This window comes from Misgurnus anguillicaudatus, chromosome 9 (genome assembly GCF_027580225.2).
Source record: "Misgurnus anguillicaudatus chromosome 9, ASM2758022v2, whole genome shotgun sequence".
Classification (NCBI taxonomy): domain Eukaryota; kingdom Metazoa; phylum Chordata; class Actinopteri; order Cypriniformes; family Cobitidae; genus Misgurnus; species Misgurnus anguillicaudatus.
This window is the reverse complement of record NC_073345.2, coordinates 24,960,720-25,220,232: the sequence shown is the minus strand read 5'-3', so window position 1 is coordinate 25,220,232 and position 259,513 is coordinate 24,960,720. Positions and strand designations below refer to the sequence as shown.

Below are 259,513 nucleotides of genomic sequence, written 5' to 3'. Positions count from 1 at the left end.
TATGTCGGCCCACCGGGAAATTGCCCGGGCTACCAGATGGCCAATGTGCAAAACAAACTATAATGCAGGGTTAAATTAAACATAAATGAAACATATAACTTTTAGATATTACACATGGCTGAGCAATCTGTTCCTTTGGTCTTTTTCTCTCACTGTGAAAAGACGATATCCTGCAAATTTCTAAAAAAAAATTATTTGTTTTTGTTACTGGACAAACAGTGTTTTGGATGCATAAAGTACTTATTTCTTAATCATATGTTTCCTTTGATTTCTGAGTTGGGTGTAAAAAAGTCACCAAATTAAATTTTAATCATGACTTGTTCCCTAAAACATGGCAGCATTTTCAAACATGTCTACAACAACTAGCAAATGCTAACAACTTAAAAACATATTCTATACAGTAGGTTAGCTTAACACAGGGTCTCACCAGTTGGCCGGTGAAATGTCACCGGCCAAATTGATAAAAATGTCACCGGCCAATAAAAATTTCTGAGCACAGTTGTTGACTTCATGCAGCACTGCAGTGCTCGGACATCGACTACATACAGCGCTGCACAAGACATCCCCCTAGGTTTGTTTCATGCAGATATAGTCTACAGGTAGGTGACATCTGGGGACAAATTTATCCTTATTGTACAGCTACAGTTGTGTTCAAAATTATTCAACCCCAACTGAAATTGATTGTTTTGGCCGGTTTGACATTGATTTTGATCATTCAGTCATCCTGCTTACAATTACATCAAAGAGGCATGTGTAGGTCAGACAAATATAACATAACATTTATAATGAAATAACCACAAATGTCTTTTCTGTGCTCACATCATTATCAGTTTTATTCAACCCCCAAGTGACATTCAATCTTAGTACTTAGTACAACATCCTTTTACAGTTAAAACAGCTTTTAAACGTGAAGCATAGCTTGACACAAGTGTCTTGCAGCGATCTACGGGTATCTTCGCCCATTCATCATGGGCAAAAGCCTCCAGTTCAGTCACATTCTTAGGCTTGCGCACTGCAACTGCTTTCTTTAAGTCCCACCAGAGGTTCTCAATCGGATTTAAGTCTGGTGACTGCAATGGCCACTTCAAAATGTTCCAGCCTTTTTTCTGCAACCATGCTCTAGTGGATTTGGAGGTATGCTTGGGATCATTGTCCTGTTGAAAGGTCCAACGTCTCCCAAGCCTCAGGTTTGTGACGGACTGCAACACATTGTCATCCAATATCTTCTGGTACTGAAGAGAATTCATGGTACCTTGCACACGCTGAAGTTTCCCTGTACCTGCAGACAGGGCCGGAGTGGTACAACTTTTCAGCCCGGGAGTTTCAGGCCCAAGATCGGCCCACTTTTTCCATAGTGTTATTCCAAATTAGCACTTTTTTCAAATTGGATAAATAAAGCAACAGTCCAGCTCTTACTATAGTTTCTATTAATATCATGGTTAAACAAATAAGGTAAAAGTTAAATAATATTTCACTTAAGATGAGAAGTTAACAAAAATATTCCTCTATATACACTCTAAAAAAGGCTGTGTTATTTTTTACCCATAATGGGTAAATATTGGACAGAACACATGCTGGGTTAAAAATAACCCAATGTTGGATTGTTGTTATGCAACCATGGATTATAATAACCCAACAGTTGGGTTAAAACAACCCAGCATTGGGTCAATTTTAACCCAGCAGCGTGTTCTGTCCAATATTTACCCATTATGGGTCAAAAATAATCCAGCCCTTTTTGGAGTCTATTCCACAAGGAAAGGTTGATAAATTATTAGCATTGCTAATGCTATGAGGGCTATGATTAATCAGATGCAAAAAGAAATATAAAACCCAGTCCTAATTAAAAAAGAAAACAATTTGACAAAAATATTGAATCCAATATTGGGTAAATATATAGCATAACAAGTGATTTATAAGTTTTTTTTTCGTCTGGTCATTTTTGACTGGGAACACAAAAGGTGTTATATGGTTCTGAACACAACCTGAGGGTTAAATAACTTTAATTCATATTGTTTACTCATTGCCTCCTCGTTTTCAGCGGGGAACTGGCTTATCTACTGCTCAGAAGCTGCTTGCATAATATTTGCAAAGTCTATGAATCGTCATGTATACACAAAAGGCTAATATTTTAACAAAAAAATGTGGCTTTTAAATAGTTTGACAACGGTATTAGCCAAATAATTACGTTGCTAATGCTAATCATTACTAGGCTTATTTCTCTTTAAGTTACCTGTTGTTGTCCTCTTGAAAATAAATCTGTAAGTTTGGCACATTTGGCAGCATCATCCTCCAATGGATTTTTTCTTCAACCTGTTTTTTACGCCCTCCTCCTCTCAGACGCGTATTGTTAGGGTAGGGCCGGCCCAGCCTACTATACCGAAGAAAAGTTTCCTTGGACGTGCTATGGACCGAACCAACTCTATGGGAGGGGAGGGGGAAACTCCCTCACATGGTACAACCTATGCAGAGGCTGCGCGCTGCTGTGTCAATGCGAAACGTGTGAAGTGTCATTTAAGAGAAGATAGACTCATTAACGTGACAAATGTAAAAAAAAAAAAAACCTCGACCGGCCCAAAAGTGAAGCGGCCCACCGGGAATTCTCCCGGTTCTCCCGATTACCCACCCCGGGCCTGCCTGCAGAAGCAAAACAGCCCCAAAGCATGATTGACCCCCCACCATGCTTCACAGTAGGCAAGGTGTTCTTTTCTTCATAGGCCTTGTTCTTCCTCCTCCAAACATAGCGTTGATCCATGGGCCCAAACAGTTCTAATTTTGTTTCATCAGTCTACAGAACACACTCCCAAAACTTCTGTGGTTTGTCCACATGACTTTTAGCATACTGCAGTCGACTCTTCTTATTCTTTGGAGACAGCAAGGGGGTGCGCCTGGGAGTTCTGGCATGGAGGCCTTCAGTACGCAGGGTGCACCGTATTGTCTGAGCAGAAACTTCAGTACCCACATCTGACAAATCTTTTCTCAGTTCCTCAGCAGTCACACGGGGACTTTTTTCCACTCTACGCTTCAGATAGCGCACAGCAGTCGCAGTTAGCATCTTTTTTCTGCCACGACCAGGAAGCGTTTCAACAGTGCCCTTTGCCTTGAATTTGCAAATTATGCTTCCTATGGTGTCTCTTGGTATGTTTAACATCTTTGCAATCTTCTTATAGCCATTGCCCTTCCTGTGAAGATTAATCACCTCTTCTCTTGTCTTCCTGGACCATTCTTTTGACTTCACCATGTTTGTAACCACACCAGTAAATGTTTAGAAGGAGTTGAGTATCACAGTCATTTTAAAGCTGCCTAATTGGTGCTTATTAGGCTTTATTGCTGTTCCCTGACATCCACAGGTGTTTTCAATACCTGATTGAAAACACTTCAATGAACCTCTGTTCTTCAGAGTGGTAGTTCTTTAAGGGGTTGAATAATTGTGTCAATGAAGAATTCACAAAAGAAACATTTACTACAATATTACAAAACCAATTGATGTCATTTTAGTTGCATATGGTTCTTTAAGAAGTCGTTGTAGGATTTCATTCTGAATACAATAACAAATGTACACTAAATTCCCTAAAACCCTTAACAGCATTGGGGGGTTGAATCATTTTGAACACAACTGTAAATAGCAACCCAACCACCAGCATACACACACAAGGAAGTGCATTACGATATACAAAAAGACATTCATTGACTAACAAGATGAAACATTGTGTTGTTTCTGATTCAGAGAACAGCAATCAAAAGACTTAAACAAAACCTATATGTTAGTTTAGGGTTAGTCTTGGATCAAATAAAAACACTGAAAGAGGGGTAGAAATTGTATTCAGTAGTGATTAAAAGTGATGTCCACCCTTTAGGACAAGTGACGTCTTTGCTTTTTATTCAAACATGCTATTAAAGATGTATTAGACTTCACTGTAAAAAAATTCCGTAGAAATTACAGTGTTATTGCAGCTGGGTTGCCGGTAACTTACTGTAGATTTAAATTTATGTTATTTACTGGCAACATTTTGTTCAAAGTTAAATGAACATTAAACATTTACTAGTAAAACTAAAAAAACACTATCAAGCAAAACATTCTGTGAAACAAAAACAGAAAACAGAAAAAAGTTGATGATGATTTCTGGTTCCCAGAATGCTTTGCATAAGGCTGTTATTGTATAGTTTTATTCTGTAAAGATAAAGACTTGTTTATATTTAAAATTTATTTAGCTTTAAACAAACTCTTGCCAGTAAATAACATAAATTTAATCTACGGTAAGTTACCGGTAAGTTTTTGTAAAAAAAAAGCTTAGCATTTTTTTCATATTAGAATAAAACATATTTCATTTCTATAGTTTGATCTTTTGCTGAATATATTTGTTTACAAAAAAACTCAATGTATGCATTTATTCAAACCTGTAGGGTCATTGTTCCTTCTGGATATCACTTTTGGCCAGTCCTATACATGTTTGTCCAAGATATTTAAGTTTAGCCAGTTCACCAATTAATGAGCTCTAGGAACCCAACAGGTACACTGCAAAACAAATTCTATAGAAATTACAATGTTACTGGCAGCTGGTTGCCAGTGACTTACTGTAGATGTACATTTATGTTATTTAATGCCAACAGTTTATTCAAAGTTAAATAAGTTTAAGTTCAACTTCCTTTATTTTATACCCTTAGGTATATTAGGTTTCAGTGACAAGTCCACAGTTCCTCACACATATACGTAACAGACAAATAAAAAACAACACTTAAGCAACAGTAAAAGGACATCATAAAAACATAAAATAACAGAATAAAATATATAAATAAATAATAACTAAAAAATAAATAGAAACCCCTTATTACGCCTTAAAATTATTCATGTGATTAATCATAGCTGGGACAAAGCTGTTCTTAAATCGTTTTGTTGTGCAATGTGGTACTCTAAACCCTCGATTTGATAGGAAAAATTGAAACTCATTATAGAGGGGGTGATGCCTGCTCCTGAAATTGAAACACCCATTTGGGGCCTGGTATACAGTAAAGCAGGGGTAAGTAAAGGCTCACCAATCAACTTACTAGCCCATTTCACAATTTGGTTCATCGATTTGTGATTTTTCATTGATAGATTTCCATACCACGACACCAAAGTAAATGACAGTTGATGAAATATAATTTGAAGTTATTGTTTTTGTTTTATTCATTATGATCATATGTATCTGTTCACCTAAATATGAAAGAAACAGCAATTGGAAGCTATTAGCTGGAATGCATGCCTTTGTTTTCATAGGGCATATTGACCATTTGTCAAAGGAGGATGATCTGGGATGCGTTTACACAGACCCATCCCTGCTGTAATGGTTATCTGATCAAAGAGGGATGATTAGGAATGCGTTTACAGCTGTCCTTTCTTGCCTGACTGTAACCTTTCTTATACTGTAATCTAAAGGCATTGTTTCCATCTGAAGGAACTGTCCCCTTCAAATAGCTTTAAATGCAATGCATGTATACCCAAAGTCAGACTTGGTTACTGCAGCTCCCCGAGCTCTATGCTCTGATTTGAAGAACGCTCTCTGCAATAAAGACTACTGCTCGAGGAAATCCAAGTCTCCTGGTCTTCACTAAAAAAGTTTCCAACACAGTACTGATTCAATGTAGGCACGATAAAAAAAAGCCTTATAAATGAGAAATTGACACAATTTCCTCAAAAAGAACATTCGTTGATGCCATTTTTTACACACAGCTTCACAGTTTCCTACTTTGAATCAATGATTGTCCCCAGGTATTTATAATTTAAATAAACATTAAACATAAACAAGTCTTTGTCTTACAAAATAAAACCATAAAATAACAGCCTCATCCAATGCATTGCGGAAACCAGAAATCCTCATCAACCTTTTTCTGTTTTTTTCCCCTTCAGATTATGTTTCTCAGAATGCTTTGCTTGAGGCTGTTATTTTAGTTTCATTCTGTAAAGATAAAGACTTGCCAATGATTAATGTTTATTTAACTTTGAACAAACAGGTAAATAACCTAACTTTAAATCCACAGTGTTACTGGCAACCATCTGCCAGTACCACTGTAATTTTTTTACAGTGTACCCATTACATGGAAACAGTAAGATATTACAACATTCAAGAGACCACAAAAAATTGGTTTATAGCCATAATAAACGCATAAGTGCATATTGAGCGGATCTATTTGTTTAGATAAAATACCTATGCATACTATGTGCCAGCAACATATTTGACCATGACTCAGTTAATACACTCACCCAATTGAGATTGTGTTAAAAAAAAGGATTTACTGACAAAACACATTTTGATATTTAAAATGTTAAAGGAATATTCCATTTTCTTAAAAGAAAAATCCAGATATGTCACCACCACCAGACGAAAAGTTGTGGTTTAAAAGTGGACATTTCTTATCCTTCTTGTCAAAAATGACAATCGTTTCGCCAGATAAGACCCTAATGCCTCTTTGGGATCGTTTATAGACCTTTTAAACTCCGTTGAAAAAAACTGTTAAGTGTTAAGTATTAAATGTTGGGGTCTATTAAAGTCCATTAAAATGAGAAAAATCCTGCAATGTTTTCCTCAAAAAACATTATTTCTTCTCGACCGAACAAAGAAAGACATCAACATTTTGGATGGTGGTGAGTAAATTATCTTGATTTTTCTTTTAAGAAAATGGAATATTCCTTTAACATATCACTTCTGGGTTATAATTAGATTTATTGATAAAAAGTTTGGAGTTACTTATAATGATCCAGAATGGCATGGATTCATGTTAAAAGGGCCATTTAATCTCCTAGGAGGGAGCAGATCAGTTTGGTCACATGACAGGATATCCATGACCCAGCCACTGGGTTGAGTTGTGTGCTTTTGAGTTGAAAAACAAAAATCTGATGACACAAGTGAAACCTTGTGCTTCCTAAAATTAGATCATCCAGTTTGTCAGAGAGTGAAACTTAATGATACGCAGAGACATTAATTTTGCTTGCTAAGTAACAAGAACTCACTTTTTCCCATACAGAATGAGAAGACAGTGGCGTCAGCGCTTCAAAACGGTCATACCTTTATTCATGACATTAATACTCCTTATATGTGCTTTTACAATTGAAGAGTTTCGTTGCAAAACGAGATAAATCGTTTTTTTTTTCAGAAATCTCGTTTTTTGGTTGTGCATTCCAATTAATATCAATTCAACTGCAGTTGATTTGTTTTGATTTAAACCTTCATAACTTAAAAAATACAGCTAAGTAGCACCATAAAACAAAATAATAACATGATAACATCATAATAAACATGTTTTGACAAAAATGTTAAAAAATGGATTTATCTCGTTTTGCAACGAAACTCTTCAATTGTGTTTTCAAGAGTGAATGAAGATGACTGTTGCATTAATACCTTTGGGGCAACAGGAGTATTTGACAGACCACATAGGTTAATAGCTATAATAAACGCATAAGTGCATATTGAGCGGATCTATTTGTTTAGTTAAAATATATGTGCCAGCAACATATTTGACCTTGACTTAGTTATGGGCGTGAATACAAATTACAACTCTGTAAAAAGGTCTTAGTTGTGCATTATCTCTATTAAACCATATCTATTGACTAGTTTTGTATAAAGTCCATGTCAGTTTGAATGTATACTGCCATTAGGGTTAAAGGGTACCAAATATCAGGAAACTCTGAAATTAATGTTAACTATTAAGTAGTCTCAGGCTTTTGGACCGGACTTTCTTTTGTGTCCGACCATGTATGCTATAATCATCTAACACCTGAATTGCAGTTATGCATGTGATACATTAACAATAATACCAGGTCTTTTTATTACATCAACAAAGCTGAAACAAACATGATAAGTAGCCTACCACCCAGGATAGTATGCAAAAAGTATGAAAATGCCTACCAGACCTGCATGACATCACCATGTGGAACTGTTTTAAAAAAAAATGCAAATGTATTCAAATTGCTTCGTACAAAGTACAATGGTACCTATTGTAAACACAAAAACATACACTTAGCGTGGCTAGTATTTTAGGACATTTAAGTAGTTTTTACAAACAAACCTATAAACTGGTGTACATCTTGAGACAAAACAATGGTGTTTTGAAATTAAAGCAGCTCAAACATGTATTTTAATCTGAGACTATAAGCCCTGCCTGAGAAAAAAATTCATTAAGCACTGACAGAATAACTTTATTATTATGAGAACAGAATTGGAGTGAAAGACTGGATTAATGGCTGTAGAGATTTTTTATACAGGTCTTTGATATCATATATCAGTGTTTAAGCAACTAAAAATGAAGATATTTCTTTATTTAGTTATTTTATAGTGAAGACATGTTGGTCCAAAGCTCTTTTTATTTCACTGGGCAGAAATTGTAAGTGGGAGGGCCTTCATAATGTTGTGGACAGTGGGGGGAACTAGAGTTTACTCGACCTACCTCACCCATTTTGCCTCACCCATCTTCTGAATAAACTCTATTCACATGTTCTCCCAAAGGTCTTTGAGGGAAACCTTTTATCACTGTTACATTACAATATCCATAGCTCCATACACAGTAAAAGAGTTTTTTTCGACCCCTGTGTATGTCATGGATGAGGAATTTGTTACTCCATTTAGCGGTGTTTTGTAAATAGATCCGTGAGGAGACGCGTGCCGTGAGCTCGCGCTCGCGGCGTGTGATGTCAAGAGCGGGTGGATTTCTAATAGTTTTTTCAAACATTCGTCAAGTCAAGTCACTGACTCATTCTTGGATTTCTGTCATATGTGGACATGAACATTTTAGACACTCACAGACTTTCAACTTCTCTTTAAGACGACAGCGATGTAAAGAAGCATTTAGGTAAGTGAAGCTTTTTTAGTAAATGTTGGCTACCCTTACCAAAATTAACCAATGTTTTATTACAGTTAAAATAAAAACATGGTTAGCTATAGTTAAGTTACACAAAATAAGCATGGTTTTGCTACCAACCATGTTACTTGTAGTGAAACCATGGTTACTACAAAAAACAGTTAGTTTTCGTAAGGGTTGAACACTGTACTTTTAATTATTTACTATAGTAAATAGTAGTAAATTGTTGTATATTATAGTGATTACTGGATTATATGGATTGACCAACTGTACTAAATACTGTAGTATTCTTTAACATAGTAAATAGTAAATTGTAGTGCAATAAATACTAAATTATAGTTTAATGTTTACAATTATAATGTTTAGAAACACTATGGGGTGGTTTCAAGATGAGACAGCTACATTGTTAAATTGTTTTTATAGAAATTACAATAGTACTAATATTAATATTGCCAGTAACTTACTGTATATTTAAATGTATGTTATTTACTGCCAACAACTTGTTCAAAGTAAAATGAACATTAAACATTAACAAGTATTCGTCTTTACAAAATAAAACTATAAAATAACAGCCTCATGCAAGCATTCTTGGAACGTAACAATATAATTTAGCTAATAAGTAACTATAAAATTACAAAAAAACTAAAACACACAACCAATTGAGATTGTGTTAAAAAGGATTTACTGACAGAACACATTTTGATATTTAAAAAGTTAACATATCACTTCTGGGTTATAATTAGATTTGTTGATAAAAAGTTTGGAGTTAATGATCCAGAATGTCTGGATTCATGTTAAAGGGCCATTAAATCTCCTAGGAGGGAGCAGATCAGTGTGGTCACATGACAGGATATCCATAACCCAGCCACTGGGTTGAGTTGTGTGTGCTTTTGAGTTGAAAAACAAAAATCTGACGACACAACCTTGTGCTTCCTAAAATTAGATCATCCAGTTTGTCAGATAGTGAAATTTATTGATACACCGAGACATTAATTTTGCTTGCTAAGTAACAAAGACTCACTTTTTCCCATACAGAATGAGAAGACAGTGGCGTCAGCGCTTCAAAAAGGTCATACCTATATTTATGACATTAATACTCCTTATATGTGCTTTTACAATTGTGTTTTCAAGAGTGAATGAAGACGACTGTTGCATTGATACCTTTGGGGCAACAGGAGTGTTAGACAGACAGCGACTGACAGTAAAATATGGCATTAATTGTTCTGCAATATATGACATGGAACCAGCAGAAGTGGGAAAATCTTTGACCGTCCGTAAAAACAAAAACTATGTGGGTCCAGCTGATATTAATATTGTGAATGCCACCTCTGACTGTGATCGGTTTATAGCATCAAAGGGTTACGATGCGATACAAGGCTCTGAGTCTGAGCGTGAATTTCCCATTGCTTACTCTTTAGTCGTTCATAAGGATGCTGGTTTTGTGAAGAGGTTGTTAAGAGCCATTTATATGCCACATAATGTTTATTGCATACATTATGACCTGAAGTCTTCAGATGATTTTATTTCAGCGATGCAAGGTCTGGCCCGCTGCATCCCTAACGTCTTCATTGCCTCAAAACTGGAGAGGGTGCAGTATGCAGGCATCTCACGCCTCAAAGCAGATCTTAATTGTCTGTCTGATCTCCTGGAGTCTGAGGTGAAGTGGAAGTATGTCATCAATCTGTGTGGTCAGGACTTTCCACTGCGGACGAACGCTGAACTGGTGTCAGATCTAAAGATGCTTAAAGGCATGAACATGGTGGAGAGCAAGCGACCAGGAGGAAAAGAATGGCGCTGGACCTTTCACCACGACCTGAAAAATAAGACTGAATACTATGAGTTTCCTATCAAAACATCTGAGGTGAAACCTCCACCACCTCATAACATCGAAATGTTTGTGGGCAGTGCATACTTTACACTCTCACGGGAATTTGTACTTTTTGTTCAGTGGAGTTCTCTAGTCAGAGATTTCTTGGTTTGGTCTGAGGACACATACTCACCTGATGAACATTTTTGGGCAACTTTGGTTCGTGTGCCTGGAGTACCAGGAGAGGTGCCAAGATCTGACCCTGATATTTCAGAACTGATAAGTAAAACCCGTCTGGTGAAGTGGGAATATTTAGAAGGGAGTCTTTACCCACCATGCACTGGGGAGCACATGCGGTCTGTGTGTATTTTTGGTGCTGCTGAGCTCAGATGGCTTCTTAACTATGGTCACTGGTTTGCTAATAAAGTGGACCCAAAAGTGGATCCTATTCTTATTGAATGTATAGAAGAGAAACTTTTAGAAAAATCGATGTCAACGCAAGGTTAAAATTTTTCTTTTTTTTTTACTGGGGGTGGCTGTTATCTTTTATGTTCTAGGTTAAAAGTACAATGCTTTTAAGAGGAAACCAAAGTAAGCTTATCATTTTATTGCAGTTTGTAGTTAAAAGATTTTTTAAAGGCACTTTTTATTTACACAAACAGACCATGGCATTCTGTTCATTAAAAAGGCCTAATTTTCTTCTGGTTACATGCAAAAAGTTAAAAACTGTCCAACACATTTTAGTGCTGGCGTTCATCAGGAAAGTAACAGCACAAGTTTACCACAAGTGAGAAAAAACATATCACATGGTTAGCTCCCTTTCGAAACCAACATGATCTCATGGGAAGTCGTGCTATAGTCACAAGATTTTTTATTAATTTATTCATTTCCATGGCACGAAATTCAGCTTTTTATCTGTGCCTTAAGCACGAATGTCTACAAATTTCTACAAATAGTTTTTCGTGTCCGTGGCACGACTTTCTTTTTGTGTCATTTTATGTATTGTTTTCTCTTTTTTACCCCCTATTTTTAAATCATTGTCGCTTGGGGATAGATTTGGGGTTTGGGTTAGGATGTACTTTTATGTATTTTTTTCTACATGTTTTTCTTTTGCTTTTAAAACTATTCTCGAGTTGGGGTTAGAGTTGAGGTTTGGGTTAGGATGTCTAAAAATGAAACAGAAAGTGATTCTAACCACAACCCCAAGTGACAATGGTAAGAAAATAGAAACAAACAGTGGGAGAACAATACATAAAATGACACTAGGAGGAAATTCGTGCCACAGACACAAAAAAGGCATTCCTGCTCAAAGCACGAAAATGAGCTACATTTCGTGCCTTCGACGACACAAATAAATTAATCTAAAGTTTTCGTGACTATAACACGACTTTCAGTGAAATCAGTCTGTTCGAAACGTATAGTGAAGTGACGGTAACCCCCACAGGACAAACATGTCATCATCTGAGACAATATAGTGTCAAAAAGTGCTCTATGCAGTTTGTCCATTAGGGCTACAGTAGAATCATAAAAGCGTGAAATAGCAACTTTCATGTAAGGGGGTGTGAACTTTCTCATTGCACAGGACTGTGTGTGAAACTTCCTTTTGCTGTTTTAAGCAAAATGGAAAATGCTGAACTTCTTTCTGTATTTTATTTGAATATTGTTCATGCATTTTAAAATTATATATGATGTACATATTGCACTTTAAATTAAAAAGTTTAAAGCACAAAACATATTTGCTGTAATAAGGAATTTGTCATTATTTACATATCTTATGTTTTTTTAAGTGGCTGCATTTCACACATTTTCACACAACAGTTTAGTATCTGTAAAATTGATGGTGTTATAGTTGTTCTTCATTTAAGTTTCATCTGTGAAACACTGGCCATAAGCACTGAGACTTTACGAGGTGCACTTTGGTTACAAGTTGTAGGGCGTTGTGAATTTACCAATTTAAATAAAAAACCTCAAATGCAGCTCATTTCTTTCCACACAGCTCTCCGACAAGTATATTCAAAGTAGGTTTATGGAATTGCAACTAAACTCTCATATGATTTGCAAGTGACTTTTCTGGCCAGCTCCCTGCGCTTCACTACCCTCTGTGATATCTAATATAGTAGAAAATTATCCATGGTAGGTTTTGATAGGTTGACAGGTCCCCTTACAAGCGTATTCTTAGAATACCTCCCTTTGTTTTCCAAAAAACCGAGTCACTATCCAAATCCATCCAAGCAGCTTTGCTGGTAACTTGATATGTGACTCCTCTAATTTCTGTGAAGGTTTTATTAAAAGTCAAACTTAATGAATAGCTAAGAAAAGAGTAGACATGTGTTCAACAAGTGAAGAATATTGTGACAAGGAGAGTTTTTTTTAATGATTTGTATAGCTTGTTTAAAAACCGCAAGGCCGGCTAAAGTGCTGGACAGACTGTAATATTAAAAAAAGTAAAATCACCAAAGGACAGTACAACACAAAACAAGATTACCAAATATAATGCAATGTTACACGATAAATTATACTAACCATCACTAGTATGATCTGAACCTGTGCCAGACCAATACTGTAATCAATAAGTCACAAGAAGAACTGAATGGAGGAGGAAGCTCTGAAATATGCAGCAAAATATTGCAAAAACGAAGACCACCGTGCATTTTAAATATGTCTTAGGTAGACCACACCAGAGTATTAGTTGACTTGCATAATATGATCAAAACTGTGATCAGATAAATATTGTGGTGCCAATCAACTTAAGAACTTAAATACAAACAACAAATTGATAACAACATACATGGATATTAAAATTATCAAGGTAAATTGTAAAAACACTAATGATCAGGTGCCAGGTGCAAACAAGACGGTCGAGCGCAGCAGATGGGGAATCCTCAGCTCTTTATTTATGGAGCAACATGGTGTCCCATGGGAGTTGGTACCCTACGCATACTGCGTATTGGGAGCGCGGTAGACTGGTCTAAGACCACACATAAATTAGGCTAAATCAACCTTACACAGCAAAACTTCAAAATCTTTAAAACTCCACACAGATAAACGACCAAATGCCTAAATATTGAACCTTTTCAATAAGGGGGTCCAATTGACCGGTCTGTTGGTCATAAAAATTAAATCTAATGATGAGATGTATGAAGTCATGAATTATGAACGTTTGTTAGAAAGAGATCGTGTTGATAGGGCCATCTTGACTGGGCTAAATCGTTTAATTATTAAAACTCTAAAGTGATCAACAACTCGGGTTACACGCGTTCACTTGTCTCCCTGAGAAACGGTTTTCTCGAACTCCCGCTTCCACGAACTCTGGCTGGGGAACAGATGCGGCGAATTCGGAAAACAGGAACAACAAAACAAGATCAAGGGTAGGATATACCGATGAAAGGTATGCGAGCAATTCTTTCTAAAAATGCCTCAAGCGGACTGCTATGGAGAGCGCAACAAGCCCAGGCGGCATTTAAAATGTTCCACAATTTTTAACGTAAACGCGCACTCCGCACTTTACAACGGCTCTGTGGGATTCAAGAAGTGTGCACATTTTAAGAAGCCTCTATCTTGTGTTTGCTCCATTTCTTATTCAAAACCAGGCCAGGTTGTCGTTTAATGTCTGTTACGTCACATTGGAAGTAAGAGGGCGCCCTTGAGCTGTAAGTCCACAAGTGATGCTCATAGGCATAAATCCATCCAGATCTTGCTGCAGCTAAATGATGTGCAGTGAGACATTCTGTGACTTAAGAAACGTAAAGACGTTGCGACGGTACATTTATGTAGGCTATGTATCCCGGTTCATAACAATAAAATACATGATGTAACTATACAATAATGCTAAACGACAAGTCTTTCTTTATTACACTAAACTATATACAGGATATTTTAATTACATAATGCCGTAGGCTTCTGTGTTGAAAAAATATTTGTATAAAATCCATAATGCTTACTATTCGCACTATAAACCAATCATAAAAACATAAGGAGTAAATATTACAGAATGCAAATCATTGGTTATAGTTCAGCATCACTATTCTTCTTTCATTTTTAAAACAATTCTTTACACACAATATACTAAATCAGAATTGTGAATGGTAGAAACTTTAATAATTTGGACAAAGATCAGAAAAATTGGGTTAATATTTTTGTCCCGTCCCTCTCACTTCTGAAATGATGGATGGCTACGCCCCCGTTTACTATCAGACTTCCAATTTCTCAGTGAGACAACTGCGATGTAACAGCAGATTTAGGTAAGTTACTTTAACTAGTCTTATTTAGTTAAATTAATATTTTACCACATGAAAAAAATACTTAAGTAATATACTTTACTATTTAGTAAATTGTAGTATATTATAGATATACTAATACTGTAAATGGTAGTACTCATTAATATTTACTATAACTGTAGGAAACTGTAGAGTTAATATATACAACTATGGTAGGCTATAGTAATTACAAAAAATTTCATGTATACAATAGTATTCTGTGGTATTAACTATAGTAAATTGATAAACTGTCATAAACAGTGTACTATAGGCTACTTAAATGTTTACTATAGTAATCTGTAGTTGCATATAATATAATAATTTTTGCACTTTATTAATGTATACTACAGATTTCTGTATTGTGAATTGATAAACTGCACTAACTAGATTCAAGAGTTTGTCACACTGTAAAATATTCACAGCATTTTTGTCAAATCAACACACATTTTTATGTTACTTTAACTTAAAAAATTAAGTAAAACAATTCAACTTGAAGCCGAAACTTAAAATAGTAGGTTGAATAGACTTGCAAAACCAAGTGGTTTTAACTTTGTGCTGCTTGTTTTTTTTACAGTGCATATGTGTGTATGTAAATGGTTATGTTGTTAAATTAAACAATGTTACATCATATTTTTTAAGGAAAGAAGAAAATGCACAATAGAAACATAAATAAACAAAAATGTATATAAGAGTGTGAAGGATAAGATGGGGTATTCCCAAAACCAGGAGCAAACGTTGTCTGTAGAGAGGGGGGAAGAGGCAGTGGGTATGTGACATTCACAAGCCTAATGGCCTGTGGCTAAAATCTGTTATACACCACTATAGTAGGCTTTACTTGAATATTTACTATATACTGAAGTATACGGTAATGTAATATAGTGCTTATAACATTTTATTAATTTATACTCCGCTTCGCGCCGCATTTTGGGTGTGCATTAGTTTTAAATAATTCAACAGCCCGTCTACAAATATATTTCTTATGTATATACTACAGTATTCTGTAATATTAACTATAGTGAATTGATAAACTGTAGTAAATACTGTAGGGTCACCAACCCTGTTTCTGAAGGGGCAACTGTCCTGCAGATTTCAGCTCCAACCCCAATCAAAAACATCTGAACCTGCTAATCAAGTTGTTTAGGGCTACCTAAAAATTTGAGAAATGTGCTCTCCAGGAACAGGGTTGGAGACCCATGATCTAGGAATTTTACTATAGTAAATACTAACTAGTATATGAGTATTTTATCATGTGGGTTGGTTCTTAGTGACCTGTTTAATTTAAAGAAATATCTGTTTAATAAATATTGCTTTATTAAATGTTGAGGAAGTATTTGGTTACATCTTAAAATTGACTTGTGTTAAAAAATTAAGGATTTACTGGAAAAATGCATTTTCACATTTCACTTCTGAATAACAATATGTTGTGTTAATAAAAAGTGTGCAGTTACTTTAAATAATGTATATCTATATGTCTCAAAAAAATATACCTTTCACCACGACCTGAAAAATAACAAATCTGAATACTATGCAGTTCCTAAAAAAACTTCTGAGGAGAAACCTCCACCACCTCATAACATCGAAATGTTTGTTGGCAGTGCATACTTTACACTCTCACGGGAATTTGCACTTTTTGTTCTGTGGAGTTCTCTGAGATTTCTTGGTTTGGTCGGAAGACACATTCTCACCTGATGAACATTTTGGGCAACTCTGGTTCGTGTGCCTGGAGTACCAGGAGAGGTGCCAAGATCTGACCCTGATATCGCCAAACTGACAATTAAAACCCACCTGGTGAAGTGGCGGTATTACGAAGGGAAACTTTACCCACAATGCACTGGGAAGCATGTACGGTCTGTGTGTGTTTATGGTGCTGCTGAGCTCAGATGGCTTCTTGACTATGGTCACTGGTTTGCTAATATAGTGGACCCAAAGGTGGATCCTATTCTTATTGAATGTATAGAAGAGATACTTTTTTAAAAAATCATTGTTTTTGGCATTGTAGTTAAAACATACTATCCAACCTTTAGGAGGAAACAAAATTGAGCTTGTTATTTTATTGCAGTTTCTGGTACAAGACTGTGTGCTTTCTTGATTTAATCAAAATGGAAAATGCTAAACTTTCTTCTACACGTCTAACATGAATGTGAAAATGCTGTTCTGTTTTAAATTAATATTGTTTACACACAATTATATAAATTATCTATTGTGCTTTAAAAAAGGTTAATGGGGACCTATTATGCAAAATTTACTTTTATAAGGTGTGTTTGTCTTTTTATCATGTAAAGGTGTCCAGTAGGGGTCACTCTTGTATAATGAATGAATATAGATAGGAACCTTCCATCAGGTGACAGTTTTTGACCGTAGCACGAGGCTATGCTGTTACAAACAATGCAAATCAACATGGGCCCTGTCCCAAATGGTACACTCCGGACTTGTGGTCCTCCTCAGAGTCCACACTTTAATGACATCATGTAGTGCAGACTTTAGGGACCCTTGATGCAAGTCCACCTGGGTGCACCGGAGTCGTGTTTTGGGATAGACTCGAGCGTCACACCGGAAATAGGTAGAGAAGTTGCCCGTCTGAACTCCTCCCTTCCATCATCTGATTGGTCTGATTGCTCTTTCGCAAGGACTCCTGGGTTGGTAAAGTGCACGAAACCTGCTGCAGTGCAGATTTCGCTGAAGACCACATCAATGGGGCAAAGGAGGCGCTGATGACCACAATTCAAAGCATAAAAATAACAGATGAGACACCCTACGGACTCATAGACTAAGCACGCGCAATTTAAGGCCACGAAACCGAAAGTCCACATGGGCGAGATTTAGTTTTGTTCCTGAAATCCCAATCTGGAAAGGGGGCCAGAGGTATCAGCTCATTTGCATTTTTTGTTTACACCCAATAAGTGCCAATTTTAACATGCTATAATAAATGATCTGTGGGGTATTTTGAGCAAAAACACACACACACACACACACACACACACACACACACACACACACACACACACACACACACACACACACACACACACACACACACACACACACACACACACACACACACTTTTGGGAAACCAGAGACTTATTTTATATCTAGTAAAAGTGTAGCAAATAGGTCGCCTTTAACCCTCTGGGGTCTAAGGGGTTTTTAGGGCCCTGAAGAAGTTTTGACATGCACTGACATTTGTGCTTTTTCAGTTGCTTAAAAACATAATAATGGCATGAAAAATAGTAACAGTACTAATAATGAAAAATCTGTCATTTTATTACTTCCGCATGTTGTTTGAAAAAAAAGCACAGCTGCTGCAGAATTGACACAGTTTCGCACATTGACTTTAGCAGGTGCACTTAACAGCGTGTAAGGCATTGTCAAATACAAGTTTTTTAATATACAAAAATAGGAAGTGGTTTACAGTAGGCATTTGCCTATAAATGGCTCTTTTCTCTTGGTCAGAACGGCACATCTCTCTGCACACAGCTCTCAGATAAGCACATTCAAAGCAGCTTTTACGGGACTGCAGCCAAACTACTCTCATGTATGATTTGGAAATGACTTTTCCGGCCTGCTTCCTGTGCTTCACTACCCACTGTGATATCTAATATAGTAGGAAATTGGTGGGTTGTGATAGGCCCCCTTACTATCTTCAGAATACCTCCTTTTGTTTTCCACTAAAAGCCAGAGTCATTATCCAAATCCTTCAAGGCAGCTTTGGTGGTAACCTGATAGGTATCATGATTAGACATCATTTAGTTTCAGTCTGCACAAAACCTTCATAGAAAGCATACGGTCAGAAAACAGTAGACGCATGTTCGTCAATGGGGCATTATGAATATTGATCTCTTGCCATACTTCCATTACATTTTGGCAGTGAGGTACAAGAGACTGTGCCATATGTAAACAAACTTACAGCTGAGGGTGTTGTCAGGCATGACATGATTCACAAAGCATTACAAAATGGCACGAGTCTCGAGGGTCCTACTTCACATAATATAAACACTGAATCACCAAAATATGTTGATTAGGGTTTTCCTGTTGACATCTTACCATAGTTTTGAATTATTCAAACTAAACCACTGCATTAGAATTCGCATTTGGCTCATTTGCTCATAAATTTATTTAAATGTGCATTGTGTAACTTTTAGAAGGATCTCTTGATGGAAATGCAATATAATATACATAACTATATTATCAGTGGTGATAATTGCATAATGAACTGTATTGCTTTTATTACCTTAGAAAAAGCCGTTTTTATCTAAAGGTCCCCTTACAAAGAAGTTGCCATTGCACCGCCATGTTTCTACAGTAGCCCTTAACGGACAAACCGTCCTTATGTTTTCTCAGAAGATGACGTGTTTGTCCTGTGGCGGCTACCGTATGCATTTTGAAATTGAGGGTTGTTGCAAATTTTCTATTGGCAGCAGGGACAGCTGTGTTTTGCAAATGCAGCCGGAAAATACAATGGGCAAGCAATGCAAACATATAAAATGGTCATGTTTTTATGTCAATCATCTATTCTAGCAGCTAAAATCTATTTAGCAGTCTGGTTTTATAGCTTAATTTAAAGTATATATGAAAGTGAGGTGTAATATTATATGTTAATATTATATTCATATGTTTATGTGTTAAATTATAATTCTGGTATTTAACACTTTGAGTCTGATTTCTGGTTTGTTTTGGATGAACTACAGTGATGGACACTGAAATTTTGACAATGGGTCGTGTCTTGACTTTTTGACTCGTTTGGAGGCGTCTCTTGACTGCTTCAGAATGGAAGTCAATGGCCATGCACAAACATGTCATTAAAACAACACTTAACGTTCATTTTCAAAACTGTGCTACTCACCGAGTGGTTCGTGGTGTTTGTTGATGATTAAAAACAGTAGTGTAGCAAAATACAGTTTCTGTCGTGTTTTATTTGACATTTTGTAAAATTCCATTGACTTCTCTTGGAAGACTCATTGCTCGCTGATATATCACTCTGCCACTGGAAACGGAAAAGGGGTCTGTTTACATGTGGTTGTAGTTTATTCGCTCAGTTTCTCTAAGAATAAATTTTTCCCATATTTGATGGCTCAGTGACCAGCAGGGCCGGCGCCACGAGGGGGCGTGAGGGGGCGTCGCCCCCTCACCGGCACTATCTCGCCCCCTCAGACCACCATTAATGTTGAATGGGATTTTATTTTAATGATAATATTTTATTTAAAAATCACATTTGCCTTGTGTATTGTCTTCCTAAAGTGAATTTTAGAGTCTAATTATTTAACAAAACCAAAAAATCAAGTGTGCATGTATTCTACGGTGACATTAATAAACACACGCCCACTTCATGGCTTGTTACACTTCAAGCGGCGCCACTAGAACTGTGAGGCGATGACGTCAAAGCGCCGCGAGAGCGAGACGAAATTACACTTTGCATGATTTCTCGAATCGTTCTCGCGGTACTTTGACGTCATCCGGCTGTCGTTTCTTGCAGCGCCGCATGGAGTTGAACAAGCCTTTTGTGTTGACAGCTTGACAGCTTGACGCACGTCGACGTCGTCAGTCTCAGCGGGAAATCAAGATGTCGAAGTGCGAGAGTATATCAAAGTTACAGAAAGGAGTGGGAGAGTGACCCGGGCCTGCCCTGTAGCAATGGATATATGTAAAATAGGACTGCAAATTCTGCAAACCGGACTCCGGATTATCACACGTCAATTAATGCCGTGGCATGGATTATTATCGGAGCATTTCAGGTGCACAGAACCAAATGTTCGGCTGTCATGTCAATTCTGGCACCATGAACAGCCAGACTGTTTTGAAAAGTTCAGATGTTTATGTTCTTCAGCATCCTTGCAAGTTAAAGTACAACCAACCTATTATTGTTCTGCATTTAACGTTAAAGGTAAGCATACTATCTCTCTCTCACACACACCTGTTTATCAGAAGTAAAATACGTGTATTATTATTAATATTAATAGATAAAAACAGACATTGAATTTATAGTTAACGAATAGGTATTTGAATTAGCCTATCCTAAAGCATAGCTAAATGTGTAAACGAGTTATTGTCATTTTGCTATTGTGGTTCTCTATCTGCTGGTGTTTAATCGCTAGCTTATGGTGCATTACTTGTGGCAGTTAAAATAACTACGTTAAATGATCAAATTGAACCAAAATTTTGATAAAATGTTGCGTTTGAACCGTCTTTGCGCTAGAAACCGTTTGCAAACACTGTCCCCCACCATTACGTAAAAATTATTTGCACTACGGAAAGCAAACACGAAGTACGAACATTTCATAATTTCAGGGTATTATATTGCATTAACTAATTTCACAATGGACAGTCGAAATGGATTAAAAAGAAACTACCTCTGGGTCTGAACTTCAAATAAGCAGTGTTGTGCTGTTAAGTAACGTTAGTTGCTTTTTTGTTGTTGTATATAGTAAAAGTGTTCAGATCATGTACGTTGCTCACTAGCTGTAGTTTTTGTGGTTGTATTACAGAGATGTTTGTTTATAACACGTTAAAGCTTAAGGGACGTACCAAAGCTATATGTATTTTCTAGCTTGGGGAATTAAATGCATTTTGTGTGATCGCCCCCTCTGGTATTTAAGACGCCCCCTCATCAGCGCTCGGCTGGCGCCGGCACTGGTGACCAGCCTTAGGTTTGAAGTTGAGCTTGTGACTGTCGCCCTTTTACGGCAAAGTGGTTGTCGCCATCAAGTGGTCGTGAGTGTGCTAACGCTTCAGATTCAAATATAGAGCGGAAGTATTTATGTGGTTGTGAGGTATCTGAAAAAATAGATCCACTATAGCAAATAAAACGGATTGAAATCATACATTGTGCATATATTTGTTTTTAATCATCAACGAACACCACGAACCACTCGGTGAGTAGTACAGTTTTGAAAATGAACGTTAAGTATGTTTTAATGACATGTTTGTGCATGGCCCTTGACTTCCATTCTGAAGCAGTCAAGAGATGCTTCTAAACGAGTCAAAGGCTGTTTACACTTGGCATTAAGAGGCGGTTTACACTTGGCATTAACATGTGTTTTCGTCGATCGGATCACAAGTGGACGACGTTAATGCCAGGTGTAAACGGTGTTCAAAACGTTTTGAGCTCCTCCACTTTCGACCACTTTCAACCACATTCAGAGGTGGTCGAAACCACTTTCGATCGGATCGCTTTGGAGTTGCGGAACGCACATGTGGTTGAATGCGTTCGAACAGCCACACGCGACCGCCTTCTCTCCGCCCATTTATCTAATCTGAGGTATTAAACACAAGTTTTACGTCTTTTTTGACTTCTGGCGTGAACATTCGGTAAACAGCGCTATTTTTAGCCTTTCATTGATAAAACTAAGCGGCTGATCTCCGTAGTTTCGTTTTGAAAGCGTGTGAAAGTTGCGCGATCCTATTTCATCAATTGCGCTGAAAATTCAGAGAAAGCTCTTACATACTCATGTACAAAACACTGTGCAGCACGTTTACCTGCTAAACAAGCAGTGCACTCCGTCATAATATTAGTTTGCGTCCATATAAACTCATAATTACTCCCGCTTGGGTTTGAATGACAGCATAGAGACTCGCCCACAGTCTCACAGACCACCCCCTCATAGTATTCAGCACAGAAGCGGTCGAAAGTGGACAAAAGAGACGGATTTAAATACCACACACTAAAAACTCCTGGGTCAAAAACAACCCATTATGGGTTATTTTTGACCCAACTCCTGGGTTAAAAAGGGACCAACTAATTTCTGGGTTATTTCAACCCAGAAAAATGGGTTATTCTTTTTGACCCAACTTCTGGGTTAAATACCTGACCCAACTTCTGGGTTAAAATAACCCAACATTGTAGTTAATATAACCCAACTTCTGGGTCAAAAGAAAGACCCCAATATCTGGGTTGAAATAACCCAGAAATTAGTAGATCCTTTTAACCAAAGGTCATAGATAACCTAAATTGTGTAACTATGCCACTATGCCTTATTTATTTCAGAAAAGAAAAATCCAGGCACTTAAACATTTCAATCAGTTTTACATTTTTATTGCATTCAATTAAATTCTATATAAAAAACACACACTTTGACCTATTTATTTAAGGTCACACTGTAATAACATTAGAAAGGAAAAATAGAAAAATAAACAACTCTCAAACATTCTCTCTCAAACATTTGACAACATTCAATAACTAAATTGAACTTGAGGCTTTAAGTCTTCAAACATTGGTTGTGTCTTTTACTGCAGCTTAAGATCTCCCAGAGGGGAATGGCATCGATTGCTGAAGGTATTCCACCAGTGGGGGCCGGTGACTTATTTTTTGAGGGCGCTCGATGCGAAGTTCGTCACAACATGTATGTAGCCCGTCATGTGTGTGGTTCCTTTTTTGTGTTCTGCGCTTTGAGAGATCCTGTGTGCATCACGCGCTTCGCCAAAATAAGTGCCCGCTGCACACGCGTCTAAAGGGTTTATGATAAAAGAGATGATTGCGTTTGCCAGATACTGGCATAATCTCATGTGTAATCAGAGTTTACTGTTAAGAAAGTGTCTAGTGTGTATTTTGTGAACATGAGTGTCTCTTTTATCATAAACAGTTTTGATCTCTCGACACGCAGGACACATATTTTGGAAAAGGAAACCACACACGTGACAATCTGAACACTCATTTTGAATTAGCCCATCCTCGTATGAGCAGTCACGAGCCGCCACTGTATTCCACCATATTTGTTCCAACCTAAAACAGACAGAGACAGAGAGATAGAAAGTGAATATTGTGTAGAAAGTGAATTGTAAGCAAGATAATAGACTACCAGTTTGTGTTATAATGCTGATACTAACTGTACAAGGAAGCCAAATGTTGTGTTTATTTTGAGTGGGTAATGAATGTGACCAAGAAAATGAGTAATAAAACTTAACATCTTTAACTTCACTTTCTAGTCAGATTGCTACCTTAGATGGCATCGCCCAAAACTGAAATACAACTGCAAGGAGCATGAAGGTTTTTTTTAAACCAGGATTCACCCTTTTGCTTTCACATGAAACATGTCCCATGGATTGCCTTCTTTCAGTACATGTATACATGTAGGCTACAGTATAGTTATAGAATTAAGAATATTCTCTCTCAGAGTGGTGCTGAGAAACTGGTCCATTGTACTTACAGACATTTAGTGTATGAACGCTGTCCAGGACTCTTCAGTGGAGTGCCGGATTGTCTTCTTCCCAACACTGTAGACGGCCTGTAAATGATGACAGAATTTTCATTTTTGGGTGAACTATCCCTTTAAGCCCTATTAAAGAAAAAGGTTTTCAATATTTAACTATGTTCTTACCTAAACTTAGACGAAATAATACATCACTGTCTTTTACATCCTCATCACACTGATTTTGAAAGAGATGGGGGAGTTCACAGGAGTGATGTTACTGCACCAGAGGTCAAAGTTCTGCAAACTAAGTGCTTTTCCACCATACAATATAGTTCTCATTTTTTAATCCGCTTAAAATATTGTCACGTTTTATTTTGTGCCACCATACTTACTGGTGTAACTACTCATTTAACAGTCTTTAAATATGGAAAACATGGAAGTGTTTGGTGGCTTCTAAATTCATCCCTGTTTGGATCCTAAGGAATTAATAGGGCTAGACTAAATGCTAACACATTCACGACACGCTGTACACGATGTACTGCACACATTGAAAAAAGACAGGGGTGTATTATTTCGTCTAAGTTGAGGTAAGAACATAGTGAAATATTGAAAAACAATGTAGTTTTCCTTTAAAGAAAAATGTTTAGGTATAGAGAGATATGAGGGCAATAAGAGTAAAAAGCTTACCTCAAAAATGTCTCTGTCAGCTTAAACAGCCACCACTCAGTTAGCTTATCAGCAACAAAGCTGTCCATTTAAAAAGACCTGGAGAAAACATAGCAATATAGAGGTTAGTAACAATTTGAAGACTTGACCAGCTTGTTTAAATCTCACTACTTCAGCCAGTAGAACAATGTATAATATAAGCATGGCGCAGCTGGTAAACATAACTTAACTCAATGCAACGCAAAACCCAGTTTGTTCCCTTACCACAAATCACGTGACCTTTTTAAATATCTCCAACCGAAAATCGCATGATATAAATAATAATATTTATTTAAAATTGTTAAATATATATATATTTAAAATGTAATTATATTCCTCGAATTTTATGCACGGATATATAAGAGGATAATGACAGCGTTTTTCACAATGTATTGTTTAAAAATTTAGTCAGAGAGCTGTTGGTTTAACAGGTGCTGTGTCGAACTCAGCTCCCCCTATGTTTCCCTTCAGTGTAGTGCCTTTATAGCGCCTTCATCACGTTACATTTAGAAAGATTAAAGATTTGAATTGGTTATACTAAAAAGGCATAATATCATGTATTTTATAATACAATTTATTAAATATTTCATACATTTGACAGTTTTCTATTAGGGTATTTCTTTTAAAATATAGCCTGTCTTTTTCTCTTTTTTTCCTTTACTGGTTGTTTTAAAAATGTAATGTTTGCATACATAATTAAATAAATATATATACATATAATATGATTCATACTGTAAAAATAATTGACTTACCATTAAGAACAATACAGATACATTACAGAAATGCACACATATACATCTCAGTAGCCATTAAAACTTTAAATATATAAATAATAAAACCTATAACGTGATAAAAACGCCATAAAAACACTACACTGAAAGGAAAAATAGGGGGAACATAGGGGGAACAGACTTCGACACAACACCGGCGGTGCCATTTCGCGTCTGTCTGCAGCGTATAGCGCCATATACATAGTTTTAAATTTACACTTATTTGTCTCAAATCGTCGTTAATGTATATACGGACTTCACCATGTGCTGAAATGTGCATTCATTTACAGAAATCAGCTACTTAAATTGAAATTTGCTGATGTTATTGGATTTTCAGGTGATATTCAAATTCATTCAGTTTACGGACGCTCTGAGGTAAAGTGTTCAGACTGGCGAGACGCTTCTCGTCGGGTGTTCGACCCCCTTAACGCGGTACGAAGTCATCACTAGCTGCACTGTACTTGTCGTATTTTTACCGGTATTATAACAATTAGATAAGCAACGGGGACATGGACACAGAAAGTTTACATTACATTGACACTTAAAATAATTGCTTACCTTGAATACACAGCGAAGTTGCACCGAAGAAGCCCAGGCCAACACGGATCGAGCGCGAACTCCGTGAAGTGACAGTTATTTCAAACGACTGTTGTGAGAAAATTCCAGAACAACAGCGAGGTGCGGGGCATTAACCCAGAACATGGGTTAATTTTTGAAAAATAACCCAGAAACCCAAACAACCCAGGAATTGGGTCAAAATATTAGCCCTATAACCCAGAAAATGATTACTCTCTGAAAAAATAACCCATAATTTTAACCCAACACAAATAACCCAGAATATGGGTTGAAGAAATAACCCAGGAGTTTTTAGAGTGCAGGTGTAAACGTAGGCTAATGTGTCTCTCTCGTCCACTTGTGATCCGATCGATGAAAACACATCTTAATACCAAGTGTAAACAGCCCCAAAAAGTCAAGACACGACCCATTGTCAAAATTTCAGTGTCCATCACTGTAGTGACTTTTGAACCTCTCAATATATACTTTGTGAAAATAAAAAATGAATAATAGTGAAAATAAATCTGTCTTGGGTATTTGGTGAGTTGTGGTGTTGTGAGTGGCTCATCCTTGGGTTCTGTGACTTTGGTAATGTGACATTAAGGGTACATTTTTTTCAGCATTTTATTGTTACCATAGTTACAACCATAGACTTCATATACCCACCACCTCAGTTTTAAACTAATGGCTCTTTGGAATGACATTAGGTGGGACCTAGGCTGTTATACAATGTTTAATTGTGGGGGTTTTTTTCATATGTGCAGTTTGTTGTTCATATTAAGCTTATAACTCATTTCACATTCAAATGAAATAAAATTAATATAATAATTTCTGAACATAGCATTGCATTTGTTTTTAAAAAAATTGTTTTTTACTTGAAACAGTTGCATATTAAACTTAAATTTAGCTTATCCTTCCTATTTTGTCGTTTTTTTGGGGGGCGTGTTAGAGTGGGATTCTGTTAGGTGGTCCTCAGAAAAAAACTGGAAGATAAAGTGGTCCTTGGGCTGAAAACGTTTGAGAAACACTGTTTTACAGTATGTGTTTTGCACATGTGGACTCTGTTTCTTTCTGTTTAATTATAAATAAAATCATCTTTGTTTTCCATCTGTCTGCGCTTGGGTTCATTCTCACTCTAATCATGGCATGGACTAGGTGTGGTGTAGTTCACACCTTGATTTCGACACATATAAAACAAATGCTTCAAACGTTTTTACAAACCACAAAAATATTTTTTCTTCACTGATGGGTAAACAACCTTCCAAATGTATTTCTCACTCAGATTTTTCTTAAGTTTTTCTCTTAGGTTTTTAGAAATGCAACTGCGCAATTTGGCTACAAGAGGGCTACATTGTCCACTTTTGTCCGACTGGGTCTTTTTGACCCTCTCAATATACACATTCACTTTTGTGAAACTAATAATAGTGAAAATAAAGCTGTCGTGGGTGTTTGGTGAGGTGGGGTGTTGTAAGGGGTCCATCCCTTGGTTTTGTGACTGGTGTCCAATATTTGTTAATTTGCAACAATAAACACCTATGCACTTCCACTCACGTACATATATTGCCCCTGGACTAGGTGTGGTGTATAGTTCACACCCTTTCAACACATCCTTATACCGTAAAACATATGCTACAAACGTTTTTACAAACCACATAAATATTTAATTGTTTCTTCACCGAAAGGTATATAGTTCGCATTCAGTTTTTTCTTACTTTTTTTTCTCTTGCAACTGCGTAATTTGACCACAAGATGGCTTCATGACTTTAAAACAAATATATCAAAAGAAAAAAATGGACAATTATGATTTTTGTCTAATTGTGCAGTGCTTTTAAAAAATCTTTCCATATGTATCAATCCTTAATAAAAGAATGGTTAGATAAGGAATGGGTCTATGGATATATATCTGTTATAGACAAATGTACAAACAAAAATTTTCACCTCTAGTATATAGACAGAATTGCACTGAATTATTTGTGTCCAAAAATAAGTTTCTAACCAGTGTTACAACATACAATTATCCCCATACATGGGGTAACTCGTAACATATGCACTTCTGTCACGTTTGGCAATTTTTATATAACAAGACACTGTGTCATTGTCCTCTTGTAATGGATTGTAGTTGTACTGTGTCAGATGAGAACTCGCCCTTCCTGCTAAGGCTGGTTTTCTCACATGTTTTTTTTTTTATAAGTTTTGACTTCATACCCCTTGACCAAGTTTGTCGCCATGTTGGCTGGCATGCTTTTGTTTTTCTTTGCTTTTCTGTGTTTTCTTTGTTTCTATGCAATGTAAAGCTGCTTTAGAACAATCATAAAAATGCTATATCAATACATTTGAATTGAATTAAATTGAACTTTTTGATAAATTATATCTTAGAAATACTAGCACTATTGCTTTTCACCCACATAAGCTGTACAAGTACAAACGGGTTTGTTGTGTTAATACAACCTTATCCTATTTTATTTTAAAGATGGCTCCGACAACATTACTCATTTGCAATCATGCTTGCTGATCACAATAACAACTCAACTTACAGACACAGAACATAAGTGGTATAAATACCTATCAGTTTATTGCCACCTGCCAGTCATGCACCTGGAAACATTAAGGCACAATTCAGAACAGTTTTGTGTGTGTCAAAACTGCTTTATTTAAAAATATCTTCCTTTGTGTTCAGCAGAACAACACTTATAAGTTTGGAAAGTCTGATCTTACGAGAATTTGTACGTATTTTAAGAGTTGACTAAAATAAATCGAACATTCATTAAAACAATAACAAAACCCCAACCCTAACCCCAACGTCACAGGAACCAAAGCAAATCATGCAAAAATGCATGAATGTGGTCGTATGAATTATTAGTCACCAAAATGCATTGCCCTATGATAGCATTTGCAGCAAACTTTCCGGTTAAACCCCGCCCACTGCCGGTTTTATCCTAATTGAGATACAATGACTCGGCTCTTTCTCAAGCAAACTGTATGTTGTTACGACGTATTAATCATATTTTTCATTTCTGCTAACTGGTTTTGTATCTTTCTCAGTTGACTCACCTGGCTGAGAGACAAAGAGGCAGCAAAGTCATTCATTTAAATAAAAAAACTTTAATATTACTCCAATGAAATGTTAGGTTTATTGTTATAATGTTTTGGAGTAAAAGTAAACAAAACAAAAACACAGCCTCATCCGGTTATAGTGATAAAACTGAGAAATTGTGAATAAAGTCCTCCTTTATGTTTTGTTTTGAGGTCTAATGTTTACATCTTATTTCACTTTATCTTCACTGAAAAAAATGATTCATTGAATTTAATAATTTTTTTAGGTAAGTGGTTGCAATCAATTTATTTAAGCTACATTTAAACAAAAGTTTTATATTTTACTTTGTTACTGATCTTTTTTGTTTAAATCTAGCTTAAATAAATTAATTGCAACCACTTACCTTAAAAAAATTATTAAATTCAATGAATCATTTTTTTCAGTGTTGCTGTAACAATTCATCTACTAGACTTTTATTTAAACTTACAATTTAAATGCTTTGCTTTAGGGACATTTAACAATCAAGCTGTGTTTTTTAAATGATAAGAATGACAGCAATGTTGCACTGCACAACAATCCAGGCAACAATGAAATAGGTATGAAGTCTTTATACATTACCCAACTTCTTAATGAAATCTTTTCATGTAGTCTTTGGGGAAACTTTTTTTTATCACGGTTGCATTATCATAACTCCTTCAGGTAAAGCGGTTCCAATGACTCCTGTGTACAGTAGGTCATTGTTGGGAATTTGTTACTCCAGACTCCAGAGTCTTTCCGCAATTGGGGTGGCAAATGAGAGGCAGAATTTTGTAAAAATGTTTGTAAAATTTGTTTAGGAAAAACATTTTAATTTTTTTGTATATTGTCTGTGGAATTACTATGGAGTCTGTGTACTGTAGAAAATTGTGTTAACATACATTTTTATGTTACTTTAACTTAAATTAAGGTAAACCATTTCTTCTTGTTTTTATAAGTTATATCAACTAATTACAAATAGTAGGTTGAATTGACTTGCAAAACAAAGTTCTTTTAACTTCATGCTGCATTTTTTTAAGGGTTGTGTTACCAGGAAAACATTAAGGCAAATTAGCCAAAATCAAGACATTTCTAAAATGGAGGCTACCATCATGATGATTTTAAGATCAGGGGACATTTTGGATAATTAAGATTAATATATAATTAATCAAAATTATTTGTTTATTTAAAATAGGTCAGATCTGCAAGTTATCAACATAACACCACAGACACTAATAAAGTGTGACACATGAAATGGTCAGAAATGTAGCTAAATTTAAGATAATTAATATAAGAAAGCATGTAGATTCAACATGCACCCCTCAGACTAACCAGCACCTGCATGACCTCTATGGGTATTTGTACCTTTTATTTACAAAAAAACTTGCGAACCAGTTACACAAGGTAGTTCAAAGAACACCAAAGCACTTGTTTTTGATGCTGTAGCATCTCCTTATCATGCAGCAAATATGAGATGTCAGCAGTATGTAGATTTCTAAATAAAATTCCCCATCCTCCTTTTTTATGACATGATGACTCCACCTCTGCTTACTGCAGACGTTCAGCTTCTCTAGATGCATAGGTGCACAGCAGATTTAGGTAAGTTAAGGCTTCTTAGTGTAAATCTTGTCCAGTTACGTTTATACTGTTCCATGTTAAAATACTTTGTACTTTGTATTAATTATACACTCTAAAAAAATGCTGGGTTATTTTTTCTTTAATCCATTGTTGGATCAAAGATAAACAATTCCTGGGCTAATTTAACCCAATAGCTGGGCTCGTCCCTTTTGACCCAATGCTGAGGTGAAAATAACCCAGCATTTTTTAGAGTGCAGTAAATTGAAAAGCTGCTGTTAATACTGTAGTATACTTAGTATTTACTATAGTATAGCAAATTGTAGCATACTGTAGTATACTATAATAATCACTACACTTTGTTAAAGTGCCCATATTATGAAAAACTCACTTTTTCTGGGTTTTGGGGTGTTATTTTGTGTCTCTGATGCTCCCACACGCATACAAATTTGGAAAAAAAATCCATCCATGCTGTTTTGAGTGAGATACAGGTTTCTGGATGTCCTCTGCCTTGAGTCTCAGACTGCGCGAGTTCAAACTCAGCTCCGTTGTTACGTAACTAACCGTTTCGTCACCTCCAGTTTGAATTTTCCCGCCCACCAACCCACTCGCAGGTCTCCACCCACCAGGTAACTAGAGAGCACAGAGCAGTCCGTCACTTCGCTGATACCCTGCTGTTATCATGTCTCACTGAAATAACAGCGCTATTTGGATATGGATTATACTCCCACCTACTTTTAAAAACAAAGTTTTAACGCGTGGTTATTGGAACCCGAAGTAATCTTATATACAGTGTGTTACGACACAAATAGTCATCATATTGTAGGCGATAAGACCTTCATGCGAAATCTGATGTAAACAACAGACTATGTATCTATATTTCACGGATTATACGCATTTGTGGACAAAAATGGTCATTGGATGTATTTTATTGGACTTTCATGGATCATTCACACATCTAAAACAGACTGGATTTGATTCGCGATCGTTGTATCAACACAAAAGGTAAGAAGTCACCTCATACTGTACATTGATGCTAATCCCGTAAATTATACCTTTTAAATGTATAGTGATGTTAAAATTGGTTGTAAACAGTAGGCTATATAGATAGTTTTGCAGGCTAGATAGTTTACAGCGTGGTTTCGAAAGTTAAAAAAATATTTAACGGCTTTATTTTACAATTCTACAAGAACTAAGTAATAGTGCTTTGCCAAACTAAAAGTTTTTTGCCAAACTAACCGAGACCGAGCCTTACCGCCCCGGCTTTTCTGACGAGGCTAACCCCCGAGCCTCTTATAACTTTACGGTCCGGACCTCCCGCTAGCTTCTAGCAATTAGTACGCGGTCCACAAGCAGTATACATCCCCCGCTGGGTCTTAATTTCTGTAATTTGCGAAAATAATGCGTTTGAAAATGTTTTATAACGGGAATATGTTAACATTGTCCAGGGAAAACGAGTTTATTGTTGAGACTGCTACTTCACAATTGACTCTGGAATCATTGTGTGTCATGAGTTTCTTCTCCTGGAGTGTACTTATTAGTGATACTTTTCTGCATGATTTATCTGTTGACAACATAAACCGTTAATAATAATAATATATAAAATAATAACACAGTATGGTCTGTACTGCTCATGATATCACTATGCACGCGCACATGACTTAGTAGTGGGGCGTGATCAAAGGAGCAGCAGCTCATAAATATGTAATGACTAGCTCAAAACGGCACAATCTGAACTGCCCTGAAACAGAGGCTCCTAGAGATGGGTAACAATCTTTTCCTACAAGCTATTTCGAGCAAACAACTTTTGAAACATGCTTTATGGAACTCATACACCTATTTAACTTGTGGAAAAGCAGTCATAAAATGGGCACTTTAATGTACACTACAATATTCTGTGTTTGCTTTATTGAACTAATAAAGTGTAGTAAATACCATAGCATTCTTGAATATTTAATATGATAAATAAAACACTATAGTATCTCAGAATTTGACTATAGTTTACTACAGCAGGCCTTAATACCAGAAATGGCCAGTATTTTGAATTAATTAAATATGTATTTAATTACTTCTGCATATTTTGTAAAAATGTGAGAAAATTTTCAGATGTAATTTCTACTTCAACCAGTGTCTACCAGTGTCTTGTGATCTGTCAGCAATAACCTGTTCACGCTGAATGATGTGCCTTATTTGATTACTGTCAGTTTAGGAACTGGTCATCCCATGTTGCCAGATATTAGTACAAAAACAAACAAAAATAAAATAAGTTCAAATTGTCTTTCTAGAGATATCCCTAAACCTACTCATCACTTTAAAATTGTCACATTAAATGCTAAGATACTAAACACTACGTCTAAAGAGGATTTTAATAAAGGGATCTGGCAACACTGCAATGCTGCTCCTGCTGTGCCATTGCAGCGGCTTGAGTCAATCTCCCTTATTGTACAATAAACAAGGGCATTTGACCTAACCCAGTGGTTCTCAAACTGGGGGCCGCGAGATGGTGCCAGGGGGACCCCAGTTTTATGACATTTTATAAAATAAATTAATTTATCATGAATTCTGTGGAATTAAACCTAAAAAAATAAGGCAACTAACCAACGGCACTACTTCGTACCATTCATGTTTTGTTTAATTAAAAGACAGTTTTTTGTCATACATTTTCTTTGGGGGGCCACGAAGGAATGCGCCGTACACAAGAGGGGTAAAACCAGGTGCAAGACATGAATTTTGCTTGCTAAGTACAAATCCTCTATTTTTTTCCATACAGAATGAGAAGACTGTGCTGTCAGCACATCAGAGGGTTCATACTTGTTTATATGATATTAATACTCCTAATGTGTGCTTTAACAGTCATATTTTTAAGAGTGAATGAAGACGACTGCTGCCTTAATACCTCTGGGACAACAGGAGTGTTTGACAGACAACGGTTGACAGTAAAATATGGCATTAATTGTTCTGCAATATATGACATGAAACCAGTGGAAGTGGAAAAATCTGTATTTGTCCGTAAAAACAAAAGCTATGTGGGTCCAACTGACATGAATGTTGTGAATGCCACCTCTGATTGTGATCGGTTTATTACATCAAAGGGTTATGGTGCGGTACAAGGCTCTGAGTCTGAGCGTGTATTTCCTCTTGCTTACTCTCTGGTCGTTCACAAGAATGCAGATCTTGTGGAAAGGTTGCTAAGGGCCATTTATATGCCACATAATGTTTATTGCATACATTATGACCTGAAGTCTTCAGATGATTTTATTTCAGCGATACAAGGTCTGGCCCGCTGCATCCCTAACGTCTTCATTGCCTCAAAACTGGAGAGGGTGCAGTATGCAGGCATCTCACGCCTCAAAGCAGATCTTAATTGTCTGTCTGATCTCCTGGAGTCGGAGGTGAAATGGAAGTATGTCATCAATCTGTGTGGTCAGGACTTTCCACTGCGAACCAATGCTGAACTGGTGTCAGATCTAAAGATGCTTAATGGCAAGAACATGGTGGAGAGCAAGCGACCTGGAAATAAAAAGGTGCGCTGGAGTTTCCACTATGCCCTGAAAAATAACAAATCTGAATACTATTCATTTCCTATCAGAACATCTGAGGCGAAGCCTCCACCACCTCATAAAATCGAAATGTTTGTGGGCAGTGCATACTTTACACTCTCATGGGAATTTGTACTTTTTGTTCAGTGGAGTTCTCTAGTCAGAGATTTTTTCGTTTGGTCTGAGGACACATACTCACCTGATGAACATTTTTGGGGAACTCTTGTTCGGGTGCCTGGAGTACCAGGAGAGGTGCCAAGATCTTACCCTGATATTTCACTACTGAAAAGTAAAACCCGTCTGGTGAAGTGGAAATTTTTAGAAGGGAAACTTTACCCACTATGCACTGGGAAACATGTACGGACTGTGTGTATTTTTGGTGCTGCTGAGCTCAGATGGCTTCTTGACTATGGTCACTGGTTTGTTAATAAAGTGGACCCAAAGGTGGATCCTATTCTTATTGAATGTTTAGAAGAGAAGCTTTTAAAAAAACAGCTGATGTCTGTATGATGATGGTTGTATTTTTCTGCAGTTAAAAGTACTGTTACTGTTAAAAGTTAAGCTTTTAGCAGTTTTTAGTAAATAACATAATGCATGAAAACTTGAAATCTTTGGGCATAGAAGTTTGTTGAGTGGGCTTTTTTATATTTTTGTGAATTTAATTTTACCTTACTACACTGTTTTTAATATGCTTTAAAACAAATCGTGCAATTTCATCAGTCAACACCATTGGTTAGTGCTTTTCAGCAGTTTTCAATACATTAACATTTAGTATTTTAGCAGACGCTTTTGTCCAAAGCAACTTACAATGGTAACAATAGAAGCAATTAGAGCATAACAAGAACAGCAATACATACAGTAAGTGCATTCAACTAGTCTAAACAAGTCTAGCACACTATACATAGCCAAAGGGTTAGTTTTTTTAATGACAGAAGATAAAAATAAAAACGACAAGTGAGGTGTTGGATGTTTTTAGCAGATTCTCAAAGACAGCTGCAGAGTCAGCAGATCTTGTCGCAACCGGCATTGAAAATTGTCATAAAAAAATAAGAGTTTTCTAGTAGGCCTCAGATTAGGTGTATAAATGCACATAATATAAAAATATACTAACCTTCAATGCAACAATATTCATTGTAAAAAGCCACATTATCTTTTTTTGCTTTGGAAAACATTTGTAGAGTAAACTGTCATAATGAAAAGATGACAAAGCCATTTGACTATCTTGTTCATAAACAATGTTATCAGGACTTTTCATCTTGATGACACTGACACTTTCTTTGACATGAATACTTGCTTTTGAGGAATTAACTATCCATTTTGAGCAAGTGACATGCTTTTCTCCATTTAGGACCCCTTGTGGACATCAGATACAACTTCAGATATTTATTTTGGTCTTCAATGCTTATTTATAATAATTTATGATAATGATGATGATTATTATTATTATACAAAATGAGAGGAAAAATTCAAAAAGTTCCACTATAGGTTGGTCTATTTTCATTTTTAATCATGAACTTACAAGACAAGCATACAAGTTACAGTTTTACTAAGTCGCTTTGGTGCATTTCTTACATCACATTACGTTTGCACAACAGTTAGTTCAACCTCCACAACATTTAGTTATTTGTGCACATCATAGTAGCAGTTTCTCATTCCTTTAAATAGATTGCAAATGCTTTTGGACATGCATCTTCATACAACTCTCTGCTGTTTTATATTTGCTTATGTCATGTCAGTCAAAATTAACTATACTTGTGAATGCTGAATAGTCATTCCATATAAAACTAGTCCTCATGTCATTGTCAAAATAATTTTTTAAAATCTTTTTTCCCTGAAAATGTCTCCTAAATTCAACAATTTCTGAAATTATGTGGCAGACAGAGAGGAGCATTTGTATCTGCAAGAATGATCAGTACTATGTATGTTCAGTTCCAAAATGTACCGCAATATTGTTTACAGTTGTGCACAGCTCTACCCAACGGGACTTTATGTTTGTTGTAAATAAGGGTGTATTTTTTCTTTTGCACAATGCTGTGAACAAACTAGATCCGCAAAGAGCATTTGCAGTAAAAATGTGAAACATATTCAGTGTCTTGTACTCAGTTACCTCACTAAATACAGTAATGTGTAACTTTACTGTATTTTTCAAATAGCTGTGAAAAAAGTATATAGTGCTGTCTTGAGCATTTTCAGGTAGGTCACCAAGATCTGGGGCACGTTCAATCTCACACCGGTGCACAACGTTTTGCTACGGTTTCCGTGTTGAACGACATGTTTCCTGGAAACGGTGTGCAACGGAATGCAACAGGTTTTAGAAGCGTTTTCTCTTGTTTGGTGGGTGTGTCAGAAATGTTGTTTCCCAGAATGTTTTGCTTGATGCTGTTTTTTTAGTTTTACTCTGTAAAGACAAAAACTTGTAAATGTTTATTGTTCATTTAACTTTGAACAAAATGTTGCCAGTAAAAAACATAAATTTAAATCTATGGTAAGTTACCGGAAACCCAGCTGCAATTTCTACGGATTTTTTTTACAGTGTGGGTTATATGCTAGACATTTCACACTGTTCATCCTTATCCAGAGCTTTAGCGATAAGGTATTATGATGTTTCACACTCCTAAACCCTGGGTCAGGAGTCTCCAACTCAGCTACTGCACACCTGACTGTAATTCTCAAGCAACCCTGAACACATTGATTAGCTGCTTTAGATGTGTTTAATTGGGGTCGTTTCACACTGCATGCTTTTGGCACCGCAATGCGAGGTTAACCCCACCAAAGCGGTGCTAACCCCACAAAAGCAGTGCTAACCCTTCTTCAGAGCAGGGTTTCATAACAATGGGTTAATTTTAGGGATAACCCCGCTTCTAAATTACAAGTGTGAACAATCCTTAAAGGGACATTCCACTTCTTTGAAAATATGCTCATTTTCCAGCTCCACTAGAGTTAAACATTTGATTTTTACCGGAAAAGCCGTGATTTGCCATACAGATATGGTTAGGTATACACTCATTCTGGCGTAATAATCAAGAACTTTGCCGAAGAAACATGGCTACAGCAGGCGTAGTGATGTTATGCACTTCCCCTTGGTTACTTTCAATGGCAGGGGACTATTTTCAGGCAGTGCGTAATATCACTACGCCTGCTGCAGTCATGTTACATCAGCAAAGTTCTTGATTATTACACCAGAATGAGAGTATAGTCCTAACCATATCTGTATGGAAAATCGCAGCTTTTAATTTTCTGTCGGTCTTAGTACACAATGTAACTAATAGTCAAGTTTTAAATAGGAAAAATATCCAAACTCTTTGGTTATTTTTAGCGCAATGCTAATGGTCTAATCAGATTCAATGGATTATGCTAAGCTAAATGTGCCAGCGACAGACCAGGAGATCAGCTGAATGGATTTCAAAATGGTAAGAATCAAATGTTCAAATCTTAGGGGAGCTGGAAATGAGAATATTTTTAAAAAAGTGGAATCTCCCTTTAACCTAGGGTTAAAAGTGGGGTTTAGAACGAAGATAACACAGGGTTAAGCGCAGTGTGAAAAGCCCTCAAATGTAATTTCATACATACGAGTTCCCTCAAAACTGTAAGAATTTGTTTTACTTATTCACAGAGAACTTAGAAATCATATTACTTACACAGGAAAGTATCTTGCTCAAGTGTAAGTTATTTGTTATTTACTTGTGAAAACACAGGTAAGATCACGAGACCTCCTGCAGGGGCAATCCTATTATTATAAATTATGGCTTTTGGGAACGTAGCAATGTTCAAATCTGTTCTGCTAAAACATATTTTGATTTTTTTTAATGAGCATTATCATCCACTGCTGACATCATCTGCTGTTTAATCCTAATGCCAGAGCATGACTAGTTCCATATTTTGCCATACACCACCCTTGCCTGGAATGGAGTACTATTTATAATCTTACAAGAATTGACACGATTGACTCATGTACCTTCAAATACTCCATCCTAAACTATATTTAAACAACTGCAATGCTTTGTTGCACGTTGCTCCGGTTTGTTTTCATGTAGGGATGGGACGATTACCGGTTTCACGATTAACCATGATATCATGTATTGTATTCATTCATGGTAAACATATTAGATAATAATAATTTCAGGGACATGAATATTAAATTGTGATATTCAAAAATAAAACTTGTTCAAATGTTTTCAGTGTGTGTATCAGTTCTTTTTGAACATTTCCATCGCATTTTAACAAAACTATGATAATATTGATAACCGTGATAACTTTGGTGACTATAATCATGATATGAAATTTTCATACCGTCCCATCCTTATTTTTATTAATTATTAAAAAGGCTATGTAAATAAAATTGAATCAAACTGAAAATGATGTTTACCCAGTGATAAAACCATGCATGTTTACTGCATAGAGATTTGTTAAGATCACCCTTGAAATACAGAATGTCTTAAAAAAAATACGGGCAGTTGTCTTAATTTTTACTGACAACCAACTAAGCCATGCCAAAATTTAGCAGAACTATAACAAATCTACAGGGATGTTTTCCCTATAATGGCAGTTATAGATAAACAGACCTTAGATTCTGCTGAACCAGTTACACAAGATATACAAGAAACACAGAAGTATTTGCTTCTGATGCTGAAGCATCTCCTCATCACGCAGCACATAGCAGCACATACATTTCCAAATATATTTTTCCATCCCATCCCCCTTTATTATAAAATAAATTAGTCTACCTCTGCTTACATCATTTTCAGTTTGATTTCTCTATGAGATGACATCAGTGTAATAGCAGATAGGTAAGTTAAGCCGTCGTAGAGTAAATTTCGTCTAATTAGGGTTATACTTTCCCATATTAAAAATACTTATTTAGTATTATGTAGTATTTACTATAGTGAATTGAAATACTGCAGTAAAAATTGTAGCATACTTTAGTATTTACTATAGTAAGCTATATAGTAAATTGTAGCATTCTGTAATATACTATAATAAATCACTACACTTTGTTATTGTAAACTACAGTATTCTATAGCTACTTTAGTGAACTTATGAAGCGTAGTATTTAAATATCTTATATGACAAGGTTAACATTTTTTTACTACAGTTTAATGTAGTAAATACCAGAGATGGTCAGTATTTTGAATTAATTAAATATGCATTTAATTAATTAATTCTGTGTATTTTTTAAAAATACACATGTAATCAGATGTAATTAAAAGACATACCTAAAAATAGCCTACTTCAGCTACTAATCCAATATATAAAAATACAATAATTTCCACAGTTTAACAGTACATCAGTATATATAAACAAGGAAAGAAAAGGTGCTGATATGGTTTTGACAAACTGTCGGAAGTTAATGTAGTACACAAAAAATGCAGCATGAAGTTAAAACAATTTTGACAAGTTTTGACTTAATAAGTTGACATTATAAAATGAATGAGTCCACCACATGCTTATTAGGTTTATACTTTCCCATATAAAAAATACTTAGTATTCTGTAGTATTAACTAGTAAATTAAAATAGGAGAGACCGGGGCTGGTTGTCTCACGGGTTGGTTGTCACATTGCTTATTCCAGACATACTACATGGAGCTGTGGTACAATTTTGATATCAATTTGTTAGCCTTTAATAGCTTACTCATTTGCACTTGTAATTTTGCTGAGCAGACACAAAACTTTGAGGTTAGGAGACATTTTTTTATTTTTATGGGTCAGAGTAAATTTTCATGTTGGTGTTGTTTTTGTGTTGAGATCTTGTAGGATATTAGTCATTCAAAAACAAAACACTCATTAAAAAGCCAAAAGTAGTAGCTTTATTTTGAGTCATCTTTTAGTTATCAAGTTAAAGACGTGTGGCAGCTAGCTTATCATGTTTGTCAAGAAGTCAGTTGGGGATGGTTGTCTCATAGCTTGCGGGGTTGTTTGTTTTTGTTTGCTGTTAAAATAAAATAAATAAAGCATTAAATAAAGAGGACTGTAAAACTGCTGTAATTATGCAGCTGGTTGCCAGTAACTTACTGTAGAAGATAAAGACTGAAAATGTTTCATGTTCTTTTAACTTTGAACGAACTGTTGCCAGTAAATAACATAAATGTAAAATCTACAGTAAGTTACTGGCAGCTAGTTGCCAGTAATACCCAGCAACACTGTAATTTCTACAGAATTTTTTTTACAGTGAGGTTTTAACACTAAAATGTATTTCATTTTATTTCTCATCACAGTACACAGTTAAAATAACTGATCACCCACTTTAATCCCATTGTTTAAACATAATGGGCATTGATGCCAGCTATTATATGGGTGGTATTCATATTAAAACTTATTTGCAATTTCTAGCTTAAAAAACTAGTTATACATTATCTTTTCAGATCCCAATTTATCACTGAAATCCTATTGAACCACTATAGGGACAACCAACCCCATACCCCATCACGGGGTTGGTTGTCACATTGTATCAGAGTGTCTTTGATTGTTAATTGCTTCCTGTTACAATACATTCGAAAAGTAAAAACTATACACATTTAAAGGCAAGACCACAAGTTTTCATTTCATGTAGGAATTACTGCTGAAAGATTTTTTTGAAGATGATTAATTCATGCATGAGTAAAAATTGTGACAACCAACCCCAGTCTCCCCTACTGCAGTGAAAACTGTAGCATACTTTAGTATTTACTTTAGTAAGCTAAATTGTAGCATCCTGTAGTATATATAATAAATCACTACTTTGTTAATGGTTAGGGTTAGGTTAGGGTTAGGTTAGGGAACATGAAACATTTTCAGTCTTTATCTTCTACAGTAAGTTACTGGCAACCAGCTTTTTTACAGTGAAAAAATATGAATTTAATTTACTAATTTACTATTTTAAAGGTAAGTGAGCTACATTGAAACAAAAAAAGATAAGTAAAAAAAACTTTTGCTTAAATGTATCTTAAATAAATTGATTGCAACCATTTACCTTAAAAATGTTTTAAATTGAATTAATCATTTCTTTTCAGTGGGGAATTACATGATATGGGAATATGTATCTTTGATTTTATTGTGATTTTGTTTATCTTATAGGCTATACTGTAAATCACTTTGAATGACATCTGTGTATGAAATGTGCTATACAAATAAACTTACCTTATGTTTCCGTTACACAGATTATCTTTAGCAAAATAAGCAAACATATTCAGTATGACTGGAGAGACACACCATAAGTTTAATAGCAGCACAGCTATTTGATTGATTCACTGTTCTGTCCTTTGACATTTAGTGAGCAATGTCTAAAGTATGATGATAACTTACATAAACTGAATTTTGAGAATGTTCCCATTGTTTCCCATTGGCATTGGTAATGTGAAACAATGGCAAACATGCATCACAAACTTGTCTGGTTTGAACTAGCTATGGTTAGATGCAGTTCCATGTTAGTGTGACATGTAAACAAATAATTTTACACAAAGTAAACAAGCAACATTTGGTACATTTTCTATACATAATATACTAAATACATACAAATTTATGTATTTTCTTCTTATTATTAAGGGAACAAATGTGCACTGAATGATTATGGAATTGACAAAGCTCTTACAATGGCTGACTGAAGAGCCCTGACCACTTAACAAAGAACCTGTTTGAGACACACCCTAAGTTTAATAGCACTTTATGTCCTCTGACATTCAGTAAACAATATGTGTATGATCTACACTGTAAAAGTGATGTTAAGTCAACATATATTTTTATCTTACTTTAACTTAACAAATTAGGTTTCATCTTGTTTATATAAGTTACTGTATGTCAACTTATTACAAGTCAAAACTTTTTTTTTACTTCATGTTGCATTTTTGTGTAATACATTAACTTCAGACAGTTTGTCAAAACCAAAGCAGCACCTTTTCTTTCCTTGTTTATATATACTGATATTTGGAAAGTTATATTTTTGGTTCATTTCTTAATAAATTCATCTATTTCGTCCCCATGCCGCCTTCTCATAGCATTCACCATGTCAGATGTCTCATCTATCTTTCCCGCGCTGCTCACTACGCTTTTCTATTTCGCAATTACTGCCGTGTTAATCTAAACACACTGGACATGAATTACTATTCACCGTCCCCTGGACGGAATAGCTGACTTTTCCCCCTTTCTCATTCGTTGATTGCGTCAGGATATTCTGGTCCCTAAATTTGGGCTTCCTATCCCTCAGCTTTGCGATCCCATCGTCATCGCCAAACTGGTGGAAATTCAGCAATAACCTGATAGACTGAGACAAGACAAAATGAATGCCTAAAGAAGAAGAATTTAATGTTTTACTTAAGAATTATAAACGTGGTTTTAATAAAAACTGTTTAAAATAGGCTAAAAAGAATAAAATAGGATTAAAAGTGATTTGAATTTAAAAGTGCAGTCACTGTGAAGCAGCACAATGCTCATTCTGCAGAGTTAAAAAGATGTTTTTAATCTAGATTTTAAAGTGTCTACCGTTGAGCACAGAAGTCATTCAAAGTTCTTTACACAGAAATGAGACAACAATTTATAAGAAAAATAAACAAATAAGAGAAACACACGATAAAATCACAATAAAAACAAAGATACATGAGTATCTAAAATTCCATTCTAACCACAGCTCCAGGGTAGTAGTGCCAACCAGACAGGTTTGTGATGTATGTTTGCCAACGTTTATGAAACACTGAAAAATGTTCTCGAAATTCATTTAGATCCTATCATTGTTCTATTACTGGAACCAGATGGCCTGAAAACAGAGGAATAGAGAGGGCGGTTGTAGCTTATTTCCTTGTTTCTGTAACAAGCTGTTGTGTAAAACTTAATCAATCAATGAAATAATAAGGAACAGAAAACAAATGAAAAACATTTGAACTGTTTTCCAAAGATATAATCAAAAATAGCATCAGGTTTCAGGTCAATACACAAAAGTTTTACAAAACTACAACCTCATATAAATTTTTTATACCTTAAAGTCGCCATGAAACGGAAGTAGCGATTGCCTTATTTTCCCCGTGGTGACGTATATCTGAATGAAACGGCTTCTGGAATGAAATAAGGCAGGGCTGGATTTGAATTTGTCCATCGAGATCTGATTGGATCATTTGAAGTTGGGTCGTGTTGCTAATTGCTAATCGCTCCGATCTTCTCCCAGACCCCGCCCACCTGCCATACCATATGACCGGAAGTGAAGAGAGATCGTTTTGAGGAGGGGAGGAGATTTGCATTTTTGATTAAAGATTATGAGCTCACACAATTTTTTTTAAAATAATGAAGCTCACAGATAAGTCATTTGTTAATAATACCACAATATTAAAAAAAAATTGCGACTTTAAGACCACTAGTGTGGCACTGTGGCAAAACTCTGCATGCCCGCTCTTAAGTCATGACTGTAATGACATTTACTGTTTATTAACTCAAACATAATATAAAAAACATAATAATTGAATGATTTATAAAGGCATATATAAAGGGAACAGAATTACATTGGAGTTTGTAATTCTTTGTGTTACAAGGATTTACTAAACAAAATACATTTTGAGAGTTAAAAAAGGTTTTTCTTATGTTGGTTTGTCTGGTTTGTCAGAGAGTGAAACCCAATGACTCACAGAAAGAAATAAATTTTGCTTGTTAAGTAACAAACCCTTTTTTCCTTTACAGAATGAAAAAACTGTGCCGTTGCATCTGCAAGGACATACCTGTTTATATGACATTGATACACCTATTGTGTGCTTTAACAGTCATATTTATAGGAGTTTATGAAGACGACTGTTGCTTTGATACCATTGGGGCAACAGAAACTTTAGACAGACAACGATTGACAGTAAAATATGGCATTAATTGTTCTGCAATATATGACAGTGAACCAGTGGAAGTGGCAAAATCTGTATTCATTCGTAAAAACAAAAGCTATGTGGGGCCAACAGACATGAATATTGTGAATGCCACCTCTGATTGTGATCAGTTTATTACATCAAAAGGTTATGGTGCGGTACAAAGCTCTGAGTCTGAGCGTGAATTTCCCATTGCTTACTCTTTGGTCGTTCACAAGGACGCTGGGCTTGTGGAAAGGTTGTTAAGGGCCATTTATATGCCACATAATGTTTACTGTATACATTATGACCTGAAGTCTTCAGATGACTTTATTTTAGCGATGCAAGGTCTGGCCCGCTGCATCCCTAACGTCTTCATTGCCTCAAAACTGGAGAGGGTGCAGTATGCAGGCATCTCACGTCTCAAAGCAGATCTTAAATGTCTGTCTGATCTCCTGGAATCGGAGGTGAAGTGGAAGTACGTCATCAATCTGTGCGGTCAGGACTTTCCACTGCGGACAAATGCTGAACTGGTGTCAAATCTAAGGAAGCTTAATGGCACGAACATGTTGGAGAGCAAGCGACCAGGAACAAGAAGTTGGCGCTGGAATTTTCACTTTGCCCTGAAAAATGACAAATCTGAATATTATTCAATTCCTAGATCAACTTCTGAGAAAAAACATCCGCCACCTCATAATATAGAAATGTTTGTGGGCAGTGCATACTTTATACTTTCACAGAAATTTGCACGTTTTGTTCTGCAGAGTTGTCTAGTCAAAGATTTCTTGGATTGGTGTGAGGACACCTACTCACCTGATGAACTTTTTTGGGCAACTCTGGTTCGTATGCCTGGTGTACCAGGAGAGGTGCCAAGATCTGACCCTGAAATCTCTGAACTGACAAGTAAAACGCGCCTGGTTAAGTGGCAATGTTACGTAGGGAAACTTTACCCACCATGCACTGGAGAGATTTTACGGGGATTGTGTGTTTTTGGTGCTGCTGAGCTCAGGTGGCTTCTTGACTATGGTCACTGGTTTGCTAACAAAGTGGACCCAAAGGTGGATCCTATTCTTCTTGAATGTTTAGAAGAGAAGCTTTTAGAAAAACAACTGATGTCTGTCTGATGATGGCTGGATTCTTCTGTTGTTAAAAATGACTGAGGCAACAAAGTAAAGCTTTTTTTGCATAAATAAAAAGTTGTGAACTTTAGTTTAGTCAGCATGTACTACATAAAAATTAAAATGTATGGACACAGAAGTTTGTTGAGTGATGTAAAGTGGTTGCTTCCCAGTCAACACACGAGACCACGCGATGATCAGTGACATCGCACCATTCTCATACCATGATATTCACAGTGTGAGCTCATTTTGATTTGATTTTGTGACAGTGAGTTTGCAGTGTGGTTACACTTTTATATCACTGTGACCCACACATTGTGACAACATTATGAGGACCTTGTGAGCTCATGATGACTTAACTGAGAGATCAAATTGTTGACTCTGTTTTATCTTATTGTGATTTTTTTTTCTTATTACACACAATGGTGGTTTTAATGTTATTTATATTACTTTGTGGTGTTTTTAATATGCTTTAAAACAAATCATGCTATTTTATCAGTTAACACCACTGCAAAATACTTTTCAGCAGTTTTCCTTGCACAGTTTTAAAAAATATGCTTTAAAATAGACCCTGTTTTCTCTGTCACAAAAGCCCCATTCACAGTGCAGGAACCTTTTCATAGTACCTGAACTACAGTGTTTGTGGAGTTACATGCTATTTGGCATTTTCACACTACAGGAACTGGGAATGATTTTAGTACCATGACCACTTTTTCTTGGGAACTAAATTTTGTAAGTTCTGTAAGAATGTACGAATGTTATATAATATGTAAAAACATTTTAATATTGGTCATGTTATAACTATAAAAGCAGTCCATTCTCATGAAATGCATTTAAATAGCATGCAGTTTTAAATGTATATGTCACATTCTAATTTTGTGTGCATATAATATGCCAGTCCTTCCTGTTCACTGATACAACGTTTATACAATGTTTTTTTTTTACCATTGTCGCTTGGGTTTGGGGTTAGAGCAAGTTTTTGTCCAATAAAAATACATAACCCAAACCCCAAATCTAACCCCAACTCACTAGATTTTTCTTATATTGATTTGCATTCATATATACAAGCGAATGCATCAGACAGGAAACGCAAGCTGGGTGCTTCTCGATTCTTATTTGTGCATCCTCGTTTTTTTCCTTGCATCATCATCTTAGCTCCACCCTTCTAGCGTGCAAGCGAGGAAAGTCGGGAGGATGGAGGAGATGAAGCATTAAGTAAAATGGAATGTACTCATTCCTCACTCTCTGTATAAATTCATTCTCTATTATCAAATGATCAAGTGCATTAAGACCCCAAAATATTAAACAAGAAAAATAAAATTAAATACATACTTGAGTAAGAGTTCATCGAAAGCCCTAATGAAATTTCAGTTTAATCGTAAATTGTCCATTGTCCCGCACCCAAGATTGGCACACACCCACCCTGTACTTTTATGATCTGAGCCCCAGCGTGCTTTCATCATTAGGATGCAATTGTTTTGAACAAAGGAGGAAGGTAAGCACTTTCTTAGCTATGAAACCCTTCATAATGTTAAGTATGTGGTTGTTGGGTTGTTGTTTTTATTCAGAGTCGTACGGTGCACGATGAAACCCATCTCACATGCCATTACATTGCTTAGTTGGTCTGTCACGTGTGCAGCTCAGACATTTATGTAACCCTGCTGCCAACATGATATCACTAAAAGTGCTTCACTGGCTAATAATTATAGGAGAACCATTTTAATTTTCACCTGTGTAGAACCATATTGTGCTCTGTAGAACCATTAGTGGTGCTATACACTGTAAAACATTTCAAGCTGGTTAAACGTAAAAACAAAAGTTAATTTGCTGCCTTAAAAATGTGAGTTAAATATACTTGAAAATATGCTTTGTTTCAAATCACAAGTAGTTAAGACAGTGTGTAACTTTACGTTTAATATTTAAAACGTTCTATGATTATTTAGAAAGTGTGAGTACACATAACTTAATGATGCTTTCATGTGGACTATATCACCCCGTATGGTTCTAGTATGTATCACAAAAAAGTTTCTGAGCTTCTAGTCCTATTAAGCACCATTTTTTTTAAGAGTGTATGTGACCACGTCTGAACGCGAGACCAGTGCCTAATCGCTCTGATGCTGCTACCCGCGCTCATGTCATTTGATTCTTAGAAGCTGCGTTTAAAAGGAAAGAAAAAAAGACAAACAGAAAGACAAACTGATGCAGACTCTGTCATCAATTATGTGAGATGCTAGCAGCACGTGATTTCCAAATAAATTCACCATCCCCCTTACTTATAAAATAATAACTCCACCTCTGCTTACTGTACAGACAGTCAGTTTCTTTGAGATTGCATCAGTGTAACAGCAGATTTAGGTAAGTTAAGCCTTCGTAGTGTAATTCCCATCTAGTTAAGGTTAAACGTTCCCATATTTATTAACTATGGTGAATTGAAAAACTGCAGTGAATTCTATAGCATACTTTTGTATTTCCTGTAGTAAGCTATATAGTAAATTGTACCATACTAAAGTATGCTATAATAAATCACCACACTTTGTTAATGTAAACTGTATTCTGTTATATTTACTTCAATAAACTAAAACGTTGAGTAAATACTATAGCAATATTTAATATAAGTTTACTTTTTTTACCTTCAGTTTACTGCAGTAAATGCAAGAAATGGCATTCTATAGAGAATAAAGAGGAAAATATGTATTTATTTTTGTTACGATTTTAATTTGGATAAATTTGATTTTTATATTCGATTATATTTATTTATAGCCTATTTATAAGTGCGTTTTAGATAGATAGATGGATATAAAATATGGAACAAAAATAACGTGCCACTTTGTTTCCTTGTGTGTATATGTGTATATTAGCAAAGCTTTGTTTAGCTTATAAAAATTACAACGTTTAAACTTTTTAAAAAACTTTTTCAAATTAATGACAAAAAAGAAATACAAGCATTTCAGTGAAAGCAGCAAAGAGAAGATGCTACTGCGCAAGTGCAAATGCGTGCCCTTGGGTTGCTGGAATGTGATCGAACGTCAAATCTCTAAATATGGTTTAATAACTATACTGCACTGAGTCAAGCTGTGAGAGATGTGAGCAGGATCCACAGGGTGGATAAGTTGACAGGTTTTGTTAAAACGTGACTCACATACTTAAATAACGTGTTGTTAAGAAAGTTGAGATAGTAACTGGCTTAGAAAACTCGATTTATTTCAAGTTATAAAATAAACTTTTTACTGAAGGATTTTATGTTTTTAATATATAATGCAAAACAGCTAAATTTCATAATCTCAACATCTGTCCCCGGTGGAAAAGAAGACAGAAAAAAGCAACAAAAACTATATGAAAATGTATTGTCAAGACTTCATATTTGAAATAAAAGTTTTTAAGTTTTGACTTAATTTAAAACTTTCCTTCTCCTTTTCATTTATTGATTACGGCTAATGTTATTATTGTCTGTAGGCCTTAATTATTAACAATCTTAATTAGCCTAATAACCATGAATTAACTTTATCTCAGGTAAATTATTTCATTGCGCAAAGGTGTAGTGGAATTCAGCGATAGGCTATCGGTGGAATTTCCTTGATTGATGTGTCAGCCTGTGAGGGTTTAAACATTCGTTTCTTAAATGCATATCACACAAGCTTTAAAGACCCTGTCATATCATTATCATCATCCTCATCAGGGAAACTGCGAAGATAAATCCGAGTTTATTAATGAAACCGAACTTCAGAGCTGGCTGGCTGCCATCTGTCGGGTTAAGAACTCAAGTCTCATGCAAAATCGAAGTGACTGAAATAAGTTTCAGTTGAAGCATTGAATTAACTGTGAAAAATCAAAGCTTAAACTAAATCAAAAACTGAAACACAGTTCATATAAATAATATTGAATAAACGTAAGTATATTATAGTAGCCTAATAAAACGACTAAAACAGAACTAAATTTCAAAACTATTAAAACATTAAAATATCGAAGAAACAGAGGAACAGCATCTAGAAGGCTACAACTCTTTTAATGGTAAGTATATGTTTGTGGTTCTGCTTTTTTTATTATGGGAGGCGTTATAATGTGCGGGAAAAATATAATTAGGATTATTATAATGCTATGCAGCAGTCTCACATAAAAAATGAGAGAAAAACAAAAAAGGATAAAGAAACTGTTTCTGCTTCGTAAACAGTAACGTGCAATACTTTTAAGAACAAGGAAACAAATGTTGTGAAAGTTATATTTTTACATACATTTTATGTGTCTCCGTGGATACGGATCTCCTTTCGGCATTGACGGAGCTTCCTGGTTTGTCACTCTCTGCGCTGTCTATGGTCCTGGATGGCTTTCTGATTTCTCTGCTGCCCGTCTCAATCTTCTTCATCTGCTTATGTTTGGATTGTTCAATGTAATCTAGCGAACTGGAGTTACTTTATCCTTGTCCTTAGCCATGATGTTCAGCTTTATTAATAAAGTCTATTTTTATCTTCGCAGTTCGCTTTGAGGAAGATAACCGCAACTTACTAGCTCGTGTGAGTTGCATTTAGGAAACGAATGTTTAAAACAGGCTGAAAAATCAAGGAAACGCCATATTGGTCGCTGAATTGCACTGCGCCTTCATGTAGGCAAGTTTGTTTTTATTTGCGCGATGAAGCCATTCGCCTGAGATTGGATAAATTCAGTTATGTTATTTACAAAATCGTTATATCAAAGTATATGACTGAATTTAGCTCTCCTATTGAATTTATGTCTGTTAAAAACTGGGTGGGCACACATTTCTTTTTGGGGGGCCATGTCCCCCTTTGCCCCTGTTGGGAAACAATGGGAAACATATTTAGTTTATTAAGTAATCCATGTTTTATCATTAAAATCATATAGAGATAATGGTCCAGGACAGAGGCCTCTGGAGAGCTGTTGTTGGCACCCATAGCATCACTATTTTAGCTTATTTCCTTATTTCTGTAACTAATCAAGTTTTACACAGCAGCTCCAATCAATTATATCATAACAAAAATATCATGATTTTAAGCGGGTTTAAAAGATAAATAAGCAAAAAATAGTGTTACATTTCATATCAATTCAAAAAAGTTTTACAAAGATACAGCACATATTCAATTTGGCATGCGACGACCGAAATGGCATATCGAAAAATCTAGAATTAATCTTCCGAATTTGAGTATAATGTGGGTTTATTATCAGTAATGAACAAATCAAGCGACAGCATTAGCATAGTGTGAAAAACGTGTCTAAAATGGGAAAAGTAGTTGTGTGATCGACTGTGCTAACAGATTCATCAAAAATTTGGAGCAGTCTTTTTCCAGACTGCCAAAAACACTCAAAGGAGAAGGTATAAAAAAATCCTTTAAAAAATACCAATAAATACTCTTATTCTGTGTAATTGCAAAGATTTGTCAGTGAGCCTTCATTAAAAAACATCCATTATTATGAGCCTTGTGTTCTACAAAGGTGGTATGGTTTAATGGTTTAATAGTGTTAGGCAAGACAATATGTCAGGAAAAGCAATGTCTGGCCATATGCCAATGTTCACAGACTACTGATGGTTTGGCAAGTTGTTACACTGTAAAAAATGTCTGTAGAAATTACAGTATTAATTGGTATTACTGGCAACTAGCTGCCAGTAACTTATTGTAGATTTTACATTTATGTTATTTACTGGCAACATTTTGTTCAAAGTTAAATGAACTTGAAACATTTTTTGACTTTATCTTCTACAGTAAGTTACAGGCAACCAGCTGCAAAATTACATCTTGGTGTTAAAAGGATATACTAGACAAAACAAATTTTAGACCGTTTTCTGGGCCGGACTTATCCCAGTCTTGGAAAATTCATGTTTGAGATGCCTTAATATAAAAACATTTTGCTTCGACATATCTTAAAATATATCAGTATCATTGGTTTGACCTAAAATGCACAACAGTATTGTTTTTTGTAAGGTATGTTTGGAGAAACTATGTCCTAATTTAACTAAGGCCTAGCCCTGTTCGGGAAACTACCTCATAAAGATTTTAAAAGCATCCTTTCTGGTTTATAATTAGTTTTTTTTTTATTAAAAGTTTGCATTTGTTTTAGATGATGTGTTGCAACATAGTGAATTAATCTAAATCTCCTAAGGGGGTGAGCGGATCAGTTTGGTCACACAATAGGATATCTCTTGTGATGACACAAGTGAAAGGGGCCTCATTTATAAAGTGTGTGTGAGCACCGATTTTATCGTAAAGTGTGCGTACGCAAACATCCACGGCAAAGTCCATATTTATAAATCTTTGACGTGAAAAAAAGTGCTTAGCGCTACGTCAAGGTCTGAGCAGACGTACGCACTTTTGCTTGTCAGACTGCTGCAGATTTTTGACAATATAAGCCATTCTTGCTGCTCGAAATTGGGTTAAAACTATGACAAGCGCTCTTTTATATGTACATGACATTAAAGATGCCATTTGTATAATCCGCGCACCTAGAGGGCGCCAGATCAAATCAATAACAATGACGTAGATTAATGACGCTCTGAAGCAGCGTAGACTGATGGGATTTGTTGTCTTTAACTCAAACGCTGATGGCCATCAATCAGATGGGAACAAGAAATCATGTTACACATGAGGTAAAGTAATCAAGTTTTATAAATGTTGTGTTTGATGAGATCCGGTTTTTTTTTTTCATTATGAAAGGTTTCATGTAATGTTCAAAACGCAATTGTTAGTCATAGATGTTACAGTATAGTCCAATACGATGGTTTGTTAACACAGCAAAGTGTTCAGATGAACAAACTTACCATAAAAAAGCAAGTGGCCCGACAGAAGCTATTACTTCTAAGCTCAAGATCATTTCCGATTTATAAATTTCAGATCTGAAAGACAGGGGTACGCACATTTTTTGTGCTTAAGTTCGGTTGATGAATCACACGTACGCATTTTTGATAAATGATCGTAAGATCAAATCTAGGATGGTTTCTACGCAGCATTTTATAAATGAGGCCCCTGGTGCTTTCTTAAATTGGTTCATTTGGTTTGTCAGAGAACCAAATGAGTTACAGAAAGACATTGGTTTTGCTTGCTAAATAACAAACCCTTTATTTTTTCCTTACAGTATGGGAAGACTGTGGAATCGGAACATCAAAAAGGTCATACCTGTTTATATGACATTGATACTTCTAATGTGTGCTTTAACAGTCCTATTTTCAAGAGTGAATGAAGACGATTGTTGTCTTAATACCTTCGGGGCAACAGGAGTGTTTGACAGACAACGATTGACAGTAAAATATGGCATTAATTGTTCTGCAATATATGACATGGAACCAGTGGAAGTGGCAAAATCTGTATTCATCCGTAAAAACCAAAGCTATGTGGGGCCAACTGATATGAATATTGTGAATGCCTCCTCTGATTGTGATCGGTTTATTACATCAAAGGGTTATGGTGCGGTACAAAGCTCTGAGTCTGAGCGTGTATTTCCTCTTGCTTACTCTCTGGTCGTTCATAAGAATGCAGATCTTGTGGAGAGGTTGCTAAGGGCCATTTATATGCCACATAATGTTTACTGTATACATTATGACCTGAAGTCTTCAGATGACTTTATTTCAGCGATGCAAGGTCTGGCCCGCTGCATCCCTAACGTCTTCATTGCCTCAAAACTGGAGAGTGTGCAGTATGCAGGCATCTCACGCCTCAAAGCAGATCTTAATTGTCTGTCTGATCTCCTGGAGTCTGAGGTGAAGTGGAAGTATGTCATCAATCTGTGTGGTCAGGACTTTCCACTGCGGACAAATGCTGAACTGGTGTCAGATCTAAAGATGCTTAAAGGCATGAACATGGTAGAGACCAAGCGACCAGGAGGAAAGAAAGTGCGTTGGAGTTTCCACTATGCCCTGAAAAATAAGGAATCTGAATACTATTCATTTCCTATGAAAACGTCTGAAGAGAAATCTCCACCACCTCATAACATCGAAATGTTTGTTGGCAGTGCATACTTTACACTCTCACGGGAATTTGCACTTTTTGTTCAGCAGAGTTCTCTAGCCAGAGATTTCTTGGCTTGGTCTGAGGACACATTCTCACCTGATGAACATTTTTGGGGAACTCTTGTTCGGGTGCCTGGAGTGCCAGGAGAGGTGCCAAGATCAGACCCTGAAATCTCAGAACTGAAAAGTAAAACCCGTCTGGTGAAGTGGGAATATTACGAAGGGAATTTTTACCCACCATGCACTGGGAAACATGTACGGTCTGTGTGTATTTATGGTGCTGCTGAGCTCAGATGGCTTCTTGACTATGGTCACTGGTTTGCTAACAAAGTGGACCCAAAGGTGGATCCTATTCTTATTGAATGTTTAGAAGAGAAGCTTTTAAAAAAACAACTGATGTCTGTATGATGATAGCTGTATTCTTTTGTAGTTAAAAAGAACTGCTACTTTTAAAAGCGTTATGTTACATCCCTTTTCCCTAGACTAAGCTTGGGTCATAACATACATGCTTTCATTTTTTGCACTACAGAAACTGGGATCAATTTACTTGGGGAACTAAAATAGCTTTTATAAATCGGAGTAGGGCAGGGTTCCTCAAATCTTACGCTGGAGGGCCGGAGCACTGCAGAGTTTAGCTCCAACCCTGATCAAAAACACCTGAGCAAGCTAATCAAGGTCTTCATGATCAGACAATCACAGGTGGGTAAGTTTGATTAGGGATTGAGCTAAACTCTTGCTGCGTCCGAAAACTCAAGGCAGTGACTCGTTGCCTCGCTGCCTCATGAGGAAATGACTTCGGAGGCATGAAGGTAGCTCAGAGAAAGACTTTCGGACACACTTCTAAGGCAGCGTGTTTGAAATTTAAACAGAGAGCGCCTTTGTGATAACTAATCACATATTTGAAAACTGCAATACTAATTTCTCGCTAGAAATGCAATTAAAAGGTGTAAAACGTGAAAAATACCTTTATTTACACTAAATTGGTAGTCCAGTCGCGTCCTTGGCCGCCATTTTATTTTTTCGAACTCGACCGGACTCGACCAATCACATTCTTAATGTACGTCCACGCATAGGTATCTCAGGAGACAGGAAGTAAACCAAACATTGAATTCGGACATGCCTTGATGCCTTGCTGCCTTGGAAAGCTGCCTCAGAAGGCAGCAATTTAGAGTTTTCGGACGCAGCCTCTGTAGTGCTCCGGCCCTCCTGGTTAAGATTTGGGGAACCCTGGAGAAGGGTATCACCAGTCCAGCACACAAACTATCGGTGATGTAAGTGTATGTTTCCTGGCATACAAAACCAGCAGCAACATTTTTAAGAAAGTTAAGCATAAATAAACATGTACTTTTTATCCTTAATAATATGTAGCAGTGCAAGTTGTCATAAGAGTCTTTCTTTTTGCTTTTTAAAATCCCCCTGTAGTTGATAATTTTATACCTTAAAACTCATGTTTGAACATCATAATAGCATTTGTAAAAGTTTTTCCTGTAACAGTCCTTTCTTTATGCTTTTATACAGCTTAAATGTAATTTTACACCCGTGCCTCATTTAGTATTAAAGGATCAATGTCAATCATCCCTTCCACTACTCAATCACACAGCTCGCACCATAGATATGAATATGTGAATTAGTCCCCTTCTCCACTCTTTGTTGTTGTTTTATTTAAAGAAAATTTTATATATTTGAGGGTTATTCAGTGTTTCTGGCACAAATTACTAAACTTCCACATTTAAAAAGAGCTCTGGTTGTTATGTTTATAAAGTATTGAAAAAAACTCATATACGCTATTTACCTGTTATATATTTATTATTTAAAGTTTTTAATGATAATATTTTGAATTTAAATGAAACATTAAGTTTTTGATGTGCTGTACAGTCCATTTTAAAGAACAGATTAAAAAAGTTTTAACACCTTTTATGTTCTCATTTAATGACATGATTCATACCCAATTCTTTCAATCAGGTGGAATAAAGCACAATGAAACAAATTCAAATAAAAGAAAAGATTTAATTTTGATTTAATTGGGACATACAAAATGGACTTCCTTCTTGATGTCTTTTAGATAACAGTGAAAAGGCTGTTTCTGTATATTAATTTGGAAAAGTTTTCGATGAATTTTGTTCACACACCTAACAATTATATGATTTACATAAACATTAAAACAAGAAAATTCATTCACTAATAAAAAATCTGTCATTATTTACTTGCCTCATGTAGTAATAAAAAACGGACAGTTGTTGTAGAATTGTCCAAATGTATGGGATGAATATCTTCTGGTATACATAACATAAAACAACCCAAAGGTATTTCTATCACAACAGATTGAAAATTGAAGGTAAATGAATTATATCTTGATAATGAATGAATGCTTGTTTCTCAACCCAACAGATGGTTTCATTAAAATATGTACACTACTGAAATGTAAAAAATTGCTGTAATTATGCAGCTGGTTGCCAGTAACTTACTGTAGAAGATAAAGACTCAACATTTTTCATGTTCATTTAACTTTGAACAAACTGTTGCCAGTAAATAACATAAATGTAAAATCTAAAGTAAGTTACTGGCAGCTAGTTTCCAGTACTACCTAATTTCTACAGAATTTTTTTACAGTGTGACTAATGTGCGGTCACTAACGTGATTTGTGAAATGTAAAATTTTAGAATGAATTTTTTTTATCTTGTGCATTCTCACATTGGAGTTCCAAGTTCCTGTACAAAGTAAGGTTTCAATACGTGAAAGCATTACACACACACACACACACAGAGAGAGCGCAGTCTTCTGGCAAACTGTGTTTTAAATGTGTCATTGGTAAATGGACTGCATTTATATAGTGCTTCCAACAAACCAATGGCCATCCAAAGCGCTTTACATATTGCCTCATATTCACCCATTCACTCCCACATTCATACACCGACGGCGGTGTCAGCCATGCAAGGCACCATCCAGCTCATCGGGAGCAGCTGGGGTTAGGTGTCTTGCTTAAGGACACCTCGACACTTGGTCCGGTGGAGCCGGGGATCGAACCACCAATCTTCCGGTTTGTAGACAACCTACATGAACCACTGAGCCACTGCCACCCCCTCATTTCTTTCTTTTAAATTTCTCAAAGTCATATGACTGTTTAAATACACTTGGCATCACATGCATGATTTTATAGTAAAGTGACACTTTTTCGCATCAATCCACAATCATTTAAACCATAAACAATGCAGCTGTCATAGAGCCAATGCCAAACTGACCTATTTCAGCACTGCCCCTGCTACACGAGGACACGCTGCTCACGCATGCGGACCTGTCTTTACAAACAAATACGTTTCCAATGTATTACATTGAAGAAAAGGGGTATTCAACTTGTCATGCCATATATCATTAAAAAAAGAAAGGGTGAAAGGGTTTAACGTTAGATGTCTGAATCATTCCTACCTGTATTGTGAAACTGTGCGTACTCCAGACAAGCTCGTGTTGCTCCAAGCGTTCAGAATATAACATCCATTTGCAGTTTTGTGCACAAACGTATATGAGAAGTATTGATATTCCATCAGAAAATAATACTCAATATTTTATATATATATATATATATATATATATATATATATATATATATATATATATATATATATATATATATATAGTTTTTCAATAATCACGCAGTGCATTAGTTGGGTAGTTAGAGTCTAGTCACGTGTGAAGGCAATTAAACACGCTTGGACATAAAGGCTGCCATCTAGTGGTAAAGGCGTATTGCAATTTTTTTATTTACATGGGGTTCAATTGGATATTTTGAAGTGAAAATAACATAATATAAACATGTTACTGCAATGTTTTTTATCTTGGGCATCCTCAGATTGGAGTCCCAAGTTCATTAACAAAGTTTGGTTTCAATATGTGAAAGAGTTCCTGAGATATGAACTACTTCCTGTTTGGCGACTACGCCACGGGTATCTTTTGGGCTGTGATGGGCAAATGGTTCCTAAAATCAAAAATCCTTCAAGTATCTTTTGTGAGGCTTGGTGCAAAGATCATGTACGTCCAGTTTCGTGAAGTTCGGACAAAATTTGGGACCTGTGAATAATTTTTTGGGTTTTCTGTTCAATCCAATATGGAAGAAGAACGACATGGATACTGAAATCATGTCTTCAAGCAACTTAGGCCCTGTCCCAAATGGCGCATTTCATGTGGACTTTCGGTCTCGTGGACTTAAATTGCGCATGCTCGCTTAGTCTACGAGTCCGTAGGGTGTCCCATCTGTCATTTGTATGCTTTAAAGTGTGCTCATCAGCGCCCCCTTCGCCCCCTTGATGTAGTCTCCGGCGAAGCCCGCACTGCAGCAGGATTCGCGCACTTTACCAACCCAGAAGTCCTTGCAAAAGAGCAATCAGACCAATCCGACGATGGAAGGGAGGAGTTCACACTGACGGGCAACTTAGCAATATAGCTAAGAGCAGCCTTTTTTCTATGTTCAGAAGTGTAAACTTTGAGGATATTCTGTATTGATTTGGTAACACTATACAATAAGGTTCATTAGTTAACATTAGTTAATGTATTAACTAACATAAACAAACCATGAGCAATACATTTGTTATAGTATTTATTAATCATTGTTAAAGGCGGAGTCCACAATGTTTGAAAGCCAATGTTGATATTTGAAATCACCTAAACAAACAAGAATTAAGTGCACTTCATTATTAGTTCATGTTAACTAATATAGTTAACTAATGTTAACTAATGAACCTTATTGTAAAGTGTTACCATTGATCTGGTTTTATTTATTACATTGGCTTATTTGGTACATGTACATTCAGTGATACTTTTTTACTTCTTACAAAGTACCGAGGCTTTGGAGATTCACACATGTGACATGAAAATGGAACTTCATAAAACTGTGAGCAATAGCTGTTCCATGTCAAGATTACTTTCCAGTGAGCACGTTGTGCTGGAAAATTTTTGAGACTTTATAAATGCCTTTAATTTGTAGAATGTTTAATGTTTAAACTGTTATGAGGAATTTTCATAAGCTTTACTACATGTAAGATTGCCAAAATTCAAGTGACATTTTGCTGAACACTGAGTGAGGAACCCTTCCCTGCAGTTACTTACATTTTATTTAACTTTTCACAAAATATTTGCGATTTATTCTATTAAAAATAATTATTTTCTAATGTCTACAGTGCAATTGTATGCAGACCATTTCTGTATATTTACAATTTTAACGTATTACAAATAAATAAATAAAAATGAATAAAATTAGTGTTCTTTTTCTATTAGGACATCAGTGAATAAACAATTCAGCATGGTTCCTTATCAAAATAATTTTACCAATATCTTAATGTTCTGACTGCATCTTTGTATTACTGGCTCTTTTCGTGTGCCATTTTAATATGAATTGTTTGTTGTATTCCTCAACTGTTATTCGCTTTAGATAAAAACATCTGCTTAATTGATGAATGTAAATGTATTCCGCTAATGCTAACTCAACAAACTGGTTAACTTTTTACAAGGACAAAGACTAAGGCAAGCATTTGATGATTCAATTAAACAGAATCTGTTTTTATGTAAAGTGGAAACCCGATGAAAGGTAAACATGAGAAACATGCCATGACAAAACAAAGTGTTTATTACACATTGTCAATTAAATGAATAAAAGAAGATGTTTATTAACTTGCCTATAAATAGCTCTTTTCCCTGCGGCAGAACAAATGCGTGACATTCGTTCAGACATCTTTCTGCATGAAGCTCTCATGACACGTACATTCATGGGACTGCAGCTGCTCTCATATATGATTTTAAAATGGCTTTAACCAACTTCCTGATCTAAACAACACTTTGTTGTATTGTAGATATTTAATATAGTTAGGAATTATCATTGGTAGGTTGTAGTGGAGACATGACAAGACATAAATTGTGTTCAAGGGAAAGATTTTTTACACTTTTTAAGAAATCCTCAATGATAAATTATACGAGAAACTCGTATAATAATTTTTAAATGTTTTAACTAATCTAGGACTGCCCCTAACTATTATTCTGGTAATTGATAATGAAGTAATTTTATATTTTTTGTAATAAAAATAGACCTAAGTGAGCCTTATATAACCTTTAAAATTACATAATAATGATGGTGCAATAATATCTTGTTAAAATAAAGTATCAAAACCAAGTAAACACATGGTTTTAAAGGGAAGTTCATTGCTAAAAAACAATGTTACTTTGTGTATTTGGTATAATAGAGCATGTTTGTTTGGTTATGGTTCAAAATACACATTATTTTCCACATACCGTACATTTACGTAGCTCCAGAGTTCCATCTATTCCTGAAACGCACTGATTCATGTACAAAACTCATTGATTTGAAAAGTGCTGTGTCCCTGATTGGCCAGCTAATCTTTACGTTGTGATTGGCTTTAATACCTGAATGTGGCGCTCCTTATCGATGTTTGAAAGATTCGGTCACAATCCAATGCTAACAGGAGTTAACTTACAGGATGAGTCCGAAGCGGGAGGAATTATGATAATGTCGGTCTTTTCACAAATCTTAGAAAGTCAACTGTTGCCTACAATCATGTGTTTGTTGAAGTCCAAGAAAAAAATATTTACGTTGGAAACGATAATTAGCATCATTGTTTACTTTGTTGAGGTGTAGCCTACCTTTTGCATATCGTCTTATATGTACATGCAACCTGATCTCACGAATTTCCGTGGCATAGTCACGGAATTTTGTGCTCATTTTTCCGTGGCATTCTCACGGATCTCTGCATTTTTCCGTGGCCCTGCTACGGACTGTCTTTTTCCGTGGCATTCTCACGGATTGGTTACTCAACTGTTTTGTCCTATTTTCTTACCATTTTCGCAATAGTTAAAGTGACATACTAACGCAAACACCAAATCTAACCCTAAACCGAAGCGAAAATGGTTTGAAAATAGGAAAAAGCAGTTGAGTAACCAATCCGTGAGAATGCCACGGAAAAGACAGTCCGTAGCAGGGCCACGGAAAAATGCGGAGATCCGTGAGAATGCCACGGAAAAATGAGCACAAAATTTCGTGACTATCCCACGGAACTTTGTGAGATCATGTTGGTACATGTAGGCCTACTAATACACACTTACACACCAAATGAAATGTAAAATCATGATTCGGATAGCTAATTGGTGCTCTTTAATAAACAAAATATATGTAGCAGTTTAAATTTGATATTGAAAAGACATCCACAACGACCACATTTGGACTACGATTAGTCCCTATACAGGGGTCTAGTGAACATCAATACTGTCGTCTGGCATCACAGTTTGCACCTTCAGGAGACTAAAATTGTATGTGCGAAAAAGACTTGCATAAGATGTATTATAACAAATGCCTGCAAACTCGCATGCGTGAGAAAATGGATGTGTGGCGTAAGAGCATGAAAATAGGGTCAACTGCGTGAGTCTCAACCTATGCATGAGGGGTGGCAGCCCTGCCTTAAAAGTTTATGAGAATATCTCCTTTTGTTTTCAACTAAAAATGAGAGTCATTATCCAAATCCATTCAAGCTGTTTTGCTAGTGGCTCACCTGTTTTAATTACTGGCTTTCATTGACCTTTTTCTTTGACAGTAACCTATACATTGTATTAAACTTGTTGTAAGCTTAGCTAAGATAGTTGATCAGTAGTTTGAGTTATAAATGTATCCAGCTGATGCTAACTCAACAAACCGGTTAAATATTTATGTTTGACTTAGACTGTTTAAGCATTGAATAATTAAATGAAACATAATCTGTTTTTGTGTTAAGTTGAAACCAGATAAAAAATAGAAATGAGAAACAAGCTTGCAATGACACAAACAAGTATTTATTACATTTTCGGCTAAAAGGGCGTTGTCAATTAAACCAGTTTTAAATAAAAGAGATTTCTAAGAAGAGGCAAAGTCATTCGCCTATTGCAAATTTTTATTATGGGCGAATAACACATCTTTCTGCGGAAAGCTCTCATACAAGAATATTCAAAGCAGCTTAATCGGACAGCAGCAACAATATATGTTTGTAAAATGCCTGAATTGTGACTGTTTACCTTAATTGGTCTAGATCATAATCCGTCTTAGTTCTTTTTATCATCTATTTTTAATTTCTCTGAAATCCATCAGCCTGGCCTACAAGCAGTAGAAGGTGAGACTCTTGTTCAAGCTAAGAGACTTATCTGCCTGTTATCTAAAACTTTATGGGGCGGTTTCCCGGACAGGGATTAGACTCGTCCTACACTAAAATAAATGAGCTGTCCAAACTGAAAACAACTTGCAATGACAAATTTTAAAATACATGAGCGCCCTTTGTTGTGCCTCAAAATGCACACAAGTAATGTTTTTAGTAAGACATGTTTGTTAAAACTAGTTATATTTTCTAATTAAACTAAGACCTTGTCCTGATATGATTACCTGTTGTGATATTTGCCTGTTTTTTGTACCTTGTCTCTTGGATTATCCCTTGGTTTTTGTCTGCCTGGATCTGACTGCTTACTGTGTTTTGACCTTTGCCTGTCTCACTATTACCCCTTCTGCCAGTGTTGGGAAAGTTCACTTTCTACATGAACTAGTTCAAAGTTCAGTTCAGAAATTTTAAAATGAACTAGTTATATTGAATTAGTTTACAGTTCCAAAAATTAACTAATTTATAGTTCTTTTTTCCATATTTTTTAACAATGATTGCCATAGCCCATATAGTACCACAGACAGAAATTTTTTTATCAGTTTTAACGAAGCTTAATGGGTCAGATTTCATCTTCATAACCAACTTTAAATCCGTATCCACCAGGGTTTACATTAGCATTGACTGTCTTTTAATTTTTGTATTTGCTTGCACATACCTTGAAAGGCTAGCCGGGGGCTTCAAGGGGGGCGCACACTGGGCGAGAAACGCTGCGCGGCGTTGCGTGTAGGACAACTCGCAGGTATCGCACACCGCACATGCACGTTAAACAGCGTCTATTTCAAGATCCAGAATAAGCGTTAGCAGCCTATGTTAAAGGAATAGTCTACTCATTTTCAACATCAAAACACGTTATCACCCCAACCAAGAACCGTTGACACATCCCTCCACCATCCGTGCGCGCGCACGCAAGCGCTGAAGCGCGCTTCGATAGCATTTAGCTTAGCCCCATTCATTCAATGGCACCACCTCCAGACAAAGCCAGAAGTGACCAAACACATCAACGCTTTTCCCATCCAAGACGAGCAGCTACACGAGCAAGTTTGGTGGTACAAAACAAAACGTAGCGCTTTTCTAAGCGGATTTAAAAGAGGAACTATATTTTATGGCGTAATAGCACTTTTGTGAGTACTTCGACTCGCCTGAAAAGTCCGCTCCCCTTCTCACTCTCATAATGGGAGAGGGAGGGTGTTACTGCACCGAGTCGAAGTACTCCCAAAAGTATTACGCCATAAAATATAGTTCCTCTTTTAAATCCGCTTACAAAATCGCTACGTTTTATTTTGTACCACCAAACTTGCTCGTATAACTACTCGTCTTAAATAGTAAAATGTTGATGTGTTTGGTCACTTCTAACTTTATCTCTAAATGGTTCCATTGAATGAATGGGGCTAAGCTAAATGCTATCAAAGTGGCGCAGCGCGCTCCAGCGCTTACGTGCACGCACACAGATGATAGAGGGATGTATCAACAATTTTTAGTTAAGGTAATAACATATTTTAATATTGAAAATAAGTAGACTATTCCTTTAATCTTTAACAATTTGGGACAAATATGATGTCATTTAAAGGTATTGTGGAGGATTTTGTTTTCCGGGTGGATCATCAAGACTATTGGTCCTCCTAGTTGTCAATCAAGAGTGTTGCGCAATTGCATTTTTTTAAAAAGTGGAGAAGGCAGTTTTTTTTCTAAATTCGAGAAAATCCTCCGCTACACCTTTAATGTTAAACTATGTTAGACGGATTTTAGCAGCGTCCAGAGTCAGTGTGTCACCTCCATGCTGTTCTTTGTTTTGATGACGCATGCAGCGATGAAACACTGGTGTTGTTGCAAGTGTTTTTCACTACATATTAAGGCCTGTTTACGGTGTGTTTTAGTCAGGTTTTCGCCTGGAAGACTCTATAGAAATCTGGCACCCTATTGAACGACGTTATACTGAAAGAGTGTGTCGTTCACAAACACCAGAATGAACGAGTTCACAGTAACGTTCCTCAGGCAGTAATACAGTACGTTCAGTTCACGTTCGCCCAAAATATGAACGAGTTCATGAACTTTCGTTCAATGAACTTTCGTTCAATGAACTTTCGTTCAATGAACTCTCGTTCAAAGAACTCGTTCAGGCACAATACTGCCTTCTGCCTACCGTTTGGATTTGTTGTATTGGTGTTTTAATAAACATCCGCAAATGGATTTGGGTGCCTCAGCTTCCTCATTACTGATATATTTAAAGGCACTTTTAAAATGTTATGGTAAATATCCTGTGTTGCAATTAATTTGCCTATATGGCCACTTTAAACTTGGAAAAAAATTAGCACAGATTTTTAAAGCAGCACTATGTTGTTTTCAACATAATGTCTCTAAAAGTATGTTGGTAGAACAACTTTTAACTGGTTGCAACTTAACTGGGCGATTTCTACTGCTTCTGCAACCTGAGCAGTCTCCTAGCGTTTATACCATTTGCATGTTTGCTAACAGAGATGAGTTTTTTTTTTGTGGGCAGAGCCCTGGTGGCAGAAAGTGTGAGCTTTGCAGTAGCAGCGTGAAGTGTTTTAGCGTTAAACTGTGTTTTTTATGGATCCGGTGTCGAAGTCTGTTTCCCCCAAGTTTCCCTTTAGTGTAATGTTTATTATAGCGTTTTTATCATGTTATGTTTATTAGATTAAAAGTGTTAATGGCTTGGCTACTGAGATGTGTGCATGTGTAATGTATATATATATATATATATATATATATATATATATATATATATATATATATATATATATAGTTATATATATAGTTCTTTATTGGTAAATCAATTATTTTTACTGTGTGAATCGCTAAAGTACATATAAAAGCAATACTATCATGTATTCTATATATTTATTAAATACTTCATTATTTCCCTGTTTCCTGTCGGGACTTTTCCCAGTGGGTTGGTAGTGTTTTGAAGCCGCGAGGGTCAGTCTGATAATAGCCGGGCTTTCAGTCTATTGTCATGCACTCCCGCTACATATTGTATTTGTCACGCAGAAAAACTATTTATATTTAATAAGCTGCAGTGCTCAAAATGCATCTGGCCCCACCGTCTCCCCTGGAATTCTAGTTCAAGCATGCCATTTATCAAGATTAAAAATATAGGAATTTATCACTTCGTCAAAATTTGTCACAACCCCCATTTCCATCCTGTACCATCTGCATTCCTGTGCTGATAGTGATCAAAGACTATTGTCTCAGCTGTTTATCCAGTACAGTGGGGGTTAAAGGTGATCTTCTGATTGGTCAGTTTGATTGTATTATGTTGGGTTTAGTCACATGGTCAAGGGATATTGGATAAAGGTCTTGGTTTTCATGAGCTCTGGGCTTTTGCCTTTTTCCCTTTGCTTCTTCACATGAGTTCTTGGGTTTAGGCCATTAGTCCAAGATTCCAGTTTTTAATGGTGATTCTCTTTCTTCTAAACTTACTTTCTTTCTCTGTTCTCTATACTATCAGGTAATATCTCACATACATTGGAAACAGTTAATTGTACATTTCCTGCATTTGTAGTGTAACCATTTCAATTGTAACTTTTAGTCAGAACTCTAATTAAACATTTTCATTTACAAATCTGTTGTTTAGTTTTGATTATACTTAGACCCTATATTGCAATTCAATAAATTTATATTCTAGCAATGCTATTTTGCTATTATAACTGCACTTATTTCCGTTGTTGGTATAAGTTGCAGAAGGGTGATAATGGACAAGAAATACAGTTTTTACACAGGGTTAAGCACCGTGTGAAAAGCCCTCAAGTGTAATTTCATAATGCAGCGTCGAGTTCCCTCAAAACTGTAAGATGATTTTTAATTTATTCATAGAAAACGTATAAATCATATTACTTATACAGGAAAGTATCTTGCTTGAGTGTGGGTGAGAACCACAAGTTATTCGTTATTTAATTGCGAAAACACAGGTAAGATCCAATCAAATCTAATCTAATCATAACAGCAGCACTAATCACGATACCTCCTGCAGGGGCAATCCTAGTATTATAAATTATGGCTATTAGGAACGTAGCAATGTTCAAATCTGTTCTGCTAAAACATATTTTGAATTATTCTAATGACCATTATCATCCATTGTTTATTTCTGCTGTTTTGTCCAAATGCCAGAGCATGACTAGTTCCATACTTTGCCATACACCTGTCAGCAACAGAAGACAACAGAGACAGAAGTAATAAAATTGAACAGAGTTTATTGATAAATATATGAATGGTGGAAGAGTGATGTTGAATTGTGAGCCACAGACACACTGGGGAAGAGGTAATCCAAATGATGACGATGATCAGGGAAGTTTCTGAAAGATACAGAGTGTTAGTGAGTCAGGTATATATCGTAACATAACAGTGTTAGACGAGACCGGACGGTGTCTGTTTGTTTGTGGCTGGTATAGTGCAGTCTTGATGAGTGATGACAGGTGCAGCAGATTAGAACTCAGGTGATTGTGATCGGTGAAACTGAGTGGTGTGAGTGAAAGGACCTGGCAAACCGTAACAACACCACCCTTGCCTGGAATGGAGTACTATTTATTATCTTATTAGAAATGACACGATTGACTCATGTCCCTTCAAATACTCCATCCTAAACTATACTTAAACAATTCTGCCCTACAAAGCGAAAGCGCAGTAACTACGCATTTGGTCAAAATTGAGTTAAGGGTTAAAATGGGCTTTGTGAGATCTGTTGTGTCTTGTGACAAAGTCTCCTGGTTAAATTTTGTCCCATTTCAGAGAAATGTGTGTGCCAAAATTGCAGTAACATGTTTGACTGGCTGGTGTAAAAAACTTTAAAGCCATTTTTCTCAGTTTCAGTGTTTGCGTAGATACTGCACTTAGCCTTTGGAGGGCAGAATTGCAATGCTATGTTGCACGTTGCTCTGCTTTGTTTTCTTTGTTTCTATTTCATGTGGAGCTGCTTGGTACAATTATTAAAAGCGCTATTTAAATTAAATTAAATCAAGCTGAAATGATGTTTACACAGTGAAAAAACCATGTTTACTGCATTTGAGAGTTAAGATCACCCTTGAAATACAGAATGTCTTGAAAAACAATAAGGGCAGTTGTCTCCATTTTAACTGATAACCAACTATGCGATGACAAAATTTAGCAGAACTATCACAAATCTACAGGGGAAGTTTTCCCTACAATGCCAATAGATAAAGAGGCATTAGATCCTGCTGAACCAGTTACACAAGATACAGAAGGAAAACAGAAGTATTTGCTTCTGATGCTGAAGCATCTCCTTATCATGCAGCACATAGCAGCACATACATTTCCAACTATATTTTCCCGTCCCCTTTTATCATGAAATGAATGAGTCCACCTCTGCTTACAATATTTTCAGTTTGATTTTTCTATGAGATGACATCAGTGTAAAAGCAGATGGGTAAGTTAAGCCGTCGTAGTGCAAGTTTCGTCTAGTTAGGTTTATACTTTCCCATATTAAAAATACTTTGGTAGTATTAACTATAGTGAACTGAACTGCAGTAAATGGGTGATTCTCTGAATTGGGTGCCCTTTAAGTCCCCCAAACTTACTTCAAAGATTTTTAATTAAAGGAAATCACAAAATGCATTTTAACGCAATCAATTAATAGAACCAGGTGCCTTTGCATTATAATGCAACAAAAAATGCTTTTATTTTATTTTAATTTATAGATATGGGTTGCCGAAGCAGTAGACAACAAGCATACTTGCATGTCCCCACTAACCATCATTACATTTTCATTGAATATCAAACACATAAAAACTGCAATTAATGCAAAATAGCTACTGCTAATTTAATCATACGTGGGTTTACTTTGACTAAAATATACATATGTATATAAAAATGCATTAATTATATATGAAATTGCAATATTTATACACGTCCTCCAGTTTGTTTTCAACCCCGTCACGCCATACTATTTACCCCCCTATAAAAATAACGGATCAATCCCTGTGGCATCACACCCAGAAAGTGATATCACACAAGTCTCTTGAAGAACATGCTGCAAAGAAAGGCAAGTGTCAGAATCTTTTCTTACATTTATTTCATGTTTTTCACTGTCAGATTAAGATTGTCAGGCTCAACATTTCAACTCTGTTGTATTACTAAATGATAGTAAACAACGGTTTAAGAAATTAAATAAATGTTTTTGCAAAACATTAAACTTGTATGATTTCCTAAATGCCATGTGATGCTACTGTCTTAGTTAAGTACGGAGTTACAGCTACTGTTAGGCAAAAACTTCAACCCCGTCACATTCAACCCCGTCACATTTTTATTATAACAGGGTTGAATCGTTGTGACGGGGTTGAAAATTTGACACTTTTTAGTAGAGTACTCAATTGTAGACTTGTTATATTGTTATGTGACCTGTTAGAAATAATCGATTATGGTATTTTATGTTCAATAAAACCAAATTGAAAGATCGATTGATGTTTTTGATCAATTAATCCTTAATTCTTTTGATTTAATGTTAAATACTTATTAAAATGTTTGTTTGTTTTTGCCAACTTTAATAAAATACAATTTTATTGAATGTGATATCATTAATTTTACAGGTAAGAAATCCATGCTATATTAAATGATGATCATCACTTCAACCCTGTTATCATTTTCAACCCCGTTATGCTGAGTTCAACCCTGTTATTTGATAGTTTTTATTAATATTTTGGTGATAAAACGACAAATTAGGTCAAAGTTTGTTTTGCTGTGTGCAGAATTTACAGGACAGTCTGAAAAAATATGAAAGCCTGATTAAATTCTAATGTTACACATATTTTGTGATAAGATATGAAGACCAATGTTAGATACAGTTTTCATGACCTGATTTGGTATTCAAATGGTGAGCATTAAAAAAAATTCTACATGCAATAAATGATATCAAACAAGGGACATCTCATTGAAAAGCTTCTACAAGAATTTACTTGAAAATCTTTTTAAATCATATTTAAACAGGGTCCAAGTCCAAGTGGAAAAAAACACTCAATATTGATTAGAATTTCATGCCTGAGGTGGGAAAATGTATTTTCTTAAAGGTTTGACTAATCCACTATCACATGAAATGATCAAAAATATAACTATTTAACGTATATATTTAAAAAAAAGTATGACCCAAAAGTCACCCAATTCAGAGAATCACCCAAATGCTGTAGTATACTTTATAGTAATTACTATAGTAAGCTGCAATCAAAAAAATGAACTTTCACTTTTGCCAATTTTACTTAATTCTTTCCTGTTGTGATAACTTAAAAAATCATTTTAACAATATGTACTTAATTTAATCTAGTTCATTCAACAGAAAAGGTGTTTCTTGTCAGCTTTACTTAAAACTTATTTGTTCAGCCAACATAAAATTGTTGCATAAAAGTAACAGATTAATAAAACCAATACAGACTTGCATCTCATTGGCTGAGGATTTTGCAGTGTATTATAATTGTTGTTCTGGCAGAATTGTTGTACCCTCTTGCAGAAGTGTACCACCATTAGATATGTACCTGAGTAAAAAGTGGCCAAGTACATTTATATTTTACTTTAAGCCCGGAATACACTGCACGATTATTGGCTGTCCCAGACAAAAGATTGCCATCGTGAAACAATCGTCGTGATTTCTGTGATCGTGGCTCTTCATCGGTGGTCCTATGTCGTACAATGAGAGAGGTTCAAAGACGGCCGTTTTCCTGGTCTTGCGTCCAAAGATAGCCTACGATAGTTTTCTGACAGTGTCAGAAATTTGGCATGATCACCGCACAGTGTGTTTGCTGCTACGACATGCGCGCCGGTATTTGTTTACCACGAGCGCATGCTGGTGAAGTTGCGCAACGTGTGAGGCTGCCGCTGAAGCTTCCGTGTCATCATCGTACAGTCTACATGCCTCTCGTACCCAAGTTTAAACTATCCATGTCGCACAGTGTGATAAGTTAATGATCTTATAAGAGGGCAAAAATCCTGCAGTGTATTCCGGGCTTTTAGCAGACGCATTTGTCCAAAGTGACTTACAAGTGAGGTAAACAATAGAAGCAATTATTGCAACAAAAGAACACAATACATAAGTGCACTGAAAATAGTATCATCAAGTCTAACACATTATATATATAGAAGAGGGTTGGTTAGTATTTTTTTTTAAGAAATGTACAGACAAGAAAAGGGAAAATAGAGAAAGATAGTAAGTCCTATATTAGGAAGTGAGGTAATGGCGAAAGAGATGGGTTTTTAGCCGATTCTTAAAGACAGCTACAGAGTCAGCAGATCATGTCACGACCGGGAGATCATTCCACAGTTGTGGAACAGCTCCTGAGAAGATACGCGCTAATGTTTTTTATTTCCTTTTTGAGATGGCACCACAAGCCGTCGCTCGGTGGCAGAGCGCAGGGATCGAGAGGGTACATAAGGCTGTATTAGTAAGTGAAGGTAAGGGGGTGGTGACCCAGTGGTGGCTTTAAAGGCCAGGAGCAGAGCTTTAAAGGAGCGGTGAATCAAATACTCAATTTTAACTTGATAATTTGTTATATAAGATTATATAAGACATTATACTTAAATGAACATCCTGCAGGTTTCAGAACTGAAAACGTCTGTGCTACTGAAATATAACAGCTTTTGGCACCAAGCCGGTACAAAAGCAGAATGAGGAATTCAGAGAAATATGACGTCAGAGTAGAATTGAAGCACCTCCCCGAATCCAAATACAACGACCACTTTTGTAGCCCCACCCACAGCTTCGCGTGACACACGTGTGGGCCAGGGGCAAAAGCAAACCATGCAGTGTCTCAACAATCAGTAAACATGTTTTTAAAGATTGCCAAATGTAACGTTAACCAAAATGACATTTAAATACATTTTTTCTGAGAGACTTTTATTTTGACGCAGTGATCTGTTATGATAGAGTAACCATGGAAACTGAGTTTTCGGTTGTGGAAGAACCGTCTACAGACGCTGGATAGTGGAGGCTCAGAACATAACATTAGGAATGCGTGGATAAAGTTTGTTTTTGAAGAAGTTCCAGCTCGCCTGGGGAGTGTTTGTTTACTTTGTGTGTACTGCAGATTCATTTGTAAAGAAGTCGATGCTGGATTTGCAGAGAAACTGTGATTAAAAACACCACTAATATTGGATCTGACAAAAATGACACAGCAGTATACACAGTAAGTAAAACATTTTACTTTATTTATGTTACTGCGTTTCACTATTGCTTTGTTAGAAGAGATCGCTTGATATGTCTGTGGTAACATCCGTGTCTAAACACGTATGTTTGAGTGTTTTAATTTACTAAAAACATTAAATGATTAATATAGGTACAACACTTAACAATACGGCTGTAATATAACGATAGAAATATACAAAGTTAGTGATTAGGAAGGACTTACCAGCCGCAATTTAGATTCTGATGCCCACTTACTGTGTTGTATATGATAATTTTAGGCAAGTTGCATTTGAACGGTCCAACACTCAACAAAGCTTTTTTATCATATAACTGTGGTATGTAACGTTACGTTTATGTAAGAGCAACCTCACAAATACAATAGAAATATACAAAGTTATTGATAAGGATTTATCAGCCGCAGTTTAGATTCTGATGCGCGCGCTTACTGTGTTGAATCACGTTGAGTTTAAAGTTTTGTTTCTAATTTACTATAAGTATTGTCATTTATATGTATCATGTTTAGCACCCAGAATCTTTTGTGGGTCAAACATATATGTGTTCGGCTGCTATTTTTACACATTAATGTTTTTAAAACATTTCCCCACATGTAATGACGGGGAATGAAGCTGTCCAATCATAGCAGTGGGCGTTTATGTCCAGGTCTTCAATGCGGCCCGCTCCTTCAAACAAACCATTTCTCCAGAGAGCCACTAATCCATGTTACAAAATAGCCTATTACTTATTGCTTTTGATGTTTTTGAATATTAAAACCACGCAAACATCATAAGTAGACTTCAGACAACAGTATAAAACAATAACATCGACAAATTCACCGCCCTTTTAAATTTGATGCGAGCTGCTATAGGAAGCCAGTGTAACTTGACAAAGAGAGGAGTGATGTGCGCCCTCTTTGGCTCATTGAAGACCACTCTTGCTGCTGCGTTCTGAATCATCTGAAGGGGTTTGGTCGTGCAGGCTGGAAGGCCCACCGATAGCGCATTGCAGTAGTCCAGCCTGGACAGGACAAGAGCTTGGACTAGGACCTGCGTAGCGTGCTCATGAGTTAATTAACTTGTTCTGATATATTTTAGAAGAAATCAAACAAATGGTCTGGAATGCAACATTGTGTTTCAAATATGTTTGTGATATGTTTGATTAAGTGTATTAAAAAAGGTTTATTTGATAAGTTGTACTGAGCAGCTGCACTTTGATTGATTCTGTGTTACGGACTTATCCTAATGAAAGGGGGTGGCGTTTATAAAATGGCATTTTTCAAATTTTTTGTCATCATTAATTATTTTTTTATGTACAATTAACTCTAAGGTTTGTTGAGTTTACTTAAACTTCTTTTGTAAAATGAACTAAATTATTGTTTGTTGAGATTACTTAAACAAATTATGTGGAACCTGTTGATATATTATTTTTTATTAAACCCAACACTTCATTTTAGTAGTAGTATACTGTATTATGTTAAATTAATCGTTACTTTATTAATGCACACTGTAGTATTCTGTAGTATTAACTATAGTGAATTGAAATACTGCAATTGAAACTGTAGCATACTTTAGTATTATTTAGTATTTACTATATATTAAGCTATATAGTAAATTGTAGCATCCTGTAGTAATAAATCACTACACTTTTTTAATGTAAACTACAGTATTGTATGTAGGTAATTTAGTGAACTTATGAAGTGTAGGAAATGCTATAGCATACTTTAATATTTAATATGACATGGTTAAAGGTGACATAGAATGATTGAACAGAGTATTTATCCTTGTTCTGTGATGTGACATGTAGACAAAAACATTTTTGTTTGGGTCTGTAATGCCTTAGAAGCTTCCTAAAAACCTCTCCCAGATAGCTCTATTAGGGTGGGGGATTTTAAACAAGTGGTTTTGCACCTATTTGGCTCCCCCTACTGGCTTAACTTGCAATCTCATTACTGATTGGCTGACTTTGCTGCCACTCAAAAAATTTTGCCAATTATTTTAAAGTGGAGGGGCAGTTAGATGCCTGTGATGTCATAAGCATCAGTTTTTCAGATTGGGCCGTTTTCTGGCTGACATTTCTAAAAGAGGAATTTCTATGAGACTGAGATGTTTAGCATGTTTAGCACTTTTTGCATGTTTGTGAATGTGGGTAGACTACCATTATTCAACAAAGAAGGTAAAATGGGTTTTCATTCTCTGTCCCCTTTAACATTTTTTTTTTTACTACAGTTTACTATAGTAAATTCCAGAGATGGTCAGTATTTTAAATTAATCAAACATGTATTTAATTAATTCGAGGTATTTTGTAAAAATGTTGAGAAAATATTCAGATGTAATTTGTATTTTAAAAGACATACCTAAAAATATCCTATACTTAAAATATAGAATTTTATTCTGAAATGATACAATAATTTCCATTAACAGTATCATTATATCACTTTTATTAATTACTTTTCATGACACATGCTGTTGGATTCAGCACACTAGTTGTGAACTGGATAAACAAGGAAAGGAAAGATGCTGCTTTGGTTTTGACAAACTGTCGGAAGTTAATGTAGTAGTAAAAAATGTCGGAAGTTAATCTAGTAGTAAAAAACTGTCGAAAGTTAATGTAGGAGTAAAAAAAGATGAAACATAATTTGTTAAGTTTAAGTAAGATAAAAATATGTTGACAAAATCATTCAGTGCACTGGAACATTTGTTCCCTTCAAAATAATAATAATAAAAGACATACATTTGTATGTATTTAGTATATTATGTATAGAAAATGTATCAAATGTTGCTTCAGTACATTTTGTGTAAGATTATTTGTGTCTATGGAACTGCTTCTACACAGCTCTTGTAGTTCCAACCAGACAAGTTTGTGATGGATGTTTGCTAATGTTTCACATTGCCAATGCCAATGTAAAACAATGGGAACATTCTCAAAATTCAGTTTATGTAAGTTATCCTCATACAGACATTGCTCACTAAATGTCAGAGGACAGAACAGTGAATCAATCCAATAGCTGTGCTGCTATTAAACTTAGGGTGTGTATCCTGTCAGCCATTGTAAGAGAATCTGTTTCACTGAATATAATAAATGTGCTTGCTTATTTTTCTCATGATAATCTCTGTAACGGAAACATATGCTTCTAATGCAAGGCAAGGCAAGGCAAGGCAAGTTTATTTGTATAGCACATTTCATACACAAAGGTCATTCAAAGTGCTTTACATAGAAATGAGAAAACAATATATAGTATATACGAGAAATAAAATCACAATAAAAACAAAGATACATATTCCCATATCATGCAATCCCTAAAAACTCCTTATTTGAAAAGTTATATTTTTGTTTAATTTCTTCATAAATTCATCTATTTCTTTCACGTGCCTTTTTCTATAGCATTCACCATGTCAGATGTCATCTATCTTAACCCACGCTGCTTACTACGCTTTTCACAGACTTTTTCACAATTATGTGTGGCCCATCACACTGAGCAATATTGGAATGTAATTCTTGTGCTGCCCTGCACCAGAATATTTCGCAATTACTGCTCTAAAACCCTGGAAATGAATTACTACTCACGCCCCAGTGTAAAGCAGCACAGTGCTCATTCTGTATAGTTAAACAGATGTGTATTTAATCTAGATTTAAAAGTGTCCCGTTGAAGCACAGTAGTCATTCAAAGTGCTTTACATAGAAATGAGAAAACAATTTATAAGAAAAAAAAAAGAAGAGACACACAATAAAGTCACAATTAAAACAAAGATATGTGAGAATTTAAAATGCCATTCTAACTATGGCTCAAGGGTGGTAGTCCCAACCAGACAGGTTTGTGATGTATGTTTGCCAACGTTTGTAAAACAATAAAACATGTTCTCGAAATTCAGTAATTGATCCTATCACTGTTCTATTATTGGTACCAGATACTGTATGGTGGCCTATACTGTAGCATCACTGTTTTAGCTTATTTCCGTGTTTCTGTAATGAGCTGCTGTGTAAAACTTAATCAATAATTTAAAAAATAACGACGGAAAACAAATGAAAAACATTTAAAACTGTTTTCCATAAATAGTATAAGTAAAAATAGCATCAGGTTTCATGTCAATACACAAAAGTTTTACAAAGATACAGCCTCATATCCATTTTTTATATCTTAAGGCCCACTGTGGCAAAACTCTGCATGTCCCCCCTTAAGTCATGACTGTAATGACATTTACCTAGTGTTTGTTTTTATAAGTATAATTATTTCAGTTATAATAAAACATAATAATTAAATGATTTATAAAGGCATATTTATTTAATAAAAACTAAAAAGGGAACAGAATTACATTGGAGATTGTAGTTACAAGGATTTGCTAGACAATATACATTATGAGAGTTAATTGGCTAATCGGGAGCATCTGGAGAATTCCCCACCTCTTTATGCCCAAATTGTTTGTTTGTGTCCCGACCACTTATTGAAAGAGTTCTTGCATTAGGGTCCATTAACATACAACGCATGAGAACGAGGGATGCGCCGAATTCTTCTGCTTTTCAAAAAGACCGTATCTGCCTTTTCTATCGGTCCCACTCGCTGTGAACACGAGTTTTGTTTCAGACGCGTCTAAAATTTTAATGAGGGCAGGCTAATAATTATAGGAGAACCATTTTAATTTCCTGTGTAGAACCATAATGTGCTCTGTAGAACCAGTACGGGGTGATATAGTCCTATAGCACCACTAATGGTTCTAGTATGTATTACAAAACAGTTATGATTCTGAGCTTTTAGTCCTATGCAACTATTTTTTAGAATGTAGTGTGACCAAGGCTCAACGTGAGACCAACGCTCTCGTAAAGCGCTCATGTCATTTGCTTCTAGCCTTAGAAGCTGCGTTTAAATGGAAAGAAAGAAAGAAACGAAAGAAAAGAAGGACAAACTGATGCAGACTCTAATGTCATCAATTGTGTGATGCTAGCAGCACGTGATTTTCAAATAAATTCACCATCCCCTTTATGAAATAATGACTCCACCTCTGCTTACTGCAGACAGTCGGTTTCTCTGAGATGACATCAGTATCAGATTCAGGTAAGCCTTCGTAGTGTAATTCCCATCTAGTTAAGTTTAAACGTTCCCATATTTATTAACTATGTTGAACTGGAACGCTGCAGTAAATACTGTAGTAACCTATACTATAGAAAACAAATTGTAGTATATTGTATTATGTTAAAATAATCACTACACTTTGTTAATGTACACTATAGCCTTGATTCTGGTCTATTAACCATGGTGAATTGAAAAACTGCAGTGAATTCTGTAGCATAGTTTTGTATTTACTATAGTAAGCTATTGCTAAATCACCACACTCTGTTAATGTAAACTACAGAATTATGTTATATTTACTTCAGTAAACTTAAACGTGGAGTAGGCTAAATATAGCAATATTTATTAATATGATAAAATATTGCTATATTTTATGATATTAAATATGATTTTTTTCTTCAGTTTCCTACAATAAATGCAAGGAATGGCCAGTATTTTAAATTAAATATGTATTTAATTACTTCTGCACATGTAGTAAAAATTTTACTTACTAGGCATCAATGAGAAAAATATGTATTTATTTTTGTTACGATTTTAATTTGAATAAGTTTGATTTTATATTCGTTTATATTTATAAGTGCGTTTTAGATAGATAGATAGATAGATAGATAGATAGATAGATAGATAGATAGATAGATAGATAGATAGATAGATAGATAGATAGATAGATAGATAGATAGATAGATAGATAGATAGATAGATAGATAATATTAAATACGCAACAAAAATAAAGTGCCACTTTGTTTCTTTTTGTGTCTATTAGCAAAGCCTTTGTTTAAAAAAAAAAATACAACAAACGTTAAAACTTTTTAAAAACGTTTTCAAATGACACATTAATGTCAAAAAAAAAGAAATGCAAGCATTTCAGTGAAAAAAGCAAAGAGAAGAGAAGAGGCTGCGATAGCGTGCCATGCTGGAATGTGATCGAATGTCAAATCTCTAAATATGGTTTAATAACTATACTGCACTGAGAAGTCAAGCTGTGAGTGATGTGAGCAGATTTACTGTAGGCTACATAACACATGAATAACAAAGCATCACTCTAATTTACGCCCGCAAAAGTTATTTACTCCATAACTACATCGAAGGAGAGTGGAACAATAAGCTTCAAGTTAAATTACGGCATCACATTTTATTTCCTTGGGTGGCTCCATATACCCTGTGACTGATTTCCTTATCCCTTTCATTTATTTATTTATTCGTTTATTGATTACGGCTAACTTTATTATTATATGTAGGCCTTATTAACAATAAGCCTAGTAACCATGAATTAACGTTGTTATCTAAGGTAAATTATTTCATTGCGCAAATATAAACAGTGCAGTGGAATTCAGCGGGTGGAGTTGCCTTGATTGATGTTTCAGCCTGTGAAGTTTTAAACATTCGTTTATTAAATGCATATCACACGAGCTAGTAATGTCGCTGTCATATCATCATCATGGAAAATGCGGAAGTAAATCCGACTTTATTAATGAAACTAAACTTCAAAGCTGACTGGCTGCCTGCCATCTGTTCGGGCAAAGAACTCCAGTCTCCTGCAAAATCGAAGTGACTGAATAAGTTTCAGTTGAAGCACTAAATTTACCGGGAAAATGTAAAGTTTAACGAATTAAAAACTGAAACACAATTCATTATAAATAATATCAAATATACGTAAATTGTAGTCATAAAATGACTAAAACAGAACAAATTACAAAACTATTAAAAATGTTAAATACTGAAGAAACAGAAGAACAGCATCTAGAAGGCTATTTATTATGGGAGGTGTTATACTGTGCGGAAAAATATAATTAGGATTATTATAATGGTATGCGGCAGTCTCACATAAAAATGAGAGAAAAGGAAAAAGAAAACGGTTGTTGCTTCGTAACAGTAACGTGTAATACTTTTAAGAACAAGTAAACAAATGTTGTGAAAGTGATATCTTTTTTACATACATTTTATGTGTCTCCGCTGCATACGGATCTCCTTTCGGCATTGACGGAGCTTCGGGGTTTGGTCCCGCAATAGGGTATCTGATGCCACAAGTGAAACCAGGTGCTTCCTTAAACTGGTTCATTTGGTTTGTCAGAGAACCAAATGAGTCACAGAAAGACATGAATTTTGCTTGCTAAATAACAAACCCTTTATTTTTTCCTTACAGAATGGGGAAACTGTGGCGTCAGCACATCAAAAAGGTCATACCAGTTTATATGACATTGATACTCCTAATGTGTGCTTTAACAGTCCTATTTTCAAGAGTGAATGAAGATGACTGTTGCGTTAATACCTTCGGGGCAACAGGAGTGTTTGGCAGACAACGATTGACAGTAAAATATGGCATTAATTGTTCTGCAATATATGACATGGGACCAGTAGAAGTGGCAAAATCTGTATTCATCCGTAAAAACCAAAGCTATGTGGGGCCAAGTGACATCAGTATTGTGAATGTCACCTCTGATTGTGATCAGTTTATTACATCAAAAGGTTATGGTGCGGTACAAGGCTCTGAGTCTGAGCATGAGTTTCCTCTTGCTTACTCTTTGGTCGTTCACAAGGATGCAGATCTTGTGGAGAGGTTGCTAAGGGCCATTTATATGCCACATAATGTTTATTGCATACATTATGACCTGAAGTCCTCATATGACTTTATTTCAGCGATGCAAGGTCTGGCCCGCTGCATCCCTAACGTCTTCATTGCCTCAAAACTGGAGAGGGTGCAGTATGCAGGCATCTCACGCCTCAAAGCAGATCTTAATTGTCTGTCTGATCTCCTGGAGTCTGAGGTGAAGTGGAAGTATGTCATCAATCTGTGTGGTCAGGACTTTCCACTGCGGACCAACGCTGAACTAGTGTCAGATCTAAAGATGCTTAAAGGCAAGAACATGGTAGAGACCAAGCGACCAGGAGGAAAGAAAGTGCGTTGGAGTTTCCACTATGCTCTGAAAAATAAGGAATCTGAATACTATTCAGTTCCTATGAAAACGTCTGAGGAGAAATCTCCACCACCTCATAACATCGAAATGTTTGTGGGAAGTGCATACTTTACACTCTCACGGGAATTTGCACTTTTTGTTCAGCAGAGTTCTCTAGCCAGAGATTTCTTGGCTTGGTCTGAGGACACATTCTCACCTGATGAACATTTTTGGGGAACTCTTGTTCGTGTGCCTGGAGTACCAGGAGAGGTGCCAAGAACTGACCCTGACATCCCACTACTGAAAAGTAAAACCCGTCTGGTAAAGTGGGAATATTTAGAAGGGAAATTTTACCCACCATGCACTGGGAAACATGTACGGTCTGTGTGTATTTATGGTGCTGCTGAGCTCAGATGGCTTCTTGACTATGGTCACTGGTTTGCTAATAAAGTTGACCCAAGGGTGGATCCTATTCTTATTGAATGTTTAGAAGAGATGCTTTTAGAAAAACAAAGGATGTCTGTATGATGATAGCTGTATTATTTTGTATTTAAAAAGTACTGCTACTTTTAGAAGGTAACTAATGTCACGGATCGGATAGTGGATGCAAGTGCAAGTTTTAACAGATGATTTAGTTTACAAATAACAAAAACCAAAACAGAACTCCATACATCAGACTTAAATGGGAACTGGAAACAGGATCAAATACACATAACATGAAACAAACAAAGCTAATGCTCTCACAAAGGAATACTGAAACAAGGGCAATATATACATGAGGGTAACAATTAAGGAAACTAGACACACCTGGGAACCAATCAACACGAGGACCAATAAACAAAAGAACTACAAAGAACTACAGACATGGAGGACAATACAGAACTTCAAACTAAAAGTCACAGACAGGGGAACACAACAGGACTGTGACAATAAGTTAAACTTTTTTGGAGTTTTTAGTAAATAACAAAGTTGTGAACTGTAGTTTAGGCTGCATTTAATGCATGAAACCTCAAATGTTTGGGCACAAAACATTTGTTGAGGGATGTAAAGTGGGCTCTTTTATCTGTTGAAAATCAGGTTTTTAAAATGTAAACCACGGTTACTACAAGTAAAACAAAAAACCATGGTAACTGTAGTAAAACCATGGTTTTGCTAAAAGTAATCAATACACCAAAACATGGTTACTAACTACACGTTTACCACAAAAAAACATGGTTCAATTTCGTAAGGGTTTTCCCTATGTGGTATTTATAATATGCTTAAAGACAAATCATGCAATTTTATCAGTCAATGCCGTTGCTTAGTAACGGTTTACCAAATATTCATTAAAAGAGACCCTGTTTCTATGTCGCAAAAGTCCCATTCACACCGCAGGAACCTTATCTGAACTATTTGTGGAACTACATGCTTTCATTTTTGCAGTACAGAAACTGGGTTTGATTTTAATACCGATTTTAATAATAACATTTTTTTAAAGTTAAGTATATATAAACATTTATTTTTTTAGGCTTAATATGTAGCACGTTAAGTTGTCATACACATACGTTAGTTGTCTTTCTTTTTGCTTTTTAAAATCCTCCTGTAGTCGATCACTTTATAACTTAAAACTCATATTTGAGCTTCATAACATTTGTAAAAGTTTTTCCTGTAACAGGAATTTCTTTATGCTTTTATACAGCTTGAATGTAATTTTACATCCGTGCTTCATTTAGTATAAATCAGTGGCGGCCAATGACTTCTTTTTTCGAGGGTGCTCGATGCAAAGTTTGTCACAACATGTAGGCTATGTAGCCCGTCATGTGTGTCATTCCTTTTTTAATATGTGCATCACGTGTTTTGTCAAAATAAGTGCCTGCTGCAGATGCGTCCAGGGGGTTTATGATAAAAGAGACGCTCGCGTTTGCCAGATACTCACATAATCTCATGCGTAATCAGAGTTTACTGTTAAGGGAGTGTCTTGTGTGTATTTTGCGAACGTGAGCGTCTCTTTTATCATAAACGTTTTTGACGCATGCAGCGGGCACTTATTTTGACCAAACACGTGATGTACGTGGTTTACATGACGCAACAAACACATATTTTGAAAACGCAAGCAACACACATGACACTCCGAACCTCCGAACACTTATTTTGAATTAGCGCCCCTCGGATGAGCAGTCACAAGCCGCCACTGGATATGAATATGTGAATTAGTCCCCGTTTTCACTCTTTGTTGTTGTTTTATTAAAAGAAAATGTTATATATATTTGAGGATTACTCGGCTGCAGTGTTTCTAGCACTTTTTACACAATTGCTTTAAAAAGAGCTCTGGTTGTTATGTTAATAAAGTATTGAAAAAATCATATATACATTGTTTACCTGTGATATAATGATTTTTTTTTTTAATTAATGCTAATACTTTGAAATAAAGGAAAAAATAAGTTTTTGCGGCTACACGTGCTGTACAGTCCATTTTAAAGAACAGGTTAAAAAAAGGTTTACCACCTTTTATGTTCTCATGTAATGGCATGATCTGTACCCAATTCAATCAATCAGATTCAAATAAAATAAAAAAGTTTAATTTATGGAGACTTTATACAATATGGACTTCCTTCTAGAAGTCTTTTACATAACAGTGAAATTCACACCTAACGTTTACACACCTAACAATTACATGATTTACATAAACATTTAAAACAAGAAAAATCTGTCACAAATTAAAAAAAAACAACCCAAAGGTATTTTTATCACAACAGATTGATAATTGTAGGTCAATTAATTATTATATTGATAATGAATGAATGCTTGTTTCTCAACCCAACAGATGGTTTCATTATAATACAGTACTGTGCAAAAGTCAAAAGGCCACCATCATCAGCTTTGTTGTTTTATGCATTTTTATTTTTATAGACTATGGTATGCCACCCTCATAGTCATACCATGGACAAGAACATGGTCAGCTATAGTGGCTCGAATTTCATCTGAGACTGCTTGTCTCCTTGCCCATCTTCTCCCTCCTTCTTCAACATGTCATCTTCCTCCTCCTTCAACACGTCCTCCTCTTCTTCCTCTTGTTCCTCCTCCTCCTCCTCGACTTGTTCCTTCATCCATTCTTCAAAAATCTATCGAAGAATCTGATTGAAGTGTGTTCAATTTTGACTCTTAGGGGCGGTTTCCCGGACAGGGATTAGACTAGTCCTAGACTAAAATAAATGTAAGAGCTGTTCAAACTGAAAACAACTTGCATTTACATATCTTAAAATACATCAGTGCCCTTTGTTTTGCCTCAAAATGCACACAGGTAATCGTTTTTAGTAAGGCATGTTTGTTAAAATTAGTTATATTTCCTAATTAAGCAAAGGCCTAGTCCTGGATTAAGCTAATCCTCTATCTGTGAAACTGCCCCTTGGTGTTTCCACCTTGGTAATTGCTTGCTAATTGAGCCTAGGCTGTGCTGAATTGAATTAACAGTATTGTAGTGCTATCCATATGATGGTGTAAGCACTGAGAAATGTAGGGATTGTGTGAAGTTTTGAAGTAACAGTTCACAAAATCTGACTGTTGTGTTAAAGCAGTGGAATAGTGTTTACAGAAATTTCTCATAATGCAATTACAGCGAATTACAGTAACTTACTGTATAAATAGTTTACAGTATTACACTGGGTGATATGCAGTAAATAACTGTAAAATTTACAGAAATGTTTAACAGTGTGTATATGTATTTTTCTTTATTGGTAAATAAATTATTTTTACAGTTTGAATTGCTAAAGTACTTATAAAAGCAATACTTTCATGTATTCTATATAATACCATTTATATAATTCATAATTTTCTTGTTTTCTATTATTGCTTCCTTATAGCCTAAGTGTTTGTTCTAAAACTATTATAAAACTATTATGTTTACATACTAATATACTAATTAAATGCATAGGTCTGTTTATATTAATAACATAGATATAAGGTAAAAAATAAATGATAGAAAACTAAAAAAATATGAAATATTTAATAAATATTGATATTATTGCTTTTTCAATATAAAAGCATTTATTCTAAATAAATTATAAATGAAACATAATAAAAACGTTATAAGAAACACACAGAGGGAACAGACTTCGACAGAACACCGGACATCGTCTCAAATTAATTTCTATTCTAATTATTAAAAGATTTCCAAATGATTTCATCACTCCAGTCTGTCCGTTTAAGGGCTTATTGCAACCATAAACACCTACGTTTATCTTCAAATAATGCCTTTGATGGCAGTATTCTTTAGAAATGAAGGTCATCTTTTCTTGGCATTGCTATTCTTACACTCAACAGCATAACAAGACATTTTCTATTGAGTTATCTTGCACATTTCACTCGTGTATAATTCAGTTCCACTGTTTTTCTGCCACCATACCGCGTGCGCAGCTTGCACATATTTTTTCCTTACATGGTGCCTCTTTGCAAAGCGCTATTGTGCAACAATTTTTAATAAAAAGAAAAATGTATTAGTCATTTAGGGGGCATGCACACCAAGGGCGTATGTTTTTAATTGCCATGCTTTTCAAAAATCCCAGCAGCTGGCAGGAGTTGAGAAATTAGAAACTTTGGGTGAGAGCTGAAATCTGGTTTACCTGCATTTTAAACGTTCTATTTCTTGTTAATGTAATAGAGAGCAGGCACATACATAGTAGGGTTGGTAGGGCTCATCCTGTGCAGAGCACATGCATTTTACAAATATATTTACAGACATCCCAAACTGCAAAAAGTCATTTCAGGGAAGTATCCCGAAGCCCCCCTCCCAAAAACATAACATAATATTTCTATAGGCCTATGCAATATTGGTAACACTTTACAATAAGGTCTTATTTGTTAATGTATTAACTAACATGAACCACGACCAGTACATTTGTTATTGTATTTGTTCATCTTTGTTTACGTTAGTTAATAGAAATACAGCTGTTCATGGTTTGTATATGTTAGTTCAATGCATTAACTAATATTAACAAGATTTGAATAATGTATTAGTAACTATTTAAATTAACATTAACAAAAATAAAAAATGCTTTATAAGTGCAGTTCATTATTTATTATTCATGTTAACTAATGTAGTAAACTAATGTTAATAAACCTTATTGTAAAGTGTTACCCAATTATTTGTTAATTATATTACAATATGTAGATAACTTTCACTACACTGAAAACCCTAATAAGTTGATTGAACTCAAATGATTTGAGTAAACTCGTTCCCTCAATTTAATTGAGTAATGGGCTCTCCCAAAATGTGCATATTTAAGTTTACTTAACTTGGTGCTTATGTAGAATTGACTTAAATTGTTTAGTTCACCAAACTTTACGATTATTTAATGTACTTAAACAATAAGGTTCACTTAACTTAGTGTTAATTTCAAGTGTACTTGTATTTTTAAGTAAACTCAACATGACAATTTAACTGAAATTAGAATTTAATTTTAAAGATTCTTTATTGACCAAAATGTCAAATGGAAACGAGTCACACCTTGTCACTGTAAGCCCGGATAAGTTGAGTTTACTTAAAAAAAAATGAAGGTAACTCGTTGCCTTTTTACATACATAGTCAGTACTGTGGAGAGAAATACAATAAAATGTTCTGAACAGGGTTCATGTACGGAAACACTAATCACCTGAACGGTGACTTCACAAAATTATAGTTTACAACAAAACAACATCAATAAAATAAGAGCTTGAACCTATATGACATTTTATTAACAAATATTTGAGTAGTGAAAGTTCTTGTCAGTTTTTATTCTGTGAAAAGGCAGAAAATAATCAAAATATTCAGGCACAAAGGATTATGGATTAATAATTTTAAGTTAATTTTACTTGAATGTTTTAGTTTAATGGATTTTGCAAGCTTAAAAGTTAAATCAACCAAAAAATTTTAAGCTTTGGCTTCAAAACAGAAAATATTAAGTGATGTTTACTTGATTGTTTAAGTAAAGACAACATTAGGGTTTACAGTGTATTTATATTAGCTGCTTATACAGTACTATTTATGTTGTATTGTATTTAAATAAAAGTGTATATTTTGAAAATTGTGTAAAAAGGAGCGCCATGGCAGAGGAAGTGCCCCAAAAAGTGAAAATATAAACACATTTTATGCCAGACTACACAAATTGTACCCCTGTCTTATACGAGTTAAAAATAATCACAATCTTGTACTGTACGCTGTACAGTATGTAACATGAACTTAAGCATTGCCGAAGGCGGGTTAAATGATTGAGGTGAGATCAACTATTTTAATTTCATGTGCATATTTTTCAGGCTGGCTAGTTGCCAAGGCTACATGAAAACAACAAACTCCTTAGACTGGTTTGAAGTTGCAATGGAATATAAATAAAAACAGTTTAGTAAATGTGATCTACATTTTTTTATATAATTAACAAATAATTGTTTAACACTTTACAATAAGGTTCATTAGTTAACATTAGTTGGTTAACATGAACTAATAATGAGCTGCACTTATAAAGCATTTGTGACACAATTGCATTAATGACACAATTAAACAAGTCATTAAACAAAACGTAAATAAACAAAACATGCCGTTTCAGATGTATGCTAATATGTCATTTTCCAATTGAATATTATTTGATATAAAAGTCAGTCCACACTTTTATTTTGGAGGTTTTTGCCGCTCAGATTGTTAGAAATGTAGATGCCATGGAAAAGACTGTAAGCCTTAATATATTTCGTTTGATGTCTGTGTATGCACACATTTCTGTGAGCTGTGCACACTGTGCTCCCTTAAAAAATTGGTGCATGACGCCCCTGGGAATGATGCGCGCCACGTCGTGCTTTCAAGTTCAAGGTGGCAATCCAGTCCAACTAATAATAATACAATAACCATAAAGATCACTTCAACAATAAAACATTGTGCTGGGTTTCGTTGTAAAAAGAAATACTAATCTTAGACTTTATTCTGTCCACAAGACAATTAGGCTACTATACACACATTCCAGCATATATACGCTGAAATCATGTAGTATTAGACATTCCAAGCATTATGTAAACATTTATCTTTTGTTTGTACAAGTATTAATAAAGGAAGAACTAAATAAAACGAATAGCATACATCTGTTATTAATTGTGGCTATAATGCTTTATTTTAATATTATATTTTATAATATTTTAACTGACCCCTTCAGTCATGATTGTCACAATTTAAGTTATATTTTAAGTTAACAACAAGTTTAGTAAACATTTTTAATTGAGACAAAAAATTATTCTGCATCCATTTTTAATGTGGGTGGCACCGGCACACCCGTGGCTCTGTATACATGAACATGACAACAATGTCTATGTTATTGTATTAACACATTACAATTACATGATCAATGTTTCACATGTGTATATAAATCCCGTCAACTACCAATATAGCACATTACATCACGTTTCAGGAGTTCTCAGATGTAAACAACTAACATACATACACACATGCATGTTAATACGATGCATAGACATCATTAAGATTATATTACTCTACTAAACCAACACAACAAATAATAATAATAATAATACGTTTATTTTATATAGCGCCTTTCTCAAACCCAAGGTCGCTTTACATTGAAATAGAAAAACACAGTCAGATAAACATTACATATGAAACATAAATAAATTGAATACAACTAACAGAACAACAAACATTTAGTAAACGGACTATGAAATGTGTGGAGAGAAGTGTTCGTTAAACAGAAATGTCTTGAGATGGGTTTTGAAGAAAGGAAGAGAAGTACTGTCACGTAGAGGTTGTGGGAGGGACTTCTAGAGTTTTGAAAGACCTACCACCAACGGTGGAAGGTCTAGTGCGGGGAATGAGGAGAAGGTTTTGGTCAGATGATCTGAGCAAGCGGGGGGGGGGGTGTAAGAAGTTAAGAGGCTGCAAATGTATGGAGGAGCAAGGTTATGGAGGGCTTTGAAGGTGAGTAGTACTTTGTATGTAATCCGGGATGAAACTGGTAGCCAGTGGAGCTGATGGAGAATGGGGGTGATATGGGCAGATCGTTTTGTATGTGTAAGTAGCCTGGCTGCAGAGTTTTGGATATATTGCATTCTTTGAAGGGATTTGGTGGGGAGACCAAGGAAAAGTGAATTACAGTAGTCTAAGCGGGACATGACGAAGGAGTGAACCAGAGTCTGTGCATCACTGACAGAAAGGAAGCGTCGAAGGCGTGCAATGTTACGGAGGTGAAAGAAGGCAGTTTAAGTGACTGATTTGATATGATGGTCAAAACTGAGAGTGGACTTAAATGTAATCCCAAGGTTTTTGACAGTCGCGGTAGAGTGAACAGGTGAATCATCAATATTAAGGGTGAAGGTGTACGGTTTGGAGAGCATGCTTTTAGGGCCAACCAGCAGAATTTCAGTTTTATTCGTGTTGAGTTTAAGAAAGTTGTTTTGCATCCATGTTTTTAAGTCAGAAAGGCAGTCAGTGAGTGAGTGCGGGGGGAGGGGGGATCAGAGTGTGAAGTGGTGGTAAGATACACTTGAATGTCATCTGCATAACAGTGGAAATTTAGACCGTGGCTGCGAATAATCTGACCAATAGGGAAGATGTATATGAGAAAAAGGAGTGGCCCGAGAACCGAACCCTGAGGGACACCACGAGTGACTGAGGACTGGGAAGACTTATGTGAACCAAGTGCAACAAATTGCTTTCTGTTTGTGAGGTATGATTGGAACCAATTTAGGGCTGTACCAGAAACACCAATAGCAGATAGACGGGAGATTAAGGCATTGTGATTTATTGTGTCAAATGCAGCTCTAAGATCGAGAAGGATGAGACAGAGTCCACAGACAGAAGAAGATCATTGACTATGCGTAGTAGGGCAGTCTCTGTGCTATGACACGGGTGGAAACCAGATTGAAAAGGCTCATACAGGTTGTGATGGTGTAGAAAAGTGTGAAGTTGTGATGCCACCACTTTTTCTAATACCTTAGCCAGAAAGGGGAGGTTGGAGATAGGACGGAAGTTTAGCAGTGATGTAGGGTCGGAATTTGGTTTTTTGAGAATGAGTGTAATTACAGCGGTTTTGAAATGTACCCTTACGGAAATTACCATGGTTTTATTGTGGTAAAAGTGTAGTAACCATGGTTTTATGGTGTATTGATTAGTACCAGCAAAACTATGGCTTTACTACACTAAGCATGGTTTAACTAAACAAAGCTCTGAGACCACAAGTCCGGAGTGTGCCATTTGGGACAGGGCCCTAGTGTTGAGCGGAAGAGACTGGCCCTGTTCCAAATGGCACACTCCGGACTTCTGGTCCTCCTCAGAGTCCATTCTTTGATGACATTATGTAGTGCAAACTTTAGGGACCCTTGATGCAAGTCCACGTGGTTGCACCAGAGTCGTATTTTGGCACTGTGGATCTGTCCCAAATGGCACACTCCGGACTTGTGGTCCTGCTTAGAGTCCACACTTTGATGACATCATGTAGTGCAGACCTTAAAGACCCTTGACGTGGGTCCAAGAGGGCGCACAAAGTCTGTTTTGGGACAGACTCGAGCGTCACAACGGAAATTGAAAGAGAAGTTGCCCATCAGTGTGAACTCTTCCTTTTGTCGTCATCTGATTGCACGTTCGCAAGGACTTCTGGGTTGGTAAAGTGCGCGAAGGCTGCAGTGCGGACTTGGCCGAAGACCGCATAAAGGGTGCAAAGGGGGCACTGATGAGCACAATTCGGAGCGTAAAAATTACAGATACGGGCTTGTAGACTAAGCAAGCATACGCAATTTAAGGCCAAGTGACCGAAAGTCCACATGAAAAGCGCCATTTGGGACAGGGCCTATAGGGGTACACAATGCCAAATAATTAGCAACACGTGCATCACATAGAGATTATATTCCTTTAACAATTTAATAAACTGTTTTTAACCAGCAACATTTCAAACATACCAATATTAGTGGGGAGAGGTTTATTATTATTATTTTTAATGGGGAGAGTTGCAAGAAAGCATTATCAGGTCTGACCTCAGCATCTGATAATGCTCTGAGGCAAAACAGCTCTTTAACCCAACAGCGCCACCGTGTGCGTCACCAGTAAGTGCACCAATGACAACAAACACTTTAACTCTAGTTCACATACAGCTTTTTTGGGAAATATGAACATATGCATACACACTCTAAAAATGTCTGGGTTATTTTTGACCCATAATGGGTAAAAATTGGACAGAACACACTGCTGGGTTAAAATTTATCCAATGCTGGGTTGTTTTAACCCAACTGCTGCGTTATTATACCCCATGTTTGCATAACATCAACCCAACATTGGGTCATTTTTAACCCAGCAGAAAAATTAATTTAAATAAAACACAATATAAAGAAATTGTAGATGGGAAATCAGTATGAAGTTTTGAGAAGTTCATAACTATGTAAGTGATCAAATGAAAAAATATAAAGAACCTAGAGCACTGTTCTGTAGCCAGTTACACATGCACATAATCTGGTTCATGTTGGTCCAGTTTAATTCAGATGACTCATTGGTTTGATTTATTCATTTTCATTGTATGCCTTTAAAAAAGTAATCATTTTAGATGCAATTTTGTACATTTGCTAATATATTTTTAAACAATTTAAAATCATTCTGCTGAATTCCGCAGATTTTTCCCATAAATTTCTGCAGTAAAAGCAAAAAAGTCTGCAGATAATGCCTGGTCCTAGTACAGCAATACCAATTGCACAATTGCATATTATATATGGTCACACAGTGGTTCATTTTTACAATGTTAATATACTTGCTCGCTAGGTAATTTTTATATAGTATTGTATACTCCCCGCTCGTCTTCACATCTATAACCATAGTAAAACATCTCAGACCTTCTCATAGCCATAGAGAGGTACATCCCAGTAGATCACAGTGAAGTCATAAACAAGCATCTTCAAGCATATGGCTCACAGAAGATTGCTGTTGCAATTAGTTTTAAAGAAACCCTGAAACCCAGAATATCTACATATTTTATATAACTGTAATTCATTGTGAATAAATATAAAGCTTTTGAGACAAGTATTACATGCATTTATTTGGAAGGTGGGTGCCCTTTTTCAGTTTCAGCACATGGCCCTCAAAAGGTCTGTGCACGTCCCTGATACAGAGAAGAAATTAGTCAGTGTTTCGGTGTTGCCCTCAGTATGTTGGTGAATTGATGGTGTAAATTTTTTTATGCTAATAAAAAAACATTTGTTTTTGTGTTAAGACTGCAAGTTAGCATACCATGCGTGGGTCAGGGGCTGTGACCGGCTCGTCTCTGTTGTATTGTTTTGGTCCAGTCAGTTCTTGCATGTGGGCTTGCTCATCCCCCTTTCCCTTTATATGCTCTGTTGTGTCACCCTGGCTGTCAGTAGATCATTCTGTGTTAAAGTGCTTATGTGTTTTCTGTGCATTACCTATTTGCTCTTATTGTGCTTAGGACCCAGTGACGAGGAGTTAGCAGCAAGACGGCCTCTCTTGCTGTGCTTGGACTTATTATTTAGCTATCAGCCTTGTCTCATTCCAGTGATCTCCCCAGCCAGTGGGGTCAGCCGAGACGTGTTCGGTGAACACAAGACTTTTATTTTTGAGTCTCGCACTCAACCTCATTTTTTTTGTTCACCTTGTTGCTCCTCTAGTATAAAGTCTTATATATATAGGATATAATATGAAGAGTTTCTTTGCAAAACCAGATAACCACCGTTTTTTTAATTGTTCAGAAATCTCGTTTTTCGGTTGTGTTTTCCAATTAATTTCAATGCCACTGCAGTTGGTTTGTTTTGATTTAAACCTTCATAACTTAAAAATACAGCTAAGTAGCACCATAAAACAAAATAATAACATGATAACATAATAATAAACATGTTTTGACAAAAATGTTAAAAAAATTATTTATCTCGTTTTGCAACGAAACTCTTCATATGTGCAGCATATTTTTTCTTCCTATAGGTTTTTAGAAATGCAATTGCGCAATTTGGCCACAAGAGAGCTCCATTGTCCAAGTTTGTTCATTTATTAGAATATAGAATATAATAAAGATGAAAATATGTTTAATTTTTGTCTTAAAACTACCTCATAGCATATTTGGATAAACATATTCTGACAGCTAAAAAACAGTAAGTGTTCAAAACCAACGCAGTTCCTATGCCGTATAAAAACACACATTTAACATAAAAAAATAAATGCAAGATTTTTTTCAGTGTCATCGCATTATCCATAAATATTAAACTTACACTTAGAAACGTGCAATCCACATTATAACATCATGACAACATGTGACTAAATTTTAAAGCTTGCTGAGCTAAATCTGTGAAAAAGAAAAGTTATTGCATTTATTTATTTACCTATTTATTTGAGCTACTTTGTTTAGGTTCAAACGAAAAAAGAGCAGTCTGCTCTGTTATATTCGAGTCACACCAACACTCCGCTGCTTGCTTCGAAGGGGCAATTTCCCGGACAGGGTTTAGATTAATCCAGGACTAGGTCTTAGTTATATTAGGACGTTTAAGTAGTTTTTCAAACAAACGTTACAAAAAACAATACGGGTGTGCATCTTAAGACTAAACAATGTCACTGACATATTTAAGAACAATGTTAATACAAGATGTTTATAAATTAAAGCAGCTCAAACATGCATTCTAGTCTGGGACAAAACCTTTTGAAATGGTCTATAGACGGTTTCAGCAGTAACAACATAAACACACAGCTTTCGTGGTCACCACGTAACTTCCGGTAAACTCTGCGAATAATAAGTAACAACAAAGTCCTTTAATAGTAGTTATATAACAAGCAAAATAAACAACACTTAGATATAGGAACCCAAAAACATTTGTTATTTTCGACCATTACTTAGACCATTAAAAAACAGAAACCGGAAGTAAAGTTCGGACCAGACGCTTATCGCGTCACTGCACATGCACCAAATGAAATGGTCTGTATGAAAAATAACTTTTTCATGTGACTGCTTTAATAGCCCAATCAGGCTATTAACCGTTGACCGGTTTAATTTTTATATAAGTGAAGCCAAACCATGGAGAACCTTTCTAAACTGTTTTTGTGCTCTCCAGCATCATCTGTTCCATGCAAGAGAATATCCTCCAAAGCTGGTGATATATAAAAAAAGAAATTCATGTCACCAAATAGCCTTTTATAAAAGTATTTAGAAATATATTAAAACATATTATAATAATTATAAATTATATAAAAACAACAACATTTGATGAATACCCTCCTCCACATTGTCTAAGCCCTGTCCAGTTGCCCTCTTATTAAGCCTACATCCAGTTACCCAACACCCCTTTAAATACATAAATGTCCAGCCCACCAAGGCAAGTAAGTAAAGCCCTTTTCATTTGTCCGGGATCGTTCGATTTTTAATTCATTCACACTGCCAATGATTTGCCGGAATCTGTGTGTGCATCACACAGACACGGCAAAAATCCCGGAAAGAGTGTTGCTTCCTACAGCTAAATATTCATGCACATTTTATGTATGGGTGTGAAAGGACATTTCCTTTCACACCCATACATAAAATGTGCATGAACATCCTGACAATCTGGCTAAACAGGCATTAAACTATTCACAAATCGACATTGAAGTGGCATTTAAGAGAAATGACAACTTAAGTGACAATAGCAGAAGAATGGGGCAGAAGGAATAGAGTGAAGGAACAATTATTAGCTGAAACTGTAGAATATGTGCTTATAGACTCTCTACTAGAGAGCGGTCCCAGCTAAGACAAGCTTTAAGAAATATATATCACTCTCCTAGGAGAAAGGTAGCAAATAATCAAGATTTTATCAAGAGTTATTTATATATTTAAAGGAAACAGGATTATATAATTAAGCAATATCACTCGAGTAGGAGTGTGATATATCTCTATATCATCACGGCTGTGATTAGGCCAGAGGCACGAGGCCGTAGGCCGAGCGATATTGCTTTTATACAACAGTTCGACGGCACACGTTTGAAAAACGAAAACTAGAAAACAACAACGGAGTTATTTTAAAAGCCTCTTTGTTTGAGAACTACTTCTTCGCCACGGATTTGAGGGCGGCCAGAATGACAGGTAACACTTTCGGCTGCTTTGAAACTCATAATAACTCAATGGACGGATAGGCGTTTCTTTATTTTAACGTTTCTTGGTCACAAAGTGTAGTTTTAAGATTAGTTTAGTCGGGAATATATATGTATTATATTTAAATCTGCAGTCGATTAGTAAAGATAGCGCCTGTTTGAATGTTTGCTTAGTGAGATTCGGTACGTATGAGAACCAAAGCATGAGCGGACGTCAGTGTTCACTCGCCCCGCTGACCACCGCCCTCTCTGGGCTACATCTCTGACAGAGATACCCTGGCTCTCATGTTGGCCTTGTTTGTTTTTGATGGTCAAAATGAGATCAAATCAGCAGTATTTGGTGTCATGATAAAACTATTACTTGTTTTCTTATTCATGTTTAGTGTCTTTTGTGTTGTTATTGTTTTGGCTCGAGGTAAAAGTTAATAAAACTATACTTATATAATGTTACTATTGGTTTACCATTTAATCTTAACGCGATACGAGCACTCGGTTATTATTAGACTTCGTTCTTGTCAGTACTATATAAAACTGTTTTTTATAAGTGTCAGAGAGATGTTTTTGCATGCTGCTTATAAATATACCAGTGGCGATATCTCATAACATGTTTTAATAGTCACGTTGCGATTAAATAAATGATCAATGTCCACATTTAAAAGCTGCGGTGCTTACCTGAAGTTCCACTGTGTTTTCGCGTTCTGATAAGAGATATAGCTCCAGAAAAAAATAAGTGTTTACATTCCTCTTTCCAAGTGTCCACACGGTGTGACAAGCCATTACTACCATTAAGTTTAACGTAACATCCAAAAGAGCTGATCTTTGACGGAATAATAACTTGGGATTCACAGACTGATTTACAAGATAGTGAACTAATGAGACACACGGAGAGTGATTCAAAACAGCATGTTTGTGTGTGTCCGTGTGTGTGTCCGTGCAGTTTTTCCATTCAGACATGAGCTTGTTTAGAGGACCTCCATTCACTAGGTGGCGGAATGATACGAAAGGTGAATCGGTTACTGTGCCTTTATCAGTAGAATATTGCACACCTCTTAGCCAATCAGATTCGAGAACCAGAAAGAACTGTTGTATAATAGGATTTTAAACTCCTTTCTGTGTAACATTTATATATCTTTTATTTTTTTATTTGAAAGATAGTTTTAGCTTTAAACTTCCTTTTCATTATGTGCTTCACACTGCTTTTCAGTAGGTGGTGAAATGCACCTTTTAAGTTGGTATTTAAATTTATTTAATACCTAATTACATTAAAATTGTGTACTTTTACTTGAGTAAAAGTACGTTAATGTTAAATATTAAATGTTAAACAAACACTTGTATTTATGAAATGTAATAGAATAAAAATTATGATAATATGCTTTAGAATGTGTTTTCCAAAGAAAAACATGGATAAAATACAAATACTTGAAAAATACTTTTAAGTAGAAAGTAAAACCTCTGCTTAATAGTGCATTTGTCATTTGCCAACTACCGTTGAATGTAGGCCTATATATTTGGTAAAGTTTTTATCGTCCCCACAAAGTAACAAGTGTGGGCACATCTTTCACATTTTATTATTAAACTTGTATTAAACTCATCATTTATCTTTTTTGTGTGTTTTATTTATAGATTCATTGTTGTAAATGGCCGTTTCATGTGAGGACTCTTTGGGTTTTTTCTTTAGTCTGTTTTTTAATGCACAGTTCTAATATATCAAATATTTATTGTTTTATACATTATTCTAGAGCACCTAACACAAACAAGCAAGTTATACAACTTTTGTCTAACAAAGGAGTAGGGGTGACCCCGAATAGTCGAAGATTCGATGCATCGATAGGAGAAGCCTGATTCGACTACCAATCTCACAGTCGAATCGTCGCAGATGTGTTATGAAATGAGGATCATTAAATTTTGGCCGTATATGGGTGCACACATTATCTGATTTCACATATAACAGCTTTCTCACAATATATTAATATACAGCATATTATGATAATGCTGCACATAGTATGTGAAGTAACAGCTTTCAATAAATATTTTTAAAATGCTTTAATAAATCCAACATCCCCTGTGACCGGGCTACACGGAGGTTTCTTCGTTAAATGTTTCTACATTTAAAAGACAAAGCTGGCAATATTTTATGGCTATACTTTTCTATTCTTTTAATAATTAATTTTATTTTATTTATAAATCACTCTGGGTTATCTGATTTAACTATTTGGCTTGTGTTTTGTTTCTGTGCACTTGAGGCATTTTGCAAATTTGTTCTGCACTTTGTTACTTCTGACCTTATTTTATTAAAAAAATGTATCTATTATAAACGTAAATTCTGATCTAATTTAAGTCTGTAAATTTTGGATTGCTTTTCGTTGTATCGATGTTGCGCTATTGCGTGCTGGCCATGCTTGCGCATGCAATTTAGCCAAACGGGCTAGGTGCTCTGCGTCTCATATTTGAGTTCATCAAACTAAACATTAAAAAACGGATGTTTTTCGACGGGTATAAGTTTTTAAAATGTATTTATCATACATTTTGGTTATCTTGTCAAAAGTTAAACTACAAAACAGGTAAGCCGTTTTTTACAATTTCGGTGATGAAACGGAAACTATCTGCACCGAACCTATTTCTGCCTGACACGAATGTCTTTCTTGTGATTTAATATTATGGTTGGTGTTCACTTTCAAATGATAGCAAAGAGATTCCTGAAATAAATAATATCATCCGGTCTTTCTGTATCTAAAGTGAATACAGAAATGATCAAAGTCAAAGCAAGCAAGCAGGTATTTCTGTGTTAAATAATAACGCGTAGTCTCTATAAAATCATTAATTTCAGTGTTTTTCATGTTATAAATTAACGTTTAATGAATTGTAAATAAAGATTAGTTTATATCATTTACAGTCACAATCACAAATTATTTGTCATTTCTCATTTGTCGGGTTTTTTTTGGTCATGACTGCTTTGACGCGCTATATCTCCAAATTAAATAAAAACACTTAATTGTAGCCGGGGTTTCCAAGGCAGAATCATCTTTGTTATTTTTTTAGGTTTAGTTATCAAAATGTATTTTTGTGTGATGTTCTGTAGATCGTGGCTTTAAAATGTTATGAGGAATAAATAAACAAATGTTGCCTTATATATTTTACCTTAAAAAAATAAATATATAAATGCATCGTCAGTTTTGTCTTCGTTCATCACTTGAAATACAGTTTTGGTCACTTTAACAGAAAGTTGTTTATGTGTGCTGCTTGTGAAAGAAAATAAAAGTTACCAATTTGTACCTGGTCTGGCCCCCTCCCAACCCATGCACACACACACATAGATGATTCGACTATCGGTCGACTATGGAAAGATTCGACAATTCTGATTCGAATATGTAAATCCTTAGTCGAGGACACCCCTACAAAGGAGTACTTGAAAGGAACATATATATTGGTAAAATTAAACTTAACGTCTTTTCTCTCTCCCTAAAAAATTAAGTTTGACATTAAACACTTATACTCTTTGGATAAAAGCGTCTGTCAAATGCAGAGTACAATGCGTGTTCTTGCATTCAGGCTGCCTAATATTTTTTAAGTTTGTCTACTGACTGACATCTGAGGTCATTGTGTTATGTTTTTTGTCTGTTGCATCCTGGTCACTTTTTAAAATTCGACTCAAAAGCAGTTCAAACTATAAAGCACTGTTCAATGCCTTTGTGTTTAATAGCTCTGTCAGCCCTTATACACTAAAAGGCACAAAGTAAATAACAATTCTTTGGATTCTGCTGTGATCAAACCACAATAGCTGCATATGTGCATAATACTTTAAAAAAGTAAAGACAAATACTGATACAACACACCTTGCTAACTCTACACATATGGGCACACTGTATGGTTTCAGTAAATATCTGCATTGATTTTAAAGGGAGTTCAATGAGGTAAGCAATAAATATAAAGCAAGGTTCAGCAAGGTCTGTGAAATCCATGCATGAATATACAGTAGATATTTATAGTTGTATTCTTTATGGGTTTATTAAGTTAATTTGAGCTTACTACAGCAACTATTTAAAAAAGACTTACTGTTATATTCACCAACATTTTATAGTACAAATAGTTGTAAAACTTGAACAATTTTGTTATTGATACTTAGTTCCAAACCTGCACATCTTTTGTTAATTTTAGGGAACTAACAACCTCAATCTATACTATTAACTCGATTTTCCATACAATAATAATTTTAATTTGTTACAATTATATAGCGCTTTTCTGCAGCACTCAAAGCGCTTTTTACATATCTCAACCACCACCAATGTGCAGCATCCACCTGGCACCGTATTGTGCCAAAACACCCACCACACACACCAGCTTATTAGTGGAGAGGAGTCAGAGTTATATAGCCAATTAGTATATGAAGGCATGATTAGTAGGCCAATGGGCAAGTTTGGGCAGGATGCTGGGGCACACCCTTACTCTTTCTTCAAAAGGGATTTTTAACAACCACAGAGAGTCAGGACCTCGGTTTAACGTCTCATCCTCATGGCTGCTGTACAATGCACATAATGTCATAATGCACCTTTTCATATTCACGTCATCTACACTCTCAGAAATAATATACAGTGCCCTCCATAAGTCCTGGGAGAGTAAAAACAAAAATTGCTCTGTTTGCTGTGGAGACAAGAAATTTGTAAGATGAATATGAGGCAGAATGTGACATTTTATCAACATTTGATTACAAAGAACCACCTTATTGTATTATTATATATTATATTATTATTTCATGTCTCTATTTAAGACATATATGTATACATTTGGTATCAATATTCACTCTTTAGGTACTAAAATTTACTTTTTGACAGGATACCACCCCATGGACAGCTTTTGTATCTTTTTTCTGAGTGTGTGGGCAGAACAACAAAATCTGCTTGTGTACAACAAGCCAAATAAAACTTGAAACTTGAATGGTGACTGACGTTGCCAGTGCCTAACCTTTTGTGTTCCATGTAAAGTCAGTCATACAAGTTTGAAACCGCATGTGGAGAAGTAAATGATGACAGATTTTTGATCTTTTTGATGAACTCTGGAGAAGGTACAGCTACATGGTGGAGCTACGTTTTATTTAGGAAATATGCCTCTTTTCAAATGACCTCCAAACAGGTACATTTTTCATCATGAACTCTTTCATATTCCTAATATTAAGAAATGTGTCATTTCATTTAGAGACTTTACAATAGCAGCAATTTGAAACCGCTTTACTAAGTGTATACTTTAGCTGTGAAAGGTAAACAGGGGCGGACTGTTAGTTCTAAAGCAGTGAATGTTTTTGTTTTCTTTGAGCAAGAGATGTTGTGATAAAATCCCACTGTTTCTTTTGTTTAGACTTAAAAATATTATTTTCATTTTTGGACAGTGTAGTACAGCTGGTAAACTTTAAGTTTATTTATGAAGAGACACTCTAAAACAGTTAAACCTCAGGTGGAGTTGTTAACCCAATTTGACTCTAAGGTTGAACTGGTTACAGACATGCAACTCTTGTTCTCCTAATCTCTTCACAAAGGCTTTTGCACTGTTAGCCTTCAGGTTCACATAATTGGGTATCTGCTGAATATATATGATATTATGTACATACTTTTTGCAATTTTCTATATTCATGGGTGGTTTCAGTTTAAAGGTCATGGTGCGTTGGGTAAAAAGGTCTCATTCTATAAGTCTAAGATGAGATGGATCAAGGTTTTAGGACTTAGGATAGAAGATGCATTTCTTGTAGAGAAAAAAACCTGGGTTTTGCCAGGATACTTATGGCTATTTTGACCAGGTGTTTTTTAAGGTCACTTGGTACAGGTCAGACTAGATTTCTTTGTAGTTTTACAATGTCTTTGTTATGGTCAGCATTTAAGGTACACTGGCAAAATATTCGGGGAGGCATTCTGTAACCAGAAGCTCCCCCTGTGTGTATTAAAACATCATGGAAGCATCTGTATTCAGAACTTCCTGCACTGCTGTGTGTCGCATTAAAGGGATTGTTCGGCCAAAAAAGATATTAAACCCATGATTTACTCACCCCCAAGCTGTCCGAGATGCATATGTCCATTGTTTTTCAGACAAACACATTTTCAGTTATTTTAGAAAATGTTTTAGATCTTTCATTTAATTAAATGTGAAGTTATGGGGTCCACGACCTTCAAGTCCAAAAAATGTGCATCCATCCTTCACAAAATAAATCCAAACGGCTCCAGGATGATAAATAAAGGTCTTCTGAGGGTAATCCGCGTGGTGCTGTTGTAGAAATATCCATATTTAAAACTTTATAAAGAAAAATAACTACCTTCCGGTAGCGCCGCCATCTTATGCAGGGTTTACACCAAATGCGTTTTGGGGGTCAAAATCGCCTCTACCGCACCGAGTTTGCCGCTTGAACACTTTGAATGCATTCGCGCGTGTAGAGCGGAGTAGACGCGCGGAAAAAGCAAGCATTTGACGCGCGTCCGAGGCAAAATCCGCTTCTTGTGGGAGGGGCAACTGCTGTGCGAGTGTCTGTTTGCAAGATGACTGATGTTGATTGTGCATTTATCAAGAGAGTTACCAGTTTGTATTGGGTAACCTTACTATAGGGGGAAAATAAACGGCGCGGGTCGATAAACGTCACCTGACTCAAAAGTGAAGTGTGTATTACAACTTACCAGGTTGCCCAAAGTCCTTACTGACACTCTTCCAAGCGAGGTCCTTTTTATTCCTGTCTCCTAATAGAAATAACAACTTGTGTCATATAGCTCCGAGTGACTGCTTAAGTGAGTGACTCCGGGCGGGGCTGCCACCACAGCAGCAGGCAGGCTCCTGATTGGTTAAAGCGGCGCGAAATTCCGCCAAAGTTAAATTTTTTCAACTCGGGCGTCAGCCGCAAATTCGCGTGAAACGCAAAATGCACAATAGCACCATTCGCGCGTACCGCGCACAACGCTCAATTCGCGCGAGCTTCACGCGCGTCAACGCGTCTGCACATTGACTTAACATTGAAATCACTCGCGCTTCACGCCTCTACCGCGGTTGGTGTAAACGCACCATTAGACTCCTCTGTATTCAGGAGAAAGTATTAGCGTAGTGTACGCACTTTTCTTAGTGACGTATGACAAATTTCGAGGGCGGGGGCACAGAGCAGAGGTGGGTAGTAACGAATTACATTTACTTCGTTACATGTACTTGAGTACATTTTTTGTGTAACTAGTACTTTTAGAGTAAATTTAAGGATAGGTACTTTTTACTCTTACTCAAGTACATTTCTAGTGAAAAAACTGTACTTTTACTTCGATACATTCGGCGGCGTTACTGCGCTACTTTCAAATGGTAATAATTAATGAATATATATATATTTTAAAGTTTATTGGGCGTGTTCGAAAGTTTTGCGAGACAGGCTGCGTCACCCTTTAGCGCGCGTGACCGCGCGGTCACCCTTTAGCACGCGGTACCGCGCGTAGATGATAAGAGAAGCAGATGAGGGCGCGTGTGCGTTGTGCGAGATATCGGAGGCAGATCATACATGGCGGCTTCAAGTTCGGTCTATGTTTTCACTCCAAGAGGTCAAAATGAATAGTTTCATGAAAATAACCTATTCATATAAAAACATGATAACAAACAGACATACACGTTCTTTTTTGTTTACTGTTTGCATGTTTAAAGGCAGATGCTGACAAGTTTGTGTTGTGAACATGAAATAAATACAGAGTTAACCGTCAGAAAAACATCTGTGTGTGTGTTTGAGATTTTTTCTCAAATGACACGTTATGTGATAATGTACCCACTGCAGGACTGAGATAGGCTGCTTTACTTGTATAAGCAGAACAATGAGACTTTTAAGGAGAGGTTTGTGAAAAACCTCCAAGTAGTCTGAAATTCAGTGCTTTTGCGCTACTTCTCTATCAGATCGGAAGTAACGAGTAACTAACTACTTGAGTAGTTTTTTCATCTTATACTTTTTTACTCTTACTCAAGTAAATAATTAGATTGATACTTTTACTTTTACTTGAGTAAATTTTTGTATAAGTACTTGTACTTTTACTTGAGTACAGATTTTGGGTACTCTACCCACCTCTGGCACAGAGCAGCAGCAGAGTAACCTCCGTACGCTGCGTAAAGCTCTGATCCTGAATGCGGATTCGACTAAGATGGCGGCATTACCGGATGCGAGTTATTTTGGTTTATAAAGTTTTAAAGCTCACGTAACACACGCTGTTTCTGCATTTCTGATATTAATCTGGAGTACCTATAGAGTAGTATGACATCCTTTATATCTCTGAAGAGTCTTTAGTTTAATCAGATTTATAAAAGAAAGATTAGCTTTACCGAATTTTTCCTGATAACGTACGAAAAAATGAAGAAGGAGGAGTTATAACACGGGAGGAGCGAGTACGAGTCATGCAACACTATACAACACTGTTTTAACTTATGATTCACTACATGTTCGTGTCATTTATAAAATATACACGCGCCTATTTCCAACATAAGACAGAAGTCTTACTTACCACGTGTAACTCGTCATGACCCAATTCTGAAAATCCACCGCATCAAACACACACGCAAAACTCCGCTGCTAATCCGGATAATAAACTATATCCATTGTTTCCATAAGGCTGGATGTCTTCTCCTTACATCCAAAAACACACTTCTTGTTGTGCCATTGTTGACTTTTGAAATTAAACAAAGCTTAGTGGCGTGATAAGCTGTTAGCAAGCTCTAGCGTCTCCCGCTGACTGACGGCTGGGCGGGGTTTTTAGGGGGAAGTTTTCCGGCGGAAGCCCATATAAAGAAGTGATACATATCAAAAACCCCTGAAACGTCAGTTAGAACTGTAATCGAAAAAAACTAGCCGAAACTTGTACGAACCCTGGCGAAGTGCATTCGGCACAGAAATACTCTGTAACACGCCCAACTGCATTTTTGACACTTTGCCTACGTTTAGGATGGGTGCACACTTTTTGGAATTGAAGGTCGTGGACCCTGTAACTTCACATTTGATTAACTGAAAGATCTAAAACATTTTCTAAAATAACTGAAAATGTGTTCGTCTGAAAAATGATGGACATATGCATCTTGGAACGCTTGGGGGTGAGTAAATCATGGGTTTAATATCATTTTTGGCCCAACTATCCCTTTAATTGCCATGTTTTTGTTTTATTTACTACTGTAATTTTAGATGTGAATGTTGATGTTTTTGATTGATTCTAAATGATTGAACTAAATGATTGATTCAAGTGTAACCTGCCTGGCAAAATAAATTGTTATTATGGATTCATTTTAATTCTTCGGAATTTGTATTGATTTATTTAATTCTTTCAGAAATTATTATTTCTAGTAGAGTCTGGTATTACCGCAAAATTATTCTGTCAGGATATGATCACAGCGTTTTGATGTTGAATGGAGCATGAGGCACATTCACAAGGACTAAATTCGATTAATTCCTAAAAAAGGAGATTTAAAACACGAGATCCCTTCATCCACGCCATCAACAGCATATCCAGAAATGTCTGCTCCTGAAGTTAAATGTTCTCAATGTATAAAACATAATGAGACATATTTTTGCTGTACGTGGATTCCAGCTATTGTGTTTGACACACCTTTCCTTGTTGTCTGTTCTTTGAGATTAATTTTTTATTGTTATTTTTTATGTGTCATATTATTGCTTTATTGTCTAATGGAGTCATAGGGAGTGGCATGTTTTACTGACATCATGATCAATAGCTTCACTTGTTGTTCTTAATTATAATCAGATACCAAATAACTAGTTTCTTGGTAGACTTTACATTGTATCCTTTTGTAGTCAGTTTCTAACACTTTTTGAGATTTTATTTTTAAAAAGCTAGCACTTTTAGGCCGCCGGATGTACCCACCTAAAGTGTAAACAATCAGACTAGTTTCTTTATACCACCCAACATTGTTTGACTGAATAATGTACATTGTAATTTATTGTGACGAAATAAAAGATGGGCATGCCGCCATTCCTCAAGTATGACAGTATTGACAACTCAACCATCCCTTGAGAAAATATGAAGAATATAATTGAGTCAATTATTAAAATGTGCTTTTATGCTACAGAATAATAAGGCCTATAATTTTTACTGTCAGTCATACATATGGAAACATTACAGTTTCCATTGTACAGACACGTATAGGTCGATTAGTTGACTTGAGGTATTCTTTATTCTGGTTATTATAAGAGAGTTTAGTCTAGCAGTTTCTTAAAGAGTTCACTTTTCACCTATAAAGAGTTTGGTTCCAAAACGCAATAAATCCATTTTGACAAATTTCGGTAAAAACGTGTTTTCTATACCAAGAAAGTGGCAAGATGAAAACCACTATTTTCTTTTACAAACTTTCACATAGCATCTTTAGGTTATAAAAACATAAAATATTTAAATCCATAATTTGATTTTCAAAGATTTATTATAAAAATTTATTATTTTTTCCACAAAATGCAATAAATCCATGGCAAGTTTTTTTTTTCAAAATGCTATAAATCTTTTGAATCAATATATAAATGTGCATTCATCTTTGCCATGTTATATTCATTTAGTTGACTAGTGGTAAATAAAAATAAACATTAATGGCATTAATCAAAACAAAAATACTTCATATTGTCATATTAAGAACACTGTCGATTGCTGCTGTTATACTTGAGACGTCATCGCTGAACTTTTTTGACCGCGATCAGCTGTAAAATGTTTGTTCCTGCTCAATTTTCGTTGGCTTCGCATAAAATAAAAGTTTTTATAAGATCCCCTGGGGTCAATGTGCTAGCATGAGAGAGCTTGATGCTGTCGGGGGAATAAGCAACCGGCATTTTCCGTCTCCCGAGTGCTTCTCACGTAAATTATTAGATGTTGATGGCTTACGTTTCTTTCCAGTCACAGAAAACCATCACAGGTTTATCAATGCCATTAAAGTATTATTTTGTGCTTGTTTGTTTGTTGATCACGAAGTACAAGATTAGGAAAACTAGGATTCCGTGTACTCAACACGCCGCCATTGTTTGTTTACAATGCGTGGAATGGTGCACTGTGATTTGTGGAGCGGATTTATTGCGTTCTGTAGAAAAGGAGGAGTGGCATTTGTCATGTTTTGGGGAAAAAAGGGAGAAAAGATGACAGAATAACACTGCGGATATTGTATTTTGCGTAAAATTAAGAATTTACATTTAAATACTGACATAATATAATACTGCTTTTGGCAGTAACTCTTTTTTTTTTAAATGGCGTTTATCGTGTTTTGGAACCAAACTCTTCATATACACTGTGAAAAGTTGGATCAACCTAAACAATGACTTCAATTGGTAACACCTAAAAAATGTAAGTTTTTTTTCAACTTATAAGTTGAAAAAATGTAGGCTTTTTATTTTTTAAACTTTACTCTTTTGTGAAGTTTTGCCACTGAAATATGTATTTATATATATCTGCTAAATCTCAAAATATTTTAATAGCAAGCAATAGGTATAGCTGATATTATTACAGTTTGATATAGGCCTACACTATTTTATGTTTATACATTTTATTTCAAGAATCTAGCATTAGGCTTAACTGCAAAAAATAAACAAGTTGATGTGCATAAAACAATAACCAAACTTAAAAATTATTTTAAAGTAACCTGAGACTTTCTTTTTCCCTACAGAATGAGAAAACTGTGGAAAAGGCCCATACAATTGTGTTTAACACTAACACTCACTTGCATTTTCATGAAAATTCTTTCAAGAGTAAAAGAAGACAATCTCCACCTTAAAACTTTCGGCCATACGGGAGTGTTTGAGAGACAGCGACTGACAGTAAAATATGGCATTAATTGCTCTGCAATATATGACATGGAACCAGCAGAAGTGGGAAAATCTTTAGTCGCCCGTCAAAAAAAGAGCTATGTGGGGCCAACTGATATGAATGTTGTGAATGCCACCTCTGATTGTGATCGATTTATTACATCAAAAGGTTATGGTGCGATACAAGGCTCTGAGTCTGAACGTGAATTTCCTCTTGCCTACTCTTTGGTCGTTCACAAGAATGCCGATCTTGTGGAGAGGTTGCTAAGGGCCATTTATATGCCACATAATGTTTATTGCATACATTATGACCTGAAGTCTTCAGATGATTTTATTTCAGCAATGCAAGGTCTGGCCCGCTGCATCCCTAACGTCTTCATTGCCTCAAAACTGGAGAGGGTGCAGTATGCAGGCATCTCACGCCTCAAAGCAGATCTTAATTGTCTGTCTGATCTCCTGGAGTCTGAGGTGAAGTGGAAGTATGTCATCAATCTGTGCGGACAGGACTTTCCACTGCGGACCAACGCTGAACTAGTGTCAGATCTAAAGATGCTTAAAGGCAAGAACATGGTGGAGACCAGACAGACTGGTGGAAAGACGTGGCGCTGGAGATTTCATCATGCCCTGAAAAATAGCAAATCTGAATACTATGAATCACCTATAACCATTTTTGAGGAGAAATCTCCGCCACCTTACAACATCGAAATGTTTGTGGGCAGTGCATACTTTACAATCTCACGGGAATTTGCAAGTTTTGTTCAGTGGAGTTATTTAGCCAGAGATTTTTTAGCTTGGTCTGAGGACACATACTCACCTGATGAACATTTTTGGGCAACTCTGGTTCGTGTGCCTGGAGTGCCAGGAGAAGTGCCAAGATCTGACCCTGATATCACCGAACTGACATGTAAGACTCGTCTGGTGAAGTGGGTTGCTTTTGCGGATGTTCTTTACCCACCATGCACTGGAGTCAATGTACGGTCTGTGTGTATTTATGGTGCTGCTGAGCTCAGATGGCTTCTTGACTATGGTCACTGGTTTGCTAACAAAGTGGACCCAAAGGTGGATCCTATTCTTATTGAATGTATAGAAGAGAAGCTTTTGAAAAAACAACTGATGTCAAAACAACAGGGAAATCTTTTGGGACTAAAAAGGGGTTGAAATATACCTATTGGATTTCATAATATCTCCTGTTTACAGAATAATTTCAAGTCTTCACCTAAACTTTAACTAAGACATAACTTGTGTGCATTTTGAGGTAAAACAGGGCACTGATGTATTTTAAAATATGTCAGTGCAAGATCAGTTTTCAGTTTGGACAGCTCTTACATTTATTTTAGTCTATTTTAGTCTAATCCCTGTCCGGGAGACCGCCCCTAAATGAGTTACATAATGAGTTACATATAACATTTTTTGCTTGTGATACTGTGATCCATTGAAGCTCCTTGTGATAAATTTTTAAAAAGGTAACATATTTGCTCACTTTCAAATGGAATTTGCCCTTTTACTCACTTTGTTGCTTAGCATCATTCTTTCTAAGGTATTTATATGATTCTGCACTATAGATAAAACTGAGATGTACGTCGAATAGTAGTAGTTGGATACTTGGAATTCACATACAGGTATGGACTTAGTATGTCTGATATCAAGGTGGTGAGTGTTTATCTAATTTACGTAGTTTTCCCAAACATTTCAAGAGCAAGGAAAATATTTAAACTGTCACAGACTGACTTAAGCTGTTCGAAATCTAATTACGTCCAAACTGTTTTGGATATAAAATAAGAGGTATCTCATTTGATACTATCAGGGATGAGTGGAAATGATTGCAAAGGAAGCGAAAAAGACAGTTCCTAATATGCAAAATAATGCAAATGATGTACTTTATCATTTTTGTGAACTTCCACATGCATTATGATTTACATACTTTGAATTCAGTTTGCTTAGTAATATACTGTAAGCTTGAGCTTCTCTGGCTGGCACATCCTAACTCACGTGCTGGGATTTTTTGTATCATATTAAAATAATCTTTGTGAACCCCTTCATTTCTTTTCTGATCTGTAGGATCAGTGGCGCAAAAAGTGGGTATGCGCTATATGCGGCGCATAGGGGCGCAGCACCATAGGGGCGCCAAAGAGATTGTATAAAAAAGCGTTTTTTTTGTGTTGGTATTTCTATATGTAGCTGCTGTTGTGCATTTCTAAATCATTAGATCATCAACATTATATAACATTGTAGAAAACAAACAGGCTAAAGTAGGCGCTAGTGTTGTAGTCAATACCACCTAAACCGAGACCAAGTCATGACCAAGACCAGGACAGGCTGAGACCGAGACAAGACCAAGACTTTAAAGGGTCGAGACCAAGTCAAGACAGGCCGAGACCAAGTCAAGACCAAGATCAGTGCAAGTCACTGCATTAAAACACTTATGATAAAATGTGGAATATGCATATGATTAGTCTGTGTGTGCGTGTGTGCGTGCGTGCGTGCGTGTGTGTGTGTGTGTGTGTATGTGTGTGTGTGTGTGTGTGTGTGTGTGTGTGCCATCAGAGAAGTTGATAAAATAATCAAAGGCATTGCAGATATGTTGGAATTTATCTTTGTCTATAAGCAAATAAAAGTGAACAAACACTAAAGAGCTGAAAACAACTTAACCATTTAATCTGAACTGTCTTTCCATGGCGTGCCATCCACTTAACACAATGCAAGTGTTTTTAGTAATAAAATTAGAAAAATTGTCATTGGGAGAAACTTAAACAATGCTTAAACAATGCCAACATCATATGCCAGATGTCACTGAGTGACTGTGAAAGGGCAGAACCAAAAGTGAGATTAGTTCCGCCAGGACCATGATTCGCAAACACCGCCCACTTCCGGGGACCAGAGAGATAGATTTTAGACCTCCCTTCCCCTCCCCTGAATACCTTTTAAATAATTTAAATAAAGTTTGTTTTAATTATACTTACCTTCTCTCGTGTGTCTGGTCATTGGGGTGTTTTTGGGACCTCCTCAAGGTGGAAACTAGGGAGGGGCGAGACTCACGACATCTGTGGTCCGCTCCGACCTGTGACACAAACCTGAATAAACTGCATTAAATGAATGATAAAAAATAAATTTGTGATGTGCCATCAGTTGTGGTCTTGATCGATCTTGAAATAAAATTCCGAGTCCTCTTTGTTTGAGACCGAGACGAGGCTGAGCAAAAATCCGGCAAAACAACTGATGTGAAACAACAGTGAAATATTATGAAACTGAAAAGGGGTTGAAATATACCTATTGAATTTCATAATATCTCCTGTTTGCAGAATTATTTCAAGTCTTCACCTAAACTTTTAACCTTTTTAACTAAGATATTACTTGTGTGCATGTATTTTAAGAGATGTCAGTGCAAGATGTTATCAGTTTGGACAGCTCTTACATTTATTTTAGTCTAATCCCTCTCCGGGAAACCACCCCAATAAGTTACATATACATTTTTTTTGCTTTGTGTGTGCGTGCGTGCGTGCGTGTGTGTGTGTGTGTGTGTGTGTGTGTGTGTGTGTGTGTGTGTGTGTGTGTGCAATCAGAGAATTTTATAAAATAATCAAAGGCAAAACTGAATAAACTGCATAAAATGAATGATAAAAAATACATTTGTGATGTGCCATCAGTTATGGTCTTGACCGCTCTTGAAATTAAATTCTGAGTCCTCTTTGTCCGGACCGAGACAAAGCGCGAGTAAAGCGCTCTCTTGACAAACCCATCGTAATGTTATGTGTTTTTTATTCTGAGTCGTTTGGTGTGCAATGAGACACAGCCCTCCCACATCATATTGCTTAGTTGATCCGTTGGGTGTGCAACTTACGTGCAACTGCACGCACCACTACTTGCACGGATTGCATACAGGTAATTATCTCCCCCAAACACCAGCAAAGACAGTGGAAACTTTTAGTGCAGCTTATCATGTTCTTTATGAGAAGAGGAAGGCAAGGCAAGGCAAGGCAAGTTTATTTGTATAGCACATTTCATACACAGAGGTCATTCAAAGTGCCTTACATAGAAATGAGAAAACAATATATAAAAGAGAAAAAAGAAAATGTAAAAATAATAGATACACAATAAAATCACAATAAAAACAAAGATACATGAGAATTTAGAATAACAATTAAAGAAAATAAATGTGATTTTAATAAAAACACTTTAAAATGTTAAAAAAGAATAAAACAGAAGTAAAAGTGACTTGAGTTAAAAGTGCAGTCAGTGTGAAGCAGCACAGTGCTCATTCAGTAAATGCAAAGTTAAACAGATGTGTTTTTAATCTAGATTTAAAAGTGTTTACTGTTGAAGTACATCTGATCTCTTCTGGAAGCTGATTCCAGCTAGAGGTGGCATAATAACTAAATGCTGATGCACCTTGTTTTGAGTGAACCCTTGGGATTTCTAACTGACCTGATCCTAATGATCTGAGTAATCTTTTAGGTTTATATACAGTTAGCATATCTGTCATGTATTTGGGACCTAAGCCATGAAGTGATTTATAAACGTGTAACAATACTTTAAAATCTATTCTAAATGTAACAGGAAGCCAGTGTAAGGACCATCTTTCCTAAATAAACAACCTGCCACATTTGCTTAAATAAACAACAGTCAGATTTTCTGTGTGTGTATGTGTCTTAAATGTGCATAGCACTGCACATGTGTTTTACTAAATTTTCACAGTTTGAGTTTGGATTAAGTGCGGTTTTTAAACTGTTCTGCACAGCAATTTAAAATTAAGGAAAAATGATTTACATGCAACTGCAGAATATACCCCATGTACTGCCATTCTGTGTTCAAAATTCAGATTCATTAAATTTAAACAGATATACAGAGAAAAGTTAAACATTTTAAAGTTTTCAAAAGAAGCCATTTTCGGATGTCGGCCAAGTGAATCCTTAAAGTAACAGTATGTTGAATTGTGGCCAAAACTGGTATTGCAATCACAAAACTTGTGGCTAAAACTGGTACTGCAATCACACAGCTGGTGGCCAGTACACAAAATCACAACATAAACATCAGTTGAGGGCTGCAACTCATTAATTTTATGATTAATTGATATAAATTTCTTACATACTGTTCCTTTAATTTTCGGTTTCGGACCAAAATGTTTTATATCGGTGCATCACTAATAGCAGCCAAATAAGGGTTTAAATTAAGGCTAGCTTAATTTGCAAAACCGAGGTTGCTGAGCTGAAAACTGGAAAATAATAGGTAGCATGACATGTACAATAAATGACAATAATTTAAAAAACAACTAATGCAATATATCTCTGGTTTACCATGAAATTATGCATAGATTTGCTAGGCTGGTAAATATGTTAACAGACTGGTTAGTGTTTGCTAACTTTATTAATTAATGTTATGAATGTATTTGTTTTGTGGGGGGGGCTCCAAAATTGTTGCTGCATACCCCTCTGGCACTGGGTAGTTGCTGGGTACTGTCTGTCCTGTTTCTAACATCTGTTCATAAACAGGCTTACAAACAGTTTATTGCGTTCATACCACCCAGCGTTTAGAGAAGGAGAGGCTGGTTTTTGCTCCTTTAGACAGGTGGGTGTGGCTACATTCCAGAAGTATTAAGTTCACTGCGTTGTGAACAAAGGTATCCAGCTGAAGGCAGTAAAAAGTTGTGACACAAATGTTCAGCGTCACTACGCTGATAGCCATTCATAGTTCATGTGTGTCATCTGTCAAAAGACTTTAACCACTCCTTACTTTTGAGTAACAACTCACGTGGTGTTTTGAGTCCGGAAAAGTATATATATTGACTGACAACTGATGAATTCATTTTTAATGCTGCTTGTTACACAAGAACAACTGACTTTTTTGGATTTTATGTTTGGACATTTCATAACTTGTAAGGTGGAAGTACACTAAATATATTTCTAATGTGTACTTGAATAGTTTTTTCAAACTTTTTCTATAAAGAGGTGATTTTTGGAATTTTTCAACCAAACATGGATTAACATTTTTTAGCAGCATCACAGCATGATTACAGTAATGTAATATTAAGGTAAGTTTCACAGATATTATTATCTACTGGCATATAAAAAACATGTTCAGTAGTTTGCTAGCATATCATTTTAAGAAATGTAGGTTTAGGATTACCTTAAATTATGCAAAAGTGACTTTTATAGTAAAAGTGAAAAGTTGGATACTTTAACATTTACTTCAGTTTGTAACACCTGCAAAATGTAAGCTTTTTCAACTTAAAATTGAACATTTTAAGTTAAATAAACTTAAATTTTAAGTAGTAACTTTCTAAGTTGAACCAACTTTTCACTTTTTACAGTGTAAAATGTGTATTTGGTCATTTTTTGCAAACCACATAAAGTTATTTACTATGTCAGTAACTAATGGAATAATGACTGTTGTTTGTCAGATTTTTGACAGAGCAATTAAATTAAAGTAATAAATGTACTGCATTTAACCTCTCACTCCAGCCATTAAGTTGACATTTAAAGAAACATGATCGTTTTTTTTTATCTTTAACAGTCTAACATTCAATAACTTGTTAGGCAGGATGTGCAACCCAAACTTCATTTTTTTTTAACAGGTCACATGAATTGAACCCTCTAAATAACACAAGCTTTCATTTCTCTTGACAGAAATGAGAAGATTGAGGTGTCGGTGCAACCAGATAAAGGTCATCTTTATCTTTTTAACACTGACACTCCTATGTGCTTTAATTTTTCGGCAAGCAAGAGTGTTTGAGAGGCCACGATACATAGTAGAATATGGCATTAACTGCTCAGCAATATATGAAATGGAACCGGTGGAGGTGGGGAAATCTTTAGTTGCCCGAAAAAACAAATATGTGGGGCCAACTGACAGGAATATTTTAAATGCCACCTATGACTGTGATCGGTTTCTTGCATCAAAGGGTTATAATGCAAAACAAAGCTCTCCGTTTGAGCGTGAATTTCCTCTTGCTTACTCTTTGGTCGTTCACAAGGATGCAGATCTTGTGGAGAGGTTGCTTAATGCCGTTTACATGCCACATAATGTTTATTGCATACATTATGACCTGAAGTCCTCATATGACTTTATTTCAGCGATGCAAGGTCTGGCCCGCTGCATCCCTAACGTCTTCATTGCCTCAAAACTGGAAAGGGTGCAGTATGCAGGCATCTCACGCCTCAAAGCAGATCTTAATTGTCTGTCTGATCTCCTGGAGTCTGAGGTGAAGTGGAAGTATGTCATCAATCTGTGCGGTCAGGACTTTCCACTACGGACGAACGCTGAACTGGTGTCAGATCTAAAGATGCTTAATGGCAAGAACATGGTGGAGAGCAAGCGACCTGATGGAAAGGAATGGCGCTGGGCTTTCCACCACGAGCTGAATGGCATGTTTGATAACTATGATTTGCCTATAACTACTACTGAGGAAAAGCCTCCACCACCTCACAACATCGAAATGTTTGTGGGCAGTGCATACTTTACACTCTCACGGGAATTTGCACTTTTTGTTCAGCGGAGTTCTCTAGTCAGAGATTTCTTGGATTGGTCGGAGGACACATACTCACCCGATGAACATTTTTGGGCAACTCTGGTTCGTGTGCCTGGAGCACCAGGAGAGGTGCCGAGATCTGACCCAGAAATTTCAGAACTAGACAGTAAAACCCACCTAGTAAAGTGGTCTTATTTGGAAGAAGAAGGTCTTTACCCGCCATGTTCTGGGGAGTATATACGGTCTGTGTGTACTTTTGGTGCTGCTGAGCTCAGATGGCTTCTTAATTATGGTCACTGGTTTGCTAATAAAGTGGACCCAAATGTGGATCCAATTCTTATTGAATGTTTAGAGGAGAAGCTGTTAGAAAAACAGGCAGTGTCAAAATTAAAAATGAAGTGATCAAATTTGCTTCACTTGGGTTTGGGTAATGTAAGCATAGATATGTATAAAGGCTAGATGGCTCGTCCGCGCTGCTGGCCAACTGAGTGCAACGTCCGCATTTTGGCGGCCATCTTAGGACAGGGCGCTCGCTCACTCGTAGCATTGAGTTTTAATGATGCAGGTACTTTTAAATGACCATAACTTGCTTAATTTTTTACAGATTTTCAAACGGTTTGGTTTGTTATAAACGTCAAAGATGTACCTATGACACTGCATACCTATACTAAAAATAAAAAATAAATTCATGAAACATGTTAAAGCATCCAGAATCATAGCCACGTTAATAACGTTTGTAGGAACCCAGACCGTTTGAAAATCGGTAGAAAATTGAGCAAGTTATGGTCATTTAAAAGTACCTGCACCATTAAACTCAATGCTACGAGTGAGCGAGCGCCCTGTCCTAAGATGGCCGCCAGGTGATGCGGTTAGGGACTCCGCCTTGAGCCATCTAGCCTTTATACATATCTATGAATGTAAGAATGTTGTTTTTTGTTCTGCTCTCAGTGTAGGTTTAACTTCCTGTGTAGTTTCTGGGCTCATTGCTGAGAGAACTCTGCTTAACCATTGACAGAGGTTATTTCCTCTTTTGCACACATGCATGCACATACTGAACACACCCATGAACTTTACAATCTCTATACAACACATTAATATGTATGTGTTTGTGAACATTAAAGTCTATTAACTAATACAGGGGTTTTAAACTTCATGATGGCAAGGACCCCAAAATATGAGCCCTTTTTCTAAAATGTTGGAATTTATTTATAAGATATCCTATTGGATATCATGTATGAGGTATGACATTTTTGCCATTTTATATTGCCTTGTGTACATTAAACACTTAAGCCTGTGTTTTTGAATATATTTCTAACCAATATATTCTGAAAATGGAACTACTAAGAAATGAAAAACTGCTCTAAAAATAAATAAATAAATAATAAAGACAGACAAAGACATAAAACTGTCATGATCCTGTCAGCACTGTATGTCTTTTTATGTGTTTCATGTGACAGGGTCATGGTAGCCCTCACTGTTGTCTTGTTTAGTGTGGAGGGTCACATGGCCTGTGTTTATGTTTTGTGTACCTCATGCTGTCTTTAGTCTTGACCCTGCCCCCTTGTTAATTATTCATTATTAGTTTATGCCTTTCACCTGTGTATCCTCATTGCCTAGTTTAGTTTTCATCTATGTAATGCTATTGTGTGGCCCTGTCCCAAATGGCACACCGCAGACTTGTGGACCTCATCAGAGTCTACAATTTGATGACATCATGTAGTGCAGACCTTAGGAACCCTTGACGCGAGTCCAAGAGGGTGCACTGGAGTCGTATTTTGGGACAGACTCCAGCATCACGACGGAAATAGGAAGAGAAGTTGCCCATCAGTGTGAACTCCTCCCATCTGTCGTCTGATTGGTCTGATTGCTTTTTCACAAGGACTTCTGGGTTGGAAAAGTGCGCAAAGCCTGCTGCAGTGCGGGCTTCACTGAAGACCGCATCAAGCTTCACCGAAGACCACATCAAGGGTTTAAAGGGGGCACTGATGAGCACATTTCAGAGAGCAAAAATGACAGATGGGACACTCTACAGACTCAGAAACTAAGCGAGCATGCGCAATTTAAAGCAACACTAAAGACTTATTGCTCTTTGCTCCCCCTACAGGTTAAAAGCGTAATTGTTCATTACCACTGTCGTAAATACTGCAGCATAGCTGGCTCTGATTGGATTGTAGGTCTGCCGTAAAGCAAGTTTTTGTAGTTTTCACTCGAACTACAGGACCCGACGGTTGGAAACTTCTTTAGTGCGGTTTTGGCCGATAGAGGGCTGCAAAGCGAATGTGAAAGTGCCATTCACCCTGTTTTGAGTGGATGAACCACTGAAACTTTTTTGGAAACGTTATTTTAAGGTAAAAAAAAACTCTTTGGTGTTGCTTTAGGACCACGAGACCGAAAGTCCAAATTAAGTGCACCATTTGGGACAGGGCCTGTCTGGTGTCTTGTGCCAGAACATTTTGTGTATTATTTCTTGCCCTGCCATGTTTATTGTTTGATTTTATTGTCCTTGTTTGCCCCATCGAGGGTAATTTCTGTTATTTAATAAAGTTTTTTTTTGCATTTGGGTTCTTTCCTTCCCAACAGATGACATAAAATATTGTGGAAAAGCCCCCCCCCCCCCTAAAAAAAACTGAATAAAATACATGACTCATGCTGTGCCTATCTACTGGTACAGCCTGACTTCCTGCTAAAACCACAAGACCTGCAATTGTCTTCTGCAGAGCTGTCAGGGGGAAGAACATGAAACATAAAACTGATTTCAAAACTTACAATGTAATATTGAAAAAGCACAGAAAATAATGAACTGATACCCTTCTGCAGATTTCGTTTAGCAGACGAAGTGTCTAAAGTTGCAGCAAAAGACATGTAAAGCCCACATGTGTCTTGTGATTCTCATTAGCTTCATATGATTGATGATTCATACATTGCTATAACAGCAGACATAGATTTAAAACTTTTACAGAGTCAACTTCAATAACATGCTTTGGAGTAATGGGCCACAACAAATGCAAACAGGGTGAAGATGGTATTATTATTATTATTATTATTATTATTATTATTATTATAAATACACCGTAAAGAGTTGGATCAACTTACTTAAATTGGTACTTAAATTGGTAATTAAAAAGATTAAGTTGTTTCAACTTATATGTTTAACGCCTTCGGCGTCACCCCACCTGTAAATTAACATAACTCTGGCATTTTTTGCCTAATCTTGGTATTGTTTTAAAGACAATATAAGGTTTTTCACTGAAGTGTATGGAGGTTAAAATATTAAACAAAAATTGTTATAGCAGTTTAAATTTATCTTAATAAATAAATTTAATTCAATCAAATATTAATTTTATAAATAAAATTATAACAATTAAAATTTTTCACAAAAGTAATCATGTAAACATGAAGCCTTAAGTCTCAAGTAGTTGTGATTTCAAGTTAAAATCACAAACAATGAGTTTTTTGTCACACTTTTAGTGGTTATACCAACAACGACCACTAGGTGTTAACGATTTGCTGCATACTCTTTTCACAAATTAATAAATAACTGTCACTGCATTATTATTAATGAAAAATACATTAAAATATGAAGACTACATTCTTAGACCTTTCCAACAATATATAGTTTGTCAACATATTTGAAGATTTTATATTTAATATGCATTTCTATGGAGGGGGGGGGGTCATGTAACAAAAAGCCTGTCACTACATTATTTCTATCATCAGGTGATCTTGACATATAAAACACTACATTCTGAGAGCTTTCCAGTGCTATATAGTTTGTCATGATTTTTTAGGTTTAGAGTAGGGCAGCGCTATTCAAATCTTACCCTGAAGGGCCGGAGCACTGCATAGTTTAGCTCCAACCCTGATCAAACACACCTGAGCAAGCTAATGAAGGTCTTTATAATCACTAGACAATCACAGGTGGTTTAGTTTGATTAGGGTTGGAGCTAAACTATGCAGTGCTCCGGCCCTCCAGGGTAAGATTTAAATAGCCCTGGAATAGGGGTTTAGTGTTATAAATAGCCTATGTAAAAACAAATTTGGCCTACCTGCTGTGGGCCCGTGACCTTTTAGAAGCTGACTCTCACTATGCTATGCCTTTACCAAAATAGTGATGATAAATGAAAGCTACACTTTTAGAGCTTTCAAACAATATACAGTTTGTCATGATTATAAGAATTAGTAAACCTAGGCGTCCTGCTGGCGGGACAGTGACATTTAGCAGAATATAAATGTTTTAAGGCACACTCTCTTCATAAATCAAGCAATTACTCTCCCTACATAGTTTATTTTATAAAATAAAATGAAATGTTGAAATGTGTATTTTTTCAACAATATATAGTTTGGCATGATAGATTAAAATTTACATCAACAATGTTGAAGTAAACTTAGGTGTCCCCTATACGGGACGGTGGCGCTTAAGTAAAAAAAACTGCTTAAACATTAAATTGACACAACTTAAATTCTTTAGGTTTTAGCAATTAAAGTATTTTTTTCAGTTGATCCAACTTTTGACTTTTTACAATGTATTGTCAAAATAATTCTCCACTAATGTCTATGGTAAATAAATCATTCTAGTGATTATCTAGTTCTAGTGTGCAACGTTTTGCTTCGGGTTCTGGGTTAAACAACATATTTCCTGGAAATGGTGTGCAACGGTGTGCAACATGTTTGAGATTCCTTTACACGTGTTTGTTTGGTGTGCAAAAATGCCAGCCCAATCAGTAGCAACATAATTATAAGTATTAAAGAGACAACTCGCACAATGGATCTAATTAAAGTTGTTTACAAATATGTAATCTTTTATTATCAACTACAAGGGAAATGAATATAATATTAAACATATTTTTACATTATACTACAGAGGTTTTCCAAAATATCTTCTTTATTATTCTAATGGAAAAAAAAATGTCACCAATATATCAGATTGGCCTGAGGGTAAATAAACAGCACATTTTCATTTTAGGGTGAACTAACCCTTTAAAGATGATGTGATAGAAAATGGGGTTACCAAGCCAACAGCTCGACCGCATACGTCATCGAGGTTCTCACTTTTCAGTTAAAATACATTAGAAAATTAAGATTTATTTATTTTAAGACATACAATCATTGTAGTTTCATTCTTACCTTGAAATGCAACGGTTGCTTTTCTGAAATTAAACCTGAAATATTAAACCTTGATGACGTATGCGGTCGAGCAACGCGACTTCCGGAGAACGAACCCGAAAACATGTCCGGGATGTGTCCGGCGGAACTGGCACAAATGGCCACCCTACAGATTAAACATTTATTGGTGAAATGCAAACAAACACAATGGCATATACAAGCCGGGTAAGAAGGAGAGACTACTTAAAAAAGCAAACCGGAATTGTTTAACATCCTACAGTGTTTATATTAAGACTGGATAGGTTGGAAAATTTGTGGATAAACATGTTATGCCTGTTCCTCAACTCCAGTTGTAGTTTATATTCAAAACAAAGATCACATTTTAAGATTAAATCAGTGTAATTACACAACAGTTTCCTGTTGTGGCTTTTCCATAAGGATATAGCTTACAATATGTTTCCAGAACATTAAAAAACAAACATTTAAGGATTCCCACCTACCTGTCTTAAAGGGACATTTAACTTTTTTTGAAAATATGCTCTTTTTCCAGCTCCCCTAGGGTTTTAATCAAAAACTTTGCTGCTGTAACATGGCTGCAGGAGGCGCAATGATATTACGCACTGCACGAAAATAGTCCCCTGCCATTTAAAGTTACTATGGGGACTATTTTTGACTGCTGGGTAATATCATTGCACCTCTTGTAGCCATGTTACAACAGAAAAGTCCTTGATTATTATGCCGGAATGAGAGTATATTTCCTAATCTTATCTGCCTAGAAATTCGCAACTTTTAATTTACCGTCAGTCTTAGCACACGATACAGAACTACAGAAGAGTCAAGTTTTAAATAGGAAAAATTTCCAAACTCTTTGGTTATTTTTAGGCGCGATGCTAATGGTCTAATCAGATTCAATAGATTATGCTAAGCTATGCTAAAAGTGCTAGCGTCAGACCCTGAGATCACCTGAATGGATCCCAAAAGGTACACTGTAAAAAATGTGCTGTTATTATCAGTCCCGGCGCCATGGGCGGGCTTTAGGGGGCCGGGCCCGCCCTGTGAGTCACTAGTGCCCGCCCTGGACGAACCTGCGGTCTCCCTTCACCTGTTCACCAGCTCCATGTTTTTATCAATAGGCCACTTTTATTAATTAAAAGTTATTGTTTTGTACATATATAACTAATGAATAAAAATAAAAATGTGTTTGGTCTGATTTAAAAAAATATATATTTTAAACGAATTTGATTGGTTTGTCAGTAGTGAGCGCGGAAATGTTTGGTGTTTGCTAAGCGCACCACCGCTTAATGTTAAGACACGATAGAGTGCTGCCTGCAGTGAGACTGACACGTTATGGTTCTGCTGCTGAAACAACAAAAACAGTAAACATTGGGTCTAAAATGTAAGTGTCTTAATATTAATTACTTGTTTAGTGAACTGTCATTAAATCTGTCACATTTTCAACCGTGATGTGATGCTGCTTAACTGTATCATGTTATTAAAAAAATCCAAATTTTTACCGCAGTACGTTTAACCCACTTTGTTAACACACTTTGTGTTTGCTGTGCTTATTTGTTTAACTTTGCGTTTTTACATTATGCACTTTCGGTCGCCATTGATTAAAGGATGCAGAATCATTATCCTGTTTTGGTGATTGTTATTGGCGTTTTTAATCAGACTAGGCTACTTGTTCGGTCGAGCAAGTAAAATTATCTTTCACTTGGCCTTTTAAAAAATCCACTTGTCTCTGATATTAACCGGACAAGCGTTGATGTCGAGCTCTGCGACGTGTTTTATTTGCGTTTAGATTGCTTCAGTAAGCTAGGTCCAATCTTTACGACTTCACCGTTGTATTGCATTAATGGAGAGGTATGTTAGATCTTCCTCGCTTTTTTGTCCACTTAATGCATAATTAATGATATTATGCATTGCAGTGACATTGCTCTCATTTGTGCCCCCCCCCCTGAAAAATGAAATGCCCGTCCGTGAATTTGTGTCTGGCGCCGGGTCTGGTAATTATGCAGCTAGTTGCCAGTAACTTACTGTAAAAGATAAAAACAGAAAATGTTTCATGTTCATTTAACTTTGAACAAACTGTTGCGAGTAAATAACATAAATGTAAAATCTACAGTAAGTTACTGGGAGCTAGTTGCCAGTAATACCCAGTAATACTGTAATTTCTACAGAAAATTTTTACAGTGTAAGAATCAAATGTTTAACTCTAGGGGAGCTGGAAAATGAGCTTATTTTCAAAAAAAGTGGAGTGTCCCTTTAAAATTACTTTTTTGTGTAGCTGAAGAGAAATAAGTTTCTATTTACATTTATTAATTTAATAGCAATTTACACATTTTAAGGAGTCTAAGGAGCCAACAATAAGTGTAGGCTATACTCTACAAAACTTCTATTGAACACACTGTGATTGTGAAACTAGCTACAAACTACACCCAACATTTTATGACATAAAGTTTATGTAATGACTCCACCATCCATTAGCTAAGCAGTCCGAACCCAAAAGAGGCCTGTGTTGTAAAATGTAGTTGGTTGGACAGATTCTTTCAGTTAATTTCCGCATTCATCAGACTAACTTAACCCCACCTTGGATGGTTATTACAAAATGCATTTTTAAAATGCAGAACTTGAAATGCAGGTTGAATAGCATTAATTTGGAAGCTTTTATTTTGGTGCCAAAGGGGGGTCTCTTGGATGGACTTTTTGAACAGATGTTTTTTCCAGCTTTTAGTATGTGAGACATTTGGACATTTGATTCTTTTTCTATTTTGGGATTTCTGTCAACAAGTCAGTTTGCTGAAGTTGATGTATTTTTCTTTCACTTCCCAAGTTTCGAAAGGCAACAGTGCCACAGCAAGTAGGTAAGTTTCACCTAATGAATATGTTGTAGCTTTGCAACCATTAAAGTTTATAGGTTATTGGAACACACTTTATGGGCCAGTTTCCCGGACAGGGTTTAAATGGGAAAATCTTTAGTCGTCAACTGACATGAATATTGTGAATGTCACCTCTGACTGTGATCGGTTTATATCATCAAAGGGTTGTGGTTTGTTACAAGGCTCTGAGTCTGAGCGTGAATTTCCTCTTGCTTACTCTCTGGTCGTTCATAAGAATGCTGGTCTTGTGGAAAGGTTGTTAAGAGCCATTTATATGCCACATAATGTTTATTGCATACATTATGACCTGAAGTCTTTCTATAGATTACTTTATTTCAGCGATGCAAGGTGGCCAGCTGCATAACGTCTTCAAAACATACATGCCACACCCACTGTCTACAAATTGTCTCGTTGCAATGCATTTTGGGGCGGTTTCCCAGACAGTGATTAGACTAGTCTTAGACTAAAATAAATATAAGAGCTCTCCAACCTCAAAACAACTTGCAATGCCATATCTTAAAATACATCAGTGCCCTTTGTTTTGCCTCAAAATGCACACAGGTAATGTTTTTAGTAAGGCATGTTTGTTAAAACTAGTTATATTTCCTAATTTAAATGAAGGCCTAGTCCTGGCTTGAGGTAATCCCTGTCCTTAAAGTTAAAGAAACCACCCCTTAAAGTTTCCAGTGTGATAACCCCTCTTTTTCTCACTGTAGTCTACCAATGCACTTAAGTGTGAACCAATCAGTATATTAGCCTATATATTTGGTTACAGCTAGATTTTTTTTAAAGTTTACCCATTACCATTATGCTTGACGTATATGTCTGTGAACAAGTGTCAACCTGTTTTATTCCGTTTGAAATGTGTTTTACTGTAAATCGAAGTGATGTTTGTTTAAAACATTGGCTCTCAACCATTTTAACTCAAGGCCCTTCCATTGTCTACAAAAATATTTTAAGGCCCCATTTACAGTTTCTACCAGTATACACACACACACACACACACACACACACACACACTTTTTACATTTAAAAACATGTACATACACATACACACATTTATTTATAATATATAAACATTTTCTTAACTGCACCTAAAAATTGGAAATCTCAAACGTTGATTTTTGCTCTGTTCATCTCTGTTACTCTAAAAGATAAACTTTTCTTTAAAGGGATATTTCACCCAAAAAATTTAAAATTATTTCAACATATTTTGAGAAATATTGTAACCAAACTGTTTGTGGACCCCATTTACTTCCATAGTATTCATTATTCCTACTATGGAAGTGAATGGTTTGGTTACAAACATTTCTTAAAATATGTTCCTTTATGTTCATCAGAACAAAGAAATTTATGCTGGTTTGTAACAACATGAGAGTGAGCAAATGATGACAGAATTTCAATTTTTGGGTGAACTATCCCTTTAAATGAGTGAGGTTACCAAGCCAACAGCGCCATCTATTGTACCTGGTACGTTTGTACAAAATGTAGCCTAGATTTAGCAGACAGAGAGTAACACTTTGTGATTGTCAAACTATAGCTTCTTGTTTATTACACCCGACATTTTATGACAGAAAGATTATGTAATGAGTGACCCCACCATCCAATAGCTAAGCAGGCCGAACCTAAAACAGCCATTCACTGCACACTGTACATTTTTGTTTAGATTCTTTAAACATTACCACTATGCCAGTCATGGAGCCAGTTAATTTCCACATTTTTGATACTAACTTAACTCCACCCTGTATTTGAATTATGCCTTCATATGGTAACAAAATGCATATAAAATGCAGAACTGCAAATGAATTTCCTTTTTATCAGTGTAGTGGCCACTAGAGGTCACTAAGTTAATTCTTTCATTGTAGCCTATGACTGCAGCCTCCGATGTCGCCTTTAGTCATCAAGACGTGTCCTATTTTATTAACAATTGTAAATTCGTAGTTAATCGTAAACTGTTGTGATATGCTTATGAATTGCGAATGTATTGCTCAGTTAACTTAAATAAACCAGGCTTGATGACGTATGCAGCCTGCATAATAATGCTACCTCCGGTTGCATTCGGATTGAGGAACAGTCACTGTGAACGGGATGCCACCTGACCCGCCATAACACATGAAGAAGAAGGTGAACCCCGGAACCTGTGTAACAGCTGGCGCAGTTTTATCTCTGCTCTATATTTTTTTGCTCGTCTCTGAAGCTCTATAATATGCCTATTTGATTACCAAGTCAACGACTATGCAAGCAGCAGCAGAGTTGGTTTGCACCCCTTGGTGAGCGGAGCGACTGGTAACTAAGTTTGTGTTTCGTTTATCAAACGGAAATCTCTATTCTGCAAACAGCAAACGCTTTGTAAAAATGTTTCTTTGGCCAAGGAAATTAATGTTCACGTATTTTACTTTAACGCATGATGATAAAATCCATGTTGTAAATTATTTGTGTTTACTCTTTAGTTTTCACGGTGCTTGTGCAGATTCCGGAATGATTACACCCGTTAGAGACTAATTATTACAAGGAAGCAAGAGAAGTTGCATATTTGTTTATTTTTTAGATTTCTGTAAACATTAAGTTTGTTTGTGTTATTTGCTAAAGATGATTTATTTTTCTTTATTTTTTGAAAGGCACAACAAGAAGGTAAGTTTTAATTATTAAAAATGTTGTTATCTTCGTAGGCATTAAAGTTTATAGGTCACTGGAGCACACTTTATATTTTTAATGTGTTAAATGTGTGTAATTGGTAACACATCAGATCAGGTTAGAAATGTCAAAAACATTTATATTAAGTGGATTACGTTTTCACTCTGTATTGTATATGTATGCATGCAGTCATTGGACAACATTTACAAGTAACATGCCTTTATGTTTCTTTTTTTACAGAATGAGAAGATTGTGGCTTCATCAGAAACCAATCATACTTTTCTTTGTCACAGTGATTGGACTTATATATGTTTTTACAATTGTATATTTAAAAGTTAAAGGTCCTAATACCTTCAGATTAACAAGAGTGTTTGATAGACAGCGACTGACAATAAAATATGGGATTGATTGCTCAGCAATATATGATATGGAACCAGTGGAGGTGGGAAAATCTTTAGCCGTCCGTAAAAACAAAAGCTATTTGGGCCCAGCTGACATGAATATTGTGAATGTCACCTCTGATTGTGATTGGTTTATAGCGTCAAAGGGTTATGGTGTGTTACATGGCTCTGAGTCTGAGCGTGAATTTCCTCTTGCTTACTCTTTGGTCGTTCATAAGGATGCAGATCTTGTGGAGAGGTTGCTAAGGGCCATTTATATGCCACATAATGTTTACTGTATACATTATGACCTTAAGTCTTCAGATGACTTTATTTCAGCGATGCAAGGTCTGGCCCGCTGCATCCCTAACGTCTTCATTGCTTCAAAACTGGAGAGGGTGCAGTATGCAGGCATCTCACGCCTCAAAGCAGATCTTAATTGTCTGTCTGATCTCCTGGAGTCTGAGGTGAAGTGGAAGTATGTCATCAATCTGTGTGGTCAGGACTTTCCACTGCGGACAAATGCTGAACTGGTGTCAGATCTAAAGATGCTTAAAGGCATGAACATGGTGGAGACCAGACAACCTGGTGGCAAAAAGTGGCGCTGGACTTTTCATCATCTTCTGAAAAATAACACCGAATACTACAACTCACCTTGGACTACCAGAAAGAAGAAACATCCGCCACCTCATAACATCGAAATGTTTGTTGGCAGTGCATACTTTACACTCTCAAGGGAATTTGCACTTTTTGTTCAGTGGAGTTCTCTAGTCAAAGATTTCTTGGTTTGGTCTGAGGACACATACTCACCTGATGAACATTTTTGGGCAACCCTGGTTCGTGTGCCTGGAGTACCAGGAGAGGTGCCAAGATCTGACCCTGATATCACAGAACTGACAAGTAAATCCCATCTGGTGAAGTGGGTTGGTTTTGTAGATGTTCTTTACCCACCATGCACTGGAGTCTATCAAAGGGAAGTGTGTATTTATGGTGCTGCTGAGCTCAGATGGCTTCTTGATCATGGTCACTGGTTTGCTAACAAAGTGGACCCAAATGTGGATCCTATTCTTATTGAATGTTTAGAGACGAAGCTTTTAGAAAGACATCTGATGTCAAATCAGCAGTAAAACTATCTGAATTTTTCTTTGTTACTTTTGGACATGCATCACAGTATAAAACTCATTGTATTTCTTTGTACACAGTTCCACAGTTGTTTTTACCAGTGTTATATATTGTTAATGTAAAATTTAATCCTAAAATTATATTTTTTATTATTAATATTATAATATATTTGTATTATAGCCTATGTCTATTTATAAAACTATGGAGGCACTAAAACTTGTACAGAATGTACATAAAGTCCTGTCTCATAATCTAAAAATACTAAAAAAGTGCATATCAGTGTGATAATGTGTCAGTGTCAATATGCTTATAGGAAAAGATTGCATCCCGTTACTTATAGCCTACACATAATGACATGATCCAAACGCTGAAACCTATTTTAATCCTCTACAATACGTCACGTGCCACACCACACGTGCAGGCTAACTTATTCATCGATTCACTGCAACAAAATTAAAATAATTACTTTTGTGGCATTGCCTTAATATATTTTAATCTTCTTTATATTGTTTTATGAGCACTTGCTTTTACTGTGCTTAATTGTGCTATCAGCTATTTTTACTAATAGGATGTTTGTATAATCACATTTTATCTCTATTATTGACACATAATTCGCTTATAAAAATGTTTAATGCAAAACAGAATTGAAACAACTTTTAAAAATCTTTAAATATGGAGAGGTTTGAGACCTCGCACATTCCGTAGATCCAGCAGCTCAACGCGTGCGTGCGCAGAGCGCGTCCCCGACCACACGCCGCCGACAACAAGCTGACAATCCGCGTCCAGACTGGCTTTTAAATGAAAATAAACCACTTAACGGAAAGAATAAGACACACAAAATCATTTGGTCAGCAGGGTGAAGGTAAGTCAGCAGTTTTATTGCTATATTCGATTATGTTCGATAGTTTGTTCCTGGGTGTTGTAAACGCGAACTGCTACGGCCCATCGTATTTATTTATGTTAAATATCAGGTAACGTTATTAAATAATCACCGATATTTCCGCTTTTGTATTTGCTGTATTATATTTTTATAGTTAGACATTATTGTAAATTCAAGGAACGATTAAAATGTGAGCGGCTTCAGGTGAGGCGCACCAAATATTGGGTAAAATATGAGGGTGCGCGCACTCGATAGATTCACCAAACTTATAACTTTCTCGTTTCTGGCTATTTCAATAACTGATGCTTTTATCTGTTTCACGTGTCGACCGGTTTGGACTTAACGTGTTAATGCTAGTTTAACTCATTTGGTTTTGTTTGGGGTAATGTTTTGGGCATTCTTTTATTCGCGCATGTATGCGTTACATTACAGATCTGACTGAAATGCATGATTTTAACGGACAAAGTTGTCTCCGCTTGACCGCAAATGAGTAAAACGTATTTTTTTTAGACTATTATCTTTAGTCTGTTTTTTCTAAGTTTCACCGTTGTATTTAATTGAAATTTTTATGTTTTTGTTTGTGAAGCTTCTTGGTGCAGATGAATTTTCTGACACACCCCCTCGGTGGTAAAGCTCTTTGGACTGTTTTAAATTTTCTGGACCGAGCAAAAATGCATTCTTTATGACATTAAACATCTCATACATGGGAACCCTTAGTTTTGAACTTTTTATTAATTCAGGTTTATACTTTGAGAGCTTGAGGTGGTAGCCAAGATATCCTCCCCCGTTGAAAGAGAACACGTTGTTCCATTTGGAGAAGAACAGTGAGGAGGTTTGTTTTAAAAGTTTGAGATATTTAAGTTATGAAATTCAGACCTTGAATTATACAGATAAGGTGGGGTAGAACATAGTAACTAAACTTTTATTGACATTAATGTTGTTGTGTAGTCAAACAGCATTTTCTAAAATTATAAAACTAAAAAAATGTTATGTCAAGTAAATGTGTTAAATCTATGAATCAACTTGTCTTTGACAAAATAATGTGGTGTAGTTTGCCTTCTGGTTGTTGTTTTTTGTCCAAACCAGTTTAATCCAGCACAAGAATTTGAAGATCTCCCCCTTCTTTCAAAAATGTACCTTTTTTCACACACACACACACCCTCCTAGTTTTTATGTAAATGAGTCTCTGAACTTGCAACATGGAACTCCTTAGAATAAACCTAAAATCTGCTTTGAGTTGTCATCTTTTTTAATGTTAAGATTTTCACACAAGAGCTTTAATGCAGACATTTTTGCTCTCAATTCTGGTTCAAATAAAACACATGTGTAAACACAGCCATATGAAAACTATATAATGGCATTAAGTATATGGGCACAAAATTCATGGCAAGTTGAGTTGAAATTGCACATACTTTTAGAATATGTATTGCCTTGAAGCTTTTGGCCGTAATTGTGCTGAGTCAACATTAGTGTTTATTATCTTGGGTTATTTATTTATTATTTATTATCTGGGTTTGGGATAGGGAGCAAACAAATGCCTCCAGATATCAGGATTTTCTTGCGCCTGACTGCTAATTCTAGTTGACATTACTGGCTGTGTGTATGAGGGCAGGGCATTGAATTAGCTCAGTGGTTATGTAAGGAGTTGTGGCACACACAAAAGCATTACTAGGGCTGTGCAATATACCAAAATCACAAGAATATCATAAATGTGCTTATCACGAAATGCATATCCCAATAAGTTTGCAATAAATGACAGATTTAACTGTAATGCTTCCAAATTTTATCTATGGTCAAAGTTTTAGGTCGATGGGGATAATATAGTATATGGCACAGATGATATGTGTGCATGTGCAATTGCGTTTGCATTGTGTCTGATTTGTTTTATGCAACATTAAAACATGACCTTCACTTTTTAAAAGTTGTTATGCTTTCTTATATGAAACATATATGTTGGTTATATAAAAGGTTTTTTTTTAATAAAATGTAAACTGTTTCAGTGAAAGAAATATTATACTGCGTATTAAATATCGCATTATTTAGTATGCTATATTAGCCTGGCTAACACCAGACCAGTCTCAGAGCATGAGACGTGGTCTGGGAACCATATGCTCATTTTCTCGTATTTGGGGCGTGGTTTACGAATGCCCAGAGCCGTTTATTGGGCGCTACGAATGTCTATCAAATGCATCTGTACATAGCTTATAGCCAATCGTTTCAATTATACCAGATGACGTTTGTAGAGCGACATCAATTCAAACTGCGTGCGTGTGCACACAGGTGAAAGCTATCCAAATTAACCGGTAGCTGTATATTGATATTGAAAAGCAACACAATTTAGTGGAACTGTGACAACCACATTACAGGCATAATGACAATATGATACCCCTTACCATTCATAAGTTAATTGTACTTCGTCTACGACGATGCCTAGCAGGTTGGTCCTATAAAACTCTGTGGCTATCATGTCTTGTCATATCCAGACATCCTTCTTGGATATGAAATTGTTTAACGCCAAAAGTTGCTCTTTTTTAAAATAAACTTTCGTTCAAAACTACTTAAAACACTATCTAAGACTGCATTGAAAAGTAACTTCGCGTCTGCTGCCATGTTGGATAAACAAAACTGCTTCGGTGTGTCGCGTAGACGTTGTCATCGTCTTGCTACCCCCTCCCCGTTCTGTGATTGGTTCCCTATTTCAGTTGCAAAAAGGCCCATAGTTTCCATGCTAGACTTGCAGCGTGAATAAATTTGCGCGCAAGGCAGCTAATCGCATATTGCAGTTTTCTTTAATATCACACTGTCCACTAGTGTATCACAACCCAACCCACCTTATTTGATGCAGGTGTTTTAGCTCTTTTCAGATATTAGTTAAATAAATAGATGTGGAGATTTCTCTAATGGCATCATTAAGCTTCACCCTCATTTTAAGGTGAGTTTTTTTTGTGGGGGAGGGCCGATCCGATATTCAATATTGATATTAGTCAGATATTGGCGAAAATAGCTGGACCAAATATTGTAGAAGTCGGGGAGTACAATCCGATCCGATACCAACACGCACCTTATTATGGCAACTTGGCGTAAAGCGTGACTTGCACTTTAAATTGTCCAAAGTTACACTTTAAATTTCATTTTGAATTTTTGTGCTGCCTAACTAAAAATTTTGCTACTAGTCTGTTTGAAACGCTTAAATAAAAATGATGCAGCATTATTGCACAATGTTACATTGAGTCTTGAATTTGCACAGTCATTTGTTCCACAGTAAAACATTTGAGTTCTGTGGCTCTGTTTAAGCTTTTTGTATGGCTAACAAATGTTTTTTGCAGCTTAATTGATTAAAAGGGCGATAGAGATGGTATTGGATCGGTATCGACAGATACTCAAGGTTGTGGTATCGATAAAATGGTAATATCGGCCAACCCTATTTTTTAGCAAAAACTGAAAATAAACGCAATTGTGCATAAATAATGATTGTTTCAAAACCGTTCACCCACCTATCATTGTTCAGGTAAATTGATCACCCCATCTAAATGTGTGCCATTTGTTTAGTTACGGTGTTTTTATAGATGTTAGGGGTTTACATTGTCAAGGGATGTAAGCTTATATTAGTCACTTAAAGCCAAGCCCAAATTAAATGTATGGAACGCCCTTTATTTACAAAGTAGTTTCTCGATTATGGGGAAAATCCTTATCATGAGATGTTTTGGGATTTACCGGACTCCATGTTCATATGCAATGGCTGTAATGTATTAAAAACACCACCTGCGGATACATGATGATAATTGGCTTTCTTATCTTCTCTGCTTGTGTGCTAATACACCGGTGACAGGAATAGATTTAAAAGCCCTTGGTGAAACGTTTTGGCCTAGGAGATCAGGATTGTAGTGGGTCTTGAAAGGCCGAATTTCCTCAGAGGATGAGGTTGCTGTCCTTTTGACCTGAAGGAGACCACTGGTGCTTTGGAATGCTGGACTCCATATTTGCTTCAGAGCAAAGTAGCAAACAGTGTGTTTAAAATCAGAAAATAACAGCGTTACAGCACATTAATGGGTTGTACAGCTACACTTAAGAGTTCCAGTGTTCAATGTTAAATGTGTATTGCATGTTTTTTATGTCTGTGTGTGTGTTAGTGTTCGGTCTGATTGTCAGCTTGACACAGATAGCTGTTGACTAGTGAATTCATTGAGGGCAGTCAAAGTTGAACAGCTGCCAACTGTCTGACGGTCAAAATGGTGTATGCACTGTTGAACAGTGAATATATCTCAGTCTTGTTGTAATAAAATGTGTCTTTTTTTAAAGAGTATTTCATTATAGGGTCAAAACTACATGCGTAAGGGGAATTCTGAGTTCACTTAAGAGCTGTTTTCTCAGTACTGTGTCAGCATTGAGTTTTAATGAAACCTTGACCTCAATATCCAATTAGTGGAAACCTATAGCCATGTACACATACAAACCCATGTAAACAGCCCAGTCTTTTGAATTTTGCTGTACAAAAATATAAGATTTGTTGTGTCCCAAATTAGCCGAGGTGTAAAGATTAACAACCATACTTAAGTACAGATACCTTACTGCAAAAATGACTTCATTACAAGAGACAAGTCACTAATTCCAGTACAACTTAAGCAAAAGTATCATCTTTTAAAGTCGCCATGAAAATAATACGAAACCGTAATATGTTTTGGAATCTTGTGGTATTTATTTTAATAAATTACTTATCTGTGAGCTTTATTATTTTTTTATTAATGTGCCCTCATGATCTTTAATCAAAAACGCAAATCTCCCCCTCCTCAAAACAATCTCTCTTTACTTCCGGTCATATGGTATGGCAGGTGGGTGGGGTCTGGGAGAAGAAAAAAGAAAAAAAGATCATCTCTCTGTCTCGCAATAGGTTTGTGTGTGCACATTAAATGGAGCATGTACGTACTGTAGCCTACTGTATGTCTAAACTGAACCACTGTTTAAACCCGTGTATTCGACAAGTAAATGCCTAAAACCAGTGGTGGACGAATTACACTAATCGTGTACTTAAGTAAAAGTAAAGATACCCAGGGTAAAATATTACTCAAGTAAAAGTAGAAGTACTTGCTAAAAATTTTTACTTGAGTAAAAGTACAAAAGTATCTGCCTCAAAATGTACTTAAGTACAAAAGTACTGTGATTTATTATGGCCGTATCATTTTTGTCACAAAACTCAAATTATGTGAAATAACTCTCTTGGCTAACCAATCAATAAATAGAAGGACATTAATAAACCAGACACTGATGTCCATTAAAATTATCCTAAAACCTTAAAAACAAAAAATTTCCTTTAGCATCAAATGAAATAACAGGATTTAAGAGCAGTAAGTCTCATTTCGAGATTTATTTGTTAAATAATTTAACAGTTTAAGTGTAATAAAAACTTGACTTAAGCACAGGTTCACAATAGTTTTCAAAACATTAAATACATAATGTTATCTAGAAATCAGTCTCCCTTTCTTTGACAAATAAAACAAGCCTTACAGAATATAATTTCAGAAACGTTTCATGTGGTTTAGCATGTCATATGTATATTGTAATACATAATTAAATGTATTTATATATTTTGGAAGCAAAACTTTTGAAAATATTAATAATCTCAGTTAATAGGGAGCACTCCAATCCACCTGCCTGTTTAAGCATCATACACTGCATGGCTAGTCAAAATGTCATTTATATTTTACAACAGTGTTGATAGTGATTAATTGTCATTTCAAAATAACAGAGCACTGAGCTTCAAAAACAATGAACTTAAGTGAAACAGCTAACTATACGGCTAAAAATAGCTTTAGCCTGCATAGCTTAAAGTTCGTTCATGATAACGTTGTATATATTTTAGCAACACAATTAACAGTTTTCTGCAAGCTACTGTTAAGATTGCTCATTTAAAAATATAACCAGAATAAAAATGGCTTACCTCTACGCATTTCCTTAGATTTGAAGGAGTATTCTTTTAACACGAAATAGCACAGTTTCAAGGCAGGCAGAGAAGACACGAAGGACTCGTTCTTTTATTCAAGGACTTAAAAAAACGCACGTAAATAAGGCCATTGTTGTTTTGACGGGTCAGTTATCTCCTCCGTTGTTTTGAATGCAGTTTCATTCTCCAAACGATGCATTGGCTGGCTGCTGCACTCGCGTGACTCGCGTAGCTTACGTGAAACAGCGCGGCAACCAAAACAAGTTCAAAACTACGCGCATGCTGTACCCTGATTGGTGGTTTGACGCATCACGTGTGCATCTTAGTTTTTTTTGTGCAGCTTTAGTTTGCCCAGTTACGGTTTTTATCCACTGATAAATAAAAAGGAACGACCGATTTTTTTAAATGTAGTTGAGTAAAAAGTAAGATATTTGACTTTAAAATGTAGTAAAGTAAAAGTAAAAGTCTCCCAAAATAAAAGTACTTGAGTAAAGTACAGATACGCGAAAAAACTACTTAAGTACAGTAACGAATTACATTTACTTCGTTACTGTCCACCACTGCCTAAAACAATGACAATACTATTGTTGGTGTATAAAACGAATGAAGCAGTTTTCGCTTATACAAACTCATTTGACAAGAGCTGTGCCGCAGTAAAAGTAACAGTTAGTAAGTGGAGAGAGACAGAGCACTTAAAACCTCATAACACCTGTTACATTTATACTCAGGGCTGTGTTTCTCAATAACGCTGTTTCTAATTGAACATAGTGTTTTTCCATTGCATAGTACCCCCACAGTTTAGTTTAGTTTGGGTCGGGTCAGCTCACCTCACTTTGGCGTTGTTTGCTTTTACTATCGAGTTTAGTAACACTTCGGAGTGGGAGGGATTATAGACTGTTTCATCTGACGCACGTGATACACGTCTGGATCCGAACTTTACTTCCGGTTTCGTTTTTTTAATGGTCTGACTAGTTGCTAAACTGATCTCTTGAACAAATGCCTCGTCGAAAATAACAAATGTTTTGGTTCCCTAGGTAATCTATGTGTTGTTTTTTTGCTTGTTATATAAATAAACTACGTTTAAAGAACTTGTTTTTCTTTATTTTGAAAATATTTTGGAAACACACACACAACGTATTATAGATACAATATATATTTTTTTATATTATATTATGTTATTGCAGAAAAAAACTACATTACGTAAACCTTGCTGAAATTATATGTGGCCATTGGGTGTTACATTTTATTATTAAAAAGCTGATGATACTGAAACTATAAAAATATGACGGCACCTAAACCACATTATAGCTTAAACACACAAACAGCTATAATAATAACATCTGATATTCATGCACAATACTCTATTCATTGAGCCATTTTTTAGCATACAGTAGTTACATTTTCAAAAGTAATTTTGAAAGTGTTTGTTTTTCAGTATATGGCATGGCAGCAATGTCCTACTAACTACACTTTATGACATGTTATAACCATGAATGTATATACAGTGCTCAGCATAAATGAGTACACCCCCTTTGAAAATTAAGATTTTTCCCCATTTGTTAGTAAATATGAGACCAATTTGCTGTATTTTACACCGTTCACTGTTCTGGCTCCTGTGTCTAGTGCCATGAGCACATATAATTAATGCCTAGACGGGTCATTGAGCGGTTTGGTCTGTTGCTACAATTATACATGTTGTGCTGTTTTCCAGTAAATCCGCACTCTCTCATTTACTATACTATACTATGTACTCTACAAGCTAGTATATTAATTTTAGGTGTTGATATGGTCTCAAATGGAACGCAAAATTGTATTATTCTAACTGGAAGTATAGTAATGTACCTGTCATGAGGACCTAATGATCAAAATATTGGGCTGTTTTTATCAAGAAATGTTTTGGAGGTTTAATCTTAATGTGCAAACATTACTCTCTTTTAATAGAATAAAGGTATAAAAGTTGTCACGGGGGCAGTACACTTTCAAAAATGCACCTTTTTACCCTAAAGAGGGTCGCACACAGGACGCGCAGCTAAGTGCCACGTCAAGTTGCGTATAGGACAACTCAGAGGTATCGTAAACCGAATGTGCACATTAAATAGCGCAAGCTTCGATCAGATAGCGTCTACTTCAAAATGCAAAATATACGTTAGCTGCCAATGTTAATCGTTAATGATTTGGGACAAATATGATGTTATTTAATGTTAAACTATGTGAGTGTTGCGACTCACTTCCTGAGTCGTAGCTGGGCGGCGTGGACAGGCGCCACCTGTCGGCGCCGGTGTGCATATACTCATAGAAAACAACGTGTTAGTTTTTTAGAACGGCACAGCGCTGAGCTGCACGTCCAGTGTGCGACCCCCCCCCCCCCCCCCCTTAAGGATCAATACAACCTTACAGGTACATATTGTTATTAGTAAAATGCATGCATATTGATACCTAAATAGTATATAAGACTTTTTTTTAAAGTCTTTACTATGCTAGTGGTACCATTTGTACCTTTTTCTTCTTTTTTTGTGCATGATTAATATTTTTATGTCCTGCATCTGAGCCTATTTAGTTTTTGGATGTGCGTGGCATGAGAGTCAATTTTTTTCTACTATTCTTTTCGCCAGAGTACCACTGTGGTATGCTTTGTTTTGCTAACCTTGAAGCCAGACTCTAATATGGTTTGGCATTATAATGAAGCACTGAGAAAGGATACCTGTGACCAAAACGTTTGCCATTCTATGTTTAACCCCACACTTTTTTGTGACCTCTAATTCCTGTAGGGATGGAGTTCCCTGTAGATGTGTTGGTGTCTGGGAGACATGAAGACTTGGAAAGTTCAGCCCAGACCTACATGAACAAGCTACTTTACAGCAAACTGGATCATACACAATATGTTACTCTTTCTAGCGCAAGAAAGGTAACACTCAAACACACAAAACGTAGATAATACAGCATCTCTATACACAAACACACACAGCATAGATCCTGATGTCCTGTACACACAGAGATCTTAGCAGTCATATTTATGAAGAAAAATGTTTCTCAAAGTCAAAATGTTTCTAATTTTAAATGATTTATGCTTATTTTTTTCATGTTTATGTAGTTAAATATAAAACATTAAATTTGTGGGCTTTCAGATTGTGAAAGATTAATGCAAAACCTCTTTCCGTTTGGAAAAAAAGTGATGTAATTCTGGAACGCTATAAAAACTTTTTATTCTGTTTTATTCTGCCTCTTGTAGATTCAGATCACTCCTGCAAATGTTGGCTTTGTTCCTCTTTATGGTGCCAACCTCAGACACAAAGTCCTGGCTCTGTTTGCTCCCGAGGACCAGTTCACAGGTAACTTAAATTCTCTTTTATCTGTTTATAACTATAGCTCATAGGTGACAATTTTATTTATCACTTTTGATTCCTTTTTTAGCTGTGGCTTTGTTTTTGGCTGATGAGTGGTACAATGTTGAAGATATTCTCAGGACTTCAGATCCTGCAAGAGAAGGCCTTATAAAGGTAATCTTTCAATATAAATACAGTATATTTGGTTAAACTTTATAATAAGGGTCCAAACTAATAGTAACTTATACATAAATTAATTCCTACTTGAATATGACCTAATGAAGAAGTTAAGGCATGCACTAATCATTAACTAATGAAGTGTCTTCATTAAGTACAACGTGACTTGTTTGTTGACTTTGTTAATGTATTCGTTAAATGTGCCATGTTACAATACTTTTTAAAGATGTAAAATAAATCTGAGGTGTCCCCAGAGTGCTATTGTGAAGTTTTAGCTCAAAATACCCCACAGATAAATTATTTATTATAACATGCTAACATTTACACTTTGTAGGTGCGGGCAAAAATTTGCCATTTTGGGCGTTTCCTTTAAAATAGTTGGAAAAACACGCCCACCGGGGGGGGGGGGGCGATCCGGCCGTCTCCATTGACTTTGTGTTGCGGGGGGCCGCCTCCTTGTCATTTCTGGCTTATAACAAAAAAACGAACAATGCCTAAAAGCTGCTGTGTGACAACATGCACAGCCAACAAGCCAAAGAACCCAGAAATAAGCCCTTATAAGCTGTCGAGCAGTAAAACCCAACCTTTAAGGAGAAAAAAGTGAATTGCCGACTACATTTCCCCCTAGTGGACGCAGTTCTACTAATAGGAGTACTATGAAAAGTTGCCTGTTTTCCACTTTTGTGTCTTTAAACGCTCGTTTTTTGAGGTCGACAGCTTACAAAAACCCATTTCTGGGTTCTTTGCCTTGTTAGCTGTACATATTGTCACACAGCAGCTTTTAGGCATTATTCGTTTTTTTGTTATAAGCCAGAAATGACAAGGAGGCGGCCTCTCGCAATACAAAGTCAATGGAGACGGTTGGATTGTTTCCCCCCCGGTGGGCGTGGTTTTCAGGTTATGACGCGCTGCACTCTGTCTCTATACAAACACTGATCACAATGATGGTGGTTTGTTGAAATTGAAACTAAATTGTGGTGTTAATTTTTTTTCTTTCTCTCTCCACTAAATGGCAGTGCCGTGGTTGAATAGTGCTGATTAAGAGGCGGCATTATTATAATCAGATCCCTTTCTGACATCACAAGGGGAGCCAAATTTCAATGACCTAATATTTCACATGCTTGCAGTGAATGGTTTACCAAAAATAATTTACTGGGTTGATCTTTTTCACGTTTTCTATGTTGATAGAAGCACTGGTGAGACCCAATTTTAGCACTTAAACATGGTAAAAGTCAGATTTTCATGCTATGGGACCTTAAACAATGAATTAATGTTTTGAGTCATGTTGTACTTAATGATGACTCTTTATTAGTTAATGATTAGTACATGTCTTAACTCATCAATTGGTCATTTTTAAGTAAGAATTAATTTTGGTATTAGTTCATTATCCTCCATGGACCTTTATGATAAAAGTGTTGCCATATATAAATACCACAGGTTCACATTTTATATTTCTGTGTCTAGCTAAAGTTTTTAATTTAAGTGAACTACCGGTTAACTAGAGGAGCACAGTTGGAAGTTTAACTTATTTCATGCTTGGCTGTTTGCAAGATTCTTTAATAAAAGCTGAATTTTGGCATTTTGGGGGGGGGGTTGCAGCACACCGACAGTAATCTTGTGGTAAATCCAGGTTTTTTTGTATATATACATATGAGAAGGCCAGATGCAAAAGCCGCTAAAGGCTACCTCCTTCAAAAACGAGAATGATATAAACCGAATGCTCTCTGCACGTATTATGTGCTTATCAAATTATTTCGCTTCAAATACGCTTAATCTCGGCCTCTGGCCATTCAGAAATACCAGTTTGTTTGCAGAATCCATTAAGAGTCTGAGGGTTTTATGAAGGAAATGTTATGTAGTGATTTCACTGAAGACGTTGATGGATAAATCAGAAGTTTGTGCTTGATCAGTGGATCAAAGTGGCGTCTTTGTCTTGCATTTCCAGATTTGCATACATAGTTCTGCAGAGCAAGGTCATGAAATGTTTTTAGCAAAGCACGGACGTCTGTTTCTTCCTCTCTCTCTTTTACTCAAGAACACACAATGCACTTATCTTCTTTGATCCTCCTAAGAAAAGGAACAGATTTTCAATGTTCATTCATCGTTGCTATGCAGTCTAACAGACCGCATGTGTTTTAATATCCTGTGAAACAGACTGGATTTCCTCTGAAGGAATTTTATTTTCATAACTTTACTTTTGTATGAGCTGGATTGTGTTGCACAGCTGGTAAAGAAATCTCCCCAAAACTGATTTTGTGAATTATTTTATTTATTTGCTGGTTAGGTGAGATCTGTGGGCGAGAGGATTGTGTTGTATGTCCTGAACCGCATTATTTACCGGACGGTGGAGATGGGTTCGAGCGAGGTGCCGTTCCTTTGCCATGGAGAAGATGACCATGCCAAAATCCTGTGGAAGAATGGAGAAGCAGTGGGCTTCTATTCAGTCAAATCTAAAGGTCTGTCCTTCTCCTAAGAAAGTCTGAAAGCTCTCACATATGCAAGCAGGCACACTGCAGGTTCCAAGATTGGGTTTCAGGTTAAAACCCTTCAATGTGCAATCCATGCAAATGTTTTTTCCCAAAGCACAACCAAAATGTGGGACACTCCACATTTGAGTTAAACATTTGATTTTTACAGTTTTGGAATCCATTCAGTCAATCTCAGGGTCTGGCGGTACCACTTTTAGCATAGCTTAGCATAATTCATTGAATCAGATTAGACCATTAGCATTGCCCTCAGAAATTACCAAAGAGTTTCAATATTTTTCCTATTTAAAACTTGACTCTTCTATAGTAACATCGTGTACTAAGACTGACGGAAAATTAAAAGTTGCGATTTTCAAGGCAGATATGACTAGAAACTATACTCTTATTCTGGCGTTATAATCAGGGACTTTGCTGTCGTACCATGGCTGCAGCAAGCAAAATGATATTACGCAGCGCCTGAAAGTATTCCCCTTGGTAACTTTTGATAGCAGGGTACTATTTTTGGGCACCTAGTAAAATCATTGCGCTTCCTGCAGCCATGTTACGACAGCAAAGTCCTTTATTATTATTATTCCAGAATGAGAGTATAGTTCCTAGCCATATTGGCCTAGATTAGAAAATCGCAACTTTTAATTTTCTGTTGGTCCTAGTACACGATGTAACTACAGAAGAGTCAAGTTTTAAATGGGAAAAATATTGAAACTTTGCTTAATTTTAATAGTCTAATCAGATTCAATGGATTATGCTAAGCTATGCTAAATGTGGTACCGCCAGACCCGGAGAAGCATTAAATGTTTAACTCTAGGGGAGCTTGAAAATGAGCATATTTTCAAAAAAAGTGAAGGGTCCCTTTAAGTCCAGAATAGGGATATCTGCAGGCATTTTTTTACATTTATGCATACGGCAGATGATTTTATCTAAAGTGCCTTGCAAGGTATACATTTTATCAGGTGCCACATCTACTGTGTACTATCCTCATCTAAAGGTAGCTTGTGCAATAGCTTTGTGAGCCAGTGCTACCTGCTTCCCGTCATGGACTCCATATTTGTCCGGAAGAATCACCGTGGTAACGGTCATGGCTTGCAGATGTTGGAGGACTTTGTGGACTCTTTTAAAGAAGATGAACTGGGCCTGAAATACCCTTTAACTCAGGCCATGCAAAAGGGTAAGATTTCTTTTTACCTTTGTTTAACCATTTAGTGTGCAACATGTAAACGTAAGCTTTACATGGAAAGAAAATATTTAAAAGTGGTAACTAATGTTGTAAGCAAATATCAGACTAGCACCACTGCGTTATTTTTTTAAAAATCCCGTTTTGAGACTTAATCTACGGTCGTGTGCTTTCAAAATGAAAACCTCTAATATATGAAGCGTGTTGTAATGCAGGAGCTACAGTTTACCCTGCAGTGTTTTTGGTTCTGGTACATATAACTTTTAACTTCTGTTGTCCCCAAAGGGAAAATTCTTTTTTACATCACTGCACATTTTAACACGCACAACATAAACAAGCATAATACACACACAGTAAAAACAGTCAAGAAAACACCCAGCTAGGTCTGTTATTGAGGTATTAAATATGGCTTCATTAAAGTACATTTAAGATCAGATGTGTTTTACACCTTATTGGGAGTAGTATTTGAACTCACTTGAGGTGTGTAATCAGGGTTTTTCCTGGCTCAAAATGAGGTGGAGGTGGTGTTATCCTAATGCACACATGCATGTGTACGTTGGCTCAACAACACGCTTTACATATAACATATTTTTGCTGCTCATTTACATTTAAGAAACAGCAAAGTTGTTAAAAATGCAGTCTTTGGCGATAGGTGATGTGCACAGTCATAAACATCATCTGTCACCTCTGTCATCGTTTTATCAACTATTGACAAATATTTTTTCTGCCTTCTTGCTTAAAATAATAAACAAAAAAGTTTTGTTAAGATCCTTCCTAATCCTATAGATATTTTGAGGAATGTTTGTAACCAAACCGATCGTTAGCCCTGTACACTTCCTTAGTAGGATAAAGAATACTATGGAAGTGAATGGGGCTCATAAACGGTTTGGTAACACACTTTTCTCAAAATATCTGCCTTCATGTTCATCAGAACAAAGAAATTTATACAGGTTTGTAGTAAATAATGACAGAATTTTCTTTTTTTTTTTGGTGAACTATCAGTGGCGGCCGGTGACTTCTTTTTTCGATGCGAAGCTCGTCACAACATGTAGCCCATCATGTGTGTGGTTTATTTTCTCTAAATATGTGTTCTGGGCCTCGAGAGATTGTGTGCGCATCATGTGTTTTGTCAAAATAAGTGCCTGCTGCAGATGCGTTTAAAGGGTTTATTATAAAAGAGACGCTCGCATTTGCCAGATACTCGCATAATCTCATGCGTAATCAGAGTTTAGTGTTAAGGGAGTGTCTTGTGTGTATTTTGTGAACATGAGTATCTCTTTTATCATAAACGATTTTGACTCATGTGCAGCGGGCACTTGTTTTGGCAAGGCACGTGATGCGCACAGGCTCTCTCGACGCGCAGAACACATTTTGAATTGGCGCCCCTCGGTTGAGCAGTCACGAGCCTCCTCTGTGAACTATCCCTTTAAATGTCCAAAAACTACTGTATGTGCATGAGTTTTTGTGTGTAATCCTTCTGTGCCAGTATGCAGTCAGTATCTGAGCAGATACCCAGCAGATGTGGACCTGCTGTGGGAGGTGGAAGGAGTTGGAGGTCCTTATCAAAAAGTGAAAGTGGCAACCAAACTTGCTTCTGTTACACTAAAATGTAAGCTTTTGTACTGCTGCTGCAAACAATGACCTTGATAGTTTAATGTAAAATGTTTGGCTCTAACAGTTATGGTCTCTGTCTAATTTATTGTTTGTCTTGGTTTTTATGAAGACAGTAACAGCTCATGGCCACCAGAGGACAACACAAATGGTGAATTTGTTTTGAACGAGGTGGAGATGACTGAGGAGAGCTCCCTGGATATCACGGTAGATTTTTATTATTACAAAATCCTCTAAATATGAATTAGTAAGTGAAATATATCAAATTATAATGATCAAGTTTGTTTAAGCTCAATATTTTTGAGCTGTATTGGTTTGAATGTAAGATAAATGTGTTGCAAGTTCTTGAAAAAGGTTTTAGTGGGTTTCTCATAACATGTTTTTGCATCTTATTCTCTTAATGTTAAAAACGTTTTTGTGCGTGGGTACTTAAAGAATCTGCTAACATTGACGGAGTATGACAAATTGTTTTTATTTCGGTTTTCAGGAAGACGTGGTGACTGTTAAAAAACATCTCAAGGCAGCAGAAGGTTTGGATTTTGTTTTGGTCTACATTGTAAACAAGCATTCGCTAGTTTAAAGGAATAATCCATTTTCTTAAAAAAAAAAAATCCAGATAATTTACTCACCACCATGTCATCCAAAATGTTGATGTCTTTCTTTGTTCAGTCGAGAAGAAATTATGTTTTTTGAGGAAAACATTGCAGGATTTTTCTCATTTTAATGGACTTTAATGGACACCAACACTTAACACTTAACTCAACACGTAGCGGTTTTTTTCAACGGAGTTTCAAGGGACTATAAACGATCCCAAACGAGGCATTAGGGTCTTATCTAGCAAAACGATTGTCATTTTTGACAAGAAAAATTAAAAATATTTACTTTTAAACCACAACTTCTTGTCTAGGTCCTTTCCTGCGTGACCTAACACAAATGCGTAGTGACGTAGAGAGGTCACGTGTTACATAACACAGAAATACATTAATTAGTATCATTCGACATACAACATTGTCAGAACGGTCCTTTTCCTCAACATTTGTAAACACTGGGGCGGAGTTTCGCGTTCTTCCTCTGTGACCTCTTGACGTCATGACGTATTGCGTGGGGTCACGCTGGCGCATCACGACCGGATCTAGACGAGAAGTTGTAGTTTAAAAGTGCATATTTTTTATTTTTCTTGTCAAAAATGACAATCGTTTCGCTAGATAAGACCCTTATGCCTCGTTTGGGATCATTTAGAATCCTTTGAAACTCTGTTGAAAAAAACTGTTAAGTGTTAAGTATTAACTATGTTGGGCTCTATTAAAGTCCATTAAAATGAGAAAAATCCTGCAATGTTTTCCTCAAAAAACATAATTTCTTCTCGACTGAACAAAGAAAGACATCAACATTTTGGATGACATGGTGGAGTAAATTCTGTATTTTTCTTTTAAGAAAATGGAATATTCCATTAAGTGTACTTTCAAGCCGTTTCTATGTTCATTCTTTCTCTTAGAAACACTTGACTTGCCCGTATCCACACGCTCGCTGAGCAGCCAGCACAGACAAAAGAAACGACTGCGGGAAGAGGACGCCGATGAGAACCGACCTGAAAAAATCAACAGGTCTTTAAAAGCACTTACAGTATAAGTGATGCTTTTAAAGTTGATCTTAAGGTTACAATAATAAGTTTTTACCATTTTGTGTCGTATATACAAAATGCATGTAATACCTTACCTACCATCGTAATGCAGCAGAGGAGCTCAAATGACAAAGATCTTCCTCAAAGTTTTTTATTATAATCTGTTAATATTAAGTACAGATAGGATGTTTAGTTTATGTAAAGCTGTGTATATTAAAAGTGCAATGTGTAATTTTTAGGACGATCTCTTGACAGAAATGCAATATAATATACAGAACTATATTTTTAGTGGTGTATAAAGGCCGTTATGTTTTTAATACCTTATTTATTAGCCGTTTTTATCTACATACCCTGGCATGGAAGTCGCCGTTTTACACCGCCAAGTTTCTACAGTAGCCCTAAAAGGACAAACGTGTGTTTCATTACTATGTTGTTTCACTTAGAATATTTGAAACTTAATGCTTTAACTAATTGAAAAAGCAGAATAATCATTCAAAACGTACCGATTAGTCGGCAACGTAATCGATTATTAGTCGATTAATCGTTCTAATAATTGATAGATTAATCGATTATCAACGTAATCGTTTGTTGCAGCCCTATCTCAGACGATGAAATGTGTGCCTGTGCCGGCTTCTGTAGCTTCTCTATGCACTTTTAAAGGGAGGGGTGAGCTGTGAACGTAAGCTGGGTCATTGGTTGCAATTCGCAATATGCAAATGCTAGATGCCGTCTACACGCAGCACCAGTAAGGAGTGCTTTGTAAGGTAAAAATGTATTCGAAAGAGGCACTCGAGTCATATCTAGGGAACAGAATGTCATAGAAGCTTAAAGGATTAGTCCATTTTCTTAAAATAAATGCATATAATTTACTCACCACCATGCCATCCAAAATGTCTTTCTTTGTTCAGTCGAGAAGAAATTATGTTTTTTGAGGAAAACATTCCAGGATTTTTCTCATTTTAATGGACCCCAACAGGTAACAGTTTTAATGCAGTTTAAAATTGCAGTTTCAACTAAGTTTTAAAGGACTCTAAACGATCCCAAACGAGGCGTAAGGGTCTTATCTAGCGAAACAATTGTCATTTTTGACAAGAAAAATAAAAAATGTGCACTTTTAAACCACAACTTCTCCTCTACCTCCGGTCATGTGACGCACCAGCACCTCACGCAATACGTCATCACGTCAAGAGGTCACGAAGGACGTATGTGAAACTACGCCCAAGTGTGGAGAATGAGGACCACTTCGACGTTGTTGTATGTCGTATGATACGAATTAATGTCTTTGTGTCAGTTTATTGTTTAAAATGGTCCGCAAATGTGTGTTTCATAAATGTAACGTGACCTTTCCACGGCATTACACAATTACGTGAGGTCGCGCTGGATCGTCACAGGACCGGAGATAGACGAGAAGTTGTGGTTTAAAAGTGCATATTTTTTATTTTTCTTGTCAAAAATGACAATCGTTTTGCTAGATAAGACCCTTATGCCTTGTTTGAGATCATTTAGAGTCCTTTGAAACTGCAATTTTAAACCACATTAAAACTGTTAGGTGTTGGGGTCCATTAAAGAGAAAAATCCTGAAATGTTTTCATCAAAAAATATAATTTCTTCTCGACTGAACAAAGAAAGACATCAATATTTTGGATGACATGGTGTTGAGTAAATTATCTGGATATTTTTTTAGAAAATGGACTAATCCTTAGTAAAACTTAGTAACCACCTAGAACACTCTGTCAACCGTCTGGCAGTGACTTTGTGGGAGACAATATCATGGCTTAATAAAGAAAATGTTAAATTTTTCTTGTTTGTCTTATAATTTGGCTTTAGATTGACCAAAGAAGAGGTTGAGGTAGAACCTGATGCTGTCGTACCTGACAATAAAGAGCCGGATGAAGAGACAGAAGGAGAACAAGAGGAAGAAACGACCTCAATCCAATTGGATGAGGCCGAGTCTACCGAGGCTCCTGATACAGAGCCAGAGCATGAAAATCCGGTGAGAACTGTCTTTTGGTGGGGTATTTACTTTTGCTTTAGTAACAGGACCAACGAGTGGTTAATGTTTGCCGGGGTAAATTTGTTTATCGTTGTTAGCGTATGTTTATGTGGTTTATAAAACAGTTGCTGAATTGTGTGCAAGAGACCAACAGGCAAATTATTTGTTTGTGTATTTGCATTCGTGCACATGCACCATATAAACTACAGAATTAATCTCTTTCTTCTTGAAGATAAATGGAGAATTGAGTGACAGCCAGGCAGAGATGGAGGCGGGGTCAACAGTCACAGCAGAGGATGTCCAAAGCGGTGAGGAGTGCTCTCTACAACCTGTCATTAAAAATGGTACTGCTGAGGAGATGGAGCTAGAAGGAGAATGTGAATCACAGGAGACTCTTGTGGAAAAGGTGTGCTTTTTTGTTACAAATGTTAACACATGTTTTAACACCATGTCATTTTACAATTAAGATTAAATGATATGGCGTTAAAGGGCACATATCATGAAAATCTGTATTTTCCATATTTAAGTGCTATAATTTGGTCCCCAGTGCTTCTATCAAGCTAGACAATGTGAAAAAGAACAACCCAGTTACTTAGTTTTGGTAAACCATTCGCTGCAAGCATGTGAAAAAATAGGTAATTAAAATCTGGCTCCCCTTGTGGTGTCAGAAGGGGTTAATACCGCACCTTAATCTGCACTATCCAACCACGGCACTGTCATTTAGTTCAGAGATCAGCTCATTTGCATTTTTAAAGGACACACCCAAAAACGGCAAATTTTTTTGCTCACACCTACAAAGTGGCAATTTTAACATGCTATAATAAATTATCTATATGGTATTTTGAGCTAAAACTTCACATACATACTCTGGGGACACCAAAGATTTATTTTACATATTTAAAAATTCTTGCAAAATGTCCCCTTTAAGTTTATGCCTTGCTTTAGGGTGATTTTAGCAGACCTGTGTGTTATCAATGTTTATCGTCCACGCTGTTAAGTCATTTATGGCACCAAGTGACCTAAAATGTGTTAACTAAAATCTCTCTAAACCAAGTATAATTAACTCTTTCCCCGTCATTGATCTCGTCAATTAAGAGAAAATGTTTCCGCTTCTCTGACGAGTTTTTACGGTAATCTATAATTCCTCTATTATCCACTACTAGATGTTGCTCTTGCCCAAATTATAAAAAACTGAAGCATCAACTAATTCAAAAACATCGTAAACTCGGTGTACGTTTTGATCATCGTTCTGAATCTGATCTATAACAAAATTTCTATATAAAAATGCAATTATCTCAGCGCTTTGCTCAAAAATGTGTCTTTTTAAAGAGACCTACCCATATTTGTGAGGTTATAAAAAGCAAACAAATGAAGATGGGATGAAACTTTTTTGTAAGCAGATGGTCTGTTCTTTTTTTGATATATTGTATGTTTATATATTTTTTAGTAGAAATTTTCCTGGAAAGCATTTTGGGAAACTGTGAAAATCACAAAAAAATTCTAGCGGGCAACTTCAAAAAAAAAAAAGGCTTGCGGGAAGGAGTTAATTCACTTCTCTTTGTTTTTTTGCAGGAGAATGTTGTTAATAATCCAGATGAGTCTGAGGAGCCTGCTACAGAGTCAGTGCAGACTGACCAAGTGCCTGTTTTTGAAAGGAAACAGGAAGCATTTGAGGAACAAAAAGAGGAAGCATTTGAGGAAGAAGAGGAACAAAAAGAGGAAGTTGAGGGGAAACTCATTCTTGAAGTAGAGGAAGAACAAGAAGAGAGCCTAACTCATTCAGCTGAGGACACTAAAGATGTAGATCATCCTCCAGAAACCTCCGAGATGACTTCTGAGGTTCCAGCTCTCCTAGCTGACAGCGGAGAAGCTGAAAATGTCCATTCTGACCAAGACGGTGAGGCAGTGGGAGAACCATCACACCCTCAGCCAGATGCTTCAGTGGAAAAGGCCTCCGGTGCTCCTATTGAAGCAAGACTAGGAGAGGAGGCCATCATGGAGACCGAGGAGCCAATCGTGAACCAAGATAAGCCGACCTCCGATATGCTAATTGTGGACCAAGAGAGCCAGCCTGTCACAGAGAATAGCACAAAAGATGATACAGTTGTGCCTGAAAAGATGAATGAAGATAATACAACCACCACGGAAGATGAGAAGGAAGAGGTGAAAAGCTCAAACGAGTCTCCTTCTGATATTCGAGTTCTCAGAGGGGGCAGGAGCAAGCCTGTACCTCCGACTCCCAAACGCACATCCGGTAAATTGGGCAAAGCTGTGGTCAAAGAGGTAGAAGAGGAGCTGGAGGAAGAAGAAAAAGAGGAGGAAGAGAAACTCACAAGCACAGAAGAAGAGAAGGGGAGCACCGAGGAAGACGAGGCTGCTGAACACAACTCTGAAGAAGAGGAAGAGCCACCGGTGGTTGACAGGAGGGTGTTGAGGAGGAAAACCAATGTAATCCAGTCCACGCCCAGACCAAAAGTTAAGAGACACAGCAAAAACTAAGTGCATACTTCTCTCTCACTACACTGTCTGTCTCTATACGAACAACACAGTATTCTCTTATGTTTTAAGTAAGCACTACACGGTTATATACTTAGACCTTTACTAGAAAGTGTAGATGTTTTATATACAAGGTTTATACCAGGCAGTGGTTCTCCTTTGGACAATATTTGTTGTCTCTTGATTTAGATTTCATGAGGGTAATTTTATTACTAAAAGATAAAGTTAAAAAGAGTCTTTAATATGCAGTTAGGCAATGTTGACAACTCTGAATTGTAACTGTGAACTTTTAATTGTTCTTACTTTTATCCTTTGACTCACGTTTGCTTTTGATACACATTGACTGGTTGCAACTTAAAAGGGTCAGTGTGCCCACAAATTCAAAATTCTGTCATTGTTTATTAACCAAAAAATATACAATTTTGAAAACCATGCAATGACGATGTTCATAGTGACTGCATTTACAAAAGGAAAGCCATGCAAAAGCTTTGTGATAGAGTTTGATAGTTTTATGAACTGTTACCTCAAAAAAGTTGAATTAAGAACTTGATCTGTGAATGAATCATTCGTTTGAGGCAGTGTATGATTCGGTTCCCAAATCAAACTGTATGAGTTTAGGAATCAAACTAATTTATTCATAAATTAGAGTCTTAACTAGTCCAACTCTGTTTCGAACTTTAAAGATGCTACATGGCTTCAGAAGCTTGTTGACACTTGTTTTTTTTTTGTCAGTTCTGTTGCATTACATATGTGGTCGCTATAAACAATTACATAAGGGTTAAACAATGACAGACTTTTAGTTTTTGGTGAATTTAACACTTACATTTTAACACTGCTGTTTAAAAGCAGCTTCGCTTGCACACTTTCAAAAACTGACTTAAAATGTGAAATCGTATGTTAGATGTGATGTGGAGTGAGTTTTTACAATTGTGGAATACATTAAAAAATATTTCACTTTTAGGCCTTTTGTTAACTCACACAGCAATGTTAAAAAAAACATTCCACAAGTTCAACTTTGACCTTCATAGTGCATCTGAGAATTTATTTTGCTTTTAGCGTTTTGTTTTCTAATATCTACTGAATACATGTGTGTGAACGCACACATATATGTTCTTACTTTCTTCTTTAAATGCTTTGGTCTAAATATAAAGTTTACAAATAGCTTTATTTGCTATCTTTATGGTAACACATACATGCTGTGTTATACACATAAATTATATAAAATATTTTGCATAGATCTCTTATTGTTTTATTTTAAATTACACTGACTAGATGACACATTGAGTGCAAAACTCATGTTTGATGGCTTTAAGTTGCTTTTTTCCTACTTGTTGGATGGTGTTTTTAAGTTTTTATGACACAAGTCATCATAACGTACACTGACCTTTTTTCTGTGTTCTTTTTTCTAAAGATCTGAAATCACACTTATTGTTTCATTCATGTTTTTATCTTTGTTAAAAAAATTAAACATTATTTGCATACTATTTTAGTGTTTGCATTTTACATTTAATATAATAAGAGTTCTGATTGTTTTTCCTTGTCCGTGTACTGCACTCTTTGAATGACCACATGAGGGCGCTGTGGGATATTGCAAAAGCCATTGCTGTAGTAGGTGTTCAGGCATCTGAGGTTGGTTAGTTGCTTCAGATATTAAAAAAAAATATGGGTAAAAAACATAAATCTAATTTTCTGGAGCTTCTCGGAAGGTTTTTCCTCCATTTTATGTGAAAGTCATCACTACTTTATTTGGAGTTAATATGTGAACGATTTCAAAGTCTTTTTTTGTGTTAAAGCAATAATGTCCTGAAATTGTTTTCGCAAACTGTGATTTTTTTCTTGTAGTTAATAAATACCTTATTTGTATATTCCTTGTGTTTTTCTCATTTGTTCAGTTTATAGCACACATGCCACATGAACCATTTTTGGGTCCCCAAAGATATTTAGACGGTTTCTTCAGACGCACGCGCGTTGCTGCAGTTACGCGCCTGTAACTAAGTTAGCTTCGGGTCTGTGTTGATTTATCAGTCTGGCTAGTGGCTAAACTGATTTTTAAAACAAATTTGTCGAAAATAAAATGTTTTGGTTTGCTAAAGACGATGAGGAGACGTCGAGCACGGATCACCGATGGAGAAGTTTGGCAGCCAGGCAAGAATTAGCTAACATTGCATACATTAATTTTACAGTAGCGTCAGCTCAGTGTAAGTTACTAACTGTTAGTTGATAAATGTTAGATATCATAAATGAATAAAGATAATTTACTTGTCTTTTTTAGCTTGTTATCAAAAATAAACACTCTAAATTGACTGTTGTTATTGATTATACGTGGAAGTCTACCGGAAGTTGCGTTTGTTCTACAAAAGCCGTTTATGTCGTTGCTGTTGAAAACGTCTCACTGCAAACAACTTTATGGGCTATTGAACTTTTTTAAATGTTCTTTATAAAACCATATTTACCTGATAAAAACTTTTTTCCAAGAATGTAGAAGTGTCAAAATCGGTCATAAAGATCTTTTTGTCTCACAAAACTTGTTTATTGCATTGCTCCTCTGTGTGAGAAGAACCTGCGCTATGTTCATAGGAGTGCTTTCCCGGACAGGGTTAGATGAATCCAGGACTAAGTTAGGCCTTCATTATATTAAGACATTTAAGGTTTGTTTGTAAAATCTCTTACAACAACAACAACAAATAATGGCTCTGTTATGTAAAGATATGTCAGGGCTAGATGTTTTTAAATTAAAGCAGCTCAAACATGCATTTTATTCTGGGACTAGGATAAGCCCTGTCCAGGAAACCACCCTATAGTGTTCAGATTTTGTCTTCAGAGACGCGGAACTGATCTTCCTTATCCTTGTAATATTTCTCTAGGCAGACCCGCTGAGAGATGCTTGAAACTTTATTGGACGTTTGTGAGTGTATATACACACATAAGAGGGGTAATTTTGTATTGCTAAAGGAAGGAATGATTTTTTTTGGTGTTAATCATTTGATAAGATGTGTGCCTGTACTCTTTTGTGTTTTCTAACAAAAGCTGCCCAGCTGGCTTTCTCCTCTGACTTACCCTGCCTGGGTCCATATGCTTTTATCTATTTTGGCAAATTTGATGTCATTTCCCCATCATTTGAATTTTGGTATTTCACTCACTATTTTTTTGCAACCTTGATATTCTTAAAATTAAATTAGTTACAGGATATTTTGTAGATAACGCACCCCAACACAGAGTTATAATTTCTGAAAAGTAGATGGGCAAAATGTGAGGAAATATATTCATTCTGAATATGTATATTTCTAATGTATATGCTCTTAAAAATATAGGTACTACTAAATGTTCTTTGTTGAACCATTCAGTCAAATATAATTTTTTCTTGGCATCATGTAGCACCTTTATTTTTAACTGTGTATGCTATATAGTTATCTGCAAGTGTGTGTGTGTGCGTGTGTGTTTTATGGTCCTGGCTGATTAAGCTTGGCACTGTCTGGAGTGGGTTTGTGTGTGTAATTAATGATGTGTCTCCTGCTCTCTCCCATGGTAAAGGCTAATAGGATTTCCCAGCCCCAGGCTACAGCGGGGAGAGACTGAGCGTGTGGAAGTGTGCAGGAAAGGAGAGGGGAGGCAGATTGCGGGAGGTGATAGGAGAGGTGACAAAGCAGGAGGTTCGAGCAGGTGGAGGTGAGAGGTTATAAAGGATTCTGAATGCTCTGGCTGGGCTTTGAGAAGAATTAAGACTTCTGTGGGGAAAAGGGGAAGTTAAAAGGCAAGTGTGTAAAAATGGATAAACCTCTAGAGAAAGTAACTGGTAAAGTATAGGGGCGGTTTCCCGGACAGGGATTAGACTAGTCCTAGACTAAAATAAATGTAAGAGCTGTCCAAACTGAAAACAACTTACACTGACTTAAAATACATCAGTGCCCTTTGTTTTGCATCAAAATGCACATAAGTAATGTTTTTAGTAAGGCATGTTTGTTAAACCACCCCATACATTTTTTGATAGCGAGATAGATAGAGAAATAGGACAGATAGATGATTGGATGGATGGATGCATAAATGCTTGGATGGATGGATGGATGGATAGATGCTTGGATTGATAGATAGATGGATGGATGATAGATAGATGGATGATAGATAGATGGATGCTTGGATGCATGAATGCTTGGATGGATGGATAGGATAGATATAGATAGATCCTTGGATAGATAGATCCTTGGATGGATGGATAGATAGATGTTTAGATGGATGGATGGATGGATGGATGGATGGATGGATGTTTGGATGGATGGATGGATGGATGGATGGATGGATGGATGGATGGATGGATGGATGGATGGATGGATGGATGGATAGATAGATGTTTGGATGGATGGATGGATGGATGGATAGATAGATAGATATATGTTTGGATAGATCGATAGATATATGTTTAGATAGATAGATAGATAGATAGATAGATAGATAGATAGATAACCAGAATAATCAAGGTTTTTAGTATATTTTTATTGCTACGTGGCAAACAAGTTACCAGTAGGTTCAGTAGATTCTCAGAAAACAAACAAGACCCAGCATTCATGATATGCACGCTCTTAAGGCTGTGCAATTGGGCAATTAGTTGAAAGGGGTGTGTTAAAAAAAATAGCAGTGTCTACCTTTGACTGTACAAACTCAAAACTATTTTGTACAAACATTTTTTTTTCTGGGATTTAGCAATCCTGTGAATCACTAAACTAATATTTAGTTGTATGACCACAGTTTTTTAAAACTGCTTGACATCTGTGTGGCATGGAGTCAACCAACTTGTGGCACCTCTCAGCTGTTATTCCACTCCATGATTCTTTAACAACATTCCACAATTCATTCACATTTCTTGGTTTAGCTTCAGAAACAGCATTTTTGATATCACCCCACAAGTTCTCAATTGGATTAAGGTCTGGAGATTGGGCTGGCCACTCCATAACATTAATTTTGTTGGTTTGGAACCAAGACTTTGCCCGTTTACTAGTGTGTTTTGGGTCATTGTCTTGTTGAAACAACCATTTCAAGGGCATGTCTTCTTCAGCATAGGGCAACATGACCTCTTCAAGTATTTTAACATATGCAAACTGATCCATGATCCCTGGTATGCGATAAATAGGCCCAACACCATAGTAGGAGAAACATGCCCATATCATGATGCTTGCACCTCCATGCTTCACTGTCTTCACTGTGTACTGTGGCTTGAATTCAGAGTTTGGGGGTCGTCTCACAAACTGCCTGTGGCCCTTGGACCCAAAAAGAACAATTTTACTCTCATCAGTCCACAAAATGTTCCTACATTTCTCTTTAGGCCAGTTGATGTGTTCTTTGGCAAATTGTAACCTCTTCTGCACATGCCTTTTTTTTAACAGAGGGACTTTGCGGGGGATTCTTGAAAATAGATTAGCTTATCACAGACGTCTTCTAACTGTCACAGTACTTACAGGTAACTCCAGACTGTCTTTGATCATCCTGGAGGTGATCATTGGCTGAGCCTTTGCCATTCTGGTTATTCTTCTATCCATTTTGATGGTTGACTTCCGTTTTCTTCCACGTCTCTCTGGTATTGCTCTCCATTTTAAGGCATTGGAGATCATATTAGCTGAACAGCCTATCATTTTTAGCACCTCTTTATAGGTTTTCCCCTCTCCAATCAACTTTTTAATCAAAGTACGCTGTTCTTCTGAACAATGTCTTGAACGACCCATTTTCCTCAGCTTTCAAATGCTTGTTCAACAAGTGTTGGCTTCATCCTTAAATAGGGGCCACCTGATTCACACCTGTTTCTTCACAAAATTGATGACCTCAGTGATTGTATGCCACACTGCTATTTTTTTGAACACACCCCTTTCAACTAATTCAACTAATTGCCCAATTGCACAACCTTAAGAGCGTGCATATCATGAATGCTGGGTCTCATTTGTTTTCTGAGAATCTACTGAACCTACTGGTAACTTGTTTGCCACGTAGCAATAAAAAATATACTAAAAACCTTGATTATTCTGGTTAGTCACATTGTACTGCTATTATTTTGAACAATACTGTAGATGGATAGATAGATGTTTGGATAGATAGATAGATTCATAGATTGATGGATGTATGGATGTATGGATAATGGATGTATAGATGATGGATGGACAGATGCTTGGATAGATAGATGGATGCTGGGATGGATAGATGGATGGATGGTTAGATGTATAGATGCGTGGGTGGATGGATGGATGGACGGATGATGGATGGATGGATGTTTGGATGGATGGATGGATGTTTGGATGGATAGATGCGTGGATGGATGACTGATAGATAAATGGATGGATGGATGGATGGATGGATGGATGGATGGATGGATGGATGATGGATGGATGATGGATGGATGATAGATAGATGATAGATAAATGATAGATAGATGGATGATGGATGGATGGATGTTTGGATGGATAGATGTTTGGATGGATGGATGGATAGATGCTTGGATACAGTAGACAGGTGCATGGATAGATGGATAGATGTTTGGATAGATAGATGGATAGATGTTTGGATAGAAAGGTGGATGTATGGAGATAGATGGTTAGATGGATAGATGCTTGGATAGATAGATGCAAGAATGCTTAGAAGGATAGATGGATGGGTGATAGGATAGATAGATAGATTCATGGATGGATAGATAGATAGATCTTATCCAGTATAGTAACAGTTTTTGAACCTCTGACAGAAACATTTAATTTAATTTATCATTATTTAATTAACTTGCTTAAATAAATGATCAGATTTTAAAATCCAATTTGCATTGTAGAACATTTAGCATAACTAGCATATACCCAATGGACATAATATAAAAGAACCAGATTAATGATGCATTAAAATAATGTTGGGTTGTGTAAAATGTAGAAAACCCAACCGTTGCTTTAAATTAACCTAGGAAAATTCCTTATATGACCCTATAATGCGTTAAAACAACCCAGCAAAGGTTAAGTAAAACCCAATGGTTGGGTTTTTTATATTTTACTTGACCACTGGTTGGAAAACAACCAAGCACTTTTTAGATTTGGTGCAAACACATTTGAAACCGAAGAATACTCAACATAGTTTCATGGTGCATTCAGGAAAAGCATCAGTTAATCATACATGCCATGCCTAAGTTTTCTCAAATCGATGAATGAAAGCAGACACCATTATGCCTGAACATGTTTGAACATGACCTTTGACTAATCAGCTATCAAAAGAAAATACAGAAATATTACTGAAATCTCTGCTTGTAGAAAACTTAATGCAGACACAGATAATGGAAGACTGATGGGAAAGCAGAAAAAGTAAAGAGAGAGAGAGAAGCGGCGTGATGGAGGGACACAGTGAGACCGTGTGGGGTGAAAGAGAGACGTGCTGGGGGGTTTATTTTGTGCCGGGTGAAGAGGGGCATTGTGGGATAGCATGGGACGGAGTGTGAGGTGCGAGAACAAGCAGGTGATTTATAACAACAACAGAAGGCATCACTTCCCTCCTCCTTCTCTTCTCCTCTCTCACTGAAGCAAAACAAGGAAATCCATTACAGAAAGGCCTGTGTGATAATGGACTTTGCTGTGTGTGTGCGCGCGCTCGAGTGTATGTGCAGAAGTAAGACAACGGATATATTTGGGTAATAAAACCGTAAAGATTTTTCGAGATATACTAGTGTGCCCGTGAAGCTCCGGTCAAAGCTCGGTTTCGTATGTGTATGTGTATATAGACACATTTTTAGTCCCTGAGCTCCTTGCCGCTGTGCTGTTAATGTGGTCCCCTTTCCTTCCTCACCTCCCTGAGATAAAGACCTCAGATCTACCTCGGAGGAAGAAAGATGGTGCTGGCGGGCTCCAGGGAGCAAACAGATACAAGAAAGAGAAGTAAATAATAGAGGGATATGGCAAGCAGTAATGCTATGGTGGTAGTGAGGACCACGTTCTACACCACAGGAGGGGCTGCACACAAGATCTAGCCCGGCTCAGAGTCTCCCCCTGGGGGAGGAGATGGGCTGGAGGAACCCGTGCCTGCTCCTCTCACATTACCCTTTATGTTAAAACCAGTCATGGGGAAAATTGGGGCCTGCGTGGTCCTCCACAGGCCCACCTGAGCCCACTGAGATGGTGGGGGTGTTAATGCATGGCTAATATGAGCCGTAACCTTGAGAACATGTTAAGGCATATGGATGCGAAATTTACGTTTGTTGTGATAGAAGCCATCAGACGCACTACATGAGATTCCTTAAGTGTGTTTACGGTATGAAGTTTCTTTTAAACCTAAGTAATCATTTTTCAAGTGATCATTTTGTTTCATATTAATTTGTATTTCCTGTCGTCAAATTGAAAATATCTATAAAGCATTCTGAGAATTTATAGGAATTGATCTGAAAGATTTATATGAAAATTCTAACAACACATTCAACTAAGAACTTGCTATGAAGTTGACGGTGTAAAGGCCTAATACGGGGTGGGACTTTTTGCTTTGTTTTGGTAACGGTTAGTATTTTACTTCATTAAAATGTTTAAAACTAAATTATTTTTTATAGCTAAATTAATACATTATTGTGTTGAAAGGGTAGCAGCATTGCCATAGAAGAACCATTTTTGGTTTCCCACCTAACAATTTTACCTTTATATTAGGGCTGTAAATATTTATTTATTTATTTAGTTGTTTGTTTATTTATTTATAAAACTTGGTTATATAACTAACATACGTTTCACATTCCTGGGAAAAAGAAAACCTCCACAACTCTCTTATAGCATCTGCAGCAATTTGACTACGTAACCTTTTTAATGTCATTAAACATCATTCAGTTATTGCAAACCATTGCTGTACGCACATTTGCGTTATTCCGATATTCCCGATGTATATTGCAGCTCTACTTTTCATAGTCTAAAACCTTTTTTCAACTACAAAGAAACTTTTTTTGTGCAACAGAATGATTCTGTGGATGTTAAAGGTTCTTCATTGAACCATTTGGACTGACAAAGAACTAGACTTGTCAGTCTAGACTTGTTTTCTTGCTTAAGATGACAAAATTAACAGTTTATTTATAGTTCTAAGCGTGCAAAAGAAATAAGGAACGAGGCCCTTAAAGTATGTAAAAAAGATTTAAAGGGATAGTTCACCCAAAAATGAAAATTCTGTCATCATTTACTTACCATCAAGTTGTAACAATCCTGTATAAATATCTGTTCTGCTATACATAAAAGAAGATATTTGTAATCAAACAGCAAACAGAAGCACCACTGACTCTTCCATCACTGTAAAAAATTTACTTTACTGTAATTTTGCAGCTGGTTGCCAGTAACTTACTGTAGAAGATAAAGTCTGAAAATGTTTCATGTTCATTTAACTTTAAACAAAATGTTGCCAGTAAATAACATAAATGTAAAATCTACAGTAAGTTACTGGCAGCTAGTTGCCAGTAATACTGTAGTACTACACTGTAAAAAAAATCTGTAGAAATTAAAGAAAAATAGTATGGAAGACAATGGTGCTTAAAAACTGTTTGGTTACATTGCTCAAAATATCATCCTCTGTGTTCAGCAGAACAAAGAAATGTATACAGGTTTGAAACAACTTGAGGTTAGTAAATGTTGACAAATTTTTATTTTTGAGTGAACTATCCCTTTAAAAGCTAATACAGCAATTAAAAAACCCTTTGGACCTAAATGGCTGTGTTTTTACTTTCCCCTCTGCCAAAACTGTAGTTAATTAATTCTTACAAAAATATGATGCCCTCTATTCCTAGGTGAGGTTCGCCTAGACAATTGTTTTTCTTTTTTGGCCCATCAGATGGCGCCTGCTTTCAGTCTGATAGCTGTTCAGGGTGTAGCTGTAAATCACAGATGTTGCCTGTCCATCCTTTTGTTTCCCCCCATTGAGAAGAGAGACCTCAGCTGTTAAAGGAGAGTCTTCATTATGGCTTCAATGTTCTTTTGAAAATAATTTCCATTAACATTTTTTTCAAAAGAAGGTACTAAAGCGAAGGTTAAATGAAGTTGAACAGCGCACAGGCTCGTCTGTGAAGTTCTCATTGACAGATCACAGACACAGGCCTTCATCCAGGTTCGAGCGGAGCTGGGGGATGGTGGTGTGCTTAGAGTAAAACAGATGTCTCTGTGTGATGCAGGTTCGTTTATCTGTTTGTTTAAAGTGTTTTTGTTTGACTTTATGATTGAAATTATGGCTAATTTTCAAAAACAGAGAAAATATCCACAGATATATTTCTGGTGACTTTCGGTTGAGTGATGATTAAAAGCAGAAGTTATCCTTATTTCATATAAGTTGTTAAAGGGATAGTTCACCCAAAAATGAAAATAATGTCATTAATGACTCATCCTTATGTCGTTCCAAACTCATGAGACCTTCGTTCATCTTCATAACACAGTTTAAGATGTTTTATATTTAGTCCGAGAGCTTGTTGACCCTTCATTGAAAATCTACATACAGTATACTGTCCAAGTCCAGAAAGGTAATAAAAACATCATCAAAGTAGTCCATGTAACATCAGTGGGTTAGTTAGAATGTGTTAAAAAGTATCGAAAATACATTTTGGTCCAAAAATAACAAAAAATACGACTTTATTCAGCATTGTCTTCTCTTCTGCGTCTGTTGTGAAGCGCATGCGCAAGACTAAAGTCACGTGACTGCAGTGACGCGGATGATGTATGACGCGGCTGACGTGTTATCTGGTGCGACCCAGCTGTTTTTTTGTGCGCCCAGGCTTCGTTTACAGTCTGAAGGAGACGCATGCTGTAAGTTTGAAAAAAAAATAACTTCGCAAACATGTCTGAGGACATCACTGCAGTCATGTGACTTTAGTCTCGCGCATGCACTTCACAACAGACGCGGAAGAGAAAACAATGCTGAATAAAGTCGTAATTTTAGTTATTTTTGGACCAAAATGTATTTTCAATGCTTTTTAACACATTCTAACTGACCCACTGATGTCTCATGGACTACTTTGATGATGTTTTTATTACCTTTCTGGACATGGACCGTTATATCCTACATAGATTTTCAATGAAGGGTCAACAAGCTCTCAGACTAAATATAAAACATCTCAAACTGTGTTCCGGAGATGAACAAAGGTCTTATGAGTTTGGAACGACATGAGGGTGAGTCATTTCATGACATTTTTTCATTTTTGGGTGAACTATCCCTTTAAGTAAAATGTATGCTGTATTACATCACCAAATCTTATAATGATAGAATTTAATTTTAGGATGTAAAAAACTGCATTAATTCTTGTTTTATACTTGAGAAACATGATCTAAAAATTTACCATATTTCTACCAAATCTAACACTGATTGGGTGAAACAATTCACAAATCTGTATGTGAGCAGTGCAGTGTGTTTTGACAGGCATAGATTTATCAGAACACAGGTGTAATCAGTGTTCATCGAAATGTTTAATGAACCAATTCATCAATTAATGAATTAACCAAATATGTTACATATGGACCAGTTGTAAAACAGAAAGAAAGAATAACATTAAATTTGAACATATTGAGCCTCTGTATATTAAAAAAGGAAGTAACTCAAGCCAACAATGGTGAAGATGCTGTACTAGTTCTTCTGAAAGTAAACTTAACCATCAAATGCATTCAGAATCAAATGCATCAAGCGCATTTAGCAACAGTGCAACCAGCATACTCACTTATTTGGAAGCAGTTTGACAACTTTACTAATCAGCAGTAGAAAAACCCTTTGAGCTATGTTGTTTATGGCACAATCATAATATCGAAACCATGGCAATGGAATCAAACCATCGTGAGCGGTCAGCAATACTTATCCTTTGACAGTAGAAACTAATTTTGGAGAGAGGGTGGTCATTTGTGTTGACACTCGATTTATGGAAAGTCCTGTGTCCAAATATTGGGTGAATATGTTTTGTTCTGGTCATGACCAGCCAGGGTCTCCTCCCTCAGTAACGTACAGCACTAAGGTGATACTCCTGATAGGGAGAGTGAGGTTTAGGTAGACTGATGCAAAGTCCCATTAGTGTCCATAGTTCATAGTCATATCCCAAACCTCATCTCAGTCCAGAATTCCCAACCCTACCAAACTGTATTCTCCCCCATCTCTTGACCAGGATGGGACATGGGACCGCTGTAACTTGTGTTGTTGGCTAGGGGGAACGGTGGGCTAGGACCTCCCGGAAAGCCGGCTTCCCCCTGTGAATTGGGATGGAGTGGGCCGGTCATGCCGGGCTCAGGGCTGGGGGTGTCTGCGTGAGAGATCATGTCCGTGAACCTTTGGTCATCTGATGGGTGATGAGCAGAGACCGGGCCGCCCTCAAGGGCTCCGGAACCTGCGCTTAAGAGGTATGGGGACTCGGCTGGAGACTGTGCCTGGGAGGACGGGGGTCCGTGTGGGAAAAAATCGTAGTTGACCACTGGACCATAGTAATCACCTTGGTATTCTGATGAGATGAAAAAAGGAGTTTAGTCATAAGTGCCTTCTCAAATCCTGAATTGCACTCTTAAAGGGGACATTTCACAAGACTTTTTTTTAAATAAATCTTTGGTGTCCCCAGAAGACATATGTAATGTTTTAGCTCAAAATACCACATAGATAATTTATTATAACATGTTAAAATTGCCAGTATGTAGGTGTGAGCAAAAATGTGCCGTTTTTGGGTGTGTCCGTTTAAATGCAAATGAGCTGATGAAATGCAAACACTGATCATCGTGCCTGATCTCATAAGAACTTGTACATATTTTATGAGTTGGCTAATTTGTATGAATTCATAAAAGTTAATGCAGAAACGTATGATTCTCATGAAAAAAACAACAACAACGAAACCCAACCCCTAAACCCAATGTCACAGGGGTCAAGGCAAATCATACAAAAATACGTACAAATGTGGTCGTATGAATTAATACAAATTAGCCAACTCGTAAAATATGTACAAATTCTCGTGAGATAGCGTTTGATCACCATGATGGTGCTTTGTTGAAATTGAAACTCAATTATGCTCTCGATTATTTCTCTCTCTCTCTCTCTCTCTCTCTCTCTCTCTCTCTCTCTCTCTCTCTCTCCACTAAATGGCAGCGTAGTCGGATAGTGCAGATTAAGTGGCAGTATTATATTAATAAGATCCCGTTTGACATCACAAGGGGAGCCAAATTTCAATGACCTATTTTTTCACATGCTTGCAGAAAATGGTTTACCAAATTAAGTTACTGGGTTGATCTTTTTCACCTTTTTAGGTTGATAGTAGTGCTGCCTCACGATTAGTCGTTTGCAGAATAAAAGTTTTGTTTAAATAATATATGTGTGTGTACTGTGTATAATAATTATGTATATATAAATACACACACATACACACCGAGCCCCTAAAGTGACATTGGAGTAAAAAAATCTAAAGTTTAGTTTCATGTGCTCACGTGAAACTTTTGCGTGCTCACGCGAAACCTTATGTGCACAATTTTTTTTAAAGTTTAGTTTACTATCGCGTGTGCACGTGAAACTATCGCACGCACGTGAAAGCGAAAGTTTCATGTGCGCACACGCTTTCACGTGCGGACGTGAAACTTTATTTAATTTTTTCTCCATGTCCCCTTTAGGGGCTCCGTACTTACATGTATAATTTTAAGAAAAAAATATATTTATATAATAAATATTTATATATAATATAAATTATATATAAACATGTATATACACATGCAAATGTTTCTTAATTATATACGTGTGTGTGTGTGTGTATTTATTAAAAATTATTATACACAGTACACCCACATATATTATGTAAACAAAAACTTTTATTCTGCAAATGATTAGTCGCGACTAATCGTGAGGCAGCACTAGTTGATAGAAGCACTGGGGACCCAATAATAGCATATATATGTCCCCATTAAAAAATGCTGGGCTATTTTTAACCCAGCATTGGGTAAAAAGGGGCTGAATCCAACCTGTTGGATTGTAAGTATAAACCTATGCTGGGTTGTCAAATATAACCCAACGGATAGGGTTTGTCCCTTTTTGCCCCAATGCTGGTAAAACTAACCCAGCATTTAGAGTTTGTTAAAGCTTTTTTACACCATGATTGGTTCGTTAATCATTCATCAGCGAATGAATTCATACAATTTAGTTGCGTTTTAAATTTACTTAAGGAAGTGCCACCATCGAATGTGACACAATGATATTAAAAAAGAGTGGTGAATTATTAGCCCATTCATTTCATTTATTAGCACCTAAACACAAAACTAGAATAAAAGCAGAGGACGGCTCTACATAAAGACGGAGAAATTGTTAGAGAGCATTTTCACAAAGGCTACTCAATTTTTACTGTCATGTCTATCTTCTCTGGCACACCTATGCGAGTTGGCCTATAAAATTAGTGCTACAGAAAGTCATTAACAGTCCCACCCGATTCCATTATTTTTTTTTCCTGCAGTTGTGATACTTTAATGTGGCGATCAATCATTAAAAGACATTTTACTATAGAGAAACGCCAACCGCCTGCTGAGTGATTGATAGATAGATAGATAGTCAAATCATCAATGCCTGGGATTGCCCTGTCCATCTTTTTACAAACATCAGCAAAGCTTTGTGCCCATGAAATCGGATGTTGAAGATGTTGAATGTAGGCTTTCTCTTAAAGGTACAGTATAGATAATTTCCACTTGTATAATGGTTGCCGTCCTCGTTCTGAATGCATTGTATTCATTTGCTACAGAAATGCTTGTTATTCTGCCTAACACGTCAAAGAGAGCTTAAGTAAAGATACTGAACTGAAATGTAACACACACATTAGGACCGAAGGCACAATTCACAAGTGTACTCAGTAGGATTTTGTGATACAGTGTGATATTTTGTTTTGGTTTTTAAGAAAGAACAACACAAGCAACAGTGCACAGAAATGACAGCTTTTGTTATTTTTCTCTAAACCTCCAAGGTATGATGGTTGATAAACTGCCTTGATACCGAAAAGGAGTGTGTATGAGTGTAGACGCAGTCTTTGTGTGCTCAAGGTAAAAGAAAAACCCTGAGGTTCGAGTGTAGGTGTGTGGGGACCGAAGATATTATTGTGTGTAAATATGGGTTTTGTAAGAAAGTACATTCTTTGTGTTTGTGAGGAAGAGATAGAGAATGAGGAAGAACATTTGTTTCCATACCTCCATAGTAACTGTATCCTCCAGGGCCCAGGATGTCAGGGTCCTCTAGTCTTCCTCCTAGTGGCCTCATCCTGCGCGGTCCCCTGAAGAAAGCGTGCCGTCGTGCTCCGAGAGCACTGAGCTGCTTCATTCTGCGTTCTTTGGACCGCCGGTTTTGAAACCACACCTATGAGGCCAATTAGAATTTAGATATGTTTATTATAGATATGTTATTGCTTTTTTTACACAAGCTAAACAATATCATGTTTACTTTTATCAATGGCATTCGGATAAATGTTTGTTTATGTAATCAAAGACATACTAAGATTATAAGAAAATAGACATTGGCTAATCATAGTATCAAGGAAAACTAATTTAATGATATTTAAAAGCACACAAGCAACTTAATGAGGTAAATTGGCATGGCAGATGTTAATAGTCAGTTTCCAATCTTTGTAATGTAGTGACACAAATAATCATGACCAAATTAACAAAGTGCCAACAGACAAACATTTACACCATGGTTAGTTCCCATTAAAATTAAGTTATACTGTACTGTCAGACCATAGAGCTTTAAGACAAGCATGCAACAACAAAATAACTTCATAAACAGAACCAACGCATGACAATTGATCATATCTGTTAAGACTTTAATGTTCTTCAAACCTACTCCGCTATAACACAATGCATTCCTGAGATTTATATACAACATTCATCCGAGTGCATGCATGCACATTATTTGACACATTGCAAATGTCATCTAATCACGAACTTATTACAAATATAACTTCCATCCATAGTAGTGTGCTGCAATATCAGACTCATCAGATTCAAACATTGCTTCTTTAAGACAAGCCACTGCCAGCAAAACGTAAATATAACCTTTTAGTTATAGAAATGAATTACATATGTGCTTTGCACAGGAACAAAGAGCAAGAAATTATTTGGAATTGTCGTAACATAAGGTGACATTGTTATGCATGATGGTACAATGTAACACATCCATTCTTGAATCTGCATTGCCAATGCATAATATATGCTAACAACAGTTAGTCTGCTCTGGAGGCACAATCCTACCGTGTTTGAAAGAGAGTGCGAGAGGAACTAGACTGAGAGTGTTAGAGAGACAAAACATGTTCTCTACCTAAAACCACTTAAGCATTCCTCTCCATGCACGGCAAAGGCAACACCTGCCTATTGAGAACAATCGGCTAACTGTTTGGTACATTTTTATGGAAATGTTTTGCCTCCTCCTGAGTGAGCGTTGCTTAGGGATTACACACATGCTGCTGAACCGGCATGGCTCCGGAGGGCTCCCCGCACAGAGCACAATCCGCATTTAACACATAACAAATGAATGGGGATGTATGGCAAAGGCCGTCTCCATTTTGGCTCGGAAACAAAGCAGTGAGCCTGGGTGGGTTTGAGAGAGGGTTGTGATTTCTTGGTGATGGTTGGGAGACGTGAAAATGACAAGGATGGTGTGTGTTTGAGATCACACTAGGAATCAAGTTTTTAAATGATTTATGTTGATAAACAGGTTTGATAAAAGGCCATATGTAGCGATTTCTATGTGAGACTAGAATGATGCCTGGTGTGCAGGTGGCAGTTATCTTTATTGTTAATAAATCCATGGATGCTGTGTTGTTGCTAAATCTCAAGTCAAGTCAAGCAATTATTTTTTAAAGATTTATGTGGCACTGAAAGGGTTAACACACTGAAGAAGTCTGTTTTGTGTCCTTCTTGTGAACATGTAAAATAAAATATTTTTTATTTTTTGAATAAGATTATGTTATGGCAAAACTGGTGGAGAACTCTCAACATATTTCATATCTTTTTTCTGAATATATATTTTTATAGATTTTACACCATGCTTACACCAATCCCTCCTGAGTTAAATTTCTGATTTTTTATTTATTTTTGGGAGTCTGTAATTGCTGTAAGGGCTTATCTTAGTCCCAGCCTAAAATGCATGTTTAACCTGTCTTAATTTAAAAACATCTTGCTATGCCATAGATCTTAACATGTATACATCAGTGCAATTGTTTTGTCTCAAAATGCACATCACTAATGTTTTATTGTAGGGTATGTTTGTAAAAACTACTTAAATCTCCTAAAATGCCTATATGACCTAGTCCTGGATAAATCAAAACCCTGTCTGGGAAACTGCCCCAATGTCTTTCAATAAGCATTTTCTCTAGGAACTGGCAATCCCCGCGTCACTGAACATATAGCTGAGCCTGCTATCTGATAAAAATTGCATGCAACGAATTTATTTTCTCAGACTTTATTATTCAGCCAGTTACTCATTTAGTTGACAAGCCAACCATTTAAATATATATGGAGATTTCTATATGAATAAAAAATGCACAAACACGTGCATATGTTCAAATCAATCAATTCATTTCAAATGATAATAATTGCACGCGTATTGTTACCTGTATAACTCTCATATTGAGGCCTGTCTCCTGCGCAAGCTGCTCTCGGATGTGTCGCGTGGGCTTCGGCGTGGCCACGAACGCGGCTTTCAGCGTCTCCAGCTGTTTTGCCTTGATGGTAGTGCGCGGTCCTCTTCGTTTCGTGCAGGCATTTTGCTCCTCGTTTTCGTTGTTGTTAGTGTCTTTATCTGACGATGTTGAATTGTCCGTCTCTTTCGTGTCGTCCTGTATCGCGTCCGGCAGGTCAGGTGATAAACTTCGGTCCGTACATGACGACACTGAGATATGATGAAGAATCAAATAGAGACTTATCAGCCCAAATGCAAAAAAATAAAATTAAATCAAATGTAAGCATAATTATACAATATTGACATTTATCTGCATTTTTATTTGTTCTGTAAAACAGAAAAATAACTCGGAATTAATTCTTGTTTTGTGCGTATTGACGCACAAAAATCGAGGGGGCATTCGGGGCTGCATTGACATAAACTGGTTCCAATACGAAACAAAAGAGAAAACAAGCAGAGATCTGAACGTGAATCATCCCCTCACTTCTGCAAAAATATCGGAGGAATAAGGTTTGGATGTCTCTTGGGACAGGCTGCTGTGCTTGATAACAGCTTGTCATTGTCTGAGAAACGGGGATAGACGACTACAGACGTTTATCTGACAAGAACGCATGGGCTGAGGAAAATGAGTTATAGACATTTTTCCATAGGTGGACCCAAAACAGTGCTTAAGAAAACTTACATAAACGGCGATGAGCTATTGCAACGTAAATAAATTGTAACCAGGCCTGTTCAGTTTAATTTTACATTACAATTCGCATTTAAAATTTAATACAAAAAACGTATTTTTTTAATGGCATGATCCGCCCAAATACGACCAAACATTATATTTGCAATATATTTATATTGGAGACAGCCTAAAATGTATCTTGTATTAATAAACAAAATGGAATTGTGTAGTATATATTTTTCCAAACAAATTTGCATTTATGAAATTAATACTAGCTTTTCACCAATTTGAGCAAATGATAATTTGTTTGATCAATGAATCTGATCGTTGACCCACGAGTGGAGGCGATAATGATGTCATCGGTGTGTTGGGGAAACAAACTCGTGGGTATCACATTCATAGAGGCACGAATAAATAAATGGTAAGGAAACACACGTTAAATTAAGTTTAAACAACAGACAATTTACATTTAGGCTTACTTTCACGTTCACATGAATTAACATCTAAAATACACAGTGCACGTTAGGCTACCTTACAAAGTAGATATCAGTAAATGTAAAAAAATATATATGTATTTGCAGTGATCAAAAATGCACAGAATTAGCACATCTTATTTGAATATATTGCTTAACATTGCATTCATATATTGTATTCTTCCTATTTTCCCCCCGGTAAAACATACACACACTCCCCAAGAACACACAATTCATCCAAGCTCGGCTCCAGTCGTTTCTCTCACCTGAGTTTAAATTGACTTCTTTGATAGCGCTCGCGCTCATGTAGTCCTCTTTGCACACAAATTTGTTTTCATCGATGACGTATAGCTCCTCTCCCGTGGACAGCTGTTTGTTGCACACCATGCACGTGAAGCAGTTCAGGTGAAACACTTTGTTGCGCGCTTTTCGCACGAGGTCGCTGGGCGAAATGCCCTGCGAGCAGCCCGCACATTTCGTACCAAAACGCCTGCAAGGGACATACATTGAATTAAAAATACATTTAAATAAAATGAATGGTAAAAATAAACAATTATTTTGAAAAGCACAAAAAGCAATGAAAAGATTGTTAAAGTCATACAAAGGACGCAATATTAAATTATTTCATTTGTACGTCGCTTTGAATAATAAATGCGTCAGATAAATAATCTTAACTACAAATCAGCAATATTCAGCAAAAAATAAGTAAATAAACCATAGCATCATTCTGAAGGCATTTGGCAAAATGCTTAAGATGAAGTCGACACGCTGTAAATTAAGTCACATTATAGGATTAGGATAAATAATAAAGGCGTTTAAAGCCTCATTCTAGGTGTTAAGACAGATGACACCCAAATACACAAATAATAATATTATTTAGGCTAAACTTAATATGACAGTAAGCTGTTGTTCAGTAAAATTTCAACACAACGTATCCTAATTAAAGCACGTGTGTGTTTATTTACATTTATACCTAACCTGATTTTCGTGCATTTGTTTATTTATGCAGCCTGCAAATGAGAACTAATCCGCCTTTAGTATTGCTTTGTTGGCCCGTTTTATCCTAATTTGTTAAAACAAATAGGTGTTAGTTGAATTCATATTTCAATGACAAAAAAAAACGAGAAAAACAAGGTACACAGGCTGGTCGTGACTTTTAGCCCGAAATGGGAGTAAAGCACGTCAGCCGCACGATCTTCTGTTTCTCCCCTCGGGTTTATTTTAACACTAATGTACTAAATCTTCCCCCATTTGTTATGGTATCGAGTCGCTCTCGCGCTTTTCAAATGCATCTCTCCCAGTGAAAGGCCATAACACTACTTACACAACAAATGGACGCATTACGGGTGATTACTGTTTCGCCCCACTAATGGCTTCACATTCAAGCACTGAGCTGGATGGGCCCCATAGAACGTGATGGTCAAGGCCGTTTGGGATAACAATGGCACGTATGAAAGCTTAAACACTGTGTGACATTAAATAGCTCAGTAAAATGTAAACTAAAAGAAAACCTGACAGAACTAATTTACTTATAATAACGACTGATACAAGTAAATAAGCAGCCTGTTTGGTATATACAACATCAAGCAGGTATATGCAACATAAGTGTTTTATCACGTTTTATTATTAAATATTTGTATTTATTTCTTTATTATTTTAGGTGCATAACATTTTTTATTTTTATTTAATTTAAATATTGTATTAAGATACTATAGACCATTTAAAAAGTTATGTTGGGCGTTTTTTAGTGTTGCACAAATACTTACTGTATAATAATATTTCAGAGAGTCTTTGAATTATATTATATTTTCCGAATATTATTAACGTTAACAAAATTGTTATCCTGTATTTTTTTGTAAAAATTATATGTAATCTGTATTTGCATCGCTTTTTGACCTTAAAGCAAGTTTAAAATAAAAAAATGTATTTGTATAATAAATTAATTATTTCTAAGCAGGCATACTAACTGTTAAAAATTATAGACACCAGATTGCAACCCCAATAACCAATAATAGTGGTTCAAACGCTAAATAACAATGCCCTTAAATGGGAATGATAATTATGTGTTAAATATAAGGATGTGTTATAGAGTTTAATAAACATTTAAATGTAAATGTTTCAAATTCAGCAGCAATCACCTTTCCCACGATCATGTGTATACTAAAGATCTCAAAAGCTTCAAGAGCAATTCACACGCCGAAAGTGTGTGAATACAGTAAAGCGATGAATGGTCATCAATCAAAAGCTATTAATGAATGACGCGATGTTAGGCAGGATCAAAGGTTTTACAGCACATTACACATTTAAGGCAGGTTAATCCACAAATTCAGATTTATCCACATTGAGGGAAAACAAGGGTAGGTAAATCCTACATGACATTCTTCAACTGAGGATTAGTCCAGAAGTTTGACGAGATGAGGCAGCCCAAGCGCCCCAAAAATCTTACCTGAAAAAGTCAATTTTGCAATAGAGCTTTCCGTCCCTCGAGAAGCATTTTTCTGTTAGGTTGCAGTTACACTCGCAGCACTGGACGCACTTTGCGTGCCATGCACGGTCGAGAACATTTAAGAGGAACCGATCCAGAATGGGCCTTTCGCACCCCGCGCAGTGCACCATCATTCCGCCCTGGAGGGGACCGAGAGCCGACCTTCCCAAACGGGCACCGCGCCTCGGATTGGGGCCACACGAATCTGTGCGGAGCAACGTCTTGGCTTCTTGGAGAGGGGGGCAACAGCAGAACAAATGTTCCGTCTTGAGGATGAGTTTCCACCACGCCTAGAGGTAAACACTCCGGACGTGATTGTTATGCATTATACCTGTCGGCATCCAGATATCCAGTTTGCCAGTCAGAAAAAAAACGTAATCGTTGCAAAGCTTGCCTATGAAAAGGACTTTCCAGCACTGTTTGAACGCAATCCACCTTTCCTTTAATTTTTCTCTGCCTGTTTATTTTGTGATCTCGGTCCACCTGCTTGGGTGCGCTCACCTCACGCTGACACTTTTTGCATCACTGTGTTTCAGTTCGCGGGAGCCTCGAGCATCCGTATTCAGATTTCGTGACGTTTTTTTTTCTTGTACTTGCGCCGCTGTAGCCAATCACTGACGAGTTGCTATGGTAACGGCTTTAAATATTGGTGCTCTCAGACTTTCTTCAAGGTTCCACAGTGGGATTGCTAAAACGTCTCTAAATGTTGATGGTAGTAAAGCCAACTATTTACTATTTTACTGACGTATTATTTTGTATGCTAAATTTGCAACTTGAATTCGACGAAATACATTTTTCTTAAATGTAGTCAGAAGTTAATTTATTAAGGACGGGCCTCATGGCCTCACCAAACCTGGATCATATGTAAAAGCGACATCAGGAAAATGCTGTTTAAATTCTTCAACAATGCTTTTGAGACTAGTTTGTTTTATAAAAGATGTCAACGACCTATCGGTGAATTTTTTTATTATTGCTGTCAAAATATCTATTGGCAATATACCAGTAAGTAATTAATTGTAGATGTTAGAAATAAATGCAAAAAAGAACAACAATAATTTGCATGATATCTATATAGAAAAGTCTAAAGTGCATTGTAGAGAATCCAAATAGCCATCAGTGCTTCTTAATTCTGTAGGAGTGATTTGTGTATGCGCAGTGGGGGGATTCCGCTCTTTTCTCATGCATAAACCTATTTACAGGGAAATGCACTGGATTAAGATACTGGCTCGCATCAATAGCTTGTGGTGGATCGTCCAGCGGTTTGACAAAGTAGCCACAAATCGAAGGGATTTTAAATATTTACCCAGGTAATCATTTTGTTAGCAGTGGAAATGCAAACTGATTTATACCAAAGCATGCATTCTACATTTTTTTATATTTTAAAGGATTTAGTGACAAAATACACAATGTTTTTACTTTACTATTGTTACATTTTCGTTAAATAAAATGATTTTATACAGTCTAAGTATAGGCATTTTGGTGCGTAACCAATTTGTTAACTATTGTATTTTTTCCATTTTTCCATTATTTTTAAAAAAAAATCAACCTAATAATCATTTTATATTCGATATATTTGTGGTAATATTAAACCAGACTGAATCATTTTATGTTTTCACGGTTTGTGCATGTCCGATCCCTGGAATAAATCCGGATCAGGCCACCCGTGGTCTGCCTACCTGCTTCTCTCTCTCTCCCCATGTAAACAATAGCACATTGTTTACAGTTGTGTTAGTGTATCGGATTAGAAAGAGAACGCAAACATAGTAACCAATGTACTACACACTGATTAAATATACTTTTTTCGTTGGACTATTAGCAACAACAAAAAAATAAATAAATAATATAATTAATAATAGTAAAGCAATCTGTCTATATCTATCTATCTATCAATCCATCCGATAGATATGTCTATGCCTCTGTGTCAGATAAATTTAATAATCCTTTTACAACATGCAGGGTTTAAGTAGTGAATAGCGTTTGGTAATATTTGGAGTCAGAGGATGCCAGTGGGCTTCATGCTGGAGAAAAGGAGAGCCGAGGGCGAGTTTCGGGACCCCCGCTGTTCTTGGCAGGCAACAACGGGAGCGAGCTTGGCTTCGCTTACATTTCTAATCCCTTCGCGATCCACGCTATTTATTTTCTCACTAAGTATTGTTTTCTTGACTTCCCATTTAAGAAATCCTCAGTTTTCCCCCTGACGTTACCCTCAGCGAATAAGCAAATATGAGTAAAATGCACGCCTGGGCTACTTCCAGTCATTTGCATATTTTTAAATAGCTAAATGCTAAAATTAAAGGTGCCATCTGTTTACAATCGCCCCGACAGAAGAGCCATTAACAGGCTGGCCTAACCTTGTCGAGTCTTTTTGGTTAAATAGCGATTCAGCCCACAGCTTGCGCGCGTACACATATGCGCCACAAAACTCCGTATACGCCGTGAACGTGTAAGTATGGAGAAGCAACAACTCATTAAAAGCTGATTTCATGTGACACCTGCATGGACCCTCCCCACTCTCGTTTTGCCTCCTTTTATACGGTAACCAATGCGTTATCATTTCAGGCATGGGAAAGCTAACATTTGGGATTGGATACTCTTAAGCACGGTTTGTTTGACAGTCTATTATTTTATTTTGGAAATCAATAGGCTACAGTATGAAGTACTAGATAAAGAAGCTGCGGTCTGCTTTACAAACAAAAGGGGGTCGAATCCAGAGTCACCTGTATACACATTGGGAACTGTCCAAGGTGCTGAAAACAGCAGTAGGGACTTGTGAATGTCCCAATATACTCCTTGCTTTTATTATAGCGTTTGGTGCATAAGAGACATAATGCAAATATAATTTAATTTATATTTTGTAATTAGGCTACATACATTATTATTATTACTATTATTATTAACCTATTAATAATAAACTATTTTTGTATAGGTTCAATACATTCGTCCAATTCAAATGATTGCTGTAATACATGCTTTATTTAGTTTGACATGCAATTTAAAAAAAAAGTACATCAGAAAGGCATTATTTTATGTCAACACATGCACTGTGAGACGGTTACAATGAGAGTAACTGTGCGTTTTGGTTACATCAAATCTATGAAAGTATAGCTGGTGATGGGCAAGCATATGAAAAACCCTGCAGGCGATTATTATGAGAATAAATGTAAATAGTTTTTGCGTTCAATGGATTTTACAGTTGGAGGATTGGCTTATTATGAAACCTTTGATAACTTGAGATGAAATGAAAATTGAACAGATAAAAGCATAAAGCATTATCGTAGGTGGGAACCATTTAAAAGCAAATGTCCCTACAATGGGGCTAAAAGACTGCGCTTGTCTTTCAAAGATATCATGCAAGTCTGATCTCTAGTTTTGCCTTGCATAAATAACGCATGAATACATGCATAAAAGATAAAACAGTTCAGTTCTCTTTGTGCAGTTTACCAACAAACTACTGTCTGAAAGTGTTTTGAAGGCCTCATTTATATGAGCTTTATTTAATGGACACATATTCACATATACACACAAACCATTAGCATAAATAAAAACAACACACAAAGAAACAAGAAAGGAGAGATTAAGGATATAACATACACAAACCCGCACACTTTTGCATCCTAAAAGCGCATACGTTGTAAAAAAAAGAAGAATGAAATTAGTTATATTAATGAATGAATATAAACTTACATAGAAGGTTTAAAACCTTAAATCCAAGCAAAGCAATCTAGAGGGTAATATGTAATGCAAATGGACATAAGAAACATGAGCGTACACACTTTGAAATGAGGTCCACTCAAAACATGTTTCCCCTGAGACATTACGATGAGTGGCACACCTCCACTTCCCCTGCACAGACCTCCATTCTCACTGCCAGAATCAGCCTGGAGGGTCCAAGCCATCTCAGCATGTTTTACCCCATACAACATTCCACCAAGTCTGCCACACACACAGACACAATCTCGGCCAACAGTGCCATTAGTCTTGAAAGGTAGAAGTGAAGGGAGAAGAGGTGAACAGGCATCTCAAGCATTCTGATTTCTTCCCCTCCTTCCTCCCTCCACCTTCCATCTCCATCCACCAAAGGGGTACATGACTCCCCAGGGCTGAGGCAGCAGGCCGGGGTAGGCCTGGAGGGGGCCACGAGCCGGGATGCGGTTGTGGGGGTCGGTCAGTGTGATGGATGGTTGATTGGTAGCTGTCCCAGGGGCCTCCCTCTCTCTCACCTCTGGCGCTGGGAATTAAAAGGCAGTTTGTCTCCAGCGAGTACTCAGCTGCTGAAAGCAGCCCGGCAATTTCACAGAGATCAGAGAGGGCATTACTGCTGCCCGTCAGGGGAGCCGTCACACAGTCGGACACCACGGGGTGGGGTGGCGATGGAGGGGGCTGCAGTGCTTACATGCATGCATCTGCGTGTTAATTCTTGCATGTGCAAAAACACGTGAGGGTGTTTGAATATAGAAAAAGTGAAGTGTGCGTCTGTTGACCAAGACTTCTCTGAAGAGTTGATCTGGCTGTGTGGAGTAGATGCAGACACGCAAACACACACACACATTTAACATTCTCACAGGGCTTTTATCGACAGCCCTGTCCATCTCACTTATCTGTTCTAATCAAAGCTCTCTCCATTAACACCCAAACTACCCTCAAAACACCAATGTGAGACCCCTGCCCTGATGAGTATAAATACACGCACACTCATAACACTATCGCACCTGCCAAAACATCGAGATACTTATTAGCAGCCAAACAGTTAGAGTTTGCTTCACACTAGCTGGTTAAAAATCTCATTGAACTTTAGATATTGCATAGACATGGACTGTCAGATTTCCAGATTAAATAATACAGCGTTTCTGTATAGCTCACTTGGTGAAGCATTTTGTCAGCAATGCAAAGGTCATGGGTTTGATTCTAGAGAGATCACACATACAGTGCTGATTAAAAAAAAATGTATAGCATGAATGCACTAAGTTGCATTATGTATTTTGGAAGCACTTTTATGTAATGAAATAGAGACATTTTACTTAACATTTTTGTGTTCCAATAAAGAAAACCATCCGAGTTAAGAATGTACAGTACGTGATGGCAGAAATTTATATTTTGAATGAACTATCCCTATTATATTTACATTAGCATTGAGGAGTTGTGTTAATGCCAAATTGCCACAGATCTAACTAGGTTTATGCTAACAATCGAATATGAACCAAATTAGCAAAAAGTTACTCAGTGCAGATTATTTAAAGATTGGTAGTCTTTTGATCCACACACAGACTATATCCATGTATTATTGCACATAACTGTAAAATGTCCAAGGTAGTTACAGTCTGTATCCATTTAGAAAAGTACTGCATGCCTGCAGGAAGTGTTTGCATATGTGTGTATAGGGTACAGACCCTGTCACTAAAGCATGATGAGAGAGATTACCTGTAGCCTTTGGTCCATCTTAATGAGGTAATGAGTGGGGGGGCTGTGCTTTTGCCCTCATATAGACCATTAATCAGAAAAGCTTGGGAGGGGGTCAGAAACCATGACCAGGACCCCCTCACCTCCCATAACACACTAATGGACTGGCTAAAGGTGCATTTAGTTAAATGGCTTTGACTGCTTAGCATGATGGAGAGAAATACTGTGTTGGCAAGAGGAGGATGTCAGATGTGTGAGGTGATGAGAAAACGGACAACAACTCTGGTTATAAGATCTTTATCTAACTTAGGCAAAGAATGATGATAATGGAGCACAAAATGTAAAAAACATAACATTTCAAGAGTGATTTTAGTAATAATAACTTCATTAAAACTTTACACATGAGGAAATGAAAATACATCTGTTTAACATCAATACTGAATTCAGATCAGTAGCCTACAGTGGTTCTCAAACTGGGGGCGAGATGGTGCCAGGGGGCCCCAGTTTTATGAAATGTTATGAAATACATAAATTTATCATGAACTCTGTGTAATTAAACCTAAAAAATATAAGGCTACTAACCAACAGCAATACTTTGTATAATTTAATATGTTTTGCTTAATTAAAATGTTAAGTTTTAGAACAATTTAAATCTTACGTTTACAAAAATTTTCTTTGGGGGGCCGCAAAGGAATGCACCGTACACAAGGGGGGCCGCACGCTGAAAAAGTTTGAGAACCACTGGCCTAATAAACGATCTGCTTATATTTTGGCTAGCACAACTTAAAAAAGGCAACCGTCTGCATGGCTCCAGTTGTCCTTACTTAAAGGGATATTTCACTTTAAAATGAAAATTCTGTCATCATTTACTCATCCTCATGTTGTTCTAAACCTGTATGAAATTCTTTTTTCTGATGAACACAAAAGAAGATATTATGAGAAGTAATTGTAAACACACAGCTGATAGTACCCATTAAATTCCATCATATTTTTTATTCCTATTTTTTTAGTTCACATAAAATGAAATTCTCAAAATCATTTACTCACCCTCATGTTTTTTTAAATGTGCAAAACTTCTGCTTTAATGCAAAGGAGATATTTTGAAGAATGATTGTAACCATGCAGATCAGGGGCACCATTGACTTCAGTTGGGAAAAATAATTCTATGGAAGTGAATGGTGCCCCAGATCTGTTTGGAATATCTCCATTTGTGTTCAGCAGAACAAAGAAATGTATACAGGTTTGGAACAAGTCAGTGACATTTATTGTATAAATATAAATGTTACGCTACTGAGAGTAAAATGGTTGCCGCAAACTACCTGCAACATCACATGAAATCCTATCCACCTGTTTCTTGACGTAAATGTGGGTGCCGCCATCTTTGAGCTTTTCGATTTATGACTTCCGGTGAGCCACTAAAGATAATGGTAGTCTATTGCGAAGGACACAAGTGTGCCGTTTTGACTGGCTGTTTAATGTTTATTATGAAATTCAAGAAGACCAACATAATTTGTGCAGTTAGGTGTTGCCATAATAGCTAATACAAACGCAGTAAATCTCTACAAAACATTTGTTTTAACCATAATCCATGCACAAGAACTTAATGTGTATGTGGCGCACATGCTCTGTATTTACAAATCCAGTAAAACCTTTCATAGAAACTACCAGTAAACAATAAATACAATAATTGCTTAAAAACAACTAATATTATGCTGATAAAAATATGCTGATTTATTTATTCTGCTACTATATATTATTACAAAAATGTGATTACAGTACAAAATATATACAACATAATCTGCTTAGTTAATGTTTATAATAATTCGTAATGTGTAAACGCGTACGTTTTAAATGAAAAAGCAAATACTTTATAAAGTAAGCAAATAATTTCATAAGCTCATGTCTCCACCTAGTGCGTAAGAAGCTATGTAATTATATTTTCATAAAACGAAAACAATACTCAATACATGTAGTAGTTTAATATGTTTTTTATGGTTTGTTCAAATAACTTACAATGTGTTGAATTAGAAAGATTCTGCTGACTGTGTCGGACCGCGTGAAGCTTGACGTGTCGCCATAAACAAGTCAATTAAAAATTGCCGTTTTTAAAAAAAACTTCACACCAGAAGAACAGTTGTGACATTTTAAACCCGCCCCCTAAAAAGTTAAAAACACAAAGTCTTGGTAAATTCCATGTACAAACACTTGACTGACTTTCCCATTGTAAAGATACTGGTCTCTGCTTTTATATTTGCGCATTGAAGACCCGTCACCTCCAATCAACAACACGAAATGATTGAAAATATCTTCATATATCAAGCCACTTAATTTCATCCTCACACTGGTTCATACATGTCAGGTGTAGTAAATAATAGCTGTTTAAATCGTGTTTTATGCGTGCGTGCTCCGACTACACTGCTTTCTACCGGCTGGCTATTAAAACGGAAGTCTCGGACCTGAAAGGAAATTCGTCACATCACTTACTTCCGCATTCGAGAAACAGTTGGATACCTATAACCAAAATACCATCAATCTCAAAAACAGGGGACACAACAAGGATAACAATCTCACTTTACAATGGCATTACAATCACTAAACATGAGAAAATGAATGTGACAGTGCATGCTGGGAAGAGGACGAATATGACTGAAACAAATTTTTCAAGTGTAGGCCTATTTAAAACAATGCTAAATATTTTGATCCTCCTAAATTTTTAAAATAGTAAATAATCTAACTGTTATTCTGGAATATATCACCCAAAACAAATTAAATATCATTTAAACAAAACAATCAATGCTCTCTTATTTGCAAGTCCCTTCGAAGCATCTGCTAAACGCATAAATAAATGAAGTTCACCTTTAGTTTTACTTTCCAGCATTAGTTAGTAAACTTCAAAGAGAAAAATACATAATGAGTATAAATAGATACTGTATAAAGGCACAATGAGGGCACATTGCACACTGATGGACAGAATAAGGATGGAAATAACCAAGAAACAGAACATACATAATTACAAAATGTTTTATTTATGTGTGAAAAGGATGACGGAGTGTCAGAGAAAGTGTGAGATAAAGAGAGAAAGAAAGGTATAATCTGAACTGTGTATGTGTAGTTGTGCCCTGCTTTCCCCTGGCTGGTCGCCCCGGCAGCCACTTGAATTAGCAGCTGAGGATTATGGGGGAGAGGCTCATTAATGGGGCAGACAAACAGCAGCCAGTGTGAATATTTGCACCCAGAAATTGAAAAGATTAAGTCCTATTTGACAATGACTGGCAGGCACTGCGCTCCGAGAGAAGCTACTGTTAAATATTCATATGGTGCCCACAAGGCTGTCTGTGCGTAAGTGCGTGTCCTTCCTTACCCACATATAGATGCACACAATAGATGCATTATATATATATAATATATATATGTATGTAGTATATAGGGGTGTTTTCTCAGTACATTTTTGGTCTAGTTAAGAAAGTCTGTGCATTTGTGCGCGTGTTTCTGTGTGTAAATGTGAATCCTTGAAAATTCTGACACCAGGAAAGTGAGGACAAAACTCAAGTTCTAGCCTTTGGTATTATGTGCGATCAAATAAAAACAAGCCACCTGCTTTTTCCTTTAACATGCCCTAAGGTTAGTTAACAAGGACAGTAATGCAACAGCATTAAACGGCACCAATAGGATTTTTTCTTACCATCTTTGGGCACATTAAGCATTTTATGTGTGTAAAAAATGGTTTCCAAGTACCTTTGAATGTCCTTAGTTTATTACTTCTTTCAAAACTTTATAATTTACCTTTGACGAACTTGCTTTGAATAGTTTGAAAACAACCTATGGCCACTATTGTGCCAGGCTCAGTACTGTTTATGAAAATGTGAAATAGCTTTTTCAAGTAAAGCATGTTTTTATCTACACAAGGATAAACGTGTCACCTTTGAGACTAGACTATTCTCTGGCTTTGGAAATATTTTATCAGAATAAATCAAGATTGGTAATTTATCAATAGCAACTGGTGGCCCAACATATTAAAGGGGCCATGGCACAAGACTTTTTTAAGATGTCAAATAAATCTTTGGTGTACCCAGAGCACATATGTCAAGTTTTAGCTCAAAATACCATATAAATAATTTATTATAGCATGTTAAAATTGCCACTTTGTAGGTATGTGCAAAAATGTGCCGTTTTGGGTGTGGCCTTTAAAATGCAAATGAGCTGATGAAATTCAAACACTGATCACAATGATGGTGGTTTGTTGCAATTAAAACTCAATTGTGCTTTTCTCTGCACTAAATGGCAGTGCTGTGGCTGGATAGTGCAGATGTAGGGGTGGTATTATTATAATAAGAGCTCCTTATGACATCATAAGGAGAGACAAATTTCAATTACCTATTTCTTCATGTGCTTGTAGACAATGGTTTACAAAAACGAAGTTACTGGGTTGATCGTTTTCACATTTTCTAGTTTGATAGAAGCACTGGGGACCCAATCATAGCACTTAAACATGGAAAAAGTCAGATTTTCATGCCATGGCTCCTTTAAGCCATTCTGGAGTAATTCTAGGTCTGCATTAAAACCTTGCTTTAAAAGATTAATTCAGAACTGGCATGAAGTTTTTAACATTGCAGGGGCACAAAGTAGCTACTGTAATACCATCTCGCCAGTTTAGATTATCTTGTGATATGCTATTTGTGCAAATGTGCTCTATGTTACATGTGGATACAGTGGCCGGTCAGTGTTCCCACCTATATTGGATGGTGATTAATGACATGCCCTTTAGATTTCTGGTTAATGCCAACCCCCCACTGGCACTTCCCTTTAAATGGCAAATTCATGACATAAAGAGGGAGCTGATCTGACAACTTAAATTAATTTACTGACTTTTTTAAGGCCACATCATACCAGGAAACACTCTGTGAGTTAAAGACTTGTTTGGGCATTTGGACAGCAACATTCACTCTTGATTTGAATGTCTCAGAATGAGAATGTTATTTCTTCATTTTTATACGAAATGTAACTTAAAGGATTAGTAAATTTTCTTAAAAAAATACAGATAATTTACTCACCACCATGTCATCCAAAATGTTGATGTTTTTCTTTGTTCAGTCGAGAAGAAATTATGTTATTTAAAGAAAACATTCCAGGATTTTTCTCATTTTAATGGACTTTAATGGACCCCAACACTTAACAGTTTTAATGCAGTTTAAAATGGCAGTTTTAAAGAACTCTAAACGATCTCAAACGAGGTATAAGGGTCTTATCTAGCAAAAAGATTGTCATTTTTGGAAGAAAAATAAAAAATATGCACTTTTAACCCAAAACTTCTTTTCTTCCTCCGGCTGTGTGACGAGCCAGCGCGACCTTACGTAATTGTGTAATGACATCAAGAGGTCACGGATGACGTATCGAAACTACGCCCCAGTGTTTACAAGTGTGGAGAAAGAGGACCGCTCCGACGTTGTTGTATGTCGAAAATGACAATTGTTTCGCTAGATAAGACCCTTATGCCTCATTTGAAATCATTTAGAGTCCTTTGAAACTGCAATTTTAAACTGCATTAAAACTGTTAAGTGTTGGGGTCCATTAAAGTCCATTAAAATGAGAAAAATCCTGGAATGTTTTCCTCAAAAAACATAATTTCTTCTCGATTGAACAAAGAAAGACATCAACATTTTGGATGACATGGTGGCGAGTAAATTATCTGTATTTATTTTTTTTTAAGAAAATTGACTATTCCTTTAAGGCTACGTTTACACAACAACAATATAGTATAAAATGTAATTAAAAAAAAAAATCGACACGGCAATGATGCAGATCCATGAAAACTCAAAATTATTCATGTCAGTCCGGTATATGGTGATGTTATTTTGTAAACACTACACACCTGTGCACCAACCCATTCCCATGAAATGCGTATAAATAGCTCGCAGTGTTAAAAGTTGTGCAATACATACACCAAATTCCAATTTTGCATGCCATTCCTGCCCGTTCACTTATACAGCGCATCTTTTTATTGGTTTCTCATTTGTTTTCAGTTTTTTTAAACCATTGTCACTTGGGTTTAAGGTTAGATTTGGGATTTGCTTTAGGATGCCATTTAATATTACTTCATGTTTTGTCTATTTTTAAACTTTGGTCACTTGGAGTTGGGGTTAGAATTGGGGTTTGAGTTAGGATGTAATTTTCTTTAACAAAAACTTGATCTAACCCCAAACCCAAGACAATGGTAAAAAACCTGAAAAATAAGAGAAACCAATAAATAAAATGACACGGAAAGATGCACCGTATAAGTAAACAGCAAGGACCAGGGTATCATATGCACGCAAAAATTGGAATTTTTGCACATGTATTGCACGACTTTTCACACTGCGTGTTATTTATACGCATTTCATAAGAATGGGCTATGCGCACATATGCATTCTTTTACAGAGCGATAAATACAATCAATCAAGATGCCAAAAGCATTAAGCAGTTTTGTTTAGATGGACGAAAAGATGGATTTATTATTTATTACAAGTGATGCTGAACTAAGCTGCAAAACAAACACAATCCTGTGGGTCGTCATTCTTGTTTTGGTTATACTCATGCATGCATGTAGACTAAATTTACGCATGAGCATGCCGTCACTCTTATTACAGACTCACTTTTTTATCAGTGGAGGCTCATGACTGCTTTTCCGAGGGGCGCAAATCCAAAATATGTGTTGGAGTGTCATGTGTGTTGCTCGTGTTTTCAAAGTATGTGTTTGTTGCGTCATGTGAACCATGTGCATCACGTGTTTTGTCAAAATAAGTGCCTGCTGCACACGCGTCAAAACCGTTTATGGTAAAAGAGATGCTCACGTTCACAAAATACACGCAATACACTTCCTTAACATTAAACTCTGATTACGCATGACAGAGATTATACGAGTATCTGGCAAACGCGAGCATAAACCCTTTAGATGCGTCTGCAGCAGGCACTTATTTTGACAAAACACGTGATGCACATAGGTTCACTCAACACGCCGACCACATATTTTGAATTGATGAACCACACACATATTAAAAGTCTCTTAACGATTATTTTTGATGGCACACATCTATTCAAAACTTATATTTGTCAGTCTTCTAGTATTTACAAAAGATGCCCAAGAACACCTAGAGAATTACACAGTGGCCTACAATCTAAGCATTGTGTCTACGCTGTGAGCACAGCGTGAGATCCACTGACACCCCGTCGATCAGCCTCTGCTGTGAGCTGCCGAGTCGGAGATCACCTCCAGCAAACGTTCAGCAAATACAGCGGCAATTCATTTCTTTGACGGCACCAGATTCCTCAGACCTGACAAAGCTATTTACCTAGCGCGGCCCGGTGCTAGCCCATGCTAGTGCTAATGTTTTGCCTTCTACAGAGGATCAATATCTTTAGAAGTGTACAAACAGCGCTCCCTTGGTGGAACTGATCCTGATGTGAACGTCTAACAGACCGGAGGAGCTATCTGACAGCAGCTCCGCATTGAAAAACCATCAGGAGTGTAAAAATCAAATCAACGGCACATGCTAATAAGGCCTGAGACTAAATCAACATCAGCGAGCTGTCAAAAACGCTTTGCTCTGTACGCTGATCGAGGCCAAATTAGACAAAATCAACACTGTTCAAGATCACACCAGACTATATCAACGCTGTGTAAATCCACAAGTATGGAGATACTGAGTCGAACGGGCATTCCGATTGGAAAGTGAATGATTGTAAAATTTCATAGCTCATGTTTTACTTGAATAGCATTTAATGAGCAGAAGATAAGCCTGTTGTCTACACTAAACGTGTAAAATGATGGCAGCTTAAGTTGGTTAAGATCAAAACGTAAAAAATAAAATGTTAGTATACTCTTAAAATAAAGGTATATTTCAGGCAGAAATACACAAAATACTAAAGTTCATGTTTGATACATTTCAATATTGCAAAGCACTTTTATGTTAGTCACCATCATACAGTAAAGATGTATTTGTTACATGAATAATAAATCACATCATGTTATAGCTGTTGAGTGTGTGACCTGAAGGTCAATGATAACACAAGGGGGAGTAAGAGATGCTGCATGTTAAAATCACCTCTATTAATCTTCAATACATCTGTGTTGAATGATGCTTTAAAGGTGAATGACAAATCTCCCGCAACACTTGCTTCGTGTATGTCCCCAAAGGAAAAAAGTAATCACATATTCATCTCTTACATTTTAAATGTTTACCTAAATAGCTGACTGTCAGCTGCTGACATAAGGATAAACAAAGAGGGAAATGAGACAAACTAAGGGTAATTTATACATATACATTTTTAGTTTATTTACTATTCAAAATTCCAGCTGCCGTTTAAAAAAGCTGTGAAAATGCACATGTTTTATTCAAGAAGACCAGAAAGAAAGAAAAAGCTTTTCTTTAGTTTTTTTATTGTTTCTTATAGGATTAAATTGAAAGCAAATTGGAATCACCTGCTTCTCAAAAGGAATTTTGGAGAAATACATTGTGGTACTTCTTGATACTTCAACAAAATATTATCTATCTATCTATCTATCTATCTATCTATCTATCTATCTATCTATCTATCTATCTATCTATCTATCTATCTCTATCTCTATCTATCTATCTATCTATCTATCTATCTATCTATCTATCTATCTATCTATCTATCACAAAGTGTAGAAGTCTCTTCAGCAGTATTTAACTCACAGGAAAATAACTATATTCATTACGATGGCAACTTAAAGAATACGCATCTTTAAAATATATATTAGGAAAAAAAGGCAATTCCTTATAACATAAACGTAATAACAACACTTATTAACCCTTTTCCCGCGTACGCACAGATTTGATCGTAAAGTGTGCGTAGGCAAAAATCCACGGCAAAGTCCATATTTATAAAAACTGTCTTTGACGTGGAAAAGTGCTTAGCGCCACGTCAGGGTCTGAGCAGACGTACGCACTTTTGCTTGTCTGATTGCTGCAGGTTTTTGGAAATATAAGCCATTCTTGCTGTTTGAAATTGGGTTTAAATATTGACAGGCGCTCTTTTATATGTCTGACATTAATTATGCATCGTTTAAAGGTGGAGATCTGAAACTGCTCGGCTGCGCGCACAAGTTCAAGTTCATTTGCGATTTATGGATTTGAAAGGGGTACGCGCGTTTTCTGTGCGTACCTTCAGTTTATGAATCACACGTACGCATTTCTGTTAAATGATCGTAAGATCAAATGTAGGATGGTTTTTATAAATGAGGCCCCTGGTCAATTAAGAGGAAACATAAAAAAGTGTTACTGAAGAATTTTACGTTAATCTGCAATACCGCGATTATCCACTAGATGGCTATGAAAAATTAACATTTTTGAAAAAACTGAAGCCAAAACGTTATTTACTAATTTTAAACTCTGTGTATGTTTTGATAATCGTTCTGAATCTGATCTCTAACAAAATTCCTTCACAAAAATGCAATTATGTCAGCTTTTTGCTAATTTTTTATGTTTTTAAGAAAAATACCCATATGTATATATATGGCTAACCACCGTTTTTTTTAATTGTTCAGAAATCTCGTTTTTTGGTTGTGCATTCCAATTAATTTCAGTTCAACTGCAGTTCGTTTGTTTTGATTTAAACCTTCATAACTTAAAAAATACAGCTAAGTAGCACCATAAAACAAAATAAATCAAACGAAACTCTTCATATATATATAGTTTATAAGCATAGAAATAAAATATAGATAGGATAAAACAGTTTTCCCGTTTTGTTTGTTTGTTTGTAAGCAGAGGGTCTGTTCTTTCATTTGATATATTTGTATGTTTATATATTTTTCGAAGAAAATTTTCCTGGAAGGCATTTGTGAAACTTTTGTTAAAATCACAAAAAATTGTCAAAAATGGCTGTCGGGGAATGAGTTAATATAAAACTATTTATATTTATAGTAAACATCCAAAAAATGCCCCTAATCTTAGACTCACCTCATTATTTATTCAAATACAACAGCCAATGGCAAGTCTCTTTCAATATGCTTTATGTTAATTGATGCCACATATTGAACGTCGTTACCGCATTATCATATCTATACAATGTTTACATTAAAAACTTTTATAATTCGGTTGGGGGCAGCTGGTACTCTGCAAAATATCTTCATAAAAAAGTCTCTTATAGACCGTTTCATCGATCTCACGTGCGGACGTCAGACGCGTCTGGTCGGAACTTTACTACCGGTTTCTGTTTGTTTAATGGTCTGACTAGTTGCTGAAACTGAACTCTTAAACAAATACCTCGTTGAAAAAAAACAAATGTTTTGGTTTCCTATGTAATCTACATGTTGTTTATTTTGCTTGTTATATAAATAAACTACTATAAACAAATTTGTTGTTATTAGCGGAGTTTACCGGAAGTTACGCATTTTCCACGAAAGCCGCTTGTTTATGTTGTTGCTGCTGAAACCATCTATAGCAATTTCTGACTGCTGCCCCAGTCCAGCTAGCCTAGTACTGGGCCTGTCTCCCGAGCTATGAAAGCCCACCCTATACGTTTAAAATCTCAGTATGCACATGTGATGAAGCACAATTTTGTTATAACTTCTAAATTGTACATCTTGAATTTTACATGTGTTTTGAACAAATTGAGTTTTTGTATATGAAAGCGTACAGTATGTGTGTATGTATGCGAGTGTGTAAGTATGTGTGTAATGAATAAGGTGCTCGCATGTGCATGTTAATGTGTGTGTGTTTCATCGCCTGCTCTCCTGTGATAATGCTGAAGCCTCTTATCAGGTCCATCTCTGCCCGAGGATCAGACACGCACACACACACACACACACACGCACACACACACGCGCGCACACACACACACACTCTCTGCATATCTCTAGCTTACACAGCTCTCTCTCAGTGCGTGGAGACCAGGGGGGCTAAGACAACTGCTGTTACCATAAACCTCTGACACTTGTCCTGCGTCTGTCAGTTTTAGTATTGTGCTTCTCTCAGAAAATCTATGCTTCAATCATCACACAGAACATTATCAAACCGGCCTTTACATTGTCTTTTTACATAAAAGGAAGATGATTTGAATCTATTGTACTTTGACTGCTATGGAACAATGCACCTTTGACCAGACATAACATATGGACCTGCTACCATCTGCCTGTTTGCTCCTGTACAGCTCAGTAGTGGAGCATTGCATTAGCAGCGCAAAAGGTCATGGGTTTGAACCCATTGAACACATGCTGATATAAATGTACACTTGTAATATTTTCCAAGTCGCTTTGGATAAAAGCGTCCAAATGCATACATAGAAATGTAAAAGTTTCCGGAAATATAAATATCACTTTTACTAATTTACTATTTTTTGTTATTGGATTGACTGTCATAGGTTATTTAAAGGTGCAGTGTGTAATTTTTAGAAGGATCTCTTGACAGAAATGCAAAATAATATACAAAACTATATTATCAGGGGTGTATAAAGACCTTTTATAATGAACCGTTATGTGTTTATTACCTTAGAATGAGAAGTTTTTATCTACTTACACAGAGGGTCCCCTTACATGGAAGCCGCCATTTGTGCCGCCATTTTTCTACAGAAGCCCTTAAAGGACAATTTTTTTTACTAAGTTGTCTCCGACGATGACATGTTTTTCCGGTGGCGGCTACCCTAGCTTTTCTATGTGTTTCAAAAGCGAGTGGTGAGCAATGGACTGAGGCGTTGGTTGCAATTCTCAACCTCACCACTAGATGCCGCTAAAATTCACACACTGCACCTTTAAAAGCTCTTACAAAAAAATTCTGTGAAAAACGTAACAGCATATACATTTAGGGCTTTCACGGTTATGACATTTGGTGGACAGTTAATTGTCTGATAAATTGTGACGGTTATGTCGATTAATTGCCTGTTTTAGGGCTTTGACAGTTATAACGATTAATTGACTTTTTATTGCTTTGACATTTAATCCTTATACATTTTTTCTTTGTTTATAAAATTATTTTCACACATTGTTGTGATTATTTAAATAAAATCTTTTGCAAGGTTTACCTGGCAGTAAATATTAAAGGAATAGTCTACTCATTTTCAATATTAAAATATGTTATTACCTTAACTGGGAACTGTTGATGCATCCCTCTGTCGTCTGTGTGCGTGCACGTGGGCGCTGGAGCGCGCTGCGACGCTTTGATGGCATTTGGCTTGGCCCCATTAATTCAATTGTACCATTTAGAGATAAAGTTAGAAGTGACCAAACACATCAACGTTTTTCCTATTTAAGATGAGTAGTTATACGAGCAGGTTTGGTGGTACAAAATAAAACGTAGCGCTTTTCTAAGCGGATTTAAAAGAGGAACTATATTTTATGGCGTAATAGCACTTTTGGAAGTACTTTGACTCGCCTGAAAAGTCCGCTCCCCTTCTCACTCTCATAATGGGAGAAGGAGGGTGTTACTGCGCCGAGTCGAAGTACTCCCAAAAGTGCTATTACACCATAAAATATAGTTCCTCTTTTAAATCCGCTTAGAAAAGCGCTACGTTTTATTTTGTACCACCAAACTTGCTCGTATAACTACTCATCTTAAATAGGAAAAACGTTGATGTGTTTGGTCACCTCTAACTTTATCTCTAAATGGTACAATTGAATGAATGGGGCTAAGCTAAATGCTATCGAAGCGCCTATCGAAGTATCAACAGTTCTTAGTTAAGGTAATAACATATTTTAATATTGAAAATGAGTAGACTATTCCTTTAATACACATAACACATTTAAAAGTAATCTGATACTGTCTCGTTTATACAGGCGCTGCAGCTCCCCCTTGTGTTTTTTAGAGAGATGTGCAATCATTGCGGTGATCAAACAATCGTGATGAGACAATTATTTAATCATTGTGACAGCCTTATATACAATGGTGGGTCAAAAAGTGACAACCCCAACCCGTTGGATTGTACTTTAACCTATGGTGGTTTTGACCCAAATTTCTGGGTTGTTTTAACCCATTCTTGGGTCAAATATAAACATGTTCTGCATTATTTAACCCAACAGCTGGGTTTGTCCCTGGTCATGGGTTCAATTCCAAGGCAACACACCTACTAACAAAAATGTATATCTTGTAATGCATTGTAAGTTTCTGGATTTGCATAAATGTAAAAACTTGCCTATGATACAGATAGCTCCTGAGACTGGAACAAATCAAATATTTCTGGAATCCACATCTTAACGCAGGTAGATTTCATTGGTGGCAAGAAGGAAGCTAGCATGGGGGTCCAATCTCTCTATTCAACTAACCAGACCTCCAAACACACATCCAACGTCTACCCCCCGTTCGTCTAATTATTTGTTTTCAAATGCAAAATGGTCAGAGAAAGTGAGATGATTTCTCCTCAGCTGCTTAGGCGGCTAAAGATCGAAGGAAAGAAAGCCACCCGCAAAAAAAGAAGGGACGCATGAAAGAAATGACTTTCTTCTCCGTACGGCAGTGCTCTTTGAAGTCGGACGCGATGGAGGAGCAGGGTTGAAGAGAGAGAGCGCAAAAAAAGAAAGAAGGAAGATCGTGTTAACGAGATGGCCTCTAAACATGAATTAAATGGTGGGAGAAAAGCAACACGATCAAACCTCTCCTGCTTAGGCAGCTTACAAACCCCTTTCAGCACCCATGAGGTGTTTCAAAGCCTGGATTCCTGGCCACGGCTTCTTAAAGGAACATGGTGTTGAAGAGCCCGTAGGAGAGGGCGAGTTTTAGGGAGGGTGAGCGATAGACTATAGACATACATCATAGGCCCTGAATGGAGAGGTCAGAGACTTAGACGTTGACACCGGGTCAGAAGTGCTAAAGGATTACAAGCACACTAAGCCCTCAGGATCCCTTGTTTTCACTTCTTCTCTCTGTTTGTTGTTTTGTCGCGGCACAGACGCGGACAAGAAAGAAAAGAGCGGACCGACGGACTGGAATTAGTGTAAAGGCCTGCGGGGGTGAATAGCATCTCATTCACACCTCTTGTTGGCTGTTTTCGAGGCCCCCCAAAACAGCCCTCCTATCCCTTGTTGCTGTGAAAGCACGTTAGGTTGGCTTTGTGCAGACAAAAGGAGACACCCCTCCCAGCTCTCCGGACCCCGCAGGAGCAACAAGAGGATTTGGCACGCCACGCTAAACCCCGAGCCGCTCTCACTTTGATTGGCTTCGGTAGGAGAGCTCGCTCACTCTTTGTTGATTAATCAAGAGATTTTCCAACTCTCTTTCTCTCCGCCTCACTCTCCCAAACTCTTTCTCTCTTTTAATTTGCTTTCAACAGCTTTAAAGGTATTTGTGATCTATGACATCATGTTTAAAGAAATATAAGCTTTATTAAGTTATACTGCCTTTCTAAGTGGGCGTTTTTGTGTTTTAATTATGTGGAGAATTATTGGTGAGCTTTCTGGAATTGCTTTATAAATTACGTGTGTTGGAGCGACTCCATTTGTGGCAGTGGCAGTTTAGTTTACATTCCCAAGGGAAAATGGAGGACCGAGGATCGCTGTCACATTTAGAGCAGGACAGATATTTATCAATTTCCATATTTATTCAAACATAATGTATGTAAAAGAGATGATTGATATCTGACTCCAACATATACAGCACCAGAATTTCATGCCGCATTAAAATTTAATTTCTTACGGAAATACAAACCGTCATATGTGCGTGTCATTAACAAGTGCATCATGTGCATGTAAATAATTATACGTTAATGAAAACTCTGTTTTGTAAAAAAACATTATTTGCTTGTGTAAATCTACAGCCATGTGCCAGAAGCGGTCGTAAATGATCCATAAATTAAAAATGTAAAAAACAAGCAGAAATGTGATCCAGAGATTTGGAACTAATGAAGGAACTACAATTAAAATGTTATAAAAGTGTGTCAACTGTGTGTCAAGATTTGCTGAGTGTATTAGTCGTCTCAGCATGATCTCCAAGATGCGTTTCCGGACCGTTCGGTGTAAATGGTGGTATTAAAAACAATATAAAAAGTTATTTTAACGGTTTGGAGTTGGAATGGGATGGGGAGCTGGATTTAAACCCCTGTTGTCCCATTGATCATCACTTTGTGTGCTACACCATAGCTTCAGGCAATATAAGGAGATCATTTATACAGCGGATAATATATTGACCTAAAATTTAAATTCTGTCATCATTTACTCAACACAAAATGACTTATAAATAGCAAAAATTATCTTATACAAACAAAAAAGTAAATAGTGACCACGGCTTGTGTTTAATAAGAACAGACATTAGTCAGTCTGTTACTCAAACAAAGCTCTTATATGGCTTAAATGCTTTTTGTATGTATGCGTTATATGTTTCTTTTTGAAGTTTGAAAGCCTCTGGTCTCCATCCACTTTCATTATGTGACCCAGCCTGTGAAAAACCAGCTAAAGTAATTTCTTATAAAGTAATTTTATATAAAATCATCCACACAATGTAAAGAACATTTTGCAAAGAATGTAAAGAAAATATAATCATAATGTGTTTAATATTGACTAAGTAAGGCCATGTCAAAATTTGAAATTAAAGTGATCGATATTGAAATCAAACTTTGATGCTCCAAATCTCATAATTGTAAGACTTTAACATGGATTTCCCAGACAGGATCATTTATATGTAAAAGACAGTCATAGTCAAAGACAGTCACACAAGTAAATCAATATGCCAAAATGAAAGTGAATAATGGCGAGAAAACACTTAATTTTGGGTAAACTGTCCATTTAAAATTTAGATATCGCATTACATTTGCGATTGGATTGGTCTCTGAACGTTTTGTGCCCATGTGGGTGTTCGAGATGGAAAAAGACAAGAGAGAGTCAGTGAGTGAAAGTGAGAGATAAACAGAAAAAAGGGGGGGTGGCTTTCAACAATAAATCAAGTTCCAGACTAATCTATTTAGCATGCTTTCACCATTATCCTGTCAGTGAAACAGCTAATTAATTAACTGATTCTACAATGAAGAGCTTTTGAATGAGCCCATTTAGGTAATTACTACCAAGAGCTGTTTGGGCGTCATTTACTGCAGTCACACAGGCACGCTGGCAGATGCAATAAAGTCCCTATCCCGTACAATTAGAAAAATTAAAGGTAATATAGGTTATGGATGTGTAGGTGTGAATGTTTGTATGCGAGTCAGCGAGGGACAGAGAAGTTTGAAATGAAGCGATCTAATAAAAGCACTAAGCCAAGTGTCTATTTCAAGCAATGCATATATATGGCGATACAGCCGATAACATGCACAGCTATTTCATGTACTACGGCTTTTGATCAGTAAGTCCTTATCGATCTAAAATCACTGTTAGATTGAGTTGTTTATATCATACATTTGAAAAAGCAAAACTCATCAAACAATCATTGTAACTATTATTATTTATTATAAAGAAAATACTTGAAAAGGTTTGAAGAACAGTGATATAAAGACATTTCCTGGAGCTGCGTGTGTATGGTTCTTTGTCTGCAGCGCATATTGAGTTTATGCACGAGCGCCCTCTGGCTTTTGGATGTAGTGGCATTTCAACATAATTTATCTAGAAGCATAGCAAACATCATCAGCCGATTTTTCGGCGCACCCCTAATATATATTGTACATTACCCGTATTTAATATACATAAAAATGCTTGGTTGAGTCTAATATAGACATAAAATATAGAACAAACTGTTGGGTTTAAATTTACCTATGTGTGTTGTTTCAACCCATGGTTGGGTCAAAAATGTACATTTTCAAGCAGAGCTCGACAATAAGGAGTGGTTGATGGTCCGGGGCCATGCGTGAACGATACTTGGTACAGATAATGGAATTGTTACTTTCCTGATCAGTCCAGTGCTGGATCATCATAAAAGTTTTGCATGTGTTTTTAAGCCTTGCCAATTTTAATATTCAACCACCACAAGATGACGCGAAAGAGATCTCAATGTCACACTTACCCACTCTTTGAGAAGTTTTGTGTGTGCGCATATCCAAGCGTAAGCATCCTAACGCTCCAGACAGCACGCAAATACTAAGTTAATGTTTTCTTGCGGTGAACTGACATATTTATACCAAATTTTTACTGTTATGCTGCGTTCACACAAGCTGCGGTAGAGGCGTAAAGCGTGAATGATTTCAATGTTAAGTCTATGTAAAGACGTGTTGACGCGCGCCTGGAGGTCTCGCGGCGCGAATGAGGCATTTAGCGTGGCACGGTAGACGCGATTCCGCCTCATTCGCGCGTCTAGTTTGCGCGAATGGCGCAAATTAAGCATTGCTGCAGGAAACGCGCGAGTTGAAAAAATTTAACTTGCGATCGCGTTACCCAATCAGGAGCTTGCTCTAGTAGTAACGTAATTACAGGAAGCGAGCAGAGTTGCAGAAGCCCCTCCCATGACGCAAATTTCAGCGTGAATGTCTTGATGACTAGAATTTCACGCACGGATTTCCCGCGAGAATGAAGTGAGTAAACTTAAAACGTTTAAGCGGCAAACTAGACACGGTAGGCGCGAATTTGATGCCTCAAACGCAGCTTGTATGAACCCACCGTTAGTCTGTTATGTCTTAAGTGAACGTGAACAGTTTAGAAAGCAAAAAAAGACAAATATGAAAAAACTGACTGATTATTGTAACTAAGGGCCAGATTAACTAGAATTACAAATTACAAAAGCGCTTGTATTTAGCATCACGGACATTGCAGTGGAAAATCCGGGGTGTGTAATCCCAGCTAACGAAGCCATAGTACACTTTATTGTGTGACTTCTCCTAGTGACTCCTATTTTATTTACTTTGCAAATAAAAAATAACATGGCGTGGCAAACAATATTTTTTGAATATGGTCCTCTGCCATTCCAAAGAAACTGTTACATGTTAACATTATCCTCTGCCTTGTATCGCATGCTCTTTGTGATGCCTCTTTTTTAGTAACAATTGCAGCCATTTCAAGCACAAAATTATTTAAGACATGCTTTTCAGTCCCTCCAGAAAAACGTGATTATGCAATCGCATGATTCAATGCATAATCAGCCAAAGGCCGCATATTTATGTGGGGGCCGCATTTTTTAAATACGCCGCACTTTCGCTGCATAAATTGCAGATTTCTGCTCGCAAACTATGCGGGGCTTGCATAATTTCATAATCTTAGCAGAAAAATGAAAAATGTTGCATTTACTTCACACATGCGCAGCCATGTCCCTTGTTATCATGTGAATGTTAGGAAGTGACGTAATTACGCAACGTGAACATCAATCAAAAGCTGCAAACAGTTTTTGCAAGTTCCCGCAATTTTGCCAAGTTCCCGTAATTTCATCACATAAAATTGCATAAATACCCCGCATATTTCATCGCATTTTTTAAGAAAATGTGCCGCAAGATCAAGGATTTTTGCCCATAAGAATCACAAAAAAATCTGTTTTTCTGGAAGGACTGGCTATTTTCTGCATAAATAATGGCATAAATGCCTGTCATAACACACATTAAACATTAGTAAATCACATTGCGTGAATCATTTAAATACTGTCCTCACAAAAAAATTGCGTCTGAAAGGGAAAGTCCTAGAAATGCATATGCAATAAGTTAACTTAGCAAAAATAACTAGAACACACCTTTCAGCGCTAATGATCCACTGCGCGTCTTTAGTAAATCCCGCCAGTCGTTATTGAACGCCAAAATGATTGTTTGCGCTGGGGCAAGCTTTTAGTAAATCTGGCCCTTAACAAGGATGAATCTTTATTTAATATATAGAGTAAAGACTATGCATTATTAAGTTTAGTTTAGTATTCTTATCTTAAGACATTTCGGTTCACTGGCTCGTGATCATAGTAGAATAATTTTTCGTGCTAATCCGCACCAATGTAGAACCTGTGTAGCACCTGTGTAAACCATATAGTGCTACAGTATAGTCATGCTTAGCACCACTTGTGGTTCTACAAATGTGCTATATAGGTGCTTAATAGCACTAAAAATGGTTCCCCTATGATTACGAGCTTTTATTTAGCACTTTTTTATTAGTAAATATTAAGTCAAATTGCACAAATGCTTATGTAAAATAATATTTTTAATTCTAAATTCTATTCTCCTACTACTAACTACAATATCAACATATAATTGTTAAGAAAACAAAATCTATTGAATACAATAAGGCAAGAATCAGAAACATCCATTAAAAAAAACTATTAAACAGCTCTGTCCAAACTTGTTGCATATTACCAAGTTGAATTACCAACATTTAACTATACAAAAACTTCTATGTTATCCTAAATAACTTCTTAAAATCTACAAACATTGTGAACACAAGAAAACGCAATGTTTAGTGGACCCAAACAAAAGGTTTCAGTATATGGGTTCATTACATCACACAGAACAGGATCAAGAACAGAAACAGGAGGGGCGAGATTAGTGGAAAAGAGTGTGGGAAAGAACATCATCCAGCACTGACAATAGTGCCATCGATAATGGTGAACAACATGTTGAACAAAAGACCTTAAAGAAGATCTTTGCACCTGGCCTGGTGTCCAGAGTCAGAGGTTCACCACCTCTGGGTTTAAAGAAAAGGCAGAGTACAAGCCCTACTCATCAGATCAGCCCCTCTTCATCAGTATGCCGCATCAATGAAAGGTTACCCGCTATTAATGCCCTTCATTCAGAATGGGAGTCTTTTGGTTGTGCCCAGGGCTTGTCTGTTTGTTTGAGCTCTGGATGTTAGACTGAAAGGGGACAAATTAAAAGACAGCCAGGAGACCAAGAGGTTGACGAAGAATGAATGAGGCAGCAATCAAAAGTTTGAGATTTGAAGCACCCTGGATGTGTTTCAGAGGGTGCAAAGCATCTACGTGTATGTGTGTGTGTGCGATGGACTATGAGCATTGTTGTTGTCATGATAATCAGTGTGAAACGTTTGTGGTAGACTATACGTCATTGTACTTCACCAAGGGGCCATTTCTGATGTAAAAATAATACCTACAAGCCTCAGCCAGCTGTGATCGTAAGAAAAATTTAAGGATTAGTCAATTTTCTTAAAAAAATCCAGATAATTTACTCACCACAATGTCATCCAAAATGTTGCTGTCTTTCTTTGTTCAGTCGAGAAGAAATTATGTTTTTTGAGGAAAACATTCTAGGACTTTTCTCATTTTAATGGACTTTAATGGACCCCAACACGTAACAGTTTTAATTCAGTTTAAAATTGCAGTTTCAACAGAGTTTCAAAGGACTCTAAACGATCCCAAATGAGGCATACGGGTCTTATCTAGTGAAACGACAAGAAAAATAAAAAATATGCACTTTTAAACCACAACTTCTCGTCTATCTCCAGTCCTGTGAAGCGCCAGCGCGACCTCACGTAACTGCGTAATGACGTCGAAAGGTCACGTGTTACATATATGAAATGCACATTTGCAAACCATTTTAAACAATAAACTGCCACAAAGACATTAATTAGTATCATTCCACATACAACAACATCGGAACGGTCCTCTTTCTCCACAGTTTTAAACACTGGAGCGTAGTTTCGCTACATCATTCGTGACCTCTTGACGTGATGACGTATTGCGTGAGGTCGCGCTGGCGTGTCACAGGACCGGACATAGACAAGAATTTGTGCATATTTTTTTATTTTTTTGTCCAAAATGACAGTCGTTTCGCTAGATAAGACCCTTATGCCTCGTTTGGGATCGTTTAGAGTCCTGTAAAACTCTGTTAAAACTGCAATTTCAAACTGCATCAAAACCGTTAAGTGCTGGGGTCCACCAAAGTCCATTAAAATGAGAAAAGTCCTGGAGTGTTTTTCTCAAAAAACATAATTTCTTCTCGACTGAACAAAGAAAGACATCAACATTTTGGATGACATGGTGGTGAGTAAATTTGAAAAATCCTTTAACAGAAAATGGATTTTAATTTATGTTATTTTTTAATAGAAAGTAATTGAAAGAACAGACTGTTCCTGTAAATCAACTGGAAAAGCATTGCGTTTATATTGTGCCAAAATGTCATGGGTTCGATCTCAGGGAATACAAATATTGATGCATAGTTGTTGGCTTGAATGCACAGTAAGTCGGTTTGGATAAAAGTAATGGGGTTTTAATTTTTGAATGACTACTACAGTATTGAAATGCCTTGATTTAAAAAAATAACATTACCAAATTGTCGGGATGTGAAGTCAGTTTGAATGGAAAACTAAAGGAAAGGCCATGCTAATTCTATGAAGGTCAGTTTTTCCAGACTGCATCTTCACCCGTCTATTTGTTTTACAATACAAGCCCTGCCTTTCATGAATGACCCACTGTCAGGACCTTTTCTAAGTGCCATCACTAGTTGATCAGGGACATAAAGAATTTGACAAAGAGAGAGCAAACCATACCAGGGAAAAAGACAGACAGAGAGAGAGAGAGAGAGAGAGAGAGAGAGAGAGAGAGAGAGAGACTAGTCTTATACATAACTATATTTCACAGTTTATATATCCTGGCACAACCTGTCACATACCTACGCAAACATCAGCATATGAACACGCTAACACGCACAATCCCGTTTGCACACTCTTTCTTTTCTTCAGTATCACCCCCACACACACTGTACTTATTGCACCTTGTGAAGGACACAGGGAGCCATTAATTACCAGAATGGGCAGTTTTAAATCTGTCAGAAGGACGCAGTGTTGTTCCTGCAGAATGGAACGTAATTAAGGGGAAAGGCCACACGTCAGCGCCGAGCAGCCCGTGGACAACGCTGATGGGGATTTATTACTTCAGCTCATAGTGAACGAGAGAGAGAAACTGCACTGGAGCAGCAGCCGCAGCCTCGCACACATTCACACGTTTGGATAAAACATACACACACACACACACACACAGACACACACACACACATACAGTGGGGTCCAAAAGACTGATAATGAAATTCGTATCTAATTTTATTGTAAAAGTATATTATCAACTTCACAAGCCGGTGCTTGATCCGTGTTATCCCAGCTTTATTTTTTGGGAATGTTGGAGAGAGCATCTTGTGTGCTTCCTGTGAAAGCAAGGGTTAAGTACAAAAAAGTCATGGTCAATATCGAAATTCTTTCTTAGATTTGATTACTGACTAAGATGTGGTGTAGAATTCAGATTTTTTTTCTTTGCATTCCAAAGAACTGGTGGTAACAAAATCAAAGATTTTTTATATGCATACTTTTGTATCTTGCTGTTTACGCATAGTAATGAATTCACATTTACACCCATAAAACAAATTTTCTCTTTCAAGCATATAAAAACTAGGTGTATCTAAATCAAATGCTCTAGTCTAGAATGAAGCTGCCCTTCTCTCTGTAAAAGTCTTACTTGCTGTGTTGTAAACCAATATCATTTTTATTTAAATTAAGACATGTAAACACTATGGGGCGGTCTCTCGGACAGGGATTAGACTGGTCCTAGACTAAGGCTACGTTTACACGTGTAAACGGACATTTCAACCTCTCTGGTTTCAAAAATAACAGTGTGCACACATGTCAGTTTTCAGAAAAGTGTTAATTTACACGTACCGTGTATATATGCCGTCAAGAGAAGCTCAAGCCAATCACCGGCGGCGCTGGTGGTGACGCGGACTGGTTCTTCGTGTTGGAGTGAGGAGTTGTTGCAATAGATGTTCGATGACGTCAAAGTACCGCAAGAGCGATTCGAAATAAGACCTCTACGTGTGATTTCTCAACTCGCTCTCGCGGTACGTTGACATCATCCGCCTGTCGGTTCTTGCAGCGCCACATGAAGTCAAACGCGTAAAATTGCTGACCTCCGAGCACTCGTCTCTGCTCCTCGACACAATGGAGCAGCTATATTTGCAAATACAAACACACAAAACGAGTTTGCACAAACATAAATGTGATCATGGAAGCACTCAGAGTAGCAGTCACATGTAAACATAGGTTGCACTTTTGACGTAGGTGCGAGCTCTGGTGCATACTGTGACGTTGGCCGTTGAAACATACTTTTGTCTCAGTTTACATGCAAGCGTGCAAACAAAGGTTTTCAATATATCCACTTTGGCCGGAGTTTTTAGAAAGCATCGGTTTTTAGAGGCGAAATCTACGTTTACGTGTAAACGAAGGGCGCCAAAGGTAAATGTCTCCGTTTTTCGAAATAACATGCACGTGTAAACCTAGCTATAATAATTGTAGGAGCTGTTTAAACTGAAAACAACTCGCACTGACATATCTTAAAATACATCAGTGCCCTTTGTTTTGCCTCAAAATGCACACAGGTAATGTTTTTAGTAAGCCATGTTTGTTAAAACTAGTTATATTTCTTAATTAAACTAAGTCCTAGTCCTGGCTTAAGCTAATCCCTGTCCGGAAAACCACCCCTATATATTGTAAATTACCCAAACCCAATATAACATAGCATAACATATTTTCGGCAGTGCAGCTGCAACAGGTTTTAAATTTAAAATAGAGATGCACCAATATTAAAATTTTTCAGACTGATATCTGCCGATATACAGATTACAGTTTGGCGGTTATATAAAGGTCACGTTCTTCCTGATCCCATTTTTAAACCAGTGTGTAATGTTGCTATAATAGCATAAATAATACCTGTAAAATTATCAAAGTTCACTGCCAGGCGATATGTTTTCTTAAACAGAATTCCCCTTTTAAAGCCTACACGGAATGGACTACAGCCCTTTACTTCCTGCTTTAATGACGTCAGTAGAACAGTTTTTTACTAAACTCCGCCCACAGGAATACGTCCGTTGCCATATACGCACAACCTACGCAATGTCATATAATGTCTCTGAACAGGTTCACACCACTGATCTATATAAATGACTGGATTGCGCATGACGTCACAACTGTGAAGCCACCGCGCCGCCATGTTGGTATACCCAAACATTCTATTAAATCAATGGACCCGATCAGATTTTAATGATAAAACATCACTTTACGAGTCTTCGTTTTTATATCTGAAGTTACTCTGTACATTATTACAACACAAACGTCCTAAGCATGTACATAGTTATTTACTGAAAGTTGGACATTTTAGTTTTTAATCAGTTATTATACATCTTCATTACATTATCAGATCAGCAGACAGACCGCAGCATATTTAGTATTAATGACAAACATGCTCATTCTGAAATCTAAATAAATAATCATACTTTATACCGTATGTGCATGCAATAATTTGCTGGTTTTATGTTATCTAAACTTACAAGTTACCTAAACTTATTTAGAGAAATAACGCTGACCGTGTAGCTGAATGTCAAAAAAACTTTATTTATACCCGTGTCATTAACAGAACGCAGCAGACACACTCACCTTAACGTTTTTTTATAAATCCATTTTCCTGCCCGATTAAAACATAAACATTGCAAATAACACCAGAATTAACAGTTAATTTACGTACACATATCCTAAAAATAATCTTGCGTGACTGATACGCTGTAAAGCGGGTGAATTTAAAACATGATTTTGAATGGAAGTCAATGACGCCCTCTGCCGGTTGGGTATACCAAGATGGCGGCTCGAACTCTGCGCTGGCTTCACCTCACGCTGTTACGTTAAGCGTTCTATGCGCAATCCAGTCATTTATATAGATCAGTGGTTCACACCCACTTTTGGGGGAAACAAACTAGACCTTCCATTGACTTCCATTCAAAATAGCAGAACAAAGCAACGTTCGTACACAGCTGACAGGTGTAAATAACTTATGAAATCACTCAGATTAAACATGTTGAGTAATTATCTGTCCACCATGGCTGCCATAGAGCGCGAAAGATACATTAACACATTTAATTTCGTCAATATAAAAACATGTCCATTTCATTCTCCCAGCGTCAAATTTGTGTAATAACGCTCCCTATTTGCCAGAGGTGTCTTACCCCGACATTTACTTGTACCTCATCGAGTCAACAGGGAAGCAAGTAAATGATTGTACTTTGTATTTGAAAGTTACTTCGTATTTATATATTATGTCTTTATATTTAGAGTACTGAGTGCTCTTTTCCGTCCAGCCATACAACTAACTGGCTTAGTGATTTTCCAGTAATCACTGGATAGCGTTGTTACACAAATTTGACGCTGGGAGAATGAAAGGGACATGTTTTTATATTGACCAAATTAAATGTGTTAATGTATCTTTCGCACTCTATGGCAGGCACGGTGGACAGATAATTACTCAACATGTTTAATCTGAGTGAGTTCATAAGTTATTTACCCCTGCCGGCTGTGTACGAACGTTTGCTTTGTTCCGCTATTTTGTATGGAAGTCTATGCGAAGTCTGGTTTGTTTTCCCCCAAAAAGGGGCGGTGACGAAATTTACAGTCAAGTTCCCGGATGTGCCGGTAGTCCGTATAGCTAACGGCAAGCTAAGATGCTATCGAATCACAACACACTAAACAAACTACACAATCAGAACTCGATGCATATTTCTAAAGGAGGGACTTCATAGAACAAGGAAGACATCATTTTTAGAACAGTGAAAACAGCGCTATAGGGATAAGTAAAGTGTGTGGAAAAATACAGCTTTTTTTACACATGAAACATGAACACATGTTATATTGTGCACTAGTAACACAATCAAAGCTTCAAAAACAACCTCTAATTTGCATTAAATAAATTCTAAAGACTATTTTCTGAATGTTATTCATTCATATAATAATATAACTAATCAGTGATGTTTCTTTATATTTTCTATACAAAGAGCTCAAATTCATTGCATTTACCTGTGATTGACAGGATATATCGGCTATGACTATCGGCTGTTTCTAAACTATCGGCCGATAGCCGATTATTATATTGGTGGATCTCTAAAGTTTTAAGATTCTTTATTGTTGATACAAAGTTTGCAAAATAATATTGATATTGCAAAATGATATTTTCAATAAAAAGTATTACAAAATTACAGCAGTTGCATTAATTGATGTAATGCATATAATTTCACAAAAAGTCATTATAAAAATAGTGACAAATATTAGTACACTCTAAAAAAACAAACGGTGCTATATAGCACCAAAACTGTTGATTTGAATCGCAACCAGAGGTGGGTAGTAACGAATTACATTTACTTCGTTACATTTACTTGAGTACATTTTTCGGGTAACTAGTACTTTTAGAGTAAATTTAAGGATGGGTACTTTTACTCTTACTCAAGTACATTTCTAGTGAAAAAACTGTACTTTTACTTCGCTACATTCGGCGGCGTTACTGCGCTACTGTCAAATGGTAATAATTAATGAATATATATATATATATATTTTAAGTTTATAGGGCCTGTTCGAACGTTGCGCGAACCAGGCGGCGTCACCCTTTAGCGCGCGACCGCGCGGTCACCCTTTTAGCGCGCGCGACCGCGCGGCCGCGTAGATGATAGGAGAAGCAGATGAGGGCGCGTGTGCGTTGTGCGAGTTATCGGAGGCAGACCATGCGTGGCTTCAAGTTCGGTATATGTTTTCAATCCAAGAGGTCAACAAGAATAGTTTCATAATGTGATGCATGCTTTGTTCAATAAACGAGCTGACATCTCAGCGTACACGAATTCAAGATCCAACCTGAAGTAAGTGTCACAGTAGCCTATGTCTATTTGAACACTATTAATGGTCATTTCACACACTGTCCGAGTTTTTTTGCCATATGCACTCTTGTGCAAGCGATTACAATACAAATCCTAATGTAAGTTAAACCATACAAACAACACGTTCACATCTGCACATTTCCATATCATTTCCCCACAACTAATCAAACTTAACAGCATAATGTAATGACTGCATTTATACACAAATCCGGACACCTCACTAATGTGTAGAAAATACATTCAAATAAAAACGGGATTGTATTTTATTTAAATCCTTCCTAAAGAATGAATGAATAAAAATAAAAGAATAAAGATTGATTTGAAAGAAACATGTATTATATATTATAATAAATGTAGAAATGATTTGCAAAAACAGATAAGTTCCATATGAAAATCTAAAATGATCATTTTTATTAAGCTCCTGTTTATGTTCAGTAATTGCACTTTAATGGCAATGAAAATAACCTATATATCATATAAAAAGATGATAACAAACAGACACACACGTTCTTATTTGTTTACTGTTTGCATGTTTAAAGGCAGATGCTGATAAGTTTGTGTTGTGAACATGAAATTAAATATAGAGTTAACCGTCAGAAAACATCTGTGTGTGTGTGTTTGAGATTTTTTTCTCAAATGACACGTTATGTGATGTTAATGTACCCATTGCAGGACTGAGATAGGCTGCTTTACTTGTATATAAGCAGAACAATGAGACTCTTAAGGAGAGATTTGTGAAAACCCTCCAAGTAGTCTGAAATTCTTTTGCGCTGCTTCTATATCAGATTGGAGGTAACGAGTAACTAACTACTTGAGTAGTTTTTTCATCTAATACTTTTTTACTCTTACTCAAGTAAATAATTAGATTGATACTTTTACTTTTACTTGAGTACATTTTTGTATAAGTACTTGTACTTTTACTTGAGTACAGATTTTGGGTACTCTACCCACCTCTGATCGTAACCATAGAAGAACCGTTTTTAGTGCCATATAGCACCAGTGAAGCACCGGTGAAGCACCTGTGTAGAACCATATAGGTGCCATATAGCACCACTATAGCACCACATTTGGTTCTACATAGCACTATATGGTTCTACACAGGTGCTTCACCGGTGCTATATGGCACTAAAAACGGTTCTTCTATGATTACGAGCAAAGAACCACTTTTGGTGCTATATAGCACCGTTTGTTTTTAGAGTGTAGGGTAACGTATACTGCAGCCACCTCACTAGCCGTTATTATTAGTTGAAGAAGACAAAGTCATGTTAAACATGAATGGGAAGGTATAAAGGTTTCTTGGAAGTTATTGTTAAATAATGCTCATGTGACTTTTATGCACACCATGCAGTTATGCTCAGTACTGTGCAAAAGTCTTAAGCCACCACCACCAGACTTGTTGTTTTAGAAGTTTTAATGTGTTTATTTATTTTTCAATCTATTTTATTAAGATACAAACAGAAAATACAGGAAATGTCTTCTTAAGGCATCTTCTGTGTTTAGTGTGACCTCTCTTGGCACTTAACACATGTTGAGTGTTTTTGAGCAGAATAAAGTAAAAACACTAAATTTGTTTCAAATTAGAAATTAGGATTTAATTTTATTTAGGTTTAAGAGATTGCTCAAGTGGAAGGGGAGTTTACCCTAAATACTTGACACATCAGTTTACATTTTTATAGTTTTTAATACTATATACACATTTCCTGTATTTTCTGGATGCATTCTATTAAAGAGATCTAGAAACATATGATCACTATAACATTGCAAAAACACCAAATCCAATTCTGGCATGGTGGCCTAAGACTTTTGCAGAGTACTGTATTACTTTTTAAATTTCCTAAAAACAACACTTCATGTAAGTATAAAAACATTTTTGAAATAAATGATTTTTTCCCATTTTCGCTAATATGCAACTACTGAAGCTCTACATCCAACACCTTGCAAATACAACCAAACATACAGTGCTTTTAAATGTTTTAAATGTTCATTTCTAAAGATTAGTTGTTGTGCAGAACTGACGTTTACATCCCTAATCGAATTACCCAAACAAAAGCCTCCTATGATCCACCAAATTATCAACTTTTAATTGTTTTGTTTTGCCCAAAAAATATCAAGCCAGTTTCCACGTTCCATGATGCTGCAGATATTTAAAGCAGTAGAGGAACGCATGCATGATGAGACAGATATAACACCCCGCTGTTCCTCCTCTGGCATTCTTTAGACAGCGTAAGTTCCCCGGTGAACATAACCTCAGAAAAGAAGTTATAAATTGGTTAAACAGGCAGAAGAACCCACACGCATGCTTTTTAATTCCCTATCCCTGCCACCTCCTCCAGCAAAGCGTGTTGAAAGGCAGATGACTCAAATTACACCTAGACTCCACCTGGGCAGGTTTTTTGCCATTGTACAAGCCAAGCAATCATTTATATATCAGTGGAAAAGAGAATTCGGGGTAATAGAGGCGCTTATGGATCGAGAGAGGATTTTTACCGCTTTCATAATCTCACGCGCGCAGACAGAATTGTTCGTCTTCACAGAAGCGTAACACCTGAGCGCGAGACTTTCCATCGTCTCTGTACTGTGTGGAGAGGGACCAGGTGTCCTGCCTGTAACGCATTTAGCAAGAAAGACGATTGTGCCTGAGCTTTGACTGTGCAAAACCGACGAATTCAACAGAAAGAGGCGTTTCTCCCTCCATCTGAATGTGGACTTTTATTGACAAGAGCTTGTGAGCGCCTCTGCCAATACACTGCTGTAAAAATGAAGTCCCCGCCATTCACTCCTTCCCTCCCTCACCCTCTGAATGGCTTTACCCCTCCACGGTCTGTGTTCCGCCTCCTTCGTCGCTCTCCAGCCATTTCTCTCTTTCTGCTATCGCCCCATAAAACACCCTCCCTCCGTCTTCGCTCATGAGATTTGCCTAACAATGGGTGGCTCTGCCCAAGGTCAGATAAGAAGCCACAGTCCAAGAAGCCATAGTCACTGTTTCTTTCATCTGTCTTATTCCTCCTCTCTCTCTCTCTTCCCTCACAGCCTTCAAATTATCTCCGCAGCACATAATAATAATTACTGAGGACGGCGGAGAGGAGATAAGGGAGAAGCGGACGAGGGAGAGAAGGGAGGGAGAGACGGAGCCTGAGAAAGAGTGAGTGTGAAAAATACTGCTGCCAGTGAAAGAGAAAGAGAGAGAGAGAGAGAGAGAGAGAGAGAGAGAGAGACAGACAGAGTAAGAGAGAGGTTGAAGAATTATTATTGCTGCTATGTTGGTGATGGAATTGGGTGGGTGTGGGTTGTTCAAAGGGAACAACAATGTTAATGTGTCTATAATATGCAGATGTGTATTTTCTTCGTATGAAGAAATTTTTATGTATCAGTGCCTGTAAAGTTACAGAAATCTATTTTAACATTTAATTACATGTCTATGATTTCCACTGTTTTAGTGACAATTCACTAGTTGAGTGAGTTTTTCAAGGTTACATAAAGTTTTAATTGTTGTAATTGTAAAAGTTGGGGGAAAACACTGAGAATAAAATAAAATTAACCTTTCAACGAAGGTTTGTTAAAACAACTTAAACTGAATTATAAAGTCATCAATGCAATCCTTTATACTTTCCTGTTTTCTGATAAAGACATTCAATTTAAACAGACAACTTTTATGGCCTTTGAAAGTCATCAGGGAAAAAAACATACTAATAAAAAAGGCCTATTGAATGCACTTTAAGTCACTTCGGATAAAAGCATCTGCTAAATTTAAACATGTATTATGATCATAGACTGGACGTAGTGTTCATGACATCACCCATTGGTTTGTGAAGATTGTTTTTGAAGCTTAAAGTAGGCGTTGCTTGCCGTCGCCATCTTGGACGCTCATTTAAGTGGCCACGCCCTTAATTATGCAGAAGTTTAAAGGATTAGTCCATTTTCTTTAAAAAATCCAGATAATTTACTCACCACCATGTCATTCAAAATGTTGAGGTCTTTCTTTGTACCGTCGAGAAGAAATTATGTTTTTTGAAAAAAAACAGTCCAGGATTTTTCTAATTTTAATGGACTTTAAAGGGGTCATATTATGAGATTTTTTTAAGGATGTAAAATAAATCTTTGATGTCCCCAGAGTGCGTATGTGAAGTTTTAGCTCAAAATACTCCACAGATAATTAATTACAGCATGTTTAACTTGCTAATTTGTAGGCCTGAGCAAAAGTGTGCCATTTTGGGTGTGTCGTTTAAAATGCAAATGAGCGGATGAAATGCAAACACTGAACATAATGATGGTGGTTTGTTGTACTCAATTATGCTATCAAGTATTTTTTCTTTCTCTCTCTGTCTCTGCACTAAATGGCAGTGCTGTGGTTGGATAGTGCAGATAAACGGGGCGGTATAATTGTAATTCGCCTTGCTACCTATACCTCACAAAACAGGCAAAATCTGAACAACCTAATTTTTCACATGCTTGCAGAAAATGGCTTACCCAAATAAAGTTACTTGGTTGATCTTTCTCACATTTTCTAGGTTGATGGAAGCACTGGGGACCCATTTATAGCACGTAAACATAGAAAAAGTCAGATATTTACATGCTATGACCCCTTTAATGGAACCCAACACTTAACACTTAACTCAACACTTAACAGTTTTTTAACGGAGTTTCAAAAGACTCTTAGGGCGTTTTCACATCTGTAATTCGGTTCATTTGGTCCGGACCAAAAGCAAAAAATGATACATTGTAACTTTTTTAGCAGATTTGGTTCCATTTCACACCACACTGATTGCTCTGACTACGGCAGCTGGTTTAGTCCAAAATGCGCAGTACTTTTGCAGTTAGGTCGGTTCGATCTCGGATCGTGTTCTCACCACAAACGAACCGCTCTAGAGTTTGTTTGAAAGCGTACCGAGACCACCTCTGCAAGCTGGCGCACCAGAGTTCGATTGCTGCATTCTCACCTGCCCAAACGAACTGCACCAACTGAGCAATCGAACTCTGGTACGATTCAATCGAACTAAACAAGGCAGGTGTGAAAACCCCCTTAACAATCCCAAACGAGGCATAAGGGTCTTATCTAGCAAAGCGATTTTCATTTTTGACAAGAAAAATAAAAAATGTGCACTTTTTGCAACTTCTCATCTATCTCCAGTCCTGTGAAGCGCCACCTCACGTAATTGCATAGTGACGTGGAAAGGTCACGTGTTACATATATGAAACGCACATTTGCGGACCATTTTAAACAATAAACTGATACAAAGACATTAATTAGTATCATTCGACATACAACAACGTCGGAACGGTCCTCTTTTTCCACACTTGTAAACACTGGGGCGGAGTTTCGCATTCGTCCTCCGTGACCTCTTGACGTATTGCGTGAGATCGCGCTGGCGCGTCACATTACCGGAGATCGTTTGGGATACTTTAGAGCCCTTTAAACTGTGTTAAAACTGTTAAGTGTTAAGTTTTGGGTTCCATTAAAGTCTATTAAAATGAGAAAAATCCTGAAATGTTTTCCTCAAAAAACATAATTTCTTCTCAACTGAACAAAGAAAGACATCAACATTTTGGATGACATGGTGGTGAGTAAATTATCTGGATTTTTTTTTAAGAAAATGGACTAATCTTTTAAGGCTTAAAATAATTTAAATGTATGAGTTACAAAAAATTCACCCCCCTCACAGTTGTCATGAAGGGCAAAATTAGCTATACAGACCAAAATCACTTTTTGCACCAGGCTGTAAACATATTATTTTCTACTGTAAAGTTGGGCATTTTAACATGGAGGTCTATGGGAATTGACTCCCTTTTGGAGCCAGCCTCAAGGGGCCAGTCGATGAATGGCCCCTCGATTATGATCTCTCATAATTTAGGAAAAAAATGTCTCTAAATGAGTGTTATATCTGCCAAATTACAAATTAATTTAAATGTGTCTAGAGGATTTTGACTAAATAATACTCTCAACTGTACCTTATAATGACATAATGTAAATAAATCCCCAAAATCCTTTCTGTGCACCCTGAACCTTATTTTCAAATCACACACTTTCACACCCCTAACCTTTCTGACCCCTATAATGTTATCGGGAAGCAGGATAAGCCTCCTAATCCCAGGTCTTGTGGTGCCCTCCATCCCTCCCGGAAAAGCTACTATCTGCCCAGCTGAGGTGCTGTGTGCTAGGCTGATATGTACAGGACAAGGGGGGTCTGAAGATGCCTATCAGAGCCACTGTAACACACACACACACACACACACACACACACACACATACACACACACGCTCGCGCATCACCCCTGACATGTAGATGGCTGGCCATCGTAACCATATTCTGAGGAAGCCTTATCTCTAAACTCAAGCTTCATTGTCTGGATGACCCATAGTGGACCGATGACAAGGAGGGGTGAGGTGGTATGTCTGTACTCGGCCCACCTGCTTTCACTGGGTCAAGCTTTGGCACCAATCTGCCCCTTCCTGGTTTTGAATAGCCACTGGTGTGGTTTAGACTTAACTGACTTAATCCAACAGTAATTCTCATGCGGTGGGTTGGAAATAAAAATGTTTAGCCGGTCTGTTCTGACCGGGTCATTGATACCAAAAAAGGAAAATGAAGTGGGCAGGTTTTTTGACAATTATAAAACTGGGTCTTGAATTAAAACTTGTTAAAGTTTAAGGTGGATTAATGCCAAAGAACCAAAGTGCTGGGTTTATGATTTAAAGTGAGGTAACAAGTTTTAGAGTTTGTTCACACTTGGCAGATTTGAGCTCACTTGGTGCGGTTGATTTAAGCAAGTGTGAACGCTACAGTACCACCAGAACCTTAGTGCGCACCAAACAAGTAGACCGAGACCGCTGAAAAGGTGGGTCTTGGTCTGCTTCCAAATGCTTTCTGGTGAATCTAAACGAATCAAAAACAGGAAGTATTAACAAGACGCAACCCTAAAAATCACACAGTTTGATAGCATAGGAAATAATATTGAAAATATGACTGATGAATTCTTTTAAACATTGTCTAAGCTCTTCACAGTTCTTCTACTGGTAAACATGCATGCACATGTGCATGTATACACTGTAAAAAAATGCAACATGAACAACTTGGTTATTTCAATGGTCAAACAGTGACCTTATCCTTTTGGGTGATTTTCGCGAAATTAGACTTATGAGGTGTCGTGAAACATTTTGATAAAAAAGTAAATGCAAAGTAAGAGTATCAAAATAAGAAGCATACCGTTACAAACATCTCTACATGTACATACAAACCAATTTTTTTTACACATTTAAGGGGAAATTTTAATTACGCAACGTGTCCATGACTGGATTTGTGTTTTTTGACATGGAAAATTTATAATTAAAAAATCTTAAAAAATAAACAGCTTCAGTGCATGTTATACTATAAACATTTACAGTAAAGAAACATATGGTATTTGGTGATCATTGGTAAATGTAGAGACAATAATAAGGAATATAAATGTTTCCAAGACCAATTTTCTCATCTTCCACAACAATTTTTAATCATTGTTTAAGCCCTCAAGGAACTAAAAAAAAATTGTTGGAAGGGACATAATTGACTGTGACACTCAAGATGACTACCAGGTAAGCAGTTTTTATTTTTTCTCTCCAGATAAAAATTTTGTTTGTCATAGTACCTAGACAACTTTTTAGTTCTCATTACTGAAACATGAGTTTATAAATGCATATCTTTAATGTAATATCATGCGGTTTTGATAATGATAATCTAAAAATTTTAAATAATTCTATAGGAATTTTTTTTAAATCCTCTAAATATAATGGTTATAGTAAGTTTATCTTATATGTGCACAAAAAATAAATAAATTGGCTTCAATGGCTTTTTTAAAAATCTGATGTTGGACACCTTCTAAATCTGGATTTCATGAGAATCACTCTTTTGCTTTTATGTTCGGTTCGCTGTTAAAAATGATAGTGAATGCTAGGCAAACCAAAAGAACCAAGAGAGCTGAACTACAAGCGTTAACACGACTTTAGATATAAAATTGACTCGTTTTCTCATAACCTTCAGACTTTCTACATTCTAGAAGTCACCTTGTGCAAAAACTAATCCAAGTTCCTCCACTGTTTGCTTTAAGCATTAGGAGGGCTGGGCAAGTGATGAAAAGATGTAATGTCTATACTGAAGACAAACATTTACCTATTCAGATTTGTTATTAATTTTTCAGAAGTATAGGATTCCACAGAATAAAATCTGAGATTCTTCTCTATTAAGACATTATAACCACAATATATTAAGCTCTATTGACGTCTGCGGCATGCTGTAACTATAGAAAATATTTTTCATCCCTTGAGTCCCACAAAGAAAAACATGTGTACAGTAAAGCTTCTACAATAGAAGTCTATAAGCATGTTGATCACAGAATTTGAAACTAAAAATGTGAAATTTGTGTAATTATTAAAGCATTACATAAATAAGTTTGACATGTGTGCCCAAAATTCAATTAGTCTTTAAAGCCCGCTTGTACATCGCATTAGGTTGTGATGTCAGGGAGCACAAATATTGATAAAAATATGTATACATTAAATGGACAATAACTTGCTTTGGTTTAAAGTGTCTGCCAAATGCAAATGTAATTTACACACTAACTCAACCTGGTATGTCTGATAAACTCTTAAAAGTGTGCTACAAAATGCCATAGAACAGGGTCTCAAACCCACTTGGGGTCATTTCTGAGATGGACATCTTGTTGGAGGACTGCAGAGCTATTTTAACATGAAAACCAAAATGTACTGTACTTAAATTCTATTATTTAGCATATTATAATAATTAAAAATATAAACAGTGCTTTCGATCTTTTTTATACATTACACTGTAAAAAAATTCCGTAGAAATTGCAGCTGGGTTGCCGGTAACTTACCGTAGATTTAAATTAATGTTTTTTACTGGCAACATTTTGTTCAAAGTTAAACATTTACAGAATAAAACAAACAAAAAAACAGCATCAAGCAAAACATTCTGGGAAACAAAATCAGAAGCAAAAAACAGAAAAAGGTTGATGATGATTTCTGGTTCCCCGAATGCTTGGATGAGGCTGTTATTGTATAGTTTTATTCTGTAAAGATAAAAACTTGTTAATATTTAAAATTTATTTAACTTTGAACAAACTCTTGCCAGTAAACAACATAAATTTAAATCTACGGTAAATTACCGGCAACCCAGATGCAATAACATTGTAATTTCAACAGAATTTTTTTACAGTGTACTTTTTAACAGTAAGAATTTTTTTTTACTTTTTCTATTAAAACCTTGCACTAAACTAACAAATTGAATTCCTGAATACATTTATGAACTATAGCCATCTTTGCGGTAACTATAGAATTTGCGGTAGACTGCTGTAAAACAACAGCAGTAGTGCTACAGTAGTTGAATAAAATAGTGTTATAAAAGCATATAAAATTGAAAAATAAAATATATCTATGAAATGAAATTCATTTTATTTGTTATGCTTTTAGCAGTGAAGCAAATTTCAAAATGTGAATTGTTTTTCAGCAGTGTAAATCATTTATTGAGAATTGTAGATAGAAACAAGAAAGCAATTATGGATAAATGCTTGACAGTCAGATTTGAATTTGACCTCAAGACTTCGAAACACTAGTGACGCCAAGATTTCACTCCTCGGAGTGTCAGCTACTTTGGGGGTGTTGCAAGTAACTTTTATTAAGTGACTCTATGGCATTGTGGTAGTGTTACAGACCTACGACACGGGTGACCCTGGTAAGATTCCCCTTCAAGGCAATATTTTTTTAAACTAGGTTACCGTAAGGGTATTATACTGCAAAATGGAACTGCGGTAAAGGCATCATACTGTAAAAAACATGTACAGTTATGGTACTGTAATAGGGCAGTTACAGTAACTAACTAGCAACACGTTGCCAGTGAGTTACCGCATATTTACCAAAAAAGTCTAACAGTGTATATATACTTCATTATACACTCATATAGTGAGCTTCATACATAGGCTACTTTTATCTTTTGCACATTTTTCCCCATATTTCCTCTTTTCATAACCTGGGCACCTGATGGCTTTTTCCTCATCTATAGTTTAATATGTGTTGCATTTCATCTCCCGCTCACAGTCCTTATGAGGTGTTGCCAATGGAAGTTGTGACCCCACCGCAGCTTTTCTCTGAGTAACAGCTCTTCTCTGGATGAACACTATATATGTGTATAACACTATATATATATATATATATATATATATATATATATATATATATATATATATATATAAAATAGGTCAAAGTAAAAAATATATAAAAGGTAAAAAATAGGGTAAAAAAAAGTTTGACCCGCATCATATTTGCAATTTTAAAATCTGGCCCTCGAAGAAGAGTAGTTGAAGACCCCTGACGTAGGTCGTCCAGATTTATTTCACCTACTGTTTTTCAAATACTATGAATTCAAATGTACTACACGCCTCACATACTGATTTCCGCCTACTATATAGAATGGAAGTAGGCTAGTTCTGACGCAGCGCCACACACTTTGAGTGGTTAAACTTTAATGATGACACTGAAAAACATTGAGTGTTAGTATTTAGGTGAAAATAGAAACACATCTAAAGTGTTAAAGCGACTTCTAACACCTATTATTTTACCTGCATAAAAGTGTACTACAGTATATACACACACATACCAGGTAAAGGATACAGTCCCCTTTTTAATTTTGACCCCTGCATTTGTATTTCTACATTCCTGCTTATCGTATAATTGTAAAACATAAATTCCTCATTCGCCTGTATTAATTAAAAAAAAGTGTTTGTTTAACATGCGCCAAAGCTTCCAACAGGCTTCTGGAAAACAGAGATAAAATTGACATATCTCTGAGAGTTATGATAAGTGTGTGTATTTGTTTGCACACGCGTGTGAGCATGTGTGTGCGCCGAGACATATCTCTGAACGGTATGATAAGACACATCAGCACGGAACAACACGGCAAAAGGAGGGGGGGGGATGGAGACGGCGATTGGAAAAAAAATGAATGACATAAGGGGGCGTTTCTCTTTCTCTCTCCCCCACATGTCTGTCTCCTATAGCCTCTCTCGCTCTCCGTCTTTCTTTCTCAGTGTGGGTCCTCTGGGAAAGGTCGTGTAGCACAATGCAAACACGTCTGTATGAATGGCTGGATGGGAAGTGGACAGCTGTTTGAGATGACAACGATTGCTGCTAATGCTCAATCTGTCTCCTTCCCCACAGACCTATTCATATACACACACGCTCGCACAATGACCACAATGAGTTAGCCACAAAGCACAGACGTGCTACCACCACAAACTGTACACGCTTACCACTTGTGCATGACAAGCTGTGTTCTTCTGTTTTGCTTTAATGTTCACGGTCACATAAGAAACTGCATGCTTGGCTATCACATTGAAAGCTTTGCAATTAGAGTTTATGCCAAAGTTGTAAGTACAGAGATTTCATCCTTGAAACTTAGTGTATGTATATATAAACATGACAATATGAGGTTTGCTGCAGGCAGACTGATAAAAACCTGTGTGCCGTAACTCCTAGAAGTTGTGTAGTTCAGTCAGTTAGATTACAGCTTGCCAGAATGAAGAAAGTTTTTTTTTTCAGTTTTTTGTGCAATGTGCATCAAATGGTCAGTAAATGGGCTTGCAAACATATCACAAGCTAATCAGAAGTTCATCTCTTCAAATCTGAGTGAACACTGATGAGTGATTTTTAAAAAAGCCCTTAAAGCCAATTTTTTTTGGACATATAAGATTAAGGTCTAACTTACAATAACATTTTTTTAGAGGATTTAAAACATATTTCATATTTCCTATAAAATTTAAATTTTTTAGATTATCACTATAAAAAAATTATCATTACCGCAACATGATATTACATTATATATATGCTTTTAAAACTCATGTTTCGGTAATGAGAACTAAAAAGTTGTGTAGGTACTATGACAAACAAAATTTCAACTTTTATCTGGAGAGAAAAAATAAGAACTGCTTACCTGGTAGCCATCTAGAGTGTCACATTCAATTATGTCCCTTCCAACAATTATTTTTTTGAAAATGTTGGTTCCTTGAGGGCTTAAACAATGATTGAAAATTGTTGCGGAGGATGAGGAATTTGGTCTTGGACACATTTATATTCCTTATTATTGTCTCTACATTAACCAATGATCAGCAAATACCACATATTTCTTTACTGTAAATGTTTATAGTATAACATGCACTAAAGCTTTATATTTTTTAGATTTTTTAATTATAAATGTTTCCATTTCAAAGAACCCAAATCCAGTCATGGACACGTTGCGGTAATGAAAATTTTCCCCTTAAATGTGGAAAAAACAACAATATTGGTTTGTATGATGTCATTTGAAATCATGTACAAAATAGTACAGTAACTGTATGCTTCTTGTTTTGATACTCTTACTTTGCATTTACTTTTTTTATCAAAATGTTTCATGACCCTCATAAGTCTAATTTCACGAGAATCACCCTGATATTTACTACTGATAAATCACACTGAAGCATTTGGCTATAACAACACAAAACAGACCACATAAATCACGAGAAGAGAGAAGTGAGAAAACAAAGAAAAGGAGGTAGTTTTACACAAATATTAAAAAACTATAATTCACATTAAAAAAAAAAAACATTTACATGTTACATGCTATGTCTTCAAAGTCCACATTATATCTTTGTGTAAGAAAAACTATATAGTCCATAACTATAAAAAAAATTGTTTCCTTCTTAAATTGCAATTGTATGGCCTCAGGACGTTCATAAGCCATTTTCACATACAAATTACTGAAAATACACAGAAAATGTCTGTAAATTTGTCTGGGGTTCATTTCGGTTCATCCACACTGCCAAAGATTTTCTGGAATCTGCGCTCAGAAACCTCTTATTAAGACCCCGTAAAGACATGTGACGTAATGTATAATTGTCCACTTGGTGGATTTATTTCCGCAGTGTCTTAAGTTTGTTTATTTTCTCTCGAGAAACCACTAGCGCATAAATAAACTAGCACATGGCATGCTGTTCTATGCTGCCGAACGATCTCAGTTTCAGTGCCGATGGTGAGGAGCTTCCTGATCTCTTCTTCATTCTAGTTTGCAGACATTTTTTGTTGTGAATGTCGATGTGCATTTAAAACCCCCGTGTCAAAGAGCTAAACGATAACTGTGTTGTTGAGATGACACACACGTCTTCACTACGACACACCCTTTACGGCATTCCTCCTGCCTTTTGTTAACACTTGACGTGTTCTGGAACTGTTATAGCAATGATACCAAGTCCCGTTTATGGGAGCGATCCCAGAATCAATTCAAGAAGGTGTTTGCGTTCACACAGAAGGCAATATTTTTTTAGGAAATATTATGGTATCAAAACGCAGTGTGAAAGGGTTTATATACACTCTTAAAATAACAGTTCGTTAAGGATCTGTATGGTTCCAGAAACATATACCATCTTTCTATTGCAAATAAAAGGTTCTTCTTAGTATTGAAGAAGTTTCTACACACTAAAAAGAAATAGAAAAAAAAATGGTTCTTTTAAGAAGTTTCTTTGAGGAACAAAAATGTGCCATTACTGTTAACAACCCTTTTTAGCACCCTTATTATAATGGGTACAGTATTGGTCCTTTTCCATTGCATAGTACGGCTTGGTACAGCTGACTTTTGTGGGATTTTCCACTGTGTACGGTACCTAGTACCTGGCAAACTTCTTTAGTAACACCTCGGTTGAGGTTACAAGCAAGCCTTACCGATACTAAAATGTGACGTGTAAACACTGCAGATCACTGATTGGTCAGAATTGTCAGTATCAGTGTAATTGCTAAATGCAAGATTAGCTCACCTCAGAAAAAATTTGATGTGTGCTTTGTTGTATAAGTTCCCAAACTCCACTTAGCAGTAAAAAACATCCACATGCCGAATATCAAGAACTCCATTTCATCTATATGAAGTCAGGTTCGATGTAAACACAAAGGGGGGGGGGGGGGCGAGATGGTGCCAGGGGGGCCCCAGTTTTATGACATTTTATAAAATACATTAATTTATCGTGAATTCTGTGAAATTAAACCTAAAAAATAACAAGGCAGCACTACTAATGTTTTGTTTAATTAAAATGTAAAGTTTTAGAACTGTTTTTGTCATAAATTTTCTTTGGGGGGGGGCCGAAGGAATGCACCATACACAAAGGGGGCCGCACACTGAAAAAGTTTGAGAACCACTGCATTAGATTAATAGAAGGGTCTTTTGTGGTTGCTAGAACATATTCGACCACATTCATATTTGACCACACGTTGTTCACTTGTGATTCAATCAACCAAAATGCTTAAAAGCAGGTGTAAACAGCCTCAGATAGTGCTTTTCCATTTCATAGTACCACACGGCTCAGGTTTTCCATTAAGTTTAGTATCACTTCAGAGTGGGAGGGATTATAGACGTGTCGTTATATTTGCGCTGCCTACTGCTGTGACATCATACAAAAAGTGGGAGCGAGCATCGTTGGAATGCAGTATTTCCCATACATTCATATATTTGTCAGTCCACCACAAAAGCAAAAATTGACCACCACAAATAGATGTTTGCACATCATATTTATCACTATCTTTGTCTCACATGACAGTTTCTGTACAAATGTGGCGTCAGTCCCGCGCCCCGCTAATTTGCAAAAATGCCGTGCACAAGTTATATGCAGACGTGCGCAACGCGAACACAAACTGCAGGGAAAACACTGGTATGATGTTCTTGATTCTCAACCTGTGGATGTTTTGGGAACTTACAACAAAGCACAGATGACAACAGGTTTGCTCTAAGGTCGGGACAGTGCAAGCATGAAGGTGAAGCTAATCTTGCATTTAGCATTGCTGCTGGTAGTGACGATTCTAGTGATCAGTCAGTGATCTACAGTGTTTTTTACATCACATTTTATGGCGCAATTCCATTACATAGTACCCCACGGTTTGGTTTGGGTCAGGTCACCTCACTTTGGCTTGGTTAGCTTTTCCATCAAGTTTAGTAACACTTCGGAGTGGGAGGGATTATAGGCGTGTAGTTATATTTGCGCTGCCTACTGCTGTAACATCATACAAGTGAGAGCGAGGTTGGAATACATCCCCATATATTCATTTAATGTTATTCCTTAGTCCGCCACAAAATTTAAATTGGCAACCACAAATACATGTTTGCACATTGCGTTTATCACTACCTCCGTTTCACATGACAGTTTCTGTACAAACACCTGTGGCGTCAGTCGACGCGCTCCGCTGAGCCTCATTTAAGTTGCATTTAAAAATTGGTATAGTGTCCCTGATTCTCAACCTGTGGATGTTTTTCATCTCTAAAAGGGAGTTTGGGAACTTATTGCAGAGCACAGATGACAACATGTTTGCTCGAGACAGCGCAAGCTAGCATGAAGGTAAAGCTAATCTTTTACATTATAGCGATGTATAGCGATTATATACGCTGGTAGTGACGATTCTCTCAGACCAATCAGTGATCTACAGTGTTTGCGTGTCATGGTCATGTTTTGGTATCAGCTCGGGTCGCTTGGACCCCCAACTGAGGTGGTACTAAAACAGTATCGGGTACTACGTACTGCACCCAGAGAAAAAGCCCCCAAACCGTGGGGTACTATGCAATGGAAAACCACCATTAGTATCAGCTCAGCCCGCTTGGAACCCCAATCGAGATGGTACTATAAAAGTACCGGGTACTACGTACTGCACCCAGTGGAAAAGTTTTCAGGAGTGACATAAGGGTAAAACATTATTTTTGGGGGGGCTTCTTAACTACCTTTATGACGATACACTATAAGCAAGGACTAAGAAACCTGCAAATAAATAATATGAAGATGGCGTGAAGAAAAAAAGTGGAAATGGGGAGGGAGAAGGCTGGAGAGAAAGAAGCGCCAAACTAATTAAAGAAAGCCTACAGGCAAAGCTAGGGGGCTGGGAAGAACGTTGAAGAAGGTGTCATCACACACACACACATGCACATTCTTCTTCTCCTCTCTGCTATTCTGTAATCCTTCCTTCCTAGGCCTTTGAAAAGACAGAGGTGCTAGACTGGGCCTCACCAGCACAGTGTATAATCACGGCCGAGCGAGAGTGTGTGCGTGCTAAAGAGAGAGAGAGTGAGGTTTGTTTGGCTGTTTAAGAAAGTGCTGCTCTTGCTCTTGGCCTTGTTAGTGCTCATTAATAGTCAGTCATTCTGTGTTTGAGTCGACTGCATATCTGTTCTGTGACCTGTATTTATGTTTTACTCAATGTGTGGATCTGTTTAGTAATGTATGAGTGGTGCATATCACGGCCGTGCATACGTGCACATGTGTTAAGGATGGTTAAATCCTAAGATGATTCTGTGTTTTCCTACACGTTTCCTCAAATGTGGTCAAATGGCTCTAATATCTAGACCTGAAACACCTGCTGGGAGAAGTGCTAACATGGTGCAGTCACACACGCTCAGACAAATCAGGCAAAAAACACGCTCAGGGATTTCTGCCTTTGAAAACAAAGGGGCTGTTAATACCTGATATTAAGATGCGTTTTGGTCAATCGATCGAGACAAGTGGACGAGAGTGACACTTTTAAGTTTACACCTGGTATTTTAATCCATCTCTTTTGTCCATTTTCGACCGCTTCTGTCCTGATTTTCTAAAGGGGGTGGTCTGGGGGCGAGTCCCTCTACTGTCGTTTAAACATGAGCAGGAGAAATTACAGGTTTAAAATGACACAAATTAATATTAGGGTCAGAGTCCGCTGCTTGTGTTGTTAGTAAACATGCTGCACAAGAGTTTTGTACATGTATATGTAAGAGCTTTCTCTAAAATTTGAGAGCAATTAATGAAATAAGATCACGCAACTTTCAAACGCTTGCAAAATGAAACAAATGAAAGCAGCCGCTTGTGTTTTATCAATGAAAGCCTAAAGATTGCTCTGAACACTGTGGGTTCGCGCTAGAATCATGTCCAATGGAAAAACATTGTGCTCAGGCGGTCTTTTCTGGCTGCTCGAACACATACGACCAAATGCGCGTCTACACCACAAAAGCAATACAGTCAAATGCGTTTAACTACCTCTGAATGTGGTAGTCAAACTATACAGTTGAAATTTACAGTCGAATGCACTGTATAGTTTATGTGACTCATATGTACTCAGGCGTTCAGCGCATGCACATTGGGACAAAATACAATATATCTCCTGGGCTACATACTACATTCTCTTGTACATGCATGCGCAACCTACGTGTACAAAGTATGCAGGTTTTAAAAAAAATTGACGTTGCAAAATTGACGAAATTCCGTCATGCTCACTGTACATGAACCCTCGCGTATGCATAAAATGTGGACCATACTTCGGCCTTAAAGAGCAACTATGGTGTGTAAGTGTGTATTAGTTCATGTTAACGTTATGCAAAAGGTACATACTCCAAAGTAAACGATGACGCAAGTTATCGTTTCCAATATAAATCTCTTTTCTTGGACTACAACAAACAGATGGATTGTAGGCAACAGTTTACTTCCTGGGATTGGTGCTGTGGTAAAGATCGACATTATCATAATTCCTCCCGCTTTGGACTCACAGCCTGTAAATTAACTCATGTTAGCATTGCATTGTGTCCGAATCTTTTAAACATGGTAAGGAGCTCACATTTTCGGCTGACGTCTGAGGTATTCAGTAGGCGTTCACCGATATATATCAGCCGATGATGCTTGCTATGCTTCTCAATGAAAAACTGTTAAATGCCGCTACATCTAAAAGCCAGGGGGTGCTCTCGTGCGGAAACTCAATATGCGCTGTTGACGAAGAACCATACACACGCAGCTATGAGAATACAAGTGTTCCCAATTTTGGGAATCTTCTGATCTTTAAAAATAAGTTGCAGGGTTGTCCTTTGCAAAAGAAGATAAGAAGTATTTGTCGCATCATCAAATTCTTGAGATATATCATGAAAAAGTATCAAATATTAAAGGAGCCACAATTACTTTAACTCTTTCTCTGCCAATGACGAGTTTTTCCGGCAATCTGTATTCCCTCTATTATCCAACAGGTGGTGCTCTCACCCAACTTATAAAACCCAGAAGCAACCATTTAGGGCAAACAGTAAAAATTCTGTGTATGTTTTGATCATCGCTCTGAATCTGATCTAAGTCATTCACAAAAATGCAATTATCTCTGCTTTTACTCAAAATGTAGTATTTTGAAGAAACCTACCTATATTTGAGAGGTGATAAAAAGAGAACAAATGAAGATAGGATGAAATGTTTTTTTTTGTTGGTTGTTTAAAGCAGAGAGTATGTTCTTTCATTGATATATTGTATGTTTATATGTTATAAAGAAAATTTTCTGGAAAGCATTAAACTTTTGTAAAAATCTTAAAAATGCTGGCGCTGGCTGGTAACTTTTTTTTAAAACGCTGGCGTGGAAAGAGTTAAAGACAAATGATTAATTAATGATTTACACTATTGGTTATGACAGTGCTTGCTGTCTGTGTAGAATTGATGTATTGTTACATTTTTGGAGAGGTGCACGTCAGGCAATGCAGAACTATGCTTGCGTTTTTTAAGCTATAAATCGGGCTTTATGCATAAGGTAAAAAAAATACGTCAGGCATTTTACATTACTCAGATAAATTTGTTAATTCAGCACTCAGTGTAATACTGGTATGTATCCCCTGAACTCACACTCTTTAGTTGAGTCAGAAATGTGAAAAACTGCACAGCTTTCAAACAAATAAAGTAATGTATTGAAAGCGTATTTCACTATTACTCTTCGGGATGGCAGTCTATAATTATCTCTACAATATCTCTCTATGAAGGTCTCAACACATCAAACTGTAATAACAGAAAGAATCGCCACATTTATATTCTTTTAACAGAGTAAGATTATTGAAATTTGCACAGGGTGACATTTTTTAGCATATGGCAGGTTTTGGTTGTGTAATTGCAGTTATGTACAATTACAAATCCTACTCTTCACATCAGTAGACCTACACACACAGTCAGGCTAAAGCTCACACCTCAGCACTCTGTCGGCATCTTGTTCACCTTCTTTATAACCCCCCCACCCCTTTCTGTAATGAGGAGAGATAAAAATAGACCAGTTGTGTCATTTTAACAAACTACAAGTCTAGAGAAATGGCTAAAGATATTTACATTTATATATTTTTGCTGGTGCTTATATGAATGTGTCTGTGTTCTCTGGAAATAGAACCGATGACTTTTGCATTACTAGCATAACACTTTACCAGCTGAGCTATAGGAGCTGTGATATCTTTGAGCTATAGGAGCTGTGATATCTAATGTAACTCTTTTGAACAGAACAGGTCTGTTTCCACTCTGCAGTATAAATCACTCACATGAATCATCTCATTAAACTGGGTAAAAACAAAACCTGATGGCAATTTTTGCAAAATTATGAGGTGCCTTAATATGCAGCATCTTCATTTAGAAAGTATTGCTTTTACTGCATTTTAAGACAAACAACAGATAATTTAAATACAAATTTCCATTTAGAAATTATCGATCACGGACATAACATGAAATAAAAAAAAATGGACAGGGTGGTATTTTTAATAATTTTATAGAAAACTATGAACCTTAGTTTTAGTATAGACCATAACCATAAACCACGCAAACACATTGCATTACACCAAAATGGGTGCACTTTAGATGAAACAATAAGTTATAGCCCTGCTCTCTCACAAAGAAAAAGTATCATATTACTATAAAACAAGAATACAATCATTCCCAATTTTGGGAATCTTCTGATCTCCAGATATAACTTGCTGGTATGTTCTTTGCAAAAGAAGATAGGTAGTATTTGTCACATCATCAAATTCTTGAGACATATCATGAATTAGTATCAAAAATGGAGCCACAATTACTTTAACTCTTTCCCTGCCATTGACGAGTTTTTCCGGCAATCCATATTTCAGCTATTATCCACCCAAAGTAACGCCTAAAGTAACTCTTTTGAACAGAACAGGTCTGTTTCCACTCGCATGAAATATCTCATTAAACTGGGTAAAAACAAAAGCTGATGACAATTTTTTGCACAATTATGAGGTGCCTTATGCTGCATCTTCATTTAGAAAGTATTGTTCTATAATGTGCTTTTCCTACATTTTTTTAAAGGATAATTCCGGTGTTTGACACTTTGGGTCTCATTTCTGGTTTGTTTTGGATGGGCTGCAGTGATGGACGCAGGGGTTTTGACGGTGGGTCGTGTCTTGAGTTTTTGACTCGTTTGGAGGCGTCTCTTGACTGCTTCAGAATGGAAGTCAATGGCCATGCACAAACATGTCATTAAAACAACACCCAACGTTCACCTTCAAAACTGCGCCACTCACCGAGCGGTTCGTGGTGTTTGTCGATGATTAAAAACAAGTTGTGTAGCGAAATACAGTTTCTGTCGTGTTTTATTTGGCATTTTGTAAAATTCCATTGACTTCTCTTGGAAGACCCGTTGCTCGCTGATATATCACTCTGCCGCCGGGAAACAGAAAAGGGTCTGTTTACATGTGGTTGTAGTTTTTTCACTCGGTTTCTTTCAGAAGAAATTTGTCCCATATTTGTAGGGCTGGACCAGAATATTCGAATATTCGTTCCATGGGTTGACATTCGATTTTCAGTTTTGAGATTCGAATATGTATATAAATATTTTACAGCGTTAATGCAGAGCTTTTGCCAAGCAGGAAGTGCGCTGAGAGACCAACAGCCACCAAACGCACACCAGTGGAAGAGATCGCCTCAAACGTAAAGCGTGCTTCCTGTTTTGGCATTCACGCTAGTGTTGTAAATAACGTTCAGTTTCTTGCAAAAACTGATTGATTTGCTTCACAAGACGTCAATATGTCACACGGAGTTATGGGGGATTACTGTTGTATTGGATATATATGCTTTAGCTCTTAAAGTGTGCGGATCTGTTGACTTGCATGACGGAGCACTGGGGTTTATGCAAAATATCTTCTTTATTGTTCTGCTGATGAAAAAAACATATTGGATGGTGTAAGTGTTATAAATAAACTTGATTTTGAAAGTATGCTACCGTTTTATTACAGTTTGTTGGACTACGTTCATACATGCTTCAGACTCAAATATAGAGCGGAAGTATATACGCGGTTGTGAGGTATCTGAAAAAATAGTTCCACTATAGCAAATAACACAGATTGAAATCATACATTGTGCCAATATATTTGTTTTTAATCATCAATGAACACCACGAACCACTCGGTGAGTAGCACAGTTTTGAAAATGAACGTTAAGTGTTGTTTTAATGACATGTTTGTGCATGGTCATTGACTTCCATTCTGAAGCAGTCAAGAGACGCTTCTAAATAAGTCGAAAAGTCAAGACACGACCCATTGTTAAAATTTCTGTGTCCATCACTGTAGTTCATCCAAAACAAACCAGAAATGAGACTCAAAGTGTTAAATACCGGAATTATCCTTTAAGATAACAACAGATAATTTACATGCAAAAATCCATTTAGAAATTATAGATCACGGACAGAACATACACTGTAAAAAATTTTTTTTTGTTAAATCAACTCAGATTTGTCAACAGAGATGAGTTGTCACAACTTATAAAATATGGTTGAGAAAAGTCAACTTAATTTAATAAGTTATATAACAACTTACCTGTAGTTATAACAACTCATCTTTTGTCAAGATAAATAATGGTAAGTTGAAATGACTTGTAAATCCGAGTTGATTCAACAAAAAATTTAAGGCAGCGAAGTATTTTTTACAGTGTATGAAATAAGTAAAAAATGGACAGGATGGTATTTTTAATAATTTTATAGAAAACTATGAATCTTAGTACTTCAAATTAAAATTGATCTACATTGTAAAAAATAGTTTGTTGCACTTAAATTAAAGAAATATACAATTTATATAAATACATTTTCTTCTCACAGGTCAAGAAAGTTGAAATAAATTGTAAATTTAGTTGATTAAACTTAAAAATGTAAGTGCAACAAAGAATTTTTACAGTGTATGAAGTGTATCCAGATGCTTTTGTATCCATCCAGACAAAAAACTGTCCACATCTGTAAAGTTTCATCTAACAAAAGACCTGGAAGAAAAATCTGTGTGCATGTTTATAGAGTGCCGCAGTGAAGACATATTTTTGTTGGCAAACCCAGAAGTTAGCAGAATACTTGCAAAAAAGCCCATTCATTTGTCCCATAGACTTTAAGATTATCGCAAGCTCTCTGTTTAACAAAAGTTTATGACACTTCACAGATGAATACAACTTTTATGAATTTTGAAGTCAAAATTAGTTTTTTTGATATTTCTAGTAAACACGCATTTACACTTCAAAATTGATCTGTTCAAACTTTGGACAGTACTACACACACCATCCAAGCCTCCCTCCTTCTTTTCTGATGATGTGCATGTAGCGAAAATAGTTTCATACATCGTAAAAAGCAGAAGCCACTGTACCATTGTGTTAATCAACAGCATATGTGTGTGTGTGCAAGTATTGATCACAGAGGGTTATTCTCCAGCCAGGGTTTATTAACCTCTGTGATAATGACAGAGCATTTATGTGCACAGAGTCCCATAGGAATTGTGGGATTTTAGAAAACACAGACCCAAGTATGCTCAGAATGGCATGCTACTATAGCGCTCTACCTGCTAAATTCAGCATTTCACACATTTTGTTCTTCAAAATTGCTGTAGGTCACATACCGTACACTATATTATGAATAAAGACAAATCACGTACTGTGCACAATAAACTTACTGCATACATTTCATCAAAAAATAAAAAAGGAAGGAAGTAAGCAACATACGGTTATGAGACTCTGACTGAACTAGATTCACTTTTCTTATAGCCCCATTCCCTCCGCCTCCCAAGCAACCCTGAACCAGCTTCCTCTATAATTACCAGTTATTAATTTTAAATGAGTCTGTTAAAGCGTTGCATGGTTTTAATACAGCCTGTTAATATCAGATCAGATGAGATTGGGGGATGTGAGTGAAATGATGGAACGGGTGTCTTCTCTCCGCCTTCATTAGGAAGGGACGACGTCCGTCCATCAGTCTGCCATTAGTTAACGCGCTTACACACATGCGGCAAATGGGAAAGCTTAACATTTTACCAGAATAAAAACAATTCTGTTAAATGGTGTTAATATAGACTTTTCCCCTTAAATTTCATGTGGGACCTTTTGCAACTTTCATTAAGATGAGACTAAGATAAGAAGATATAAAATAGTAGGGCATAGACTTGGCCTAACAGGCGCTATACAGCACATGCTCAGAAGTTTATTTCTGGTTCGGGTCATTTGATGATGATATTTCACCTCCTCGCCACACTGCTTCCTGTCACTTTTTTAACTATCCAATCAATAAAAGCAAAAAAGCGAATAAATCAAGCACATTTGAACCTATATTGCCCATATGAGCACCACTGCTTAATGTGTCTGTGTGCTAACTGCTAGCCCATTATGTTACGACTAGGAATAGGCAGTATGACCCAAATCTTATCTTATATTGTTATACTGTTAACTTAAAAATCATACATTTTTATTATTGATGTAATGCGTATTTTTGATAAGCCATAACACTTTATAAATTATATACCTCCTCTCATTTTTTTTTTTTAATCGGCAACAATTTACGTTAAATATTTTTACCAATTAGACTGACAATAAATAACACTTACTGTGGGTTCACACTAGCCACGTTTGAGGTGCAAATTCGCGTCTACCGCGTCTAGTTTGCCGCTTGAATATTTTGAGTTTACTCGCTCATTTGCGCGTGGAAGCCGTGCGTGAAATTCTAGTCATCGAGACATTCCCGCGGAAATTCACGTCATGGGAGGGGCTTCTGCGACTCTGCTCGCATCCTGTAATGACATCACTACTAGAGTAAGCTCCTAATTGGTTAACATGGCGTGTTTTACTGCCAAAGTAAAAAATTTCCAACTCGCGCGTTTCCCGCGGCAATGTTCAATTCGCGCTAACTACACTCGCGAATGAGGCGGAATCGCGTCTACCGCATTGCACTAAACACCTCATTCGCGCTGTGAGACCTCAAGACGTGCGTCAATGCGTCTTCACATTGACTTAACATTGAAATCACCAACGCTTAACACCTCTACCGCGGCTGGTGTGAACGCAGCATTAGACTTTCAATAATATTTAACCTATAGTATTATTAGATAAAAATAGTTATTAGATACTAAAATTTGATGTGGCACCTAGCATTCCTAAATGCTAACGCCTAAAGAGGACACTAATTGTACCTGCTGTGTTGATTGTATCTTAAAAGGATTTACAATCTTAGCTTTCCAAAGATATGTGACATGTTTAGCTATTTGTTTTACGTCATGACGTTTACTGTGATAGAATGTTGTTTTGAGGGGTTAAGATCAGGATAAAAGAAGTAAAAAGTAGGGTTATATTATGATATTAGTCCGATATTGTAAATCTGGCTAGATCAAATATTGTAGAAGTTGGGTGGTAGAATCCAATACCAACACGGACCTTAACTGTCATGGCAACTTGGCGTAAAAGCGACTTACTGAGCAACATGCCATAAAAGCATGACATAAGGAACATGCTGTAAAACGCGGCAAGTAGAAACCGTAGCCATGCCTAACCAGTAGAGGAGACCTGTCCAGAGGTACTTTTTAATGTTTATCATACTTAAGTTATGGTTTAATTCACACATTTACTTTACATTTGTATGGCTAACAAAAGTGTTAATTGATTAAAAGGGTGATAGAGATGGTATTGGATCGGGATCGACAGATACTCAAGGTTGTGGTATCGACATCGGTATCAGACATGAAAAGTGGTATCGGCCCAACCCTAGTAAAAAAAAAGGCACAGCTATAGTCACATATAAGATTTCCAGAACTAAAAATTATATTTCCAGTGTTGCACTGTATAAATCATCACACCGTCCAGTCTAAGGTTTGCGTTATCGAACAAATACACTGCGCGTGATAATATGCAAATCGTCAAAAACAAACAAATAAAACAACAACAGGTTGACAGACAGGATACAACCAAAATGCAAAATAAAATGCATGTGGTTTAAGAGATAAAACTTAAAGCAGCTCTAGGAAGGAAGGTATGCGTAAACCAGTCCTCAAATACAGGGAAACACTCTCGCTCCTCACGTCTCTTTTCTTTTCTCTGCTGCGCCCCCTCCACCTCACTCGCGCTCTCGCTCTCTCTTTGTGTTTTGTATTCCAGGGTCCTTTCAATGCTTAAAGTGGCGCTTGCTGTAGCTGAAGTGTCTGTGCATGTGTGCCCGAGCCTGCAATTCACCAATTTCACTGCTAATTAGCCTACAAAGCCAGCGCCTCGCAGGGGGAGGAGTGGAGGGGGAATGGCACACGCGGGGGGTCCGGGGCCCGGGGGCCGAGAGGAGGAGGGGGGTGCTGGCACAGCTGACACATATGGCTGCGTACCGCAGACTGGGTGAGAGGGGTGGAGGTGGCAAAAGAGAGAAGAGAAAAGAAGAGAGAGGAAAGGATGGAAGTGGGGTACAGGAGTGAGGTGTTCTTATAATAGCACATGATATGGGACAGAGGAGAGGGATGAGAGGAGCAGCCGGAGAGAATGGGTAAGGCCTGGAGCCAGGGCGCCTGGCTGAAGAGGGAGATTGTGAAGGGCCTTTCATGTGACTCACGTCAGGGCTTTGACGCAAGTCTGTCCTGGAAAGGTGATTTTATGAGGTTGGTAGACAGGAAGACAGTGGGTAGTGGGCAAGAGAAGGGTATGTTTGATGAGCTTTGTACAGAAAAAAGAATGGCGATGAATGGAAAAAACAGAGCTGGCGAATATGAAAAACTAGATTACAGAAAGAAACAAAACAAGTACATTGTTAAAAACAATGTTTTTTTAATGGTTCTTTCCAAGTGATGCCATAAAAAGAACCATATTTTGTTCACCAAAGAAACAGAATATAGTCTGTTTTTTATGTGTACGCGAACTTAGGCGCACAATTGAATGCACAGCCTTGCAAATTATAGTTTATTTGACTCATGCATGTACTAGGGCTGTCACAATGATTAACTAATCATCTCATCGGGATGACTTCAGATCACCGCAATGATTGCACATCTCTCTTAAAAACACAAGGGGGAGCTGCAGTAACTGATTTTGATATGACCTTAGTAGGATTGGCTGCAATTTAAGGCCTGTTTTGGTATAGTCAGTTTATTTTGATTGCATTTTATTTTCAGTTATTTTTCAAACACTTTATTGTGTTTATTTCTTATCAGAAATTTTCAGTTTTTGAAATATATATTCATTAAATAATCAAAACAATGTGTGAAAAAAATTATATGAACAAAAATATGTACGAGAATTAAATGTCAAAGCAATAAAACAGACATTCAATCGTCATAATCGTCAAAACACTGTAACAGACAATGAATCGTCATAACGGTCACAATGCATCTCCTGGGCTACAAACTACATTTTCCTGTGGGCGCATGTGCGACATACAACGTACGCGGGGTTTCAAAAATCAAGGGGTGCGCGTACAGTACTCTTATTAATGACGAAAATAGCATCACGTCCGCGTACACGTAAAAATGTACCATACTTCGGCCATTAGTCGAAGGTTCTTTAAAGGGGCCATGGCATGAAACTCTTCCTTTTTCCATGTTTAAGTGCTATAACTGGGTTCCTAGTGCTTCTTGAAAATGTGAAAAAGATCAACCCAGTAACTTAGTTTTGGTAAACCATACTCTACAAGCACATGAAAAAATAGGTTATTGAAATTTGGCTCTCCTTATGATGTCATAAGTGGCAAAGTGCAATTTTAACATGCTATAATAAATTATCTGTATTGTATTTTGAGCTAAAACTTTACATATGTGCTCTGGGGACACCAAAGATTTATTTGACATCTTTAAAAAAATTGTAACATGGCCCCTTTAAAGAACCACTTTCTTACCTTATTATAATATGAAGAACCTTTCATGCAAAATAAGATTCTGTACATGTTAAAGGTTTATTTTAGGACCATACAGCTTGAAAGTGATTCTCAATTGATGGGTGGCAACCTGTTCAGTTATGTTCTGACAACAATATTGAATTAAATAAATGATATAATTAAACTAAAAAGAAAATAAATCAAATATATTTTATAATAAAATAAAATATAGCTAAATTATAAGCAGTAGAGTAGAACGAAAGAAAAAAAAGAAGGAAAGACACTGTGCCAAAAAAAAGGCTGGAAAGACAAGTTTGGCATTCAGAGTCTATGAAATTGTTTATAGCTTAATAATTTTATGGATGGATGGATTGATGGAGTTCATCTTTGAAGGGTTGGCCACAGAGGTCGCTGTGGCACAGTGTTGTTAAAGTGGTTGTGAGTGGCAGGGGAAGCTGAGTGGGGATGCCCGGCCTGGTAAGCCTACATTGGACACAGCTGCACCACAACCAACCCTGGCACCATCCACATGCCCTGGCAGACATAGCGAGTCCTAGAGCCTAACTAAAACACAGACACACACACAATACACACCAGTCTGGTAGCTGCCAACACCCCTAACACTGTCTATGGCATGCTGGCATCCGTCCTACCACCTATCGCTGACGGCGACGGTTTCCACAGAGACCAGAGTTTGGCATGATGCCCAGGAGAGCAGTGGAGTATGCCATTGGCAGCGTTTGTTTGTGCTTAGGATTGTCTGTTTGTCTCTCTCTCTCTCTCTGTGTACCATCTTGCTCTCTTCTCATTCTCTCTCTCTCTCTCTCTCTCTCTCTCTCTGATTTGCTGTTTGTTTGTTGTGTTGTTTGTTGTTTGTCTCCTGACGCTTGTATATTTAAGGCTGTGGATGGGGAGGTAGAAAAGGATTATTCCAGAGACACACGGGGGTCACACGCCTCCGGGGTAAAACGGCCACCTTGAGCGAGCCGAATCTCAATGGAGAACGTGCTGCAATCCTCACACACAGGCACTTAAACACTCTCACAATGAAATTTACACCCTTACAGCTCCAGCGACAACATATGTGACAACATATGGATGTTTATATTATTCTGAGAATATCATGTAAGCTAAGTACACTCCATATAAATTCTCTGAGGCTTACCGCAATGCCAAATGCAACAATTACGCCAAGTAATTTAAAGGCGTAGTAAGGTGAAATGCCAGCTAAATAGCTATAACTATTTGTTTTGAAATGTTCATCTTAAGACAGAAAACCTCTGGTCTTAATTCACAGTAGACAGATGCCATATAAAATCCTTATTTAAATTTAAAACAATGCAAACATTCTGTAAAGCAACACTGCCAGTCAAAAGACTTTATATGATATGCATCATATAATTCATATAATGCTGGCTATAATTGATGCTTTAAACTTGCATAAAGTTCAGATGGAAATTATGCAAAACAATATTACAATATTTCTTCAGTGTTATATAGGGGTGGCGAGGCACAAAATAATGAAGGGTTAGTTGTAACACGGACTGTTTACATTGTTGCACATGGTTGAGCGCATGTTTTTTGTCCGTATGGTTTCCGTATGGTTTTCACGCTGCCAATAGACGGTCTCCCACAAATTTATGTAAAGGTATAATGTATAAGGTATTGATGAAAGAGGGTTTTGGTGGCATGTAAGTAAATTTTTTCATCATATGTTTTTTTGGTTTCTAAGTCGGGTGTGTAAGATACCCAAACCAATGTTATGTCATCTTAATCAGTGTCTTGTTGACTAAAACATAGCATCATTTTGAAATATGTCTGCAGCTCTAAGCAACTTTTTTGGTACCCTTGAAAATATTTTCACCCAGCGGGGTTAATTGTAACGCTGTGTTACAACTAACCCCTCAGCACTTATGATGTGAAAACCGCTGACATTAGCATAATTCTTGCCGTTGTTTTAAATAGGCTACACACAAATGATTGCTCGCTGCCAACAAAATAAATGTGCCTGTTTTATCAAAAATTGTGGGTATTTTTGTTCATAACTTTAATATTGATTGAATAAGGTCACGTAAAAGATTGAAATCATAACGAAATTAATGGCTAAAATCAGACTTTAATTTTCATTATCTCAGAATTTGATTTTGAAATAGTCATAATTGTGCTGCTTTTCTCATATTTAGACATTTGTATCCATTTATAATTAAAATAAGATGAGGGATGAATAGTTTAGATACCTGTCTTTTATATATAAACAATATCCACTTCAAGTATATAAAGTAGTATTGAAATATTTGCCTGCAAACTTAATTTTTAGCAAGTGTTACAACTAACCCCCTGCCTGTTACAATTAACCCCACCTATGGGGTAAGTTGTAACGTTTACACTTCTGTCATGTTTGGTGTAATTGTCCAAGAATGGTAAGTACTAGAAACAAACTTTAAATGTTCATTTGTAGCAGGGATGTGTGTCTTGCTTGTGTAAAAATTATAATTAATCAAACTCAAATATGTTTTGAATGATTGACCAAAAACGAAAATTTAAAAGTACTCAAATTTACCTTTGGAATTTGGCAAACATTTTGATTTCACTTTCTTTCTATTCTGCTTGTTGATTGTTTTGAAACTACAGTGGAGTTTTATTCAGTCCTGTCCCTACATGTGGCACAGTCTGTAAAACTTTATTTTTAAATAAAGCTCAGTGGTAGAGAATTCGTTTGCAGTGTAAATGGTCATGGGTTCGAACCCAGGGAACATACATACTGTTAAAACCTATACTGTATACCTTGTAAGGCACTGTAAGTTGCTTTGGTTAAAAGCGTCTGCCAAATGCATTTAATATAAATATAATAAATATAAAATCATCCTGCATAATGTAAAGAACATTCTGTGAAAATACAACATTGATATGTTTAATATTGACTGAGTTAGGCCAAATCCTTTGATGCTCCTAATCTCACAGTTAGATTGTGAGATTTTAGCCTGGATTTCACATAGACATAGTTACAGATTAAAATCGCATAAATCCACAAATGTAAAAACATTTTAGGATCAAGGTCATAGCCTAAAAACCATACATTTCTGATCAGATGTGGCCAGTCTGGTACCGCCCCTCTCTGTTAGAACCCTTGCAAAATTTCAGAATCATGTCTTTCCTCTTACTGCCTTCAGCCACGCTCCAAAATGAATGAAACAACAGATCTATCTGAAACACTCCTCATTTAAATATTTACCCCTCTGAATATCTCTCTCTCTCTCTCTCTTTCTCTCTGGTTCGCCTTATTTTATTCCTGGGTGCAAGCTAAATTTAATAAATATATGCAAATGTGTGCGGCGGAACATGACGAGTTTAAATCAGTCGCCGCTGCTCTTTGAGCGCTGGTGAGATTGAAGCTGAGAGCTGACCCCAGGTTAATCATTTTTCACTTTCCTATCTCATTCAATTCGGGTGCTGCCGCTGAGCAAGCGTGAGCGCTGTACGCATGCGCCAGCAGCTATAAGAGCGCGTGTGTATTTGTTTACATATTTTTAATACAGAGGTAGAAGTCATGCTTGTCTGCATCAATGAACGTAAAACTGTTTCTTATGGCAGATCACAAGTTTTAAAAAGTATATATATATATAAAAATATTCTTTACACATACTGACCCAGCGCTAAAACAATGAACTTCGCAGCTTTTTTCATCATCTTTCATTTTTCTATTTTTTTCTCTATAACATTCTTTTCCTTTTTCTCTTCCTGGAAAGCATTAGAAATGCAAAGCCTCGGGTCTTAAGTACATCTTCAGTCTTTTTTTACTCTTTCTTTCTTTATGGTCTTTTCGTCTCACCTCTTTTGAAGCCTTTTTTGCTTTTCTCATTCTGTCTAAAAATTTTGTATTTTTACATGGCATGATGGCACACTTAAAAAAAAAAATTAATATGCCAGCTGGGTTATCACCAGTGGCGACTCGTGACTGCTCTTCCGAGTGGCGCAAATTCAAAATCATGTGTGTTGCTTGTGTTTTCAAAATATGTGTTTGTTGCATCATGTGTGAACCATGTACATCACGTGTTTTGTCAAAATAAGTGCCTGCTGCACACGCGTCAAAATGGTTTATGATAAAAGAGACGCTCACGTTCACAAAATACACGCAAGACACTCCCTTAACAGTAAAAAACTCGGATTATGCATAAGGTTATGCGAGTATCTGGCAAACGCGAGCGTCTCTTTTATCATAAACCCTTTAGACGCGTCTGCAGCAGGCACTTATTTTGAAAAGACAAAAGATGCACGTAGGTTCACTCGACGTGCCGAACACATATTTTGAAATTACGAACCACACACATGATGGGCTACATACATGTTGTGACGAACTTCGCACCGAGCGCCCTCGAATAAAGAAGTCACCGGCTGCCACACAGTGGTTCTCAAACTTTTTCAGCGTGCGGCCCCCTTTGTGTACGGTGCATTTCTTCGCGGCCCCCCCCAAAGAAAATTTATGACAAAAAAACAGTTCTAAAACTTTACATTTTAATTAAAATTTTTTTTTTAAATTATATAAAGTAGTGCTGCCTTATTTTTTTTAGGTTTAATTTCACAGAATTCATGATAAATTAATGTATTTTATAAAATGCCATAAAACTGGGGCCCCCCTGGCACCATCTTGCGGACCCCCATTTGAGAACCACTGGGTTATCCCATTAAAAACATTTAAGGTGAATTCAGGCAGATTCAGTCAAAAAGTGTCCCATCTACATGATTGTCCCCTATTGTGTTACTGTTTGTACATGCAGTATATGATTGTATAAAATCTGTGTTTCAAAATCTAATTGAAATTTAAGCAAATAAACAATGTCAAATGAAACAGAAACAAGACTCAGTACTATTTCTAGAATACTAAGCCTTTAAGCACATTATTAAGCACATTGACTATGTTGACTCTACAAAATGGCAGGTTTCCTTGTTTCCACTACAACACAAAAAGATGCAAACAACATGGATAAAAACATTTATATTTTTTAATTCTTACTAGAAATGTTGCTAATATAATTTGTATGAATAAAATGCGTAACGCAAAATACAATTATTTTCATAAGTTAACTCTAATAAACACATTATCCTTAAGCTGCTCATCTCACACATAATAATTATAATACAAAAAAAAAACAAATCGTATGCTAAAGAGTTCATGGATTGCTAGAAATGATAAACTTGCAGTGTCACATTCTTAAAATGCATCTACTGCATAGGTTATAAATTAAAGTATAATAAACTTTCTCTCCTACTGCCATTCACATTGAAGATCTTTCAACAATTAACCATAATATATAAAAGAACAGAACTTTGAAAATGCATATTCACTGTTTTTCTGTGTTTTACACATTCATGCAGGCCTGTGCACACATGCACACACACACCTCAGTAAAGCTGGGATAGCGCACCTCCACCCCCATCCTGTCGTCAGACGTGTCTGTACTGGTCTAACTGATCTAAGTTCTAATCAAACATCATTTAGACTGCATCTCACCCCGGTCTCGCGGGAACAACCACCCCAGCGACTGTCGCCAGGCAACCACCCTCTCATTTCTGAAGTGTCAGTTTGCATTATTGTCTTGGCTTGGCTCTCTAGTGATACCCTGAATCTTGCATACTCACACACACTTTTACAAGAACCCAGACATATGCACACACGTACCTACACGCAAATATGCATCATATTTTATTTTCAGTTGTGCATGAATAAGTCATTTCAATCACATGGCAATTGTTAATTTGTTTATGTATAACTTTATATATAATATAGCTTTGCTATGTTGCAAAATTCTTAAGCACATACACAATCCTGTAACTTGTCATGGGTTCCTCACACATACTGATAAAATGTATAGCTTGAATACACTGTGTTGCTTTAGAAGCACATTTCTCAAAAGAGTATGACATTTCCAAAACTTAGTTACTGAGATATAAGGGTTAATTACTGCGACAACTTTTGTGTGAAAACTGCTGCTTGATAAAACTGAAAATGAATTTACACTGGCTGGTGCAGGAAATACATGTATCACGGATAGGGTGGAAGATATGATGAGATGTGTGAATATGAAGAAGAAGATGCGTATAAAGTGGTGGCCGGTGACTTCTCTTCCGAGGGGCGCGAATTTAAAATATGAGTTCGGAGTGTCATGTTAACCATGTGCATCATTGCCTTTTGTGAAAATATTAGCCTGCTGCATATGGGTCGAAAGGATTTATGATAAAAAGAGAAACTCGTATTCACAAAATACTCATAAGACACTAACTTAACAGTAAACTCTGATTACACATGAGATTATGCGAGTATCTGGCAAACACGAGCATCTCTTATAAACCCTTTAGATGCGTCTGCAGCAGGCTTGTATTTTGAAATCACACGTGATGCACATAAGTTTGCATGACGTGCCGAACACAATATCTTTAAATGACGAGCCACACACATGACGGGCCATATACATGTTGTGATGAGCTTTGCATCGTGCGCCTTCAAAAAGAAGTCACCGGGCGCCACTGTGCGTATAATATAGAAGGAATTTCACTTATTTAAAACCTTCAATATCAACTTTCTCACACTGTTTCAGCTCTCCTCCATCCATGAAATACTGGTTAATCTATTGTTAAATGTGCATGTTCTTTCTCATTGTTTACTCATAGCTGTCACCAGATTTTTATGGTGTGTAGCATTGTGTTAACTAATACCAGACTGTGGACAGCTTGTCCTTGTAACCCTACTGTACATGCAGTACAGATAAGAGAACTGAACTAGGAAACAAATCAAGCCCATAAGACCAAGTTGCATTCAAAATGCCAAACTGTGACATTACTGAACTAGGTGAAATACTTACACCTTTATCATTAAAACAATACGTAATAAATGTGTATATATGTGTATAGCAATATGGATACATTCCAGAGATACTACATCCGTCATGTGACCTGTATGACGTAATCACAACAATCACGATTATCAGTGATGAAAATTCTGGATGATCTTGGCCAAAAACCTAAAATGAAAATTTTGTATAATTGTTTAAATGTAAGACCTTTTAACTTCATTAATGTAATGAATCTGAGTTACTTCAAACAAATAACTACAATAAATAAAAAAAATATTCTTAATTTAGCAACCGAATCATTTTACAATTTAACAGCTTCTAGAAAACTAAAAGTTCTAAAAAACTATTATATACAATCAATATACAATCATTTTAAAGAGCACATATCTTCCGATTCACAGTTGAACTTTTTTTGGTGTGTAAGTGTGTATTAGTACATTAACGATATGTAAAATGTACATACCCCAAAGTAAACAATGATGCGAGTTATCATCTCCAACGTAAATCTCTTTTCTTGGACTACAACAAACACATGGATTGTAGGCCACAGTTTACTTCCTGGGATTGGTGATGTAGACAAGACCGACAGCCTGTAAGTTAAAGCCGCTCTATGCATTTTCGGCGTTTTTGTCAAACAGCGACCCCTAGAGTAGCTGGAGAATACTTGCAACTGTCGTAATTTCCCACTCTAGTACCGAAGATAATGACCAGGTAATGTTTCACAATTTCATACAAATATTAGGCTACTGCATTCTTAAAGGGGGGGTTTAATGGTATTTCAAGCATTCTGACTTATTAACACAGTTATAGAGTTGTTTCCTCATGCTAAACGTAGGCAAAGTGTCAAAAATGCAGTTGGGCGTGTTTCAGAGTATTTCTGTGCCAAATGCACTTCGCCAGGGTTCGTACAAGTTTCGGCTAGTTTTTTTCGATTACGGTTCTAACTGATGTTTCAGGGGTTTTCAATACGTATCACTTCTTTATATGGGCTTCCGCCGGAAAACTTCCCCCGGAAAACCCCGCCCTGCCGTCAGTCAGCGGGAGACGCTAGAGCTTGCTAACAGCTTATCACGCCACTCAGCTTTGTTTAATTTCAAAAGTCAACAATGGCACAACAATAAGTGTGTTTTTGGATGTAAGGAGAAGACATCCAGCCTTATGAAAACAATGGATATAGTTTATTATCCGGATTAGCAGCGGAGTTTTGCGTGTGTGTTTGATGCGGTGGATTTTCAGAACCGGGTCATGACGAGTTACACGTGGTAAGTAAGACTTCTGTCTTATGTTGGAAATAGGCGCGTGTATATTATATAAATGACACGAACATGTAGTGAATCATAAGTTACAACAGTGTTGTATAGTGTTGCATGACTCGTACTCGCTCCTCCCGTGTTATAACTCCTCCTTCTTCATTTTTTCATACGTTATCGGAAAGATTCGGTAAAGCTAATCTTTCTTTTATAAATCTGATTAAACTAAAGACTCTTCAGAGATATAAAGGATGTCATACTACTCTATAGGTACTCCAGATTAATATCAGAAATGCAGAAACAGCGTGTGTTACGTGAGCTTTAAGCAATATCGCTCGAGTAGGAGTGTGATATAGCTCTATATCATCACGGCTGTGATTAGGCCAGAGGCACGAGGCACTTGTGCGACCAGTAAATTTGACCTTTTTTTTGTGATGTGACACTGAATTTAAAACAGCACATTGTACTTTCTACATCTATCATTAAAGTATTTATTAGTAATACAGTGGAAATTAGTAGAAATGTGAATATTTGGTTAGCATGTTGATTTACAATGTGTGCCCCTACATTTTCTGGTTGCACCCCTAAAATTTTCAGTTGGGGGCCACTGTGCTCCTAGTGAAAAATTTTAGTTTGGAGCCCTGTAAAGTCTGAATAAACTAAAACTGAACAAAGCAAGAAAAATCAAACCCCCCAAAAATATAACACCCATCTTCTTGGAGATCAACCGTTTCTAGGTGTGATCTGAGAAGGCTACAGACAAACAGGATAAATCCATAATGACACATCGTCTTGATCTAACAGTCTAGAGAGCAGCCATCTCATAACATCAATATCACATGTGAGGAGACTCGGCATCTGTGGGGGTGACAAAATTCACTCTGAATTGTTCACTAGATTTCAAGAGAACATTCCCACTTTCCAACTTGTGGCCTTCACGCACCTCTTATGTGTTGACAGGTGATACAATCTGTTTTGTCTGTATACATTTCTAACAATACTTTTGTGTACATATTGTGTGCATGTAAGTGTGTGTGTGCGTGTGAATCTGGTGCCAGCTAGCAGAAAGAAGTGAGCTGAATGCATTAGCACCGAGCGAGCAGGGCTGCGAATATTGTCATAGTAAATATGATTCATAAAGAATCTGGTAGCTTAACAGCCCAGCGTTAGGTGGGAACACGTCAAAGAGGCTCGTCCAATTACCACAAGAGTGAGGCAGCTGTTCATTTTTAGGCCTCTGGAAATGTGTTAGATGTACCACTTAATTTCCTGGCTGTCGATTCAAACCCTGGGATATCACGTTCCTTTTTCGCTGTGTTTGTTGCATCATTTATTTTTTTCTCGTCTAGTCAAATATTCAGATGCACACAACCTAAAACGACCTTCTTTCCGATGTAGGGATAATTTAAAGACCTGTCAGTGCAAAGGATCAACACAGTTTACAAAAATGAAAAACAAATACTGAATTTTGTCAAGCACTTAAGATTATATTATATAAACAATGGGCTGTTTTGTATCTGTTTGAATTTATTTATGAATATTTTACTTTCTTTAATAAACATGCACAATTGTAAAAATGTATTTTAAAGAGCACCTATTTCATTGCTAAAACAATGTTATTTTGTGTATTTGGTATAATACAATGTGTTCGCATGGTTTATGGTTTAAAAAACACATTATTTTCCACGTACTGTACATTGTTGTACCTCCAGATTTCACTCTTTTCCTGAAACGCACGTATTTGAAAAGCTTTGTGTCCCTGATTGGCCAGCTAATCTGTACGTAGTGATTGGCCTGAATACCTCTGATGTCAGCAGGAAATGTGACGCTCCTTACCATGTTTGAAAGATTCGCTCACAATGCAATGCTGACAGGAGTTTGTTTTAAAGGCTGTGAGTCAAAGCGAGAGGAATTATGATCATGTCGGTCTTGTCTACATCACCAACCCCAGGAAGTAAACTGTTGCCTACAATCCGTGTGTTTGTTTTAGTCCAAGAAAAGAGATTTACGCTGGAGACGATAACTCGCGTCATCGTTTACTTTGGGGTATGTACCTTTTGCAACTTACTAATACACACTCACTGACCAAAGGGAATTTTAAAACTTGAACTAGACAATAGGTGCTCTTTAATGCAATCTCACTGCAGTTTGTACGTATTTTACAAGGTGGCTAATTCATATTAATTTGTACAAGTTTTGTGTACAATTAGCTTTCGCATCTGTGACGTTGGGTATTATTATTGTTGTTTTATGATAATCATACAGTTTTGTACAATTCACTTTGTACAAATTCATACGAATTAGCCAGCTCCTACATACGTACGAATTTCTCTGATATCAGGTAGGGATGCACCGAATCCAGGATTCGGTTTCGGCCGAATACTGGGCTTTTTGGCGGGGTTCGGGTTCGGCCGAATCCTAGATTTTTTTTCCACCGAACCGAACCCTAGGCTTGCGCTACGCTGGTCGACGTCACGCAGCCGTTGATTACACACATCGGGTGCTGACGTGGAGATGAGCTTTTTCTTTCGGTCAGCTGGACACACCAAAACTTTTAAACACCGCTGAAAACGCCTTGAGGACCCCAAATGCCAGCTGTTTTTCAGCCGAGCGCTTGGTAGCTGTGATGCTTCAGCTGTGAGCCGGTTGGTTCCTGTGGTAATGTCCCGCCCCTCCTCCACTGTAATTGGACGGCCGTGTGAAGACTGACATTGACGAGCGGAGCTTCTCACTCAAAGTTAAATATAGTTTTCAGCGCGGAGCTGCTTGCTTATTGGAAAAACGAGCGTGTCGCAACGCATCGCTTTCATTATGCATAGGCTTATGGTAATTGTCAAAATAGTTTTTCCAACTTGTCATCCTGGCATAATGTACAGTTAAAATTAAATAAAATGAAAAATACACTGCTGTGGACGTTTTTTACCTTATTAATGTGTTTTACTGTGTTGGAATAAGGATGCGAGTAGGATTCGGTATTCGGTTTCGGATTCGGCCGAATCTTAAACGGTGGATTCGGGATTCGGCCGAACCTAAAAAATCTGGATTCGGTGCATCCCTAATATCAGGTTGGTGTTTGATACTGCAGCTCAATTGGTAGATCATTGTGTTAGCAACAGTGTTGTTTTCGTCAATGATGATGATAACGAAATTATTTCATTGACGCACCTTTTTTATGACAATAAATTGATGATGACTAGCTAAAAATGGCTCTAACGAAAACATGACGAGACGCTTTCGAGTTTTCGTTGACGAGACGGAACGAAAATGATTATAAGTCTGACGTTCACAATGCATGTCATTTCTGCCAATTTTGCGACCTTTTTGTGTTTTCGTCGACTAAAACTTGACTAAAACTAACAATTTTATAAGTGACTAAAATGTGACTATAACTAAAAGCATTTTCGTCCAAAAGACTAAGACTAAAACTAAAAGGGCTGCCAAAAACAACACTGGTTAGCAACCCAAAGGCCATAGGTTTGATCCCATTTTTTCCCCTTTGATGCATTGTATGTAGCTTTGGATAAAAGCGTCTGCCACATGCATAAATATTTACCACAGAACTACCAAAGGAATACAACAATCCTTGCATTTCTTATTGCTTTACACTTTTTTAACATATGCACCTAATACACAATAAAAAAGGGATCATATTCAATCGAATCAAAGGATATCCAAAACAATTTAACATTATGTTCCTATTTCAAGCCTTAAATTGCAACAGATTGAACAGCATCTGCTAAATTGTAGTTTATTGGCCTGTGGTATTAACAGTTGCATTTAATTTAGTAACCAAAATGATGCTGTCGAGTTTATGGATGTTATGTTCATCAATACTTTTACTATAGCTGTCATCACACTTCTGTGTATACCTTAAAATAGGTAATGCTGAGTTGTGCTAAGATTAAAGTTGTAAACAAACACACACACATGTAGACTTAAACACGGGGACACGTTTGCAGATGGCACGCAGGGTGAATTGAGAGGGTACAGAAGGTGCAAGCATATGGTGTGTGACAAGAGAGCAAAGTCACCAAAACCTGCACCAGAATCTGCACTTTGATGGCAGGTGAAGCTGCTCTTTTGAATCGGGCCAAGTTTCTGGAGCTGTTAATGAGGGCTTTTGGAATCTGCTGGCTATATATTATTCTGTACAAAGTGGCCTACCAATTGGAGTGCTTCAATAAATGTCAATGGCAAAAAAAAAACAGGATGGCAGATAATGTTGACAATATGACAGCATGCACTCAAGTCAACCTGGAAGTTTGAGCAAAACCTCAAACTTACTTAATGTTAAAGCCCCGTGGTAAAAAATTAAGTTGACAAACTTGACATGTGCAAATTCATCAGTCAACACCATTGTTGAGTATTTCTGCTTAAAGCTTGAACCTGTCCCTGTTTTCTATATCACAAGCATGGTGTTACCAGTCAGGTAAACGTTTTGACGTGAGAGTGGATCTGGTAGACTGAGCTTATGTGATTGAGTGGGGGCGGAGACTAATTTGCATATACCCAATGAAGGGTGTAGAGTTAAATTCAATCTATTATAAGGCATGAAGACAGGAAAAAAACATTTTAGTATGTTATTTTGATGTTCAAGGATAACTTTTAAGGGTTAAATTTAACGACTACAAGAGGTATTTAAGCAAATGAAGAAAACGATAATTAAATGAATGTTCAATTTTAGGCATCTAAACATCAAAATTCACACAAAAATATTTATTAACAAAATTATATATTTGAACTGACACAAAAATTTCTGCATTTCTGTAGCCAGGTGGACAGTTATTGATTAATAATCTTAAAACTATTTGCTAAATATCAGTAACAACAATGACATCTTGCATTGATTTATCTATTTTGTAATGAGAGGTAATCTATCAGAATCTATCTATCTTAAAATTATATGAGTAGTAAAAATGAACTTGCATGTGGATAAACAAACAAAAGCAACATAACTGTGGGTTCACACCAGACGCGAGTTCAACGATTTGTGCGAGTAAATTACATACAAAGTCAATGCAAAGACGCGATCAGATGCGTCCTCGTGTGAGGCGATGTGAGCAGCGCGCTTGCCGTGAAAACACGCACTATTCGCCTCAAACGTGTCTTCGAGCGAAAAATTCGTATGACACAAAGTTATATCCCGAGAGTAATCTAGAGCGAGTATCTTGATTTGAATATTTTTAACTTGGGCGAAGACGGGTTTAAGGCCCATATTGTATCATTCGCATCGGCCCACGCGGGGACACATCTGACCGCGTATATCCATCGACTTTGTATGTTATCTACTTCGCGTAAATCGTTGAACTCGCGTCTGGTGTAAACCCACAGTAATACTACGTACAAACCAAACGCGGGTCATCACGTTACTCGCTCTAGATTATTTGCGTGATTTAACTTCGTGTCATGCAAATTTTTCACTCAAGTTGAATATTTTCAACTGGGGTGAAGACACGTTTGAGTCGAATAACGCATGTTTTCGCGGCAAACGCGCCGCCCATATCGCGTCATTTACATTGCCCCACGCGAGGACGTCTCTGATCGCGTCTTTGCATTGACTTTGTATGTAATTTACTTCGCGCAAATCGTTGAACTCGTGTCCCACAGTAATGCACGTACACACCAAAGGCAGGTCATCGCGTTACTCGCTCTAGATTAATCGCGTGATTTAACTTCGTGTCTGGCAAATTTTTCACTCAAGTTGGCGAGAGAGTTTATATCACATGCACCAACAAGCTTAAATCTGATTGTCTGACTTTACGTTACTTTGTTTGTAAGGGCACGTAGCTTTTTCTTTATCTGTTCGTTGAGCCAAATTATGTTTACAAGATACAGAGTTAAAAATTAGTATTTCGAATATTTTCAACTTGGACGAAGACGCGTTTGAGTCGAATAACACATGTTTTCACGGCAAACGCGACGCCCACATAGCGTCATTTGCATCGCCCCACTAGAGGACGCCTCTGATCGCGTCCTCTAGTTTGACTTTGTATGTAATCTACTTCGCGCAAATCGTTAAACTCGCGTCTGGTGAAAACCCACAGTAATGCTACATACACCAAATGCGGGTCATTGCGATTACTTGCATAATTTAACTTCGTTTCATGCAAATTTTTCGCTCGTGTTGAATATTTTCAACTTGAGCGAAGATGTGTTTGAGGCGAATAACGCATGTTTTCGCCGCAAACGCGCCGCCCATATCACGTCATTCGCATTGCCTCACGCGAGGACGCCTCTGATCGCGTCTTTGCATTGACTTTGTATGTAATCTACTCACACAAATCATTGAACTCGCGTCTGGTGTGAACCCACAGTAAGAGTAATTCAGCATTAGGACCAACACAGTCATTGTAACACCCAGTTACACGCTCATCTTTATTGATGCTGACAAAACATCCACATCTATTGGGAAAAGCAGTTAAAGAAGAACCCCTCCACAAATCCACTTTCACTCGACAGGGCTCGTCCCAGCCCAAAAGGTTAATATTTGAAGGCGGATGGCCATAAATATGGAGAGAAGGACTTTTAATTAAATAAGCACTTCTTAAACGCTCTCTGGGGCAGCACTGCTTTTGTTTAAAGATGACTGATTGACTGCTATCTCTCCAGGCTAAGTCATTTGTTTCCCCACTCTTTCCCTCCCTCCATCCCCTTTCTCTCTCTATCGCTCCGTGTCCGATACCTCTCCATTCTACTCTCTCGCTCATTCAGTCATTTACGAGGCCAATATTTCTCCTCACCCGTGACACGGTAATGAGCTCGCTGTGCGCCCGGCGGCCACGCCCCATCCCTTTCCCAGGGGGCCGTGGGGCAGGGTGCCCCGTTAAACGTGAACTCAATCTAACACCCCTGGCAGTAGTGAGTTATTTATTTTTCAGGAGGCCATCGAGCGGTCAAATGAAGCATTATGATGTTATTGCCCACCACAGACCTGATAAACAGGGTAAACAGACTCCAACCCACGGTCAAACTCTCTCGCCTATCTCTCAAACACACATTGAATATTATGTAGGACGTGTTTTATATATAACAATTTAATCAGAAATATTGAGCTCACATAATGGTAGATCTGGACTGCACGAATTATCACTGCCATTGTTTATGTCCCTCTTTCTCCTTTTACCCATTCATCTCTTTGTTCTCCTTGTTCTATTTTTTCCTTCAACTTCTATTGATGGCACTTGCTAGAGGCAGAAATGACTATATCACTATTGCATTGCTCAGGGTTAAACATACAAGCAAGAATATCACATGCACCAACAAGCTTAAATCTGATTGGCTGACTTTACGTAACTTTGCTTGTAAGGGCACGTAGCTTTTTCTTTATCTGTTCGTTAAACCAAATTATGTTTTTATGAGTATTTTTAACGTATTTTCAAAAACATTCCAATAAATAAGTGGTTTTGAAAATAATTTTAGGCTTTTCTATGTGTAAACAAATCCCTAAAAGTACAATTTTAGCTGTATTATTTATGCCCCCTTCAAAAATTGCTTAGGAGAAAGGTATATCCCCTTCTAAACCCATGCATCACAATTTCTTGTTTTCTTTTCTGTTTACTCTGTTTACATTTCATCATCTGTATGCCCATTCCCCAATCCATTTCTTTCTTTCCCCTTCTTTCCTACATTTCTGTGCAGTCTCTCAATCAAATTTCTTTCCTTTTTTGTTCCTTCGCCCTCTGTTTTCTTCACTTTCCATTTCTTTCTCACTCTCTCTAGTTTCAGGCCGATAAGGTCTGATGATTTCTAGCTACTTTAGTACCAGCGACAGGGGACTTCCTGCCGGCTAAGGTCTAGGCGCCCAGTGACACCCTGCTGGGGATTGTGGGAGCTCTGATTTTTTCCTATTTTATTCTTCCTGTTGGCTTTTCACTCCAGGTCTTCATGCTTTCTTTGCTGTGTGCTGAGCGTGAGTATCTCTAGGGGAAAAAATGGGATTTCGGCATAAGTCCTGGGCCCGATGCAGAGCACCACGCTTCATCTTCATCTCACATCTCTGCAGCAGAACTACAGTCACACTGGGACTGTAGATCACAGAGCTGCCTGCTGCTCCAGTAAGATACAGCTTACTGTTTCAGATTGAATTTATTAGCCCTGTCCGGTGTTGCTGCCTCTCTGATCTGATGCAGTAGTATGCTGTACTGTAGCATGAGTTGATACTTGGCAGATCTAAAATGTGATGGGACAGACAACAGATTACAACACGAGGAATAGACAGACAGACAGACAGACAGACAGACAGACAGACAGACAGACAGACAGACAGACAGACAGACAGACAGACAGATAGATAGATAGATAGATAGATAGATAGATAGATAGATAGATAGATAGATGGATATGATTCAAAGTGAAAAAAAAACAGACAGACAGACAGACAGACAGACAGAAATGATACAAAATAGAAAGAAAGAAAAACAGACAGACAGACAAAAAAGACAGAAAGAAGGACAGAGATACAGACAGACAGACAGACAGACAGACAAACAGAAATACAGACAGAAAAACAGACAAACAGAAAGAAAGACAGAAAGAAAGACAGAAAAAAATACAGACAGACAGACAGACAGAAAGAAAGAACGAAAGAAAGAAAGAAAGAAAGAAAGAAAGAAAGAAAGAAAGAAAGAAAGAAAGAAAGAAAGAAAGACAGACAGAAATACAGACAGACAGAAAGAAAGAAAGAAAGAAAAAAGACAGACAGACAGACAGACAGACAGACAGACAGACAGACAGACAGACAGAAAGAGAGAAAGATAGACAGACAGACAGACAGACAGACAGACAGACAGACAGACAGACAGACAGACAGAAAGAAAGAAAGAAAGAAAGAAAGAAAGAAAGAAAGAAAGAAAGAAAGAAAGAAAGAAAGAAAGAAAGAAAGAAAGAAAGAAAGAAAGAAAGAAAGAAAGAAAGAAAAAATACAGACAGACAGACAGAAAGAAAAAAGACAGACAGACAGAAACACAGACAGACAGACAGACAGACAGACAGAAATAAAGACAGACAGACAGACAGATAGAAAGAAAGAAAGATAGAAAAAAGACAGAAAGAAATAAAAAAGACAGACAGACAGACAGAAATAAAGACAGACAGAAAGACAGACAGACAGAAAGATAGATAGAAAAACAGACAGACAGACAGACAGAAAAACAGACAGACAGACAGACAGAAATAAAGACAGAAATAAAGACAGAAAGAAAGAAAGAAAGAAAGAAAGAAAGATAGAAAGAAAGAAAGATAGAAAAACAGACAGACAGACAGACAGACAGACAGACAGAAAGAAAGAAAGAAAGAAAGAAAGAAAGAAAGAAAGAAAGAAAGAAAGACAGACAGACAGACAGAAAAAGGCAGACAGACAAAAGGAAAGAAAGAAAGAAAGAAAGAAAGAAAGAAAGAAAGAAAACAGACAGAAAGAAAGAAAGAAAGAAAGAAAGAAAGAAAGAAAAAAGACAGACAGACAGAGAGGAAGACAGACAGACCGACAAAAAGAAAGAAAGTAAAATATATGTTTACAAGTTTAGAGAGAGACAGACAGATAGGATAATACATAAGGAAATATGGGACACTCACAATTTTATAGATAGACAGACAGACAGACAGACAGACAGACAGACAGACCAACATAGAACAATAGAACGACAGACAGACAGACATGCACACATACAGACAGTCTTATATAAATTAAGGTATAAAAGCCCAGAAATATAACTTAAAAAAAATTATGGATGGTTGAAAGAGTTAAATAAATAGATTACAATGAGAGGAAGCAGAAAGTTTACACTGGGTTATTCAGGTGGGCAGCTCATTCAGTCAGTGATGGTAACCAGTGCTTAGAGGACACGCCTTGATAACATGAAGACAGACTGATAGAGGAGACTGAATAAGGACACACACACACACACACACACACGCACACACACACACAAGTTGAACGAGAGCTAGCACAGCCAGGAGAGAGGAGGCACAGGCCTGTCAGGTGGGAAGAGAGGGGGTGTTTGAGTTTGGGGAGTGGACAACCAGGCTGGCAGGCAGGCAGGCCCATTAAAAATTCAGCAGTGGGGAACAGGCCGGGGATTCACAGTAATTAGATGACAAAACGGCGGGCTCGCTGGAGATGAGAGAGAGAAGGGTCACACACAATGCCTCCACCGCGGGGTAATTTGTAAGTGTCAATCACTACCAAGCCATGGAACGAGAGAGAGAGAGAGAGAGAGAGAGAAAGAGAGAGAGCGCAAGGCAAGAAAAGGGAGGAAAAAGGATGAGATGGAGTGAGAAGGGGAAAGACTGGTTGGAAAGAGGAAAAGAAATGCAGAAAACATAGAGGATGAACACAGACTGTGTGACGCTACAAATAAAAATGCATATGAGATACAAGATTGGTCCAAAGAATGTCCTTTTGTAAGATATGAGTAAGTTTAAAAAAATAAATGTTGGCGATGACGGTATTTAAAATTGCTTTTGCAAATGCCATCAAAGTGAAGGTCATTACCGTGACCTCCAGAAGTCCCAAGGCCACCACAAGCACATGCCATAATGCAAGAATGGCCTTCAGAATTTAGTTTGCTGTGCTGATTTCAGGTCAGTATAGAGGTCACAGGTGAAGGTACAAGAAAAACACAGCAACATATCTCTGATCGCACTAGTGCTGCGCTCAGTTTGTTAGTTCTTCCTTATTATTTGCTAGTTTTATTTGCGGTGAGGTTTGGTGAGGGACGGTATAGGTCAGAGAGACATGGATGACTGGCATGTTCCTCTCTGCGAAGACAGGAGCTCTATTCATACAGACTCAAAGAACAGCAACACATGCACAATGAAACAGGCATGTTAGCATATCTCGACTGACAAAGCACCGTGCCACACAAACATACAGACACACCACAAAGGTGCACGTATACTGTACGATTTTGCTTTCAACAACTCTACCTGCCACCCTAAAATTTCATATTTTTGCTATTGGTATTGCGTAAACAGTGCACACATATAAACGACACTAGGATAGATTAAAGCAAGGGTCAACTTTGTTACAAAATTAAAAAATAACCTTAAGGGAAGGGCATTAAACATCAGATCAGGGGGTGGAAAATGAAAGTCATACATTAAACACTGTTCATTGTTATATAGTAAGTGTTTCTTTGGTGTACTAAGGGTTAGAGTTACAGTTTAAATATTGCCATAAAAAGCACTTTCATGGCAGGTTCCATTGTGACAACTTACCCTAAAAAACGTGACAGCGTGCCCTGCTATGCATGTTGAATACAATTTTAATTTTCTATCAACGCTTCAGATTTGCACCTTAGGTTGCAGAGACTGAACTACATGCATAACCTGTGATCAACAGGCTCAAAGCTAATGAGCGCACACGCTTAATTGGATAAATTGAAGCACATACAGACGGCATATCTGAAACACGGCATAGAAATGTAAAAATATAATCTGTACAAAGATAGACTTGCACTTTCACCTGGTTAATGAATGAGCCTTTAAATGCATGGTCTCTAAACACCTTCTTAGTTTTTTTAATTGCCAAGTGATTAAATTTCCTCATTTTTCACTTTGTTTATTAAGCACACATAATTAGCATCTTGTGAACCCTCACACAGTACTATTTATTTATTCTCCTCTATTCTTAGAATTTCATACAAAATAATGTATAACAATTTGTTCGGTTCATTCATTTAATTTTCATTTTAAAGATAATAGAGACAGACAGACAGACACCATCATAGAAGAACCATTTATGTTCAGAGCTGCAAAGGAAAAAATCGTATCAAATATTACAAGTGTTGTTTTGTTGCTGTTCAGATTCAGGAAAGATACAAAAAAAGGCAATTTGATACCCGTCTACAAATAATATGAATGCAATAAGCATTTACACAAGAAGCCGAAAGCATATTTAATCCACGTATTAATATTAGATATTTGTTAACAGTCTCTGTTATGAAGAAGATACGGTGTGTAATTATCGAAACAGAAGTAAATTCTTTCAATGACGGTTTACTAAATCATTGTGTCTAAACACTGTTTACTTAATCACAGCTTTGTTGTCTTACTTTAACTACATTTCATCAGAAACATCTCTAAGGGTTTTTCGAAAACCTTTAATTTCTTCCCTTAATTTTATGTTGATTCTCATGCACAAACTGCACGGGAATGTCTGCGATTGTGTGTGTATGTGTGTGAGAAAGAGAGAGAGAGAGAGAGAACTTTGTTAATTGAATGTAATTGCATAATCTCAGTAGTAAAGGATTGTCTGCTTATTGACTTTGACATGTAAGAGTACTAGAATTAGAGCCATATTGGATTTCACTAAGTGTAAGGTGATCTGCTAACCTCTGGATCTACTTTACAGATAGAAACGCTGATTTACCCAATTTTCACATCCATGTCGTGCATGCTCTTTCATGTCATTCAGCTAAAATAAATGATAATGAAACCTGAATTTCATATGTAAAAGTGCCCTGAACATTTTTAGTTGTTTGACGTTGTATAAAATTATGTGTTTTATAAAAAGACCAATTTAGTGGCAGTATTTCACAAGCTATTTAAAAGTAAATAGTTTTCCAAATGTATTTTTTATTATATATTGTATTTTTAAAGAATAAATCACCTAAAAAGTGTCCAACAAATGATAAAGTACTGTATTGATGACTTAAAGCCTCGAAACCCATTTACTTTTATTGCAGGGAAAATAATAAAATAATCAGAGTCACAAATTGAAACATTGAATTGAACAAAATAATAAAGTTTTTTTGGTCAGGGCTTTTTAAACTGGGATCCGAGCCCCAGAAAATTTTAAAGAAAGAAATAAAGCAACAATTGTACAAAATTCTTTAAGTTTGAAAACAATATGTTATTTTTATGACATCACACTTACTATTTATCTATATCACAGTATAAATGTATCTTTATAAAAAATTAATGAAAATAAATGGAAGGAAGGGGGGTAACCCCTAGTTTAGGTTAGCTTACACTTTACATTGGAAAAAAAATAATATAATCTTATTCTTAAATAGTAAATAGTAAGGGTTGCGCTTAATGTATGAAAAGTTTGCAAAAAGTGTAAAGAGCCGTTCACATTATAACGATAAATATAACGTTAACTATAACTAGCGTCCACATTATAACGATTAGCCTACTTTATGCTAATTCGCTCATGCGAGGGGCACTCGCGCAAATAATTGCCATTAATGACATTAACTTTTAGACATTAGAAATTTCTTGTAATAAAAACTTTTGCAATTGTTTACATGTCACTGAATATGTAAATTTGCTGTTCTTGTTGCATTTACACAGTGGGTAACCAGCAGATGTCCTCAACACGATGCTTTTCTCGTAAGTCTAAATAGTAAATCTAGTTTGTGTAATCTAAGTTAATATCTTACCTTTTGGGGTAGTCAGTGTGGTAGGAAAAAATCATTACGTAGTGAATTTCACAGCAACTGCATCAGCGCTGGATACGTGAGGTAATTTTATGTTATAGACCTCCGCATTGTGCTTTTCCATTGTCATTTTAAGTGCGCGTGCACATAGATTTGATTGGCTGTCAATGGTTTATTGTTCATCAGGTGAAAAAAATCGTTTAGTAAGTGACCACAATGATATCGCTTATTGTATCTTTATCGTTATAGTTATGGTGTGAACTCCGCTTTTGTCTTTAATATAAAACAATTTTTAAAACGATATTTTGTATAGTTATAGTTATCATTATAATGTGATTTTAAACAATAATAAGTGTAAAATAATAAAGAGTTTTGTTCCAAAAGGCGATAAACGGCATTTAAAAAAATAATAAGTTGCCGCCAAAATCAGTATTGTATCAGGTCAGTATTAAAAAGTAAATTCTTAATTTTACGCAAAATCCAATATCCGCCGTGTTATTCTGTCATCTTTTCTCCCTTTTTTCCAAAATGCGATAAACGCCGCCACTCCTTCTCTGCAGAATGCAATAAATCCGCTCAACAAATCACAGCACACCATTCCACGCATTGTAAACAACAATGGTGGCGCCTTGAAAACATGCAGAATCCTAGTTTTCCTCATCTACGTTGTACTTTGTGATTAACAAACAAACAAAAACAAAATAATACTTTTGATGGCATTGATAAACCTGAGGTGGTTTTCTGGGGCGAAGAAACGTAGCCACTCAGGCGACTGAAAAATGTCGGCTGTTGCTTGTTCTTACAAGACAGCATCAAGTTTCTGTCATGCTAACACATTGACCCCAAGGGATCTTATGAAAAACTTTCCATTATTTTACTCAAAGTCAACAAAAATCGAGCAGGACCAAAACATTTTACAGCTGATCAGTGTCAAAAATGTTCAGCGCCGACGTCCCAAGGATGACAGCAGCCATGACAGTGTTCTTAATATGACAAAGTAAGTGTTTTGATTAATACCATTAATGTTTTTCTTTTTTTAATCAGTGTATAGCACTAGTCAACTAAATTAATATAACATGGCAAAGATGAATGCACATTTATATATTGATTCAATATATTTATAGCATTTTGTGGAAAAAAGAATCAGTTTTTATAATAAATCTTTTAAAATCAAATTATAAATTTGAATTTTTAATGTTATTATAATCTAAAGATGCTATGTGAAAGTTTGTAACAGAAAATAGTGGTTTTCATCTTGTCACTTTCTTGGTATAGAAAACATGTTTTACCGAAATTAGTCAAGATGGATTTATTGCGTTTTGGAACCAAACTCTTCATATATATTCAGCTCATTTCAATACTAGATATTTATACTGTAAAAAACAAGAACATAAACCTAAACACTGATTAAAAGAATGAATTTGCAGTGTAGACACAGCAAATGCTGATACACAGTCAGGGGAAATAAAAAAGAGGGGAAGGAAGCAGAAAAGGAAAAAGAGGACAAAATAAGAGGATGAGCAAAAGAAGAGCAGGAGAGATGGGGGGAGACTGGCTACACTAACTGTCGAGGCAGTTAATATAAGGTTTTGGAGATAAGGCCTCACAGACAAACATTGACAAAATCAGGCGTTCCGCCGCAAAGCCGGAGCTGTCAGTCAAACTGAGAGACAGGCCAACAATCAGCACTCGCATTGTGATAAGCAGAGAGCGCGTGCAGAAACTGCATCTACAGGCGCAGAGCAACGGATTGAGGGGGGGACAGGGGAGCGCAGACGAAGAGAGACAAAGCTAGTGTACTGAAGTATACAGTGTGCAAGGTAGTACAAAAGGTAAAAAAAGAAAAGGATGAAAATGATTAAATGAACATAACAGTGTCTCCATTAGATAGAAAAAGTGAACAGCTGATAACAGATGTTCCTCTGAGATGTTTAAAAAAAACACCTGATACCTTCATAGGTTGGTATCAAAAGCTGGCAGAGAGCTGAAAAGCATTGCGTGCGTGCTAAATTCAGGCCTCTCATCAGATCAACTCGTGCCACATATGCCTCACACGGAGATGGGAAGGAGGGTGAAAGGTGTGAGATCAGACTAGTAAAAATAGCACTTCCTCTATTGGCCTCAACACCTGGGGAAATGCCAGAAGGTGGAAAGGGGTAAGAGGGACAGAGAAGGAAACACAAGGAGATACAGAGAGGTGACTACTGTATATTGCAGTAGTGAAAAATTACAAATCTGGGGCAAAAGTAGTTAAGCTATTGTGTTAAAGTTGTGACAATAAAGCAGTGAAATTGTATTTGATATCAGGTTTTATACAAAGCAATATTATGGCTGAAGAGAGCATGATAAAGGCTTCTGGGTAAATAACCCTGAGTGAATTATGGGAGATCGATTATCTGGAAGCATTTTGTAGCAAACACATGGAGTACTCTTTATTTGCCTGTTTGCTCTGAGATACAGCGAGCTCAATATTATTTGAGTATTCTGTCTGTAACAACGGAGACCTATAAAATGCTGGGTTATATGTAATTATGCAGCTGGTTGCCAGTAACTTACTGTAAAAGATAAAGAGTGAAAATTGTTCATGTTCATTTAACTTTGAACAAACTGTTGCCAGTAAATAACATAAATGTAAAATCTACAGTAAAGTTACTGGCAGCTCCACTGTAAAAAATTCTGTAGAAATTACAGTGTTACTTGCAGCTGGTTGACGGTATCTTGTAGATTTTAATTTATGAATATTTAAGAGTTTGTTCAAAGTTAAATCAATTTTAAATATTAACAAGTCTTTAACTTTACAGAATAAAACTATACAGTAACAGCCTCATGCAAAGCATTCTGGGAACCAGAAATCATCATCAACCTTTTCTTTTTTTTTGCTTCAGATTTATTTCCCAGAATGTTTTGCTTGATGCTTTTAGTTTTACTCTGTAAAGAATAAGACTTGTAATGTTTAATGTTCATTTAACTTTGAACAAAATGTTGCCAGTAAATAACATAAATTTAAATCTACGGTAAGTTACCGGCAACCAGCTGCAAGAAACACTGTAATTTCTACAGAATTTTTTTTACAGTGTACCAAGTAATACTGTAATTTCTGCAGATTTTTTTTTACAGTTCAACCTGAACCTGCTAGGTTGTGATTTAACCTATGCTGGGTTGGTTTAACCCTTTTTTTTTAGATCTAATATAATAATTTTCTAATAAACAATTGAACCCAACAGCTGGGGTTGTCCTTTTTGACCCAATGCTAGGTTAAAATAACCCAGATTTTTTTGTAGTGTGTTTGTTTATCCCAACTAGATATCTAAAAAGTTAAATTTTTATTATTTCTCTGTGTTTCTTTCTTGCTGGTTCACACTTGGATATGGATATTGGCAAGTGTTATTTTACACCTTACGTTCTATTTTTCTTAATAAAAAAAAGAAAGTAAGTGTATGATAGAGACACTGATTTGTTGTATGCATAAGTACAACCTTCATCCTTTTTGCTGCTTACTAAGTGTGCACTGTAAAAAATAATACGCTGGATTTACTTAAAAATATACTGCATCATTTTTGCATCCACTTTTGCATAAGTTGCTTAAAATTCCATGTGAAACTTACAAAAAAAAATTGATGTAAAAATGATGCACTATATTTTTAAGTAAATCAAGGCTTTATTTTTTGTGTACTTAATGTTCAGATAATAAGTAAGAAACAAGTTGTCTGTACCTTATCCATACTTTCTCATACCAATTTATCAAGTTTCTATTGACATATCTTTAATATATATATATATATATATATATATATATATATATATATATATATATATATATATATATATATATATATATATATATATATATATATATATATATATATATATATATATATATATAATGCATGTTTGTCTGATAATAAACTGAGATGTACTCTCAAGTGCGTGTCACTTATTTGACATAAATGCATATATTATATTATTATACTAAATTTTATATTTATTACATAGAAAATTGCAGGCGCTGACCACAGAACAAATATTCAATTACATACATTGCTTGAAAAATCTGCTGAATTATTGTGGTCATTACGCAATGCAAGTTAGTATTATCAATGCTATAAGTTCAACATCATATAGACGTTCGATTTAATAGATCTTAAGAGACGCCAGACATCCAGAATCACACAATATACAGCATCTCTGCATAAATTAGCACCGTCACCATTATGGAAGCATACAGCCCCATGAATAAACATGTGAATAAACAATGAAAATTACCATAAATCTGCCCTGCTAATGACTAAGGTTAAGTCAAACTCTCAAAAATAGAAACAAACAGTCAAGCAAACAAATATGTTCGCAGCAGTAGGAGCGTGCTGGCTGACGGGTCCTTCCCACTGCACGCTGCCAAAGATATTCACACATAGATGCAGGATGCCACAGGCAAGGCATGTGTGGAGATGGAAACTGGGTACCAGTTTCAGCAGCCAAGAAGGGATGGCGCAGTGGAGACACACTGCCCCCTATAGGTTGGTTTTGGTAATCACCCAGCCAAAATTCACCTTTGTTTGGTCAATATGAAGAGAGTTGTGGCAAGATTTTAGAGAAAACACTATTTTAAGCAAAAAAAAAAAGGAATACTCAAGTTTAAATTAGTGTGTAGCTATAGACAATCATATAAAGATTGTAAATGCACTTTATCTGGTCCTGTGCTTTTTTTGTATTTAAAGCAAACTCTGAGAAAGCTTATAGCAGTTTGTCCCATTCGAACAATTTTACACTATCAAAAGTTGATCTACCTGTAATAGATGCTGCCCCTCTTATTCCCTAACAGGGACAAACACACATTTAGGGGTGCCAGTGTGTGAGCCTGTAAAGGGTTAAAGAGGTTTCCTGCTGTGCTCTCTGCTTCTATGTCTCGGCCCATTACACTTGCCGGAGTACAGCAATATGGCGCCATCAATTACAGCCTGGCTGCACTGCCATCAATACAGAGAGCAGGAGAGAGCAGCGCCACAGCCACATAAACACGACAAACGGCCACATTAAAACCTCCAGCTCACCTCTTTCACTCTCTCACTCGATTTCAACCTCTCTCACACTTGCGCACACACACACACACACACACACAAACTATTTTCTTTTGCCAGAGCTCAACAAGCACTTTTCTTTTTTTCCACAAGTATATGTCTTTATCCTCATACCTCTCAGTTGAGCAAACATAAGCTTTCTTTTCTTTTCCCCCCCTGAGCACTTTTCCTTCCTGTACTTATGGACTATTCGCCAAAAAGATCCAGAAATACCATTTTTCAATTGGTAGGTATAACTCTCTTTTTCCATAAAACCAACATATTGCTAAAACCGTCTAGTCTTGGTTTGCTACCAATACACACACACACACACACACACACACACACACATACACAGAGATCAATACTACACCTACAAACATATGAATCTCTGTCCACAATTTAATTTACAGTACTCTTTATACACTTCAGTGTGCTCTCTCACAGACACGCACAAGTTTATTTGGCCTTCAAAATAAGGACATAGCATAGCAAAGACTTTGATTGTTTATTTACAAAACACAGACCCAAATAATACTGTGACTATATTAAACCAGCTAATCATTTTTGTGTGATTTCTATATAAAATCATCCTGAAGAACATTGTGTAAAATACATCCTTGATTTCTTTAATAATGACTAAGATCATGCCAAAACAGCCAAAGGAGGGTCAAATATATTTATATAACACTTTATTTATTTAACAGGTTATTTCCTTGAAACACAGCTCTGTGGAATGCTTGATTCTGATTGGTCCGTTTTTGAGGACTGTTACTTATCCCGATAACAACCGTTATAAAAGATAACATTGCTCATCCGGGTACTGCAAGTCACCTTGATAAAACACTCGTATGTTTAATGCATGTCTGTGCTGTCTGCTTATTCCAGCATTAATTTGTTATAGATGAGCTAATGCAATATTTAAAAACTAATTTTTGTATGTAATTGTTTACTTAACTGTTATGTGGAATGTAGCGCCGGTGTTGTAACCCCATCCGGTTGTTATAACAGTCTATGGTTGTTATAAATCGTAAATCGGAGGGAGACCTCAAAAACCTTCATATAACTTCATATAAATGCCCCTTCAGAATGATTTTCTAAAACAATAGCTCTTGAGATAATCTGATGCTTTAGAGTGACACCTAGTGCTTACGAAGTGAATTATAACATAATTTACCTTAACAGGTGGCTGTGAGACACGTTGATGTGTAAACTGTCGATGATAAAGTTCTTTCTTCTTCTTAATGTGAAGATCATAGACTGTAAAAATAGATGTAGATGCAGTTGTAGTTAGGTCATTGTTTGTGTATTTGAAAAGTTTGAACATTGTGGTGCATTCAACCTCACATTTTTCAGTTTTTAGCAGCCGACCACGAGCTCTGTAATTTTTGGCGTGTACAATGTGGCGGGACTACAATATGTGACCAACCAATGGTAATTGGCGGCTGGGCAGTGGGCGTGTCTAGAAACCTGTGTGGAAAGATCGTTTTGTTGTTTTCTACTGTTTTGGCACTATTATTTTAATCTTTTTGATATAAACACATTTTAAATAACTTATGTTTACGCGAGACACACAGCTATGGCTATAAGGCTTGTATTGTTTTAAACTAAAGGAACACTCCCCTTTTTTTGAAAAGATGCTCATTTTAGCTCCTCTAGAGTTAACCATTATATTTTTAACCTCTGACGGTACCACTTTTAGCATAATTCAGTGAATCTGATTGTGTAATGTAAAGCCTACATAGCATAAACAAACAAACTCCTCAGTCCCATAATCATCTTTTTCATGGTTATTTATTCACAATCCAACCATAATAAAATAACACATAAATAGGCTTCTTTGGTAGCAAGTGCATGTGGGTATATTACAATGGGCAAACACTTTTAAGTACCTCACAAGTGGATTTAGAAACACATTGGGTTTATATATTATATCTAAAGCCTCAAAACAGTGACATAGGCCAGCTCCTAAAACACAGCCAGAAATCACCATTAATCTTACACCCAACATTTAACAATAAAAACACATCATCCATAAATACATGCATTACCCAAATATCAAATACACTACAATACATTTAAATACATGCATTACTTAAATACCGAATACACTACAATACATTTAAATACATCAAAGCACAAAAAAACATTTACAAAACACCGTAACAATGCACTATAGCTACACATCACATACCTGGCAGCAGCTACAACAAATGTCTCATCGCACAGGTACAACCCTTCATCATTGCCTTAAATAAGGAAGAACAGCCACCAAACGGCGTTGTCTACTCGGCGTTGTTTACTCGCGTGCACACCGCCATTACAACTCCATTCATAAAAACACTCCATGCTTACTACCGTAATCCCCCTATATAATTGGATTACCGTAAATGCATATGGGAGTACCCTTATTTACCGTAAATGCATTACAGCGGTCACGACCATTACATTCACCCCCCCACCAATCGATCATCGTCCCGATGATCCTTTAATTCATTTTTTTTTGACCACACATAAAAAACACTCTTTAATAACCCTTTATAATTTAAGTGCCATTAATCACCCCGTGCTCCCAACATCCCCATCATTAGACACTACTGACCTAGGTAAATGAAATGGATTAGAATGCCTTCCTGCTGTTTGCCTACTAGACCGCCGCAACTGCATTTCAGGTATTTGAACCACATCAAAATGTTGAGGCTCTTCTACATCCTCCGAGTCCGAAATGGATTCACTGCATAATCCAAGTTTCAATTGACTCCCCTCCCCCAATGGTGGTTCAGGTGGAACCCTCCTAACAACCCATGCTTCATCTGAATCACTATCAGAGACTGCACCACTGCAGCTTTCCATATCCTGGTCACTTGACCCCACTACCGCTGGGCCACAAGGTCTTAATTCTGTTCTATGCACATTTTTAGGTGGGCCAGACCCATCCACCGGAACAACTGTATACACAGCTTTACTATCATCTGGCCGAGCTATCACCTTAAAAGGGCTAGGCATCCACACATCCTGAATCTTGTGTCTTCCTGCAAAACTATGGTTCCTACGATAAACCAACTGACCCACCTGTAAAGAACTCTGCAACGAAGGTGGACCAACCAGTCTTCTCCTTACTTCAGCAGCATGCTCCATTTGTTCCCTTGCTTTTTGATAAGCCTCCTTAATTCGCTCCTGATGCCCCACCACCCACTCATCAACTGTCTCACCAAAATCTGTCTGGGTTACCCCAAACAAAATATCCACTGGTAACTTTGGCGGCTGCCCAAAAACCAAAAAATATGGACTATAGCCAGTGCTCGCATGCTCAGTTGTATTGTAAGCAAAAACTACTTCCGGTAGATATTCTACCCATCTCCTTTTCTTTAATGGTGAAAGAGTTCGCAACAAATTATGCAGAGTACGGTTGAACCTCTCGCACTGGCCATTGCCCTGCGGATGGTAAGGAGTAGTTCGACTCTGCTTAATCCCATACATCTTACATAAGTTCCGAACAACCTCTGCCTCAAAACACCTCCCCTGTTCTGAATGAATTCGTTGGGGAACTCCATACTTATGGATCCACTCCCGCACCAACGATTTTGTTACCGTTACGGCTTTCTGATCACGGGTAGGTACTGCAACCACAAATTTTGAAAACACATCAGTGAAAATCAAAACATTCTCCTTACCATCACTAGAAGGTTCCAAAACTGTAAAATCCATAGCTACCACTTCAAATGGTCTTCTAGCTAATAAATTACCTGTTTCAGTTACCAGTTTTGGCACAGGAGCTTTTGCCACAATACATCTCTCACACTGCCTACAATAAGCCTCAATGTCTTGAAACATGCCTGGCCAATAGCATCTGGCTCTAACCAACTTAAAGGTGCGTTCCACACCCTGATGTCCGTGTTCATCATGTAGCCCTCGAAGAACTTCCTCCCTCAAATTCTGCGGTAAGAGCACCTGTTTAATTTGGCCCTGTCTTGTATCCACAAATCGACGATACAACACTCCATTCTCCTCTACCAATCTCTCCCACTGCCGAAGAAGTTCCAAGGTCTTACCATCTTCCTTCCCCCTTGCAAATCTGTCTGGTTTAACTTGCTGACTCCAATACACACAAAACCTTGCAATAATAGGATCAGCCTGCTGTTGAGCTGCCCAAACCTCTGGTGAAAACACTGGGAAACTCCATGTTGTTGTCTGCTCATTAACCATCACTATATGCTCCTTTTCCTCAATTTGATTAGAAATACTTTGCCCAATAGCAGAAACTACCGGGGTCTGACGTGACAATGCATCGGCAGCCGTATTCTGGCGCCCTGGCCTGTACTGAACTTCAAAATCAAATCTAGCCAAATCTGAGACCCATCTTTGCTCAATAGCCCCAAATTTGCCAGTCTGCAGATGACTCAGTGGGTTATTATCTGTAACTACAATAAATTTGTGACCTAGCAAATAGTCACGAAACTTATCGGTAATTGCCCACTTCAGTGCCAAAAGCTCTAATTTCATGGCACTATAATTCTCCATATTTCGCTCAGATGGTCTCAACCCACGACTTGCGTATGCAATTGGTCTCCTTCCACCTTTCCCCTCTTGGGACAAAATTGCTCCCAAGCCACGATGACTAGCATCGATCTCCAAATAAAATGGCCTTGTAAAATCTGCATATCCAAGCACAGGAGCAGTCACTAATTTTTCTTTTAATGACTGAAAAGCAGTCTCACACTCGGAACTCCAACGTTCAGAAAGGGGCACTCTTATTGTCCTTGCTTTACCTGCCTTAGGTGTCATTAATGCTGCAAGGCCATGCAGGGGGGCTGCCAACTGCGAAAAATGCTTAACAAATCGCCTATAATACCCAGCAAAACCTAAAAAAGATCTAAGCTTTGCTACTGTACTTGGTCGTGGCCACTGGGCCACTACCCGAGTCTTTTCAGGGTCTGTTGCAACCCCCTCAGCAGATATTACATGTCCCAGGTATGACACCTGGCGCTGGAAAAGCGAGCATTTACTCCATTTTACTTTTAAACCATACTCACGGAAACGTGTAAGTACTAACCCCAGACGACTTAGGTGTTGTTCAAAAGATGATGAGAACACAACCACATCATCTAAATATAAGAGCAAAGACTGAAAATGTTGGTCCCCTAAAATTCTCTCCATAAGTCGCTGAAATGTTCCCGGCCCATTACAAAGTCCAAATGGCATACGGTTAAATTGGTATAAACCAAACGGAGTACAAAAAGCAGTCTTTAGTCTGTCTTTCTCTGCCACTTCCACCTGATTATAACCACTAGCGAGGTCCAAGGTTGAAAACCACTGGGCCCCGCTAAGGGCATCCAGCGACTCTTCTATCCTAGGAAGTGGATAAGCATCTTTTCTCGTTTTCAGGTTCAGCTGCCTATAGTCAACACACATGCGCATATTGCCATCTTTTTTCTTAACAATAACCAAAGGTGATGAATAAGGACTACAGCTCTCACTAATAACCCCCTGCTCTAAAAGTTGTCTAATATGAGCCTTTACCTCTTCATACTGGCTAGGGGGAAGACGACGATATCGCTGACGAATCGGCACATCATCAGTAACTGGGATCTCATGCTGTATAAGTGACGTGCACCCTAGATCATCATCATTGAAAGCAAACACATCGGCATACTCATTTAGTAATGCTTTAACCTGAGCTATCTGATGACTTTCTAACAAAGAACATTCAAAGGGAAAATCATGTGAAAAAATGGGCCCAGCCTCTTGACTCAAAACCAAGGCTTCCTCTGAACCTAATGAGACTTGAACCTCCCCAGGGCCTATATTCTGAAAAGAAACAGATTTTAAACCCCCTGCTACTACCTCAGCTGCATGCAGTCGGGCCAGTCGTGTATGAGGGGCCAAGCTGATATCTAACGCACTAGCATTTATGATCGGAACAGCTAGTTGGCCACCCTGGACCTTTACCAACCCAGGGGACACCATAAGTGCCCCAGGTAAAGCCCCTTCATCCACCTCTAGGCCTTCTACCAACGCATTGTAATCTGAATTATAAGTATTCTGAAAACCTGTAGCAGGGACCAAACACATAGAACCTGCGGGTATTAGTATAGGTAAGGGTGCCATCACTTTTGCAAAACCTTGGCACACTTGAGGACATTGTTCTGGTGGCATTAAATTAAGAAGACCTGACAAAATTTCACTGCAATCCTTTATTATGTTCATGCCCACTAATCCTGGCACATTTTTCCTTTTCAATTTTGTTACAGGATCTGTTGGATCTTTCACCACCAAAACACCACATTTTGGCAAAATCTTCCCCATAATCTTAACATCAAGTTCTAGATACCCCAAATATGGTATAGAAAGGCCATTTGCTGCCTTTAAAGTGAGCCACCCACACTCTTGTAGAACATCCTTCCTTTTACACTCAAAATGTTCCTTAAAAAAACTCTCTGTTATAAGGGTCACCATAGGGCCTGTATCTATCATGGATGGAACACATACTCCCCCCATAAACACATCCATAACTGGGGTAGGCCCTGTAAGAGCATTAAATACCTTTTCACATGAAATGATAGGATCAACTGAGCCCAAATATTCCCCTCCCGTAGTCTGGCTCTTAACTACAGAAGGAATTAGTTTCCCTGTTGCACATTCACTGGAGCCACTGCCCCCCTAGGTACCTCAGAAGATGCAGCCTGGTGACCATTATCACTAATAATGTTTGTATCTGAACAAAATCTGGCTATATGCCCTATTCCTTGACATCTAAAGCAAATAGGTCTTCCATTTGCATCATACCTGGGTTCCTGTCTTAACCTACGTCCCCGTCTCCCCTCAAGATTTTGCAATCGGGATACCTGTTGTACAAGCCCCTCTAATTTCTCCTCCTGTTTCCTCATGGCATCCCTAAGCTCAAGAAGAAGAGGATCAGGGTTAACAGGGGTACTTGTTGTAGTTGCAATGCCAGCACATTCAACCATTGCACTTTCTGGGGCTAAGCTACAGGAAACTCTATCAGGTACATTATCTTCTTCTCAAAACAGCATAGCTTCTCTCCGCAACACAGAAAACTTAATATTTGGATCTTGTCTAATCAATCGTTTTAATTCTCTACGGAGTGAAGAGTCCCTTACGTTTTCTGCAAACTGATTTCTTATTGTCTGTTCCCCACATAATTCCACTCCTCCATTACAACGATTTATATCCCCTGCCAAAGAGAGCAATGAATGAGAAAATTCCCGCAACCCCTCACCTGCCTTTTGTTTTCGATCAAAAAAACGCTTTTGAGATGCAGTCAATGAATAAGGATGGCCATAAGCCTCCTTTAAAGCTTCTAGAATCAATGCAGGGCTCCTACGTATTTCTGCTGAACTATATCGTATCTCTTGTTTTGCTCCCCCCTCCAAATGATCATACAGAAATGCTGCCTGCTCTCTTTCCTTGTATTGTCTATAGGTCATAAAATTTTGCACTTCATCAACCCAGTCATAATAAGAAACAGTACCTGGATCACCAGAAAACAGTAACATCTTTTTGTCTTTGGGCATATAAATCACTTCAACAGATGTTGTAATTTTAC

At 36.8% G+C, this 259,513-nt stretch overlaps 10 protein-coding genes and 2 long non-coding RNA genes across 14 annotated transcripts; 10 read left to right on the top strand and 2 right to left on the bottom strand.

Annotated features, from left to right (window-relative positions):
- The first annotated feature begins 8,432 nt into the window (after positions 1–8,432).
- Positions 8,433–12,812, top strand: LOC129424246 (beta-1,3-galactosyl-O-glycosyl-glycoprotein beta-1,6-N-acetylglucosaminyltransferase 4). Its single transcript, XM_055180847.2, has 2 exons — positions 8,433–8,820; positions 9,865–12,812. The coding sequence occupies exons 1-2, from the start codon at positions 8,660–8,662 to the stop codon at positions 11,141–11,143; spliced, it is 1,440 nt and encodes a 479-aa protein (XP_055036822.2). The 5' UTR covers positions 8,433–8,659; the 3' UTR covers positions 11,144–12,812.
- A 10,091-nt stretch (positions 12,813–22,903) lies between these two features.
- LOC129450034 (uncharacterized) lies at positions 22,904–26,367 on the bottom strand. The gene is made up of 3 exons (XR_012371161.1): positions 26,049–26,367; positions 24,703–24,780; positions 22,904–24,108 (listed from the first exon to the last, which is right to left on the bottom strand). It is a non-coding gene; the product is annotated as an uncharacterized lncRNA (long non-coding RNA).
- Positions 26,368–32,988: 6,621 nt separating this feature from the next.
- LOC129424244 (beta-1,3-galactosyl-O-glycosyl-glycoprotein beta-1,6-N-acetylglucosaminyltransferase 4-like) lies at positions 32,989–34,718 on the top strand. Its single transcript, XM_055180846.2, has one exon. The coding sequence runs from the start codon at positions 33,441–33,443 to the stop codon at positions 34,716–34,718; it is 1,278 nt and encodes a 425-aa protein (XP_055036821.2). The 5' UTR covers positions 32,989–33,440.
- Positions 34,719–38,870: 4,152 nt separating this feature from the next.
- LOC129424320 (beta-1,3-galactosyl-O-glycosyl-glycoprotein beta-1,6-N-acetylglucosaminyltransferase 4-like) lies at positions 38,871–47,020 on the top strand. Its single transcript, XM_073871353.1, has 2 exons — positions 38,871–38,995; positions 43,842–47,020. Exon 2 carries the CDS (start codon positions 43,843–43,845, stop codon positions 45,115–45,117), a length of 1,275 nt encoding a protein of 424 aa, XP_073727454.1. The 5' UTR covers positions 38,871–38,995; position 43,842; the 3' UTR covers positions 45,118–47,020.
- A 7-nt stretch (positions 47,021–47,027) lies between these two features.
- LOC129424318 (beta-1,3-galactosyl-O-glycosyl-glycoprotein beta-1,6-N-acetylglucosaminyltransferase 4-like) lies at positions 47,028–55,370 on the top strand. The gene is made up of 2 exons (XM_055180930.2): positions 47,028–47,466; positions 52,189–55,370. Exon 2 carries the CDS (start codon positions 52,190–52,192, stop codon positions 53,465–53,467), a length of 1,278 nt encoding a protein of 425 aa, XP_055036905.2. The 5' UTR covers positions 47,028–47,466; position 52,189; the 3' UTR covers positions 53,468–55,370.
- Positions 55,371–75,352: 19,982 nt separating this feature from the next.
- On the top strand, positions 75,353–81,749 carry LOC129424153 (beta-1,3-galactosyl-O-glycosyl-glycoprotein beta-1,6-N-acetylglucosaminyltransferase 4-like). Its single transcript, XM_055180746.2, has 2 exons — positions 75,353–75,416; positions 77,575–81,749. The coding sequence occupies exon 2, from the start codon at positions 77,576–77,578 to the stop codon at positions 78,851–78,853; it is 1,278 nt and encodes a 425-aa protein (XP_055036721.2). The 5' UTR covers positions 75,353–75,416; position 77,575; the 3' UTR covers positions 78,854–81,749.
- Positions 81,750–97,249: 15,500 nt separating this feature from the next.
- On the top strand, positions 97,250–107,632 carry LOC129424178 (beta-1,3-galactosyl-O-glycosyl-glycoprotein beta-1,6-N-acetylglucosaminyltransferase 4-like). Its single transcript, XM_055180774.2, has 2 exons — positions 97,250–97,496; positions 103,995–107,632. The coding sequence occupies exon 2, from the start codon at positions 103,996–103,998 to the stop codon at positions 105,289–105,291; it is 1,296 nt and encodes a 431-aa protein (XP_055036749.2). The 5' UTR covers positions 97,250–97,496; position 103,995; the 3' UTR covers positions 105,292–107,632.
- A 2,051-nt stretch (positions 107,633–109,683) lies between these two features.
- On the top strand, positions 109,684–112,068 carry LOC129424179 (beta-1,3-galactosyl-O-glycosyl-glycoprotein beta-1,6-N-acetylglucosaminyltransferase 4). Its single transcript, XM_055180775.2, has 2 exons — positions 109,684–110,158; positions 110,754–112,068. Exon 2 carries the CDS (start codon positions 110,756–110,758, stop codon positions 111,995–111,997), a length of 1,242 nt encoding a protein of 413 aa, XP_055036750.2. The 5' UTR covers positions 109,684–110,158; positions 110,754–110,755; the 3' UTR covers positions 111,998–112,068.
- Positions 112,069–122,235: 10,167 nt separating this feature from the next.
- LOC129423320 (beta-1,3-galactosyl-O-glycosyl-glycoprotein beta-1,6-N-acetylglucosaminyltransferase 4) lies at positions 122,236–123,788 on the top strand. Its single transcript, XM_073871352.1, has one exon. The coding sequence runs from the start codon at positions 122,336–122,338 to the stop codon at positions 123,716–123,718; it is 1,383 nt and encodes a 460-aa protein (XP_073727453.1). The 5' UTR covers positions 122,236–122,335; the 3' UTR covers positions 123,719–123,788.
- Positions 123,789–124,406: 618 nt separating this feature from the next.
- On the top strand, positions 124,407–147,272 carry fam169ab (family with sequence similarity 169 member Ab). Of its 2 annotated transcripts, XM_055180331.2 has the most exons (14): positions 124,431–124,575; positions 125,334–125,425; positions 133,300–133,436; positions 133,761–133,860; positions 133,943–134,028; positions 136,316–136,487; positions 137,503–137,682; positions 139,175–139,297; positions 139,412–139,506; positions 139,787–139,829; positions 140,795–140,903; positions 142,748–142,913; positions 143,146–143,319; positions 144,486–147,272. In XM_055180331.2, exons 3-14 carry the CDS (start codon positions 133,302–133,304, stop codon positions 145,410–145,412), a joined length of 2,310 nt encoding a protein of 769 aa, XP_055036306.2. In that variant the 5' UTR covers positions 124,431–124,575; positions 125,334–125,425; positions 133,300–133,301; the 3' UTR covers positions 145,413–147,272. The 2 variants fall into 2 exon arrangements, with proteins under 2 accessions (XP_055036305.2, XP_055036306.2); XM_055180330.2 differs by lacking the exon at positions 125,334–125,425 and having other exon boundaries at positions 124,407–124,575.
- An 880-nt stretch (positions 147,273–148,152) lies between these two features.
- Positions 148,153–202,227, top strand: LOC129423967 (uncharacterized). Its single transcript, XR_008637919.2, has 3 exons — positions 148,153–148,341; positions 148,941–149,075; positions 201,565–202,227. It is a non-coding gene; the product is annotated as an uncharacterized lncRNA (long non-coding RNA).
- lhx5 (LIM homeobox 5) lies at positions 156,805–253,603 on the bottom strand. Of its 2 annotated transcripts, XM_055180507.2 has the most exons (6): positions 253,294–253,603; positions 253,124–253,206; positions 164,429–164,652; positions 162,952–163,229; positions 160,535–160,700; positions 156,805–157,836 (listed from the first exon to the last, which is right to left on the bottom strand). In XM_055180507.2, exons 2-6 carry the CDS (start codon positions 253,201–253,203, stop codon positions 157,472–157,474), a joined length of 1,113 nt encoding a protein of 370 aa, XP_055036482.1. In that variant the 5' UTR covers positions 253,204–253,206; positions 253,294–253,603; the 3' UTR covers positions 156,805–157,471. The 2 variants fall into 2 exon arrangements, with proteins under 2 accessions (XP_055036482.1, XP_055036481.1); XM_055180506.2 differs by lacking the exons at positions 253,124–253,206; positions 253,294–253,603 and adding an exon at positions 166,609–167,257.
- Between the last annotated feature and the right edge of the window lie 5,910 nt (positions 253,604–259,513).

What these genes read in the sequence shown, in the direction of transcription:
- LOC129424246 (XM_055180847.2), top strand. Translation starts at nt 8,660, where the DNA reads ATGTCAAGAGCGGGTGGATTTCTAATAGTTTTTTCAAACATTCGTCAA. An exon ending in CGATGTAAAGAAGCATTTAG is followed by an intron (nt 8,821 to 9,864) that starts GTAAGTGAAGCT and finishes TTTCCCATACAG; the next exon opens with AATGAGAAGACAGTGGCGTC.
- LOC129424244 (XM_055180846.2), top strand. Translation starts at nt 33,441, where the DNA reads ATGAGAAGACTGTGCTGTCAGCACATCAGAGGGTTCATACTTGTTTAT.
- LOC129424320 (XM_073871353.1), top strand. Translation starts at nt 43,843, where the DNA reads ATGAAAAAACTGTGCCGTTGCATCTGCAAGGACATACCTGTTTATATG.
- LOC129424318 (XM_055180930.2), top strand. Translation starts at nt 52,190, where the DNA reads ATGGGAAGACTGTGGAATCGGAACATCAAAAAGGTCATACCTGTTTAT.
- LOC129424153 (XM_055180746.2), top strand. Translation starts at nt 77,576, where the DNA reads ATGGGGAAACTGTGGCGTCAGCACATCAAAAAGGTCATACCAGTTTAT.
- LOC129424178 (XM_055180774.2), top strand. Translation starts at nt 103,996, where the DNA reads ATGAGAAAACTGTGGAAAAGGCCCATACAATTGTGTTTAACACTAACA.
- LOC129424179 (XM_055180775.2), top strand. Translation starts at nt 110,756, where the DNA reads ATGAGAAGATTGAGGTGTCGGTGCAACCAGATAAAGGTCATCTTTATC.
- LOC129423320 (XM_073871352.1), top strand. Translation starts at nt 122,336, where the DNA reads ATGTCAAAAACATTTATATTAAGTGGATTACGTTTTCACTCTGTATTG.
- fam169ab (XM_055180330.2), top strand. Translation starts at nt 124,512, where the DNA reads ATGAAAATAAACCACTTAACGGAAAGAATAAGACACACAAAATCATTT. An exon ending in CTCTTTCTAGCGCAAGAAAG is followed by an intron (nt 133,437 to 133,760) that starts GTAACACTCAAA and finishes TGCCTCTTGTAG; the next exon opens with ATTCAGATCACTCCTGCAAA. An exon ending in AGAGCTCCCTGGATATCACG is followed by an intron (nt 139,507 to 139,786) that starts GTAGATTTTTAT and finishes TTCGGTTTTCAG; the next exon opens with GAAGACGTGGTGACTGTTAA.
- lhx5 (XM_055180506.2), bottom strand. Translation starts at nt 166,781, where the DNA reads ATGATGGTGCACTGCGCGGGGTGCGAAAGGCCCATTCTGGATCGGTTC. An exon ending in TGCAAAATTGACTTTTTCAG is followed by an intron (nt 164,653 to 166,608) that starts GTAAGATTTTTG and finishes TGTCCCTTGCAG; the next exon opens with GCGTTTTGGTACGAAATGTG. An exon ending in AGAAGTCAATTTAAACTCAG is followed by an intron (nt 163,230 to 164,428) that starts GTGAGAGAAACG and finishes ATCATATCTCAG; the next exon opens with TGTCGTCATGTACGGACCGA.